Source organism: Onychostruthus taczanowskii, unplaced genomic scaffold, assembly GCF_017590055.1.
Source record: "Onychostruthus taczanowskii isolate IOZ18803 unplaced genomic scaffold, ASM1759005v1 scaffold129, whole genome shotgun sequence".
Taxonomy (NCBI): Eukaryota; Metazoa; Chordata; class Aves; order Passeriformes; family Passeridae; genus Onychostruthus; species Onychostruthus taczanowskii.
This window is the reverse complement of record NW_024498451.1, coordinates 1-202,500: the sequence shown is the minus strand read 5'-3', so window position 1 is coordinate 202,500 and position 202,500 is coordinate 1. Positions and strand designations below refer to the sequence as shown.

General features: G+C 37.9%; 2 protein-coding genes across 2 annotated transcripts; one reads left to right on the top strand and one right to left on the bottom strand.

Moving 5' to 3' along the window:
* The first annotated feature begins 22,964 nt into the window (after positions 1-22,964).
* On the top strand, positions 22,965-153,927 carry PRUNE2 (prune homolog 2 with BCH domain). Its single transcript, XM_041396291.1, has 20 exons — positions 22,965-23,090; positions 49,538-49,642; positions 50,097-50,299; positions 51,527-51,690; positions 57,840-57,992; positions 60,539-60,633; positions 97,188-97,346; positions 98,317-104,800; positions 105,702-106,494; positions 127,313-127,392; positions 128,290-128,490; positions 132,658-132,834; positions 137,044-137,146; positions 140,516-140,647; positions 140,799-140,885; positions 144,748-144,846; positions 146,660-146,695; positions 147,221-147,259; positions 148,776-148,823; positions 150,950-153,927. Exons 1-20 carry the CDS (start codon positions 23,055-23,057, stop codon positions 150,969-150,971), a joined length of 9,216 nt encoding a protein of 3,071 aa, XP_041252225.1. The 5' UTR covers positions 22,965-23,054; the 3' UTR covers positions 150,972-153,927.
* A 28,349-nt stretch (positions 153,928-182,276) lies between these two features.
* GCNT1 (glucosaminyl (N-acetyl) transferase 1) lies at positions 182,277-183,563 on the bottom strand. The gene has a single exon (XM_041396290.1). The coding sequence runs from the start codon at positions 183,555-183,557 to the stop codon at positions 182,277-182,279; it is 1,281 nt and encodes a 426-aa protein (XP_041252224.1). The 5' UTR covers positions 183,558-183,563.
* Positions 183,564-202,500: the final 18,937 nt, after the last annotated feature.

Below are 202,500 nucleotides of genomic sequence, written 5' to 3'. Positions count from 1 at the left end.
TCCACAGAGTTCCTTACAGATAGTTCGAATGCCAGCTCTGACAGTGATAGAAACATGAAGGTTTTGGAATGATTACTATGTAAAGAAGGTTTTGAAGAATCCTTGATGCTGCCAGTGTATTTTATCTAAATTTATTTTATATCCAGTTATTCTATACATTGAGGTGGCATTTTTTGGCCACAATATTGACAGGTACACATCTCGTTTCTCCATAACCTAAAATTAACTTTATCAGCTTGCCTGGATTGCACCATATGGTACTCAGCTCAATCAAAAAACAATAGTTACATGAACTCTTGACTTGTGTTCCCATGTGTTTTATATCCAAACCCAAGAAATCATACAAATTATAGCTGAAAGACATACTAGGTTTATTGCCAAAGCAATGCAGAACATTCCCTATAGGGCTTTTCTGTGTGTGCTCTGCATTCTAACTCAAATTACTTGAGCAACAGATCTCCCTGTTAAGAATGCCGTTTCAGTTTTGTACAAATTTCATGGTCAAGAAGCTTTTTCCCACTTCGTCTACAATTATCCCACTATTTTTAATTATACTGTCTTTGCAATGCTAAGTAATTACTTGAATTTTGGAGTTTATGGTCTTCAGGTATCTCAAGTTTATGGTCTTCAGGTATTTCAAGATGTTTGTTACGTGTCATTCTCTAAGCTAAGATAGCAAAATGTACAAGCATGCAGTATCATTTTAAGTGACTTCAATAATGCTGCTGAATAATGCGGCTGATTAATTTTCCTGCCAGTCTTGTCCTATTTTTTTTTAAGCTTTAGTTCTGCTAGAAAAGAATTCAACAAACATGCTTTCATATCTGAATGATTTCAGAAAAATAATTTCTCTCTTCCTATGTTAGGGATCCTCCACTTTTATGAATCATATTAGTTTAAATTTCCTTACTCTAAATCACTCTTAATACTTTTTGTTTGCACGAGGATAGCTTTAAGAGAAACCAGCTTATCATTACTGCTGATATGGTTTTTGTGGAAATGCAGAAATTCATTTGTACTGGAGGATGTGCTTAAAAAAGAACTTCAAATTAAAAACAAAATAATAAAATATTATAAAATTAATTCATTGTTTCTAACTCAAGAAAAAATCCTTTCAATGATCACTATTTTGTGTGAATGCAGAAGAATGTTGCTTCTTAAACAAGCCTGATTCTTTTTGAGTTTCAGTCCTTTCTGAAACAGCTGATATTCTTGATACACCCAGCAGAGGAAAGAGAGGTTGGATAGCAATCATTTTCCCTTTAGGTTTAATCCTGGCAGCAATGAAAAATAGTACTGCTGTCATTACAATCTTGTTTTTCATTTCGGTGCTACATTAGCATACTGCTAAATCCTTGATTCTTAATATGGAAAAATCATCCATCCATCCATCCATCCATCCATCTATACATAAATAGATAGGCATGCATGCATACACATACACGTATGCTTGCATGCAATGGATAGTATTTGTGGGTAAATGCACATGGAGCTTGTATATATTCTTTGAAAGTAAAAGGTGTTTGATAATTTATTCTATTTGGGAGGTGCTATATTTTATCTTGGACCGTATATTAATGAGATTTTTGTTCATTACTGCTGAAAATTTAACACAGTTTATCCTCACAGAAAGGTAAAATTCTTAGATTGGTAAAATTTTGACTGTGTTTTTTGATCTGAAAATGTGCAAATTTTGGCACACACACTATTATTACTATGAAAGCTATCTGAGACATCTATCCCTCCAAGTTATGCATGTGTGGGTGTGATAGAAAGAGATGAAGAACAATAAAAAACCTCTGTACACGCTTGCTGTAGACATTGTTACTGTGGTTGTTACTGTTATGCAGGCTTTGAGAAGTGCGTCCTTGAAACTATCAGGTCAGTTCATGGCTAGAACATAAGAATAATTGCAGAAAATATGTATGAATGTCTATGAATAACCATGATGGTAGCTACATCTGCCATTACTTGTTGAAAATGAAGTATAATGTTGAATTAGTCTGGAATCGAGAGTTGGTCCTTTTGTATACACACTGTAACAACTTTGGTCAATACATCAGTCAAGGTTTGTGTAGTCAGCAGTTCCTTCCTTCTCAAAATAAAGTAGTTTTCTAGTAGGGAGGCTGAGATGTCTCTAAATAAGTTGTCCTTTATTGATGTTTTCAGTGTGTTTGCCATAAAACTGGATTTTTCTGGTTTTTACATGAAACTGAATCAAGTTCTGTGTATGAGATTATACATGCCTGTCATTCTTTCTGTAAGTAAATAAAAGCTTCTGCTTTATTTTTGAATAGTAGAAACATATATTTTCTTTTCCTAGAAATTGTGGCCTCATTGTTTAAGATCTGAGAGTGTTTGGAGAATACTGGCTCATGTCATATCTGATTTGAAATTCTTTTTCTCAATTTTGCCTTACAGTATGCATTGTAAGTTTCTCTCAGTTAATGTAGAACTACCTGACCTAATAGCCTGGTCTTATACCTCTGTGTTTCTCCTTATGAGAAAATAGGGTCTTCCTTCCAGACCATGCCTTTTTCCAGATAGTGCAAGTGTGACATTGGGAATGAAGGAAAATTCATATCTGGCAGAAAAAAAAAATTATTTCAAGGTCATGAATTTGTTTGTTTTTCCCCTTCTAGCGCCAGGGGAGACAAAGCTATAGTTTCAGATGTGTTTGCTGGTGGTGCAATCCCTCAGTCTTTTGGCATTAACTTTTTGAATTCCCTCACTGCCCAAAAGCTCATGCTATGAGAATGGGCAAGAATGTTAAGTACTGTCACAAATGAAACAGAAATAATCATGTATTCCAGGTATTCATCATTTATGTGCTTTTAAACAGCTGTGAACTAAACTGTCTTTTAGTTTGCATTTTTAGTGTCATACAAGCAAAATAACTCTTACTAGAGAAACAAAAATGAACCTACTGTGCACATCCCTAGACTTTCTCTTTACTTACTTGGAAAGCCAAATAAATGAGTGGAAAAATGGCAGGAAAAATATGAATATATGATTTTGGAGATCCTAGGAAAAAAATGGATCTAAAACAGAATCACATCTGAGGTAAGTTTCTAGAGTAGCATACATCAGCCTCTCCTCTGCAGAGGTAAAACAAATCAGCATGCATGTCTCTCTGCTGTTTCTTGATGATGCTTTAAAGCACTTCTGTGTGGTAGCATGCCTCAAAATTGCATGCTATGAAGGTTTTAGAGGTGTAAGACTTTCAGCTGGTTGGTTTCCAAAGGCAAAGCACTGTGGGCAAACAATATACATGGAGGAGACTGTATACATTAATAAGGTAGGGTGTATTAAGTTTGAGGACAGGCAGGAAATATATAAAGTTTAAGGAAATTGCATGCAAAAACAATTACTGAAAATAAAGATACTGACTATTTTAAAATTTATTCACTTGAATATTATGGAGAAAATATTCCACATATATATTTGTTTAGGGTAAGATGTTTGGGCTATGCTCTGCAGGTATGTAATGAAAAATGAACAGTAGAGCAGATAGCAATGCTTTTAAAGAACATTTGGTTTTATATAACACATCTCATATTTCAGAGATAGAATTTATTATTGTTGTTGTTGTTGTTAACAACAGCAGCAACAACAACAGTAATAACAGTAGTATTTTTTGTTATATGTATTTTCCAAAGTTTCCAGTCCATATGAAACATGAGTTTGAGTTCCTTTTGCTATGGAGCAGCTCTCTAACCAAGCAGTAGAGGGCATTCTTTCTTTAGGAGACAGCACTATTTCCTTCAAAAGGCTAGTATTTTAATCAGGAAGTTGGTGCCCTTGAGTCCTTTTTGTCTTTAAATACAGACCATTCACATGTAGATACTGGACGTAGGATAAAAGGGTAAATTCTTGCATCAAACGTGCAATATATTGCTTAGGGTTGAGTATACTCAGTTGCTAAAATTCTATATGTTTTTTCATTATTTCATAGAGTATTTCTGAAAAAATGAAAGTTTACATACCTTTCATTCAAATTCACACTGCAGCATTTTTCATAAATTCAGTTCCCTCTAAACCTGAATTAATTCTTAGGTATGATCAATTATCCTAATAAAAGCATTTTTAATAGTACCTACAGTGAACTATTTATAATGCACCTAGGTATATACACCAACGTAGTAGCTATTTTGAGAGCATATTCAATTGGAGTTGTTTGGGACCTTATTAAAATTCCAAATAGCATATATTTTTAATGGGTTTTGACATATTTAATTCAGCCTTGTTCGAAATTAAATTTAGCATGGTGTGTTCCTCTTCTGCTGGGAAAATGCTACCTCTTCTGGGGAAAATGAGGATTAGGGTTAGATGCCTCCCATTCAACATTTGAACCTTCTCCACTCAGTTGTCTGGAGCCAGTCCAGTCAGAGCCCCACAGCGAACAGGAGGATGGGTGCTGTGCCTATGGAGCAGGTATGTCAGGTGACCCTGGATGACCCTTCAGGTGCTGTTGAGTGCTGCTTCCCCCAGACCCAAATGCTGGCTGCACATGGGGTGCTTTTAGAGTAGGTTTTTAAGTGTTCCGCTGTTGTGAGAGTGAAGTTCTTTTCTTTTTTTTAAAATGAAGTGAAGCCAAGGTGACTAAATGACCATTAACTGTGGATACTATTCTAAGACAGGTCCGTTATATTCCAGATTTCATTTCAGACAGTGACTGGCTGTCCTAGTGAGCCTATCATCTTCTGTGTCACTGGGTGAAGCAGAGCCACAAGTAAAGTATGAAACAGCACACACAGAGAAATGTTTCTATCCATATGCACTTTAATAACATGAGAAAAACAAAAATATCTGATGCCAGATATTAAAATTACATGTTAAATTTGGGGCTGCCTGTTGCAGCTATAATCATGATGTTGCAGCTGAATATGTTGAAATAAAACTCCTTCCCAGGGCATTTGCCTAGTGATTCACATCTGCTATTTTATAATTTTTCTCTAATGTTGCCTGGTCATCAACAGTGTATAACCTCATTGTATGTTAAAAAGAAACACCATGGGAGAAATAATAATTGGCAAATATAAGAAGAAGCCAGAAGAGACAAACAACAGAGCGTGATCTGATATATGCTACTCTGTTTATGACATATGAGTTCATTTAAAGTCTGGTGAATTATTGTTTTACTTTTGCACAAATTTTGCTTCAGAATCAAACCAACTGCTTTGTTTCTGTATAGCACTCCTGCCAGACCCTTCTTAGAACAAGATTTTTGATCTCTATTTCAGGATTTTTCTCCAACTTTATAAAAGAAGTTTTACAGATGATATTTTTTTGCTTTAGAAAACCAAAATAACTAAAACAAACACAACACTTTAGTGTTTATTAGTGAAAAATAGCAATCAATTATGAATAAGGAAAAAAAGCTTTTGTTCTCTGGAAATGGGAGAGCCCAGAACTTAGCGTCTTTTCAGCTGCCTAATAGTTCTGGTACTACAAACCCTCAAACAGTTACTTAAGATAACGTCTGCAAATAAAATACCTTTCAAAGTCACTGGACTACTGATTGGCATTCTATGTCCTGGCTATTTTGATTTTAAATAAACAGCTTTTGCTTGCATAACTTATCACATGCAGAGATCTAACTCTGCAAAGAAATCTTTATTTCCAAGGATGACTGTGAGCAGGAAACAAGAAAATTTGGGCACGCCTAGATGATAATTAAGTGTAAAATTATAAGATAACGTTGAAAAGTAGGTGTCACAGTTTTCTTCAGTTGTGTAATTCTGAAGATTGTTCTGAGGATGGAACTTCTATAGTTTAGCTGGAATATCTGCCCAATTATTTTCTTTCATATTAATGGGTTGGCAAAGACAACATAAGAGAAGGAACATTTAAGAGCACAAAAGAGTAATGGCAACAAAAGTTATTCCCAGCTCAAAACTGTCATTTTTGTAAAAGGTTCATAGATTTGAAATGAAAAAAGGCTTTCTGTGGGGAAATAGTCAGTAAATCCCAAAATCAAACTTGTTTAAACTTTTATTTTATTTTATTTTATTTTATTTTATTTTATTTTATTTTATTTTATTTTATTTTATTTTATTTTATTTTATTTTTATTTAACCATGAAGAAGGGGAATTATGCTTTCAAATGGTTCAATGAAAAGCCACAATAAGAACTTGTGGTGCTAAGAGAGGTGATGGGAGTGCAAAGCAAAACTGGTCATCCAAGAGAAAGCAGGGCCTCTTTGAAAAATAAAGAGCTGTCAGTTGGATCGTCTGACTCATCCTCTGGAATAATAAAGAATCACGGAATGAATTAGATTGGAAAAGATATTTGACATAATTGAGTCCAACCTATGACAAAACACCACCTTTTAATCAGACCATGGCACTAAATGCCATATCCAGGCTTTTCTTAAGCACCTCCAGGAATAGTGACTCCACCCACTCCCTGGGCAGCCCATTCCAATGCCCTGTCACTCTTTCTGCGAAGAACAGAATATGGGTTGGTAAGCTTCACCCTAAAACTTTAATCCTAAGTAAGTGAAAAAAAATGCTCAGGAGCATGGAAAGTTCCTTAGACCAGTTGCCAGACTGGGTGAGACACAGGTGAATTAGACAAAAGAATTCAACCTTTATGGGTCTTGGCCTGTTCTAATATCTCATTGCTTCATCTTGACAGTTTATATTTGAATGAAAGTTTTGTAGGCACTTTTCTGTGCTTGTATAGGTCCCTAGGAAGTTGAGCAATAATGTAACACGATTTTTTTGGTCTTTTTTTTTTTTTTTTTTTTTTTTTGCATTTTTTGATTTGCGCACAGATAGAAGATAGTCTTAAATTGGTCCATGAAAGTCAGTGGGCTGTAGCTGATTTTCTTAAAAACAGAGAAGTAGCCTTGGGTGAGAAGAATATTTAATGCAAGTGTCCCAGGTTCTTCATGTTCTGCTTTAAACACTGGTCTGTCTCAACTTGAATTGTGACATTCTGCGTTTTTGCTCTAAAGCAGGAAGATTGAAATCTTGATTTTGCATTTAGCTGCCCCACCAGGGAATTTAGTACTTTGTAGACTCCAAGTTTTGTGTGAAAAGTATTTAACAGATTAACTAGGAAATGGAAAATTCCCTGATAAAGCAGTTTCAAGTCTAATGTTAATGGTGCATATAATAGAATCATAGAATGGCTTGGGTTGGAAAGGGCCTTAAAGATCATCTTCTTCCAACCCAAGTGCCATGAGCAGGGACAACTTCCTCTAAACCAGGTTGCTCAGAGCTCCATCCAACCTGGCCTCAAACACTTTCAGGGATGGGGCATGCACAACTTTTCTGGGCAGCCTGTGCCAATGCCTCACTACCCTCCCAGTAAATGAGTTTTTCTTAATATCTGATCTAATCTGCTCTGTTTCATTTTGAAACCATTGCCCTTTGTCCAATCACTGCACACTTTTGTAAAGAGTCCTTCTCCAGATTTCTTGTAGGCTCCCTTCAGGTAATAAAGTCTCCTTTCAGATAGTTGACTGCTAATCCTTTTTATATGTCAGCAGCAGTCCTCAGAAAAAATGAAAAAGTAAAAAACCAGATTGATTTACAGTACTGTAGTGTATCAATGCTGGCTGCCTTGGGAATCAAAATGTAGTGTGATCTCCAACTTACAAAAAATATTTACTGATGTTGGAGTAATGATGTTATCTATCCTGAATGCTAAGTCAAAATAAGATCTCTAATTGTCTGGAAGAGGCAGCATTCTCTATGATACTTGTTTCTTTTTTTTTTCCAGGAAAAAAATGGCAACAGAAAACATTAAACATTGTGTTTAAATATTAAACATTGTAGTGCACCATAAATTTTTAATATGCCAGTTATCAAAGAAATATCTGTTTTTGCCTCTGTGCAAATGTAAGAGGACTGTAAAGAGTTCAGCAGACAGAATACCAGTTGCAGGGAGAGAAAAAGAGAGCATTATAAAGCAAAATTGCAATTCCCATAAGAGACATTATTACATCTAAATAATGTTTTGAAGAAACAGGAAGCTTGGGATTTTTAAAAACATCTTAATTTTGGGAAATGTTTGAAGGATATAACAGATTTTTAAAAGTTGGAAGAAATTAGTGTTCCAGCTTATAAGTGATACAACTTACCTCTAACATTAAGGAAATAAATGTTACAAAAAACCAGAACAGCAAACAGTGCAGCTGTCTGTTTTGTTAACTATTCACAAATGCAAGTGTATTTCCATAGGTAAATACTTCATTAAGATGTTATTGCAGATTCCTGTTGGTGGTATCAGCATTTGTATGATAGTTTTGTATTATAAGACTGTTTTCAAGATAAAGACCCTTCTCTACTTGGCAAAGTACTATGAACTTCTGCCTCTAGAAAGCTATGAATGTTAAATGGCAGCATGTAGGAAAGTAGGAATTTCTTAAATTTGGCACAATTAACATAGAAATGCCCTGCCTCTAGCTCAGCCTCCATCTTTGAGGCTGAGTATTGTGGATGAGTTAGATGTTTAATAAGTTGAACATTGAAGTTTATGACAAAACTCAATATGGTGATTTCTGGACAGAGGACACCTGTTTGGACTGCGTGACAATGTATGCACATGGTATCATTCCAGGACTGTGTGTTTTCAGAGTTGGAGTACTGTAGCAGTTGGGGGCTAACACAAAGGTCGTAATGTGTAAGAACAGTTCTCTTTCTCACATAAACCCATAGCTCATAGAATACATTAAGAAAAGAATGAATTCATGGTATTAATTTGTTTATATAGATATATAGTTTACAGCTGGAAAGATCTGTGCCATCACTGAATTCCCGTTAAAAAAGCAACTGTTACATTCACTGGTTTTTAGCTTACTAGGAGCATAAGGCTACATATTTACCAGTGTGAAAAGATGGTTGCAGTGGTTTATAACCATTTTTAATTCCAGCACCTTTTGGAATTCTTAAAGTCTACTGGACCAGGCTTCATCTAGTCTTAGCTTTGAACTTTTCTCCTTTTGTCTCAAGTACACACACATACTATCCTCCTTTCTTAAAATAATTTCCAAACATCCCTCCACCTTTCAGGCATTTTAAAGGCAATGGGATATTAAGAACATGAATCAGGTTATTAGAATGATGCTAGAGTGTCTCCTTTCCTGAGCATCCTGCATGAAATAGCCCTGAGAACAAACTGTTATTTTTTTCCTATTAGAGCATGGCTTTTTTTGGCTGGCTCACTGAACTACGCTGATGTTTTACAATTCCTATTTTACCTGCTATATATATGTCTATGTATATGCCACATAGGAGCTGTAGACTTAAGAGTGGAGCTTTCTGCTCTTCTTTTCTGCTCAAAGCAATCAGTGTTTGCACTTCTCCAAACTGATATTACGAATGAACAACACTTGCATATATACTGGAAATATACAGTACTTATGATCTCAACAGGTTCGGAGGAGAGATTTTTCATATATCCATATTGTAATTTGGTTAGCTTTAAACACAGAGGAATTGACAGTCTAGGCTCTGGTTGTAAAAATTTTGCAAAGTTTACAAGACCTAAATGGGTTGTATTCTTCCCTTTTCTTTTTGTGTGTGCCTATGAGACAACTAGAAAGAATTTTTAATTAGTTTCCTCCTCTCAGGTTATGTTGTTGAAATACAGATAGAATTAAGTACATAAGAAGAAACACAATTGTAGAAACATCAATGTGCTTTAAATAGGTTGGGCTGGTAATTTCTTATTATATTGATGCTTATGGCTGTGCAGTGGGTTGACCATGGCTGGACACCAGATGCTGACCACATATGCTCTATTCCTCCCCTTCCTCAGCTGGGCAGGGGGAGAGAAAATAGAATAAAAGGATTGTGGGTCACAATAAGAACAGGAAGAGACCATTCACCAAAACTGACTCTATCAAGAGAAATTAATTTAATTGATTGCTAATCAAATCAAACTACAGTAGGGAGAAATAAATCCGAATGTTAAAACAGCTTCCTCCCACCCCTCTGTTCTCCTCAGGATCAACTTCACTCCCAAATTTTCCACCTCTTGTCTGCAGCAGCTCAGGTGGGCAGGGAATGGGGGTTGTGGTCAGTTCATCACATACTGGTTTTGCTGCTTCTTTCTCCTCATGTTCTTTTCCTGCTCCAGAGTGGGTCCCTTCCACTGGATGCAGTCCTTTAGGGACAGACTGCTCCAGCATGGATCCATATGTGACTCAGCAGTCACAGCCTCTTCCCAGCATTAACCTGCTCCAGAGTGGGCTCTTCCAAGGGCTGCAGTGGATCTCTGCATCCTCATGGACCTCCATGGGCTGCAGGGGCACAGCTGCCTCACCATGGGTTGCACCATGGGCTGCAGGGGGATCTCTGCTTCTGAGCAAGAGAGCAGAGATGCCTGGATGACTTCTTCCCCCTCCTTCTCCACTCACCTCGGTGTCTGGAGGGCTGTTTCTCTCACATATTCTCAGTCTTCTCTTTTGGCTTCTTTTTTATTATTTTTTTGCAGCACATTTCCCCGCACTTCATGAAAGGGTTATCCCAGAGGCACTATTACCATTGCTTACGGACTTGCTTCCTTGAACCTGCTGGAACTGGCTCTGCCAGACATGGAAGAAGATTCTGGCTTCTCTCATAGAAGATACCCAATCTCCTTGCCACCAAAAACCCTACCAAAACTCAGAATAAGCTGGAAGACATTCCAGCAGAAATCAGTTACCATCCAACTGTAAACCATAGATTCAGTTCCAACATGCTATTGTGATCACTGAGACATAGAACTGGAATACAAAGAACAGCATGAAGATGAATATTGTAATTTTCTATCTGTCTATAAATACACATGAGCTGACTGGTTTTCTCAGATTCTTTCAATTCAATTTACTTAAATACCTTAGAGTTTCCATTTTAATTAGCTTTACTCTAGTTATTCATTTTTGTATCATGATTTGTTTCCAACAGTTGCTGGGAGTCAAACAGAGGAAATGTTTGTCTTCTATCATGGGTTACTAGAGGAGATTTTCAACAAAGAAGTCAATGCTAACTCATTCTGAAAGTTGAAATTAATATGGAGAACATTTATTTTAATCTTTCAATCAAAATCTCAGCCCTTCTTTTGAGCCTTGAAGCAGAAATTAACTTTTATCACTTTTGTTAATTAATCCACTGGTGGCCAGAGCAGAATCCCATGAAACTGCATGTATATCTCAAAGATCTATGATGCTGTGTGCCTCTAGATTGGGAACACAAAGACAAGCAGCATGTCCTTCAGCCAAAGAGACAATGTGTCCTTCAGTCTCCTATCCCTAATTCATCCACTGAAAAATTACTTCACTGCTATCCCTTCACATTTCTGAGGCAAATACGCTTCTCACGAATTCTACGTGGACTTCCATCACGTATGGCATTGTTACTTCTACTTTTGGAAACCTTGAGACAGAAAGATGAATATAACATGGATCATTTGAAAACACCTCCACTGATGCTTTTCTTGTATTTGAAAAGAAGGAGAATTACAGGCAAATGACATGCCAAACTTAGAAAATTATGGTACAATTTTTATATGTTGAAAGTGATAATTATTGCTGCTACTACCGTTATTTTATTATATCAAAAGGAAGAGTAAAAAAATATTAGCTGGATGTTTTGACATAATTTCCCAGATATTATGAATATTTTTAAATAAAAGGGGAAGGGTAACTTCAGTAAACTATACTGGGAATTGAGGCTCTTGTTCAAATAACATAAAAAGATGCGCTTGACCTAACGTGTGTATTCAATGGACTTAAATAAAAGTTAGTGTTTTTGTGCTTGTGAGATCTGAGCCTTACAAAGGGTTTGAGACAATATTGGTTCTCATGTATTAAAGTAAATGGAAGGAAATGAGACAACCTTTTGTTAGAGCTCAGTGCAGGTAAGGCAAAAAAGGGTAACACCTGCCAGATAATTTTTCTTTTTTTGGTGACTACTGTTATCTCTGATACTAGCAAGGACAAATCAACAAGTGTTAAAATCGGTTATTGTAAGTTAAATCAGAATAATTTCCAAACAGCTACCATTTACAGAAATAACACCTGTTCTATGTAAACTAAAATATTTTTGTTGAATAATAAAGAAGTAAATTAAAATATGAAATGAGACATTTGCTTTGGCATTCTGAGGACACTTAAAAGCCCAAGGCAGTTTATGTTTAATTGGCTCTCCAAGGTAGAAAACAATTCTATATAGACAGATCCATTAGCCTCTTATCCTTCATCCCTACCTTGGACTTAATCTGAAGGAGAGTTAGAGGAGAAGTAGAAGTACAATCTAGCTGAAAAAGTGGATAGGTCAGTTTCCTACCAAGGAAATAATTCCTGGGTCTCTTGAGAATTTGGTATAAAAATCAATAGTGTATTCTTTCTTCTATGCTCTGTCCTATTTGAAGCAAATAATACTAATTCAGTAAATGGTTCTCAGAAAAAAACAGTTACTGAGACTAATTCAAAGTTGATCACCTTCAAAGAACTTTTGCCCTCATAAAATGATCACTTTGACTTAGTTTGCTTTTATTCAGTTACTTTCCTGCTGGAAAGTAGGAAAAGTACAGGCAGCCTCTGGACTGCAAACAATGAGAGGCATGAGGGTGCCTGTATGCTGTCTTCCAAGAATTACCTTTCTCTGATTCTGCTTACAGAAGCTTTGGGCTGTGAAACACAATCCCATTTTTCTGCCTGTAATAACACAGTTCAAATATCTCTTCTCCTCAATAACTGCACATGTTTCAGATAAATATGAGTTCTTTAGGAAGTGACTATTGTAAGGTGCCATTAGATTACCTATGTATTGCCAAGGGAGAGGATCCTAAAGGAATTACTTATCAAGAACTATAATCACTATAAATATAAAGGAGGCAGTTTCTAGGACTCTCTTCATAGTGCCATGCACACATAAACCCAAAAACATGAGAAGATAGAATAATGGTAACAAAGGAAATCAGCATGTATAACTAAATTTTGAGACACTATGAGGAAGATACAGTAACCAATACCAAATTTTAGTTTAATTCCAAAAACGGGAACTGTGGCTGTAATAAAGCACTACAGTATCTTTGAACTCAGTTGAAAATGAGCATTTGCTGAGCCCTGTATTCTCTTCCTCGTTGCTCTATAGAAATGCAATACTTGTGGATTAGACAATTTTTAGGGCTGAAGAGAAAATGAAGATAGGTAAGAAGGAGGAAATCTTGCCCACAGTAATTTGGGTGGAGAACATTTTCAAGTCTGTAGGAGATGCAGTCATTCATCTTTTATTTAAAAAAAAAAAAAAAAAAAAAAAAAAAGAGAGAGAGAGAGAGAAAAGAAAAATCATTATCATTGTTGAGAAAGCATTGCTATTTTGTCTTGGTGAGTCATTTCACTTTCAGGTGATAGAACAAAACTCTTGCTCATTCAGGGGAGAAAAGAAATGCAATATAAAACATAATTTTCCCTTAGAGTAAAAGGGATATCTATGCAGAAGCATAAATACTATCATATTCATGGGGTCATGATAAAAGCATATGTGTTTATTCTGCTTATGCTTCTTAATTAGAAGATTAATTAGTTCTGACATCCTCATACACTGATTAGTCTATTCCTCCCATACATGTCACTCTTAGTGGTTTTTTATTCTACAGCTGTGCAATTTGCTACCAAGATTCTGTTTAGGCTCAGTGTTGGCTCCACACGCCACTGTAATTATTGCCATTTAAAAAAAATCGATTTACATGCATTTTACAATTTTCTCCAGGCTGTAAATATTTATTACAAAAAATGTTCCTACTAAAGTGACTGGAATTGCACACTGAGTAAGTAAATAGACTGAACTCAGCACTCAGAAAACCTATTGAGGTATATATTTAACTGTCTTGCATGTTAATCTTATGATTGCAACTATCTTGTGACTATGAAGTCATTGTTTATATGCAGTTAGCAGATGAGAAGGGAACAACTTCTAATCTGAACTTTTGCTCTATATTTATTATACACACTATGAGTGAGGGTTTAGAGGAGCCTAAATTCTGTTTTACTCCTTCATAATCCCCTTAACCTGTCTTTCCTTACTTCCACAAAAAGTAGGGCAATCTTATCCCACCTGAGATTTGTATTGACTTTAAATTAGACTTTGCTTCCTCATCCTCTTGTTTCTGAATTGATATTCTCTATTTTGAATAACCAGCGTATTTCACTGTATCTGAGTTTATAGCTTAGACTGGGACATGCTGTGTCATAAGAGTATCCTGGATTGTCTTCCTCTTTCCTGAAGCAAATCAACATCCCCACAGAGAGATAATCTAGAGGAGAACGCACAAAAAAGCATAGACCAACATTACTAACAAAATGTTTTTTATCTCTCTGAAAATACCACTGACTGTATGTCAGTTCACAGCTACAAAATCCCCTTGGGAAAGTGGCCTAAATAATGTTTTATATTTTTAAAGGGTTTTGGGATAATCATTAATCTTTCGAAACAAACAATAAAATAGATTGTTTATCAAGACCTTAATGGTGTCTTTTAACAGAGTTTTTTTCTGGAATTGATTTGGAAAAAGCATATTCAATTGTGTTTCCTAAAAACAAAAGGTGGGCTTCATATGAGGAAAGCAGAATGTGATCTTTTTAGCTGTATTAGGGGTCTCTGCTTAACAATGCTTGAAATCAATAATAAACACCTTGCTCATACTCCAGCAAAAACCACACAGTCAGTGGACACTGAATTAACGTAAAGACTCTAAAAATATTCTGAATACATGCTCTTAAAATAATATGCATACATTCATATTTGTTTCTTGATATTTTTTATGATAAGCTTAATGATAGTTCTACAGTTTGTGTTTCTCTGTTTCTGCCACTGTGCTGCATAACAGTAAAGAAAGCCTTTTATTTCATCTCTCCAGGGATGTCTCTTTGACATCAAATCTGCTAGATTATCTATCTTCCAAAGGAAAGAAATTAATAAAATACTCTTTCATATTCTAAAATAACTTTTCTGTGTGGGAAATATACATTAAAAGTGACAAAGTTTTCTTTGCTTGTTTGAGTGTTTATAATATTTTATTTTTGCAATTATATACTTGCCCAGGAGGAGAAGCTTGAACAGAACATTTTATGATCTACCACAGTTCTTAGACACTTCTATGCTTCAATAGCTCTTATCCTCAACACAACTTCATGTACCCAACACCAGTGTTTACCTCACAGTAGAAAGATTCACATTTATTCTACTCTTTTCTCTATGAGAATAGAGTGTCCTTAGTTGAAAGACAACCTCATTTCCAGAGCTGCATAGGGAAGCTTCTGCAACAGCTGTCTGCACTGTACTTGTACTGTGGATAAGTACGGGAGTTTGAATATATAAAGTAATTAGGAACATAATAGCACATTTTGATTCCCTTAATAAATAAGACCAACATGAGTCTTTTCTTAGTGGTGACACTGATGATAATTAATGGCCAAACCTGTTATCTTTACAGTATGAATTCTAAGAGCTGAAAAGCCAAAGTCTTGAATACGAGACATACTATTATTGAAGCAGAAAATAAATGCAAGTCTTTGGCATTAATCCCATTGGTTTAATAATAGTAAAATAATCCATAAAAACATAAACCACAAATAACAGAAAATACTCCAAAACTGTAGTTTTCATTGGTTTCCATGAAAAAGTATTAATTTTTGTTATTAATATTGTTGCTGTTTCTTACCTCATTGCTGTTTTCAGTAAATTGTTCTTATCTCAAGCCGTGACATCCACCATTTGTGTCTCCAATTCTCAACTCCATCCTGCCTTAGAGGGAAGGGGGAGGGAAAGAGGGAGCGAGAATGGCATCTGGTTTTGGACAGTCTTGAGTGTGGACATTAGGTTAGGGAGTACTGTTCCTAAACCATGACATTGCTGCCTAATGTGGGGCTCCAACCCACAACCCTGGGATTAAGAGTCTCGTTATCTCCTGACTGAGCAAGCAAAGGCTACAGAAATGGTATAGAAAAACCTCTGGGTCCTGGCCAAAACTATGACAGCTATACAGAATCAGCAACTGTAACTCAGACTTGAAAAAAAGTCTGAGTGTGTGTTCTGAGAGTTCCATGCTCTTCCGCCGTAGCCTGTTTTTTTTGTCCAAACCAACATTACCTACACACGAATTCCTCTCACTTGCACCTTCAGATCAATACCAGTCTTGTAATTCTACTGTTGCATTTGTGTGTCATTAAAAGAACTGTATTTCTTTTAAAGAAAAAAACCCCAAAATTTAGAGGTAATATCTATAAATATTATTTATTTTCTATTATTAATAATATAGGATACTTCAACTTGTATTTAGGACCTTCATAGTATTGTAGAATCAAAGACTGGCCTGTATTGGAAGGGGCCTTAAAGATCATCATGTTCCAGTCCCCCTGTTGTGAGCAGGATAAAAAAACTGACCTGAAACTTAAAGACTCATAAGCCTTAATTTTCTTATCAGTATATCTGCCAAACATATCGCATTGTCTGCAAAGAAAAGGTCCTATAAATTTGCTGAGTATGTATGAACTTCAAAGGTCAAGGTAAGAATTGTATCCAATCTAATAGGATAGATTTTTTCTTTCCCTAATTGTTTTAGGACCATAACTGTAGTTAGCTATGTTACTTGTCTGTGGAATGAGAAGACCTGTCTAAAAATGATAATGCGATAGTCTACTAATTAAGTAATTTCTGCCTTAAAAATTACTTCTAGCTAGCTGGTCTATGATAAGCAGTTGCATTCTGGTCAATTTACAAAATGAGAAGTTTTTACATTACTTCTTACATTCTTACATTTGAAAACCGATTTCGGTTTTCAAATAGTAACGACTATATTATTCAGTGTAATGTATTTCACAATTATTACCAGAGAGCCAATATTCTCTTCATGTTATTTTCTATAATTTGAAATCTGGCATTCATTCTTATTCCCTTTTTATCTGTATTCAAACTAATAGTTATAAGTATGCTCCCTTGTGAACTTCTAAACATCTCCAAATGCAAAAATAATACACATACTATGTGCAGTTGATCATTGGTAATCTATATGGCAGAAGTTTCATGTACTGTTTAGACTAATTTTCTTACAGTTAACTGGAAAATGCCTTGTGCTCACTGCAGCCTAAAACTTCTGAGGACTTTGAGCCATGTACATGGGAAGCAAACAGTGTTAATGATTTAAATCAAGTATCTTAAGCCCTTGCCCCCTACTTTGACAGATATTATCCTTGGAAACATGCTTTCTGCCTAGTTTAAATACTACTAGTATACAGCAGCATAATAGGAATAAATTTCCTTCAATTAACTTCCAAGAGATAAGTGGACAGGAGATTTGGTAATAGCTTAAACTGAGCCCATCTACCAAAATTACTACTTAGACCTGGGACTAGCTTCACACAAATAGCCTCTACTGAGGCTGTGCAAATGACATAACATAATCTGTTGTTTGTACAGTTGGGGATGTATTCACATGGCACATGGAATTTGCCTAAATTATCAGCATATAAGGTGTAAGAAAGAGGTAACAGCACAGAAGGTGAACTTCTACAATAATCTTAGAATACATCTGTGTTGATATTTGATGAACAACTTGGGAACTCGGATTCCATGGACATAGTGCTGATGGGAAATGAATCTGGATTCTGGCTTCTCACACTTAATTTCATGCTTATTTGGTACAAACTGTAGTTTGGGAGCGGACTAAACTGGCAGTTCTATTGTTCACCTTCAGCCTGTACTTTCCCACACAGAAAGCCATTCAATCATCCATTGTTTGGGATACCTCCAAGTACATTTGGTATTGATTCAATATTGTTTTTTTTGGCTTTGAATTAGAAGCTAGCCTTGACTCAAAAATGGACACTCTGGAATCTTATTCAGTCTTGCAAGGAGGAAAAGACAATTATTGTAACACAGGAATTATGTGCTATTCACAACTAAAATATGGTTAATGCATTCGGTCTTTGAAAACCTCAACAGATAACTGTATCAGACTTTCAGGAGTCACCCAGCCAGGCATGGCTTCTTTCTCTTCCTTTGCGCCTCAAAAAAAAGCAGTGGCAATTTCATTTTTCCACATCTAATATTCCACAAAAGAAATAGGGCATGTTATAAAGTTTTGCCTTGAAATTTATGGTTAGGAATGAAATAATTGAATAAGAGAACAAAGTCCTTTTGTTCCCTTGGAGAAAAAAGTTTCTCAATATTACTTGGTTTGCATTGGGCAAACCAGAAGTGCAAAAGGGACAGTGAGTTCCATTTTTATGAGACCTCCATTTTTATGCTCACTTTCCCTACAGAAAGATAGGAGGCATTCACAGCATAGAGGTTTTATGCATTGGTGATGGACAGTGTTCATGTTTGGAGAAGAGTCTCCTGATATTTGAAGTGGTTTCTTTTTGTCTGTCTTTACAGGGTGACTGGCAACCAGTCACAAGTAGTGTTCGCCAGGGCTCAGTCGTGGAGCCAGTTCCATTTATCTTTGTCAATATCTTTGTCAATATCTTTGTCACCCCTTTGGGTGAGGGGTTGACTGAGTGCCCCCTCAGTCAGTTTGCAGATGACACCAAGCTGGGTGGGAGTGATCTGCTGAGGGCAGGAAGGCTTTACAGTGGGATCTGGGCAGATGGATTGATGGGTCAAGGCCAGTGGTATGAGGCTTGAAAAGGCAAAGTGCCAGGTCCTCTCCTTGGGTCACCAGAACACCATGCAAGAGTGCTACAGGCTGGGGGCAGAGTACCTAGAGAGCTGCCCAGCAGAAAAGGACCAGAGGCTGTTGGTTGACAGCAGCTGAACATGACCCAGCTGCGCCCAGATAACCAAGAAGGCCACTGACATCCTGGCCTATATCAGCAACAGTGTGGCCAGCAGGACTAGCAAAGGGAGCAAACCATAGCCTCTGTACTCGCGTGAGGTCTCACCCCAAACTTTGTATCCAGTGTTGGGCCCTTCACTCACTACAGGACAGACACTGAGGGGCTGGAGAGCATCCACAGAAGGTGAAAAGTCTGGAGTGCAAGCCCTATGAGGAATGGCTGAGGGAGCCGGGACTGTTTAATCTGGAGAAAAGACTTGTTGATGCGGCATTTAGGGACACAGTTTAGTGGTGCACACTCGTGCTGGATTAACGGGTGGACTTGATGATACAAGGGGTCTTTTCCAAACTAAACAATTCTATGATGCTGGGACCAGGGCAACTGAAACGTGAAAAACTGTGGAAATACTAAACACAGGAAGTGAAGACACTTGACACCAAAGACTGGATAATTGGTGATTCTAAGGACATGACATACTAGTAAAACTCTTCAAGAAAACAATAGTAGCTTTCATAGGTATACCTGGAAATCATAGTGACTCTGAAAGTAAAATGGCTTGAGTGCCAGTGCAAATGACTGTCAGCCTACTGCTGCTATACACAGATTTGTTCTTTTTTGTTTCTTTGGGTGGCTGTCTAGAGAACTAATCTTTCAGTAATTTGTGAAATCACCTTTTTCCTTTCAAACTTTTAAATACTATCCTCTTACAAGAGCTGAGAGCTGTGAGCTACTTTTGTGCTGTTATGAAAATGATTATGTTACATTCTCATTCCATGGGCAGGAACAATTTATTCTTACTGTGGTAGTATAAAAAGTCTTGCAATGGAAACCGTGGCCTTATTTAACATGAAAATGATTGTTAATACATTATTGAAGTGTTTATCATACAAATGCATTTTGATAGAAATGCTAGACCACTAGATTGCTGTATCATGACAGTTCTTCTATTTGCTTGGTAAACTGTAAAACTGCTAAACTGAGTTACAGAGTTTAGTTCTGAATTGCTCTGAGACATATGTAATCACTGGCTTTACTTCTCTCATTATTTAGAATAGAACGATCTGAACTGTATGCCTGGAGAATAAATAAAATGGATATGAACCACAGAAACTATGGAATATCACAAAAGTCTGTATTATCTGGTAGCACACAATATGTATGAGGATATAAGGTTGTACTCGGATAGTTTATGTATCATGCAAATTACTTTTCCCCGGATGATCACAGTGAAAATGGGAGGAGTTTTAGAAGAACAGGAACTGTAAGACATTGTTCATCATTACTAGAATTACAGGGGTTTTCAGGACACAGTAAAAAGACATAGCAAAGTAATCATATATATTTACACGTACTTGAATAATGGCTGAAATTCAAAAATGAACTTTGCCATGTGAACAGAGAAGCATTCACTTCCAAACTATACTCTCTGAAGAAGTATGACATTATTCGTATTTCCATTTTCAAAACAACAAAGACATACAAAGCAGAACTCTCAATTCACAGCCTAAATCCCCTCAATGTGACAAGATGTACTGCAAATGTGCTTATGAACAAGTCAAACCCCAGTATTGCTCAGCAAATCTATTTTTCAATAATTTGATTCTACAAATGCAGATTGAGCAAATTCTCACTTTGGGACTCATACACAGTTCCCACAGATTTAGTAAGGAGATGAGATGCACATGTCAAATGAAGAACACACCTTAGGAAGAGCCTCTGGATGACTGTGAAGTGGTTTTAGCTACTTTAGGAAGGAGGATAAAAAAATAATCTGGGTCCTGATTCATCTCTATTTTACCCTTCAGTAAAGTGGAAGTAAATTAGTGGCTAGAAGTGGGGTAGAAAAGAGGAGAATAAGGCTTAGGAATTCCTATTAAATATTAAACTGATACAACGATTGGTACTCTGTCCATGGTTTTGCACAATAGGATATGAATAATTAATTATTCAATATGTAACTCATACAATAATTATGGAGGCAAAAAAAGTTACTCAAAAAAAGCAGTTTTAAAAGCTATCTAGGCCTAATGTTTTCAGGGAGCTCAGGTGCACTCTCTTTTGTTTTCAGTGCAGCTGTACTGAGGCCATCTCTGGAAATCCAACATGGGGATCACAAAGTATCCACGCGGTCCTTCTGGATTCAGTGAAGGACCACTTGGATACTACAATGCAGAGGTATATTTACATGCACAACTCTGTTGAGTGGATGTACAAAGAAGTAATTAGTCAATGCATTTTATTTACAGTGTATAAGAGTGAGTGTCCTTCTTGGTATGAAGCATAAGAACACAACTTTCCTGCCTGTTTAGCAAATTCAGCTTTTTCATTCTACTATTTGCTGTTCTGGCACTTTTAAAATTTATTTTTTTAATACATATGCACCGAAAATGACGTTTTTAAGCATCTGTTTCCCAAACTTCAGTTTAGGTCATATAGCAAGGTGGATCTTTTAATTGTGTTTCGCAGACTTTACTGAAGTGAGAGATATACTTTAATTTTCTTACTTGGCAATACACTCCTAGGCAACCTCATCTCTGCATCCCAAGTTACACAGCAACTTCTGTATTGTAATACTTCAATTTCAAGTTACAAGTATGACCGTATGTTGTGCAAAACCTGTAATTTTTCAGGAGACCTATTTTTTCTACAGAACAACCAGAAAACCCAAATTCAGATAGAGTTCTGAAATAAATTAATGTGCAAACAGACGAATGTATTTCAGAAGAAGAAATGTTCCAGTAAATGAAAGAGAATTATCTTTTTCCTGTAGAACACTATCATTTAGAATACTTTGCTTCATGCAATTTGTCTACTCAAGCATTTTAATGAAGAGTTACCTTCCAGTTTTAGACTGTTATGGTACTAATGAAGGTTTATTTTTCCTGTTCCCAAGAACAATTTCCCACTGGAACATATGACTAGGCAGAGCAGATTGATTATGGCAGGAAACACAGTAACAGGATCTGCAAGATATCATGGAAGAATTAACAAATCAAATGAGAGTAAATTACAAGAAAAAGTTTGTTAATAAGGAAGCAAGAGCTTTTAGCTCTTACAGTAATATATTCAATGATCTGCAAAAAATACACAAGAGAGAAAAATCCCAGATCTCATAGCACTGAATTTATTAACAATTTGCCATCACTCACTCCTCAGTGAAGCACAACTTGATTGGAATAATAAAACCACACTATTCAGGTTAGTTATTTAGAGTGGGAAAACCCCCCATATTGTGGGGAATACTAGTGGTGTGAGAGCACTGGAGATGCTGCAAACCCTAGAGTTTATTTTCTGGTCTACTCTGCATTCATTGCATGACTTCCCATAGACTTCTATAGTACTGGATTGAACTCTTTGACGTTTCTCTTTGTTTCTCTACAAAGTGGCTTCTAGCCTAGAAGACTCCTTTGTGATCTCCTTGTGAGCAATTGAATAGATATATAAAATGTGACTGTGGGCACAATGTTTAGAAATGATCCTATGTTTGAGGTACAGGGCAGGGTTTACTGAGGCTTGACTATGAAACAAATAGAATCATAGCATGGTTTGAGTTGGAAGGGACCTTAAAGGACATCTAGATCCAGCTCCCCTGCAGTGGACAGGGACACCTTCCACTGATCCAGGTTCCACAGAGCTCCATCCAAACTGGTCTTGAACTCCTCCAGTGATCGGGCATCCACAACTTCCCTGGGCAGTGCCTCACAACCCTCAGAAGAGGTTTTTTCCTAACACCTATCTAACCTGCTCTCTTGCAATTTGAACCCATTGCTTGGTTCCCTCCAGACCTTCGTCACCATGGGAAGGGGACCCCGACCGAAACAGTCACTGCCTCTGACCCCAAAGCCCTCGAGCCTTCCACTGATGAGTCCTACTAAACGTGAAGTGGGAACTCAGACACCGCAGCCCAAGCAAACCACTGCAGCCACCGGCTGGTGCCTGTTGCTTGGAGCCCCTGGCGTGGGGCGGGTCTCGGCGCACCCTGTCCTTGGGGTAAGGAATTCTTGTCAGAGAGCAAGCCGCCTGTTCCCAGGGCCTGGGGCCCACGCGGCCCGGGGGCCGCAGCCGCGTCCCGGCGCTGTGCGCGCTCCGGGGGCTCCGCGTCGGCCCTTGCGGCACGGGCTGACGTCAGCGTCCGCGGCGGCCAGGGCGGGGCGGGGCGGGCGCTCCGCAGCACGGCGGGGCGCGGGGCAGCCGGGGCACCGAGCGGGGCAGCGCCGGGCGGGCGGGCGCCGGGCAGCCCGGCCGTGCTCCTGCCCATCCCTGCGCCCGGCCGGAGCCATGGAGGAGTTCCTGCAGCGCGCCCAGTCCCGGCTGGTGAGTCACGGCGCGGGGCAGCGGGCGCGGGACTTCGCCCGACTTACCGGGGACTGCAGCCGTCGGCCGCGCCTCCGCAGCCCCGGGTGCGGGTGCTCTCCGAAACTTCTGGGGACAGTGTTATGGTCCTCCCGGGCGGACGGCGGGCAGGGGATGGGGCTGGTGACCTTCGCAGCGGCTGGGGCTGCGGCGTGTTTTGGGGGTGCGTTTTCTTCTCACACCGTGCTGCCCTCTAATTACTGCTGAATAATGCTGTGCTTTGCGAACCCACGAGCCCGTGTCTGACAGGCATTGCGGGAGGTGTCAGCATGCCGTTTGAGGATTATTTGCGCGTTTCTTGGGACTTCGAGATGCATCAAGTTGCATAGTTGAAGGGAGGGTAATAATACGCGAAGTCGCTGGAGAACTGTTGTTTCTGTGGTCTAAACGGCACTGGCAGTAGGGGATAAGTTTGGGTAAGCAAGATATTAAATAATCACACAATATGCAAAGATTGCCAAGGTTCAGCATCATAATTGTGTCTCAGTAGTCATCGGTCGTCAGTACCGTGGTAGGAATCCCAGAGGTAGATAGATCCTATTCTCAGGCGGCTTGTTGGTAGGGCTGTGCTGAAACTGCCGAGTATTTATTTTGTTTACAGTGACAGTTAATCTACCCCAGACAGTGCGTGCTCTTTTCCCCCTTATGCAGACTCCAAAAGTAGGATGTTTTAAAGACTGGGATGGTCTTAGGCCAACTTGTTTTCCATTCTGATTTTCTCTGCAAAACTCGATTTTACTGACTTCTTACCTTTCACGTGTAGCCTGCATGCCCACTAGCTCTCCAGCTATAAGAAATGTGTTCAGTTATAGGAGTAGGGCTGGATTTATCCCATGCCTGCTTGTTTTATCCTGTGTATTTTATTTGGGTATTTGGTACTTGCAGGGCCTTCCCAGTTTCATAGATCTGTTGAGAATCTCTGGAGAGGGAGCAGTCATAAGCCCAAGATGCTCTTTGACAGATGTGGTTCTGTATCTAAAATGATTTGTAGAAAATTATTTGTTACACTATCCATTCTTGGCATGCATTGTTGGAAATCAGAGAATCAACTAATTTTTTTAAGGAGTGGAGAAAGAGATGGAAAATGAATCCCTTGGTGGCTTCTTTAACTGTGTTGTCGGACATTAAGGGTAAATAAACATGCAGTGTGTAATTCTGGTCACATGCCAACAGAAGGTGTTTTAGAATGTATTTTTAGGAGTTTTTAGAATATTTCCCTTAGGTTTTCATATAAGCAGTTGCAGTATTGGTGGCCCTCTTAAAAGATACTGCACAGTGCAGTTACAAATTCTTAATACATTTTTCACATTAGACATTCATGTATTACAAAATTTGAGATGGAGATGGTGATTTGTCAAAAACACTGCTCAAGAACATCATAGGTAGTCTTTCTTGATAGACATTAATTGTGCAGCAATAATGTTTCCCATTAGTAAGTGGCAAGCAGTAAGAACAATTTGTTTACCTCTAAAAGCAAACAATTGCACTAATCTTCCTGAATAGCTTTTGATGATCACAAAGGAGTTGTCTAGAAAACCAGAACTGAAAGAGGCCCATGGAGAATAGATAAAATTATTTCTTTCATTTAGATCAAGGGAGGGGCACAGCAACTGAACACACCACAGGAACACCTTTATATTCCTGTAACGTGTGTTTTCAAAAGAAATGCAGAATTCTCTTTGTACCTTCTGAATCGTGGGAGGAAAAGACATGTTTTGGAGGAGGCCTCCTCTACAAGAGTGGTATTGTGGCAGGAGAGTGTCTTTCAGACTCCATCTATGGGCATATCAGCAGAGCGTGGCTGGGGATGAAGCATCTTAGCACTGGTGTGTTCCGTTCAAAACAGATCCATAAATCTTACAGGTTGTCTTCAATTTGCCAGTTTACTCTGTACTACAGTGACCTGAAAGGGGTAACCCAGAAAAATTCAAGATTTACATTCTGCAGCAGGAGAGGCTGATGGTGTGTTTTCCTTTCAGCTTGTTCAGGCCTTTTGTGGGCAATCTCTCAGCTGGTAGCCATAGGCTGAGTTGAGGCAAAGCAATGAGCAGTCTTTGTTTTGACACTGATGTGAGGTAAAGCTGTTCAGGGGAATGACTAAGGAGGAAGGAGCTGCTGTGTGTTGTGCTACTGCAGCCATATCTGTGGAAGATGCTAAAAGACCTACAGTTGTATCTGAGAGGCCTGTTGATGCCAACGTCACAGTGCTGGCATCTCACACCACAGGTATTCTTGTTAGGTTAAACAGATTACAGTGTGCTGACTACGTGCCTGCTCCTCAGCATGAGTAAAGGAAAATTTTCACCAGAAGAACAGTTACAGTTGCTCCAGACCATGCAGGGGAACCTATTACAGGAAGTGCTTTGTCATTCATTTGGGTCTGGATCCAGCCACAATATTAATCAAGGCTATTTATCTGCATGGAGGAAATTACAGCCTTGGACTGTGATGCACAAAGGGCATGCTTGTTTTTTGTTTTCCAAGTCTTTGTGTTGTGTACCTTCATCGATTGTTGAGAGGAAAATTCTCTGTGTATTATCTATTAATAATAAAGCCTCAACTAGACTATTCCTTCTTAGAAAACAATGGATTTTGCTTTCATAGCTTGTAAAACACCCTCAGTAATTTTCAGTATCAATCTTTAAAGTTGTTACATATAATCTATGTAAAACCAAGGAGGCAAAATTTTTGAAGGCAATACATGATGGGATATAAGAAATACCATACTGACATTTTTTTCACATTTATGGTTCAGTTCTGCAGGTTTTTCTCCTTTTTTTTGTAAGTCTAGTAATAAAGCGACAATAGGTGAAACTAGATGAGATCAAAGGTCCTTCTAAACCATTCTGTCTTGTCTAGTGGGAGATTATAAACAGTAGAAGACACAGGCTGATCAGGTGTTGAAAGCTTAGATCAAAATGTATAGCTGAACTAACATGTTAGCCACAGCTAGAACCATCTTCCATACATTCGGCTATGACATGTGCTTGGGTTTTTTTATGCTTTGGCTTCAACAAAATCCCTGAGACAGTGAGTTTTGCAGTTTTATCACGTGCTTTGTTTGACAGTGACAATATTCCTCTTTGTTTGCTTTAAATTGCCTGACAATTTCAATGTGTATTCTATGATGGTTCTACCTGAGTGAGTATTTTTATTTCACTTTGTCTCTGGCCTTTAATTAAGTAGTACCATATTCTCCTTGTCTTCTTTGAGACATTTTTAAGCTAAAGTTTTCTGTTGCCTCTTCATACATGAGCATAAGTCTATCACTCTGCTCATCTTTGTGCCCTTTCTCTGAAGATTTCATTTAACTGTTTGAAAGCTGGGGAGCCCAGAACCGCCTGTCAGGTTTAAGTCATAACAGCATAAAAGACTGACAGTAGTACAATTGTCTTCTCTCTTTTTTTTTTTCTTTTTCAATTTTCTTAAGGGTTCTTGCTATCCTACTGACTCTGTTTTATTGTCAGAAGGCATTTTTCTAATGCTTTCAGAGTATCAGTAATGTGAATTCATGATGTTTTTGCTGCTTAGTAATGCCTTTTTTAAAGCTCATCTGACAGTGTACAGCATCTCAGTACAGTTAAAAGGGAAGACTGGTTGTTTTCTCACATTTTCCCTACTCTGCACTTCTTGGCCTTCAATTCCATTTACTGTTTTATTTCCTAGTTACTCATTGTCATGAGTCCTTTCTGCAGTTCTTGTAGCCAGTTACAGATTTGACTCTCCTAAATAATCTAGTATTGTCTGCAGCTTTCCCCACCTCAAAATTTCCCTGCCTTTCCTACTAGAAGTAATATTATTTATTATTTATGGATATGAGAAACAGCACATATCTTAGCACATATTCTTTTGGAGAATCCTTCATGGTTATTATTCACTGAAAAACTGACCATTTGTTCCTTTCCTTTTTTTCCTGAACTTTTAATTCTGTGGTATGTCGTGAAAGGATGACACCCCTTTTTTCTTGGGTGATTTTGTTTCTTTATTGGCTTGTAGGAAACTTCAGTAATATTTTGGAAGATCCAAATGCAATACTTGCTGTCCTTCTCTGCATGCTTATTGAGTTATTTAAGAACTTTACTAAACTTTAAACAATTTTGTACAAAAAATGTCATGCTTTACAAACATTGTCTTTTCCCAGCTGTATTATGGTCTTAATCTCTTGGGATTAGACTCTTTCAGGTACAGGCAATCCATCCAGATGGAGAAGAGTTACTGATCAGTCAGTATAAAATTTTGTATAATTTATTCAAGAAAACAAATCAAAGGTTTAAGGTTTCAGTGGTGTGGCTTCAGACTGATTATCAGAGCAGTTATCAAGATGTTAAAGTCAATCAAATAGAGAACTAAGCATTCAGAAAGTACTTCCTCAGTAATTCTCTGACATGGAATGCTGTGTACCAAGGAAGGTACTTAAATTAGGTATTTTCCAAGTAATCTTACATGCTTCAGACTGTTACAGTGAAGTGGAATGACTGTGAGAAGCTAAATCAAGGGAATATGTCAAGAAAGAAGCTGTAAGAATTTTAAAAACAAATTTACAGAATTGCCTCTGAGAGATACTGAAACAAGGACTGCCAGAGAGTGCTTTTCCCCTGGCTTTAGGTCTGTGCCTAAGGGAGAACCTAATGCTTTGTATGCTGGCTTCAGGGAAGTCAGAGAGCAGAATGAGCTCCAGAAAGGCTTAATGTGCTGATGATACTGAGATAACCACATACTGCAGCAAAGTGCTTCAAACTAGTAATTGAAGGATGGTCATCCTCCTGCAGAGAATAGCAAATTAGCTGGGGAAATAATCTTTCTAAATGCTATGTCATCTTCAGCAGTTAACGGTATTTGGAAAAAAAACCCCAAACCCTCTAAAAATTGAAGTTCTTTTAGTCCCTTGCTGATACAAGAGAAGAGACCAGAATGCGAGACCAGTGTTACACCTGGCAGGGTACACACTGGACAAATGGGGTATTCCGAGCCCAGACAGGTGTGCCCAAATAAATACTGGACTGTGTGACTGGACATTTTCCAATCTGAGGAAAATATAACCGAGGGCCAGACCCTTGACCAGGGAGATGCCCTTGAGAATAGTTAAAAAGGCTTTTAAGGCACTGCTTTGATAGATATGAAAAATGAATGTTGTGCTTGTTTCTGAGGCACAGAAGTTCAAAGAACAGTTAGTGATGATGGCATGACTTGAGTAGATTTATGTGACCGCAGTTTAAAAACAAGCTGAGTCACTTACATGCTTATTCATAGTGCTTCTTATTTTCTTATCTGGAGGTTTGTTTTTTTTTTTTTTTATCAATGGTTACTGTAATGGTTTATACAGGCAGTGGTTACTTTGAAAATAGTATTTGATTTAGTTGGAATAGTTTTGGCTTTACAGGAAGTGAGAAACACTACAGAAGTTAAGCAGAAGTTATTTTCCCAGAAACTGCTGAACATCTCCAAGCTGAGAAGTAAAAAAGCTTTTAAACATTTAGACAAGGAATCAAGTCTTACCCTCTCACGTGTCTTCTTTGCATTCATCCAGCAGCACACAAGGGACTTGACTCCACTTAGCAAGGCACTTATGCTATGTAAGAATTAAAGAGTATGAGTAATGATATTGACTCCAGTTGGTAAGCTCAGATATACAAGTTGTGCATACACCTAAAATGGTTGCAGAATCAGAGTATTACGGCTGATTAACATTTTATTACTTAAACCTGTCAGAAGAAATCATGCAGCAGCAGCTATGGAGTCAGTGTTTATTAGTAATAAGTAAAAAAAGAATAAGCATTGCACTAGCATAATTCTTAGGTAAATTTTTAAACAAAGCAAAGTTATGAGCAGTTACAGTAATATTGAAGGGTAGGTTTTTGTTATCATGCTACATTTTTAAGTGGAATACTCCCTTCTTTTATGGGTACCACATAATCAGAAATATTTCTTAACTGGAAAAGAATTCAGGGAATCATAAGAAAAATATTTAAAGAATTGATGTCCAAGAAGTAAAAAGAGCTCCGCATAAAACTTGATTAAATTCCTGTGTCACTGAGACATGAGAACAGTCTGGATCTATGAATTGCTAGAAGCAGTGCAAAGAAAGGAAGGAATCTTTCATTCAGAAACATAGGTATAAATATGTAATTACAAAATAGTCAGCAGAAGCTTAATAAAGAGGCTATTTCCAGAAAGTTAGGTCTATTAACAAGGAAGACAGTTTCCCAGAGGAGTGAGAGAAAGCCTCTGCATATAAGCAAACCAAAATAAAACCTGAATTGGATGAACATATGTAAAACTGCTTTAAAAAGCAACGTGTAATTGTAAGGAAAATATATTGGGTCATTTAATAGCCTTTCATAGTTCCAGTGAAGTCAGAGAGACTACAAACATGTGGCAGAAATGGAGAATTAAAAATGCTTTTCCCCCATGGATTTTCGTGGTTTGGGATGACAGAAATAGCATTTTTAAACAATTATCTACATACCTTGCTTTTTCTTCAGTCTCTGGTGCAGTGATAAGTGAAGCACACCATATTGGTAATGATTAGGACAAATTCTGTCTTGGTTAACTTTTCAGGTGTTGAATCATTGTGTATGTAGCTGAGATACTTTATATTTTGTTCTACACACAAATAAATTCCAAAGGCATTTCAGTGTAGTAGGGTATTTGCTAGGGTATCACACAACTATTAAAGTGTGGCCATGATTCTGCTGTGCTAGATTGCATGCAAATACTTAATTAAAAAATCATTTCAGTTCCTATCTTGGGAGTCTGTTGGACATAGATTGAGTGGATCAATCCAAAGTAGTACTGTGGTGGTAATAGTTAGTTTTATGTTTCCTAACCTATTAGTTAGCATTTTAGCAAATGGCAGTTTTGCATAGGAGTTATAAAAAACCAGAAAGTTGCTGAGGTTTGGAAACATGTCTTTAAGCATAAGAACAGCATCACAGAAAAATGATATCTGACTGCTCTTTCCATTCCTCTGCTATAGACTGTCTGAAGATAAAAATGTTTCACTATTGAGTAGGAAACAGTAGATGAAGTAGGGAAGGATTTGAAAAGGTTTCAAGATGTTGTTGAGGCATTTTCTTGAACACGTTGGAGCAAGGAGGATGGGAAGAGGGAAGTCTATATAGGCAGAGTCAGAGTCAGGCTAGGAGGGGAAGGCTTCCCACAGCATGGCTGTGGAAGCTGGTATGTTACTTCTGCTGAAACCAAATAATGTTTATGTGATTAAACCATCAGGTCATGATAGCCAGAGTGTTAGCTCTGAGGGTAGGCAGGAATTAGGCCTACCCCTAGTGAGCTAAACAGGCCTGCAGGAATTTGCAGTATCTAAGTAGCGTCTAAACTGAATATGATGCCAGGATCACAGACTGGAGTTACAGGTAGGATACTTTCATGAGTTCCTTATATATCTGCGATTTATGCTCCTCTGAGAGAGAGGCTTAGTAAAAGGAGAGGGAGTAAAACCTCAGCTTTAACCGTGCTCGGGTGGACTGTATGATTGTGTTTATACTGGGAAGGTGTGAGTAGATGTGGGATTTTAGTTTGGAAAGGGTAGGACTGGAGCAGCCTGGAGTCCTGAGGGAGAGCAGACTTAGAATTTAAATGACTTCATAACATTCCTGTTACATTATTTTTCGTCAAAGATGGGCGTCTGTTCCAAAAAACAGTTAGACAGGTCCTTAACAACAGGTATGATGTCACTTGTTCTAACAAGATCCAAATAGATGGTGACACAGTAAGGACAGAGGATGGACAGTGAAAAGACTCGGAAGATTTCAGAAAATGATGACATCTGGAGGACATCAGATAGTTCTCCTCTCTTGTTTACTGAATCATTTGACAGTAACTGAATAATGTGTAATAGGCCTGATAGACCTAATGCACTGGCCCAGTTCCATCTTGCACAGTCATAACCTGCTTCTGTACATTTCCTTCTAGCTGTAATTTATTAATCTTAAGCCTCCTTATAACAAATTCTGTTTAGAGCACAGTTTGATTTTGCAGTGTACCTGTTTTGTACTACTTAATGATTTACCTGTTTTGTACTACTTAGGAAATTTTGGTCTTGCCGTATTTTGATTGCAATAATTGTGTTCACATCTGTTTGTAGTTGGCACAGTTTTGGTTTTTGATTTAGCCTTGTGTGTGGAAGTGGTGCTATATGCAACCCCTTCTGCTATCTAACCAAGTTAGCTGCTAAACCAGCCCTTGCTTGTGAGACACCATCCTGCTGTAGTGACCTTTTCCTTAATGGTTAATCTCATTGTGGTACACAGCATAAAGATTACCATTCTCAATAAATTCTTCCTTGCACTTGTGCAGTAGTGATTACAAAATCCTAATCAAAGAGGGGTTGGTAGGGAAGAAAAGAACTCTGAACTATTTTTTCAGCTACTATCATGCTCTTATAAATCCTGGGTATGTGTAGAGACTTAGAATCTGGAGGGCTACAGAGACAGGCGTATTCTGCTTGGTGAACTTTGTATGTTGTTCTGGAGTCAGTGGGGTGGGTAGAAAGAGGAAAGACTTCCCTTAGATGAGAAGCAGAATTCCTCTGGAATTCTGCTTGGAATATATTTGTCTTTTTCTGAAGCAATGATAAATGGTAAACTTTTGAACACTTGCAGGGACAGTCCTAAATATAGACAGCTGGCAAATAACCAGTTGACTAAGCAGCCTTTCTTTGATTTAGGAAAGCTTTCAGCATTCAGTCAAAGTCATTTGCAGGCCTGGCTGTGTTACAGCAGGGTCATGTGGAGTATACTGTTATGGTTTAACATGCTGGAAAAGTAAGCTCCTATGTTTGACAATGCCTGTATGCAGTCCACAGAAGTTTCATTTATGTTTGCTTAGTTTCCTTACAGATAAATCTGTTTGAGACTTTATCCTTAGCAGTCACATTACTTAGAAGAACAAATGGCTTTTTGTGATATATGGAGTATTGTGTCTGTAAGAGGGTGTTTAGGACTGTATGAAATCTTCAAAATGTTAGTCTGCAGAGTTCCTGCATGTCTCTTTTACGTGTTTAATTAAGTAAATAGCCATTTAAAGTTAAAAGACCAGATACTTTTTAACCCCCCATTTCACTTCCAGTCTCTTTCTGGTTTTGGATTTGGTTCCGTGCTTCTTTGGTTTTTTAAATTAAAAGAAAAATTAACTAACATAAAATGGCAATAATCCATGCAATTTAAATAATTGTAGCTCAGAAAACAAACAAATTTTTCTATTTTTGCAAAGATGGACTTGACTGTTCTCTCTCTTGATGTAGTTGAAATAAGATGTGTGATAATTTTTTTACTAGCAAAAATACTGTAATTCAAGTTTACCTGAATTACAAACTTTTTTAAAATTCAAAATTAATTACTCAATCTTTGAGGGGTTTGGAGACGACATGGTATTACTAGGGCATTCATTGTCTGTGGTAAAGGGATGATATACAACTTCTCCACCACCGTAAAGGAAATCTGTGCATTTGTCTTTGTGACAAGATGGGACTGTAGAGGTGATGGCAGATAAACTGTGCAGTTGCTGCAAATAGCTTTAAAATTTCCAAACTTGGCTACTTTTTTACATAAAATTTATTTTTTATATGAAAGGAAGAGGTATGGGATGTTTTTGTATGATTCTTTGCTTTTTGTATATTCTAAAAGGCAAGCTGCATGAACTTGCATAAAGGCAGTTCCGTGCTACTGTAAAGATGCCTTCTCTTCCTTGAAAATTTGATACACACTAGTACTTCAGTACTGACAGTCCTAGGACAAGAATAAAAAGGTTTCATTGATTAAAGTGGTGTAACTATGCACTAAAGCCTTCATTCCAGGGATAAAGGAGTGTTGTAGATTGGAATTCTAGTCCTTGATTTCCAGAGATGCTTGCTTATATCATGTTTAAATCGCATGGGAAAATGAATGAAATAATCTAATGTTAGCTCTTTGTTAACATCTTAAAGATCATTGCGCAGTTTTTAACTGTCACCTTTTGTGCAGTGGAAGAGGAGTTTCTGAGGCTGGGTCAGAGGTATTTTGCAAAAGATCTGTTTTGCAAACTGTGTCCAATAGTTGTGGTGTGGTATGAACCTGTCTCAATGTCAAAGCGTTGAGCCTTCATTGGAAAAACCAAAGTAGCCATCAACTTCCCACCCCTGCCCCATATGATAATTAAACCAGTTATATTCTCATGGCCTGAAAATATATCTGTTTACATATTCTACATAAAACAAAAGTTACAGTTGGTAAATAAAATGAACTGATCTAAAGAAATATTTTTGTTTAAATTTAGGTAAGTGTGAAGACTGAGCTCTGCTTGACTAAAAATGCTGGGATCTTGCTTACATTTATCCTGGGTAAAACCGAAGAGAGTGGCCTCGGTGTGGAAAAACAGAACACTAAATATAAAAATGCTCTCTTTTAATAAGCAGGTGAACTTAACCTTCTCCTGTCCTTTTCTCCTCAACTTTGTAGTTTCCAAAGAGGCTGAAGTAATGAGACACATATATTTTTATTTTGTTTTTCCTTTGCCCTATTTTTTCTTTCCAAGCACTACTAAACTCAACAGGCAGAGTTGTGATACTGCCATGTTGCTGTTAAGAGTAGTGTACAGTGTGTGTGAAATTAGTATATACTCTTAGTAAATTTCAACAGTTCAGAACACTGCAGTGTAAGAACCTCATCAGGGCTGTTGATAGTGTAGTTTGTCTTTTCCTTCTGTGCCACTGAATGAGCTACAGATGCGTTTTATCATACATCTTATATTTTAGGATAAATTAACCTTTTGGGACATGATTATTTCTGAACTGCCACTTTAAGTTCTACCTTACAACATGTTGTCTTCTGCCAAAAAAAGGTCATCCTACCTACTTCTGCATTTTGCTGCACTGAAAAATAAAAAAAGATGCTAAACAAGATGTGAAATGACATTCTACCTAGTTCTAGCTCTGCTTGTTTGCATGTGTTCTCCATTGTTAACTGAATGCTTCATTACTTATCTTTTAAACTAGTTAGAATTTGTTTAAGTCTTTGTATATTTCAAATTCTTAGACCCCAAATCAGTGCTACTTGATGATGTTTTGGCAAAAGCAACCTAGTTAGTTGCCCTGTTAAGTGGTGATTAGAATTTAGCTGCTTTTCTTCCAACCAGATAGTAATTACTGATCCTGAATTAACATCAGTCTGTAGGAGCAGAATCTGCTCTCTGCTTACATAAAGCAGGAATGGTTATACATCTATATTTCATATAATTGTTTGAGCCACAGTAAAATATCAGAAGCTACAGCGGCATTGGTAATTTGGTGTGTTCTGTCCAATGTAAAAACTCAGAGGATGATTAAATTCCAGGCATTGTAAGGTGTAAGCATCTCTCTCAGATGCATGAAAATCTCTGATACAGATCTATTGCATTATGAGAATGTGGTGCTTGCTTTGAAGTGTGGGTTTGGAGTTTAATGTTTCCAAAGTGACTGCATAGAGTCTTTAGGAAGAGACTGTATATGATAGTCAAGGAAGGTAAGACTGAGGAAGACGGAAAGGGGCTGAGTGTAGTTGTCCAACCTGGCGTCTCAGCCTTAGCAGTTTTCACTTAGTCCACACTATTAAATTACCACTTTTGTGTAGGTCACTTGTACACTCATATTCTCTGTCATTTGGAAACACAAAGAGAGAAGCACAAACCCTAGGGAGTCTGTTTCTAGACATTGTTGAGATATGCAAGAAAATTCCTGGGGTGATGGGAGTAGAATTCAGTCTTACTGAATAAGGCTGGTCAAGTTGGAATCTTTGCTACCTATTAGAAACACTGACCTCTTCAGAAAATTTGCACCTCTAAGGAAGGAGGAAACTAGGCTTTCCTTATGCCCATACGGCATGCTATAAATGCTGTTAAAGAAATAAAGTTAATACTCTGTTTTCACTTTGACTTGAAGGAAAAATTTGAGGGCCTCGAGGGCAAGACTTCAAAGGAATATCTGAGGTCACTTGGTTTGCTTGGCTTGAGGGAAGAGAAGGCTGAGGCAGGACACGGGGTGGTGGCGGGGGAGCTGCTGATCTCTCCTTGTGAGCAGTGGTAGATCATAGGGAAATGGAGTGAACCTGTGCCAGGGGATGTTCAGACTGGACATTAGGAAGGTTCTTTGCTTGAAGAGAGGGTGGTCAGTCACTAGAATAGGCTTCTCATGGAAGTGTTTGTAGCATCAAAGCCTCTCAGAATTCAAGGAGAGTCTAGGTGATGCTCTTAGTCATCTAGTTTAGTGTCAAGTAGTTCTGCAAGAATCAGGGAGTTGGACTTGATGGTCCTATGAATACTTTCCAACATGAGATATTAAAGGATTTTATGATTCTGTGAAATATGGAGAGCTTTTATTTCTTCCTTTGAAACAAAAAGAAGTATAGTAAATGATTTTTTTCAAGCTCTTCCACAAAATCTAAAATAGATCTGTTTTCTTTGTGATCATAGTTTAATATACTCTTGCATATTCAAGCCTGAATATTAGTAGGTGTGTAATGAACAGATAGATTCAGAGCATCACAGATTCTTGAGAAAGCACTTTAAATCACCTGGCTTGTCATTTTTTGACAGGAAGGACAGGATAAGCTCCATCCCTCAGAGATCTGGCAGAATACACAGCTGCAGTAGGTGACGGGATGACATTGAGACCGTTACAGCTGTAAGACTGTTTATCTTCACATTAAAATATTTAGCCCTCATGATAGACTATTCATCTGTGACAGTCCAGAGAAGCTCAGAAGTGGCATGCTTCCTTATTCAGGTATACCTTTTTTTTTTTTTTTTTTTTGGAAGAGTAAATCTCCACAGCATTTCTTTTGAGGACTCCTTTACACATTGCTGAATGTTTAGAAAGTAGCTCATTTTTGTGATAATTTGGTATGAACTAGTTTGGTATGTGATAGAAGAGCATGTTGTCTGCACTGAGAGTTAGAAACCACTTCTGTAATAAAAATAAGCAGAAGTCTGTTGAAATAGATAAGAGACAGGGCAAGGGAATTTCCTTGCACTTTCTGCCTCTTTACAGAAATGCTTGGGTACTTGCAAGCCCCATTCTCTCCTGTTCATTAACTCTGATTACTGTTTTGAACAAGAATATGGTGTGACACATTTAAGTTAAGAATAGATGGCTGGAAATTATAGAACCTTATTTGACATGATTGCTGAGTAAAACAAGGCTTAGGCTGGGGACTGAAAATACACACCCCCCCACCTCCCGCCAAAAAACAACCAACCAAAGAAACCTCCAACAAAAACAAAAAACTCCAGCAAAAATATCCCTGTATGCCTTTCCTCCCTGCAAAACAAATACTCCATAGCAACTAATAAATCAAAACCCTGAAAAAGACAAAAATGAAAGCAGAATGGTAACATTTATTGAATGCACAAGTGTCTTATGTAGTTTCTGATTCTGTCAAAAGTCTAAATAAACTTGCAAACTTAACTTGAATCATGGAAGCTTATTTTCACTACACTTCCAGTCTTTGTCTGCATTTTTTACTATTATTAGAGAGTTTACTATTGTTAGAGAGTGTTCCAACTTTACATAATTGCAAATATTTCTGAAGGAATGGAATTAATATAAATCAATATACATATAGTTTAAAATAGATCAGACTCACTGAGCTTTAGTAGCTAGGTCTTTTTCCTTGTTAGCACTTACACAAACACCTGCATAAATTATATAGTTGTACTGGGAGGACAGAGAACAATGTAAATCAAGGGAATCAAATGTCAGTTGAAAATAGGGTGTTTCCAGTCACAGAGAGATGAGTCTTCCCTTTTCTCTCATCTTTGGTGCTCCTGGCTTCCCCTGCTGAATGATCTGTGGGAAGTAAAAGTTTTTTCTATTGTTTCTGAAGAAGGCCATGCTGAACCACAACGTTATTTCTGTTTTTGACAGGATGGTCTGTCATGCAGCACTTAATACTTTTTCCCCTTTTCCTTTCTCCCCTTTTCCTTCTTGCGTTTCAGAATGTTTGTATAGAGACTCTGCTGGTTTAATTTTTGGGTACTGATCATTCTCTTAGTATCATGCATCATCAGATGGATGAAGGAATCACTTAGACGGAGGTGGTATCTGTCATCAGTGTTGTGCTGTTTGCAAAGTATTCCAACATATCCAAAACTGATGACAGTTTTTTTCTGAGGTGTTATATGTAATAATATTATTGAGGTGTTATAATATAATATATATGAGGTGTTATATATAATGACATATATTTATTAACAATTCTTGTAATTTAAATATTTTGTACTGCATTCTCTGAATGTTGTTTCCATGCTGAAGCATTAAAATTCAGCATTTTATGCTGAAAAGAAATTCCTTTATGAGGAGCAGTTAGGTGCCAGTTTCATTTAACTATGTTATGAACTTTCCTAGTGTTTTACATTTTTAAATAGCATTTGGAGTTTCATCTTATTGTTAAGTATTGCTTTGTGTCACATTGACTTCACAGACTAATTGTCAGCAGAGTAACAATTGCAGATTTTTTTTGCTGATGTTATGTTAAGCATATGCTTAACAAATGCTTCATAGCATATATTTCATGGCAAAACAGGTAATTTAAATCATACTTTTATTAAAACATATTGATATTGGTATATCATACAGATTGGTTTGAAATAAAAAAGAAATAAAATTTAAACTTTTTATTTTAGTACTAATTGTGATACTAACTGCCATAATTATTAACATCCTAGTTCCCCAAATTAATGGACAATATTAAAATGTATTTGAAAGGCTGGCCTTTAAATCACAGGAATGTAAAATTCATCTCGTTTCAGTGAGCGTGGATCTCCTCAGACAGGCATAGCAGTCTATTTTTATAAGTAGACCTCATTCTCAATATTTGCTTCTTATATATTGCTGTGTATAATAGATGACTCAAATCACCAACCCTCTGTGGGTTTCTATAAATTTAAACAGCTTACTAATATCTTGTAATCTTGTGGTAGAGTATCTCAAATCTCTTTTCAGTCAGTGTGTTTTTTTTATGATATGACATGCTTTTTTTATTCAGAAATAGCAATATATATGTTGGTGTTTGCATATATGAACTCTTTCTACAGCTGGGGATTAAATGTTTGAATATGACTGAATGTAATTACATTGCCATTGTACCATATCCTGTTTGGCTGATGCTAAGAAAAATTATTGTTCTACTTAGCTGGTGAAAGAAAGGAAAGAATTACGCTTTGTTTATTTTTAACAGACTTTCCTAATTCCATTAATGGTGAACAGATACCCTTTCAACAGCAGTACAAGGCCAGTATATGCTTCCCATATAAGGGAAGGGAAGCTACATGTAGTTATTCCATTTGTTCTTTCAGTGAAAAATACTTACTTACACAAAATACTGGGTAATTGTCCTCTGATATGCTGACATGTATTCAAGTAACTAAGTAGAAATAATATGCTAAAAATATACCAGACTGGGAGCAGAGAGTGATCTTACGCTGCAAACCGTGAAATCATCACCAGTTTCTAATGTTACTGCTGCTCCTGTAATGACAAATGTTTATCTGGATGCTTGTCAGTATCTCCAACGGCAGTGAATCCCTTCAACATCTTGAACACATTGAGGATACAGAGAAATTTTAGTTCACACGTTGTAGCATTCTTATGATTGGAAATACAGGAATTCTCTTATTGGCACAGAATACATGTCTGTGAGTTGGAGTAAGTTGTGTTGCTGGTTGCTGAGGTGAGGTTACAATTTTAAGTGCCCTGCCAGTGTCCTCAGAGTTCACCAGTAGGAAAATCTGGGCCTGGATGCTGTGAGCAGTCATGTGCATAGGTATTTTGGCTTGTATATGTCCCTTTTATGGACATAGGGGTTTTGTTTTTGTTTGTGGGTTTTTTGGTTCATTGTTTTGTTTTGGTTCTTGTTCCCGAGTATGTTTTTGTTCATTTGGGTTCAGTTTTTTGGGGTTTGGTATGTTTGTGTGGGTATTTTGTGTGGGGTTTTTTTTTGTTTGTTTTGGGTTTTTGTTTGTTTGTTAGTTGGTTGAAGTTTTTGCCCCCACTCCCAGAGACTTAAGACCTAGGAAGGATGTTATGCCTTGGATTTTTTTACATTTGGAATCAGAGTTTAAGCAAGTTTGAGCTCTGTGGTTTATTGGAAGTAAACCAAGCCTGAGAAGAAGATTGTTCTGTGCTAGCTTACATACCCCTCCTTATCTTTGGATCATTTGTTCTTAACTACAGTTGGCATAGAAATCCATGGAGATTTCTTTTCCTGACAGTGTCCTCTTTGATTGAAAACCAAGACCTTGATGGTTGAAGAAAATCTAGCAAGTTCCTCTGTGGGGAGGGCACAGATATCAGTGATTTTCATAGATTAAAGATATGTGATAGTGTCTTCAATGCAAAACTAGAAGATATTGAAAGGTGAAAGCTGAGATATTAATGTAATTTACTTTATTGTAACCATATTTTTAAAAAATATATCTTGTCTTTTGAATTAGCTAGGGCAGCAGATTTGCCAGGGATGATGAATTACCCGTTTTGGTCTTAAGTAAGAGGATTCAGCAAAAATCATTGAGAATGTCTTACTCAGTCATTAATGTCTCCTCATATGTGAATTTGTCAATTTATGTCTCCTGTTCCTTTCTGCTTAATAAAATTTTAATTAATACATTATGAAAACCTTAATGCAAATTAATGAAACTGAGCCAAAACTTAAACTAAAAAATCCTTCTAGTTGTGTTTGTAGCTCTTATATTCTGTTCATTATCAATTTTTATTAACTGAAATAATGTGATACCATTATAAAAAGAATTATAATTTTATAGTAAAAAAGTGCTTTAGTTTACTTTGTAATTACATTTCAAAGATTTTTTTCTAAGATTTTCCATACTTTTAAAGCAGCAGTTGGTATGCTTACCATAAAGATAATTTCTAATTCTATATGCTCTCTGATTCTATGGTTCAGTCTCTATAACATATCTCTTAGGAGATGAAATTGAACTACTATGATAGATAAGAGATTTTGCAATCAGTATCCTGTTTACCATTACTGCAGTTTTCCTTCCATTCAAGGTGGGGATTTTTTGTAGTTAGTGAGAATCTGCCTATAACTCTATATGAGGAAGATGTGTTTATTGTATTGTGGCTCTTGACAGGTCTTATCTGTGTTGGAACATTACTTGATGACTGCAGAATTAATTTAATTCCTTTTTTTCACCTCGCTACCGCTTGTTCTAGTGCATTAAATTAAAAACATGTCTCAGTTACGCATATATTCTATGTCAGAGAAAGTACTGTGAAATGGTGGTGTGTTTCTGAGGGAAAATAATAATCATAAATACTGTTTGCAGTATTGTCATGTGTATGTCATTGTCAAGGTGTCATTGGCACAATACAAGAGTAGTAAGACAGGAGTCTTACCCAGAATGTGTGACCTCAAGTTCTTAATTTTTTTGTAATTTTTCTTAGGAGCACTGTGGTGCCTTGTAGGACTTTATCTACTGCAGTGCTGAACTCTGAAGTGGAAGGAGTGGGAAATGCAAGTTTGAGCATATTTCCTCTGATCTTTCCCAACTTGCCTTGAGAATGAAGTAATCATGATTCTACCTCCTAATAACTTCTTGATTTAAAGTGATTGCTATTTCTTCCAGTTCTTTTACTATTTTTACTTTGTCAATTATGATAGATAATGACAAGGATTAGTTTCACTGTTTTCCCTGATGCACAAAATTTTCATAGAAAAACTTTTAAGTCCCTGCTTAAACTTATTTTTTTCCCTCAAAGATCATATTCCTCAGGAGTTTTTAAAATGTTTTTCCTGAAACTCAAACATTCCATTTCAGTTTCTTACCTTTTTCTCATTGAATATTAAAAGAGGAAGTTTTTAAATGGATTTAGGACTAGTGTTACATTACTTCAAAGAGGAATATTTGTGGGTTTTTTTTTTTCAGGAGTGTATTTTACCTGCTTTATCTAATTAGAAGGAAAACTAACATCAGCGCAGCAAAAACTAATGTTTTAGATTGCTATTGTATATTGCCTTTCAGCATACTTTAATTAAAGTGACATTTGTTTGTCCTATAATATCACCATTCCCTAATCGATGTACTGAGCAAGCACCATGGTGACAAGATAAGTTGCTTTGTTTTGTTCCATATGTCTGTGTTCCAAATTTTCTATAGTTTTAATTGGTTCCCTGCAGAATAACATTTACAAGCATATGGTATGGAAAATGCTGACTGCATTTATCATATATTTTAGTATATTGGTGGCACTATATCACTAAGCCTTTAAATGTGATTATGAGGTTATTTAATGCAGTCAGTAGTGTGCTTAAAACACAGCAAAAATCTGCAGTGAGCCAAATGGTATCAAGGAAATATGTTTAAATGTCTTCTTAATGCTTCAGGGATTGATGGGGAAGTCTGATTCAGAAAAGGTTTTGGATAATGTGTGTGCTGAAGCATACTTTGTCACCTGAGAGCAAGTCTGAAAGCTCTACTTGCCATCACAAGAGGAATGACTGTAGGAACTGCAGAGGCAAAATACCTGTATGTCTAGGCTTACTGACTTCTGAAGAAATGCAGTGGTACAGGCTAATGAAATGAAATGGAGGATCAGCTCCTTAATCTCATATATCTGGCTTTGAAGACATCAGTAGCACATTTTTGCATGATTCTGCTCTGGAAAAAGATGGCCACTGCAAAAGGAAGGGACCATGAGTGACCCCAGTCATCTCAGTGCGTGTGAGGGTCTTAGTTAAATAGTATTAACACAGATTATTCCTTTTTGGTTATGCTGAAGGGGAAGTGTGTCATGGTGGAGAGCATCTGAGCTGGAATTCTTTGCTAAGGCAAATTGATCAAGGTAGTTTCAGACTGCTCCAAGAAGTGTTCCATGGTCGTTGTATTAATGACCTCTTTGGATTTCATGGGCACTTGGACACAGCCCAAATGATCAGAGAAAGAGGTTCACTTCATACGTGGATATTTCTGATGTATGTATTACATCCTTTGCATATGTGCTCAAGAGGTAGCATACAGTCTCTTTCTGTAGTGTGAACCCAGCTGAAATTACTAAATAAACTACTTAAAATCTTCTGTTGCTGTTGTGTCATCTGTGTAAAAAGGAACATTAGGCATTAAAGCAGCATAATTTTATTAGTGACTAGCCCTCCACTGAAATCATATGCATGTTAAAAGTAATACAGGAATATAATTATGCATTTTCTGTTTCTCATTTGTGATATATCTGTGGCTCTGATATTAGTGTTATGGTGAGGACAATTCAGAGATCTAACAGTATAGACATAACTAATTACTGTATGAATAAAAAGTGCATTCTCATAATTAAGCATATGTTTCTATTCTCATAACATTGAAAATAAAAAAAAATACATGTTTTTTTTTTAAGTCAGGTTTTATTCTGAGTGCACTGTCATTTTATTAACAAGCACTTTTTTATTCTGTGCTCAGCTTTTACATCAAGTCAACCAAATATTTATCCTTCAGAAGGGCAACAGGAGTAAAACATATTACAATCACATAATTTCCTTAGGGAGAAAGAAGCTGACAATGATAACAAAGGAGTTTTTTTAGAATGATGTATAGAGCAGGCAGAGCAGAGCAGTACTGGCTACTACAGAGGAATAGGTGGAATAAGAAAGAGCAACTGAAATAATGCTGAAGCTAAAAACTGAAACAAAACAAAAGCCAAAACAAAAATTGACATCTTTTCAGCATCATCCTTTACCAGAGAATGGGTAAAAAACCAATGACATTTTAGAATTACGGTATGATAACCTGTTGAACAAAAAAGGCAAAAGAGGATGTGACTTTGGTCTGATCTCTTCCAGCTATGATTTTCTTGTACACTAATGATAGTTCTACTGCGTTGTTGGCTTACTTCAGGCTGTGGTTTCATGTTCAGCTTGGTGCCCATCACCTGAGGGTTACACTGACTTACGAAAGATGAAGCTTAACTCCAAAGGCTTCTGTAAAATGCAGTGTTAAAGTGCTGCCTGACTGTTGGTAAATTCATTCTCAATTGCAGAGTTGCTTCTTTCATTTTAAAGAAGCAGGAAAACTTAAACATTCCAAGGTCAGATATTAAGTCTGTGAGAGACAGGTAAATTAACTGCATTGTTTGTATTGCATTCCCCTGTCTTCATCAAAACAAACCCACCTTTTTTTCTCCAATACACTTTCTCTTGCTCTGTATAATTTATTTAGCATCTGTACTGTATGATGTAGGGGTTTATTGCTACCTGTCCCCTCCTGATGCACCACAGAGCTGATATATTTACCCGAGGGGCACTCTGCTCCTCGGGTAAATGTACTCCTTACTTTTAAGTAATTTGTGCCTAATATCTCAAAGAACAGTTTGGTACTATAGTAAGCCAAACAATTCCTAAGGAAGACAAATACAGTCAAGTCCTGTAAACTAGATTAGGCATCCTGGTCTCACTTCTGCATGTTAAGTGGCAAGTGGGAAGAGGAATTATGTAGCTTGAGGTGGAAATTCAAAGATTTGCTGTGACTGACTTTAAACACTAAAGATGACCTGGACTAGAAATATAATTTGCTCTTTTGCTGAATTTCGGTGTGCTGAATTTCTGTGTGCTGTATACTCAGTTATTAGGTGAGAGCACTAATCCTGTGTAAAACAGATTAATTTAAACAACAAATGAATTAACACAGCATAAATGAAAGGAGACTTTGATTTTTACTTTAGTAATCTCTATCATAGAGTATCCTGTTGACAGATTGTTGAACTACTGCTAAGTCAGTCTTAAATAATCATTGTGCTGGGAAAATTTTCCTTTTTCAGCCATAGGAGACCATATCCTGTTTTGTCTTTGCAGGAGGAGTAATGTGATGTTGTTACTGAGCCTAAGGCTATTAAAATAAGACTTTGCTTTATCATTTTTTTAATCTTGTATCATAAAAACTTAGGTTTCTCTAATTCTCTAAGACAAAGAATATTTAATGTTGGTCTGACTTAAAGGATTTTTTATTTTGATGTAGCAGCGAAGATGGCATCAAAACATATGATGTCAAAGTCACACTCCCAAAATGTGTGTGCAGGGGGGCATATATATGTACCCCATGTATGATTCAGTTTGAAAATCACATGCTATTGGGTATTCCAAATTCATACACTCCATGATCTAGTAGAAGTGGTGTCTCAAATTTGATCCTGAAGGCAAAATTTTGTAGAAGCAGGAGAGTATGAACATGTAAAGCTTATAAAACATGGTGAAAAAGTTCATACCAAACCAATTGGTGGAATAAATCTAATTTTAAAAGGAGCCAACAAGATTTTGATTGATGTTCTGAGTTCTGTAGTTCTTCTTTTTTATATTTTAATAGAACTTATGCATTATTTGATTCCTCCACCTATTCTTTTTCAAGTTAAACTTGATGTAGAAATCATTGTTCATTTCTGGATTTTTTGCAATGTGAATGAATGTATGTAATAAGCTAGAGAGAAGGTATTTCAAAAACAAGCAGAGCAGACTTCCCTACAGTTACAAGCTGTAAAATTAACTAAAAGTGAAAAAAGGAATAAATGTTTGTGGTTCCTCAGAATTCTTTCTTGAATGGTGTTAAGTTTGTCTGCATACAGAATTCTGAGTCAGAACCTGTTGGTAATGCAGAAATACTGAACTACATTCTCATCAGTAATAGCTGACCATGTCAGTTCTTGATTAGAAATGAGTGGAAAAGAGAGTTCCTGTCCTGTGGAAATTCCGGGAACAATCTAAAGATAAGACTTCCTTGCCTGGCTGGCATGTCAGATAGCTACTGTGCCTCATTTCCATTATTAATTTTGATGGAACGTTGCAAATCTATGGAACATTGTGAATTTGGAAAGCAACATTTTAAAATAAAAAATTGAATAAAGTTCCTCCTTTTCTCAAGAGGTTGATTCTTAAATATAGCTTTTAAAATATTAATTTCAGAAGAGCAGATGTAGTCATAAGGCTGTGTTCAACCTGCTGTGGGAAGTGCACTCATCATCAGAGTGCAAGTATGACTGGATAAATCATGCGTACAAGTGCTATATGTACAACACCTAAGGTGTGAAGAAGTTCTCCTAGTCTTTGCTGTGGACTAATCATAGTCTTGTCTTACTGTATCCCATTCAAAGCAAAATATCAGATAAAGTTTTATGCCTATCCAGCCATTTCTGAGGATGGTGATAAGTTTTTGATCCTTCCACCTTTATTTATTCTAGTGGTAAGGCTGTGTCTCTGACACAGAAGCAGATGGTGTGGGATTAGAAAATTCCCCTTTTGTTTTATATTTTGTTCTGCTAGTGGTATTGTTGTTTGCTGTAATAGGGTTTTTTTCATATTTGTAAGTAAAGCAAGACTGTACAATGGATATTCAATAGGTAATGATTAAAACATGTCACCCTTGAAATTTCTGTGACTACTAACTTGTGTTCCTTAGGGAAGAATGCTTATGTAACCAGGTATTTAACAGCTAGTACTAGCTGATTACTATGTGTCATATACTCTACATGATAAATGGGATACTACAGGGGCAGAGAAATGCAATAATTTTTTGGACTGACCTCAAAAATGGGAGAAAACAAGGATTCTCTCTTAGATCTTTTTAGAATAAAAGACCATCTATTTTTTTCCAGACCGAAGTTTTCTTGTGAAAAGACTTACGAAGTATTTAACTAACTGGAACTTTGCATGAAATGTTAAATTAACTTTGCTTTGGCTTAAAAGCATTTCTTTCTCAACAGAGACGTATAATCATGTTAAAAGCCCTCAGGCTGCTGTAAGCATATTACTGCCTATTACTATAAGGTAAATGCAAGTTGTACTCCAAAACAACTGCTCAATAAATTGTACCTCTGGTTTGAAGGTAGAATTTTAGGTACAGAAATCCTCTTTCATGTGATTTGATTACTTCAAATATTGAAAGACAGATTTTTTTGCTATCTTGGCCTTTGTCCAAACAGTTTGGATTTCCCCTGTGCATTTCCAGGAAGGCTGTGTCTTTGAAGCTTGTACCCCCTGGTTGGTGCTTCAGCAACAAGGCTGCAAAAGTTTTCAGTGTTGTATCTGACACTGTATATTGCTGTGTGGTTCTGCAGCTTCTTTGTTTTTAATTTGCTTGTGTTAAGCCAATCTTCTTCAAAGAATTGCTGTGCTTGACAAGTGCTGTCCCATTCCATGCAGTAAAATGCAGTGAATTCACTACAGTTTAAGGACAGAACTAGTGAAATTTGAGGCAAAAAGCAAATAATGACTCAGAAAGCAAGGCTGTGTGTGTGGCTGCTGGATGTGTATTTGTGCAGTGTGTATGTGGAGGGGGGGGGGGGTGAATGCGTATGGAGGAAATGGAAAAGGTTTTTTTTTTGCTACAAAATGCTACATTGAGCATTTTGTAGGCATTCTTGTTTATACTAGGATGAGTCTTCAGTGTTTTATTACCTTGCAAGATCACTTCAGCTTCTCTATTAACAGAAGAAAAAAAAGTAGAGACAATGTAATTTTTGACTGGATTATTCTAGTTTGATCAATCACTGGAGTTAACATGTCCTGCTCAAAATATTTACAAACCCGATTGGCAGTATTGCAGTGTGTTTGATATATCAGCTGTTTGATGCAGATGGGAACCAGTAAATGGTATTTTTACTGCAGTTACATAAAGATGCAGTTGTCATACTAATGCTTTTATGTATTAATAGACAACAAAACAAAACAGGTGTGAGAGCTTTTTCATGGTAAGTATCTGAGAATCAGATCTCTTACAGAAGTAGACTAATGTTTATAAATCTCTTTCCTGAGCAGAGTAAGTGAAGGTTAAGCTACGCAGGTCAGATCTAAATTGCATTATCCTGACTGATGCCATCTGAAAATGACACATAATTTCTTTAATTCATTTTATCCCAGTCATCGAGTGTTTGTCCATTTTACAATTTACCTTTAGTCTAGCTAAACAAAAACTCATTATCATGAAGAGAAATCACTGATCTCCTGTGTAGTTTGATTTAAGAGTTCTAGCTTCATCATTAACCTCCACATTTTTTTTAATTTTTAGTTCATGTTTCCTGTCAGGTTTAGCTGTGATAACTGCAGGAGCAATCAAATTTTAGTCCTATTGTAGCTAAGCCTTATTGGGCTTATGCCAATTTTTGGATTGTGGTCTTCCCTGCCCAAGCTTTTGCTTGGAAAGACCTGTGAGAGGAAGCCTTACATCCATGTGCCTGCTTTTCCTGAAGATGGCTGATTAGCATGCAGAAGACAAAGCAAACTAGTTGTGTCTGAGATGGTTGAAGATAAGCGGTATGCTTGGATGGCATACTTCAGGGTTGCATTTATGGACAATGTATAATGGAGAGTAGCTGGAGCGTTATTATCACTAAATAATAGTAAGATGCTAAAAAGCCATTTAGCTGCACATGGGGAAATGAAATATTGGTGAAATCATGTCTCTTGGATCTGCAAGAGGGGAAGGAGAAGGGAAACAAATTCAGCTCAGTGAAGAAAAAAGCAGGAAAGGGGAGGAGAAAGGTATTGCTAGTTGGTGTCACTACCACAGAGGGCCCTTGACAGGCTTGAGAGTTGGGCCTGGGTGAACCTAATGAACCACAAGGCCAGATGCAAGGTGCTGCACCTGGGCCAGGGCAACACCAAGCACAAACACAAACTGCATGGAGAGGGACTGAGAGCAGCCCTCAGGAGAAGGACTTGTGGGTGTTAGTGGAGAAAAAATTCATTATAACCTGGAATGTGTGTCTACATTCCAGAAAGCCAGAAAGTGTCTTGGGCTGCATCCAAAGCAGCGTGGGCAGCAGGGCCAGGGAGGGGATTCTGCTCGGCTCTGCTGAGAGCCCACCTGCAGGGCTGCATCCAGCTCTGGGGTTACAGCACAGGATGGACATGGACCTGTTGGAGTCCACAGGAGATCCATTAAATCAATCACAGCAGTGGAGCAGCTCTCCTAGGAAGACAGGCTCAGGGAGGTGGGAATGTTCGGCCTGGAGATGACTGGAGTAAGACCTTAGAGCCGTATTCCACTACCTAAAGGGGAAATACAGGAAAGCGGAGAGGGATTTCTGACAAGGATGCACAGTGATAGGACAAGTGTGAATGGCCTTAAACTGGAAAAGGGCAGGTTTAGATTAGGTATTATGAAAAAATTCTTTACTGAGAGGGTACTAAAAAAAGGATGAGCTCCTGAGATTTATTTTCGTTCTTTATTATGGCAAATCAAGCAGAAATGCATGCTGCAGAAGAACATATTACAAAAATTATATTGAAAAGAGTTAATGAAGACAGTTTGTTACTAGTGAAGACTTAGGGCATAAATGAATGTATCTCTTCCAGTCATTGTATTCTTCAGTAAGCTGTCTTTCCTGAGAATGGGGGGAATATAGGGAATGGAGACTGTCTCCTGGATTTATTACCCACATGTATATTGATGGCTGTGTGCCATTAAGAGAAAGAGAACCTAAGTTTATTCCTTATGTCCACGTAGACCTAAGACTAGACATAGAGAAAAAAGGTTAGCTTAAGAAAAATTGCACATTTATAATTATTAAGGGTAATGTAATAATTATATGCTTCTATTGAAAGATTAAAATTTTGACACCCAAAATTCCAATTAAAAATAGCAGAAAGTACATCAGCTTGTTTACTTTCATGTGTTTGTTTCTGAAACATCTCTTAGCATTAGTTAAAGGCATATGTTTCACCAATGAAGAAGCATTGAAAGTAAATAAACTGTAATGTTTGCATGCAGCTAGCTTGACAACAATGATGTGCACAAGAGAAAAACTTAGTCTTATATTTTGTGTGTGTAATTATGAAGAAGGTAGATCTTTCCCTTCAATACTTTGCTTTCATACAGTGGGTTTGTCTTCTCTTTTCCTCTTGTTTGGAAGGCTCTTAGTTTTATTAAGTCAGAACAATTCAAAACTCACAGTACTTCAGCTTCTGAAGATTCAGGGTGAAAGGTTACTTTGTCTACTTACTGATTTCAGCTAAGTGAAGAAAAAAAGGTAAAATTAAAATTACAACTTGCTACCTATTATTTGCTGCGTATTTTTTTTTGTATATTTCTACACTCTTTTGGACTGTTTTTCTAAATGGATATGCGAAATGTTTTGAAAAGCTTTTCCACTTATACATGAAGTTGCTGCTTATCTGTTACTTTTCTGTGAAAGGGACTTCTGTCAGATTCAGACCTCATTGGGTTCTAAACTATGGTGTCTTGTGAAATTTAGTTTTTGGCTTTCTTGGAAGCTCTGAAGCCAAGGAATGTCCTTTCTGTGGACAGGAAGTCCATGCCTTCAGCCAGCAGTGAAAAATGCTACAACTGAGTACAAAGCCTAATATTTAACTTGTCCTTTGAACTTTTCTCATTTGACTTTTTCTCATCATTTCCACTCATGGCAATTGTCTTCTACTGTGTTACAGAACAGGAGCAAACGCCTGGAAAAAGTCCATGTTGTTCTTGGGAATAAACCCTGTGATTTGGATTCACTGATTTCTACCCTGGCCTACTCCTACTTTCTAGACAAGGTAATGGAAAAATTGGACTGAGTGGTCTTAATTCACTTTTTCCAGGTTGTTACAGACATCTTATTGTTAAGTCAATTGTAAAAATATTTTTCCTGGATCATGATTTTGTTACTATCGAAAGTGAGTTTATAAAAACTAAATAATCAACATTTATTTCCATACAAAAGTGAATGAGTGGTTATTAGATGGCTTATTGAATAACATAAGAAAATCAGTCCTGTGCTTCATTCCTTATCCTTTTCTTCTCTTGGTTTCCCAGGTACTTTCTAGCAGGCAAACAGTGACAGGTGAAGGAAAAAAAGTTGAAATACCTCTTCTTTTTTTTCTTTTAACTAAGAGAAGGGGAGGAAACCTGAAACAGAAAATCTAGGCTGTTTCTAATTGCTTACTCTGTTAAAATGCCATCCTATTGAAAGACAGGTCCAATTCTCACAAATACACACCTATGTTACAGGTCAGTCCTCCTGATGTTCTCTGCTTACCTGTGTTGAACATACCAAGAAAAGATTTCAGCTACTTTACTGAGACAAGATTTATTTTGGACGAGCTGAAAATCCCAGAGTCATTCCATATCTTCCGAGATGAAATCAATTTGCATCAGCTGAATGCTGAAGGGAAATTGTCTTTAACGCTTGTAAACAGCAACATGCTGACAAGGTATTGCGTTTTATGTACACTAAGGTGGATTATGTGAGTTTTTCTGTATTAATACTGATATTGCTATGTTAACACAGACCCAAAAAAGGAAACTAAAATGTATTTTGTCTTCCTTTATGTTGAATAAGTGTAACAGGGTGCACGGTCACCTTTGCATCACTTTTAATGGAACTTCCACTTTTAAAAACCTTGTGTTTCCACACATCTTAGATTAGATATTTTAATTTAGTTAAATAGTGTGGAAGTTTCCTGTGGCGAGTAGATAAGAGATTAGAGGTTTTTTTCTGCTTCTTAGTTAGCTTTCCTTTGAGAATCTTATATAGATTTGCAGGTGCCCAGGCACTGGGATATGTGCTGTTAAGATGGCTGACGGATTATAGAGGTCCTTAAGAACTACAGCCTTTCAAAGGCTCAGAGTTGATGTCTGGAAAATCAAGGTCCCAATACCCTTCCTTTAGAGGGACCATTTACAAGGCCATTGTGAATCTTTTATGAAGACCCCCTTTATAATGGTCTGCCTGTCTTCCCCAGAGTGAACGATGCTGTTTACTTCCAGTTGTCCTTAGAACTTCATGTAAGACAAGTAGCATCCTATAGCCCCATTGTTCTCTGAGAAGTTTATAGATTAGACTACAAGTATATAAAATCTGAAGAAAAAATATGTGCGAATCTATTAATTGTTGACGTGTTAAGTGCTGTCAGCTCAGTACATCATTCACTCCTCAGAGCAAAAATTATCTGTAAGATCTGTCTTCTGTTTATTACTGTCACTTCCTGTGTTTCTTCCTTCCAAAGAATTACAATTAATATTTTATTATTAAAATTAGTTTGGCTTGGTTACTGCTATTGTAAACATAAAGTATCTAAATAAAAAATATTTTGCTAAGTTTTCAGACTATTCAGTTGGGAGAATCCTAAATCTCCTCTATATAAAGAAGGCTATTTTCAGCACAAGTAGAAATATTTTTTTAATAGTTTTTAATAGATTTTGATGAGGGGAATGTCATAGTTAGTGATGTATCAAGCAGTTAAAGAACTCTGAACACTTAATTTAAGATTCATGGATTTAGGACCTCTGTGACATCCTTTGGCTTTATAGCAGATTTCAGGTAGCTATAACAATGCTGCTGTAGTCCAGAATTAAAAAAAAATGTTGCACTTTCTTACTGAATTGTATATGTAGCTGTAAATATAAATATATGTGTAACTTCTAAATTTGCTTGATAGTGAGGATAAAAGTTTGGAATCAGCTGTTGTCAAAGTCATCAATCCAGATGAGCAATGTGACAGGAGCCTGGAGTTACAAGCATGTTCTTCCTCTTTAGTCGTAAAAGAGATTCTTCAAAAGGCACCAGAGTTAATCACTCAGCAACTGGCTTATCTCCTCAGAGGTGAGAGATTACTCTTTATATTAAATACTGAAAGGTTTAATGGAGTGTTTCTGAATTTGCTCATGCAGAAAGAGTGTGATCCATTCTTTGGTTAACAATCCCTTTAAAGACCACAGGAAGCTTCATAAAAGAAGCAGGGAGTAAAGAGTTTGTTAAAGAGTAACATTATATTGAATATTAAAAATGTGCATTTAAAAATAGGCATGAGAGGTCTTTGCTGTATCACTAGACAAGAATATTAAATGAAGCTGTCGACATACCAGCTGGGTAGCTGGAAAAGCTGTGCAGTTCGTTGATTCCAGGGGCACTGTGGACAACAATATGGATTGGAATCTAATATTTACAAGTTAAAGCTTCTCCCTCCCAATGGTTGTACTTTTTTATGGAATGATATTTTAATGGTGTGATGCAAAACTTTTGCTGTTTAAAAACAGTATTACCAAATCTTCATTGTGCTCTCCATTTCATTTGTAGTGTATGCCCAGCAGAGTACAAACTGGGGGTGGGCTTCAACAATCAGAAGTATTTTCTTCTCTGTTTTGGAAGTTCATAATTTGTATTCATTTCCTTGGTTTATTTGCTGCACAGAACTTTTCAGTTGGAAATAAAACTGGTGTTGAAAAGAGCAGTCACTGCTTTTAAGTTAATTATTGTGTTTTAATAATGTTCAAGGAATTTTATAGGTTTTCAGTTTTAATGATGTGAAACTGCTAAATGTCCTTTTAAGAAATTAATGTGGGCATGTTTAATGAGGATTATGAAAACTTGTCTACATTTAGATTTCAGAAGCAATGAGAATCTTGGTGAATCATTGTACTCATCGCTGTAATAACTAATAAACATGTTATAAGAAATCAAAAAGATTAATTTTTTTAAAGATTCCGCAGAATAAGCATTAACAATAGCACAGCATTTAGCCTGCCCTTACAGTATCTTTCCATGCTAACATGTAACTGAGCTTTAGTTAGCCTGCCATGAAACGTTTTTGTAAGCTCCAAATTTCTGTTGAGTAGCTCTCCAGGAATCTAAGCAAGTGACCAAACATAATAATTGGTTTTGGAGGCAGAACAGAAAAAGGGTTTTGGGGGATACTTGTTTGTTGGTGGAGAGTCAGAGGGAGAGGTCTGAATAATGTTCAGGAACATGTTCAAGTACTGTATGTGGATGTGTCAGTGTGATTTGTGCCTCTAATATGTATGCAGATTGAAATAAAGTGCTTTTGTTAGTGTTTGCATTATAGATAGCACAGTTTTGGGGAATATAGTAGCTAATTTTATTTTTTTTTTAATCAACGTGTAATTACATTTGGTAGAACAAATTTTAGGAATTAGTGGATAAAAAGTCTCTGCATACCTTCTTTTGCATTGCATGAGAAGTGACTGGCAAAGCCTAGGGAACAAAACACAATTGCACTTGAGACTTGGTGCTTTTCTACTTTTCCCAGCAGCGCAGGGACAGGTACAGAGGCTGCAAAAAGGCTCTGTTGTGCTTTTCACATTTTGCTATGTTACTTCCAATGTAAATATGTATAGGGTTAGTTTGTCAACATTTCAGGTGAAGTTCAAAGGCCAAAGTAAAAGTTAGAAGTGCTAAGAATTAGGATTTTATTTTCATAGAAATGCTGAGAGTTGCTGTTATCTGAGTCTCTGAGCTGGGAGGCCTTCTTTCATTTTCTGACTTTCCAGTGAGTATTTTGTTAGGAGACTTTTAAGATAGAAGAAAATCTCATGGTTTAATAATTACCTTGTGACCAAGTCAGCTTAATTTGTTGATTGTTTTTGAAACTTCTTTTTTCTTAAAGTCTGTTAGCAGTTTTTAAATTCCAATAAAAAGGCAGATGTTTATGTATACCTTTGAGCAAACTTTACCTGCTTGTCTATGTTTAAAAAAAAAAACTAGTCAAGAGAAAAGACATTTCCTGTGAAACTGAGCATTACTGATTTAGGTATTTTTTATATTTAAAGATTAATTTCATATTTTTTTAGGTGTATGCTTTTCTGGTATCTTTATCTCCTTGTCTGACATTATACAAGCTAATTCTATCCTTGGGCTTTTGAGTAGAGCCTGCTTGGAGAAACAGTCTTGTACAGCCATATTTGCTTGAAGTTAGAGCTTGTGCTGTCCCTGGATTTGTGCCAGAAGCAAACAATTACAGAACCTGCCAGAGTCCTGGGCCTGTATTATTTTATTTCCCAAGAGATGTTTATAAGGGGACTGTTGCCAAACTCAAGATCCATTAAACTGCTGAATCATTACATTCTCCGTTGCAGCCAGCTGGCAAGGATGTTATTCCAAGCACTCACTGTCAGGTATCTTGGGTCAATGCACTCTCAAAAATGCCTCCTTATGTTTATTTGTATAAAGCCTTGAAGGATGCCACAAGGTGCAAACCACAACATGTAAATATAGACAGATTTCCAGCAAGAGCGTCAGCAGTTTTTTTAATGTGAATCTTTTGCTAGTGATGAGCTGCATAGTTGAGGTCTTTTCATGCCCTGTTGGGGCAGTCTGACTTTCAGTAGAGGAGATTAGTTTGTTATTTTAGCCACCCAGACAAATGTTAAGAAATGCCCTTTTAAGGACTTTGGGAATTAGGCCAGTGTTCTTTTTTGTTCTGTCTTGTACATTGATCGGATGGTTCACATGCTCCTGCATTGATGCATCCTTAATATATATACCTGGAAGAAAGGAACATTTTGACCTACACCAAACACTGCACTTACTCGGACTGACACTTCTTTTTAATATATGGAAGCAGGTTCTTTTTGGAGGCAATGCTTTTCCTCTCTTTTCCCTGGTTATGTTTTATTCCAGCTTCATTACATTTCCTGTTAATTACAGTAAAGATTGCTTAATTGGATATATTTACAGTTTTAGTTTGCAGGTTTTTTTGGGGGGAAGGCGGGGTGTGTGAGGAGTGTTGAAGAATACTTTCCATAGTGGAGTGTTGGTTTTCCCCTTTTTCCTGTCCTTTATTTTTACAGGTTATGGAACAAAACCTTGACAGGAGAAATGCTTATATTTTCATTGTACTGTTTCTCTCAGCCGTAAACTTATAATTCAGGAGATGCTTGTGCTGTTCTTAATGTTTTCCCAAAACGACTTCTGCCTTCATTAGATCATGTTTAATATTAATGCACAGCAATTGCTTTTGGCAAAACTAATGCTTCGCTTCCAAACTGCTTTGCAAAAAAATAATAAGATGCACATTTTTAAGAGCCTTAGCCTATTTTCTAGTGACCTCTTCAGAAAAAAAAATGTAGTAAAGTGCGATGTACACAAGAAATAATATTGAATCTTGTATTGCCTATTATATATGTTTTTTCTCTGTAAGCAGACAGCAACCATCATTATGCTTTCAGAAACCCTAGGGGAGTTGCACCAACACTCAGTAGAATCTGCAGGAGATTTCTGAGACCATGTATTGCTTTTACAGCAGGTATTTGTAAGACAGCACATGACTAAATGGACTACTGACCTTTGGTCAAGGAAAAGTAACTTAAGTGAACTCTTTTTCTAAACTGCCTGGAGTCTTAACCCTCACAGGAATGCTGAGGATCCCTAGGGGAGAAGAGGTGTGCCTTTCACCCCTGGTGATGAGGAGGGTATTGAAGACTGACCATAGCATTAAAGGACAAGTAAATGTTGATCTTGGGGCTTGCTGACACCCTAGTAATTTGAGAATGATCCTTTTCTGGCTTTCATCATAGTAGAAAAGTTGTCAGTTGCAAGCATTTCAGTTTTGGTGTGACTAGTGACAAAACCAGAGCCTTTTAGAAACCTTTCTGAGGTGTCTGTCTATTGTGAATGAAGGTTACATCATGTTGACTTCCAAATTGCTGAGATTGGGTGGATATACAACTCACACTTGTTCTTATGCATTTTCCTGTATGTTTGTATTAGGGTCTTCTCTTCTTGGTCTTACCCAAATATTCATTCCCTGAAGCACTCATAGCTGTGGTAAAAGTTTCATACATTGTATATCTGAGGTGCTGTGCAGATGGACAGACTGCCTAACTCATCCCTGTACTACTGGGGGGCTTTACGGGATATGCTGCAGCCTTGCTCCAGTAGGTATGATGACTTTGAGCGCACGTTGGAGATCCAGCACTTTTGCTGGAGTCTTCATTTCCTTTGTGTGTGCATAAGCAATTTCCTTCTGTTTCTGGAGGAAGAAAAAAACCCGGAAAATTGCCATAGCTGAAATACTTTATGCAGCCTGGTCCCTGAGCTGCCATTTATCCAGGTGCAGCTCTGTGCTGACAGAAAGCATGTTGTGGGGTGTCTCAGTCATTCTGGTCACCACTGTTTTTAGAAAAGTGGAAGATGTAGAATGTATCTTAAGAGTATATATGTAGCACAAGCAGTATTATTTCCAATGGAGTTGAACAACAAAAGGATGTTTTTAGATGAATTATTGTGGAAGCTGCTGGTTTGAGAAACTTTCTTCCTGTTAGAGGGGCTGAAAACCTGGCCTTGATAATGGGTGTGGATATCTGGATACTTTATATATCAGTTATTTACCTGCAGAAGTCTAAAATCTGCTTGTTACATTGTGTACCTAGATTTAGAAATATCAGTCTGGATCAGTATAGTGATTTTCATGCAGTCTGTATTTATTTTTTTTAATATTATCACACAGACCAGGAGCATTGTCTTAAATTGATTGAAAGACTAACATAAAGAGCTGCTGCGAATTAAAAGAATATTGGCAGTTACAATATCTGTAATAGAAACACAGAATGGAACTTCATGTATTTGTATTTAATTCCAGAAATTATTATCTGATGGGGAGCAGCTTTTGGCTTGTTAAGCATTATTTATTGTTTAATCCACACAGGATTTGTTTAGTAAGGGTGTGTTTACTTATCATGGCACAATTATTTTTTGTTGCAAGTGGTTTGTGAATTTTGAAGAAATGCTACTTGTTATTTCATATGATGATATTGTAGGAGAAAAGGAAAATGAAGATATAATAGATACTTGGACCTAGCTCATCTGGTGAGATTGAGGGTGGCAGGTGGCAGTGTCAAGGTTTTTCATTTGCACTTTTTTGCTCTGTGCTAAAGCCTATACACTTTGTTTTGCAGTAACTGTCTTACTCACTTACTGTACTTCGTGGCTCATTGACCCAGCATGATGCAATGAAATCATAAACTTGTTTGAAATTCTTGTGCACAGTAATAATAATAATAATAATGAATAATAAAGTAATAAATTATTTCAAGGCTGAAGTATAAGTTTTTATTATCTTGAATTTACTGTGAGTGATTGGAAGCAAACAGTGTCTTTAGGTATATTGATAAATGGAATCCCAGTCTCCAGGGAATGAAAGGGGTGACTTAGTGTGCAGCACACACGTCTGAAAAGACATGACTCTCACTTCTGTATTGTAAGACAGTTCCAATCACTATGAAGTTATTTTCTGGGTGATGTTTCTCTTAAATTTTAAAATTTTGATTGTCTGAATTGGTGTTTTTTTGGTGTGTCTGTTGACAAGAATTATCCAGAGTTAGTTACACCACAATGACCAATGACTTTAAGATCATTCAATTCAAACACCGCTGCCATGAACGGAGATACCTTTCTCTAGTCCAGGCTGCTCAGAGCCTGGTCCAACGTGGCCTTGAGCACTTCCAGGGATGGGGCATCCCCATATTCTCTGGGCAGCCTGTTCTGTGGCTCACCATCCTCACAGTAAAGCATTTCTTCCTTTTGTCCTCCTTATGAACTCCATTGTAGGAGTTCAATGACACATCTGTAGAAGGAAGGTTGACAATGTGGATTTATGTTTCAAAACACAGCAGCACTTGGTCCAATGCCTGGAAAGAGGAGAATATAGGCTGGTGTGCTGTCGGCTGCTGCTGACTGTGCCGCACAGCCGTGTTAGTGTACAGAAGCATGCTGCACAGTGTGGCAGCACTGGGACCAGCCAGTTAGCTGTAGCAGAGGCACTGAAGAGGCAGTCAGTTCTGATTTGGGAGCTTCATGTTAGGAAGATGTTTCCATGTGGAAGTCTCAGTGAACTCTCAGTGGAAACAACCTCCAAGAAGGAACCTCCAAGAAGCAATACAGTAAAATTTCTTGTTTCTGTGGTACCTCTTTGATATCTACAGAAGACATTGATTTTTTGTCTTTCAATGTTTCAGGGAGCATTCTCTTCAAGTGCATGTCTTTGGAAGCTGACAGAATGACAGAGCACCAGGAGAAAGTACTGTCAGTTTTGGAGGAAAAGTTTCCAGATCTTCCACCACGGGAGGAAATTATCTCTGTTCTCCAGGAGACTCAGTTTAACACTCAAGGTAGTGCAACTTCCTTCCATTTTTCAGACCTGTTACAAATTTGTTTGTGTAATTGTATCAGAATACTGTTTTATTGTGTGTGATCAAAATAGGTGCAACATGCTATCTTCATTGACAGCTAAGTGTTGTATGTTTCCAATTAAGTTGCTTCCATTCTAAATCATGGAATTGTGATTTCTTTTGAGGAACTACTTAGCTCATAAATAATCTTGTATTGTTTTTACAGATAAAGTTAACAATTTATTTTACGTATTGCTTTTACAAATGTATGTTCATCAAGAATTTATGTTGATTCACGTGGACATAAAAATGTGTCAGCCCATGGGCAGAAATTGTATTGCAATTGCCTGTGTTGTGTGGAAGTAGATTTTGTATTATGACCCAGATTTACTAAGAGCTGTGTACAGGTGAAATCATTTGACATCAGACTCAGATTAAGGAAGCAGCAGGAAAGTTGCAATTCTTTTCCTTTCTTCTGACAGAAATACTGAGTAGAAATATTCAGTGATGTAAAGTGGCAATGTTTGAACCCAAAATTTAGTAGCAGGCCTTTGAAGAGCTGCTGTGAAAGCCTGAAGAAAATTGTTGCAATAACTCTTACAATTTTTACCGGCATCTGCTGCCAAGTTCTTACCAAAGAGGGAGCACTAAATTCCTAGAACTTTCTTGTACAGGAATTTACTACCAAATTCCTAGTATTTCTCTGTTAGATATATCAGGTAAGCATAGGGTCCATGGAGACTCAGGGTCTTTATCTGTTCTCTATCTGCCCATGTGCAGAAAGTAGGCATTGAAATTCAGACCATCAGCCTGAGACAGCTGCCCTATCTGGTAGATAAGGACAGAATTTGAGGAGCTTCTTCTTTTGCCTTTTCTGTCAGTAACATTACAGAGTAATTAAGTTCAGGTCTATAAAATTTCACATGAATTCTGTTAAATTCCTCTACTCAAGTAATCAGTACAGTTCAGGAATGAACTGTATGCAGTCTAGATTGGAAAGTGGCAGTGAAAGTAGCTTTGATGGAAGTCAGTTTTTAGTTCTGCCAGTTGCCAGGGAAAACGGTTTAGTACTGTTTGTCATGAAGTTTTCTGTAATATTGAATGTAAAACTTGGATGAGTAGATGTAGTGGGTGTAGTCTGCATGGTGCTGGTTGCCAGTAATTTATGAGTGTCATATGAGACATAGGGAGGGCACTGTTGTGCACTCTTTTTTTTTTTTTTTTTTGGCTTATGACTCCTGTTTTCTGTGTATTACAAGGCACATATTTACTGTATAACATATACATATGCTGCATATGACTTTTCATTTAGTAGGATGCTGCTGAGTTTCAGGAGCTCCTTGAAGGATGTAACCTCTACTGAATATTTTACCTAATACACTCCTTATTTGAGGCAATATTAGGGCATGCAGCCAAAATATTTCTCAGTTTCTGGCAGAAATAATGATTTATTGGCCTGAATTAATTCGTTATTTAAGGCACAATGGGTTGCAGCCCCCCAGAAAGTTTATAGGTTATATACAAAATTTTTTAAATGACAGATGTGTAAATGTTCATCTTGTCATTAGATTGACTGCAGTAACTGGACTCTGTATAGGAACAGTAATGAAAGGATTAATTTCTTTGACTGAGGTTGGTATTTGTTTCCCTCTTGAAAATCATTTGTACAAACACATGGTGGATGTTAAACTGCAATCCTTAAAGGTTGGTGGACGTTTTAGTTGTTGCCCTGCACCGAGATAGCTGGCTTGCAGCATTCTTTACATAGATGTTTGGCTATTGTGTCTGTCTTTCAATCATGTGATGCAGTTATGTTCTTTTACATAATATGTATTTGTTTTGAGAATCTTTGAGAATCTTTGCAACGTATTAGGCAAACACGTCTGATGAGGGAAACTTAGTCACTTGAACTTTCAAAACATTGGGCTTAAACATACCAATATGTCTGGTTGCAATTCCTGTTTTACACCATTTTTTCTGTTGATAATGTTTCTATGGTGAACATATACTTAGTTTATTAATGATTTGATGTACATAAGAAAAACCCATTGGTGTTATCAATTTGTGAAGAAGGTCAGAAAGGTTGAATGACTGTGTTAAGTTCCTTGCTTTTGAGTATTTCATAAACACCATAGTAGTCTACAGGTGCTTTCCAATACATTAATTATTTCAGAAGTAATTTTATATTTGTGATTTCATATTAGGCCACAGAAATTGCCTAGCTATACATTTATCATCAACTGGAATTATGTTCACTTAAAAACTTCAGTGTTCACACAGGAACCCAGGTGTTGCAGTAGACTTAATTCTTCATACTTGTTGTTAGTGTGTATCCTCTGTTAAATCTCTTCCTTTCTTAAAAAAAATCCCTCTGGAAACATTAAGCATTGAAATATTAATGTTATCTTTAATTTTCTCATACAACATCCTGAAATACCGAAAGAAGGTTCAGCATTAAGGTCTAAGCTGTGTTTTTAATTTATGCTCGTGCATCTATCAGCTGTAGATAATTGTATATATGGAAATGTGTTTATTTTCTTAAACAGGTGTGAGCATTGAGGAGGTTATGCTCAAGGATCTCAAGGAGATTTCAGATGGAGAAATCAAAGTAGCGATTAGCACTGTGTACGTGACACTGGAGGTAAGAGGAAACTTAAAACATGTTTAACAGCCTTATTGCATATAGAGATAGTTCTTTAAAACAGAATGTGAGCGATTTATTTTCCCAATACTTTTTCCAGTATGAGCAGAATTTTCAATGATTTAATTAACTTTGAGAGAAGTAGTAGCTATTTGTTATCTGATTTCCATTATTATGATATTATAATTATTTGCTCCCTTTGGTTTGTGGTATGGTGTGTTAAAAACAATGGCACAAACAATTTCGAACCTTTGGGTGAATTGAAGGTGTGAGCTTTCCTCTTTGATCTGTAGAGAGTTACATGTTGCTGATTATTATGTAAAAATATTATTTTAAAAATAGGAATGCTTAGATCACTGAACAAGTATAACATGATACCATTATTTTTGATTGAAGTTTGCATACTGGCATATTGATTAGTAATAAAACCTAAGTGATCTGAAGAAAATATCAATAGCAGAAACATCTTTATATAGTATATATCTGTAATTTTCAGTCTCTTCATTTGCATGAAAGTCATGTATACAGAAGTATTTGAAATGTAGAAGAAATTTTCATATACTTTTGCACTAAATAATTTTTTTTTTTTTTTTACATAAAATGCTGCTAAAAAAAGATTAAGTCTCTTGAATAGTTCTTGCCTTGTGTGTCCTAAGAGATTTTTTATAATATGTGTCTTGTGATTCATTTTACAAAAAATAAGATGCTTCTGTGGTTGAACAAGTTTTGGTTACAATCTAGCTTATAATTACCCATAGATTTCTGGTTGCATACTAAAATATAGAAAGCAAGTTATATAGCAAAGCTTCAAGAAATGAAGTAGAATCTGTTAGTTTTCGATTAGTTGTTCCAATATTAAGCAATCTTTGCCACCAAAACAGCACTGCTTTATGAACCATAATTTGATCCTAAAAATTAGGCTGTGGCTGGGTAGAAAGGGCATGGGGAAAGAGTGTTGTAAGATAAATCCCCAAAAGAGAGAATGGGATTTTATAAAGTTCCTAATAAAATCCTGATCTTCTTTTGTTTTAAATCTTTCTCTTCTATGCAGTCAGTTTCAGTTAATGGTGGACAGAGCTAGGAGCTAGCTTTAGCATTACATTTTCTTTTTGTTTATTTTGCATTAAATCATGTTTGATAACTATGAAGAGTACAGGCCTTGCACTCCACAGGTTTAAGCTCCAGGTAAATCTGTTCTGACCTCGTCTTTGCAACTCTATATGCTCAAATTAATTGTAACTGAGAACTTGTCTTCCTTTTGGCTGGATCTCACAGTTTGACATTGCTGAGAATAGGTGGTCCTAGTTCTCAAAGCAGGCAAATTTTCAGCCTTTTTTCAGTGCAGTGTAACATGTGATGCTGACTTACCTTGGCCAAGAAGTGTTAAGATCTGGTGGTCAAGCAGTAAATGTTTCATAGCTGTTTTTCTTACATAGCTAGTGGTCATTGTGGAGGGCAGAGGAGGTTCATTTGCCTGTAAGAACAAACTGAAGAGATTTTACTGATGTTAGGTGATTTTTAGTCCCAGTCTGTTAAGTAATTTTATTACTAGTATTTCTGATGGGATTTCTTTCTGGAAGTCGCAGGTGTCTTCCTTTGCTTTTAGCTCTGTTGTTGTACTGTCAATAGTTTGTGCCATAAAGGACTAAGTTTTCAGGGGCGTAACTGCTTTTTTTTCCCTAGGTGTAGTGTTTGTAAAGTTATTGGGATGGAGATGCATTTTACATTTGCTACATTATTGCTCTTTGTTGAAATGAAAACACCCTAATTTTTGGTGCTTGGCCAGCAAAAGATGTTTTTTACTCAGTTTTATTAGTGATAGAGATCACATGTAGTTACTTCACCCTGTGCCAGAAGCACAATACATATAAGAAAATGAATGATAAAACTGTCCAGACCTTTCTGTTCAGTTTAGAATTCTGTTATGAACTCAGAATACACAGACTTTAATGAATTCTCAGTTTTCTCAGCAATGATAGTGGTAGTTCATTATTCATCCTTAAAGTGCTCCACAGATGTTACCTGATTAAGTATTAAGGAAATATGAAGAACAGGCTTGGCAACAGGTGTTGAATCTCTGGTGTGTTTGTGTGTTTGCTTTTTCAGAAGTATCACAAGATCACTCTTTTTCCTTAATAATCAACAAATATGCAAAAGTATCTTCCAATAAAGTGCTTTCTGTCAGGCAGTCATTTTGTGTGCATGTGTATAGGTTTCTCTAAGGGTTCATATGCAGCTTTTGCATTCATGAGATCTTTGGATCTGGCCCTCATGGATTTAGGTGGCATTAAAGCTGTAAGTTGAAATCAGACCCGTGTCACCAGTGATCAGCTTCAGAGTGTATGCTGCTTGAATTTTACATACGTAACCACTTTATTTTTGATGAGAAGGACAAAATAAAAGCGACACTGCCCAGATCACCGTTATTTTTGTAGCTGGAAAATTTCTCCAAGTCCTAATAAAGATTACTCATAAGATATTGTAGCAAAATTCAATGCATGTGCTACAGTTAATTTCTGTTACATTTTGGTTACCCTTAGAGTATCTTTTGCTGCTTCTCTGCTAGAATTCTCTTGCAAATGAGAAATTTTTTCTCAACGTGGCTTTCTGGGAAAGTAATATTACTCCTGAGTAATGAATACGTCTGTTGTAAGGCGAGCTCTGTTCTCTGCTTTTTTAAGTGTAGTGCACTGGGAGAACAGTCCAGGTTTCAGGAATGTTCAGCTCAGTTGAAATGGCTCATTATAACGTAGATTAATAATGTGCTTGTTAGACTAAGTCTTTTATCTGTTCGTTCATGAAAATTCATTCTAACTGCTCACAGAACTTACAATTGTAGCAAATCAGTTACCACCTGAGGAAGCAGGTCAGTCAGTTGAAAACAAATTCTGTGGTTGTCTGCTACTGACTGTGGCAGACAAGACGGTGTTCTGAAGGTCTGTTGAGGTTCATGCCTCTGGCCATGGCATCCACGTACTTCATGAAGACAGTTTCCAAGTAGTAGGGGTTGTATGCCATTTGTAAAAGCTCAGAGAACACGTCAGAGCTGCACTGGAGGCTGATGTCACCAGTGTTGTTTCCTCAAGAAAGTGACCTGCACGTTGATGCTGCTGCAGGAATCTTGACTGTCCTTAGGTAGCCTCCATAGTCCAAATGAGTTGGGGATAGTACCAACAGGAAGTTCTGTTTCTTGTAACAACTTCGCCATTTGTGGCTTTATGCCTCAGAGGAACTTACAGTGGCAGTTCCAGCAACAGAAATTTAAGAAATGTAGAAGTGTTTGGGTGCACGGTTTATCATCTTCCTATGAAAAAATAGTCTTATCTTGGAGATAGATCTTAATTTTAAAGATATTTTGTAGTATTACTAAGAAATGCCACTGTCTCATAATTTGGACAATTTTATTTCTGTGTTTTGAAAAGTGATGTTGTTAATACTTCTGTAAAGCAAATCAAGGATCTCTGTCTTAGCTGAAGCACATCAAACAAGTGCTATGTAGACCATTACAACCAAATAAGTGAGATTACAATGTATATCTTTCAAGATTTGAACTTCTGTTGTCTATCTATAATGATTATGTAGATATATTGTGTATTTGGGAACCTTTTTCTCTTGGTATAAATATAAACATATTTTAAATGGCAGATTGGTCCATGAATTTGTTTTTAATGCAAAAGACAAAACAAGAAGCAAACCTCAAATAAACATGTTAACATTTAATCTTCCAGTAATGGAATTGAAAACAAAATTCTCAGCAACTTACAATAGCAATGCGGTTCAAAAGTATTTTTCTGATGCCTGTTGTGAGAAGTTAGGGTATGTAAAATAAATGATGTATAGAGCTGTAGGAATGCGACTTTTGCAGACTACCTTGTAATGTCTAAGGAACATTAAACATAGGGTTCTCGTTTAGCAAATAAATAACCATTCATTTCAATGGCTGCATAGTCTGGACTTTTGTGCATATTTTTGTAAAGATGAGAAGAGGCCATTAGGGATTTAATATAAAATAAATCGCCACGGGGTCTTCTTGTAGTCCTAGTCTTTCTGCCACATGGTGTGTCACTAATGTGCATAAATGGGCTTAAATGAATTTGTTATCTGTATTACATTTGCAGTATGTATATATTTATATATTATTTTTTAATTGTGTTTAAAAATAAAACATTAAATACATCATTTCTGAGAGTTGAAAACATACCATTTGTAAATAAATCAACCTTAATTAAGGTCTTAAAATGTCAGTGTGTGCTATCTGCCTTAGGAAAATTTATAACATATATAGTACATAAAGCTTAAACATACTTTCACTTGCTTTTTCAGAAGTATTAAGAGGCTGAAGTCATAACCTCATATGACTGAGCAATGCAGCCTCATGTGCATTAATGTAAATACCATACTCATGCTTAAACATCAGACTGCTGTCTTCTGGAAGACAACAGCTGTCCAGTTGATGCCTCAGGTCAGCCAAAATACCTCAGTTGTAGCGAGTGCAATCCAAGGCGTGGAGAGGTTAGGCAAACTGAATTCTCTATAGTGACTTTTCTCTAAAGACATGAAAGGAATCTGGTGGGCAGAACTGTTTAAGTGGTGGTTTTGCGTGGTTGCTGTTGCAGCCAACTGGGAAATAAGCCACGCCAATAAGAGCAGTGACAACTGTTCCTTCATTGCCTCCCAAGACAAGAGCAAGACCTGGCACTTCATGTGCATTTAGACAAATACTCGGAGCCAGGAGAATAAACACTAGGAACTGGACACCCAGTCTGAAAGTTAGGGTATCACAGGAGTAACTGAAACATGGTAGGACAACTCCCGTGACTGGAGAAATATGATGGATAGGCTGTTTTGTAAAGAGAGTCAGGGAAGAAAAGGAAGGGGAATTGCACTTTAAGTTAAGGAGAACCTCAAATGTACAGAACTCAACTACAGTGACCATAGAAGCCCTCTCAAATGCCTCTGGGTCAAGGTTAAAAGGGTCATCTCCAAGCTGTATTGTGGAGTTTGGCGTCTGGTTGTGCACTCTGAAGGTTAGCAGTAAGGCAGAGGTCTTAGATTTTAGAAGAGGAAGCTTCAGCTTGCTCAGAGCTCAATTGAAAGGGAAGCTTCCATGGAGAATAAAGGAGCTAGCGACTGCTGTGAGTTTTTGAAGATAGCTCTCATGAAAACACAAAACCAGTTCATCCCCTTCAAAGGGAATGGAAGTAGGTGGAACATGAGACCCTCTTGGTTTAACTGTGAGCTTCTGAGTCTGTTCAGGACCAAAAGAGAAGCACACCAGAGATGGAAAGGGAGTTACAAATCTATTGAGAACCACAAGAATGTTGCCAGGGCATGAGATGCCATTAGAAAAGCAAAGGCTCAGCTTGAATTGAAATTGGCAAGAGATGTCAAAAACTACAGGAAAGGGGTCTTTGGATACATAAAAAACTACAAGCAGAAGCAGGAAGAAACTGCTGGCCCAGTGTTAAATGGGAGAGGTGAATTAGTCACCAACAGCACTGAGAAGGCAGAAGTTCTTAACACTTCCTTGACCGCTGTTGTCACTAGCACAGCTGGGCCCCAGATGCTGGAAGTAAGAATCCATGCTGATGCAAACAAGACCCACTGTCAGTGAAGAAAAAATTGCTGTGTGGGCTATTACAGGAACTTGGCTCCTGCAAATTGATAGGACCTTACAATATCCACTCAAGAGTATGGGAGAGCTGGCTGGGGTCATTGTGAGGCTGTTCTCCATAATCTTAGAGAAATTGTGGAGAACAGGAGAGATCCCAGAAGACTGAAAGAAGGCTAATGTCGCCCCCATCTACAAGAGGTGCTTAAAAGAGAACCCAAGAAATTACAGGCCCTAGAAAAGTTATGACACAAACCCTTTTAGGAGAATTCATTGCCAGTCAGATGAACCAGGTGATTGGGAAATGCCAGCACAGGTTCACCAAGGCCAAATTGTGCTTGAATTGATTGCCTTCCAGGCAAATCTGATTATACTCCTGAGGAGATTCTGATTAGACACAAGAGGAAGATTTTTCACAATTATAACAATCAGTCATTGGAATAATCTCCAGAGAAGTGATGTATTCCTCAACATTAAGCACGTTAAGGTTCATCTGGGCAGGGTGTTGGACCAACTTGTCAAAAGTGTTTTTGTCAAAAAAGTTTGGACTATGTCATCCTTGAGATCTCTTCTAGCTGTTATTCTGTGATTCAAAAGAGTGCTTCCTAATTAAGTATGTGAAATCAAATGGCAGCAAAAATTACATTTATTACAGTGATTGGTAGGATTGCTTATAGTTTTCATATCAGATTCCTTTCAGAAATAATGTGAGGGTGATACAAGCTGAAGTTCCCCCAGTCAATGAGATGCTTCTGCATGAAGTCATGTAGGATGTTACTATGGTTTCTTGAGATTTGAGAAAAATGTGAACTTGTAAAACTGGCTAAGACCATTATATTTATGAATTTTCCCAAATCAGCATGTACTGATATATTCAACTGTTATTTTTGCAAGGTGTATTTGATTATTTTATTCTATAGTACTGTCATAACAGATAGTAAGCCAGAAGCATCAGAATTTTTTGTACTTGCAGTATCACTTAAAAAATGTACAAGGTAAACAGTAGAATTGCTGCAAGGTGCACAGTGGTATGTTTTGAGGATTTAATTTTTATTTCACTGTGTGAATAAATTGGATAGATGTCATTGGTTATAATTAGTATGACATCTGCTCTAATTTGGTCCAAGCTATCATTTATGATTTTGCCTTTAATGTCTTGGTTCAAAAGTTAATAAACGATGTAAAATAGCAATGAAAATTGTCAAAGGAATGAGCATAAACAATCTACTAACATTGCAGTAAAAATGTGCTTGTGCTCACAAGTACATTGTTCAAAAAGATAAACTGTTTTCTTTTGTATAATTTATGAAATGTGTTTAAATAAATTAAGATATTTTCTTTATGAAATACAGCGTATCTTCCAGCTAAGTAAAATGCTATAATCTACCGTATCATTATTGGCCTGTATTTCTGACTTATACAAAGCTGACTAATTTATCATTTGTATACTCTTCTAGTTCTTGTCAGTAGCACTCAGCTTAGCTGCTTATGGGGCATAGACATTGACAGCGGGAGGTGCTGTTTTGAGAAACGTTCAGCATAAAGAGTTGTTTCTATGAAATTTAATGCACTTTTAAAAAAAAATTCTGTGTAAAACCTAGCATGAAGATTTAACATTTTAAAATGTGGTTGTAATGCATAAGAATATTAGAACTGATAACAGTTAGGGATGACAATAGGAATATTACAGAAATTATATTGTCTTCTATTCAGTTTTTGTTTCTTCTTTGCTATTGTGTGGGAAACAAATAAATTAAAATATTGAATTATTGATCCAACATTACAGTGTAACTCTAGCTGTAAGTAAAAAGACATTTTGAGTTTGCTAGTGTTTGTGTTCCAGCACTGCAGAAGCCAGCAATTCTGTGGACAAGATGCAGTGTATTTCTAAACAAATATTCTGCTTGGTGACTGCTTTTAACTTAAAAATCTTAAAATCCCTCCACTTGTAAAATCATGTAATATTTATTTAGAATAGTGCTATTTTGGTGCAGAAATTCTGTTAAGTTTGTCTGATGTGTCTTGAAATAATACTTCTGTTCCATTTGACAAAGCATGTCCTAAAACATATTCTGAACTCTAATGTAAAGGAATGCTTAATACTTGTAAACATTACAATAGCCAATGTTTTTATCATGCACCACTGAATTTTATACCTTCTAGTACATATCAGAAGCCCAGATCTGAAACTATTGGATATCCATTTTGGGGCATAGGAATATTTTTGAATTTTGAATTAGGCAGATCAAGTGCTCTGTAAGATTTTTACGATGCCCATGTGTTCTCTGTTTAGATGATGATGGAAAAGATCCTTTTTTTTGACTCTGTAACTGTGTACACTCTCAGGACTTAAAGTCAAGAGTTCTGTTTAACCGTAAATTTCAGGGTTTATTTAATTCTATGTGCATTTTTATATTTTTTATTTATAATACAGAGATTTTAAAAAATTGCAAAATAATTCAAGTTAAAAACCTTCAGCCCTTATTTGAATTTTTGAATTTTCAAATTAGCTAAGAGTACTAATTCTACCAAAGACTGCAATTTTCCTTTCTTTCTTGGAGACATATAACATTTTCTCAGAAGGATCACCATTTCTATATTCAGAATTATTCACAGCTTCTCTGGGTCTCCACCCAAATGTAGCTTTCATCATAAAGCTGCTGCAAGAATGGTATTCCCCAAAAAATGTAATTTCTTCTGCAACTCCATGGCAGCATTGTTTGGGTACATTAAATACTTTGTGTATTTAAATGAATGCATATTAAGTCTAACCTGCAGGCTCTTGGAGCCAGAAAAACCAACATTCAGAACTCCTGTGTATGTTGTGAGTACTGCAACATCTTACTTTTTTTACAATTTTTTTTCCATATAGACTTGATAAAGTGTAAAATGAAAATTCCTTCAGGGTAATCTTGCATTGCTTTTATGACAAAGACATTTATTATTTTCTCCATAAGAAATTCTGTGCATGAACATACCACTTTTTGTCCTGCATTTCTGAAATGAAACAATATCTTTAACCAAAGTTGTTAGTACAGATTGAATTTATTAATTACAAAAAGAAAGAAAAAGAGTAGGAAGGTCTACATTTCCTGGCTGGTTTTTTTTCTTAATTACTCTTTCGGTAGATTACATCTCAGTATTTTGAGTTTTGTGACTTTCTACTTGTTTGTGATTTGTGGTTAATAAAAAAAAAATCATCCTTAGACTAAAAATTCAGGGATGGAGAGATTGTAATTTCTCATGGTAGAATAATTTTTTGGGTTTTGTACATTTTTGTTACTGTTTAGACTAACAAAAAGCCAAACCAACCAAACAAACAAACAACCCCACCCCCCCCCCCCCCCCCCCAAAAGACAAGATGCACGCAGAACAGGGTATTTTATTCAGCCGTGATCATGTAGCTGTCAATGTATCTGAATTTCTTATGCCTATTGGGTGTCTGCCTTCCAGAATTCGTGCTTCTAAACAGAATATAAACACAGCCCTTAGGCTGGTGAGGAAAAACCTATTGAGGCCACCAAGTTTATGCCAGAGCACAAGAGTAGCAGCTGTTTATTTTATCTTATCCAAATATGAAAGAATCACAGTTTTTGCATTAAAGCTGTGGGGAATTATGCAACCTTTTCACACTTCAGGAGGATGAGTTCTCTCAGTTCTGTGAGAAAGAATTAATATGTCTGGATATGGGCTGCTTTGTTCTTGTGGCTCAAGTCAATCAGGATTATAGAGTTGCTAGTAAAACGAAGCAGGGAACCTGATAAATTATCGATTTTCATTTCTGGATGATTTTTCTTCCTCCTTTGCATGAACAACTAAAGCCCTTGGAAAAAATCTCTCCTTCCCTGGATGCCACCTTTAGGAACAAGATGGATCAGTCGGTATCTCTTCCCAGTTCTGGCACTTTCTACAGGAGGATAAATCTCACCAGTAGATATATTGTCACTTGGATGCATATTATCCTTCCCATCTTGCTACTGTTGTTGCCTTAGTCACATTTTCAGAGAAATTTTAATGAAACTTGATTCTCTCTCCATCCTTTATGGGGCTCAGGGGGGAGAAGGGAAGGGAAGGCTTACAGAAAAAGAAAGGTAAGAGTGAACAAGGTCCAGAAGGAATGAGTGAACAATGAATCATCTGCATTCCATTCTTCATTATTTTCCCCACTACAAGATTGCCAGAGAGATCTGGTTAGCAATCTGTGCCTGAATTCCACATGTAGAACTTGACTGTTTTTTAGGTTTCATGGATCACAGCCCTCTGTGCATGCTTGTTTCCTCGTCAGTGTTTGTCACAGTCTAGTAAGGAAAAAAGTTGAAATAGATTAATTTTGTACCTTAAGTGGGAACTGTTAGGTAAGCTCTACAGTTGGTAGAACACCATGGACTTAGGCTAGTTGTAGGTTGTTTCATTGGAAGAAGGATTTGAGAATAAGTTTGAATAAATGTCAGCTTTACAACCAAGAACCTCTGTAATTGTGTTTTAGAACCAAAAATCTTAAGTGAACACTGATTTAAGTGTAATTTTTTTCCCTATTTCATCTCATATTGAGTCATTTTCTTTTGAAAATATATTGGTTTTGGTCTAAAAGGTATGTTACCTTATCTTTTCTAATATAAGCAGTGATATCTGGGTTGCTTCTGAACACTTGCTATTAAAGAAGACTTCCTAAATAAACAGGCTAGATATAATTCAGATATAAAAAAGTGATTTTCCTTTCACATCTCTCAGCTGAGTATTTGCCATATGGGTTGCTCAGCATTACACTCTCAGCAGGTCTAATTTATGGTAAACACACAGTGAGTGAACAGAAAAAAAGGCAATGAAAATATTCATATTCTCGCGTCATTCCATTTTTTTTAAACTGAAATCGGCTTATTCAGGTTCAGCCCATATAGTTGTGGCACTTAGTTGAGTATGTGTGTATTTCCCACTCTCCTGGGAGTTTGTGAAGACTGAAATGTTGCATTTTTCTTGCCATGAGACTGATTTGCTGAAGCTTGCCTGGCAGTGTGTAAATTATACCTTCCTTGCTCTGGTCTGGCGTGGTGCCAGCTGCCCCAGGGCTGTGCTTTCTCCATGAAGGGCAGTTGGTGGAAAACATCACTTTTCTTGCTTTAGTGTGGCATGCTTTAGCTTTTCCCTGGCCTCTGCAAGAGGGTCACCAACTAAATTAATGCGTTCATCTTCTGGTCCACTGCTAGGATTTGGATCAGACATAGAAGGAGGTATAAAATAAATCAAAAATAAGTAATGATATGGTTTCTTCTCAACCACAGCCATGGAAATCCACAGCACCAATATTTTGAAAACCTCCAATCTCCAATGAGCTCCTGGGGCTTTCTCTTAGTATTGTGTACATGCTTCCTTTCTCTCTGTGGGTTCTCTTCCTCTCTAGGGACTTCACTGCAATTACTGTCCTTCATGGACTCTGTAGAGCTTGGTCCACCCTAGGCCTTATATGCATAAGCAACCCAAGTGACCACTCTTCAATCAGTGCTTCCAGTCCAAAGAAAGAGTTTTTCCCCACAGGCAGGTCTGCATTGCTATATTAAAAAATACCCCCAAAATATCTGTTTTACATTTCAGAGCAGGCATATCTGAGCAAAAGAAACTCAGTAGCTTAAATGGATGCATTTTTCTAAATAATAGAAATGGCTGCCATTATTCACTTCACATTGTAATTGCAAACGTTAAAGCTACAAAAGGAAATGCCTTTAAAAGCAATGTTTTGCATCCTGCCCTCTGTCTTACTGTTACACGTTAGACCTTGATAATGCATATGCTTGCTTTTCTGCCTGGATGCTGCCTGTTCCAGCAAGAGATCTGCACATTCCCATTCCAGATATGGATTCAACTGAGAAGGAGTTGGGGGTGGATGAGAGGCTGAACATTACATGGTCATGAGCACTCACAGCTCAGAAAGCCAAACGTGTCCTGGGCTGCATCCAAAGCAGCGTGGGCAACAGGGTCAGGGAGGGGATTCTGCCCCTCTGCTCTGCTGAGAGCCCACCTGCAGAGCTGCATCAGCTCTGAGGTCCCAGCACAAGGGGACCAACCTCTCTGTTGGAGAGAATCCAGAGGAGGGTTGCCAAATTTTTTAGAGGGATGGTGCACATCTCCAATGAGGAGAGGCTGAGACAATTGGGGTTGTTCATCCTGGAGTGGAGAAAGCTTTGGGGTGACCCAATTACAGCCTTCCTGAATCTAAGAGAGCTTACAAAAGAGATGGAGTGAGACTATTTACAAGAGCCTGTAGTGATAGGACAAGGAGAAATGGCTTCAAGCTAAAAGCGAGTAGATTTAGGTTACATACTATGAAGAAATTCTTTTCTTTGAAGGTGACGAGGCACTGGAACAGGTTGCTCAGGGAAGTCATGGATGTCCCATCTCTGAAAGTGTTCAAGGCTGGTTTGGATGGGGCTCTGAGCAACCTGGTCTAGTGAAATGTGTTTCTGCCCATGGCAGGTAGTTTGGAACTAGATGATCTTTAAGGTCCTTTCTAACCCAGGCCATTCTTGATTCTGTGATAATTCAGAAGTGTTCATGATTCTGATCTAGAAGAAGGTGCATTGAACATTGAACAGTCATGATACAATTTCCTTTAGGCAACATTTTTTCCATGTCTTCAAGATAAAATAGTTTACACCATCTGGAGTTATCGTGCAAACTATTTTATAATAGTTTAAATAAATAAATAAATAAATAAATAAATGCAAAACTCTTTCACTGGATGCTGTTCAATGTTTGTCTAAGTACGGTCACTGCAGATTGCCAGTGTGATCCAGGTTGCATATTTGGCTTGTATATTAGTATGTGCAGTTATGTTCGATTTCCCCTTATTCCATTTTATGGGTAGGAGTTAATTGGAATGACAAGTTTTGTTTTTCTGTTTGTTTTTGGGTATTTTGTACTGCTCTAGTGTACTGACTCTTGTTGGTCTTCTCTGCAAACTAATCTGTAAATACTGATACCTGAATAAATAGAAAGCATTGGTTGTTTTGTCTATTATGAATTTTTCCTTCATGTATATTATGTCTATCATTAGCTTAATTGTTCATAGTGTTTCAGTCAGTTACATTTACACAGATCCTCTGAGGTAATGGAATTTTGTTTTGTAGTATAAACAATGTTTACTGAGAAGCAAAGCCTCAGCCCCTCTTACTGTGGAATTCGGCTACTTAGCAGTGTAACTGTTAAACTCAAAGTCAGGTTTTAAAGATGCCCAGGTGAACAAACAGAACCCCAAAAGTAGTCATTTCACTACTTATGCATTTAAATTTCTACAAGTATCAGCTGAAGTCTGGAGCCACTGGTATTCAGACTGTTCGGGACTCTGGATTTTATACCTTAAACTATTTTAGAACAATGTTAATTTAGCTCCATGTGTCAACTGGAAGTAGGTGGGAGGTTAAAGTAAATTAAGTGATGGGTGATCCTTCGTGTACTGTATGCTCAGTCATCATGAACTCACATTGTGAACACATTTAAAGTTACATAGAATTTGGCTGGTTTTTTTAATCCACATTAAAGATGAAGAAAACAAGCATGCTCTCAAATGGCCCTCTGCACTGTCAGTGATTACCTGTGCTTGATGTCACTGTCCTTCAGAAAATGTGATAATAATGTTACCTGATAACATAAGAACGAAGTTTGACTCCACAGAAGCAGCTGGAAATGAATAATCACATGCTTAAATCTCCTAGGAACACACTGTTTGGCATATACTGCTCAAGTTCCTCATATTTAGGAGTGACATACTTACGTTGTGTCTCAGCTGGTGTGCATGAGGGAATATTCATTTCTCAGTGGTAACATGGAATTTGATTTTATAAAATGTTTTTATATATACATTTAATGGATTGAAACACTTTGAAGAAAACATACATTTCTGGTCTTAATCTACTTCAAAGGGGGTTTATAGTTCTGATGCTAGGCTTTTCTCATGTTTTATGTATAGGTAAATCAGAAGGTTATGTCTTGTCCAAGCTAGCAGGGAGCAGAAACAGTCCTTTTCTGTGACATCCAAGAACATGATCAGTTGAACACTAATAAATGGATGTTTATTGGATGGATACTGCAGATGATTTGAAAAGGGATTATCTGCAGTTTGAGAAGAAGGTTATGTTAACAGCAGTGTATGCTAAAACTTTTTTTTTAATAGATGAAAGTTGGAAAGGAGTGGTATATGAACCTCATGATATCCTGAGTGCTCATGCCTGCCACTCTGTTATACTTCAAAATTTTCAAATGCAGTTATTATTTTGTAGTGCTCTTGACATAGAATCAAGCAAGATTCCTGCAGAAGAAGTCGGGGATAAAAGTAACTGACAGAAAGGAGACTTTGTGGGTTTGGTGTTTGGTCAGAAAGGACATTCCACGAGTTAAAGAAGAAATATGGAATTGGGGCAGTAGAGGGGAGTGAGCTGCTGTGGTACAGAACATAAAGACATAAAACAATATAAGTGTGATATAAACCAGCTTGAAGCTTCCACCAACTTGTGGGCTTCAGGATTATGCCACAGTATTTTTCTTAGAGATGGGGCTGCTGATTTGTGGTGCTGCATGCCATATAAAAGTGTGCCATACATTTCTGTCTGTGTGTATGTATATGCATATACACCCGATATATCTGAGACATATGTCCTATCTGCCATGTAATGTGAAAGTTTTGCTACATGGAAGATGAATTAGTCTCACTGTCTTTCATCTTCATTACCCATCTTCATTACTCAAATGCAGTTTGCTTAATTCTGTCTGTGAGAGTGCATCTGAATTTCTGACTCAAATACCGAGAAATAAATTTTTAACTTTCTGTATTTCAGAGTTGTTCTAGGAGGGTGCCTTTTCAAAGTTTCTTGTTCCAAAGAAATGGAGAAAGGCCAGAGTCTCTACTGATGTAACTATTACCAACCAGGAGCACATTTTTCTTTTACGTTTAGGACCATATACAAGCCATAAAACTGATTCAGTTACGCTCAGTAGTAAAATCTTTTTCCAGAAGTTATTTTGTGTATGATTAGCTGAAACTTTGCAATTGATAATGCAGGTTTCAGGGATGAAAGAAGTATTTGTGGTGAAAGTCAACAGAAATAAAGGAATTTGCAGGTGCAGGGTGAGTTAACATATTCTGGAGGTGAGATACAGCCCAATTTTCCATTGAGGGAAAGTATAAATGAAAGAAATGAGTGGCAATACTTTTGTAACAGAGATAGCCTAAGACAGCATCTTGAATTGTACCTACAGTAAAATGCTTTAATTTTTGGGACGATGCAGAATGAAGATCAAGATGAGGAAATAACTATATAATTCCACAGATTAAAAAAAAAAAAAAAGCACAGGCAGATTCAGAAGATATTTCATATTAGGATTTAATTAATAGTGTTTCATAATTACAGGCAGTAAAGGTGAAGCTCTTCACAGAACTGTGCATGATTTAGTTACAGTGGGCAAATGGTGATTTTAACTGAAAATAACTCATTTTGGGTCAGAAGACGCAAGCAGTTTTTCAGAAGAAAAAATTGCCTTAGCTTCCCACTGTCTATATACTACTGGTTTTCTTGGTAGTTTTAAAGATATCCCACTGGTAAAGCTTTAAAAAAATAATCTCTTGACCTCATGAAAAAGTTAGTTGTTTGGAATGTTGAATGCAATTATATTGACATATGGTGATAATGTGATAAAGCGTAAGGGTTAAAGGTTGAAGGAACCATGGCTTGGCAATTAGCAATGTAAATGAAACATTCATTATCCAGCATGCTGAGAAGTTGATGAACTGTACAATAAATCTGAGCCCAAGTCACTACTGAGATAACTCATTTCAGACATAACAGTATTTATTAGGATTCTAGACATTGTTTTGCATTCTCTGGTGAAATATCGTGCTCTAGAAAGCATTTTCTCCATTAATTTATGTGAAGTAAATCAATACTAACAATTCTTTAAATAATATAGAATAAAAAATGTAGGAGCATGAAAGACATGGAAACTCATTCTGTCTGAAAAGATGTTTGGTTAGATAGATTGGTATCTCTTCAGTACATTGGTATTGGTATTTCTCCAATCTAAATTGTCTCCAGTGACTTACATTAACTCATTTGAAGCCATTTTTTCTTATCTTCTGAGATGCAGTTGAAATCAGAATCTGACCTAGTAAGTGGACGGGCAGTTTTTAGATATTGTAAATTCCACTGATACATAAAAGAAGGCAATTTTGGTGAGAACACAGGACAAAGGCATGTTTGAGAGATGAATGTAAAAAATGTTTACTTAGCATTTATAAGTTCCACGAAGATGAGGATTGAGTGTTATCAAGATTATTAGTTACCTGTCCTTTTGTCCCTCTTAGAATAAAGCTTAGTACAAATAAAATTAAATAGCTAAATTTATTTACTTGATGAAAGCAGAGGTAGATTATCTCCAACTCATTGGACAGTTCTATGAACGGCTTAGGAGTAGTTTCTAATAATTAATTAAATAGTGCATAATTTGATCACTAAAAATAACTGGGGAAGATTTAGCAGAAATCCAAGGCACAGAAATATGTGCTAGCTTACTTGTTGGTGGCAACAGGATATATATTTGCTTTGTGTTAAAAAAAAAACCTGTTTCTTTTAAAGGCTCCCAGTTTTTCATGGCCATAGCAAGTAAAGCATTATAGTTTTTGCTCCAGCTATGCATCTGTTTGGCATTGTCAGAAATTTTGTGTTAGATTTTACTTCACATATATTTCCGACGGTGGAACAGACAAATTCTTTGCTATTCAGGTAAAACATTTGACGTATAAACTCTGGAAGAGTATCACAATATGAAATTTTCATACTAGTTCTTTGGAATGTTTTTCTTATGGATCATTATGAATATTGACAGATCACATAATGATTTACGAATTTAGCCCCCAAAAAATCAGTAATCTCTTAATATTCTTGTCTAGGAGAATCTGATCCACGTAATTCTTATTTCACTCATTGGTGTCATCAAGAAATTCAGTATTTGTTCAATAGTGCAAGGAAGTATAATGCACTGTACAGAATAATAAGTTAATATTATGTATTCTATATGGAAGAGATAGCATTCCTATATGTATATAGTATGATATATTCGGATGCTATTCTGTTCAACAGTGAAAGTACAAGGAACATGCTAGGAAAACCCTAAAGAGTGTTGGCTCCCCCTCCCTTCCCTTCATTTATTGTACAGAAAACTATTCAGAGAGTAAGCTGATGTTTTACACATACTGAAGAACTGAAAATTGTTTGAGTAGTCATCTCTCTGATAATTTATATCTTCAATTTCTCTTTGGAATCTCTTAGTTTTATTATTCAACTGACATTGCCTTAGGTCAGCATGGTGCAGGGGTTGGAGAATGCAGGATACATTTGAGATCATATGGAAAGCATGTAACAGTGGCAAGAATTAAGTACTCAGAGTTCTTCAAAATTGCAATTTAAACTAAAAACAAAAAATCTTCTAACTTCTTGGAATAATTGAGATGGCTGAGTATTACATAATCAAAAAATAGGTTGCAAAACAGTTTCTGTTGCAGGCACTACTTGATTTCTGCTGTGGTTGTGTCAGAGCATGGCTGTACCTTAAAACCAGAATTGTGTGAATGTAGCACTTTGTGAAGCACACCAACCAGAATACTTCTTATAAAGACAAATGCCCATTCTGTGTTTAGCAGAGCTCTGCCAGAACTGAGACTGTAGCTAATTATTTATTACAAATTTGTGAGGAAAACACTATGAAGAAATAATAACTTAATAACTTAAAAGTTGTATTTATATCTAATTACCTATCTTTGAATTTCTTTGACTGTTTACACAATGTTCACTTCTGTGGTTCCTGCTGTGCTTTTCCATAACAGTGGTATCAGTTAGGTGACTTTGAGGCAATATACTCTAGAATATATTGTAGGTTTTCCTTTACCCAGACTTCTAAAATAAAAAATCACCATAGATGAGTTGGTGTTCTGTTGCTTGTCTTTACTTTTTGAACATTCCATTGTAACATCTATAATGTAAATAAACTTTCTGTCTCACAGTTTATTATATGACTACACAGTGTTCTGAATGACAGTGTTTGTAAAGTCTTAATTCTCTGAATACTTACTTCCTGGCAGTACTGGATCAACTTGAATTGAAATGCCTAAGCAGTAGTGTGTATCTGTGTTTATATAGAAATATACTGTCTTGAAAAATGCATATATACATATGGACTCTTTGGAAATATGAACTATTCAGTATATAGAGTTTATATACCGTATATATAAAATATTCAGTGCATATGCAGTAAAAAATTTATATACATTAGATTTTTTAAAACAAATTTATTTCCGCAAGCAGCTCTATCAGTAAACAAAAGTAGCGACCTCAATTCTGAATGTTGCCTTTACTAACTTTTAGGTGTTTTCTTTAATTACTGTGCTTTCAGTTTCTCACTTTGAAAAGCTATTAGAATTTTGAATAAAATAAAGCTTTGTGGAGAGGGCTGGTCTTCCATCTCCCATCACACCTTATTTTAGATTTCTTAAGCTTTCTTTGTTGTATTTTTTGCTGCACTTTACATTTCTTTTTGACTAAACATGGAAAATTCACCAGTCACTGTGGTGTCATGCCCACACCAAGATAAATAGGCCAGAAGACTTTATAATCTTTGCTAACTGGCTAATGCAGAGACCACTTGTGATGATATCTCAGAATATCTCATTTATTGTGAAATACTTGAACAAACCTTCTGGAAAAATCATAGAGACAAAGAAAAATTAAGAAATTGGGAAGCTTATGGCATACTGAGATGAAGGCACCTGCATACACCCTGTGCACTTTTCAGATAAGTTAAGACAATACTAATTTTTATGGCATCCAGTGAAATTAAATAATGCTGTGATCATAGAAGAATTCCAAATAGTTTCTCAGAGTTCCAAAACTAGCAGCTAAATAATATTTCTTCCATGTATTTATGTATTTCTCAGTGAAAACCAATCAAAGATACTCCGTATCATATTCATAGGCATGTGGTCATTGTGTGATGTAGGAGGGTCCACGTACAAACAGCAAAAATGCCTTTTTGAATCAGTATTTTTTCCTTAAGTTCTTCTGCATAGACCTCTCCAGAATATCACTGCTTGTTCTCAAGAAGTAACTTTCACATTAAAAAATAGTCTCTTTCCAGTATGATGCTCGTGAGTTATGAATAATCAGGCTTTAGGTGCTGTGTCTGTTTTTTTATCACAGAGTATGTGGAGTTGGAAGGCACCCACATGGATCATTGGGTCCAACTCTTGGCTCTACACATGACATCCCCAAGAGTCACACCGTGTGCCTGAGAGCACTTTCCAAATGTGTCTTGAGCTCTCTCAGGCTGGTGCTGTGACCACTGCTGTTCCAGTGCCCAGCCACCCTCGAGGTGAAGAACTTTTTCTTAATATCCAGTGTAAACTTTCCAGCTGATGCAACTCCAGGCCATTCCCTTGGGTCCTGCTAGTCACCACAGAGAAGAGATCAGTGCCTGCCCTCCTCTTCTCCTCACGAGGAAGTTGTAAACTGTAATGAGTCTCCTCTAGGCAGAACAGACCAAGTGACCTCAGCCACTCCTCATACAGCTCCCCCTCAAGGCCCTTCGCCATCCTTGTTACCTTCCTTTGGATGCTCTCCAGCAGCTTTATATCCTTTTAAGTATAGTGGCACCCAAACCAGCCCCCAGCACTCAGGGTGAGGCTGCCCCAGCTCAGAGCAGGGCAGGACAATCCTCTCCCTTGCCTGGCTGGCGATGCTGTGCCTGATGCCCCCCAGGACAGGGCTGGCCCTCCTGGCTGCCAGGGCACTGCTGACCCATGTTCAACTTGCCATCAACCAGAACCCCCAGGTCTCTTCCTGTGGCCCTGCTTTCCAGCATCTCGTTCCCAGTCTGTCCATACATCCAGGGTTATCCCATCCCAGATGCAGAATCCAGCACTTTCCCCTGTTGAACTTTATATGGTTGGTGATTGCTCAGACCCCTGATTTGTCAAGGCCTCTCTGCAGGGTCTCCCTGCCTTTTGAGGGAGTCAGCAGCTCCTCCCAGTTTTTTGTTTTCTGGAAACTTGCTCAGTATACCTTCCAGCCCTGCCTCCAGGTAATCTATGAAGATGTTGAAGAGCAGAGGGCCAAGTGTGCAGAGGGCCCTGTGGAACCCCACTAATGACAGGTTCCCAGTCTGCTGTCACCCGTTCACTGTAACCCTTTGTGGCTGACCTGTGACCCAGCTGCTCACCCATTCCATGATGTGTTTATCCAGCTGTGGGCTGCACATTAGGTCCAGAAGGATTCTGTGAGAGACAGTATTGGAAATTTTACTGAAATTCAAGATCCCATCATCTGGCTTCTGTTGATCAACTGGGTGGGTTACCTTGTTATGAAAGGATATCAAATTTGATAAAGCATCTTTTCTCATGAAACCATGCTGGCTGTAGTCCTTCAGGTGTTTTTCAATACCCCCAGAATAATCTTCTCCATAACTACCCATCACTGAAGTGAGAGTGACAGGCCTGTATTTTCCAGGGTCCTCATTGGTCTTCTTGAAAATCAGCTTCCAGTCAGCTGGGACTTGTACGAGTTCCCAAAACTCATTGATCAGAAATCATTGAGAGAGGCTTTGCAATGACAGCAGCTCTTTGAGAAGTATTGGATGAATCCCATCAGGACTAGATTTGTAAGGGTGAAGTGGAGCAACAGGTCCCTCACAATTTCAGAATCCATTGGGAATTGATTGTTCTTGAAGTCACAATCCTTCAGCTCAGTGCTCTGAGACTCTCTTGGTCAGTCATCAGTGTTGAAGACAGAGGCAAAGAATGCATTTAAGCATCTCTGCCTTCTCCATCTACCTGTTTGTGAGATAACCATCCTTACCCTGTAATGGGACAATGTTATTTTTATGCTGCGTTTTTATATTAGTGTATTTGAAAAAACTCCTTTTATTGTCCCCCACAGTTCTGGCCAGCTGGTTTATAAATGAGTTGCAGTCTAATGACATTGGTGGTTTTCTGTGAAGCTCAGCTCTTCTTCTGTATTGATTTAGAGATAGAAAGTACTCTTTTTTTAGTTGATCATATTTAGATTGTGTTTTCTAATTGCTTTCCTCATATCAACTCTATGTCCATAGATTTGATCATAACTCTTTTGGCAGACATTTTTTTTTTAGTTTTTTAATTCTTCTTCTGCCATGAAAATTACTGCTGATAACTCTGCTGTGCAGAATGGATGTGAAAAATCAGAATAAACCGAACAGTAATGGTAAGTCATGGTATGTTATTGAAGTAACTAGGAGGAAAAGATGGTGCATCTCCATGTAAAGACCATACATGTCAAGGCATTCCAAGAAAAAAAAAAATATAAAGATTCTTCTTTTAGTAATTTTCCTTGTTTGAGATGTTTAAGTGCATATCAGACTACAGAGATTAGCAGGCACAGAGGTAGAATCTGAATCTACAGAGTTTGCTGTAATTGACATTTATTATAAGCTAATTACCCAGGACAGTACTTGTTGTATGGATGAAGACTGCTGGTTTGTAAGGTGGTTACCTAACACTGCTCACAAATAGAACCCATGTAACAGTTTGTTTATCCATATCCTGCTTACTGCATAACAACTCCCCTATTCCTGTATGATGGAAATGAGAGTCCTGGCTGAAAACTTTAGTCATAGCCTTCTTTTGTGGAAAATTAGAGCCATCTGCTGTTTAAAGAGGGCAGTGTTTAAGGTGAAGTGTGTGGTCTTTCTGTCTTGTCCTATATCCTTAAAAATTCTCAGTTGTTTGTTGTTAGTAGGGTATTTGCTAACACCATGGAAGCAAAATTATTTAGGTCTAGATGTTTCTAGAAAAATCTTAGCCATTAGTACATATACTAAAAGGCATTTATCCAGACTTCAGTATTAACTGTTACTCAGAAATTTATATTACATAGGCAACTTGAGAATCAGGAAGAGAGCTGGTCAAAGAGCCATCTCTAAGTGCAACATCAAAAAATCTCATTCAATAAATTTATCAATTTTTCTTTCCTCAATTCATAATTAGCTCCCATTTCTAGTTGTCTTCTGAGTAATTTTTAAAAATCCCACTTATTTCACACAGTTCAGCTCTGAATATGATTCAATAGAAAAAGCATGCCAGGGTCCGAGTTTCCTATTTCTTCCTGATTTTGTGTTATCTAATAGACATCAAAAAATACTTGCTTGTACACTAAAATACCCCAATCAATCAACCAAAAAAATGCCCCCAAAAAACCAAACCAAATCATCACAAACATGCTTTTATGGGTTTTGTGTCCAGTAGGTTTTCCAGATCAGATCGAACTTCCTAAGCCTGTCAAGATACTTTTCCTTTAATGCTTCTCTACCACTTCTGCAGGCCACATTGAGCCATTGTCTGCTGGTCAGTTGCTCCAGTTACGCCCAGTTATGTGCTATGTTTTAAAATCTTTAACAGCTGTACCTACATGGAACTAAACAAATAATCATATGTCAATTTAGTACATAAAATAAGCTGTAATCCAGGCAGCTCTTCCTTAGTTGCAATAAGCTGTTCAGGAGTGGGAAGAAAGAAACAAGTAAAACACTTTAATTTGCTGCTAAAATCAAAAGGCACACACTAATTAGTTTAGTTTGTAAAGTTCCCCAGCATTTTCATTGCTGTGGTAGTTGCTCATGTCTTCTACACATACACAATCACATCCAGTGCAAATAAGATAGCATTTACATGTAGGTTGAACCAAATGATTATAAATGAATTGACGGATGTCTCCTGGGATTGGACATAAAGGTCTTGTAAACTGAAAATTTTATAAACAAACAGCTGTTGGGAAAATACCATTATGCTGTAATAGCTGCTATTAAAATCCATTAGCAATCTTGATGGCCTGTTTGAATTTGATGCATCATTTGCTCTGACAGCCTTTCTTACTAAAGAATTTTGTAAAATATATGTAGATTATGAAAGATGGTAGTAATAGACTAGGAGATTAACACTGAATACACGTTTTACTTCCGTGTGCCAATCAAGCTTTGAAAAATGCTGTATATCCTTGAATTTAAATGTCAGCAGAGAAACAGGAGCATATTAACCTGAACAGATGCAAAGCTTTCTCCATCACTGTGGGAGAAACACACAGGTCTGCAGAGATGAAGTATTTCCAGATTAGAAACCATGTTTCAGGCAACAAAATAAATCTCCAGTGCTTTCTGAGAGTTTGTGTGCTCTCCTAATTGATGCCAAACTGTCATTCTCCTGCTCACAGATCCATACACCGCAGCGGATACCAGCTGCCATAGGGGTAGGTATGGCCTGTACATCATGCTGCTACTAAAATTAGTCAGACTTCTAATGAGATTTTGAAAAATATGTATGCCAAGAACTATCTGAGAAGTCTCCTCTTTTAAGAACAGTTCAAGTGTCAGGGATACAGCTAAACTGTCCCTTCAGAACCAGGTATGAGAACACATGGAATGACCTGTCTGTGTCTGTAGGCAGAGGCAGAGATTCACGTTGCTTGTTCATGGATGCTGCAAGGGCACCATCTGGTGGCTGAAAAAGAAAGATTACATCAGATTTAAACGTCTTTTAATCAAGACTTCTTCTCTGCTCCCTTTATTGGTAATGCTCATCCTCAGATTACATAATACTTGCTATTGTAGGTATTCAGTTTCCTGTTTCTTCCTCTGCCTTGTATTTTTCAATGTTTTACTCAATGAACTCTACCTAACAGAGAATTCTCTGCAAGTATTATTCTGGTGTAAACTCATGAGCCAAATTAATACTTACTACTTATATCTGTTATCAATTTCTTTATCAGATCCTTTCTGTTTTCTCTGATACCTGTGAGCAGCTGTTTCCTAAAAGGTCTGGCAAGGAATTCTGTGTCTTGTACTATTTCCTCTCATTACTCTCCCTCTTCTTCCTGGTGGATGTAGAGTGGTGAAGGTAAACCACACATTACATGCAAAAATATTGTTCTGCTGAAGAATACAGCAGGACTGCGGTCAGTTCCTTTTTGAGGGAGGAACATCAAGGCTTGTGGTTCACTATAAAGAAAGTTTAAGTCAGTGCCTTTTATGTTCTTTTATGGACCATTGTGTCTTGAAATCTGGATGTTTTAAGTTATGTCTTTTTTAAGGCTTATGATACAGGTATATTCACTTAAGGAGCTGTAGGTCTGTGTTACTGCTGTTCATTCTTAACATAGTTGCAAGGGACTAAAATTGTTTTAATGTAGTAGATACACTATTAAATGATGCACTCTTTTAGTGTTGTTAGAAGAGCCTTTTCTTTATAGCTTAGCATCTACTACATGGTTCTGATAATTGTTGCTGAGAAGTACCTATTTCTTAGTGTGTTAGAAAGGTGCTTCAGTCACAATGAATGACTGCAGTCATGAAGGAGAGAGTAAGCACATGTTTAGTATTGGCTCAAGATTTAAGTTAATGGAAGAAAGCTGTAATGGTGTGAGCAGAGCCAGTTGTGCTAGCTGGAGTCACTAGTGCACATGGTGTAATTGCCAGTAGGTTGGTAAAGACTTGTGTTATGCCATGGGGCCGGTACTGATATAGCTGAAGATTATGGAAATTAATTGACCTGGCTGCTGAACATATTGGAAAAAAATGATTTTGCATGCCACTTTTCCTGTAATATTAAATCTTGAAGCACATTTTTGTTTACTACCCCAAACAAAATCCCTGTGTTATTATTCATCAGCAAAAAACCTTTTTATTTTTTGACAAACTGCTAGTCATAATTTCTTTTAAACATTGAGTATTTCATGTAAGTGTCAAGTAAAAATAAAACAATATGAAACATATTCCAGTTCTTTTGGGTGATTGTTTAACTGCATTTACATTCCACTATCACCAAAGCAGTCTTGTGTCTCAGTGGTTAACTTCCGATTGATTTTAGGGTACTGTTTTCTTTGCATCTCATTTTTCATTTCTATTTGTCTAGTGAGAGAGCAAGGAACAACTTTCTGAAGGATGCAGCCTGAAGAAAGCATGTATGTTGGAGAACTTGGTCCTGCAGCTCCAAAAGCAGCTTTACAGAAAGCTTGTATTTGGTTCTCAGGAAATAGTGCCATCTCAGTAGTAAAGCTGCTCTCTTAGTTACCGTAAAACAGAGACAAGGGCCATAGCTACCTTCAGCCTGTTGTGAACAAGTGTGAGTCCCCTGGCAGGTGTCTGCAAAAAACTTCTGTTTATCCTGTTTTGCTTGTGTTGGTAATGACTGTGCTCTCTTCTGAAGGAACTGACTGTTTAACAAACGAGTTGCTAAAGGCATTTTGTTTGCATAACTGTAAGTGCTTATTAGAAGAATCCATAGGAAACTTAAATGAATTACAAGAAACTGAATTGCTACTCTTATTTGTCTGGGATTTTTTTTTTGGTGGAAAAGTTCGGTGTACAGCATTTGACCATCTCTGTTCAATTTCTAGTTTCTAGTTCAGTGTCACTGCAGATGAGGCTAAAGTCAGTTGCGTTGGTAATACATTGGTCCTTGTTTGTTCATATATTTTGGAGGAAGTTGTTCAGCTTCCCACAGCAAAGAGATAAACTGAATGAATAGAAAATTAATTCTCTTTTGTCTTCAGTTTTATTCCAGTCAGTTGTTCCATATTGACAAGACACTATGGGTGGTCAACCAAAGTGCCAGTGATTTAGCATACTGTGGAAAATCAGTGATTTAATAAAAATAATTGAAAATGCATTTGTAAAGTAGTAAAATACTTACCAGGGAACTTTCTCTTCCTGGAAGGGCCTTTTGCTAAACTTGAGTGCCTAAGCAATACCATGAATGTCATCACGGATATGATTGGGAGAATTCTTATGTGTAGATTAGTGGTATGTGCCAAATCCTGTGAAGTCAGTGAGAGGATTTCCATTAACTTTTCCTTTGTGGAATTCTGAATAGGCCTTTTTGTTCAGGCTTGAAAATTGAACATCTAAAGGTAATAATTACTGTTTGAATTTTCCCATATGAAGAGAACCTGTTTAGAGTAGCGTTTTTCAAAAATGTGGATCTGTGTGCTGAAAGGGAACATTTGTTGTGAACCAAAGGATAAAAGTATAAAAAAGACTGAAGTGTAATTAGAGAATATTGTGCCTCAATGTGAAACTGTATTTTGCATTTAGAGAGATTTCGGGTAACAGGAAGGACAATGAGAAGTTGAAAGTGGGAACAAGAGTGTTCATGACAAGTAACAGCAAAAGTAAAAATTATGTAAGTCCAGAATTTTCAGCACTGGAGGAAGAAAACCTGTTGGAGAAAATAGTCTTTTGGAGTCCAGAGCATGAATGGAAGAAGTAAATTTTTTGAGAAAAAATATTTGCAGTCAAAAGAATGTGAGGAATAAAACATCTGCTTTAGAAATGCAGAAGATGTAGCCAGATGAAAGAGAAAGCTGCACCAGCTACTGAAATTTGATGAAACAATCCAAAAATGACATATTAACAGCTTAGAATATATTACAAGTGATATAACTGAATCCTGCAAAAGTGGCTCTTTAGATGTTTTATCAGCTGATTATTTTTAATTTTCTATCAATTATCTTGCAACATCTTTTTCTTGTCTATATATGGAGTGAAATGGCTTTAATCATTAAATAACTGTGGTTTATTCCTGAAGTGACATTGTGAGTTGAATACTTAAATTAGCAAAGCAAATCTAATGGGGAAGAAAAAGGTAAAAAGTAAAAGAAAAAACTAAAATTGCCATGTAACTTTGAATGGCTATGTTGCTATGTGAGGAACACTTAGGTTGTATGACTGTCTTCCCCAGCAGATTTTGTCATTTTGCCTTTGTTTTTTTAATTGATAAAATAATAATTTCACAGTCAGTACGATTCACATCCAGAAGCAATTAGTAACAAGAGATAATGTCATCCCATGAAAATATTTTTGCAATTTCTTCTCCTTTTGAATGTTTTACCTGAAAGTTTTTGAGTTCCTTCCAAAAGATTTTTGCTGTTTCTACGGTAAAAATAGTGTTAAAAGTGTTCATATTTTGTTATTAAATGCAAGTCACACTGAATGATTTGTTTAGACTGCTGGAGTGCAGGAGGTGCTGTGGGTTTCCTTCTACCTTCTATACAGAAATGAGCTCCCAGGATAGGCATATTAAGGAATTGTGTTGCTGTCAGAGCCGGTGCAATGGAATTCTTCTAGGCCATATTCCACCAACAACATCAGGTGGAAATACTTTGTGGCCCTTCTCTTTGGATTACAACAGGAAGTCTGGCAGCATTTTTTTTTCTCTATTACCAAAGAGGGGACAGGCCTGAATGCCACTGTATTAGAAAAGAAGGAAAAAATCCCAACCTTTCCCCCTCAAAAATAGACCTCAGGAATAGTGCAGTTGTATTATTTCTAAATATACTGTTGGCTGAAGACTGAGAGTTTATTTTCAGCTTGAGTTTAAATAATTTTGAAAGATTAGGAGAAAGTTATTTCCTGTTATGGAACGTAGGATATGTGTGATATCTGTAATATAGAAGGTATCAATAAATATATTTTTTCAGTCTGTCTACATGTGATGGCATCCATTTATAATACTTCTAGTTTCTTGCTATTGAAAGTGTTTTCAGTGGTACATCTAGTCTTGCTATCTCAAAACAAAAGGAGCGTTTCCTAAAAGTAGGAGAGAAAACACTGTTTCATCCACACTGTTTTCAGTTAGTGGCAGTAACTGAAAAGATCTAGCACTTCTTGCCAGACAAAACTCCATGTTATGAGAAAATCACAACAGTATAGTGTTGTCCATGTTAGAAAAAAAGCAAGTCTCCATTTCCAGTTTAAACTGCAAACATTAAAAGCGTACTAAGAGTAGCCTGCCATCCTGCCTTGGCATTATTTTTATTATATTTTCATGAAGAATTAACATTTTGATACAACATTTGTTCATGGATTTGCAGTGGTTAAATCAATAGTTAATGAGGTTCGTCGTATAATTTGAGCTTGTAGTTTGTTTATGCTAGACCAACTTTATCCATACTCCAAACAAATTATCTCTTATAATCACCAGCCTGAAGATAAATCTCTAAATGTTTTTCTGATGATAGTGCTGTGGTTGGCAGGTGTTAGAAGTGCCTCCCAGGGACAAAGATTGAAGATGGGCTTGTTCTCACAAATCCTTCAGGCGAGGTTGTTTAGCTTTCTATCCTGTCATCTGCAGACGAGCCTTGTATGGTGCCCTGCTAATGAAATCTAATAGGCAAAGGTCATATATCTTTATGAAGAAAAATGCAAAGCTGGTGAGTGATGAATGTGCTTCATGGGGTTCAATGGACGATGCGTAGCAATAAAATCCATGTGCTTCAAATGGCTTGGCATATCTCTGTCTTTTGTGCCTTAACTACTTTTTATAACAATTCTCATTACTAGTGATGGGAATAGATAAATACAAAAACAGTTGAATATGCATGCAAAGTTGTCTGTGTAATTAAAGAAATAGGTGGGGGTAATTAGTTTTCAGTATTCATAGCTTAATGAGAGAGATGGCTCACATAATAGTACACAGCAGTATTGTATTTAAATTGGAAAGCTCTGTTGAGTAGCAGTAGAAACATACTAGCGGGTGTGAAGATGTGAAGATTTAGGTAGAGTCTTACATCAGTTATAAATCAAAAATGCCTTTGTCAAATGTCAAAACACAATATTAAAAATGTGGGGCAGTACAAACAAAACATGCTGGTATAAAATTGCAGATAGAACTACTAAATAATGCAAGTCAGTGCCTTTAAGAAATTGCTAATCTGAAGTTAGAAGGAATCAAATAAACCAGATATTGTTGAATCACTGCTGTTTTTTAAGAAGTTACCAGTTCATTTGCTATAGTTACACTGCTGAGCTAAGAGACAGTTCAATAAATCAACTCAGGCTTGATGGATTTTACAAACCATTGCAATGAGCGCGTGAAAGAGGAAAGAAATCTCTTAGTATTCCCTCTTTGACAAAAGGATATGCAAAGAGCCTGAATGGATGAATGGTTGATTAATTTTGCCAGAAATTTTCTTGACAGCCAGAAATGTGTTTTTGCATTATCATGTTTGCATGGGGATTATTTTGTAAGGTATGAACTATTATGTATAACCTTACACCTGAGACTTAGCTGGCTAAAAGAGACAGCTCCTGGTCAGTATATGTATGGTTGTGATGCTTCTTATGTTTTAATCCATCACTCTGTCTATTCAAGCCTTTTGCTTGTTACCACTTGCTAATCAGTCAACAGTGAAATCAAATATTGTATGTGACTAAATGAACCTTGTAACTGAAGTGATAGGTTGTGTCTTTTTCAGTATTTTTAATTGATTTACAAGCTATGGAAAAATCAGATGCAAGTTCTTAACCTAGAGTCAGAAAACAGAATAATATAAAGGAGAACAAAAAAGTATATTGTAGGCTATTTCCACGTAGCTTATTGATTAATAAAAAATAACGCTTCTCTTTCTTTAACTTTTTGAGGTAAATAATTATTAGATTGTATAAATTATGCTGTACTTCAGTGTGGAGGTATTTATTTTAATTTTGTACATATTTTGTGCATATTTTCCATGGGGGATCTTTGCTTAAAAGTATGGTGCATAAGCAGTTGCCTTTACTTTTAGGCTTTGTGTACTTGTGGTTTCAAAATAAAAGACTTTCCTCTCCATGTACTTTTGCCCAAAAAATACGTTCATATTTACTTGAACCTTTAAAATCATCTGGAGGGAGTGCATTTCAACATACTGCATTTCTCTATACTTCTCTACTTGGAGCAAAAGTCATACTGCTATGATTGCAAGTTTTCTAGTTGGTCCCTTCCCTTATTTTACAGAGGTAGAGTTTGAAAGACAGATTGAAAAGGGAGGTGTCATTTAAGCCTTTAAACTTGAAAATTACTTCTACAAATTTTAATTTATTTTGCATTTTTAGCAATTCCAAACTACTTACCCTTTAACTACCAGAAATGCTCAAAACTGGAAGCTTAATATTTATCAGTCACAGTTTTCCTATTACAGAAAACATTCACTAACAGTGAGACAAATTACAAGCACTTTGAATTTCTTCTTTCAGAGATGGAAATAAATGAGTACTTTCATCTCTACACCAGACTACATGATGTGCTTTGATATTCTCTGACTCCTGTACTGCTGCAAAATATCTTTTCTTCTAGATATTGAGGTCCCAGCAATCTAATATGGTTATGAGATACACAGGAGTGTGCAGACCATCACCTATGTTTGTTAATGTCTTTGGGCTATACACTCAGTGTTTATGTTGTACAGTAGTGGCAGTGCCTTAACAGGGCTTCATCTCCAGCCCTTCTGAACTGCTGCATATTTTGAGTACATGTGCACAAACCCCACTGACACTGGGGAGCTTTTTTCACTTTTGTATTTCAGAGTTAGTTGTACACCTCAGCACTCCTGGGAGGGCTTGCTTATGGGTAAGAAACTGTGTTCCTTAGGTGGGTGGCAGTGATAGGCACTGAAGGTAGGTATTCCAGCTCTAGGAAGAATAAGCCAAATGGGCCATGATGATATCCTTATGTTACATGTGTATCGTAATGTCTTTTAGGATACATGAAGGTGCTGTACCCCAGCTGCTAAATTCAGAGCTGTCTCAGCTAGTTCTGTAAATGGGGAATAATGAAACTGCAGCATACCTGAGCAAAATTTTTCTACCTTAGCTTTTATGAATGAATTGAGACTTCACAGTCTTGGCCAGAAATCATCTGCTGTGCTAAATACACAAAAACCATGTAAATCTTTGTAAGTTCATAAACACAGGTTAAAATAGCCAAGCCTGAATTTGAGTATACAGAATTTGTACCTGTATCAAATGTGAGTAAAACCTCTTTAGCTGCAATCTGAATTCATAAAGAATGGATCATTGTTAGGACACTATGATGAAATGCACCAAAGCTGTAGAAAAGACACTCTTTCCATTATGAACCTCTCTAAACATGCTTTCATTGAACAAAGCATACTAATTTATATTTTTTTATTAAAGATGAATCCTTATTTTTTCTTTGCTTTCTTTTTTTTGTTTTTGTAGTTACTCTGTATTTAATGAAATAGATGTAAAAACACAGCCATCATCAGTACTAAGGGGTGTGAGTGCTAAACAGGCACTCATTGTGTTATTCAATATGAGCTTTCCACAATGCTAGAGTATTTCCAGTTCAAATTCATTCCAACTTAAGTTTGGAATGCCTGAAGTTGAATGTGTGACTGGGGTTGTCATAGAGCAAGATAACAAGGCTCAAATATGCCAATTCTCCTACTGTTTAGTTTAGGACCTGTCTTTGGAAACTGTTGACATAAGGAAAGCAGATTTTGCTGCTATTTTTGTTCTTCCCAGAAGACTGATAAATATCAGTGCAGAAGAGCTGTTATTTGGTACTTCGATATGCATGATAGAAAAATGCAGTCTTTCCTTACAGAGAAGGTAGTGATTTTTAATAGAGCATTTTTACCAGTGGTACTGATAGAAGAAAAAAAGAGGTAAAACAAAAAATACACTAGTTTGTGTTTCTGGAGTCTGGTAAGCATCATACTGTTTATACTGTTCTTTCAGTTTTTACTGACCTTTACCTGAAAACTTTTTATAAAAAATTGAGTAATTTTCTGCACTCTTTTGCCTTTCTTCTTAATTTTTTTTTAATAAAGGAGGGGGCTTCTAGTAATTAGCTGGATTTACAACAAATGGCACACAGCCTGCTAGCTCGGCATGTGTGCTGTATCTTTGGTGTTTACCCTATTATATTGCAATTTAAGTATGTCATAAAGTTTTATCAGTGATCACATAGAAATATACTGGAATGCAGAAGTACCGACCATGAAATATTGAGAGAATGCGGTAGCAGTATGTATGACTTCTGTATTGTGATAATTGCATCAGTTGTGAAAATTGTAATGGGATACGATATTCCTCATTTATATTTTGTGATGGTTGGGTATTTTTAGCAAATGAGTTGTCAGCAGAAAGGCTTCATTAGACCCATCAGGGTATCTGCCCATGAATAACGAATCCCAAACTGTACTGACAGTTTCCTTGAGCCAAAATGATGGAGCACCTCTGACAAAAGCCATATTGTGCTCCCCATGTGAGAAGTGTGAAGAACAAAAGAGACAGTTTGTTCTTAATTTGGTCAGGTTAATATTGACACAGTTAGCTTAGAAGAGTCAGAAGTGTGTGTAATGTACACTTGCAGTGATCACTTGGGTAATTGGCTGTTGATTTCATGAATCAGTGTTGCAAGAGACAGAGAAGTTACAGATTCTCTTCAGATATTTCTTTGATATTTTGCCTCTTTTAAAGGATCATCCATGTCTATAGTTACATTATCTGTTAAACTTAAAAAGAAATTATTGAGAATCAAGAAAGAAAATAGAGTTTCAGAGAAAGAAATTTCCCAGCAATGTAGAACTTACATAAAATGGTATTTCTCAACAAAAATACATAATTACTAAACAGGTCATGTTCAAAAATCCTACAAAAGTCTGTCTTTGGATTTCTTCAACTTTCTCATTCTGCTTACCTAACTGATACGAAAAGTATTTGTAAATTTCAGAATGTTCATCATATTGCTATGTTCAGCAGAAACTATTTATATGCATTACTTAAAAGGACCATTTTATTACATGTTATGACACTAAATTACTCCAGTAGTTATACTGCTATTAACTATGCAAATACATGTACTACTAGATTCTATTTATTTCAAGTACATACATTTCAAGCATGCTAACAATTAATTTTTCTAAGTTATTTAGAGGGCATTATAACAACTACTAATGTTTATATACACTGTTTATCTGCTGTATACTATATATATATATAGTATACTATATATATATATAGTATACAGCAGATACTATATATATGTATATATACATATACATATATATAAATACACTATGTAAATATTACTTAATACTAAAGCCTATACTATGTAAATATTACTTAATACTAAAGCCTATACATGTTAGTAAAAGCAAAGGAGTGTATAAAAGTGACCAATTAACTGACCTCTTTGTCATTCTTTAACTGTGTCAGTATATCTCCTATTATACTAATTCATCAACAGCATATTTTAAATGCATGTCATTAATTTGGGATGTACTAGCTTAACTGTTGAAATTATTTGAATTTTTTCATTTTTGAAGGAAATTTTTAATTTTCTGTAAGCATTTATAATACGTTCTGCTTGTTAATTTAGATTATCAAATTCATGGGAGAGTCCATATATCTATCATGTCTTTCAGTATTTCGCCTTTGGTAATTTTTAAGACTTGTTTGCAACTGTCATTATTTACTTGGATGTTTGAATACCGGTAAAGAGAGTATCTGAATTTTGTTGCTGGTACTAGTTTAAAAGAATAAACTCTAGGGTTGTTTAGGTGAGTTATCAGGAATTTTCAGATGGTTTTGAATCTGCTATAGTTCAGATTTGTTATTTGAATAGATTTTAATTGTTCCAGCTGCAGTTAGAAATGGGATAATTGAAGTGACTGTTTCATGCTCAAGGACATTCTGGAACTGTTTCTAATCTACATGATACTTGTGTCTTCAGAAGATTTTACTTGTTTGGATATTCAAAGCTTTTTCAGAAGAATTCCTCACCATAACCCTCTATTCAGATTTCACATATGAATGGCCACCAATAAACTGCCAGTTGACTGTTTGTGCATTTATTTGTGTGAATTTGATATAAACCTCATTTTTAGATGCTATACAAACATCAAAGGGAAACTTCATCTCTAGCTGCAGAAAGGAATCTACTTCCAAAGCATTTGACAAACAAGATTTTTTTTTTTTTAAGTTTAACTTAGAGGGAGGGCCATGCATTTTGTGGACATATTTGAGTAGATTAATAAATAGTGTTTATATATTTGTAATCAAAACAGTAATTTATTAGGTAGGAGACTGATGCAAGGGAATAACATGCCAGTTTGCAGGTACAGTTGTGCCATGTTCATGATGAACTGCTGTTTATTCACGGCCAGTGTAGCTTGGCAACATCAAAAGAAATCTTGGCTAGAAAATGACAAAAATAATTTAAATACAAACAGCAGAAACATAAAGGAGAAAATTAAATTTCTACGTCTTTGTTGACCAGTAGTTATCAGAAGTGAGGGCTGAAAAATGACATTTATACTTTGTACATTATGTTCCCAGTTTAAAAAGGTAGATGTATGGTTTTTGTTTCAAGTTTTACATAACTGGGCTGGTCCAAGCATTAATGAGAATAGGAAACATAAAAGTTTACCTCCTGTGTATTTGGGGTGGGGTGTGTGTGAAAGAAGGCAATTTTTTTGATACAAGGAGTATAAAAATACTTTGCCTCAGTTCTTACTCGTGTGTGTGTGTGTGTAGTTTTCTTGAGATTTGCACAATTCAAAGAGCAGGAACAAGCAGATCTGTAGGAGCAATCTGTAGTAATTGTGTGTTACCATAGGGTGACATCATCATGGATACATATGAAGGGCTGCAAAATTAAATTAGCTTGTGGATTTTACTTCTAAATGCTATTATTTTAACATTTATTTCTTAGATGAAATATTGGCATGACAAATTTCATAAAGTATTTCTTTTCCTAGCAAAAAAACGTGATTTATTCAAGAAATAGCAATAGACCAGTATCACAGAATCACAAAATTGTAAGGGTTGGAAAGGACCTCTGGACATCATCCAGTCCAAGCCCTCTGCCAAAGCAGGGTCATCTAAAGCAGGTGACAAAGGAACACATGCAGGGGCGTTTTAAATGTCTCGAGAGAGGGAGACTCCACAACCCCTTCAGGCAGCTGTTCCTGTGCACTGCCATCCTCAGTGTAAAGAAATTCTTCCCCTTGATGAGGTGAAACTTCCTGTGTTTCAGTTTATCGCCATTGCTCCTTCTCTTGTTTCTGGGCACCACTGAAAAGATTCTGGCACCATCTTCCTGCCACCCACCTTTGAGATATTTCCATGTATTGGTGAGATCCCCTCTCAGTCTTCTCCAGACCAAACAATCCCAGCTCCCAGATTCTCTCCTCGTGAGAAAGAAGCACCAGACCCCTGACCCCTGATGATCCTTGTGGCCCTCCACTGGACCCTCTCCAGTAGATCCTTGTCTCCCTTGTGCTGAGGAGTCCAGAACGGGACACAGCACTCCAGGTGTGGCCTCACTAGGGCTGAGCAGAGGGGGAGGATCACCTCCCTTGACCTGCTGGCCACACTCTTGCCAATGCACCCCAGGATGATATTGGCCCTCCTGGCCACTGGGACACTGATGGCTCATGGACAGCTTGTGATCCACCAGGGGCCCCAGGTCCTTTTCCACAGAGCTGCTCTGCGGGAGGTCAGCCCCAGCCTGTGCTGGCACTTGGGGCTGTTCCTCCCCAGCTGCAGGACCTGGCACCTGCCCTTGTTGAGCCTCACCAGGTTTCTCTCTGCCCAACCCTCCAGCTGATCAAGGTCCCACTGAATGGCAGCAGAGCTTTCAGGTGGATCAGCCACTGCCCCCAGTTTGGAGTCACCAGCAAACCTGCTGAGGGTGCATTTGTTTAGTGTCAACAGCAAACCTGCATTTGATCCCTTCCTCCAGGTCACTGAAAAACAAGTTGAATAAGATTGGTCCCCCGTTGGAAATACCACTGTCTGCAGGCCACCTGCTGGACTCTGCTGCTCTGACCATGATCCTCTAACCCTCTGAGTTCTGCCTTCAGCCAGTTCCTGATCCACCTCACTGCCTTTCTCTAAGGATGTTATGGGAAACAGTGTCAAAAACCTTGCTGAAGCTCAGGTAGACAACATCCACTGCTCTCTCCTTGTCGACCCATCCTGCTATGCCATCGTAGAAGTCTATCAAATTGGTCCAATCTGACTTGCCTTCAGTGAATCCATCCTTACCACTCCTGTGTTCCTGATGACCTTGTTTTCTATATGCTTTTTGATGATCTCCAGAATTATCTGTTCCATCACTTCTACAGGAACTGAGGTTGGCTGGTAGATTCCCAGGTCTCCTTGCCATTTTTGAAAACGGGAATGACATTGACCTTCCTTGAATCATCAGTCAATTCTCCCATTCTCCATGATTTTTCAAAGATGCTGGAAAGCAGCCGATCAACAAGGTCTGCTGGCTCTCTGAGCACCTGTGGGTGCATCCCATGGATTTAAGGTGTTAAGTCTGCCTAGCTGATCTCTAACCCAACTCTCAGCAGCCAAGGGGAAGCCTTCCTTTCTCCAGCCTTCCTCTCTTACTGCTGAGGTCTGCAACTCATGAGGGCTGGTCTTAACAATAAAGACAAGCAAAGAAGGCATTTCAGTAATTTTACCTTCTCTCTGTCTTCCACCACCAGAACACCCATCTGATTCTGCAGTGGCCCTGCATTTTGCCTAATCTTTCTTCTGCTGCTGATAAAATCGTAGAAGCCCTTCTTGCTGGCCCTTGCCAGACTGAGTTGCAAGTGGGTCTTGGCCTTTCTCGTTGTATCCCTCCAACTTGATGTTCCTAGAGTCCTTCCGTGTGGTCTCTCCCTTCTTCCAGGTTGCATATATTTCTTTCTTTAGTTTTACTGCAAGTTCCATGCTCATCCATGCAAGTCTCCTACTCGCTTTGCCCAGTTTCTTTGTCATGGGTATACACTAGAACTTGGAGTGCTTTTAATCAATGTTGCAAAAGCAGGTAGCAGGAACAAGTAAGAATTATGTTTCACCAGCAGCAGCAGATTAGGAAGGCAAAACCTGCATTTAGTATTCTAGTGTTCTTCCATTACTGTGCTATGGGACTGGTTCTTGATTTTTATTAGGTACATAGTTGTTTTGACAAGTGAAATGGAATTTTCTTCCTTGTTTGACCTGCTGATGCTTTTTAACATTTACAGCTATTTTTACAACATATTTGGATGAAAAGAACCAGAAAAGTTGCTGACATTTCTTTTAATTTTTCAATGTTTTTCAGGACTGCAAATTACACAGGAGTCTCATTGGTGATCTGAAAGCATTCATAGATAAATATGGGTTTGACGTACTTGTCATTTTGGCCAACTACTTGTCAGATGAGAAGCAAACAAAACAACAAATAGCAGTATACTCGGAAAATGTAGAGCTAGGCAGTCAAGTAAGTACCTGAAAAAAGAATCTGAATTTTTTCCATTTCCTGGAAAAAAAAAGTTGAGGTTTTTTTAAGTAGTGTGTATCAAGATGTTGATTAATTAAGTGAGGTCAAAACATAGCAACAGTTGACCAGCAATTGAGCAGCTATTTGAAATGGCTGCATTATTTATATGGTAAGAGAATGAAAGATTATGGTATTTATTATTGCTTCAGACCAAGCTAATTGAAAAAGGTTATAAAAAATACTGAAAGAGGCAAGATTTTTTAATTCAGTTAAAATGTTTTTTCCCCAGTTTTGACTTGGGTTTGTACTGTGAGTTATACAAATGTGTCTTTTTCAATGAGTGATAAGCAAACACCTTGTAAGTGGTAATGACCAGAACTCATATATGTATATGTTATTCCTAAAGAATTCAAGTTCTGAAATCAAAACAAATCATTATTATTGTGTACATTTGTCCAGAGCTAGGTGTGCTCCATTTTTTTAAACTATATTTGTCCCCAGATGGAAGAGACTATCTCAGTGGCAACTTTCTTGCCACTGTCTTGAAAACTTATGATTTTTGGGACAGGTGGCTAAGTTACTCCATGGTTTTCAAGACCAATATAAATGCATTTATTTATTTTACTAATATAATTATCCCAGTCTAGAAATACATTCCTAAATTAATTAATAAATTTTACTCAGATTTCTTAAGGAAACAACCAAACATTTTATTTGGATTTTCTAACAAGAAGTGAACCAAGAAGTCAAATGGTATAATTTTTGACCAACCATATGACAAATATTTTGTCTTGATCCTCTTTTGTAATACATAATCTATTTGGGGATCATAATAAGGATGATGCAGTGACATGGCCAAGCAATAGGTTAATAGGAAGAGATAGGTATGGCTGTATTACATGATAAAGTAGTCAATATGTGCCTATGTCCATGACTGCAGTAACTTCTGAAATACCCCATTTTTCAACAGATCTGCTGTGAATTAGAAGAATGTCAAAATCCTTGTTTGGAGCTGGATCCTCTAGAATGTGAATGTGACCAAATTCTCATTTATCATCAAGAAAATTCTTCGGTGACCTGTGATCAAATTCTTCTTCTAATTAAGGAAGTTATAAATAGAAGGCAACCAGAAATGGTATCAAACAGTAGAACTTCTTCTACTGAAGCTGTTGCTGGAAGTGCTCCACTTTCACAAGGATCTTCTGGTATTATGGAGTTATATGGTTCTGATGTAGAGCCACAGCCCAGTTCTGCCAATTTTATAGAAAATCCTCAAGATCTAAATGGGTCTGTGCAAGCCCACATTGATGTTAATGTAGACCTTGTGAGTCCAGACAGTGGCTTGGCTACCATTAGAAGCAGCCGGTCTTCCAAGGAGAGTTCTGTTTTTCTTAGTGATGATAGCCCTGTTGCAGAAGGTGCTGCTTCACATCACAGTCTTCTGCCTGGCTTTGATTCCTACAGCCCTATTCCTGAAGGAGCAATAGCTGAAGAGCAAAAGTCTCAGTCAGGAAGCAATAGCGATAACTTCGGTCTTTTCAATTTTGATCTAGTGCCCATGGTTACAGCTCCATCTCAGTCATCTTCTCGCTCTGTTGATTGTTCCCCAGCAGATGACTATTTTCTCAATAGTGATTCATCAGAAGGGCATCAGCTTACTCTGAAGAAAAAACTTGATGAGACAAACCTATCAGAAAATGATACAGTAAAGTATTCAACTGACTTACTTACGACAAAAATTGAGGAAGACAATCTGGCTGAATTTGATGAGAATACAGGAGAAATGTGTGAGAAAACTTCAAGTTTGATTGATTTAGTTGAAGGTGATTCTTCTTCACCAGAAGTGCTGAAATCTGCTGATTCAAGAATTCCACCAACTCCTATGAATAGTCTTGTGGATACTTCACCATTAGATAATGGGCAGCCTTTAATTTTCTCACAAGATGTCATAAAAAAAATTAATGAAATAGATGGCACAAATTACTCTCCATCTCGTGTTAGATATGGGAGCTGGTGGGATGGCTTTGATCTAGATTCCAGAAATGTTGATGCATGGAGTACAAGTGAACAGGAATCTGTATTTCAGAGTCCTGTCTTGTGGAAAGATTCTAAAGAAAATCCTTTGCTACGAGAACATAGTGATAGAAGAGCCTCAGATTCTGTGTTCCTCCAAAAACAACCAAAGCAAATGGAATATATGAAAGCAGGTCTATGGGATAATCAGTTTATAGAAGATAACTGGAACAATGAGAATCAAGAGAAAAACAGTGAACATTCCTGTTTACAAACTGCTTCTTTAGATGAGACAAAGCGAGAAGTGGAGAGCTTTACAGACCTGTGGAAGGTCAGCCAACCAACACCTGTGATGTCAGATGCATGGTGTAGCAGTGAAGGAAAAGATAGCCAGCTAGCTGGAGACTCTTACAAAATCTGGACTGAGTTTGATGAAGGAAATGCTGGTAAATCCTCAGAAAATGTATGGAACATGAGCAAACTAGATAGAGAGTTAAAATCGGTGAACATTCCTGAGGAATGGGCCATATCAAAAACTGGTTTATCACATTCTTCAGAAATCACAGTGGGCAATGAAACTGAAAATCCAGAAGTGTGGGATAAAGGAAGGTGTTATTCAATAGAAGACTGTGGCAAATCTGAAAATGCAGCTTTTGTTTTCAACAATATGCAAAATAATTCCAAGCTGAACACAGGGGAAAAAACTGTGTTTGGTGATCCTAAACATAGACCAAAACAATTTGAAAATATAGATACCTGGAATATGTATGATAAAAACATCAGAAAAGAAGTAACAGAAGTAGTGGTGCCATGGGAGGATACCTTCTTATATAAAAACTCGGATCTTAGTTCCACAAATACAGCAGAAGATTTAGTTGTTTCTCCACCAGACACCAATTATTCAACGTCTGATTCATATATATCACCTACATATGTGGAAGATGAAAGAGAAAATGAGGACAAGGATTTTGAAGAAGAAACAGTTACTGGTAAATTTATGAACACAAACTTGACTGAGTCAAAAGTACTTGAGAAATCAAGTAAGGAACCATTATCTCCTAACAATGTGCCTTTTTCAAATGCTAGAAATACCTGGAACACTCCCCTAAATAACATCGCCCAGTTACAAGAAAGAAATTCTGAAATTCCAGTTCTTTCTGCCTCTGCTAAACCTTGCCTTAATTCAGAACAAACAGCTGATGTATGTTTTTCAACTGAAACATGTAGCAGTGAAAATAACTTTCCTGTATCTGAAAGCAGAAGAGTAATACTGGCATATAATCAAACAATGAATGACTTATCACCATCACAGAATGAATTAAATACTAGACAGAGAGCAGCTGACAAGGCAGAAGCAGTGGGCACTGTAGAAGACACAAACACCTCTATGCCAACTTCAGAAAATGAGAATGGTTTGGATCTGAAAATATGTGACTTAGGGAGTGAGATGCTTAGTAAGAATGCAGCACAAGACACTGCCAGTATTGATGAAGAGCTGAGTATTGAGGATTCAGTGCAACAGCTGGACTCATGGCGTTTACAGAGTGAGCAGAGTTGTGAGGAAGGCTGGGATAATGCCACTGTCATCTCTAAGGAAGGAGAAGAATGTAAGAGAACACATGTGTCAAGTGGGCAGCAGATGATAAATGACATTTGTAATAAACCAGTGCAAGAGGACAACGAATCTTCAGATAAAACAGATTTGGAAGAAAATGAGCCAACAACTGAAGTTGCCAGCTCCCCAGAAAATCTGAGAAATAGTTTTAGTTTGGAAGCATTAATCACAGAGAATGTGTCATTTTCCAATCAAAGCAATCCAGTTAGTCAGGAAGAGAGAAAAGATGTGTTGCAGTGCAGTTTAGAATCTTCAAGTATTTCTGAAGGAGGCACAGATTATGAATTTTTTGATGACCCCTTACTACAAAATTACAATTATAGTGAAATGTCACAGCTGCTTTCTGAGGCAGCTGGAAAAGAGGGTACGGTGACAGAGGATGCAACAAGTCCCAAGATGGAAAGTGTTTCTGAAAGTTCTGATAAGGGTAGTGATAATCCTGAAAATAATTCTTCTAAATTACCTGGAAGCTCAGGTGTCTGGAATGACTCTGGAAAGAATGGTTGTGGCCAAGCCATATCAATTCCTTTGATGGATAAACCACAAGAACCTCTGGGAGAAGGGCAAGAATGTTTACATGAAGTGGCTCCTAACCATCCAGACATTTGTAATTCTGATTTAGTATATTTTAAAAATAGCTTAGAACTGATGAAGACCAATGAAAATTCTTTCACAGATGAGTTTAAGAAAAATCCTTCTGAATTTGTTAGTGTTCCTGATATTACACATACGTCTGTGATAGAAAATTCATTTTCACTTGAAATAGCTTCTGGGAGAAATGAAAACTCTGAAAATGTAGAAACTGTTACGAATCTTTGTGGAGAGCCATTTGCAGTGCTTAATGACAATTTTCTCCAAAGTGCTTGGGATTCACAGCCACATGAAGATTTGCAGTCTCCTAGAACAAGTCCTGAGGCAAGCGAAATCCTTGAAATAGCAAATACCACAAGCAGCCTTTCAAAAGATATACAGATCAAAAGCTATTTGGAAGAAGATAATATGTGGAGTAATTCAATAAATTATTATACACACTCAAGTGGAACAAGTCCTGACTTAAGTGATGATGCATCTGTGAATGTGTGGGGAGACTTTCCAGTTGCTAGTCATCATGAAAGAAGCAGGGATGTGTGGGAGATGAAAAATAATAAAAATCTTGCGGATTCTTTTAAAAAGCAGGAATTTGGGAATGAACATGAAGAAGGATTTGAAGCAAGCGGCGAAGAGAACAAAGTTCCTAAAAGCTTAGATTTTTGGAATGCCCATGTAGATGACGATACTGTATCTTCTTTATCAAGTCCTGACATAAATGAGGATTCAGAGAATTCAGAGGCATGTCCAGAAGTGATTAATGAAGATTCAGTGTGTGAAAACAAACAGCACGAAGGGGCTGAAAATGAAGAGGATTGTGATCAGTCCAATGCAACAAGTCCTGGACCTAATGAAGACAGTTTAGGTGCAAAAACTAAGGTGGGAGAGAAGGTCCTGGTAAGCACCTTTGGTGAAAATTCTGAATCAACTGAAGGCAAAAAGGTATTGCAGGAGGATGGGACTGTTGACTTTATTGATCATAATAAGACTACTCAATCTACTACAAGCCACAGTGAAACATCTGACGAAATAACTCACGTGAGTATTTTCAATGAAAAACCATATAGTGGGGAAGACTCACATTTGTATCGAATGAATGAAGATCCTGCATCAACTTCTGCTGCTGGTGATAAAGAGCATTCTTTAAAAGCTGTAGATAGGTGGAGTATGTCACTGGAAGCTGATTCAAGAACTAGTCCAAAATCCACAGTAGGAACATCTGATTTTCTAGATAATAGTTCAGAATGGCAGAGTTCACAGCCCTGTGAAGAAAAGCAATTGGAAGATCAGTATTCCGTGTCAAGTCACTCTGCAACAAATCAGCTAGGAAACAGTAAAGAGTACTCCTGTGGCTCCCCTTCACAAGATGAAGAACTAACAGAAACACATTCCACAGATACAGGTAATGATGAAAATCCACCTGCCCCCCTGTACTCTGATGAAAAAGAAAACGAAAGACTAGTACATTCTATCAATAGTGCTGATGGTCAGATAAATGAAGACACTTTACAGTTCAATCAATTTGATTCTTTCACACTGGATAAAAAAGAAAGGGAGTTGATAGAGCAGTTGTTTTCTGCAGATGAGGAAAATCAACTGACTCCACAGAACTCTTTTTCAGATGAGGAACAAGCTATACCAAATACAGCAGCTGAAGCAATCACTGTACTGGATCTACCAAGAGATGATGAGAGAAATGCAAATCTTACTCCTCAAGGACAGCAGGAGGACACCTGTGAAGGAGTGCACAACTCTGTGCCAGATGCTTTCACTGTAGAAGACTTATCTTTTGAAATGGCAGAAAAGTCAAGTCCAGAGTGGAATATATTAGTTCCCCAAACTGCATTTATCCCAGATATTTTACAGGATAACACACAAGGAAGTAATCAACAGTTTTCAGTGGAACCTGACCTGTGGACTAATGCTGAGCAGACTGTCACTTTGAAATCAGATGGTGAAAATCCTGATATTTTAAGTCACTGTGACCAAGACAATGGTTCAGAGTCATCAAGCAGTCCTGATGTGTGCCAGGAATATGGAGCTAAACATGCCTCTATCCCATCTTCTCAGATTGCTGTGGAGCCTGAAGACAGTCAGCCAATTCATAAAAGATCAAATGTGAATAAAGAGGCACATTTTGATTCAAAGTGTCAGTTGGTAATGCAGAATGAGATGCACTCTGAAAATGGTAGCCCCCAGGACTATGAACCAGTAAAGACCAATGAATTCTATCAGCTTATCTCTTCTAATCCTCAGGAGCCTCCTGAATTTGCAATTCCAGACGAATACAGTCTAGAAAATAAGATGGGTTTTGACCCTGTTGAGTCAGCTGAAAATGCCAGCGAAGTTACAAAAGTAGCATCCTTCGATGTGAAAGACACCTTCCATGGAAGTTTCACTAATGCAAGCCATCAAGGAGCACCAACTGATACTCAAATATCAGCCTCTCAAATGCATTTGCTTCCCATGGATTTCAATCATCCTGATAGGGAAGAACAAAGCTTAAAAGAAATCAGTGCCTTGGGTGAAGTTGTAAAATATTCTGATACTGACCATGCAGCAATAACTGATGTTGAGCTAGATAGGCTAGAAGAATGTGTGGGTGACTCTGATGCAGGGATAGCACATAGTATCAGGGACACCTCAGCGACTCATGTCCTGGCAGGCACATGTGGTGGAATGAACATACTGACACTGCTAGACAGTGAGGCAGCAGAAGGGAAATCAGAGCATGAACGGACACTTTTTCCCAAATCCTTTCTACCTGGTGGTAATGAAGGTAATGAATCTCATTCAAATAATCAACTGTTTGATGACACAGCAAAAGAATATGAAGCTGTAATTGAAAATTGTGTTCCTGTGTTTAAGGAAATACCTAATGACCAATCACCAACAGTGTGTACTCCACCATCCTCTGCATCTTTTGACGTTGAACCCTCTGGCAGCAGAGAGTGTGCAAACGGTGAACTCTTGTTACAGCAGCCATTTTATGACAGTGTTTCTTTGGAAAAACGATTGCCACTGCCGGCTGCTCTGGAAGGTGCAGAGGGCATCCTAATGACCGAAGACAAGGTGTCTGAGACATCCATGGAGTGTCTTGAGGAAAATCTCACCCCAGTACCATCGCCCTCCATGTCTGAAGTAACCCCCCCACATACGGATTTCTTGACAGGAAAATCTGAAACAGAAACAACCGATCCTGACTCACCACCAGGTGGAGATAGAAGATCATGTGACGGTAAGAAAATCTGCTTTCCAGGGCAAATACATAGGAGAGAGAAAAGAGGGAAGTATTTTTATGAAGTCTATGAGGAAGAGGCTTTGAGTGAAGTGTGGAGTTTGTGTGTCTCCCTAATGTACAGCACATTTATTGTAGAAAGAGCTTTAGTGTTGTTCTTTGAGATGATGCCTTGAGAGGGTACCTGGAAAAGGGGTTAGACGGAGTAAAAGGAATAAAGTAGGTATTTATTAAAAGGCCTTTGAAGCATACATCTTGGGCAGTAGAAGAGTCCGGCCGTGGCTCCACCCAAGGTGGGCCCAAGATGGACAACTGGTCAGGAGTTTTCACACTTTTATAAGTTTTGGTCCGTTTGCATATTGGGGTTAGTTGTCCAATTACAGCTTCAGGTTATGAAGTCCCGTCCTCCCAGACTGCTCTCTTCAAATTGCTGTTGTTGACACTTTTTGGGCCTGAGGCTGTAACGATGTACTTGGCTCTCAGGCTGAAAATGGATCATTTTGTCTGACTAAACTGTGAGGAGAACTTGCTAACATACGAAGTTCAGAGTCATATACTAATGCAGTACAGAATCTGGAAAATATGAAAGCTAAAACTTAAGGCATCACAGACAGATCTAAAGCTTTTAAACAGTGAAGTAGTAATATAATTTCTGTTGTTTGTACAGGGCCTAGCCTATGGGACACTGAATTGTTTGTGCCTTGGGGATGATTGCCGTGTTAATGTATAACCTTTAACAATAATGATAATGGTGATGATGTTATAAAATTCAAGTACACATTAACAGAGCACAGAAAACTGAAAAGAGCTTTATCTCACAGAACTGATTAAAGCATACTATGGTGACTAAATCAGCAATTAATAGAAATTAAAAAGAGTTTCTATTTGCCTATTCTTTTAGAAACTGGCACTGACTCCCCACTTTGTACGGAGGAAAAGCTGAGAAATTCCCATAAGAGCCCTGAACTGGAAAGTACAGACAGTAAAGAAGATGTGAGGATGCAGGTGCTCCCAGCTTCACTGGAGATGGATTACATCCTTGTTACTGAGGGAAAAAATACACCTGCAACAAATGATACCCTTGAAAGAAGCAAAATTGATTTTGCATTTCAAGAATCCCATGAAGGCTTTTCACCAGGCTCCTTGGATGCCTTTCAGGCAATATCCATTTCAAATGAAAGCAAAGATCATCTTGTTTGTGGGACTGGATGGGACACTGTTCACTTAGAAGAGAAAAATTCTTCTGCTGTGCTGGGTGGTGAAAGGAAATCACAGGAGAGCTGTGGGCAAGACGAGGGTTGGATTATATTGGGACAAAATGAAGTAAGTGACCTATCACCTGAAGAAATTTCTGCCAAGACAGAAATGCCAAAATCAGGGTCCAGACATCCTGGTGAAGAACTGCCATCTGTTGTAGCGCATGAACTGATTCTTGACACTTGGACAGAATTTCAGGTAGAAACTCCCCTTCAGAAACCTTATGAACATGAAAGCTGTTCTCCTTCAGATGGCCTGGCTGCTGAGAATGTGAGTTCGGGCATTGCAGGAGCATCAGAGTTGCAGGTAGCTGGTGGTGATAGTACATGGGAAGCAAATTCTCAACAGAGGCTTGGGAACCATGTAGCAGCAGAACAAGAAATGAAGGAGGAAACGGTTCTTCTCAACAGTGACAGAGAATTGAATCAAAAATCAGGGTAAGTAAAAATCAACCTATTTTCTTTCAAAAGTCTTCTGTTCATTTGTTACTATGTTATTGAGGTGTGTGCCATTATGAACAGATGGCAAGACTTTCAAGTCTGAAGTATGCAAAGTATTATTTAATTATCAGTGTATTACTTTCTGTAAACAGATTGTTGGTTCTTTATTGCTTGATGTAACCCACATTAAGGTTGTTTTGCAATTGACTTGAAGGTTACTTTCTTGCAGGAGTAAATCTGTCTTCCTTCTGTGAAGTCCCACTGATTGTATTACCTACCTTTAAATCTGAAACAGATATGGCCAGGCCATACAGGCCCAAGCCAGGTACTGATGATGTTGCCAGTATATGATGAGATTGTGGAGGGATTGAAGTGAAGCAGTATCTCTGCCCAATGCAAAACTGCTGAGAAGGAAAAAAGGAGGAAGTCAAGGCCCAAAGTCAGAAAAATGTGCTGCTTGTAGAGGAAAGAAAAGCATGAAGGAAAGTTGTGGTCTTTGTCATTATTTTCAAGCTGTAGTCAGATGAGAGGAGCATTTATGACTGTTGGAATTGAACTGGCGACTGAAGCAGGTTGAGTGAGTACATGTGGACCTGGTTTTGGGTGGACATGCAGTCTTTGTGCTGGCAGTATTCCTCCTGCCAAGTGACTCCCTGCTGTCATCAGATGGAGTGAGGGATGGCCCTCCTGACTCCGTTTACTGCAGTGTTTTGGAGAGGGTGCTTCTGTTGCTGACCTTTCTTCCTTTGCAAACTGCAGGCTGCCATCAAGGGAGAGGAAAATCTTCAGAAGTGTTAGCAGAAGATGAGTACTCATCAGACCTGTAGAGCCGAAGTAAACCAAAAATCGAGTGCTTGACCTTGAAACTAACCAAAGTATGGGGGGTTGGCAGAGCATTTCTGTTGCACCCAATCCTCTAAGCTTGTAAATTCCATTCCAAAAGGAAAAATAGAAATTTTGAAATTTCCTATAAAAGAGAAATCTGGGAGAAGCCAAACAAGCAAAATTTCCAAGCAGCTGTTTTGTATCCATGCTGTTGTGTGGAAGGGTGGCTTAGGATTCTGCAAATCTAGGAAAGCTAGATGTCCTTTGACTAGGAGGTGCTTTGTTTGTGAGCCCTAGAAGCCATTTTCTGATGTTAACCTCTGCAGGGTTTCACTGGGAGTTCATGAAAAACAACTAATTTCAACTAGTAAAGATGCTTTTTTGACAAACCATGCATTTCTAGTAAAAAATCGTAGAATCATGAAATGTCTACCAGTTCTGCTGACAGCCAGTAATGACTGGGACAGGAAACAGGAAGAGTTGTTTAGAGGTGCTGGCTAGTTGCAGGCTTGCAAATCTGACACAAAAAAATAATCTGTTATTTCCTCTGTCTCCCATAAAGTTTTTTAAATTAAAACCAGACAGATGCTGGCCCAGTCTAAGTCACACTGATTAATTACATGCAGGCAGCATCATAGGGATTTGACTTGTCATACTTACATTCCCATGATGTAGAGAGGGAAAGAAAACTGTAGGTATCTGATTTAGAATGATTTGTAAGTAAACCACATATTTTCGACTTGAGGTAACTTTGATGCAATAAGACTTGTGGTTAGACACCTCAGTAAGAAAATTTGAACATAGACTGGTACTAGAAAAAACATTTCTATGCCATGGATTTATAGGGGTGGGTTAACATCTTATTACAATAAATTGTTATATCCATTTTGAGAAGAGCTCTGCTGTTTTTTAGGAACTTTGGCAAATCCTGAAGTACTACTCAGCAATAGTTCACATTGGAATTTTGCATGCAGTACATTCATTATTCTTAGAACTAAGTGTATTTGCTTAGAGTAATTCCCACATTAAAATACAAAACTAGACCATGTTAATGTTCTTGTGTTTTCAGTAAAAATTTAAATGCATGATGGAATATGGTGCATCCTGCAAGAAAAAGATAAAATAATTCTTGGTATTCAATATATATGATCACTATAGCTTCTAGTTTAGTCTTTTCTCTTATCTTACTTAGAAGTTGTTTAATACTAAATGCCTTTTTAGTCAATAGCAGTGGCTATTTCTGTCCTTTACACTACTGGTGCCCAGAGAAGCAAATTAAGGAATTTATTCAGCTTTCACATTAACAATTAATTGTGGCAGCATGGAACCAGTAAAATCTATTTTGCTTTGGGTTTAAGTTTTCTTGTTAGATTTTTTTCTTGGTAAGTTGTAAACTTTAATGCAAGTTTATTCCAGCATTAATTTTATTAAAAGTAATTAATCATCTTCTGTGAGTATTTTGTGTGTAATGGAGATTGCTTTTGTGGCGTGGTTTTCCCCTCAGTTTCCCCTCTGCTTGGTAGTTGATATTCAATAAACTTGTGGTAAGCTTATATCTTCAATCAGTTAGGTAAAGACTTCAGACTTCCTAGAAGAGCAGACAGATGCATCCCTGTGCATGCCCACAGCATGATCACTGAGGCCTTAATTCCTTTGAAACCAAAGCAAATACACAAAAAAATACTACGATGAAACACATACAGGAATCATTGTTTCTAGATTATATGCCCATTTAATGAAAGCTCTTACATAAACAGCTGAAAAACTAGCAACTGACATGGTAGAAGTATGCAATTAGTAATGCTTTCTTAATGTATTTAAGACATACACTGTGACAGTTTTAAAAACAGAAGTTCCTTCTTAAAACATTACTCAGTATGCTGCTTTTGACTTTTTAGTCTGAAACTAACTAACTTTCATGGCCAATGAAATTTAAAATAAGGTGATGCAGCAGAGCTGCCAGCCTATGGGAGGTTAGTGAAGAAACACTGGTGTTACCACATAAGAGAAGAAACTAAGACTTTTCTGATTGTTGCAATACAATTTCTGGAAGGCGCCTGATGGTGCTAGTCATCAGAAGCTGAGTCTGCCAAAGATTTACATCAAAGTAGGATGTAAAGAAACTCTTTATTGTTAGGGTCGTGGGGCACTGGAACAGGTTGCCCCGGATAGCTTTGAATGCTCCATCCTTGGAAGTGTGCAGAGCCAGGCTGGAGGGGGCACTGAGCAACCTGATGTAGTGGTAAGTGTCCCTTCCACGGTCAAGTGGGTTGGAACCAGGTGATCTTTGAGATCCCTTCCAACCCAAATCATTCTGTGGTTCTATCATCTTACAAAAATAGAGAAACCTACCATTTGTAGACTCAAACCCAGCCAATGAACAGCTGAATTAGTAGTAAAAAGTTTATGAAGTCACTTACTTAGTAACTGTCTTATAATCCATTTTATATCCATATGCCCCTGTTTAGAAAATAATGAAAAAGTTCATACTTGTACTGTGCTGAAGTAGGTTCCTTTTGTAGGGGAGTAAGGGTCAGTGAAGGATGCAGTTCACATTGTTTCCTGCTTTCATCCAGCAGATGTCTGCCACTTCTTCTAATAAAAATTGCCTGTTACACAGAAAAGATATTGGAACTCTGACAGCTGAAAATTTTGAGCTTTCTGAGTTTAAGGGTGCCAACCCTCAAGTAAACACCTCATTTGACCTGAGACCTTGGAAAAGGCTTCAAAAATTGAGTGAGAGCACAGAAACAGTGTGTGTGTAGTTTGGATAGTATTGTGTGATCTCACAGGGTGAAAAAGCTTGGATTTGGGATTTTTGTATATGATGACATAAGGGAGCCAAGATGGAGCATTTTGGGTGTGGGTTAATTATCTTATTTGCACCTTCTTCTTCACGAATCTGGGTGGTTTTCTCTGGGTGAAAGATGTCTGCATTGCAGGTTTCAGGTGACCATAATTGTGTTAGAAGCATAAATAATACAGATGTCAGCTCTTTATTGGATAATTAGGACTTAAGTAGCCTTGAATAGACACCATTTTAGCTCACTTTCTCGACTTGTTAGAGAGAGCTCACATCTTGTGAGTTTGTAATAAATAAGGATAATAAGCCTCAGACTTCAAAAACAATGTCTCCTGAGTTTTATTCACCCTGACCTTGGAGCAAGAAAGAGCCTGGTATTCCAACAGAGAGGGAATTAAAGTTTTGAAACAGAAAGCATTAACAAAAACTAGAATGAAGAAGTGCCTTAAAATCTTGATGTCTGCTAGTCACTGCCCTTCATCCCAATGTCACACATAACGACTCTCAAAGGTGTTTTAAAGATGTCTGTGGCTAGAGGTGAAGTTCTTCCATCCTCTCCTGTTCTATTTCTGCAAGGAAAAGCTTCAGCAGGGAGTGAAGAATAAGGATATTTACTAGAATTAAAACACTGCAGAAAAGACACCAGCTTTTCTCAGAAATACACAAACACCAAAAGCAACAAACCCTAGAGCTTCTTTGGACTCCTAAAAAATACAAAAATATTTGATAGGTCATTACTAATGTCAGTCTTTCAGGAAAAATCCAGCTTTTTATACAGCCTGTTAGGTGGGCAGGATTACATACTTTGCTGCTGCTGACTGGAGGTGTGCCAGCAGTAAAATTTATGAAGATGGGAGGTAATTTTCTTAGTGATAAAAGGTGTCTTGTCTTACAGAGCTATATGAAGGTTGGTGGTGATGAATTGGTTAGGAGGCAGAGGGAGAACACTGCAGATGGCTAAGCTAGTTTTTACCCTGCATATCCCTCAGAGTATTTTAGTGACTGTGTATACCAGATCGTTCTTGCTTTTACCTTTGTTGTAGGACAGTATTATCCTTTTCCTTATTAGAAGGAGTTAGAAAGAGCTGAACAAAATAATATTAAATGATGTATTGACTTGAGCTACAAGAAGCAGTGGGAACAGTAGAAATAAGAACAGAGATATTTGGAAGGTTTGAGGGAGAGCTTAAAAAACTGGTGGCAAAACGGAGCAGCAGATAACTTCCTTTGAAGAACTACCATAATGTATTTAACCTGCTAGAATAGGACTTCAAAAGAAAGCTTCATTTATCTTTCTGATAGCATTTTCTCAAAGTAACAGGAATAATTATTTTCTGCTCACATGTATAATGGTGCTTTGGAAAAGATAATTCTTCCACTGCCTCTGTCTGAAATATCCCTCTGTGACCACTACTATACTGCTGGCTACTAAAATTGCCCAGTAGGGGAAGCAATCCAGTGTTTTATTAATAGAAAAGCCTGCTTTCATCACATTCCCCTGTGCTTGCCAGTGAATAAAGATAATCAAATTTAATTAAAGAAAAATATGTGACTGTTACAAGATTAATAAGAATTCTGAGATGACTGTGCTGTCTCTGTGACTTAGCCAAATACAAATAAATCTCAAAGCCATTAATTATTTGAGTCAATATCAATGCCCAGTACTGAAATTAAATACTGACAGACTGGAACCCAGGAAAAAATTCACATTCATTCCAGCGACCAGAGGTTTCACGAAATATTTACTCAAAATGTCTGTTCTGTCATCCCAAAGCTAGAATAAGGCAGTGAATTAGAGATCCCAGGTTTGCCTTATTCTTTTATGGGCAAAGCAGGGATGCTATCTATAGGATGCTTAAAGGCTTGAAAATCTGTTGTAAGAAAAAATAAAACAACATTTACTTCGCTTTGGATACTTGATTCCTTTTTTGCCTTGGAAATCTGTGGCTGCCATCTTTCACTTCTGTCAGGATTGTTTATTAATTGGCCAGATCCACTGGAAAGCAGTTCCAAGCATTCTGGGGACCAGACATGCTGCTTCAGTTATGTTTCCAGCTCCTGCTGACCTACAAGATTATGGACTTGAAATGGGAATTGAACTTAGGTCTCCCACTTGGCAGCACAAAGCATGACATTTGACTTAACACAAAGACCATGCTTTAAAGGTTAAAACCAAACATCTAAGTAAGGAGCAGCTACTGAGAAGGTTGCTTGTATGAAGGTCCTGATGATCTCATTTTTGTAAAAACAGCTTTAATATTTGCATGGCAAATATCAAGACCTTTATAAAAATCTTTTAAGAAGAAAAGAACAGCACTTCACTGACTGAAAAACTACTTCAAAAGGGAAAAAACCCACAACTTACTATTATTTACTAATTGTACTGAAATTTTAATTAAATTGTGAGATTGCCCTGATAGAGCCACTTTCTTAAAGCAAGAAGACCTGTTTGTTAGTATGGTTTAGCAGTTAAATGAAAACGTCCCTCACTATGAAAAGCACCACTGTTTTCTGACCTAATTAATTATATATTCCAATCAATATGATCGATGACAAGAGACGTCAGCCTAAAGTGTTAACAAGCTTTGAAACTTTAACCCTGTTCACACAGACCTGACTTCAGCAGTGAGCCTCAGTGAGGTAAGTGGACCCAGCAGAGAGCATCTGTTAAGGAGTCCATGGACTGGTTCTCCCCTTTGCACAACGAAGGGCACGGGGAAATGTTGTGCCAGCAAGTGGCTGCTGACTCTGCTGGATGACCCCCAGAATTTTGCATGCACAGGCTGTGAGGGCACAAAAGCCCAGAGTTTCCTGTGTTCGGGGTCCTTCCTCAGAGGCACCCAGCTGAAGCTGTTCTTTTGTTGTTGCACCATGATTAGGTTATTTTAAGGATCAAGACTCTGGTATGGGAAGCAGGCGGTTGCACTGGTAAGGAAGCCTGGTCTGACCGCGTGAGTGTGGGGTCCCAGCTCAGGTGCTGCGAGTGTGACTGCCAGAATGGCTCATGGATGGTCAGACAGGGAAGTTTCCTCAAAAACATCCTAAAATCTCAAAAATATTCTATGGTACTCTGCTCATGGATAATTAAGACCTTGTTTTCTGCCACATTAACTGTAATCTTGCTACTAATGATTTCTATTGTACATAAATACTTCATAGCTTTATTTCCTAGATACAGGAAGTCTGGGAATTATGGACTTTTGGGTCCATGATTACTGGGTTTATGGACTTTTGATTTCAAATGAAATAAATCTTGGCCAGTTGAAAAGGTGCTAGAAACATCACCATCACTGGAAATTTTACATACAGCTAGGTGACAGAAGCATCAAAGATGATATGTCTGCAGCACTGTCCTCTTTGGAAGTGTATTTTCATATTGGTGATGGTTTTTAAATTTCTTGAAATGCTTTGTATTTACCTGTTTTCCTTTAAAATAGCATCTGGGACTGACTTAACAGGACATGGGTTGCAGATAATGACCGCTTTCTCTGTAGGATTACTAATGCCATGAAGAACAAGGTGCGAGCCACTGAATTGTAATTTACGCTGTGCTGTAGCTGTGCATGGAGCTGTACTGAAAAGAGAAAATGGGGTTAGGCTTTTGTTTGTTTTTGACTGTTTCTGGCTAAGCAGTGTGACGTGAAAGCTTCTCCAGTTCTCATTCTTTTCCAGGAGGATCTGTGCAGTATGAAGAGAGAAACCAGATGAAGGTTAGGCTGTCCTAGGGTCTGTTGCCTTGCTGTGGGGGTTAGGATTGGAAGCTGTTTTCATTTGGAAAGGAACCTGGATTTTTTAGGGACCCTACTCGCAATAGACTTTTATAAAAGGAGACTGTGCGACCGCACTGCCTGGGAAGAAGTATCCTTTCTTTCCCTATGAAGCACAATCAGGACCACAGGCTGTGGGCATTGCTTCCTGCTGCACATAGTTTGTGTTTTCAGAATCTACTGTGCCTTCTGAACTGGTGGTTGTTGGTGTTTTGGTTTTTTTATTTAAATTTGCATCTGTATTCCCATTGCTAAATTGCAAACTGAAAAAAAATATGCAAACCATGTCTGAGTGTGCTCGTGCTCTGTAACTATCAATGCAAACAGAAATGAGGACTGAGATAAGTTGAATCCATAAGAACTTTTGTCATGCAATCGCAGCATAAGCTTTCCTCAGGCAGTGAAATGAAGCAGCAGGGAGCCCTTTTGCTGCTGCCGGCTGACTCGCTGCATCAAAGTTTGATGATGCTCCGACGAAGCTCCACAGGGAATGTGAAAAAGAATCGCAATTTTCACGGCCGAAGCACAGCTCTGCGTTTGTGGAAGTGCGCCTGTAACCAAAGCCCAGTAGCTGCTGGTTCAGCCAGCCGGCTGTGTGAGGGCAGGTGATCGCCCTTATTTAGCAGTACCACTGCCCACATGATGAGAAAATGGTGGAGGATCTGTATTCCTTGTAAACTGCTAGGGAACGAGGGATGCTGAAGCGCAGCAGTGAAGCATCTTTACTATTTTTGCAGTAGAGAGGCCTTTTCAAGTCTTCAGAAGGTAAGTGTCTCTTGTCTCTTGGCTCGGAGCGACAGATGTGCAGAAGATTTTCTGATTAATGGCTCTTTATTGCAGTTACTTTAGACAGAAAAAGGGTAAATGTTAGTCAGCATGATGCAAAGCACTCCGGACCTCATTACTGAAAACAGGGCAGCTGTATTTTAATTCTGTTGCAGCTCTTTATGAGAGAAGCTTACATCAGTTCAGAAGGATTTCTTTTGTCTGAGCACAGGCATGGTATTTATAATTAGGAAACAAAACTTCACTGCACAGTCACCTAATGTGCTGGATTATTTTCAGCTTTTTTGCCTAGCTCTGAGGATACAATGGGCAAAAAGGGATGAAAGGGCATTGCCAGCATATATCTTGTTTTAAAAGTGTTTAATTACTGGTAGCTCCACTGTTTTTGACAGCTCTCATTGTAGGCTGCTTGGCATTATAGTTTCAGGGTTTTTTTCCCTATCAACTGAAGCATATGATTTTTGAATTTTTTGCAGTGTCCTCTTAAAATGTTGCAGTGAACAGTATATGTAATTTTTGAAGGTTAAAGCTGATGAAGGATGCAGCTGTAATCTCAATGGTAAGAGATTAAATTACTGCAAAAGTTGGTTTATGCAGGCAGTAATTTTTTTTAATTAATTATAGGAGCTTGATTCAGCTCATTCAGTTACTTGCTTTTTTGTCTGTGATGAAGGAATGAAAATATTCCTCAGTTCCAAGTATGGTAAGTGCATAAATGATAGTGATGATAGTAGTATACAGGCGGCATTGAAATATATAGAATGTAAAAATATTGGCTACTTAAAGGAACATTGAAAGGAAATGTATGCAAGCTTGTTTCTTTCTGCAGCCAGAATTCTTCTAAGGGGACTGGGGAAGGGAAGGATGGACAGGCAGAGATGTAATTTCTGGATTTATGTATATTTACTTGGAAAGCAAATCTGTTTTGGGAAAGGGAGGATGCACACAGCTCTAGCAGCACTATCAGAAGGCATTAAAATAACTGTGGAGGTCAGAGCAGGGAACAATGCACACTTATTCTTACCCTGCCAAACATTTCTTTCTTCCAGGGCTGCCATGTTCATTCTTTCACTCTCAGCTGCTCTTCACTGATATCTTATGTGGGGTAGGGATGTACAAAGATCTAAAATAGCCTTTTCTTTCCTGGCCTTGATTAGTCTGGTTTTTTATTTTGCTTTGCATAAATCTGGATAGTAGAAAATCCATGTAGTTAGAGACAAATCTAGTTTTTGCATACATTCACTACTTTTAAAAACTTAGATCCTGCTGCAAGCGGTCTGTTGCAGTTTTGTGGCATCTCTCTATAGAATTCAGCAATAATAGAACAGTGTTATTTACAGCTTGTAATGTATCTGTAGGAAAAGGCATATGAAAAGAAAGCCATTTTAAAGCCCCAGTCCTTGTTTGGGCAAAAGTTACAACTGGCAAACTTAATAAGAGACAACGTGTACATGAGAATATGTTTTTGAAAGCATCTGTGACTATTGATAAGGCTTTTTTTTTATCACTGTAGTGTCTTCAGGATTGGGGACACTTCCTATCATGTCCTGTATAAATATCCAGAAAATGACAGTGCTACTGCAACAACAAATAATACTGAGGCAGGGGAAGGTGGGAGTGACATTCCAGTTGCTTGACAGATTTCATAGTTTATCTACTTTGTTTTTCCTTTGGACATTGAAGGAAGTGGTTTAGCTGTTACAGGATTTTAAGAATTAACTCATTATTGGTTCTTAGTATATCTTGTAGTTTGTGGTCTTATCTACAGCCTTGCACCTATGAAAAACCTATAAGAGCAGCAGATGGGACTTCTTTATTTTAGGCTAACAGATGAAACATGACTGTGTCCTACACACTGGCAGCAGACTCTAAAGAGCTGTCTGCTGAACAGTAGCCCAGCAGAATACACCATTGCCTGCTTGTAGAAAGTAGAGCATGTAGCTAACCTTGCCCATGTCTTTCCCTAGCTGTAATATGTAAGTGCCATGTGGAGGAAGGAGGAGCCCCATTTTCTCTCCTCCTGAATATTACTTACTCGGTCTGGCATTTCCTGTCACTCTGACTCTTTCACATCATTTTTGCTATGACTGACATTACTCCTCTTTCCCACACTTGGGCTGGTTTTTATCTTCCTACTGCTTCTTGTGGCACTTCCAACTCATTGACAGAGTTCTGCTTCTGATAACTGGTGGCTTTCTGCATCTCCCATGTCTCTTTGCACATGCCTTTTAGGCCTGCCAGCTGCAGGGTCTAACAATCTTTCCTGCTCTTAAAACCCCTTGCCAGAGCAGGCTGCAGGCTTGCATGTTTTCCAGTTTTACTGCTTCTGTAGACTCTTGATTAGGAGTCTTCCTTGGCTCATGTTTGGGACTTCTCTATTTTTCCCAAGCTGATAACTTCCCAGTATAGATGGGACTTAATTTCAGTTACCAATTTACACCCAATAAGATATTTCCATTTTAATTTTCTGGCTAAAATTCCCACTCCATATTCTGCATTGTCACTTAAATTCCCCTACTGTTTATTGCATCTCCAGCAACTGCAGCTTTAAGAGGCGCTAAACTTTGACATTATCACCTTTTCAGAGCTTTTTCTTTAAGTCAAGGTAGCCAAGACAGGGAAAATGTAGCTGTTGGTTATTCCTAAATTTGTAGTAGGTCAGCTAGGAATCTAAATTATAATAACATTGAACACTATATAAGTTGTGAAATCATTGATACAGTAACGTGGAAAACATGGAAAGGTAGACATTTGGCGGTACAGTGACACAGATGTGAGAAAAGAAGGCAGAATTTCACAATATTTAAGATACTGAGGAAATAGAAATATTTGGGCGATAGGGAATGAGATGATAAATAGGACTAGAGAAAAGGAGTATGAGGAGAGGAAAAGATAGAAGTCATACAATATTTAAAAAAAAAAATTTGCCATGTATCTTTTCCTGTCTATCAACATATTGTCCAAAAGCTGAGCTTGAAATAAGAAGAGTGTTAGAAAAATACTAATGCTTTAATGGATGGATGAAAATGTATGTCTTGATGTTAAGTGAATTCTTGTAATTAGCAGCTCTAAAAGTCATTATCACGTTTTACCACGTGGGCAGGTCATACTTCACCTGTTGTAAGATGGTTTGTTGAAGCATTTTGTTCCAGCCTAGTTTAGGATGGTAATAAGTATCATCAGCACTGTACATGTTGTCATCTGGACATGCAGAGAAACAAGTCCATTAAAGCAATGCAAGAAATTGCCAATATTACAGAAAAAAGCAAGTGGTAAAGAGAAATAGCCACTGAAGTTCAGGTACTAGCTCAGTTTCAGAATTAATGGTTATGAATAATGGTTAAGAGCAGTGTGAGGCATTTTAGCATGTTTTCATTTGGAAGGGATTTTCCACAAGTCCAGTGGAGAATAGACAAGTCCAGTGTCTATTAAAACTTTCTAAAGATTTTTTGGCTTCTGATCCTGTAACCTCACCTCTGTTAACTACTCTCAAATCATTAGCATACTTCCTGAAAGTGCAGATGGCTGCACTGGGTAGAAGGTGCACCCTGCTTTTTCAAGTGCTTCTGATAAGCCAGTTGCATCTTTTGAAGCTGCAGGTATTCTGATGGTTGGTCCTGACAGCACAGTATGACAGGAAAATGGTCACTGTGAGCCACACATTCAGGAAGAGAAACTGGTTTAAAAGTTAGGAAAACTAAAACTGAGTTTTCTCAGGGAATAATTAATCACTCAATGAGAATAGAAGGTAGGAATCACATCCCTGGCATCTTAATAAATTTTAAAAATATAATTTAAAAAGAATATGTATTTTCAGGTTATATTTATGGATCTTTTGAACCAGATTGTTTTAATTTCTACTTTCTCTGCTAGCATTACCATGTTGCATTTGTAATGCTTGTTCAAGAGTGATTGTTGATTAACAATCAACACATATAAATATGTGGAATATTATCTGTAGAATACTAACAGCATCTATTAAGAGATCAGAAACGTGCTTTCTAAATGCTAATACTGCTTTGAACCTACACAGCACATTGCGGACCTTGTGATCTTTCAATATCGATGGAGGAGCACCCATAAACTCCCCAACTTTGTATTGTTAATTCTGACTTTCCATGGTTTCAGTAAAGAGCAGTAAGGAGCAATGATCTAGGCACCTAACAGAGAACAACCCCTGCTCTTAGGACAAAACTGTGTGGTGGTATACAAGTGCAATGCTACACAAAGAAATAGGTGGTAAGTGACATGTTACTTCTGCCTTAGAATTTGTTACTCTCTGCTTTTGCACACAGAATATTGTCTGAAGAGAATATTATTAAAATGGTAATATTAGTAACTTAACAGGTTCTACATTTCTCTGTAAGAGGCATAGTTGGAGACAGTGCTATTATATGGATGCATACAGTGGTTCCAAAAGCACCACCCTAAAGAATTTTCTCCTGTCCATGTTCGTGCCATGAAGTTGTTATGTGGTTTTGGAGACTCTGGGATCTGCTGCCAGCAGCATCAGTCTGGCTTGCATTTCTAAGTCCCCATTTCAGCAACACATCTAGGTTTGGAACTTCAATTTCCCTCATTTTATATAATGATGCATTTTTATTTCATGTGTCTGGAAGTCATGTATAATTGGAAGAAGGCTGGAGCCCTGGATCTCTTCCATAGGCCTTCGTGATCCATGGGCATGTACATAAGGTTGATGAAATAGCCTAGTGAAGTCCACTATCCTTGTTACTTGGATTTGTCCCTTCATGTCTCTCTGCATCCCTCCATGTCTTTTCCTGTTTTTCTTGTGCTGTGACACAGGGAGGGAGTTGGCAAAGGGTCAGGACAGACACCGTGTGCCTGCCTAGCAGCAGTGAAAGCAGCAGCATATGTTTAAGAATAGCAACTTTTTTTTGGCAGTCTTAAGCTGATATGAGGAGCCAGGAGAGCCTGCCACTATGACAGGCTTTCTGGAATAAAATGAGGCTTATAGTATAAGTTAAAAAAGAGGAGCAAGGGAAAAGATGAGTAGATAAACAAATACTAAACAATGAATTTGATTGGAGACTAGGAAATATTTTAATAAAGAATAGTTGAAAATGTATTCAGTGGCTCTAAGTGAGAATTTTAGCATGTTTTTTAATCTTGTGGCTGTGTAATGATTTTTCTACAGAAAGAATATTGCCTGTTACTGTTATGCCTGACTTTTTCATTCAGCTCCCATGCTGAAAATGGAGCAAAATGTTAGTACATGAAAACTGAAGTATAAAAACCAAAGAACTTATGATTTTTTGCTAATATTTAGCAATGGCTTATTCTGTGGCTTTCATAAATGACATATATTTCTGTAAAATATGATTATGAGCATGTAATCTACTAGGAAGCAAGCAGAGTGACAATGATGAATTAGCATCTGCACAGATGTTTGATGAATAAATCTTTTGGCTCAAACAAACCACCACAGCTTTTTTATTTTCTTTTCCTTTTCATACAGATGTGGGAATAAAAGTCTCATGCTATGCATAAATTATAGTGCTCAATCTATGGATTTTTCCTAAACTAATTTGTGATTAAGAGCTACAAAATAAATAGCAAGAGAAACACCGTTAATTTCTAACATATGGTTGCTAAATTCAGGTCTTGGGAGGTTATAAAATTAATCCATTTTTACAAGTCACCTGTATACAGTATAATTATTTTACGCAGCTGTGAGTAAAAGTAATTACTTTTTTATAGTCTCGGATATCCTGGAGTGGATTCCTTCCAATACACTCTTTTTCTTGGTATATGGATAGAGCTGAAGCATAATCTCTGACTGAATCTTGCACAGTGCATGTCACTTTGCATACTCTTCTACAGTTTAGGGATCATTAATTCTGCTGAACCTAAAAAAAAATCACACTGCAGTCTCTTTTATCTCTGAATAGGTATCTGCATAAATTCTTTTTTATTGTCTGGAAGTTTTGTAGCAGGGGACTAGTTACAGGAAGTGATTTTGGTTTTAGTGGGTACATAGGCTAATGGATTTCTTCATCTCTTAGTGCGCAATCCATTTAGGTTTTTGGGGACTAATGTTCTTGCTTTCTTTCTCTGTTTCTTCCTGTGTATTTTCATCAAAGCTTCTTCACACTAAAGCCCACTATTTTGTCAGCTGTTATTTCTGAAATTCTCGATTCTGAAACACTGAATCTCCTTTTGGCTGTAGACACAGTTGATACTGAAGTATGTTCAACATTTCTCTGACTTTGCAGAACACTGCTACCTGTGTAACCTGGACAATAAGCATCAAAACTCAAACACATGCAGATTATATTAGGATTTCTTATTAGTCCAGTAGCGTTAAAGGTCTTGGAAGTAACAAATCTCAGTTATAACAGTTTATGGAGTTACATCTACAACTGGAAGATGATGGACAGACTGACTTTCTTCTCCGTGCACTCCAAGTAGTAAAAGTAGGAAGTAGACATTTGCTGTTCTTTTTAAAAATGCTGTTGTAGTGATGGTCTGAACAGAAATGGTGGAGAAATTACAAGCCATAGTTGTGGAATCTGTGAAAGAACGGAAAGATGTGCTGTTTGGATGTAAATGTGAAACAGCAAAACAGGTGGTTTTTTTTAAATGAAATAATATGTCAAGTGTTAAATTGTGCTAACAGAATGGGTTTTGCTGTGCTTTTATATGAAGTGAGATGAATGTTGGAGTAATGTCCTGGTTTTGACTGGCATAGAGTTCATTTTTCCTCAGCTGGTGCAGTGCTGTGTTTTGGATTCAGTATGAGAGCAATGTTGATAACACACTGATGTTTTAGTTGCTGCTAAGTAATGTTTACCCTAAGTCAAGGACAGTTTTGGTGTCTCATGACCTGCAAGCAAGCAGGTGCACAGGAAGCCAGGAGGAAGCATAGCTGGAGCAGCTGACCCAAGCTGATCACAGAATATCATGCCTGGTGTATAATCTGGGGAGTTACCAAGCAAAAGGGGGACCGATCGCGGCGCAGGGATGGAGTTTGGCATGGCTTGGTGAGTGTTGAGCAATTGTATTGTTCCTCACTGAAATCCTAAGGCTAACTTTGTATTCTCCACTCCATCCCACTGGGCTGGGGGAAAGTGGATGAGTGTCTGTGAGGTACTTATTTGCCAGCTCAGCTTAAACCATGACAGGTCGCTACAGAGATGGGTGATGGCAAAGCACACCTTGTAAATCATGTATTTGGTAACATATTTATCTGCATTTCTATAATTGTAAACTGAAGAGGAATGAAGCAATTAAGAAAACATTTTGCATAAACATATCCTTGATGTAAATTGCAGTTTGTGGAGTGTTTGAACAATTGCTTTAGGTTCTTCTAAGGCTTTTTACTGCTTCTTAATAGGAAGGAATTCTTGTTTTGTCTGAAAGAAGTTAGACATCTTCCAGATGGGGTGATCAAAATTATGTGAGACCCATCAAGCAGGCCAGAGATGGCTTTACACAAGATACTGCATACTCTGGCAAAACACTTAACCCTCCTTAATGCTAAGGCACTTTCAGACAAAGCTGTGCTGAGACTCAGTAGGCAGGCATTACTCGATAAATACCAAGGGCTTTTTCATACCTTCCAAGGAAAATACTCTCATATCCAGTCCCTCGAACTCTCCTTTCTATTTTCCTGGGCTCAGTACTTGCATAATGGTGGTGTCACAGGGTGGGGATGGGATGGGTTCAAAGGAGAAGAACTTTGTTCTGGCTGTGTGCTGCAAAAGTGACTCAATGAGTTTAAGTTCCCCTACTTGTTTTTGTACTTAAAATTTCACTTCCTGCATTATTCTTCAATGCAGCTCAATTTTTCTGCAAAATTAGTGAGAAAGTGGGCTATCAGCAGGATGCTTACTTCATCCAAAACCAGGGTATACCTGCATAAGGTGTGGAATTTGAGAAGATGAAAAAAGTCTGAATGTCTAGCCTGCACTGCACTTCATATCCCCTCTTCACATTTAGTATCCAAACCAAGCATATATTAGTATGCACAAAGGTGATTTCATCCATGTCATTTCTTTGACTCATCATGTTTTGAAACTTTATTAAAAAACTTCTGACATCTTGTGAAAATTTAAGAATAAAATTATTTCTCTGTGTAAAGGGAACAGGAGGAAACATGATTTTCTTATCTAGGAAAAGTGCCTGGCAATTGTGGGATCCACTTCAGATTAAACATCTGCAATGATGAGTAAAGAAAATGAGAAAATGTATACATTTTGAAGTCCAGCTGGTGAATAAATTGTGGTGACAGTCACAACTGGATTAATGTTGATCTCTTTTGCACATTGTATGTATTTATTCAGAGCAGTGCATTGGAAGCATATCTTGTTTTAGACTAAAGAAATTAACTTCTTGATAATAATAGCTGCAGAGCAACTTGGGAAACTGGTGATAGATCACAGATGACACAAGGGTGAGGCAACACAGCCCATAGGGATTATGACATATTGCTGTGAATATTCAAAACTGGTCTTTCCAAAATAGCAGAATGCTGCTGTACCTAGAAAAGTCAGGAAGGAAAACTTTAATTTTGAGAAATACTGATTTGAGAGGGCATTAAGAATTATTTAAAGATTATTAACTTATTGAGTTGTAAGAATGTCTGAACCAAAGAAAAAGCAAGGAAAGTATTTCAGCCTCCTGCCTCTCCTCCTTTCAAATGAATTTGGTATCTGTCTCTGTTCCACCTTTGAGAAACGAGGGGGGTTCAGCTGCTTCTGAGCAAGATCATAGACCTGAATATCAGAGCAAATAATCAGTAACTTGATTCCCAGTGCAGCTGATCCTTAAATGACTGGTCTGTGTACAACATAAAAGAAGTCATTTATGACACAAAAAACCTTAATTGACTTTGACCTCTGTTCCAAGATCCGTTTTTTATCAATCCAGTAAATCATACCTGATTAGAATAGGCTTTCTAAAGTAACTTAATTTATTTCTTCAGTAGAAGCATTGATTAAAAGGGGATTTAAAAAATATCTGTCCTTAATATTTTTGTCCACATCATCCATGTTATAAGCTGCACCCTTATGGCAAGGCAAAGAATTTTATAAGCCAGAATTTTGAAAGCATGTGAAGTAGTCTGTGGGAAAGGAAGAGGAGGTAGTTGCCTATTTTAAAGTTTCTGGAGTCTGACTTCCATTGCTAGGGTTCCTGCTGAGGTCTGTTGAGAGCTTCTGCTCTGCAAGGTGCTGAGCTGCTCAGCATAACATGCTCTCAAAATCCATCAGAAAATGTGAAGCAGTGTCTATAGAAAAAAAATCTTCATCCATATCCTACTCATTCTCTTAGTGACAGCAATTCTGAAGCCATATGTTGGGGCACAGTATCAGAGACATTTAAGTACAATTTTAAATGTGCCTATACTGCCCATTAATTTTTGAGTGAAATATTGAACTTTCCCTGAACTGAAGGTGTGTGTGTCTGGCAAGGAATCTTTAATGTCTTTGGGTAAAGCACAAAGGATTTTGAAAAATAAGACTAGCTCCCAAGGCAGACTTTCTCTTCTCCAAAAAGCCTGTTGCCTGGTTTTGACAGTACATAAGAACCTGACACAATTGAAAAAAAAAAAAAAAAACCAAACCAAAAAAACCCCCAGGAAACCTAATCTCTGCTAAAAAGCTTCTGAAAGGCAATAGCATTGTATGTAATTGAAGATAAAATGGAGAACCTTGTGTCAGCAACTGCTTTTGGCAATTGGACTTTTCAAATGCCTGCTTTGACCCAGCTCTTGTAGGACCAGAGAGTCTTATGTTCCAAATTTAATAACCCAATATGAACAGTACAGATTTTTGACATTAAAAACACTATGTCAGCAAAATAAAGTTAGAAATTCTCCAACAAATTCTGATGCTGTTTAACTGTAATCCAGTAGTAGGGATATTTTTTGAGTTATACTGCTTGTAGCTGAATTTTATAAAAAATTCAAACACGCGTTTCACATGCAGCTTTTAATACCTAGAAATATACTGTTCTTCACAAATATGATAAAAAATTCTGGTTTAACTCAGCTGCAGTAGTCCCATTGAAAGCAGAAAAATACTTCAAAATTTTGTTGTGAAAGTGCAAGGGACCCTAGAGAAAGCGACAATACCAACACAAGTACATATGTGTTGGAAAAAAAATAAAAAGAGGATGCCACAGGGAGAAAAGCAGTCTTGAGGCAGTCCTAGAAACATCATGATTTAGGATAATTCTGTTTTGGACATTGCAAAAACGTTAAGCAGCTCTAGATTTGTAAATTACTTACTTGTGGGAAATTGCTTTCTTTCAGATTATAATTGTCACTGTTTCTGTAGGCATAGAGTATATAAAACTCAGTCATACTCTTTTCATACAGAGGAAAATATGAACTTCATTCTTAAACAAATTTTTTGTTTTATACAGAGAAAAGTGTCTCTCTTTTTAATACAGAAAGCCTGAAATTTCACTGTCCTGCTCTACCTTCCTCTTCACACAGCTTTGAATATTTCCTTTCAAATAATTTCCTCCAGTAATTTCCAAAGGTTGTGCAGGTAAGGAATTGCCCTTTGGTCTGATAAAGCTGTAAGAAATACCACAAATTAATTGTTTGAATGACAGTAAAAAAATTCTTTTTTTTCAATCAAAATATAAACCCTTCAGTACCCATAAGTCATCATCTGACTAATCCTGAGCTGGTTTAATTGAAGAACTCTTCATTGGGGTTTTTTTTGTGTTTTTTTTTTTTTTTTAATTTTATTTGAAAGGTTAATATAGCCCCACATAAAATACATATATGAATTTAAAATGGGTTAGAAATATTCATACCCTCCCCACACCCTTTCCACTACAGCCAGCTGTTACTTACAGATCTTCTTTTTAATTAGCGTTTTTCTCTAGTTAGTTCAAATGAATGACTCAGACTTCATTACACATATTTTACTATGGATTGTATAAAAACCACCACCAAAAAAAAAAAAAAAAAAAAAAAAAAAAGCCAAAGACTCTAATGATTTATTTACATTATCTATGTAAGTTGTGGTGGTATTCAGTACTTCTGAATACAGATAATTGTACTGAGTATGGGGGAAAAAGGAACTGGTAATTTACGGGCAATTTGTGCCTTGATTTTATTCATGAAAAAGGATACTTTGATCAAATTCCTTCACTATTCTGTTGTGTATCCTAAGAGAAAGTGTTTCAAGCCTTCTTTGACAGTAATTAAACACATTCAAGAATTGATATGTTTTGTAAAAATCATTAAGCTGTTCATCTCTGTGTTTATGAAAGTCATACTATACAGTATGTGGGGATAAAATCAAAATTAATAAAATCAGTTTTTATTAAGATACAAGGCTTGGTTGTAAGCTGAGCAGCACAAACATGTCTGACCATAGTTTTAAACTGTGTTCTCTATGGTTTCATGGAAAATTCTGAGTTGACTAGTTTGTTGGGCTGTACTGGGAATTTGATCTCATGGGACTTGAAGTAAAGATCTTTTTCAACTTTAGGCACAGTAGAGCATTTGGCAGCCCTAAATATGCACATTTTTATATAATTTATATGAAATAACTAGAAATCACAGAAACTATACTCCTGCTTTGATACAGTGGTTGACCAAAGAGTCTTGTCTGGACAGAATCAAATAATGAGGGTAGTCCTCCTCATTGGAAAAGTGAAGGCAGGAAGAAACTGCAAGAGCTATAAGCCACACCTATTCAGATCTGTTCAGCTGAGTCACTTGAATCATTCAAAACACAGTTAGCTGTTGCTGTTGCAGGGAAAACTACCAGCTTTGATCTCATCACAGTTCTGTTGGTCAAAGTACTCTAAGAAGGGTCTGTTCTTCAGCTTTTGTGAGGAAAAAAAAAGAAAACACATTTTGTAACAGCAGTGCAGAATAAAATGCTACAAGTATTATGATAAAGTAAATGAAGCTTTCTTTTCATGCATTTGCAGATAGTTTTGTAGCTGTTAAAAGTGTCCTGAAAATGTGTAATGTTGTTTCCTATTTGCAGTTAAACCATTCTTCCAGCAATTATTTAGTGAAATATTTAAATAACAAGTAGATATAAAAATGGTTCAAGTCAACTTGTTTTCAAGTCAACGTTTAACTATCTTGGTTGCTATTTTCACCACTTAGTGCCTTTTCCTTTTCTTATGTATGTGGGTATGTCTGTAGGTATGTATGTATATTAAATGTAATTTCTAATATTTACTTACATAAAAGTGGGGTCTAGGTAAGATATTTGCAAAAATTTAATCTTTGAAGAAATGTGATGTAGTTTTGGTTCTCACTTTTTTACTTTCGGAACTTTTTCAGTGTGTCAGATTACCTGCATTAGTATTACTGGTTTGGGTCAGAATTACTGTAAGCTACACATGATATCAAAAAAGGGAAAACTTACTCATTTTTGCTATACAGTAATTGTGTATACAGTCATGAATATACTGTTTTACAAAGAGTAGCTGCAGCTCCTTGCAATGATGTCTCCCGTTCGCTTGATAACCAAAGACCAACTTCATTTGTGTAAAATGAGAAATATTGCTGCTTGCAGCATCAGTTTTGTAATCAGACTTCTGAACTGGCTATGTTGGAGGAAATTTCAGTTCTATATAGGATCTTGAGCTGTACATCTCTTTAAGATCATACTTTATATTTACCTCTCAGGTTGGTACAGGAGGATATGGGAATGGACATCCCCTTAGCTGAGGGTGTACTGAGCCCCAGTTCTACGGAGATGAGACCTGGTGAGAGAAGCTCTTGCTCATTTTCTTAATTGTATCTTTTTCCTGTGGCATTTAATTATGCAGTGAGAATGATATTTCTGTGCTGGTAAAGAATCAGTTCAGTGTTAAAAAGAAAAAAGCATTGAGTTTGCTTTATTTAGTCAATTTTCTTCTTCACTTGAGAAATGATAATTACAGTGTGACATTTTCTCTTGGGCATTGTTACCACTTGTTTAGTCCTTGGAAAGTTTTAATAGTCTGTAGTATTTATTTTGTAATTGACCGCTGTCTAAGTGAACTGCATTAGACAGAACAACTTGAAATGTGCCATACAAGGCAGAGGCAAGGAGCAAAAATATATCTAGCTCTCGTCTTGTTGAATAATGCTTATATTTAAGACTGATTAAGAGACTCAGAGATTTTTTTATTTATTACTGTATTGAGTAAGGTATTATATATTTAAAGCTAAAGATGTAAGTATCTGTAAATTAGCACTGAGTGCATAAAAAATATATTTACAATGGCTTTTAACTCATACAAATTTTACCATGACTCAGCAATGTCTTGATTCATAACTCAAGTGATTTGTATTTGCCCTTTAAACTCTTAAATATTGTGGGTCAGAGCATGTTCAAAACCTTTTTTTTTTTGATGGCTGCAAAAAAGTGAATGTGGGTTTACCATAGTTAAAGAGCTCTGAACTACATTTGCTGCTCCTGTAGATTTTTGTTTCATTTCATAAAACATTAATGCTAATATTTGTGTTTTGTGTTAGATGGTCTTAAATGTTATGGTGTTACTAGCATTGATCTGTCCGAGGGTGTTTAAAGTTAGTTTTCAAATACCTGAGAGATTAATTCTATGTGGAGTAGATAAAGTTCTTTTTCTTTTTCTTTTTTTTTTTTTCCTTTTATTCAGAACCTCCCAATTTGCTTGATCTTAATGGTTCCCAACCCAGAAGGATAAAGCTCACTGCTCCAAACATCAATCTGTCATTGGATCAGAGTGAAGGGTCTATATTGTCTGATGATAATTTGGATACACCCGATGAAATTGACATTAATGTAGATGACCTTGACACTCCTGATGAAGCTGACTCTTTTGAATACGCTGGACAAGGTAATATTCTAGATTGTAAATGTAGGGTTCATCAATGCTAGGCATCCAGGTATTTTTACTGTCTGCTATTTTTTTTATTCCTCCTGTGTAAAGTATTATCCTTCTGTTTATTCAGAGTGCAGAAAGAATTAGTTCAGCTGAATTAATAAAGTAAGAGCAGCTACCTAGGGAGAATGAAATTCCAAGACTTTCTTTGTCCAGTACCACAGGACTTGTCTGAAAACAACTGTTCAAGAAGGAGAGAGCAGGTAACTGTTGCTGTGGATAGTGCTGTAGCTAACTGCAGCTTCTTGCAGCTCTGGCCAGCTCTAGAGTACAGTTACATCAGTCATATTTAGGAATATAACTTTGTGGAAAATATGTTGGCTGCACCAAAGATCTTGCAGTATATAAGTGAGGTAGACGTAACGTGCTGAGAGGTCTTTTGTTAGGAAGAAAGGTCTGCTTTTTATTCCCATGGTTGGAAAGCTGACGTATGGAAGGTATGTGAATAGCATAATAAAGCTAGCTCAGATGATGATGGAAGAACAGAATTCCTTATTCCACTAATTTTAATGTCCTTTCTCAGCAGGGCTAGCTGTACAATACAGATGCACCCTGAAGTGTGTAATGGAAACGTCATTCTTTCTTCATGTATTAATGATTTTTTGTTGAAGAAATATGATGTAGAAGTTTTACTCAGTTTGCTTAGTTTCATGGTGTCCGAAATAGGGTGTTTCCTGTTCCTTGCTAGTACCTTATAAAACATAAACATGTAAGAACTGTAATTGCTGAGGTAAACACAAACGGATCACAAGCTATTTGAGGGGAAAACAAGTGTAAACATTTTACAGCCAAGAGCAGAAACTTTAAAAATTGATCAGTTCAAACTGAATTTTCCCATGCATTTATTTTCCCTAATGCTAGTGAGGTTTCTGCAAACAAGAACAGTTGCATTATTTTAAGTGATATTGCCAGAGAGGCACTGTTGTGTACTCAATCATGCATTAGCATCTCTAACGTTACTTCTCACGAGAAGGCTGATTTCCTTATGGATGCAGAGTGTGGTGATGAGTTGCTTGATAGTTAGAAGATTTTATAGTGAGGGTTAAAACTAACACGCACACACAGTCTCACATGCTTTCACTGTTGTGACCACCATGTGAGAGAAAATGTCTCTTGTCTGCAGTAGAGCAGACATTTCCTTTAAACCCCCAAGTAGTTAAATTCAGCTCCAGTGATTTTCATAGCAGTTGTATTGATGGCATTTCCTCCCATTTTCTACTTTCTAAATATGATGATTCATTCGGTTCTTAAAGTTAGACCAGTTTCTCCAAATGCTTAAGTGGAGAGCTCAGGGTCCCTCTGGTTTTGGTGACACATATATGGTTGTGTAGTTTTATTTCAGATAGTTAATAATAAAAATATCTTCCAATGAGATGAGCCATGAAAAGAATAGAAAAGACCAAAAAAAAGCCCCAACATTTTAACTAAATAAGCCAGCAATAAAAGAAGTTGGCTGTATGTAATGTTAATCTAATAGCTAAGATTATAGTTACAAGAACCAGTGCAGAATGGCTTATTTGCATGGTAAATAGCCTTTGTTATCTTTGTATTCCTGTACTCTACTATTAGCTGGTATGCACTCATCATGATGTTACCAGCAATCTCCCACATTCAATGTTTCTAACTGCTGCCAAACCCAGAAAAGTAAATACTGAGAAAAACATAGCTGCTGAGACCAGAAAGAACAGTGACTTTTGTCATGATCAGACTGTTGAAGGTCCCTTTGAACTACAAAAGACAACTGAGAAAAGCAAGACTCTTACCATGGTTCAGGAGTTCACCTCATCACTGAAAAATGCCTCTGTATTATAAGTTAATACTGAGACCCATTTTTTCAAATGAATGGTGAAGAACAATTATCACAACTGCAATATGCATGAAAGATGAGAGCAGAAATACTAAAGTACTTGTCTTGAACTAGCACCTGACTTGTTCAGAGATTGATTGATCAGTTTCATGGGGTGGGTGTTTTTAATCACTAATACCATACATTCCAACATTCCCTTTACAAGCCATGCTAGTTTCTGAAATGAGCTTTTTATTATTATTTATTTAGATGACATAAAAATTTCGTTTCTGAAAACCATATATGAGTATCAGTGAAGGCCTTTTCTCCAATCAGCATACTTATAAAGTACTAATAGTTATTATTTTTTCTGCATTTATTTATTTACTTTCTGAATTTCACACTGGTGCATCTTCCTCTGCAAAATCAACAGTCCAGGCAGTAAAGGAGAGCTACTTCATCAGGAAGAGGCAATCTAGTACCATTTCTATTAAAAAATAATTCATGTATCCAATTTCAACATTGTAAGTTTTATCAGGGTTTAGTAATTTTTTTATTTTCTTAAGTTTCACCAAACCAAAAAAAAAAAAAAGGAAAAAAAAAAAGAAAAAAAAAATCAAACCCCAAACACAATTTCAACATTGGTCAGCCATGTGTGTAGCCCAGCCTTTTTTTATTAAAGTTTGTTCCGCCAGCTACACTTCTCTGCCTCAGTCATGTTCTTTGTACTTGACAAGGAATCAGCTGACCAGACAGTCTTTATAGGCTGTGTTGATAATCCCATGTGTCTATTCTAAAAGTACCTGAGCTGCAAAATAGTGTCCTTGGAGACCCTTACAGGAATGGACTGCCCTGCAATGGCCTCTCAAAATTTGTATAACTTGACTATATGCATGTAGTTTTCATATTTCTACCAACAGTACCTTTGCAAAACTGACAACATAAAAAACTGCATTCAGATACCTGGGTTTGGAGGTAGTGGGGTTATGCATTTTGTAAGCTTATTTCCAGTGTCACAGAATACGTGGTATTTCAAAGCTGAATGGTGTTACTAAATATCATGAGGATTGTGCCCTGAGAAAGGCATAAATATATTCTTCAGTTCCTCAGTATATAATTTGCTGAGCAGCAACTGTTAAACCAATTTGAAGTACTATATTTGAAAAAACCCCACTTTTTGTCAGACTGTCCTTTTTTCCAACCTTAGATCTCCTCAAACTCATTTCGAGTTTTTAAGGAAAAAAAAGCTTGCATGGTCACACTATATTTGCACATGTATATATTTCTTGATTTTCCATCCCCGTTTCCACCATTAATACAATTTCATTTGAGTATGTTTTTAACTCCTTGGCTACTTAGTGAGGAAAGAGGTGAAATATTCCTCCTTTCTTTCACTTTCTTTCAGGATTCCATCAGGCAAGAACTAAGTACAGAATTGTTTATAGACTCAGATTTCATTGCACATGAGAGAATCTGCCTCAGAAAGGGGCACCTTCTGCCAGTATAATTCTGTAATAATATTTTGTATTCGGGACAGAAAATACAAGACAGGCAGCGGTAGAAATTCAGACTTTGTTAGTCCTATTGTTGCAATAAATATGTGCTCAACTATCTTTTTTAGAAGCTTTTTTGGTGGACTTAGAGAAACCTGGTGTTTGTAACAGATCTGGTGAAATTATTGGTAGGATTTATAGGAGAATTCAGTTTTACAAAGTAATAGTTTATTACATGTATGTATATGTGCCTGTAGCTTCTGTGTAAATATATGTGGTATACATACAGTATACTATCATATTCCTGTTTTCATAGGTAACTTTTTTAATTCTTATGATAAACTAGTGTGTTTTGAGGAGCAATATACTTTGATTTGTATGAGTGGTTCAAGAAGAAGCCTTAATCAGAGAGGCACATCTGTAGATAACCCAACACATACAAAGGTTTGAGGGCAGCTATGGAACATTGTGTTCTTTAGTTATTGTCAATTAAAATTGCTCCTTTGAGTTTATTCTTAATTCTCATAGATCTTGTTAGTATTTTCAAATAGAATACCTGCAGCTTTTTATGTACTCTTGTGTATGTCATTATGTATCTCACTCTATCTTTGTTTACTGTTATTTCACTTACTGACTTGCAATTCAAATTCTGTTCTTATGACTGCAGAGACAGAATAATGTTTTAGAAAGAACAGTTTACTTCAAATATAGGTCATTCTGCTCTAATTTATACAGTACTGTAAAAATACGGTTAATTTCAGTCATCCATCTCAAATGTATGTAGCAGCAAAAATATTTAGAGGTTTAACAGGAAGAGGTGATATATACAGTTCTCCTTTTCAGAAGAGCAGACTGCTGCTAAGGATGCTTCCCAGGAGGAGTCTGAATCAATCCCTGAGTACTCTGCTGAAGAGGAGCGAGAGGACAACAGGTTATGGAGAACGGTGGTTATTGGAGAACAAGAACAGAGAATTGATATGAAAGTCATTGAACCATACAAAAAGGTCATTTCACATGGAGGTAAGAGCAGCTGTAAGCATTTTTTAAATTGATGTAAAAAATTCACGCTTTATTGATCATGATTTATTTTTATTTTTGTTCCATTATCCTATTGACAAGGGGAGAGAAGATTTTATTTTTCAGCTTTGGTTGAAACCATCCAGGCTTTAAATTCAATGTGGCAATGACTAATAAGAATTTTAAATTTAAAGCTATTTTGGAAGCAGCATACTGGCACATATGTGTCAGGAACAATCTGGTCATTGCAGGGTAAAACTGTCTGGGACAAGAAAAAAAGCTTTTGACCTACAGCAAAATAAAATTTTGAAAACTTTATTTGGTGAATTTTGACAAAACCTTTTGTGTGAGGAAGTATAATGCTCTGTGATTTGCTGAATGATGTATGTGATTGCACAGATCTAAACAAGTAGAGTGGCAAAAGATAAAATATCCTTTTCCCTGGGGCTTCCATTCATATGGCTACTCACCTTATAATATTTTTCTGCCATTTATAGTTGTCAGCAGCATTTCACCAGGAACTGGTTTATGGGACTTCATACATAATTTGTTAATAATATTTAAATAACATATCAAAGACAACATTTAGAGTAGGAAAATGGCTCCATGTGCTTGCTATATTTTCTCATTTTCTTATCTGCTACCCAGCTTCCTCAGAGAATTTATAGTTTCAGTGTTACTAATACACTTATGAATAAATTAATTCAAATGGATAAGTATTGCTCTAAGTGCCTTTTCCTTGGTCTCAGCTTTGGATTATCTTTGGATTCTGTAATTTTGGGGGAAACTCTTTGCTATCTGTTAAGCAAGGTATTAGGTTAAGATGAGTTGTTTTATTCCTGCAAAAACTGAGACAGGCAGCGTAGCATCTCAGAGGTAAGATTTATGAATTTATATGAGGATGCTTTTGTCACAGTGTTGTTGATCTGCAGCATCAGTTAAAGATACTAAAATATTGAAGTTAAAATGTTTTCAGTGTTGAGCCTCTGTCTGGTAAAATTACATAAGTGAATGATGGTTAATTTTTACATTAAAAGCAGCTAAATGCTAGCCTACAGGTATTCATGGTGGCCAGTGTACTGAAGGTTTAACCAGAATTAATAAAGGATGTTTAGGCCTCCAAACAGGTATTTTTCTACTACAACATTACCATCAAAGTTCTATCAATGTGATGACACCTCAGACACAATGTAACAAACATACCCAGATGGCTTAATTTAGGAAACAAACACAAAATATTTTTGGGCCTTGCTAATGTTGTTTATTTATATATTTTTGTGTGCTGTAGACTAGTCAATATGCATTTGCAGGAAAAACTTGTATATTTCCTACTAGATGTTGAAGTTTATGTTTATATCAGCTTTTGTGAAAAATCGGTGTTTAATGGGAGACTATGTAATTCAGCTGACCTCTCAATATGAAATAATACTAGTTCAAATTTTACATATCTGATGTTTTGTTAGATCACTCAAATGTAAGATAAGGAGCATTTAGGTTTTTTTTTTACTTTTGAAAGGTTGTTTTGCTATTAGTCAATAGCATTAAGTTGTTGTAAAACAAAAAGTCTAAGATTTAACAATTTAAGTTTCAGCCTGCTGCTGGCTAAACTGCAATTTTTTCCTGGTATCTAGGCAAATCAAAGTTAAGGACTGGATTAAATTCTGCATTTATAAAGTGGCAGATTGAAGTCAAGGAAACAAAATCACATTGTTGCATCTAACGTGGAAAACTTCGGACAACTCGAACAGTTTCATACGGAAAGGGGCAGCAAGGCCCTTTGGCAGTACTTCAGTGTAGTGTTTAGAGGGCCAGTAGTCTTTTCTTTAATCTCAAGAATAATGGCAGTTTCTGACTAAAATTAGTCAATAGGAAGTCAAGTCAAGCATTTATTGATGATTCAAAGATCTACTGAACATTCCTGCCTACCAAATGACAGATAATAGCAAACACAGAATCTAGGTGGTAGCTACAAAATAGGAAAGGGGAGAGTAGCTTTGGCAGCCTAGGTTTGAGACTGTCTTCAATATGTGCTAATGAAGAAATCCTTTAGAGATCTTTTGCTTTGCTTAGGCTAACTGAGATTTTGGGCAAATGGCTTTTATTGGCTTTTAGTGATGAATTAAAATACACTTGTCCCTAGGGTGAACATTCCTTCTCTTCAAGCATGTGTGAGAAAAAGTGGCTTAGATTTATCTGTGGATTTTTCTTCTGTGTGTTGCTACTTAGCATCTGCACGTAATTGTTTTGCTTTCCATGAACTGCAAACTGTGCTGTGTAATTTAGTGGATACACCTGCCATAATGTGCTCTTACTGCCAAATTCCTGTGCCTGCCAGCTGGACAGATTGCTTTAGTATAAAGTCTTTTAAAATGTTATTAAATTTATGGAAGGAAAGAAATGTCCTCCCTATTTCCCTATTTGTAAACTGGAGGGGGAGAGAAATACTTTTTCTTGTTGTTGTTGAAACCCATCTAGCAGCCAAGCCCCACGCAGTCAGTCACTCACTCCCACATGGTGAATCAGAAGAGTAAGAACGAGTAAAGTCTGGGTTGAGATAAGAACAATTTAATACATAAAGCAAAACCTGTGCTCACAAGCAAAGCAAAACCAGAAATTCATTCACTCCTTCCCAAAGACAGGAAGGTATTCAGCCATCTCCAGGAGAGCAGGTCCTCATCACACAAAACACTTGAGAAGTTAAAGGCCATCACTCCAAATGTCCCCTCCTACTTCCTCCTTCTTCCTCTGCTGAGCATGATGCCATATGGTCTGGAATATCCCTGTAGTCAGTTGGAGTCAGCTGTCTTGGCAGTATCCCCTTCCCCTTCCAAGTTCTTGTGGATCCTCAGCCTGCTGTCGGAGTGGTGAGGGGCAGAATGAAAGGCAGAAAAAGTCTTGATGCATTGTGAACACTGCAGAGCAATAACAAAAACATCTCTATATTATCAGCCATCTGGTTTCAGTGCTAATCAAAACTACAGCCCCATACTTGCCACTGTGAAGAAAACTAACTCTCTGCCAGCCGAAACCAGCACAATTCCAAATAATCTAGCTGAATAATAATATGTGCTGAAAACAAGGCTTGAGTTCCATAAGCACTTTAGTTAGGTTTGGATATTGCTCTCTAGTATCCATAAAGCACTGTAAAAGTCTTAGAAGCTCCTTTTGCAAAGATTGTTTAAGTGTTAGTATTAGCCTTTAATTTTGTCATGAAAACATATTCCTGAGGGGAATTGAAGTTGCCTTCAAAAATATTATCATCTCTCCCTTATTGTCTGTTTTTTCTAGACTCAAAAGGTTTTTGAGTGTTCTCTGAGTATATCTGTCTTCTGTCTCTGCTTCACTAGTGCTATCTACCTACAGACATTCCTACGGCATCTTTATAAATTCCCTCCTTATTGCATGTATCCTTTAAGCAAAACTTTCAACTGAAATGCAGGAGTATTATTTATTATTTATGATAATAATACAGAAAGTACAGAAAATCCACGGCAGCTGCAAAGGGTTGTGGAGAAGATTAACCAATATTAATCTATCATGAAAAGGAAACATACTTTTTTGGATAATAAGCAACTGTGCTGGGCCCTGGAATGGTAGAGCTACAGCTTTGAAGATTAACAGCTATCATTAGGCAGTGATGCAGCCCAGAGAATGCCAGTATTGGACAATTGGAGCATTGAAGGTTAAAAAGTAATGTAAACAAAACTTGCAGCAAAGGATTTAACTGCTCCCCAGGAGCTTTTAAGGAATAGTGGAGTGCAGTCATAATTGTAATGGTCTAAAGCCATTGGAGCTGCACAGGCCAGCATTGGATTGGACTGCAAGACTTTGCTGAACATAATTCAAATGATGCAGGACAACAAATGTAGGATATTTTCTTTAGGCCCTTATTCCTCACTCTGAGGTGAGCATTCAGTACATGATTGCCATAGAGCTGCAATGAACCAGAAGTAGAAGCCTTAAAAAGCTTTTTTGCTGGTCACTGTAAAAACTTTACTACTAGTTTATGTGTGGTTTTTGAGGATTCACCTTAGCTGACTATCCAACTTCTTTATCATTTTATGATAGTTCATATATTTTCAGGCCTTCGGTCTGAAGCATTCTGGGATGCTTCAGCAGTAGACATAGTAGCTTTACTAGAGGATTAAAAAAAATCATCCTGTTAAAAGCCTTGGACAAAGATAAAAATGAGTTTTCATTTTTTTTCCACAGGATACTATGGTGATGGTCTGAATGCTATCATTGTGTTCGCGGCATGCTTCTTGCCAGACAGCAGTCGAACTGATTACAACTATGTCATGGAAAATCTTTTCCTGTGAGTGATACGTGAGCAATGTGGCAAAGTCTTTTGAGTTAGTACTCAGAATTATGCAGTGAGAGGTAACCTGTCTTTCCTTAAGAGGTAACTTTGGCCATTAGAAGGGGAGTGACAAGGAAAATAGCAGTTTTAGATAAACTGCTCAGAGTATTATTTTGGTATCCTTTACCAAAGGATACCAATATATATACCTTACTCACTTTCCCAAATTAAGGTGTATTTGTCAGGACTAAATCTGACTGTCAGTATCTCTCTAAAAGCCAAGGAGTGTGATATCTTCACCTTGCTGGGGCTACAGTCTTTACACTGTTTGACTAATCATTTCCAGGTTTTGCTGAGAGCAGTCAACAGGGGCTTAGACTGTTTTTTACTGTTCATTGTTTATTATTAGGACGTATCCCTGGACATATTTTTAATATATGCTGTCTTTGGTTTAGGAGTTACTGGGCCTTTTTTTGACACTTGCTTTTTAAAAGCAGGATAAATGGCAATTGCTGACACCAGCATCTCTAACTATGCTTCCTGACTCCAGCTGCTTCTAATTCAGCTAGAAGTGGCAGGGACCAGTTGGGCAGGACACAAATTTGGCCACATAACCCCAAATCTAGTACAGGGAAGTTATTCCTAATAGCAATTGGTTTGGCAGCCCACAATTTTGAAGGCAACTCTCTCCTGAAGTGCCTTCAGCTACTTTCACTTACAGCTGTTAAAAAAATCAGTCATTCCAATGTTTTCTGTGGTAAAATGCAGTATTTTTCTAAAGCCAGCAGGAGACCCGGCCTTTGCCATTTGCAGCTTACAAGGCACTGAGAGCACAGACCCAGGTATCCTTAATATTCCAGCCTGTGAAGATGCACTTGTTGGCAGCCAGTACCTTTAACATTATCTCTATGTGTGAAAATCAAGACTCAGTGTTTTAGTTTCTGGTCAGAACAACTGGTATCATTTGCCTGGTAGAGCCTCTAAGAACTCAGTGTCATCTACAGTAACTGATACTCACAATGCCCAGTGATTTAGAAGAGAGGAAGGAATTACTTCAGTGGTTTTAACCTGATAAGTAAGGAACAAAGCTGACTGTAACTATGACTGATATTCAATAGTTGTTCTTTGTCTTCACCCAAGACCATTGTTCAGATAGAGCTGGTGATAAATTAACTTTGCAGAGAAAGCCTTAAGAGTCACATGGCTTAAGGATATTGCCGAAGTCAATTTTTTAAGTCCCTTTTTCTGGAGTAGTAATATAAATGAACTCTCATGTTGGCTGTGAACTTGCAGCTTATTTTAAGGCTTGTAGACGGTTGGCTCTCTACAAGAAAAAGGAGTAAATTCAACTCTTTGTTTCCATTCTAGGTCTGCATGGAAATAGAGGGAGTACAACAGTTTGCTAAATACAGTAACTGATATTTTTAAATATTTGGTAATTCTTTAGTATTGAATTACATAGAAGTCTGGAGAGACCTGCAAACCACTGAATCTCTTTTTTTACACAGCATGTTTCTGGTAGCATATAAACTACCTCTAGCTTCTGATTAATTGTCCTCAGTAGCTCCTTTCCCATCTGAATTCCTTTCACATTTCCAATTATTTCTTCCTATTTTTTTATATTTACTAATTCTGTAAAATTGTCTTTGAAGGGCTGAATTTCTGTGAAAATTCTTGAAAAAGCTTCTACAACAGTTTTTGTAGCTAATGCAGAACCACATTAAAAAAATCTACTGTTTAATTTGTGGCTGCCTGGAAGTCAGATTAAAGCCAGTCCAGAGATTAAAATTTTTAAAAATAATCTCAATTTGAAAAACTACACTTTGAAAACAAAACCTGCACTTTGTTTCTGCGTGATTCCATTGTTCTAGTCAATGAGAAAATTTCTGTCCAGCTTTTCAAATAATGAAGAAATTGCCATTATTATAAAATAATAAGAAATTATTAGATAAGTATAATTTGACATTTTTGTCAATAACTTGCCCGGTTTAGTCTGTTGTGTTCCATTCCTGAAACTCTTATAGTATTTTAATACGTACTTACACACCTGTACTTACAAACTTGTATGTTTAACTGTTAAGTGCCTTTAAAGCACTAGATGTTCTGCCCTGTGGGAAGGGCTAATCTTATAACCTGTCAAATAGTAGTTTTGCTGAAGTGTTATTAAATGAAGCTTTATGCTTCAGAATGTCCATGCAATCCCTTGCTTTCTTATGTCACTGTTAGACATAAGCCTTCACAAATGTGAGGCAAAAGCCGGGAATGCACAACTGCAAGGTAAGAATGAGCATTGAGGGAGTAGTGATTTGGATGGTATTTACCAAATGCATGGAACTGGTCTAGTTAATGCTGCCTACTTTATGCCCAAGGTAAAGTACCTCTCTCTGGTGAGAACTAGATTTCCTACAATTCTTCTAAAGATATTGCATCCTAAGGAATTTAAGGGTCACATTAGATTGTGAGGCATTCCCATACAACTCTGAAAGGGGCCATTATGCTTAGGGATAGAGCTGCTTTTTGTAGTGAGTGCACTCAGGCATTCAGGGTTTTAAGGTGTGACTTGTGGTTTTGCATTCTAGTTTTTACATTGGCATGCCTTGAGGCTGGATAGTAGAGAGAACAATTTGAACATTCCTGTGATGATCAGCTCCCTAAAGAGGTAGGGACTTCTGAGCGGATCATCTGCATAGATAGTCCCAAACAAGAATTTAAAACCATCTTCTTAATTGAATGAGTAGTGTGCTCTTCTGAGTAGAATGCATTTGGCCCCAAGAGCACTGTCTGATAATGGGTGTTGGGAGTGTTTTGCAGGCAAAATGAAGTGATGTCCTGGAGTGCTCTGTTCCATCAGATGTCAGGTTTTCTTGGGCATGACTGTCAAAGTATTTGTGTTTTGCAGTCACAGACTGATAGCAGGAGTGTAAGGATCACACGAAGTATAATTATATAAGTATCTTCTGACACCTTTTATTATTGTATTGAGCAAACTTGATGATTAAATAGTGAATAGAAGTTTTTCAAGAGTTGATTTCATAAATTCCTAGGACTTCACATGATGCCATGTTCTCCCTTGCAAAATTTCCTGATTTAATTACTTTTTAAGAAAAAACAAATTCACCAGTGATACTTGAAAACTCACCACAAAACTATTATTGTAAGGAAGCCACATATTTTTGAAGACTCAGGTAAGATTGTGGTTTTCTAGCTGTGTATGTACAGGTGCCATTGTGATCAGTGCTGAATGTTTGCTTTTGTTTAAAAAAAAAAGTCTCTATTGTCATAAAGTGTTCAGTCTGCCTTCATTTATTCCGAATAGCCTCATTTAGTTTGGGCTCAATCAGATAGTGTACAGTATATGCTCACTGACATCTGTACTTTTATCAGATATGTAATCAGTACCTTAGAGCTGATGGTAGCTGAAGACTATATGATTGTCTACTTGAATGGAGCAACACCAAGAAGAAGGATGCCTGGATTGGGTTGGATGAAAAAATGCTACCAGATGATTGATCGACGGTAAGTGGTGTTTTGCTGTCTGATCCACAGCCAGTATTTTAAACAGTGTCCATTTCTGTAACTCTCCTGTACGGCAGGGCTTACTGTGTTTGATGTTTCTTTATCTTTTGTGGGGTTTTTTGCTTTTCTAACTATTGCTTTTGTTATTTAGATTACGGAAGAATTTGAAGTCATTTATAATTGTTCATCCATCATGGTTTATCAGGACAATTCTGGCTGTAACACGACCTTTTATAAGGTGTGTAATAAATACCTGTGATTTCCTATGTTCTTGAGAATACATAAGCACCCTAAATCATCAAACGTGGCTGTTAATCTTTCCCTGAATAATGCTCATTTTATAGCTCATGTTGGGATTTTGGAAGTTGAATTTCACTTTCCGAAGGTGAATAGGGGAAAAAAAAGTGATTCATATGAGTATCTAGTTGCAGAAGTCATAGGCATGATTTTCTAAACCTGTATGTGTATGTATTGAGAATTCAGTTCCTTAAAATAGTCATTGTTCAGACTCCACATAACAGGCATATAGAAAAGGGGACTGCATGTAATTATAATCACCTTATTTAAAATATCCTGGCTACGGAACAAGATTAGGCTGCGGTTCTGGGTTTTTAAAATATCATTGCTGCTCATAGCTCATACAAGAGGAACTGCCTGCACCCTGAGGTGTTTGAATGCATTTGTATTAAAAAAATGTTTAATGCTGTCAACAATAATGGTTTGATTAGTAAAACGATTTTTTTCTAAAGTTACCAACTTCAAAGACCTCACACTTAGTGGAGAAGATAGGCATGTATTCAGTGAGGGAGGGCAAACTAGCAGGTGTGAAAAAGAGTTGCTTCAGGCAACAGAAGAAGCTTCAGCTACAAAGCCACACAGAGAATTACTTAAGTTATGACAGATCTCGGGGAGTTCTGCTCACAGTCTGCAGGTGAAGACACTGGAGATCTCTGTGGAGATCACAGTCCCGGGGTGCTCTGTCCTGATAGAGGTACATTGGGCTGGGGAAGCACATGAGTTGTCCCATTGCTGCCAAAGTGCAGCAGGCAGAATGTCACAACAGAGCTCCTTTCTAGATGTGGTATTTTAAAGACCAAGCTGAAAGTTACTGTTCAGAATACCAGAGTAAAAGGGAAACAATACTTGGAATTATCAACAGTAGTTACAAGGATTTGCTGAGTTGCATTTGATACCTGAGATATTTCTGTTGCCATCCTATTTCCTCCCAGAAATGACAGTTTGGTCTTTTTTAAAAGTCACATCTGTTTCAATTCATTAGTCATTTATTCAAAGTAGCCATATTAAGCAGCAGTGATTAGAGGTTTTTCATTGCAAAACAGGAGAAAATGTTCACTCTAAATAGTTTGGCAAAGCAGATTAGCAGTGCAGAACTAGACACACTAGAGACCAGCTCAGCCAGGTAGACAGTCTTGGTGCAAGAAGAAAGTGAAGGGCAAATAGAAGCTGAAAAAGCTGGACAGGACACATGGCTAGTGTGACTTTTGTGGAGGATGATATGAGGTATTTGGACCCTTACCAAGGACAGAAGAACATTATGAGTTCCCTTCCCTTTCTTCAGGAGGTAAGGAGATAAAAACTTGATTGGATTGAAAGCCAATGACTGTAGCTTAGTTTGCTAGCCCTCAGCTGTTCCCTGAACCCGTGACAGGCACAGTGGGAATTTTAGAGTGAGAAATTAATGTGCCACAAGGCAAGCAGAGATTTCAGTGAGATAGCTAACAGCAAGCAACATAATTTTAATTGTATATCAGCTGAGATGTGGAGCTAAACAGTAGAAATCAAAAACCTGAAAGACAACAAAGTGGTAAGGGGCAGTCAAGTCACTGAGTGTGTGCCTCAGTTCACTGCCTCAATTCTGTCTCAGCTCTGTCGTTTTTCTACCTCAAAAACTGACAAGATAATTCAGTAGAGTGTGGGACCCATCTTGACTGACAAATCATTGTCTGAATATACAGAATTAAAGAACTAGAGGTAGTAGATACAGATCTTAGATGCTCTTTTAGAACCCCTATAGATAATTCATGCCAAAAATTTGAGTTAGGTGTTAGGTGAGAAATTAGATTTCAAAGGGATTTTTCAAGGGTGTATGAAAGATCCTTGGCATTTGATGAAAATACTTAAATGATGGAAAGTTACCACTATTGGCAGCATGCTTTCCCTAAAGTCTGAAAGAAACTGTGTCTGGGGTGCCCTGACACCCACATGAAGGAAATAGGAATCAGTCGCTGTAGTGGAATTAGTGGACCCAGAAGAATCCTCAAGAAGAAAAATTAACCATTGAAAGATTTTTTAATCCCTTCCCACCACCTTTAGAAGCTTATGATTGGCTTGCAGTTTGCCAGGTTACTTTAGATGGCAATGCTGATGCTGCAGACTATGATTAACAATTTGGATAAAGTGCTAAGAATCTGTACGTTACCATGTTTTGACTGGACAGTTGTGGGTGATTCTTGCCTCTAAAATGTGACCACTCTGATCCAGTGTGTGTGCCTAGTGATGCTAATTGGGGCAGAAACAAATTACAATGAATAAGCTTAAATAACTGTTCACAGCACCTTCATGTGTTACTGTTCCAGTTGTCTCACTTTGCATTATTGGGAAGATACATCTCTTGAGGGGAGGGGCAGTCACCTTCTGCTCAGAGCTGTTTCAGAGGCTTCATGTTGTCTGGCTGTACCTGCAGGTCAGCAGTAAATAGAACGAATATGTGCTGTTTTTCAAGACCTACACTTAACATACGTGGTCAATATGAGCTTGCCACTCTTACTGATGTTACAAGGCCATCTAAATACAAGCAGAACTAAATGTGAAAAATTGCTTTATAAGCCAAGCTTGTCAAACTTAGGTTAGACAAGTAAATAGCCTTGTGTTTTAAGTGTGTTTTCTGAACAATTTAGTCTTTTTTCCAACTGATTGTTTTACAAGCACAATAAATGAATCATATAGCACAGCTGAAATAAGCACAATATTTTGTCATAGAAAGGCACTGCGGTAAGCATAGACACAATCAGATCTGTGCTCTTCTGAATAAATTATGAAATTCAGTTTTATTGTGTTTGAGAATTGGTGTAAAATAGAAATGCTAAGTCATCACAATCCCTTGATAACTGTCTTTATGATTATGTCCATGTCAAGTAATGCTTCCCATCTCTTTTTTACATGTAAGTAGTCTTTAAGGGATTTGAGTATTTTCCAAATTTTTACACATCTTCTTCCAACTGTAAAACTAATCATAGTATCTAAGATGTAGGCATTGCAATTTATGATGTTGGCTTAATAATGTGATTCAGGTAGGATCATGATCAGCTGAACTGCATTAAGATATGGTTGTTAAAATTATTAGAGAGATGACTCTGAGTTAAGGTGCAAACAAGGCCATGTGCTGAAGTCAATAGCATGGACTTTTATTTAGCAGTAAATGTGAGGGAGAGATAGAAAGAAATTGAGTGGGTGGGGGGAGAGGAGAAAGAGCATGACAAACACAGACAAACTAAGTAGAAAAAATATCACTGCATGGTCCTGATGGCATCTCCTTGGTCCTCTTTTTCTAGTCTTCTTGGTGATGAGGTTTCCAGTCTTGTCAAAGTTCACTGAGTGGGGGAAGCCCACAAAACACAGAGTCCATTGCATTTATATTCACTCAGGTGGGAATGCCCAGTTACCTTGCCATCTAAGATGTTAGAGCTGCCTCTTAATGTCAGTGAAGCTGAGTCATTTATGTTCCACCAGTTATGTCAGGGATGAATACCTTCAGGCTCTGTGTGAAAGTCCTGGTTCTTCCCCACAGGGAAGTTTTCACACCTGAGCCATTATGTTAGAGAGGACTGGCATGATAAAAAGTGTTATCCCAATTCACAAGACTTGCCTCTTACCAGCCTTGTTTAGCTGTGGCAGGTGGATTGTCTGAGTCATTAATCATTAACAGTCCACTCTGTTTGTCCACTCCAGTCTGTAACTGAAATATGAATATCCAAATGCTTAATTAATTATTACATTTAATACATTTCTTCATTTGGTTTTGGCATGTCATAAAAGATTGGGGGACAAAGTCAATTAATACCTTTTTTCCTGTGTTTCAGCTCTAAGTTCAGCAGTAAGATACAGTATGTCAACACGTTGGCAGAGCTTCGTGAGATGATTCCAATGGAATATGTGCATATACCAGACAGTATTGTCAAGTAAGTGATGTACAGTAGCATGTACTTGTCCTAATGGGAACTATTACCACAAACTGATAATAGTGTTAAAGACTGTAAGAAAAACAGAAAACACTTTCCTGATCTTCTTAAAAATGATTATGTGTTATTACTCAAACATTTCTTTGTCAAACTCAGTGGCAGGAGAAACACATGGAAACACAAAACACATTAAATATTTACTTTACTTTAGGGGCGTGGGAAAATTGTTTGGCCTTTCCTGAGGTATCATCTATGCCGTATTTTTTCATAACTTTTACCTCTATTTAAGTGGAAGTGTTTTAAAGTTTCAGTCTTGCAGGGCTTTTAGCAGAAATGCTAATTAAAAGATAGCCTATTCAACAGAAGACCAGTGAAATTTCGTAGGTTCACTGGTCCTTGCCTTGTCAATTCTTGTGGCTAAATTCACAACTGCTGAAAGACAGTTTCTTAGTTTTTGCTGCTTATGTGAAGAGGTTTTTTAAATGCAGGCATTTCCAAAGGAAAATATATGTTAAAAAATTGTAAGAAGTTGATTGGCATTGCTCACCTCAACTGAATTTTTTTCAGACCTGAAAACAACAAAAAGAAGTGGTATACCAAGACTGAAAGCATGACTGAAAAAAAAATCATGGTTTTCATGTAGTCGTTATTAAAATTATGTTCTGTTCAGGAATATTTTTTTAGATTGTTTTCTGTAGCAAATGTCCCAGGTTTTGAATAGCCTGTTCTAGAAGATAGTTTGCAAGTATGATTGTATTTTCATTATGACTGGTCAGCGACAGCTTTTGAAGTTGTCATAGGTCTCCTCAACCCAGGCAGGGGTTTTCACTCCTGTTTCACAGTAGTTGTAAAGCAATTTCCTTTGTCAAGCTGGTGGTGTAATTCCATGGAGCAGGCGGGAAACTCAGGTCTGGCAGTAGCAGTTGAGAAAACAGAAAATTACAGTTGCAAAATCGGGGGTCATAGAGACTTTCACTCAGATTTATTTGCTGCTGTAACTTCTTTAGAGGTGGAGTGATAATAAGAATGTGGAGCAGAGGCTGTTTGTCAACTGACAAAGAGTTGTCCATAATGTTCTAACATCCCTAACAATTCTTTTGATTCCTGTAAACATTCTAGTTTCTTATGGTTCCCTTTGATAGAAACCTTACCGTTTCTATCTAACCCCAGAGAGTTTCTGTTTCCTTGCTGTGTTTTACTGTTGCACTGTGGCAGTACACACATCTGTGTTGCAGACATTTTTTCTTCCCCATAAACCTAAAAATGTTCAAAAAGTCCATTCACCTTTCAGACCGAGGGTGAAATTATCACAGCAGTAGTACCAAATAAACTTTAGTACTTAAAGAGTTTTAGGGTAATGCCTACTTCACGTCATCAGCAGCCAGATGAGAGATCATGATTTTGCTGAAGAAGACAGACCGGGAAAGATGACAATTGCACCCATTGGTGGCAAGCTTGTCAAGATGTTGTAATAGGAAGATTTAGTGGCTGTGTGCATTCAAGGCATCTGTGAGTGGCTATTCCCATACCGCAGGGAGCAGAGCAGTGTTCAGTTCATACCTTCCCTTCTGCTGCAAACTCAGAAACAGAAAAATACAACTCATCTTTTGGCTTCATAATTGCTTCATTGCCAAGAACAAACATACCACCTATGGGCAAGAAAAGTCCCACCTTTAGAAAGTACATAGTGTTTTGCCAGAATTTGGGTTATGTGGTTTTCTTGGTAGTTTTTTAGTGAAGCGCTATAAAATATGATTGTTGTATGTGAACTTGTACATCTTTTCTCTTCCTTCATCCACTCTTATCTTGTAAGGTATGATGAAGATAAGTGTATTAAGAGAAGAATGAGGTAAAACTTGCTTTCTAGCCCGTGCTGCTGCTCATAATAGAGTGAATCTGTGTGACAGCCTTTCACCTGCAGGCGACCTCAACAGCTGAATGGGAGAGAACTTGCAATGACATGGCATCTTACTTTCCCCTTCAAGCTGTTGAGATCAGCCTCCCTTGCAAATAAAACTCACTGAACTGTAAACGTCCTTGACTTGGCCCAGGCTGCAGCTAGTTTAACATTACCTGATAGAGCGACTGAATGCTTTCAGCTCTGTCCACTGGGCATGCCTCAGACCCCTGCTGCTTCTCTGTCTCTGCCTCCAAGTCAGCTAAATAAGGACTTACAAATTTAAGGTGGGTTGAGCACAAGGAGAAATGGTATCATACTGAACTGAAGAGCTTCAGAGTTAGCTCTAAATAATAGTGGGTGCTTATTACAAAAGCATGTACTGTATTTGTTCTTTGCTCTGCTATTGCTCTGCTTCACTCTTATGCTCTGCTTGCTTCTCTTGTTTCTTTATATCAATAACTTTTACTCATGCAGACTGGATGAAGAGCTGAGGGAAGCATCAGAAACAGCTAAGTAAGATAGCTTTCAGCTGAATCCTGGCATTATATTGTTTCACAGGAATAGCTTGAATGCAGTAGTACATTGTGTTTGGTACAACAGGCAGCTTGTAGTTTCAATTACTGTGTAAGTTTACTGTGTAAATTGCCCCATTTGAGAATTGACTTCCCCTCTCACTGCTTTTGTACTGCTGGATCTCGGTAATAAATAATTATACCCTTACACTACAAAAAAACTTTTTGCTGTTTTTTGATGATTATTTCTATAGTCATGGGAATGACTGAAATCATGTACTCCATTAAAATGGATCATTAAACATTTTCTACTCTTCCCCTCTTATGTCGGATGATTCATACAGTTTTTAAGAGGTAGTTCTTTCTACAGATTTTTTTTTACAGTTCACTAAATCAGGGTTAGCTATCTCAGTTAAGGTAGGTATGTAAATTCTTTTGTCCTTCCAATATTATCTGGATAGGCTGGGAATTAATACTTGATAATAATTTTATATTGTCTGTGGTTACTTAACCATGGGCACATGATGATCAAATACTTTAAAATTATAAGTCTGTGCTTTGACTTGAATATAATGTGGTAGTATGGTGTAGAGTACCAAAGAAATCCTTAAGAAGTGCACTGTCCATGCCTCACTGAGCAGAGCTTTAGAAAGTGTACAGAGCATTTCCTCATGAGTATTTTACACAAAATTCCTGAGGAGGAGTCTCTGTCTGTTGGTCCTAGTATAACATTCTCCCTTGAAGTTTTTGTAATGAAAGATTTTGAGTTTTGAAGTTTCTTTCCAGTCACCTTCCTTTTACTTATGCATTTCAGGATTTTCCACTTACAGCTTCTTCTTTGCTGTACTTTTTCCAAAAGTTCCTTCTTTTGCAGTACACATTTTCCTTCAGTTCTTCTGAGGTTAGTTTCTAAAGCAAACACAGAGAAATACCTAAAACACTGGCCACTGCTTTTTGATTCTAGGAGATAACACTGCCTCAGAAGCAATAAATTCACTTAAGTAGTTATCTGATACCACCCGACTGTTTTGTTAAACTAAAAGGCCTAGCCACCCTTGAAATGCTACTTTTATACCTTCTGTTCAAACATTTTCAAATGCATTGTGTATGCAACATTGTCACAAAAACATATGCATATGACAATGAGAACTCTGTGGAAAAAAGCTGCTTTCTTGTTAATCCGTTTAAAATAGTAGAGCAGCAGTGCAGCAAGTGAAAGGGGAATGAAATAGTCATATGAGGCATCAGTGATTATTGTTACTGTTGGATGTATGAGATCACTGTAGTTCATTTCCCTTCCTCAACTTAAAGAAATAGCTTAAAAATTCGTTACTCAAACTAATGTGTGTTGTGGGCACTAAGATCCCTACATTCCTAGAAATAACATTTGTGTGTTTGCGCTGTCAAAGATACTCACTACAGGTAGTTATTACATCCCCAAATTTGTTGTTATATTTTAAAAGAGAAAGAAATCAACACAGAAAAAAATGTTTACTCATCTTTTTCCTTGTATCCAGAACTAGCTGCCTCTCAAATGATCCAGAAATGGCTTCAGTGGAGCAGGAGTAAGAATTTATGCCTAGTACTGTCATTACATTTTAACATTTCTTTACAACCATACCGCTAGGAACTGAGGCTGGGTAGACTCCTTAAAGCTTTTTTAAGACCTAAATACTTTTATGGTGATATTCAGGAACAACGTGGTACAAGCAGACAAATCATTGAAGCTTTGTTATATTTATATTATATATACTTTATATATACGTTATATACTGAAGATGTCTTATATTTGTGTTTCATTGGGAATGTGTTTGAAGTGTCCTTAACCATTTCCAAGCAGAGAGACATATAATTGTTAGCCTGAGAATATTCTGATTAAATTATATTAAAAACAGATAGAAAAAGTGGAGCGTGATCACAGTGAAGATGGTTCCGTGCGTTATCCTAAACTTTAAACTTGCTATTCTCATTCAAAAATTAAAAAGTCTTGTCTTTTGCTTTGATTTCTGGGCCATACTCTTAACATGTGCCTTCTCATTGCTTTTCTGCTTCTCAGCTTCTTTCATAATTATTTTCCTGATTAAATCTCAAGCATCTTTATGTCTTTTCCTTTCAAAGATGGACTTGTTCCCTTGGAAATGGGAATGTGTCAGTCCTCTGGTGTGCCATTGCTCTGTCTGATAGCATGACATGCAAATGGCAGACCCTGCAGTGCTGCTCTTCCTGTAGATCAGTGGGAGTGTGTGTAGGTGCAGTGTGTCATGGGAGTGTTCCTTGCTGGAGCAGCGTGTCAGGAGAGCCAGCCCTGCAGCAGCGCAGTGTGTGTCCCAGCCAGTGTGCACAGGGCAGAGGCATTGAGACTCTCATGCTCTCCAGGAAATACTATATAGTAAACCTGAATCCTCAGCAAAAGATTCCAGCAATAACATGACTATTAATAAACAGGCAAATAATTAGACATGTATGTAGCAAAAACTTGCATAAATAAATTGAAGCTTTGGTTTTCACTTTTTTTTTTTTTAAATAGTGCTCTAGTGTGCTGTCATTCTGTCATACCTTATACACAGGTTAGAAACATAAGCTAAATTCCTGATTCCTGAACTGACATTACACCTCATCTCTTTTTTTCCTCAGACACTGTTTTATTCTATAATGAGTCAATATGAGAACTGTTTTTCAAAGTAAGAACAAAAGATAACATAAGAACAAAAAATGACATGTTAAAAACTGTTTGTGGTTTGAACAGCTTTCCTGTTTTTCTCAAACAATAAACTGGGCAGCAAAAAGCAGTATGAGAAGAGAATTTACATTTATGTTAAATAAATATAGTTAAGGCCAAATTAATGTTTATTCATGGCACTTATTTTCTCTGCCTAAATATGAATCTGTCTTCAGAAGTGGCAATAGTTTTCCTGTGATCATATCTCTTATTTCTTGTGTCATTTCTTCAGGAAATAACATCCTATATAAATCCCTTCACTCTGAGAACAGCTGTTTTACACAGACTTTTTTTCTGTATACTTTCTGCTGAAATGCCTCTGGAGTCTACCCAGCACTTAGTTTGCTTCTGTTGTCTCTTTCATTTTGTTCCAAAGGCTTTTGTCTATTGTCATGCTCCTTTGTGTTCTATTTTCAACTCCTTGCACTTCTTCTTGACTTTAAAAGAAATATTGGGAAATAATTCATAGTGAAAAAACCATCGTGTAACAGTTCATAAATATTGAGGAAACTTTAAATTATGTATTCTTTAAGGAAGACTGTATCTAGAGACAACATTTATGAAGACAACTTCTTACTCTAAAGAATACTTTTGAAGTTTCTCATGACATGTGCTTTGCACTAAGTAGCAAATCTGTATGCTTAGGAACATTTTTAGGGATACCCATTCCTGCCACACTGTTGTATCATTCCACCAGTTGATCTTCCCTCACCTGATACACATCAGATTGGAGTTGCTGAAAAAGTAGTTGTTAATTTCAGTAAAACAGTAACAGAACTTACTAATATGTGTACTTTCATAGAGGTACATAGGATGTAAGTTATTTCATACTACTGCATTTAAGTAAATGAGAGATAAGGCTGCTAAACACTTTGTGGGAGCTCAGGATTGGGGAAATAACTAGCTCTGTGTTTTCAGAGCACTCATTAATTTTTTGTTGTTGTTCTTTGTCATTTTGTCTTTAATAAATAGCATCGACATGACCCTGAAGTAAGAAGCATCATTGCCAGGCATTTGAAGAAGAGGTTTCACATGGATTTTCATCACCCGGACAATCACAACCACGCCGTACAATAAGTGATCTGGTCAATTGTATTTGATTTATAAGTCCTGTCATTCAGCAGTCCAGGAAGACCAAAACGGCCAGTCCTATGGCCACGGAAACAGCAGAATTTTGGGTCCTGGTTATTTCTGTTGTTTTCAGAAACAGTTTTCATTAGGAAAGCTATATCATCTAGCATTGGTTTCTCTGTGTGTGTCATTTCTGTTTCAAAGGATACCATTTTACCAACAGTGTGCCTCATAAATAGGTCAATGAGGATGGGGATTTTTTAATTTTTGTCTTCAGCATATTAATGTTTATGCATAGCTGAACGCTATAGTTATTGTTACAATAAGTGTTAGTTTGCTTGTGTCACAGAGCAGCAGCAACTTTACTGTTTAAAAATAACTTCAGAAATTATGCAGGACTTTCTTGAATTTGACACGCCGTGTTAGATCAGGCTTTGGGCAGCCTGTCATAGTGAAGGGTGTCCGTGCTCAAGGCAAACGGGCTGGAGCTAGATGATTCTTAAGGGCCCTTCTGACTCAAAGTATTCATACTTTTATGAATTTGTTTTTCTTGAGGTCTGAAAAGTCTTTCCATCTTCATTAAATTACTTTTTGTTTGATCAGAGAAAAGTGTGATATACTAAAAAATAATAATTAGTCTCGTTAGACTTCCCAGAGGATGAATGAGTAACTGAAATTAATTTTAATTTAATAATTCAGTTAGTATATTTATTTTAGGCATAATTTCCTAGAAGCAGCTAATCCTGTAAATTACTTTCATATATTCTAAAATCCTTGGAGCATTAATTTATTGCTGCTTTCTAAGTCTATTTCTTCCAGAACATTTTTTTGAAGTTATGAATCTTCAAGTGACATCCTGTCTCCAGTTGTAAAGGCTATTAATTCTCTGAATATGAATCAAATATTATTTCCTACTGGGAGCTGAAAGCTGGGAGTCATACTCATTTGTTAGGAGTATTTGTTAAAATCTTGCTCCAAGAGTTTCTGGTAGACAAAAAAATAAGTCTTATACTGGTATTTATTGTCTGTGTCACAGAACACACCAGTAAAAACATAAAAGGGAAAACCCTAAGCATCTTTTGTTTGCTGGGTTCCTATTTATTTGCACAAAAGATACTTCAGCAAGTCCTACTCCTTACTGGGAAATAGCTTCAGTTTCTCAGATCATGCTTTTACAGAAGTGTGCAAATAAATTACCTAGTGATTTCTGTTTGACTACTTTAAAAAGATGAGAGTCAAGAAAATGATAAATGTTTTCTCCTACCCTAATGAATACACATAGGCACTTCCCAAACCTGCTGACACACCTGCGTTTTGGGAAGTCCTAATGGAAGTCTTATTATTACATAATCTCTGAAATATTATTCTTTTTTCACAAGATTTTTCTATGCTTTAGTATAGTGTCTGTGGATTTTTTACTTTGTAGAGAAATCCTTAGACATAACAATTCATGGTAAGTTGCACCTTATTAGTGTGGTCTAATTCTACTCCTGCTTTCAGTTCAGAACTAGTGATAGAAGAGAAAACAAGCAAAGTATTTCTTGAGGCATAAAGTTTAAGCAGAAGCAATAGAGCATGAGCCTTCATGTTTTCAGCAGGATCTAAACTGCAAGTTCTATTCAGTCCTTCATTTAAAAGTTTGATGGGATTTTTTGTGGTTTGCACGTTTCTAACTCTGTCCATTTCTGTTTCTTGTATTTGCAAGGGAGTCTGCAAGCAGTGAAGCAAGTGTCTGTCATTGTGTGCATAGTTGTTCAGCTACTGCAATGAAGACTGACAAAGTTGTCAGAAAGGCAGAAGAGTGCTTTCTTATTGGCCAACAAAAAACCAAAATATGTGTCCTCTGCTCTGTGCTGATATCTCTGTCTGACTTGCTAGTCTGCTGTATCACATCTGTCAGTTCCTGTAAATTTTCACAATGGAAGGGCCTGATCCTGCTGACCATTGTTGCTGCTCTGTAACCTTGTCCTAAACTAGGGTCTGGTAGTCTCCACCTTTTCTCAAATATTTGAATCCTGGCTTGTGTCTGCCTTATAAAAGTGCTGTCACTTAGTATATTGGGGATAATGTTTTATGTACAGATTAATATTTGTAATGACTTCCAGATGCTAATTAAGCTTCATTAAGATCTAAACTATTAAAAGCATTTAGTAGCATGAAGTTGCATCTTTTGTAGACCTGTAGTTGAAGCTTCTTAGGATAAGCCACATGACCTGTGTTACACAGTAAATGAGAAAAGTTTCCACTAGAAGAGAAGTTCACCACAAAGCAGAGTTCAGCACAAATCTTCATTCACTCTTTGAGACCCTATGTGGGGTATAAGAGGTTTGTGATTTTAATGGTGGACATCAGCTCAGAGTTGAATTTAATTCTACTTGCTTTGTGTGAAATTACTAAGCAGCAAAGTTACAAGTTAATATTATTATTATGGGCAGAATAATGGTGGAAGCCTGAGATTAAATGAATTTGTTTAAGCCAAATGGCATGTTAACAGAAAATGGGGCATTGATGAGATAGTTAAAAAATGATTGCAGGATCAAAGTGTGGTTATCTTTGCTTATTAATATATTTTGGAAAGTTTTTTAATGTTATGATCAGGCAATTTTATGTTATACTAACAATAACATATCAATATTAATAAATCAGTAGTTTGTTGAAAGAGAAATATAGTACGTATAATTACACAGATACAAGCTTTTATATATGAATTTTTTCTACTGTGTATTGGAGTGCTCAGATGAAATATAAATTAGTAGTTGCAAATTTTTTTGTTAAATTATCTATGCTGACTTAAATTATAGATTAAGCAATACAAGAATATCTAATAGCATTGTATGGATATATATACCTATGAATCAGAAATAAAGAATTGCAACCCACCACTGGACATATTTCCTTTCAGCTCCAGATTGCAGGGGTTTTTATTCCCTGGGTGCATGGAAACACTTCATTGATTTAGATCACGTCTTTTTATAGTTAGAAATATTTTGTTTTATTTTGCATTCCCTGTCTGTCCTTCCAAAAGCTGAAACAGAGTCCATCTTGTGTCTCCTGGTATTATTCCCCATCTCCACGTATTAAAATCCTGGCTTTGTTGATACTAGCAGTATTGTTCCTGAAAGGAAGCAGAAGGAACTCTTTAAATTTCTTTCTAGTTTATGTCTGTACTATTATGTAAAATCAAATCCGCAGACAGTCCATCTTATATGTCAGAAAGTCAAAAGCTACTGGGCAGAAGGAAATTGACTGTGGAACCACCCTGAGCAGGTTAACAACCTGACTCACTTCAGTGAAGGAAGGGGTCAGAGCTGCTGGTGGACGTGGAGTCCTCTCACCTGCCTGGTGCATTGTGCCCACATGCCACTCCACATCTGTGTCAGATGGGCCAGTTTGTACTGCCACTAAGTAAACCTGGCTGATTTTTGCAGATGTCCTGATCGTTGTCCAGCAGGCACCAAATACAAGATTAAAGGGGTTGAGCTGTGGCTTCTTAATTGCCCCCCACCTGAAAGCAGCTGTGTGACTCCTCCTAGACCTTTTCGGAGTCAAAGAAGTTGGATTGAACAAACCTTTCATACTTGTTGAAAATAGGTTTCTTGACTTCTGATAGGTTTGGAGATTTATCAGATGTTTACCACATTATCAGTTTAAGTGTAAGAAGTGATCCTCAATTTCCTACTAGTGGCACTAGTGGGAATAACTGACAGGCCAGATTGTGTTGGCTGTGCAGCCAAATTTATTTATTTCTAGGAACAAGAGGGGTGTCCCTGTATTGCCTGGCACAGATGAAGCCAACTGAGCAAACATGAGGAAATCAGCAGTTTTAACTTCTCATTTGCTGTCCCTTTCCTCCAGCAACCCTCTGGCACCCTGTTCCTATTGCAGAATGCAGATACTATGCAGACAATTATCTCCTGTGCTCAGGAGAAGACCAGAGAATGGCACTGTGAAGTTAAAATATTAGCTGTTCCTGTTTGCACTGTCATGATTTACAGTTCTGTACTCTTAGCTTGACAAAAGGCCAACCACTACAAAATACAAATTGTCCTCCCAAAAAAATTACTTTGCAAAGGTACTGAAGTCTCTTCAAAAATTGTATGTTTGGTTCTTACACATATTTTTCCTAGAAACAGTCACCCATTTCAGAACGGTCACTTACTGCTCACACAGTGTGAATTCTGAAAGCAGTCTTAGTGATTCTGGTTTGTCCATTCAGCCCAAGCATTAGAATTGACTGGGCTGTGCTCTCCCCTGCTAAATTTGAGAATCTGAAAGGAACTGCAGCCTAAGCTTGCCATTATTTTTTTATATTCCTTGTTGCTTTCCTGCATTTGAGATAACCCTCTTAAATGTAGCTTTGTGGAAATAGGGCAGAACCTCTCTCAAGACTTTTGGTAGATGGTGCAGACTGCTGTAGGGTTTTTGATGTATCTGTGCCAGTTGATCCTGCAGCAATTACTATTTTTAAAGAAAAACACACATGACTGATTTTTCAAGTACACTTGCCGTCTCCTTTTTTTTTTTTTTTCCATTTTGAAAAATCCAGTGTCTCGGTCTTTTATATCAAACAGGAATCAAAGGCAAAATTGCTTTTTTTTCTTTTTAATGAAATGAATACTATTATTATTAGAAAAAAAATCAGGTTTTTTTTGTTAGTATGTGCATATATGCTAGCATTGTTAGCAAGGTCTTTGTTGGCTTGAAAGGGCGAAGGTTTTGGTCTTGAGACCAGAATTATGTTACGCCTGAAAATGCACTTTACCATGTTACCACTACAGTACATCATATTTGGATTGTAAAGGCAGAAGAAATGTCATTTCAAGCCACGCCGTTCAAAGGAATTAAATTTGTTCCTTTATTTCACTTCTCGGTATTGTCTCTTTAGATGTTTATAAGTCCAAACTCACTGCTAAAATATAAGCAGTTAAAAGAAAATTCAAACCTGGCATGTCAAAACTTTATCTTCTTATCTCGATTATGTATTTCAGTAGGCAGCAAGCAAAGCAGCCTTTAGCAATGGTAGGAAAATAATCCACAGGGTACTTCCCGTGCTGCTCCCTGAGGCCTGGTATGTAAAGCAGACTCTATCCATGAGGGAGTGACTGAGAAAATGAAGTGCTGGCTTTCTAGCACAGACCTGTGTTAAGCCATCAAGACCATAAAACTTATCTCTGTCTTCATCCCTTTGAAGTATGAGTAACGTTGTCTTAAACAGTCAGCCAAAAGAACACACAGAATATTAATGTGAAATTTGGCCTTTATTATGTAAAATGTAAGACTAAGGAACACAGCTAAAATTATCAGTCAGAGAAAGGAAAACTAGGGGAAGGAAGGACAGGTCAGGGAAATTACTGGGGGGAGGGTAGGGTTACAGGCATCTTTCTGCTTGAGGCTCCAGTCTCCTTCCAAATTCTGATTCTCCTTAGGGAGAGCTTCTGAAGCATAGCAGACCTGTTTGCGTGGAGCCATTGGTTAAAAGAAGCACAAGTGAGCTCTGTTCCTGATGTTATTTTCCCCCTAATTTAAAGAAATTATGGAATACCTGGAGATAAGTGGCTTAATCTGGTGTTCACTCAGTTTAGAATAAAGCCCACTCAGCCAGTGTGGAGACAGCACAGGGGAGCAAGCTGAAGAAATGGGAATGTTGCACAAATTTAGAAAATGAAATTTGGCACATTTCTTACTGACTTGCAGAGAATAAGCATGAGTCAAAAGACGTCATAAGTGTGAATTAGGAAACAAATTAAATATAGAAAGGAAAGAGCAAGATGCAGTAGGGAGGCATATGGAACATGGTGTTTCATAGTGGAAAATAGCTACAGGAGAGAAATGACAGAATAGAAGATGAAGTATGCCAAAGAGGAAAAATGGAGACCAGAAATGCAATGTAAAATAATTTTAAAAAAGAAAGCTTATCGCCTCAGGGGAGAATTCTTGTATTTCTTGAAGGATCAATAGCAGTGCTCAGACAAGAAGCTGCCATCTCCTGAAGGTGTCACAGTGGTATATGATGGCATAGATTTATAGAGCAATAAAAACCTCAAGTTATCTGCTGGCTCACTTCCTGCTGCATCACCACTGGAACAGGAAAGAAAATCAATATGGTGAAATAAGTCACTTGAACACTGCAGATTTTGGGATCGAGCAGCAAAATTAGTGAGACCTTGCTGATCCACTAAAGTTGGTCTGGTACTCTTTAAGTAGAAGAGTTGGCTTTGGTGGAGTTCTGTGACTGATACGATCATACTTACTGAACAGATGAACCCAGAACACGGTCCACCAATAAGGTTACACTATCCAGGTGGTCACTGTACTCCCAGTAGGAAAGATTCATAGGTACTGGCTGCTGCTGTTTTCTGTGGAATCAATTTTCTTTGAAAAAATTTCCTTTAAAATAGAATTTTGTTTAGTTTTCAGTAATTGGAGATTGGGATTCTCTATTCTGTCTGGTAGGCTGTGACACACAGTAACGGTGAGAAGTGTCTCTCATTGACAGCTCTCATTAGATGGAGGGAAAAACCATGAACACACCCTTTCCTTCTTTTTCTCCCCAGCTCTGTATGCTGGCATGTTGGCTTATGGTCAGGTTGTGACATCCCTTTGATCACTTTGGTTCAGCCGTTCTGACTGAGTCCCCTCCTGACTCCTGGAGCACTCCCAGCTGCTGGTGGTGGGGGTGGAGGGGCAGAAAGTGGCTTGACTCTGTGTAGTGGCTTGACTCTGTGTAAGCCTGTTTAGATTGATTAAAAAAAAAATTACTGAGAGGTTGGTGAGGCACTGGAACAGATTGCCCAGAGAAGTTGTGGATGCCCCACCTCTGGTTAAGGCCAGATTGGATGGGGGTGTGAGCACCCTGGTCTAGTGGAAGCTGTGCCTGTCCATGGCAGGTGGCTTGGAACTAGATGATCTTTAAATTCCTTTCCAACTCAGACCATTCTATGGTTCTTTGATTTGTTTGCTATCAACATCATTTTGGCCACAAATCCAAAACAGAACCATACAAACTACTATGAAGAAAATGAACTTTTATCCCAGTCAAAACTAACAACACCATCTCAAAACCAATAACACCAGCTCAAAACCAAGCTGCTGTTAATAAACATAATTTTGGCCTGCTAAATCTGAATTCAGGCATCTTAAAATGTTGTGACTTAAACAGAGCAGTGATCAGCAAGACACTGGTCTAGATGCTGTTGGTGTGCTGACATTTTCAGTTCATGGGAGGCTTGTCAGTCGGGTTCAGTACCTGCTGTGGATCCCTTTCTCAATTGCCAGAGTATGAAGGGAGTAAAAATGCATAAGGCTAGTGATGTGAACCCAAAGAAACCATGTTGTCCCCAATTTTGTTAACTTACTTGCCCGATCTAGCAGGTCCTACAGGGCGAGTGGTGTTGGGGGTGGTGGGGGGAAAAGCGCTCTGTTGTGCCAAATCAGACAGGGATAAAGTGAGGTAAAGGGGTAAAGTCCCCTAAGAATTACTCATCTGAGGCTGCCTAGACACCCTTCTCATTTTCAACTGTGATTTCAGCTCCTGCACTTTTTGCAAAGCTGGTTCTCTATTTTCCTCTCATGTAAACAGGAACAGCCTAGGAAAAAGGTGGACTTTTTTTGTGAATGCTGAATAGAACCCAGAAGAGACAGTCTTTTCATCCCTAATAGCTTACTCTGGATTTTTTCCTCTCTGGTTTGCTTAGCCTGGTAAATTGTTGTTATTATTATCACCATTATAGTTATTATTACTACTACTACTACTACTACTGCTACTACTACTACTAATAATAATAATATACTACTAAAAATACTACTACTACTACTACTACTACTACTAATAATCCATATTAGGTGTTTTTACTTGCCAGTTGCTATTCACCAGCACTTCTTCCATTTATAATCTTCCTAACTTCCTAACCAGTTTCAAATGAATAATTACTGTTGACGAATGGCTTCGTTTTTCCATGTTTCTGATTCAAACAGCACTTTTTCTCTTGAAGTAGGAATGTGTTGCAGTGGAATCTTGAGGAAGGACAAGAAGGTTTCTCAGAATCCTTAGTGACCTGAAGCTCAGAGATTGTGAAACAGAGTGGTGACAGCTCACCTAGGTAGACAGGTGTGAGGTGATGTGTTACAGTAGACACCTATTAATAGATATATATGCATATGTATAGCTGCATAAATTTATTAACAAAGCCAGAGTTGAGAAAGATTATATTGCATTCACACTTTTGTGTTGCTTTCAAGCTTTGAAAGATCTACATCTGTTGCTCTGCTGCCTAATGGTGTGCTGCATGTTAGGTTAGATGTCCCAGGGATACAGCCATTTTTATGCCCAAGAGAATAAATCTATGAATTTCTTCAGGTGTACTGCAAAAATGCATAGTCTGTGGTTCTTTAGTTTTAACTTTATTTCAGTGATAATTCACCACCTGGTAACGCAACATCTCAGTGCTATTTGCTTTGGTTTTTTTTTTTTTTTTTTCATTCTTAGAGTGAATTGTAGAAAGATTTTGTAAATTCAGGGTGAGGAAAAACCTTTGGAGGGTATGCCTGTTTTGGTTTCTTTTCACTTCTGTACATCCAGATCTGAAGTCCATGAGGTGCCCATATGGTTCTAGCACCTCGTCTTTGCCCATGGGAGGAGAAGCATGGAGGCCACGTAGCTTCTGCAAGTGCTCAGAGCCCGCCCTGTGGTAGGTGTCCTCCTCTCATGGAAGCCATGAGGAACCTACCCCATATACTGGTACCTGGTTTAACCAGCTTGATTTGTCATTCCACTAATCCTCGTGGCATGCATGGAGGAGCAGATGTGTGACAGCCTTTCAGACTTACTAGTGAAGACTAATAGAGATGTGCAAGAGCTACACACCTAAGCAGCACAGAATCTGAAGAATACGAAAACTTAAGCCATAATTTGTGAGAGAAAATCTTGAGTTGTGTTGTGCTGCTTTCACCTAGGATTTTGTTTTTGTGAATTACTGAGCTTGCTGGGTGCCTGGACATTCTGTCTTCATTAAAGAAACACAAATAAGGAAGTCAACACAAGTATCCCTAACAACATCTGATAGAAAAGAAAGAGGAGAAGAGAGCAAACAAATCTATTCCTTCATAAAAAAAGGGGGCAAATCTAAAAACATTTTAATGTATTTAGAAAACTCCAGATTATTTCCACATCAATATTGATACAAATATTGACATGAATAACTTGGAAATTCTGTGGGTCTCTAGTGGGTTTTTTTAATATTTAGTAAGCTCTATCCAGGAAGTTGAACAAACTTTGACTGCACATCGTTTTTGAACATGCAGGTTTTACAGGGTGCCTGTTCAATGCCTCTGCTTGGGGAGCACAAGTTTTCTGTGTGCACAGTCACCAGCAGACAGATTCATCAGAGAGACATTTCTGTCAGCTGTTCCAAGATCACTCAGGAGTTAGAAACTGGGTGCAGATGGGAAATTAAAAATAAAAATCAGTCATTTGGGGATCCAGGTTGAGAAGCTGAGATTTTTCTGAGTATATTAACAAGAAAAGTGAAAACCTGACCATGTTTGTTTTTTGGTAGCTTCTTCCTGTAGAGCCAGATCACGATTTAAAAGTAAATACATGTATAAAGGAATGGTTTTTTCCCTGTTCCTAAGAATTCTCCCTCAAGACCATGCAGTGGCTCAGAAAGACAGAAGCCTAATTTACTCAGCTCACAGCTTATGGCAGCAAATGCCTTTCCCTCACTATTGGTTCACATACACCAGGCTTGGGCAATTCCTGCTTCCCAAGAGAGCCTGCAGAGAGGCTGTTGTTTAGAGTGAGCATTTTATCTGAGCAGCTCTTTACCAGCTGCCAGGTTCACTCCTGCCTGTGGCCGTACACTGTCCTGCTGCTGCTGTCCCACAGCACACCCTTCCCCCTCGAGCTCTCTGGCCTTCTGGATCAGCTTCTTCCTGTTCTTGCATTTCTGAGACTGTGTGCAATACGTTGTAACTATTTGCATAAGCAAAATAACAGCCTAGGGCCAGTACACTTACACACCTACATTCTCTGGCTGTTCTATTAACACTGCAATAGTCTATCCTAACTGCAGTGAAACATGGGAAATACTGTTTTACCTATTATTCCAATGCTCCTTAAGGAGAAAACTGCTACTCGATAGAAACCAGTTTTGAACTGGTCTGGATGATACAAATAGTCTGCTACCTAGTAAAAATACTGTTGCAAGACTTCTGTATGAGGCTTTCTTATACACCTTCATTTGAGACATTACCCAGTATCTATAAAATGGGATTTAGCTCAGGAAATAGTTTTTATAAAAGTAACCAAACTCCTGTAAGTTTGAAGTTTTGCTGAACTGTATTTCTGCCTGGGACAAGCAGGTCATTATGAGGTGGGGAAATTGCAATAAGTAACAAATATGTGGTAGCTGCTGGCAACAGTGTTGAATTCAAACTGTTTGGCTCAATTTCTACAGGTATATAAATCCCCCAGGAAAAGTCTGGTTGCAGGTTTTTCTGTGCTTCCCCAGTGAGACTTTTTCAGTTTCAGAAGTCTCACATCTCGATACTGGCTACATAGTTTTCCAGTTATTCTGTGCGTTATCTTCACTTTTACTTCCTTACCCTTTCTATTAAATGTCCTTTTAATGTTTATTTTTTTACTTCTGTTCTGGGGAGAGGAACGTTTGTGGAAGTAGATCCCCAAACCCACTGGCAGTATTCAGCCTGTGAAGGCCTCAGTGTTTGATAAGCATTAGGTGTATTATTCTTAAAGTATCTTTGTGTGATAAGTAGATGTGTAGCTATTCTAGTGGCATAACAAATGGGATAGCACAGCTTTAGACAAAACATTAAAATGTGACTCTGTGAAAATCTTACAAGATTTCCCCTTGCCTCGGGAGGATGGATTCCTCTTCCTCTTTTCCTTAAGGTAGCATTTTAACAATATGGGAGACAAAGTTCAGGAAGGAATAAGGAAAGAAATAAGGAATAAGAAAAGCTTGTAATTTTTGTCAGCAGTATGCTTTACTGTCTTTATGAGCTGCTGTACCTGCCTTTGATGATCACCAGCATACCACCGTGTTCCATTGTTTACACTTTCAATGAGCAAAGGTGAATCAGGTAACACAACACTGTGCTTAGCACCAGATTAAATGTAGTCTGGACAAAAAAAAAGTATATTTCAAAGTACCTACTAATCTGAAGACTTTGACATTTTTTAAGAAGAGATTGCTTAACTGGAACAGTGAACTCAGACTCCTTTAGCTCAAAGGTGAATCATATTGTTATTTTTATGTGTTCCTCTAGTCCTACTGCAGTCCCCTAACAATTTAGTCATTCTTTTTATTAATAATCCTCTATTTCAAAGACAGAAGGAGCCATCTATTATTACTGTTAGTAGAAAAGCTAGCATGCCCTAAAGTGTTTTGCTAGCATTTCTACTACTGATAGGTGGGGAGTACCTGATAAGTAGTGCAAGTTAGTATGTGTATACTCATCTTGACAAAAACTTTTCAGAATGAGTCAATGCAGCTGTGTGCAGCTGAAAACAACCTTCTAACCTCTCACATTTCCTAAAATGTGAACACTTATATTGGTGACCAGAAGCTCTTTCTATGAATGCTAGGATGAAGCTTAGCTTCATGTAGTAAGTTTACTACATCTGGAATTCTGCTTCTTTCTTTTTTTGTGACTTCGACCAAGTAACAAATTTAATTTAATTTGTAGCCACACTGGTCATAACTTCAATAGTGATGGAGTGGTCAGCTAACATCTTTTGAAGGTTAAACGTCTCTGCATGGATTTTAGTTTATAATTCTTAAAAAGTTACATGTGTACTTTTGTTCTTTGCTGTAAATTGGGCAACATCAGTAGTGTGAAAACAGAATTAAATAATCCAGTCTGGGGTTTCTTGACATTCATAGATGATTTCTTTTCTAAGTACTAACCAGTTAAGATGGGAAATGTAGAGAAGATGCTACATGTTGGCAGAGTACTGATGTCCTTGCATTGTGATGTACTATAAATTTGTTTTTAACAGTCAGCTATATTTTAAAAAGTGAGTGCATTGTCTTGGAGGTTGTGGCAGGAGGGTGAGCCCACTGACTGCTCCTGCTCACTAGCGCAAAGGCAACCTCAGCTGGCTTACTTATCTCAGTACCTGCCGCCAGTGCATACATTTTTTCCACATGTTAGTTGGCTTCTCTTCAGAGACTTCCTGTCTTCTGTTTGCTGTTCTGTTCATCAAATGTGGAAAGCAGTTCTTCAAGCTGGCAGATACAATTACCTTTTAAATCCTTTTTCATTCATTTGGTGCTCTCACCAAATCAATATACAGTATTAATCACACACTAGCTAAAGCTTTTACTTCAGAACAGTAGTAGCTACTACTAAATGAGAGAGTTCAGTTCTGTTGAGAGTGCCTGATACTAATTTGGCTGGGTATCAGTTTCACCCACTGCAGTCTCAAGCTGAGAATAAAAGCCTCTTTCACTCAGATGGTCTTATTTATTAGCCTCTTAAAAGTTTCCATGGGCATGTGCTCAGGACTTTTCAACAGAACTGTTATTTTTCTCCAGTTTTACTCTTGTTCACATTCATTTAGACAGGAGGAAAGTCTGTGTCATTTTAGTCAGGCCTGTATAATTGCTTTGCTTTGAATCCTCATTTCCAGATTGAAGTGAACAGAAGTGACTTTAGGATCATGTCATAGTTAGTTGAGACGCCCTTTACATCAGTGAATTCCCTTTGGATGGATGAAGTGAGCTGTCTGGGCTAGAGTCTCAGACTTGGGAGAGCCAAGGTATTTATAAATGTTAAACATATTTAAAAGGAGACTTGCAAAAACTGATCTATTCCATGTAAACAGACAAACCATAATGAGGATTCACTCAATGTGATAAGCATTTCCTGAGGATTGCCCATGCTAATTCAGGCAGCTTGCTTTAAAGTCAGTGGGGATCCTGTGGGGATTTGACATGGAGAACTTGTATTCCAAAACCAAAACCAGAGCAGAAAGTTGGGTAAGTGTTATTTCTTGCTTCCAAACAGTACTGGCTATTAGATTGGCTCTCCTGTTTCCTTGAGGGGTTCACAATCACAGCATATGGCAGATGTTTGTGATGCTGTGCCCTGAACAGCCTAGCACGACAGGGCGCTGTCTGTAAGTACAGATGGGTGGGATGCCAAAATGATTAAAAAGGATACAATTGCTACCCATCTTTGCCATGACTAATCCTTTACAGGGGAAATAGTGCATAATAAACATGTATTTTTCCTCCAGTTACAGTTCATTGAGAGTAGACCTGACAAAATAATGGGCAACCTATGGCTTAAACATTGAATCTAGGTATCCAGGAAAGCTTCTGCAGAAACACAGGTCAATTTTTTTAAAAATCTAGGAAAGGAAAAGTTCCACATTTAGGCACAAAAACTTCAGAAAGCCCAGTGTGTCAGTGAGAAAATGAGAACTGGGACGGTTCATGACACATTCCCATTCTTGAAAGGCACCATGACTGCCTCTTGTTTACTAAAGTTGTGACAGAAATAGTTACCATTTGCTATAACTAAGTGTATTTAAAACCACTACTGTACTGTAGTATGTTGTGCACAAATAATTTTAAAGCCCATTTGCAGCTTGCTGGATTCTATTTAATTAAATAGCATTTTATTTTACATTTAGTTTAATTCCTCTCTGGGCACCTCTGCTGCTGCTCCAGTCTTCAGCTCTGCTGTTGTCCATAATGTCCTTCTTGTTGCTGGCATCACCAGTGCTACTGCCCTCCTCTGGTGTTGTGTTGCTGCCCCTGCTGAGAATGGAGCGGGAAGAGATGTGGCAATGGCAGTAGCAGCAGAAGTGCTGGGATGAGCCTCAGAGCAAGCAGGTTTGTGCCATGGCCCTGCAGCTTTCTGGACAGCTGGAGAGCCTTAGATAATCAGGGGTCATTTCACAGATCACAGAATCCTTTCACTTGGAAAAGACTTCCAAGATTATCACCAGTTTGAAGTTTTTGTGGCTGAAGTGCTACTACTGATTGAACATTTGGGGTGGGAGTTGTTTTCATTTTTGTGTACAGAAAGGAACTAGCTTGTAATGAGGACAATAAAGTGACTTACAGTAGCTTAACATTTAACACCTGGCTAAATCTAAATATTCTATTGTTTTTTCTGCAGTCAGCATGTTTAGCAGCATTCAGAATCACTGATTGAAGCCAGTGAAGTTTCTAAAGAGTGAAGTGATCTATTACAGATGGCTAGCAGTGAGATTGATTTTATAATTAAAATAAATTCATTTTTCATAGAAATACATATCTGAAAAAAATTATCCTAGAAAGACAGAGTGCTCTGTAAAAATTAGATCAATGAAATATTTAAGAAGGTATACACATTTCTGTGTAAGCATTTGTAAGTATTTCTCCACAGCCTAAAAAGTGAAATATAAATGTTGGTTAATAAGTGTAAAAAGTTACTACATCCCTTTTAAAGCTAAAAGGATGTTAAAGAAAATAGAGTGACCCTTCCGGCACTTGTGGAACATCTGTGGATCTGGAATTTCCTGATAGCTCTTGGTTTGTAACTTACCAAACAGGTTTTCTTTCTTTTTCATAACCCTGTATGTCATGAAAATTAGTCTAAACTTTAAAAATTTTTTAATACAATTTTTTTTTCTGACCTCTACTCTCCTATGAGCCTTAAACAAACATCCCTTAGGGTTTGTGGACTGAACTAATAACCAAATGTTCAGCCAAGAAAAACAATTTTTTCTCATCTTTCATTAATAAGATTAAATGCAGGACAGGTCCTTTTCTGCATATGGGGAAATCAGCACTGTAGTTGTACATCAGGAAGTACAACAGGAAGTACTGCTACAGAGGTAGGTTTTATTTACGATGAAACCACAATGAAAACCACAACAAAAAGAAAATAGCATGGGATTGATATCAGTAGAGACAGATCTGGGATAAATCTTTTAAAGTGCTATATAAAAGTCAGATGCTGCATGGAAAACTTGATGGGAAGTGAACAACATTTTGCAATACAAAGCTCTTTTGATCACTGCTTTATCAAGACCTTTTTCATATGATAAAAAATTGTCCTGATCTACTGATGACGATATTCCTGATGCAAAGTCATGGAAAAACTAAAAACAAAGCCAGAATTATTTACCTCAGATTTGGCTCACAAATGTCCAGATATAGAATCACAGAATGGTTTGGGTTATAAGGGACCTTAAATACCATCTACTTCCTACCCACAGGGACACTAGACCAGGTTGCTCAGTGTATCTAACCTGGCCTTGAACACTTACAGGGGTGGGGCATCCACAACTTCTCAGGGTGACTTGTTCCTGTGCCTCACCACCCTCATAGTGATGAATTTTTTCCGAGTACCTGAACTGTATCAGCTCTCTTTCAGTTTAAAGCCATTACTTCTTACCCTACCAGTACATGACCTTTTTTCATGGTTGCCCTTGAATTTTTTTTTTTAATGTACTTAATTCTTTAATATTAGTACTTATTTTCTGCCATGTTAAGTTCTGTCTTCTCTTGGGTCTTTTTTTTGTCTTTTTCTTTTGCTGTGTGAGTAATTGTCATGGTTTAACCCCAGTCAACAGCCAAGCTCCACACAGCCAGTCGCTCATTCCCCCACCAGCAGGACTGGGGAGAGAATCAAAAGATTAAAAGCTAGAGAACTCATGTGTTGAGATAAAAACAGTTTAACAGGGAAAGCAAAAGTCACACAGACAAGTAAAGCAAAATAATTCATTCAGCCCTACCCATGGGCAGACAAGTATTCAGCCATCCCTAGGAGAGTAGGGCCCCATCACATGTGACTTGGGAGGACAAATGCCATCAGTCCCAATATACCCCCGTTCCACCTTCCCTCCCCCACTTTATATCCTGAACATGATGCTGTATCATCTGAAATATCCCTTTGGTCAGTTTGGGTCTCCTGTCCTGGCTGTGTCCCATCCCAGCCTGCCAGGCACCCCCAGCTTCCTCACCAGCAGGGAGCATAAAAAGCAGAAAAGGCCTTGGCTGTGGGTAAGCCCTGCTCAGCAATGACAGTAATATCTCTGTATTATCAACCCCATATTCAGCACAAATCAAAAACACAGCCCCATATCAGCTGCTGGAAAGAAAATTAACTCTACCCCAACCAAAATCAGCACAGTAATTCTTTCAGTTTATGAATGGAACAAAGCCTGATGAATACGAAGTACTGCTACCCAGATGGAGTTTGTCAAGTTATGGATCTTATTCCCTGTAGAAAACATCTGCAGGTATCTTTCTTTAACCTGGATTTATAAGTAGGATTGGGATTATTTTGTATACTTGCAAAGGAGACAGGATGAATCCTTATTCTGTTCAGCCTGTTGCTGTGAGTGTTAGAGTGCTAGAGTGCAAGTAGTTGAGCCTAGAAGGTCTTTGAAGAAGTCATCAGTCATCATAACAAATTACAAGTGGGTAATATACATGACACAAATTACAGGCATCAAACTTCCCAAAGGTATTGCAACTGCTGACAGGACTTCCCATCATTTATTACCAGATGGGGAGAGAAAGGGAGCTGGAAATAAGCAAATGTTCAACTATGTGAAGAATGAAATTAAGCTACATAGCTTCACATTCTACTCTGAGGCTGCTAGTATGTAAAGAAAAAGGAAGATGCAAAGCCTAAGATCAGTTAAAGCAAATGGAGTTAAAATTACCTGAAGCATCTAGGCTAGCCTAAAGTCCTCTTGTGCACCATGTTACAGCCAAGTAATGTGACTTTTGAAGCCAAAAATACATTACAGGTGGCCTCAGCAGTCCAGATGAGGTGACAGATGAGATGGTGTCCAAGACCAGTTTGTTCCAGACAGCTTGTTCCTGTGTCCAGGACAAGGCTAATAAACAGATGACTGAAGAAATGTGAAAGGAAAACATGTTTGAACTAGAAGATACTTACTGATTCAAAGTAAGATAGGTGCAAAGGGCTTGGCATGTTTGTGGGTTTGGGATTGTATTTCCTCTGAGGACTGTCGGTTTAACCTTTGAATTAGAGCCACTAAATATTGCACGTAGGTAGAGCGAGGTTCAGACTGTTGTTGGATGATCGCTTAACTGCCATCTGTTTGTTTCTACAACCTGACCTCAAAAATACTACCCACTACTCAGTTGCTACCCAAAACTACCTGATTTTGAGCTGCTTAATATTCATCTGTTGCTTGAGTGAGGATCCAGATACAGGTGAGACAAGTAAATCCCTATGGATGGGACTGCAGGAGATTTTCTTTTGCATCACAGCTTGGTTTCCTTAATATGCAAGCTTGAATGTCTGCTCTGTGAACACATATTCACCTACAAATGTCCTTTTCAGGATCTGAGCATTCAAATTAATATGTCCTCTTCCCTGGAAAGTGTGTGGGGGAAACTTAGGCACACAGTACTCTTCTGTCAGTCTTGTATGTGAAATCAAATGTTGCATGTGAAATAAAAAACAGTGCAGTGGGCACTGGGGAAAGGTTTTATCTTCTTCCTGTTATTTTGTTCTTTTGGGGATTTCTTAACCAATAGTGTCACCATCCCTGGCATTTGAAACATTATGCATTGTACAGTGCAATGAAACCTCTCTTTGTTGTCAAGGCATTGTGCCTGTTCTTTAATTTCTGTATGTGTTTGCACAGGTATGTGTCTAACTAAACATATGGATTGCTATGCAGGTCTACACTGAATGAAGGCATAAGACTACATTAATTTTTTTAAGTTTGTGATGAAAATAATGTACTATTCTATTTTTAAATGCCTAATTTTTAAGTTTTATAAAAGTCTGATATTGCAAAAAATGCATATGTCCACATGTGATGCTACATGATGCTGGAAGAATTAGGATAAAGATAAAATGCAGGAACTTGAGAAAATTTTAGTGGTGAAAGAATAGTGAGACGAGGGCAGCTGGTTGGTGTTAGCTAAAAGGCTTCTGTTTGAAAATCTTCTGGTAAATAAGACAGATCTTATTTGGCTCTGTTGAAGTTAGTCAGTCACCCTCTCTGTTCAGTGGGTTTTAGTATTTCTTTACTTGTGGTTACAAGAAAAGACAACTGTTCAATCCTTGTGGCAATGCTACTGCTAATGATTAGCAGCCTAGCAGAGAAAAGATAACACTGTCATATACAAATTAAAATATGTTTGGTTGTTCGGCTTGCCACAAGTAGATGGCTGTAACCCACTTCTACTCTCATCCTTTTCCATTTCTGTTGAACAAAAAGTATTTTAACATTTAAACTAATTGTTAAGATACCTAGAACTCTTTGATTTTTAAATCTAACAAGGTATGTGTATTTTTGAGTGGAGATAGCTGAAATCTTAACTGTCAAATCCATCTTAACTGCCACACCAAGAGCAACTCAGCATCAATGCAGAAAAAACACAAAGCACATCGTTCCCCAGCCTGCGGCACTCCTGCCTCATTCGAGTTGCAGGATGTCCCCTGTTCACTCTCCCATCGGGCTGCCCCCCGGGACAAGGCCACTGTGTGTTTCTCCAGTGCTCTCTGTGCCTGACTGGCCACCATCAAACTTGTGTGCAGCCCCAGGAGACCACTGTGCTGGGAAGCGGCTGCGGCACCCAAAGCTAGAGTCGGCTAAATCTGCAGAGCTGGCAGTAGCAGGAAGGCTTGGGCAGTGCTGCAGTCCCCCATCTCTCTCTCAGTCCTGCTTTTCTGTGACCGTGCATTTCCATACCTATATGCAATAGCAAGGAATTTTGAGATCTCTTGCATTGATTCAAGTCTTTGCCGGGGCTGGTTTTGTACTCTTGTACATTAACTTTGCACGTTGTAATCTTGTACATTAACCTTGGAGTGACCTTGAAATCAGCCTTGTGCTGAGGTTACAGGGGATAAAATTGTTTTATTGCAGTATAAGCATAATAAGCATAATGTAGTTTGATCTCCATTTACTGCATGTGAAGTATCTGGAATCTATTCTAATACTAGTTATAGTGACTGTATGTCTCATGAAAAAAGGCTGGATTACAGTATCTCATAAATTGCTGTAGTAAACAGGGCATGTTCTCCCAAATGAAGAAAAGCATTCTTAGCTGTCTGGTTGTAGTAAATCCAAAAATTCAATTTATTTTACTTTTAGGCCCAAAGAGCAGACCAGGTGAGTGCTATGTAACTAGCAGAGGACTTCCTGTTATGGGTTAGACAAGATAATGGATGATTTGTGAGAAAACACTAGGATATGACTATGTGCAAGAGATATGTCATTGTATAAGATGATTGATGTGTGATGCTTAACTTCCTGTTCTTTCAACTTTCGGACGGAAATGAGCATGCTGATCTGCACTAATCCATTTGTGAAGCTATCTCAGACTTGTTTGTTTAGTAGAAGTCAGTGTGGATGGGCTTGTTTCAGAATTAGATTCTAAAAAGTACAAAGGCAATATTACATTGAATTAATTTTCCACAAGGAAAGATTTTCTCAAACAGTTGTTCCATTTTAGGTAAGCTAGAAATTTAACTTTCCAGGGAGGAGAGGCCCCTGGTGCCTGTAAAAAGATTTTATTTCAATTTACTGCCAAATCTTTTTACACTGCTTAATGTCATTTATACTGAATGCATACGTACTACTTTGCAGGTGAGAGGAGATTTCGTTAGTTGTTTTGGGGAGGTTAGTGGAAAGATTGTATCTTTATTATATTTTAATTTTTAAACTGTCTGCTGATTTTAGTTCCTTAGGGTGATTTTCATTTAGAGCTTCAGGTTTGCCTTGGAGGTGCGGGTCTGTTGCCATCCCCCATAAGAAAAAACACTCAGATCTTGTAAGGTATGATTCAAAATGGTACTTCTTAGCAAGACACTCCACTGACCCTATTTATGACAGAGAGAGCAAGCAAGTCACCCCTGACAGTCATTCAAGCTGTTGCAGGATTTCCGAACGAGAAAGCAACTCTATTCATAATTTCTACTGTGAAAAAAGTAAGTAATTCTCCACAGAATTTCTTGTTAAAACACAGGGCTTTACCAACAGCGCTGGGTGGGAGCTGCCCACAGGCTCCTCCAGCACCACCAAAGCTGCGGTGGAGGAAGGTGTGTGGCACGGTGTGACATGGCACAGTGTGGCTCAGCGCAGCCTGACCACCAACCTGGCATGCAGCACCTGCTCAGCAGAGCTGTGGTGTGAATCACTGCCTCCTAACTGTGCACTAGTGTCCCAGCCAAAACTTGACGTTTCCCCCAAGTACAATATCAAGTCATTTATAATGATTCACCACTGCTGAGGTGGACAGGATGGGTACAGACAGAATGGCCTACTACTTAAAATGTCAAAACTTCATTGGAACAGTTTCTTCCACCATATCCTGCCATTTTACTATCATTACCTCTTACTAGTTTTTTCTATTCCTCTTTTGTCAGCCTTCCTGTTTTCCTGTTTTGGGATTGTTGGAATTTTTTCTATTTTTCTAGTTCCAGTCTATTTATGATTTTATTATACATTATTTTCTCATTCTGTTTTTCTCAGTATAACAAAATATATTCTTCACCTCCCTTGCCTTTTAGTGCAGTGCCCTGTGATTTTTTGGATGTAGTTTTTTTGGAGGAAGTGGTTGTCTTCCCATTTGTTTACATTACACTGGCCACAGTAGGGCACTTGGATTAAGTTACACCGAAATCAATAACCCTGTGCTATTTTGCTGCCTTTTACTTCCTCTGGACAAGTTAATATTTAACTCCAGTAAAAAGTCATGTTGAGGATTTTTTTTCATCTTTTTCTCCTGAGTGTCCATTCAGTGTGTGTCCACGGCCAGGACTCCAGAAAAAGAAAATGAATCTGTGCCGTTTTCTTTTCTATACTATTGTGTTTGCAAGGTTTCCATGGGCTTCCCTAGCCACTTCTCTACTTCACATCTAACACTGAATCTTCTGTCCCTTCTTACCATCTCCCTGCTATTTGAAAAAAAAAGCAAGTGCTTGTGCTAAGCAGAGTCTCATCGCTATTCACAGCTTATTTTTAAGACATTTTTGCTCTCTAAGTTAGTGTAGATAATTTCAATTTCCCTAGAAGTCACCGTTTTGCAAGCCTCTGCTGATGTTCTCTGTCTAACAGAAAAGGTACTGTGTGAACCTTCATAAAATACACTGTAGAGCCACAGGAATTAGATCACAGCAGAGTCCCAAATCTGCCCAGCAGCTGGACTCACTTGTGGCAGAAATAATGTGATAATGTCGACTAAGCAGCTCTGAAACCAGGATTTGCTTATTGAACTGCTGCACTGGAATCAATTCTGTGAGGAAAAATGCCAAGGGCCTCTTGACATATACTTAAGTGTTATTTGAGAGTGTTTTATCCAACAGCCTAATCCTTTTTTTGCAGATTTTAATTTAACACCAAGTCTGAAAATTTATTCTACCATTTTTATTTTGCCATTTTAAAAATAAAGATAGAGAATTTTCTATCTGGTAACTAGAGATGTTTAAAAGGCAGGGTAGTAAAGGTTGTTTTTTTTCTCCAGCTGAGGTTTATTTGCATAAGCCTTTTGAGGTTGATAAACTTTCCTTTCTGAAACTATGCAGGGTCCAGGCTCCTGTAACTTGCATTGCTTTGTTGTGTTTTCCTGACTTCTCCTGCCTGGCATTCTTCAGATGTCAGTTCTTGAGACTTGCCATCACTCTGAGCCACTCTTCCAGCTTAGCAGTGGGCCTCTGATATTGATTAGTTTGTACCACAACCTCAGAGAAAGATAAAAGGAATGTGGTGTCAGACAAGCCCAGTGACACTTCCTCCTTAGCAGTTACAAAGTGTAAATAGCATGCACTATCTGCACAAAGATCTGCAAACATCAGTGAAGATGTACACAGTGGGCTGCAATTAAAATGTTTTCCCAAAGGGATGTTGGCATTATGTGCCTGATTCCCTATCTGAGATTAGCACAAAGCTACATAAACCTCATGAACAGCCAACACAGGAAATTACCAACTGCATGGGGCTGGCCAAGTCAGCAGAGAGTATGGAGAAGGGTTTGTCTTTAACCCTCTTGGAATTACAGAACTGCTGACTTCTTCTGAGAAGAGATCAAATTCTTGCATAGACAACGACCTGTATTTCTCATTCTTTCAAAAAATGAGTGTGTGGCTGTTCTCACACAGGGAGGGGAAGAAAGGGAAAGCCTTCTGAGCGTGCTTACGGCATATGTCTTTGTTCAGACTTTAAAACTAATCAGTTGCTGGACTGTACTGTATGGTCTGAGCCAGATGGGAGATGTGTAAATGCACATGTGAAGGATCAAAGATAAGATGGTGATGGAAACAAGATGCCTCTAATTTGAGGTGTGGTGGGGCGTGGATGTAATTTTGAACATAACTATTCAGTGTACCACATTAGGTGCTTTCATTTCTTTTTAAGAATTGTCCTAGGCTAGCAGCATGAAATATTAATTGTATCATAGTCCTTTCCTACAGTTTTGGCAGTAGCAAATATGGGAAAGAAAATTTGAGCCAATGCTGTTAAGGTTAAAAAACCATTTCATGGTCACTTTTTGTTGCTGATATTTTTCCTTCCATTACCTTTGCCAACAAATGACACAGAGCACTCAGCAGAAACTGAAATAATTTTGGTAGAGTCATTTTTCTTTTTTTTTTACCCAGCAGTTAAAGAGAGTAGCACTTAGCAAACATAAACCAAATACTGCCTTCTGCCAAAAGCCATTTATACTACTATAACCCCAATGTCTTTATATAAATAATACCACCGCTGATATATTCTGATGTACAAACTTTAAGACAAGATTTTCCTTGGGATTGTTCGACTATATATCAGAGAGTAAATTCCAATCAAAGGTCTCTATAATGTGGTTTCTCAGTCTAAACTATTTTACATATCAGCTTCTGTCCAAAGAGATGGCAAGCTATACAATCAAGCAAGTATCTAGCCTTTCTTACAGTTGTTCATAAAAGTACCTTACAAGTCCAGACATACAGACTTTCTGGAGGAAGATGGAGTACACATGAAAATAATTACACAAAACAGAATTGCTTTCCTACAGTTCATTATCACAGCTACTTTGATGAAGTAGCAACTTCATCATTATAGCTACTAAACAATATTTAAGTAGCCAAAAGCCAAATACCTTCTTGAGACATATATAGAAGATTGACTTGCTTGTGCACATTCTTCTTCGTGTCCAAAGTGAGATTTGTACAAGTGCAGACTCATTTTCCTTCTAACTGTGCTCCAAGAAAGAGTGAGGAAATATTTCCTATAATCCCATTTTTGTATCTCACAAATGGATTAATTCATGGCTTCATTTAGTGGTGTGAGCAAAGCCAGATGGTGGTTACAACAGAACCAGAAAGTGCTATGTGTCTTCATTCATCAAAAAAAATCCCTACTATTCCCAGCTTCTTCTGGGCTATGTGAGCCTCTGAAATGTGACTGCCAGTAATGGGGAGATACCATCACATTACGTGCAGCAAGCAACCCGGGCCTCTCAGAGTGAAACTGTCATTCATGTAAGCAATCATCTGACATAATTTAATCCCAGACAGATATGGCAGTATTCTTGTGAAAGGAATACCGAGTTAAAAATAAGATAACAGGTGAAAAACAATATGCTGGGACTTTGTGGGGACTGATACTTGTGGGGTGACAAAGTGGATACATGCAACATGGGAAAATAAGTTACAGCAAACCTCTGGTATTACATATTATTTAAAACATTTGGTTCGTAAGTAATAGGTTATCTGACTCTGGAAATATTTTTCTTTGGCTCTTACTTTTCTGGAGCAGTTTTGTAAGAACACAGGAAAACAGTTATATGGAATGATGTGGAATGCAGCAGGTCTCCCAACTCAATCCCCTGCCCAAAACAGGCTTAGCTGTGGGGTCAGACATGGTTGCTCAGGGCTTTGTCTCACTGGGGTTTGAAGTCCATGAAGGACAGAGGTGATACAGCCTCTCCAGGTAGCATGTCCCACTGTTTAGTTACCATGCCATGGAAATTCCTGAGGCCTGCTTTCTCTAGCTGAAAACTCTCCTGTTTCTACTTGTGGCAACTATTGTAAAAAAATCGTGGCCCCCTGTAACCTCCCTGTAGGCCGAGCAGACACCTTGAAGCTGCCCTCCTCCCATCCAGCTTGCTGCCTTTTCTCCCAGTGTCTGCTGAAGTCTGTCTCATGTACAACCAGGGCAGCATCAGCTACCGCTCTTGCCTCATCCACAAACCCAACCACTTTGTCATAGATGATCACCAGATCAGACATCACTTAGTCAGTCTCCATCTTCTGCCTTGTGTGCCTGTATTTGCCCTAAGGGTTCTTGCTTCAGAGATGCTTTCCCAAGGAGCAGAAAATGAGACAATCAGCCTGCAGTTCCTCATTGTTCCATTTGCCCTTCCTTTAGATGGGTACAATATCTGTTTTACCTTGGCCATTTGGGGCCTTCTCCAGTCTCTATGATTCTTCAGAGCTGAAGGAGAACAGCCTTTTGAGGACACCAGACTGCATCCTCAGCACCCTTGGGTGCAGACCAGCTGGGCTTGCAGGCACGGGTAGGTTGACAGCTCACTTGAAAGCCACCAAGTACCTCATAATCTGTCACTAAATCACTGCCCTCCCTCAAGCAGCAGGTTCAAATATGCTTTTTAACATCCACTGGCTGTAAAGCAACTGGTGACTGTAGCATCTTGGAAAGAGCTGTGTGAAGTGTTCTGATATTTTGATTGTCATTCTGTTCTGCTCTGAATGTCACTTTCTTTTCAGTGTTTTCTGCTCTTAGCATATTTCCAATTTTTCGGGAGACTGTTCCAGTCTGTGTCATTCATCTCAGGATTGTGAAAGTAGCCTTGTGGAGGATTTTCTCACATTTAAAAAATTGCTATGTGTGACTATTTTAATGTTAGGAAGATGGTCAGTTGATGGAAATAGGTTTGTGTTCTCATGATTTCATCCAAATTAACTGAAGTACATGAATTACATGGCTGCACTGCCAGTCTGGCAGATTTAGAATTTTCTGAAGATTCTTCAGGCTACTAGTAAAAATTCAACCTTCAAAGGTCAAGTCCTCTATATTGATGGCAGATTTGGACACATTAATAGGTAAAAGCAATGCGACTTCAAAAATAAAATCCTAGCAGAATGTAGTTTGCCAAATAAAAGGAAGACATGCAAAAGCAATTATTCCTAAGAGTGTCTGAATTTACTAAAAAATTAAGCTAAAAATAGCTACCAAGTTGAGAAACAGAGTCACCCCTCACATGCTAGACCTAATTAATCTGAAACTAGTTTCCCTGAAACTTCACTTTGTATCTTGGCCAGCTGAAGTAATGTTTAGAAGGTCTCTTAGTGTTTCTTTCACATGTGCCCTCTCTTCACAGATCATGGCAGGAGGAGAAAAGAAGGTAGGAAACTCTGAAGGAGGCAGGGGTGGGAGAAGACTTGTGTTTTAAGGAAGGAGAAAGCCCATGAGACTGGAGATACTGAGACTGGAGGAACAGACCTCCTTCTCTGTACCCTCAGTTACTTTTGTAACTAAGGCAGGCAGAAATGTTTAAAAACCAGCAAAGGAAAATGGTTTGAGTAATTGCTGTGAAAACAAAGTGAAGTTTCTCTTTGGCCTTCTGTTTTTGGTCATTTGAAGAGAACAAGAGCTCTCCAAAGTTCTGTTGCCCTAGGGAGCTGTGACATTATCTCAGTGAAATATTTTGTTTGCAGGGTTTCCTGGCATAGCAGCTATTTGAATTAAATTTAGGGGGGAGGGAGGAAGAAGAGAGAGAGAGAGAGGGAAGAGTATATGTGGTACTTGAATTTTGCCTTCTATTAGAAGTGCTTGAAGAAGATGTAAATTAATTGTGTAGTCTGGATATTTATTCTTTCATTGCTCTCTCATTGTTGTCTCGTTGCTGAGGATTTATATATCTCACAGGCAGCAGCTGCTCAGTGCTACAGTGCCACAGGCACAGCAGAAAGAGTAAATGCTTTTGGTCTCACTGTCACAATTTAGGTTCACCTGCGTTTGCTCTGGTGTAAAAGCAAATCCCTTCTGCTCTTGGGGGCCCCAGGAATTGAATGTGCCAGGATGCAAGGCTTACAAGGCTTATCATATGTTAACTCTTAAGAGCACCTCCTTGTTCTGCATGCCCAGCAAAGACATGCCAGGTGGGTAACATCACTGCTTGGTATGTTGTTAAAAACAGGTTTGCTATTTCTGTAGAACTTGAAAAGGCTTAAAGGGTGGCTTGGACTAACTCAAAATTAAGGTCAACAGCATTTCAACTCCTGCTTGTAGATGAGGTATTACAAAATCATCCTAATAATCTAATGGTTCAAAGGGGTAATTTAACTGCCTAGTGAAAGCAACATGTTTAATTAACAACAGTCTGTTGTTAGATGAGATTATGAGCATTACCTACAGACCTGTCATGTGCACTCTTCCAGTACATTTTCCATAATAACATGATTTCACATCAACACTGGGGATTCTCTGTTTCCAGCATCACTAACACAATTCACACAGCTCTTGCCAAAATATACTAAAGACTCACTCATAACTGTTGATGCTAAGCCACAATTTTCACTTTCCCTATCACACACCAGTGAGTAAACTACACTTTGAAACCTTATGACTATTCCTGCTCCCCATCGCCATGAGTATCAAAGGCACATTGTCTGAAAGGAAGAGAGATAAAGGGTTTTGATTGTAGATAAACTAACTTCATCAAAGATACAGAAGATTTTAGTAATTAAACATTTTCTGCTACAAGATTCCTGAAATATTACTTCTTTAAATGTGAGAATTAAGGGGGTCATGTCCCTAAAAAATTAAAAAAAAAAAAAAGATATGCAAGATTAATATGTTTTCATGGTACAGAATTAAACACTGTTAGTTGTATGTGAGTAGATCTCCCAAAAGGCTATGTGTCCAAGTCCAAAGGAAATACTTTTTTAAAAACACAGCTAGATCTGTATCTGTCAGAAAGAGTTCCAGTATCCTGTCTTGGAGTAGGTGACATGGATTTTAAAAGATGGCATCTGCTCAAGGCCCATCCTGACATGTTATTAGCAGAATTTTTTTCATCTTTAACACAACTTAATAATTTTCTTAGGAAATTTCAAAAGCATCAGGTTTTTTGAAGAAAACAATATATTTTTATATATACTGTTTTACTTCAAGGATTTGGTTTTCTTAACTTTTTCTTGTCAAGCTATCTATTATAGATACAGAAAACAAACTAAAACAAATACTGTCAGATTCTAGAAGAATGCAACCATGTTTAAGACTCCAGCAGCAAAGCTCAGTTTGAGAAGCACAGTATTTAAATGAGGGCACTGAGCAGAGTATTTCCCATTTTGAAGATGCTGTATCTAAGGCACGGCAAATAAGGCAGACAATAATACAAGCACAGACGTGTATGAAGAACTGTCAGATCCAGAACAGGGAAGAGAGTAAAAAAAAAAAAACAGGTGCAAAAATAAAGGAGGGGGAGGGAGGAAGGGGGAACCAAGAAGAAAAAATATCCAAACTATTATCTGTATGCTAAGAATGTATGCAAAACCTACTCATTTCAGCTATAAAACAGAAGAATTAGGATACATATTCCAGAAAGATACAGTAACATCCTGAAACAACTTAAATGATCAGATTAGTCAGATTCTTAAAAACTGAGTAAGCATATCTGTAAAAAGTCTGCTGGCTTGATTTGAAATACAAAAACATAATCTAATGGTTTTTGCTTTTCATGTCTGTTAAGGCACCTGGAAGGCTGTTGTCTGTCAAAAGCAGGTTACTGTTAATTTATCACACTGTAGTCTAGGGCACTAAAATGCACCAAAATGATCCATTGAAAAGAAGATACTTTGAAAACTGTGAAAACTTACCTAGGTTACTGAAATGTTAAGCTAACATCAATAGTATTGTTAGATGGAATAGATGAATAGTATTGTTAGCTGGAATTTGGAAGCCATTTTACATTACAAAATTTTCCTTATTTAAGTTGACTGAAGAGGTACTCCCTACATTATTAGCTCTTCTAGTTATTCCACGACTAAAAGAAAACCACCACTATCATTTTCAAAAAAAAGAAGACAAATTTAAAAAGTGAAGTATTGTGGCAGAAGTTATATTAAACCACGTTTATTACTTTTAATAACTGCTGCAGCAATTCAGAGCTGGCAACAGTGCTGAATCTGGAGGGATTAAATCCTCCTGATCAGCATAGTACATGTATATTGAACTATCTCTTCTTTCATTTTTGCCTTGTACTGCATTCATGTTATGACCTAGGTCAATTTTTAATTGTCAGACTACTTGAAAATGCACCAAGTAATGGTGATCTGACTGGTGACCTTGATTATAACGGAAGTGTTGTAGGTTTTCTGTCATTTTTTTCTTGTGCTCGATAGGAAGGAGCAAGAGCCAAACACATGCTCCCTTGTCAAACCAAACCTCAGGCAGGCAAGAGATAAAAGCACAAGTATTAGGTTTCTGGGATCAAATCATCCTTTGATCCTAAAGGCTTTCTGCCTGGAGATCCTTAGTATTACGGGATACTTTGTTGCCACAGTTATCATCACTAAACCAAGTAAATGGTGGTTGTTATTACTATTAATGCCACTCAAAACGCTTACGTGTTAAGTGGGGACTGAACTAGAGCAGTGTCTTCAATGCACTGAGCTCTTTTAGAAAGTTCTGCTATGAAAAGAAATTATATTAGGGGGACTTAGCATACATGGTACTTCAGCCACAATTTCAGTGGCTACTCATTGCTTCCCAGCAATGGTGGTCAGCTCAACTGAGAAACTGAACCAGCTTTAAACCACTGAAAAAAAAAAGAAAAGAAAGAAAAGAAAGAAAAGAAAGAAAAGAAAGAAAAGAAAGAAAAGAAAGAAAAGAAAGAAAAGAAAGAAAAGAAAGAAAAGAAAGAAAAGAAAGAAAAGAAAGAAAAGAAAGAAAAAGGGTTATTCAGTAGGCAGAATGCAAACCCCTCCGAGCTGCCCACAGGATGACAGGATCATGGTGTGAAGGCTGGTGTAAGCTGGGTATGTGACTTGGGCATTTAAATTCTACAAGAGCAGGGTGACTGTTCACTAGTTGGTTTTAGAGGTTTGGTTTTGTTTTTTTTTTTTGTAGTTCACTTTTCCCAGAAGAAATTCTTCCTTATCTTATGGCAAATGTATCCTAAACAGCTATGCTCTCTTACTTTTCCTTCTGTACAGAAGATACAATGAGCATACACAGGATTGCTCTTCACTCCATCTAAACAGTAATATTTGAAGCATCTAATCAAGCAGCATCTTCACTACCTATAGTAATAGTACTATTAATAACAGAAACACAGACAGGCTATTACACAAATGATTAATTACAAAGCAGGCTGAAAGAGGTAGGGTAAAAATGCTGTAACTGACAAGTAGATTTCAAGCAACTGAGTCAGCAGTCCATCCGCTGCACAGAATATTTTATTATTTACCATCACTTTTTCAGTCTTTTTGAACTAGCAGTTCTGGTATCATAGAAGATATTTTTGCAGATTGTTTTTAGGTGCAAATTCTTAAAAACTGCTTTCTGCTGAAAATTACTTCCTCAAAATTCCCAGAACTGTATGCAGTGAAATTTGTTGTAACTTGTGCAAAGGTGGTAAAACACAACTGTCTACAAGAGCATTCTTGTAGAAAAGTCAGAGGGTGGGGAAGACAGGGTATTTCCCTCAACTGCCTTGCTCACAGGCTTTAATTACCTGTTAACGTGAAAGTTTCTGAAAACTCCCTGAACAGCTTTCAGGTGGTTCTGAAGGCAGAGACTGGCAGAAACAGGCTCCATTTCAGATTAAACTTCTTTCCTCCCTAGCTGTTTGCATGATCAACAGCAAGAAGCCCTTATGTTAATGTCTAAGTAGGAGAAACTTCAGAACAAACTGCCTTTGTAAGAAACACATGCTGCAGTTACAGCAACAGCTCACATATAAAAAAAAATAGTCTGTTTTGCCATTTGCCAATACTTGTAATGAAGTATCTGCCGTCTCAGGAATGAGACAGCTGGCAGTATGCGTGACAAACCTGAATTGATACAGAAGGAAATAATATTATCCCTCACAGTGTCCTCTTCTTTCATCCCCAAGCTTCTGTGCCACACTGTAGCAGCTGAACTAAGCAATGGCCTAATTGGAATTAAAATCAGATTAACAAATTAAACCTAAACAAGCACAGACACATGAACAAATGACCATACATAGGTAAGGTAGGGCTTATCTTCAGTCATGTATGGAAAACCATACCAAAAATATCTTTGGCCTTCATCATTAGGAATTATTTGTGGTATTTTTAGGGGGGACTTCAATTGTAGGAAGAGACAACATCATTTAAAAAAATAATTTTATTTTTTTCATACTCAGTGTTAAAATAATCTGGAATGCAAGTTGAGCTTGACAGAAAGCAGAAACCAGCAGTTCCATCAGTAATATTTAGCCACTACTGCAGTTCTTTAAGTTTTGAGAAACTTCAGCTATTTTGGATACAACAGCAAAACTCCCCATACAGTAAGAAATGTAAAATTACAAGTCTAAATCTCATCAGGCACAAAACTGAAGTTTCCCTGAGAAGAAGTAATTACAAACTAGTGTATAAACTTTATATCACAATATCAGGGTGTTTTAAGAATACAAAAGATTTGAATTCTTTAATACTCCATGCTGAAGACAAAATTTTCAGGAGCATTAAGAATTACATGTAACAGAACTGCAGCAAACAGATCTAAGTAAAATAGTAACAGCTGGCTTTGTATATCCCCTTTTGCATAGCTTTTAGATAATTTCTAATGTTATATACCTGAGATCTTTTAGTATTCAGTATGAAGTGCAGTCCAGCTGCTTTGTACCCCACCCCTTCATCTTTCTCTTCCAGCCAGCATTACATTCATGGGAAAAAAAATTGAGAATAACCATGAACAACATGCATTTTCTATGCCTCAAAACAGTTTAGCCAAAGGAAGTCCATTAATTATATCTTCTAGATAATAAATATTCCAAATAGTTGGCTTTCCAAAAACTGCTGTCTGATTTTGTACCTAAAGCTCCAAACTTTAGTGTGCCACAAGGCATACTCAAGACACGTTTTCTCCCCCTTGTCCATGGACAAGGCAAGGCATGAGCAGCACCACACCAACATGGTGAGTCATTATACCCATTATCAGCACCACCACGATTGCTGTAACATGTTAAAGTACGTTGCAGTTGAATATGTGTACCTATGTTTCCTAAGAGGAGCAGACGTTTCAGTTCTTTTGCAGATACAGAGCTTTGTGCCGCAAATACTCTTCCAAACACTTCACTGCAAAAGGGTCGACATCAGTGTCAAACTTATTAGCAAATAAGTGGTGGTTTCGTAGCATCCAGTTCAAGTCTCCTACTCCAAAAACACAGACAGAGCGAATGTGAACTCCACTGCATGGTGGGTAGGGTGCACCTTTGGACACATCACCTTCAAAGTACTGCCATTTGACAAACCTGGCCAGGGCATTCATGTCAGAAACATCATACTTGTCACTGGAAGAAAACGCGCCTGGGACTTCAGGGATTCTTTGAATTGTTGCCCACAGGTACTCATCTGGGCTGTAAGTATCCTTCGCCCACTCAATGAATTTAAGTATTTTGCTGTTTTCTAGTACATATTCTACAAAGCTCCTGCTAACTACAAAATAGGCACTGCCAGAAAAAACTGGAGTACTGAGAGGTGGTAGTTGTTTGTCTATGCCTGTGTTCCTTATTTTACCATCAATAATCTCATGGTGTTTCTTCCACCTTACTTCTTTATAAACAGGCATTTTTTCTGTTTCCAAGCTGTTTTCACCCTTAAGGGCTTTTAATTTCTCTACTATTTCCTTGTTGGTCTTTATAGGAAAGTCCATACCACATAGGTTTATTAGGTATTTCCAGTTTGAACTTCTTCTGTGGAGATCTTTCATGCAATTAATGTCGGCCTGCACTCTGCTCCATGAAGCATATACCACACTCTCTAACTGGCTGGAAATAAAGACATTATCAAAACATGAGACTATTCCCTTCACAGCAGCAAAAAAGGATTCTGGAGACTTTTTGTCTACATGAATGCAGTAAAAATTCTGTGGAGCATAGATTGATCTTAGAAGTCTATCAAGCATCTCAATTTTGTGATAAACCACTATTGAGTAAGCAATTGGAAATTCTGCTTCCTCGTTACTGAGAGGTTCCATAATGTATTTCCTAGTCTTGGTGAAGGAGGCACAGTCTGCAGTCATGTTAATATAATCATCTGTTGTTAGTTTGGGGCGTTTCTTAAATGACACTGATAATGCCTCAAGCTGTACCTTTTGTATTTCTTCTATATCCCCCTCAATTATCTTGGTGCAGTTAACATCACTAATAGGATCTTCTTTTGTTAGCTCCAGATGTCTCCGATTTAGGAAGTCTTCTTTCTGGTTAACTTTCAAAACTGAAATTATTACTAAAATGAGAGTTAGACCCAAGAAAAGCCTGAAGCGTGAGTTGTAGCAGAACCGTAATTTCCTCTTCAGCATTTCAAATACCAGGTAGCTTTGCAGGGCTAAAAAAAAATGTCCTCTTCTCTGTTCATATAAGCTTCAACAACTTCAGAAAAAAAATTTGTTTCTCAGGAATTTGGCAAGTTTTTCAAGGAAACAGAAGGAAAAATCCTAAAACAAAATGGAATATGATAGTCATTCTTAGACTAAAAGGTTTCTTAAACATATTAGTGATTAATAACTACATTATTATTTAGTGACAGTAAAAAGATGAATAGTTCAGCCAAAAAGATTCTACTGAAAATTAAAAATTAACAAATATATTTTTTAATAGAAAAACACTGGGAGAAGCATACAATTTTCATGAAATTTCCACATTACTAACACTGCAAACTGAAGTTCAGTAAAAAATCCAGAGCTGATTCAGCTGCATCTAAAACAAAACTGAAGTCAGATACACTACTGAGAAGCAAGTATTTCTTGTTAATTCATGCTTTAGAGTTTGACAAGAATGTTTAATACCCACTTCAGGGTTGACATAGATTTCTTTATCATTAAGACTTACCACTCACTTCCTGGATGGCAGCCATGCTTTACTTCTCGCTGGTAAAGAAGTCCCTGCAGCCTTTCAAGATCTTTACGTGAGACAGTCTCTTCAACATCCTTCATATGAGCTTAGAAGTACCACCAGGGAAGAGCTGATGAGAAGGGCAAGGAAAAAAAGTTATTATAGCAGGGCACCTCAGTTTTGTGTTGTGAGAAAAACTGTTACTGAATTGCTGAGAGAGGTTTTTAAGGTAAGAGGCAATACTTGCGACCTATATCTCAAGCTGATTTGTATCAAGTTACTGCAAGTGCACTAATCTAAGCGCACAGCAGTGTTGCATTACCATCATTTAAACACAATTGTTTTTAATACTCAGTAATTACTTTTATGTGGAGGTATGCTACAATGCTGGATTGCAACATGATTTCTAGCCAATTTTATTTTCTACTTTACTGCACAAGCCCTAGATGACTTTTGTTTGTTAGTTCTGTTACTCTTTAAGCACACCTTTTTTTCTGTTTCAGGACTCTGTGAACAGAATCACTGCAGTTGTGCAGCAGATACAGCTGTAGCTGTTGAGAAAACTGCCCTCTAGAACTGTATTGCAGAACTGTGTGTCTTTTAAAATTTTTTTAAAGTACTATCTCATGCAGGTAAATTGATCAAGAACAGGAGATCCTTAAATAACTTACATTGCTGCACAGATGCCACTTCTAGTCACAAATTCACTGCCTAATAATTTAATTGAATTTCAAACCAGCCTCTAATTGCAAAAGCCCACACAGTTTACAGAGAATGTCTTCCAAAACGTGAATCTGTAAGTTTATGAAACATGAAGTATTTGAGAGATACAAGGCTACTTACATTTTTACTACTTTCAAGAAAAAAAAAGATAGTGCCTCAGAAAAACTTTTTGAGTAGCTGTAAGAATAACAGCTATTATCAGAAAAACTGATAAGAAACTTTGTTTAACAAAAATAAGCGCGTATTGTGTCCACTGCTCTTTTGCCATAGGTTGTTCAGCACAAGAATTTCCTTTCCCCCCCTATTTTCTTTAAGCTGCTCCAGTATCATTTTAAGTTTTAATTCCTAAACTGTGGCTCTTAAGCTGCTACTTGCAGATCTCAGAACAGCTGCATTTAAGAAACTGAGGCATGGCATTCCAGAGTTTTTCCTTAGTAATGCTGTCCGGGATGCACTACATGCTGGGTCCACCACTTTGCCCATGGCACTGCAAAATGACTGGGGGAAGCAGCAGGTGGGAGGAGGGTGTGGAACACTGCACAAGTGTCGAGCACAGCTATGAGGATCAGGAAGTACTATAGTCAAATATTTTGTATTTCAAGCCAACAGCAGGCAGAGACCACAAACTAGACACAAATTTGTCACTAACAGCATCATATAAACATTTTATTTACACTGAAGTGTACTTTGTTTTCAGAATTACAATTGTAAGTATTTTATCCTGCATTTCTAATTTATTTTAAGGAAGGCAGACAGGTGTTCACAGTGTGTTTTTCATGTACAGTGAAGTCAAACTGGAAGAAAACTTAAAACTTAAGGAAAGTAGCCCAGTGAGCTAGCATGCAATTACAGTGGAAAGCACACAGAGGCAAATTTTAACAGTGAGGTCTTAGACTTTGAATTTAAAAAAAAAATTAAAAGGAAAATTCCAGAATTATATCTTTCAATTTGCAATGTGACATCGAACCCAACAACATAATTTAGAACATGTTTTAACACTTTGTAACTTATCACACTTTTGTACTTGATGTCCTGCTTGTTTTCACTAGTAAATCTAATCCTCCAAAAACAATATTCATTGCATATTAAATTAACAGAGGAAGGAGACTATATATATGGTAGTGTCCATTGGGTATATAGTTTCATAGGATGAAGCCTGTGATACCGCTTAACCTTCAATTACTGTATTCTGCCTAAAAACTTAAAAATTAAGACATTTCTAGAACTTAAAGTGTACTTCAAATATAGTTATATTTGTGATACTTTAGTTGATAGGCATAGGAATCCTTTCTTTAGGCTGTTGGCACTATTATTTTATGTTATTCTTAGTTTTTATAGGAGCACTAGCATTGACAAATAACACACTCAAGAAGATTACCAACCTGTCACTGTTCAAATGGAGGGAGAGTCTCAATTGAAAGTGACCATGGCAGTCTTCATCTTCTAAAATTTTCAAGAATAAAGCTTGCTAAGAAGTCTTTCCTTCTCCCATTTTAGAATAAAACTTAGTTGAGTGTAGGATAAAGAATCCCATTCAGAAAGACCTTGTATACCCAGCTGGGTGCAATTCCTCTATTGTTCAGAGCTCAGAATAATCAGACCCGGCATTTTCATTATACCAAAACGAGAGATCTGCAAACATTTACACATTAACATGGCTCTTATCTTTGAGGAATTTTTTTCCTTGTAAATTTCTCTCACTGGCATGCTGCTTCCTCAGACCAATTTTAACAATAAGTTACTGTTTATGCTCACAATTTCAGAGTCCTAAAATCTGATCATATCCCATTCACAAAAGTTGATCTTTACAGGTTTATATTTGTTGCCTTTTATCTAATAATACACCTAATACACTTATTGACCCTAGAACACTCATTAATATAGTTTCAGACTACATTCAGTTAAGCTTTTAACATCAGTAAAGCTTCAGCTCTGCACAGCCTGAGTGCGCACACTAGAGAATTACCTTATCAGAGGCAGCACTTTGTACTGTGGGAGAGCTGGAGGAAGGTTGCAAGGCTGCGGAGGAAACGCTTTATTTGGCAGCCTTCGTTTCCCCCTCAGCTGAGGTTCAGTTGCAAATTTACATACCTGACCTGCTTCCTTTTTTTACTGCTTTCTCCTCAAGTCAAAATCTGTGTTTCTGAAGCAGTCACCATTAAAACGGGAAACTTACAGCCATTGCTGGTAGTTGGGGAAGTTAGTGCAAAGGTTAGTATCCACTTCCCCACTGAGTTAGCTGCCCACTTCCCTCTTTCCTGCCAAAATTATTCTTTATTGCTGTCTACAAACCGTCTACAAACTGTATGGTATGACTAAACAAAACCAAGGTAATTTCAGCTAGATTTCTAGCAAACACAAAATTCCATGAGAAACCTAGGGCTTCAAAACAAAAACCACACAAAATCTCCAAACAAAGGGAAAAAAACCCCAGGAAACAAAACACTTTTACAACAGTATACCACAGCTTGGAGGGAGACCAGAGCTGGCGTGGAGGTTTTGTACAGACAGGCTGGACTGGAGCTGCTGGTCCTACAAATGAGGATTCTTGCGAGGGTGTGCAGCCAGCAGGGCACTGCTACTCCAGCAGCCAGGACACCAGCCTCTGGCCATCGGCACAGCACAGCCTCTGCGGCTTCACCGCGCCACTGCTCTGGCACCATGATGTGCTGCTGGTGGAAGGAGCAGCCCCACTGCCATCTCTGGCACACACACATTGGGCCAGGAGGAGTGCAACAACAGATCCAACCAGACGGCCACTGGGGAGCTCTCCAGCCAGTGGGGCCATGAAGATGGATTTGCTGCGAAGTCCTAACATTTTATGAAGGCATATCTAGAATGCTTCAAAGCACACATATCCTGTAGTTACTACAATTATCATGGTTCCATTCAGATTCAGTTATGCAAAACATTCATTCTGAGGAGGAAGTGATTTTCAAACCAGTAAGCAGCTTGTATAAACACAAAGACAGCCTGCGTGTCATCTGCAAAGATCTGCCAGACACAGAAGTCATTTACTCAGCTTTCCATAACACAAAGCAGCACAATCTTGAAAGTAGATATGCCTGTAAATGAATCAAAGAACTCGTATTTGTTCTGTTAGGTAGTGTTGAGTCTCGGGTCTTAGTGAAAATGAGAACTGGTCCTAAGCCACATAGCTGGCTTATCATAAGCCTTTATGGGACTCTTAATTCTGAAATCATATGCAGCAGAGTTTCATATGGGCACAGTTGTCTGCAACTCCTACAACACCCTGTAGGAGTAGATGCTTTTCCCTCAGAGATGCTCAAGAAAAAAATAAAAAAGGGAAAATACACTCCCTTTTTACAGAAAAAACCCCAAACATTTATAGTCCTTTGTCAGCTTGGAAGATGGCTTTAGACCAAACTCCACAAGTGACCAGTCCACCACTACATGGAAATTAAATACTGAGTGTAGCTAAAAGTAGACAACTGTTTTTTCAGAGCAAAAAAAAAATGAAAATAAATTCAAACCTCCAGGTTACATGAAGATATTATATTCAATTGTTAGGAATCTTACACTCTAAAATATTTGTTTCAAAAAATGAGTAACACTCACATGTACATACAATCTGTGTAGATTGTAAACTGAAAAAGCAGTCAGTTTTACTAGCCTTTCTAGTACTCTCTCCTACTACTGTATCACGTAAACCTTCTGCAGAACAGTTCAAAGCTTAATTACTATTTCCAGTCCTGTCTGTCCTTAGAGGCCCCACAGACAGAGCTAACAGTAAGGTATTTCAGCTAAGGAGAGTAAAGATGTTATGGCAGTGACCTGTTCAGTGACCAGTTCCTACCTCAAGAAGCCTGTGACTCTTAGTAAGGACAAAAAGATAGGTTTTACCTTAAGGTTACTAACACTGAAAGAGGGAATCACAAAACAAAAAATAATGTAATCTTTAAACTAATGTTGGCCAATTTAACATGCAGTAGAACTGCTCAGTGTTCCTCAAGGTGATTTGTACATATTGGCTACTTCAACGTAAAACACCTATTTTTTTCACATTATTCTAAACTGTGACCTATAATTACCAGAGAGAGAGCCGGTTGCTGAACTCCTCATGCCCACATAAAAAATTTTGCTCATTGCTGCCTTGTGACAATGCCATATTTCATAACTGGACACACACTGGCAGGAAAAGTTATCTATAAAACCAGAAGGAAGGTGGAAGTAAGAAGCTGTCAAATTTTTGAGTACTTGAATCCCTCTTCAAGCACAACAGAGAAAATATTCTGAGATTTTCTTCAGCCCTATGGAGAAGCCAGCGTTTTAAAGCCATGCCTACAGTTATAGGTCATCAGTGAGCTAAAGAATCATCAGTGAACTTCCTGAGATACTCTACCACAGTTTTCCAAGATAAGGTTTCTGTTTGTTTTATTGAAGTTCCTCTAACAGCACCACAATTATCCTATGTATAATAATGCTACACATTGCAAAAAAGTGGTGTCTCTGGAGCTATGAAGTAAACCTAACACTGAAAGTTACTCTACTTATACTACTGGGTAGGATACATTTCTGTGGCACTACATTTTTTCGCCTTTTCCAAGACAGAATTCTATGTTGATAGGTGTTTTCCAGTTTCAGGAGCTTATGAACTAGTGTAAAGGGAGAACTTTTGAATTATGTTGAAATCCAAAGCAAAACTGAGAAGGATTATTAAAAGAATGAAATTAACTCTTTTAATAAGACTAGAAGTGGGTTTTCTAATGTGGAAACAAATTTGGAGAGCAGGATTTTGCTCAGTAAACATAGTATTTTCAGCAAATAGACTGCAAATCTTTAGCTTGTATGTTTGCCTTGCATTTCGTTTATGTTAGGAAAAAAAAGACAGACTTGGCAAAGGTATTCATCAGGTTTTTTAGCAACTTTTGGCTCTTCTCGCCTCAGATTTTTTAGGAAAGGCATGCTGGTAACTGGTATACACTATAGGCAAAATAGTTAATCATTGAGGAGAGAAAATGTTTTCTCGTGTATACACCTACTTTCAAAATCTAAGTGATCTCCAACTAGAGCTACAAATACTGCACTATTTTTCACAAAGATTTTCAAGTTGAAAGACAGAAAAGCTAGATTTGTCCCCTCTTCTCTCACTGCCATTTCTGACTCTCATTCTTGCCAACTCTGTGGTCAAATACCTCATATTCCATTAAAAATTACATTTAAAATAGCAGACTCCAAAATGGCAATTCCCTCCTGCTGCCACTCCTCCTTCCCACAAAGAAGTCCACTTTTCTGAGTAACGCTGAAAGAAGGCAAAGTGCCAGAGCATAACTGAGTCCCCTGTCAGCCTTCTTTCTCAGTCCTCTCACCCAACCTGGGCTACAGAAAACTATTTACAACCTTCTAAACAGCTTTTTTTTTTTTTTTCCCTGACCAAAAAGAACTTTTTTCAGGGTTTTCCCAGTTATACTGAGTTAAAGAGAGAGAGAGAAAAAGCACCACAACCTACGACGGCAACACCTCAGGAGCTCCATGAACCCTAAACCTAGCAGATTTCCCACCAAGCCAACATCCTGCCCGGAGGGCAACAGCCTGCCCGGGGTTCCCTGCATGCACTGCCGCGGGAAAAGGCGAACGGAGGGTCGGAAGGCAGGCAGACAGAAAGCGGGGAAACAAAAAAAACACCAAGAAAACAGAAAGTGTGACAGGGAAAAAGCAGGGAAAGAAGGCGAAAAGGGAAATGAGAAGAACAGGGGAAAGAAAGAAGAAAAAAGACATAAGTGGAACCAAAAAGGAGAGGAGAGAGGGAAAGTGGCGGCGGTTGGGGCGGAGAGGAGGGGAAGGAGGGGGATAGAGGGAAAAGGGTAAGGAAAGAAAAAAGAGGTGAGGGAAAAAAGAAGGAAAGAAGGAAAAAAAGGACAGGCACAACAGATGCGACTCCCTGCCCTCCAGTGCAGCACCTGCCCGACGATACGGCGGCTCCTGGAGTAATACTGCGAGGCTCCGCAGGGTACGGAGCCCGGGAAGAGCGATGCCCCAGACCAGCCCGCGCTGCCACCCGCTTCGGGACCTCTCCCGGTACGCCCACAGCACCAGGTGCGGAGCAGCCCAGGGGCAGGCACGGAGCCCGGCCACCTCCCCGGCGGGCGCGGCGCCGAGCCGGACTCGGGCTCCTGCCCTGGGCTGCGGGTCCCGCCCGGCCCGCGCCCCTCCCGGCACCCACCCCCGGGTCCTGCCGGCCCGGCCCTCCGCGGCGCCGCGGCCGCGCCCAGCGTCCCGCCCCTGCCTCTCCGCCGGGCCCCCACCTCACCCGCGCGGAGCCCTCGGCAGGCCTGGCAACTGCGCTTGTTTGTTCTTTTTGTTGCTTTCTTTAACGCTTCCTCCTGCAGTCCCGGTAACGTTGGAACCCATGTAGGACGAGCTCGTCTGCGGCTCATGGGATCGAAGGGCTGTCTCGCGATTCCGAGCCCCAAACGACCGCGCACCCAGCGGGGCTGGGGGCCGGGTGCCCCGGTGGCGAAGGCGCTGGGCAGGCTCGGGGCGGTTGCAGCCGCCGCGCCTTGGTGAGCGAGGAGCCGGCGGGGCCGGGGCTCCTGCGGCGGCACTGCGCGGCCCGAGGCTCGCCGGCTGCTGCATGTGGGCTTGGAGGAGCTCCGTGAGGGAGCAGCGGGAATCGGGGTGGAGGGGGAGCAGACCTGGCTGGGAAGGGGTGCAGGAAACTTGCAGCGGTGAAGAGTAAGACGTGTCTAGGCAGTGTGAAGAGGATTCAGATTTCTTGTTCGCTTTGTCGCTTCAAATATCTGTCGGACGATAAATGCAGTCCACGGGGTTTGGAGAGCTGTGAAAGATGAAGGTGGAGCTTAGGGGCAAGCCTCTTATTATTTTAGCGAAGTACTTTGAACGAAAACAGAAGATTAAATTTCAAGGAAATAGAAAGTTCAAAGAGAGCGTGTGCCTCATTAAAAAACCCCAAGTACTGCAGCCTGCAGCAGCTTGAACAGTGCTTACAGAATTCCCCAAAAATCTTTGCACATCAGCATTATCTGGCGTGCAGCTTGATTTGGCAGCTGGAGGCACACTTAATGGACTCTCCTGGCCATTTCTCATCCCAGTCGTGAGATTGTACTGAGGGGTCTCACATCTGCACTGATCAAGAGACTGGAAGCTGACAAGAAAATGAGATTAGCTTTCAGGGATTTTACTGGAACACATTGTTAGCAGGGAATTATGTCCACACATCGTATCCATCCACATGGATCAGACAGCTTATTTTAGGAATGGACTGCAAGATCTCAAGTTTTCATCATCATGTTGTCAAGATGTTTAATGTCTGTACTTATTTATTTATTTACATATTTATATATTTATATATAGGGTCAAGAATTAATGCGTAACTGCATGCCAGCTTCGCATTTCTCCCTTTTTCCCCCTTTCCTGACAGATGGGGAGGGGAAGCTGGTTTTCTAGTGTGTCTGTTATTTATAGGCCTGAACTTCTTGTTCACTTCTGACTGTTCATGGAGCACCATGCCAAAAAGGCCTTTATCTGTAAATCCAACAGAGGATGGTAAGAGAGGTTTCTAGCAGGAGACAGAAATCTGGGGGAGTGGGCAAGATTTCCTATTAGTTTTCCCCATGAAGAGTAATGTTTTATAATTATTCACAATTTATGATTATAGACAGTGACTATGTCTTGTTTGTCTTCCATGTAAATGAGAAAAATAAATAATAACATAAATTTAAGTATTTGTTCTCTTGGCAAACCGCCTGCAAAAGTATTGCAGTCACAGTACAAGCAGTAGAGCAGAACACCAGTATTCTTGAGAATGAATTGGTTAAGCTTTAGGGGCAGATGTTTGCTTTCACTGTTTTCCATCCACCCTGCCCTAATTACTTACAAAGCTACAGATGCAAAAATATCTGATGCTGAGTCACCAACTAGAGTTGATATATATTGGTGCACTAACAAAGTACTGTCTAACAAGTACTTCCTATGGAGAGAAAAAAAAAACATTGAAGTCATTACTGCATGTAATCATTTCAGGTAGAGGACTGAAGTTAAGTCTGTTATTCCCTAACTTTGGCACAAGTAAAAAATGGAGTTCTCTATACACTGACATAATTACAGAGGTTGTGATCCTTGGCTTACCATGCTGGCAGAGACCCATCATGTTTTTAGTGCAGCTTTGTGACATTTCAAGGACTGTGTTTCACTGATGTTTCTGTTCATGGATAGTTTTTGTTAGCTGTTCCTGAAAAAAAAGAGATGAAATGGGTTTGTGCTTGGTTTTTACTCTTCTAACCTTGAGTCTGGAATATGAAGATGACAGGGTCCACAAGCTGCACTTTCTGCCATGTGACAGGCCAGGGACAGATGTGACTGTATGGCAGCTGTAAAACAAAAAGTTACGTTGTTCACAATTTTGGAATTACTGACAGATAAAACAATAGAAAAAGTGGATCTCAGAGGCAAAATAAAGACAAAAGTGAACAAAAAGCAAGTTACAAATATGGGAAATTTAAAATACATAAATTATTTTGCTGTGAATTTTGATTGGTTTGAATGAAATAGTTTGTACATGAATATTTGATTGATGAGGTAAGACTAACAACCCAGTGAGAACAAGTACATGCAAACAACATTTAGAAAGTTTCAAAAATAGTTTTCTGTGCATGGCTAAACTTACATAATAGTTATGGTGCAGGAGAATACAGTTTAAATGTATTTTGAATAAGGAGGACAGCTGTCTCACAGATATGCTTTCTCTGATTTGATATTAGTATCTCATTTGTAATTTGACATCTGCCTCCAGGATTTTAGGCTTTTTCTTGGAAAACATAAAGTATACAAAATGTTTCTAAATATCTTAGATTTTTTATGCTATGTAAAAAGTTTAAGCAGTAGAGAATTTTTAAACCTCATGCTTACTGCTTATTCTTGTAATTTTACTAGTTTTAAGGAAGTAAAGTTTCCTTTTTCTGAAAAGTCAGACAGCAATCTAGTATTTTGTAATAAGACCTTCCCCATTAACATTTGTAAAAAATTACTTGTCTTAATTTTTCTGTCATGTAAGTGTAACCCAAATATCTATTTCTTCTGATAATTCAGACCTAACACTAGAAAGATGCAAAGTCCTAATATCTGTCCTCAGACAGACAGAGGATCCTAACCTCAGTTTTGAATCCTGCTAGGGCTTGAATGTTTCTTCATAAAGAGAGTGTGATCTTACTGTATTAGCCCTCTCTAAGGAAAGAGTTGCTCCAGTCCAGAAATTTTTATTATCTTCTCCACAAATGTCCCTAGCAACATTTACCTTTGTTGTAAAGTTTATGAGACTTAATGTTCTTGTCCTAGATTCCCAATTCTGCTTGCTCTGTACCTGAGTAAGGGAAAAAAAGTAATCTTCAATTTGCAGATGAACTCTTGAGGGCTGAGCCTCCACATAAATCGGGGGTGGGGGTGGAGTGTGCCAAAAATGCGAACACCATGTGCTGAAGTAAAAGGTTCAAAAAAGATGATTGCAGCTGCCAAAACCATTTTAACACAAAATATTGTCTGACAGAAGGAAGATGCCTCAACCCATTTTTGCAAATAAAAAAAAGCATGTCTAAAGCACACTGTAGTGTGCTTCTCTTTGGAACAAAATGTCTACTGATGTGGGTCAGTATTAATTTGTAGGGACAAGAGTGGCTCATGCCTAAAGTTCGTTGGGGAAGGTCGTGTTTTCTTCCTTAGACTATGTGTAATAAATATTGAAAAGACTATTTCACTTTGCTTCTTTTGTTCTTACACAGAATTCTGATACTGTTTGACAGGCAAATTTTTCAGGTAAGTTTAAAATAAGTTTAATGTGAATAGACTATGTCACTACTGCATGATGAGGGACATGCTAGGACAAATTTCTTCCAAGACACTGGCTGGCAGTTAGTACTAATTACAGAATCAAAAATAATATGGAGTGCATGGCAACCCTGAGTTGCCAAAATTACTGTAGAACATATACTGGGTAAAATAGGGGCCTCTTATCCTACCACTGTGGTGGGTTTGACCTTGGCTTGCTGCCAGATGCCTACCCAGCTCTCTTACTTTTCTTCCTTCACAGAACAGGATTAGAAAATAAAATGGAAAAGCTCATGGACTGGAATAAAGCCAGAGAGATTACTCACCTGTTACCATCATGGTCAAAACAGATTCAACTTGGGAAAGATTAATTTACTGTCAATTAAAAATAGAGCGCAATAGTGAGAGGGAAAGAAAAAAAAAAAGGACAAAACTAAAACCACCTTTCCCTTAGTCACTCTGGCTTCTTCTCAGGTTCAACTTCACCCCTTCATTTCTGACTCTTCCTACTTCCCTCCCAAGTGCTGCAGGGGCATGAAGAATGATGATTGTCTTTGTCATTGCCATTGTCCTATAACTGCTCCTCTCTCCAAGTCCTTCATCCTGATGCTGTTTTTCCCTTTCATGTCCTTCACAAACTGCTCTAGTGTGGGTCCTTTCAATGGGCTGCTGTTCTTCAGGGACAGACTGCTCCAGCATGGGTTCCTACCCCAGGCAGCTGCTCCTGCCAGGAGCCTCCTCTTGAATGAGCTTTCTGCTGCCTACAGCTTTCTTCAAAACACACACCCAGCTGCTCCTTATGAGATCTTCCATGGGCTGCATGTGGTTATCTGTTCAACTGTGGTCACCATGGAGTGCAGGGGGACAACCTGCTCCACTATGTTCTTCTCCAGGGCCTGCAGAGGAACCTCTGCTCCAGCATCTGAAGCACCCCTTCCCTCTCCTTCATTGCTGGCATTGGTGTCCACTGGGCTTTTTTTCCATATTTTTCTCACTCCTCTCTCTCACAGCTGCTGTAGAGTGGTTGTTACACTTTTTGAAATACATTATCACAGGGGTGCCACCAGTGTCACCTGTGACAGGTTCAGCGTTGGATAGCAGTGGGTCTATCTTGGAACTGTCTGTAACAAGCTGTGTCCCATATGAGGCATCCCTGAACTGTTCTTGCAGAGGCCTCCCACCTCATCCCACCAACTTTGCCAAATAAACCAAATCGAACCACTTAGATTATTTTTTGTTATTCTGATCCAGTTAGGAAGAATGACTTGCTGATTTCACTGAAGAGATGAGAAGCAAGCCTGATGTTACCTTGTCTGTTGGGGGAATGAACAACTCCTGCTGACTGCTTTGGCCAGAGTGGTGAAAACTGAGCCTGGTGTAGCCTGACACAGACAGTATTTTAACCAGAAGGACAGTCAGTCAAGGTCCTCCTAAGACAATAACAAATGAGAAAAACTTCAACCCTCTGAACTATTTCAAATTTTATTTATGAAAATAAATAAAGATGTCCCCTCTCCCAAAGTAATAATAAATCAGTCCTGATATTATGTATATAATCATAAATAAATACATACATATATGCAGATCTATGTGTATGCATATGTCAGGAATTCTAAACTAATGTTTGGATTGGTTTCACTTGTTCTCTACACTTTTGAAACATTTCACAAATTTTAGAGCTTGGCCTCACCATTGCTTACAGACTATAAAGGACTGCAGACCATGTATCCACAGTGGTCTGCTCAAGCCCTTCCTCTGATTGTCTACTGATGCATTCACAAGTCACCTTTCCCAGAGAAGTTTGTTTCATTTTTCCTTCTTTGCTTACTTGAAGCTGATGCCTTGGGTTTTAGCTTTCAAATTTTTCAGATTCTGTGCTGCCTAGATGTGTAGCTCTGAGCTTCATATTAAGTGTTAGTAAGTTCTCTTCACAAGGTAGAAAGACAAAACAATCCCTTTCCAGCTTGAGACCAAGGACAAATGTTAAAAGTTTCAGGCGCAAAAGGTATAAACAATGGAGCACTGAAGATAGGAACAAGGAAGAAGGAACTTCATAACCTGAAGCTATAATTAGACAATTAACTCCAATATGCAAATGGACCAAAAAAAAAAAAAAAATCTCAGACCTCGTGACTGGTCATCCATTTTGTGACCATTCTGGGTCCATCTTGAGTGTAGCCCTGGCCAGGTTCTTATACTCCCCAAGGTGTATCCTTTAAGGCTTTTAACAAATACCTACTGTATTCCTTTAACTCTGTCTAGTCTCTGTTCCAGGTTCAGCCTGTCAAGTCATCAAACCTGTTGTTACAGCTGTGTGGTGGGTTGATCTTGGCTGGATGCCAGGTGCCCACCAAAGCTGCTCCATCACTCCCTTTCCTTAGCTGGACAGGGGAGAGAAAAAAATATAACAAAAAGCTTGTGGGTCGAAGAAGGGCAGGGAGACATCGCTCAGCAATTTCTGTCACAGGCAAAACACACCCAGCTTGAGGAAATAAGTTTATTACTGATCAAATCAGAGTAATGTCATGTTAATGAGAAATAAAACTAAATCTAAAAAATCACCTTTCCCCTTACCTTCTTCCCATGATCAGATTCACTCCTGATTGTCTCTGTCTTCTCTCTGCAAGTGAGACAGGGGACAAGGAATGGAGGCTGTGGTCAGTTCATGTGTTGTTTCTGCCATTCCTTCCTCCTCAGTTTCCCTGCTCTAGTGTGGGGTCCCTGCCATGGGAGACAGTCCTCCATAAACTGCTCCATGGTGAATTCTTCCACAATCTGCAGTTCTTTACAAACTGACCCAGCACAGGTCCCTTCCACAGAGCGGAGTCCTTCAGGAACAGACTGCTCTATCGTGGGCCAACTGTGGGGTCCCGAGTCCTGCCAACAAACTTGCTCTAGTGTGGGCTTCTTTCCATGGGGTCACAGCTTCCTTCAGGCATCCAGGTGCTCTGGTGTGGGATTTTCCATGGGCAGTAGGTAAGTGTTTGCTCCTCCATGGATATTCATGGGCTGCAGGGGCACAGCTGCTTCACTGTTGGTATTAGGATGTATAGTTAATATGATTTCATGCTATATCATCTGGTATTGCTACTTGTAGACAGGAGAAAAAAAAGAATTCTGTATCAACACTTTTTTCCAGCATATCCAAACAGAAATGTTAGCTTAGGACCATGAAGCCACAGTTCCTTTAAATGTTGTTTGTATGTACAGAATAAGCCTCTTATCTTTGTTCTATCTTTAGCATTAAGCTTTCCACATCTACTCATCATTTCCCTGTATAGCTTTCCTTATGACATTTTGTGCAAATTCTGTAAAAAAGGCAGTATTTTTGTTACTTCTGGATTTTTTTTCCGATTAGACTTTCATTGTATGTTATGTGTTGTTGTGGGTTCCTTTTTTATAGCAGGGTTGCTCTACTGGCATCGGGAAAAAATTTTTCAAGATTTCAGTTTTAAGGATTTTTTTTACTAAAACTTGTGCTGGAAACAGAATGGCCTTCTTTGTCCCTCTGGGCAGTCACTCTCCATACAATGTGTTCAAAAAAGTACTGTATATGTGATTCCTGAGAAACTGCATGGAAGTATGAAATCTGAACACATGAATTTTCCAGTACTCCTATGGGAATTATTTTGTGTCATGTCAATTGTGGATAAAATTCATAGTCTGATATTTTTCATCCCTGGAATAGGTGTTCCAGTCCCTAAGGAAATAATAAAATTTGTATTTGCAAGTGTTGAGAATTGTTAGGATTAATAGCCTTGCACAGCACTTGAAGCTAAAGTATTTGAGGCCTTAGGCTGCAAGAGCTCTCTGAGTAAACCTTTTTATAAAGCCAATGATGCAACCACCAAACTAGATGAAAGTGCAGATGCAATCAGAATGAAGCTAGGAACCAAGGAAAAATTTCTAAGGGACATGGTAATTTTTCAGACAAATGTCAACCCAACAACCAAAGTACAGCTGGGGTGTGTGATCTGAAATGGTGGTCCCTCCTTGGACCACACAGCTCAAGCTCTTCTGTATGTCAGATAAAGAAACAAGTTATTTACTCAGCAGATTGGTGGCCTGTCTCCTTCAGGCAGGAACCTAGGGCTGAGCCCTGTTGAGGTGGCATCTGTAAAATCCTAACATGGAACTAGGTGGTAGCTGCATAATTCCCACAACACAAGGCTGCCTTTCACTTGTATATTTAGTAACTTGAATCTATAATAAGAATTGTTCCCTGGTATGTAATTCACTTATTTCCTTTTTGGGACTTTACTGTAAGCTCATCATACAGTCATATAAACTGAACATTACCATAAATTACAATGAGTTTATTCATACAGCTAGATGCAGCTGCTTGTTGAGTAGCTGCTAGAGTGGTGTACTGCAGCATAAGAATGTAATTTCATTTTTATTAGGAATTTCATTGTTGTCCACAGGCTTTTGAAGATGGTGTAAATTCATGGAAATGGAGAAATTTTATCAAAAGGGTGGATATTGCTGGGATGTGTATTTTATTGTGCCTTTATACAGTCTTTCACAGGGCCCTTTCCAAACTTGTCCTGTTGAATTTCTAGATTGCAGTTTCCAAATCTGCCTTGTTTCTTTATGTTCCCAGGAGTTAGTGGTTTGGTTATTGTTCTGCCCTGGAGGGTACATGTAGGGTCCTAATTACAGACCAGTCAGTTTATGTTCTGCATTTCACCACTCCTTTTCTTTTTGTTTTCTTAAGTTTAAATCTGTGTCTTATGTAAATATTTTATTCAGGTTTGCCTGTCTCATGTCTGTCACAGAAGATGCTGAACAAGAACGTCCCTAAGATTTTAAGACTGCCTATAAAATTGAGGTCTCTTGTAAGAAGTTCCTAAATTTCTTCTTTGTACATGATACCTTTTAATAGTTACCTACTTTCTAAGTCAAGAATACTTACTACCTTTACTTAGTACAGTCTGATGAACATGTAGTTTCATTTATATATCAATTATTAATGTCATTTCAATATCCAGGACAAAACAAATTTCTTTGTGTTGTAGTTTAACCCCAGCTGGGAACCAAACTCCATCTAACTGCTTGCTTACTTCCTTACAGCATGACAGGGGAGATATTCACAAGGGTAAAAGTGAGAAAACACATGGATTGATATAAGGACAGTTTAATAGGTAATGCAAAAACTGTGCAGATAAACAAAGCAAAACTAAGAATTTGCTCCCCTCTTCCCATGGGCAGGCAGGTGTTCAGCCATTCCCAGGAAAGCAGGGCCCCATCGCTCATAAGAGAAAACAAAAGAAAACAAAATGCCATCACTCCAAACACTGCCCCCTTTATTCTTCTTCTCTTAGGTTTATATGTTTAGCACGCTGCCATAAGAACTGTGATATTCCTTGGGTCAGTTGGAGTTAGCTGTCTCAGATATGTCCCTTTCAACTCTTTGTGCCTGCCCAGCCGGATCGCTGCGGGGGTGAGGAGCAGAAAAGACCTTGACACTGTGTAAGTGCTGCTCATGAAAACAACCCTGAGCTGCCAACACTGCTTCCAGCACAAATGCAAAACACAGTGTCATGCAAGCCACTGTGAAGAAAAATCCCATTTCTCACATTTCAGGGTTTTTTTCTAGCAGCTTCAGTAAACCTTCCTGAAGGACAAAATTCCTCATGGATCTCCGGGATTTTTCATTGGTCCTTCTATTTCTAAGCCTTATATTATCATGTAGTGCTCTGATAAATATAAGTGGTAGTGTTTTGTAGTAGAAGTAAATATTTTTGAAAAGGAAATAATAATAATAATAATCATAATAGTAAAAGCAGTAAGTATTTAGCTCTTGAGGATGAGTTACAGGTCAGAACCTTATCAGAAGGAAAGGGTTTAATTTCTTGTTATCAACTCTGTACTTAAGTCCTCAGTAGCAGCTCAGTTATCTTAAAAGCTCAAAAGAATGAAACTTTTGAAAAAACCAAGACAAAAGAGGACTTGATGTATGGATTTTCTTGTATCTGTAGTTTCTGAATTAAATAGAGAGGGAAGTTATTTCTTCAGGGAAGTGCTTTTAGGTTTACTGGTTAAATGTTCTGCATAGATGTAGAGATTGCATTGCTGTAGTCATTGACATTAGTATCCAAATATTTTGCAACTTTTGCTTCTTGCAGCCACTTCCTGAGTAATATTTTGAGATATGATCAAGACAATTTATGGTCTGAACACAAAATATGGAAATATTAATTAAAATCTCAGAGTGAGATCCAATGTTGACATTTTTGTTTCTTTGGCATACTGCTGCAGGTTTCTGTATGAAGTAGTGTATTGATGGACTATGCTGGGAAACTGGTCTGGTGCTCTCACAAAAATAAAGACACAAGAATGTATCATTCATCCTCTTACTCCTTTCGTATACATACATGGCAAGAGCTATGTTCAAAGAAAAAATTATTTCAGAAATCCTCATTCCCCCCACAGCAAAATATTGCATTGCACATTCTAATTGTGAAGAGTCATGAAGTGAAGTAGTAGATGGTTCATGCTGAACATACTAAGGATTTGGTAATAAAGCAAGTACATGTCATAGGATCTTTTCTGTATCAGTCATGATTCTTCAGAAATTGGTTCAGGATCAAAAGTTGATTGAAAAAAAATCACTATATAGAACACCAAGTAATGCACAGGAAATAATTACCTCAACTCTGGAATTTATGAATAAAAATAATTTAATTTTTTTTTACCAGTTTGAAACTGAAAAATCCATATTCCTGGGAAACATATACATGGACAAATAGCCCACAAGAGCAAAACTGATGTGGTTTCATTATTGTGAAAAAAAGTGAAAAGTGAAGTATCCCAGTAGGCTCCAGCCGGGCTGTGCCCGGTGGACTGCCGAGGCCAGGATAGTCTCAGCGGAGGCTCAGACTTGGTCCGATCTCCCAAGCCGTTCCCAGCTGCCGGCAGCCAAGCAAGCTCAGGTGATTTCAGCTCTTAGTGATTATCAGCTCTGTGTGATTATCAGCTCTTTTGGCTTGCTTGGGCCGAGGCAGCAGACGCAGGGAGAGAGAGGAGAAGCGCTGTGTAAGGTTCCGCAGGATTCTTTATTAGGGTGTCCCATGAAGGTTCTCAGTGGCAGCTCTTCTGCCAAACCAGGCAGAATTAGGGGTTTTTATACCCTACAGGGGTTTTGGAAACTGTCCAATAGAAAGGGTCAGGGGAAAGAGACCTATAGGCTTACAGAGAGATAAGCAGGGTCCGAAAGGCGGCAGAGAGGGGCTTCTAAGGCCTGAGTCATCGTGACCTGGCATTTCCTAGCTCAGCTTCTGACCTCCAAGGAGGCCTTGCAGGCCCTGTGCCTGCTACAAGGAAGTATAAAGGGAGGTGCTCCTGTAATTTATTTTTACTTACACCATCATTGTTCAATTGATTTTTTAAAAATCTACTGATTATTTAAGCTGATCTACTGATTATTTATCTGAAATCAGAATTAGCTTGATCTTTAAGTACCCTAATATCAGTTGATGCAATCTTTTTGGATTTCAGTAAAGCTTTCAGTGCTTTCTCCTAGAGGATCCTTCTGGACAAAATGTGCAGCCCACTGCTGGATAAACACATTATGGAATGGATGAGCAACTGGCTAACAGGTCAGACACAGAGGGTTGCAGTGACATCAGGTCAGGGTGACATCAGAGGGTGACAGCAGACTGGGAACCTGTCACTGGTGGGGTTCCACAGGGTGCCATCCTCAGCCCTGTGCTTTTCAGCATCTTCATAAATTACTTGGATGTAGGATTGGAAGGAATACTGAGCAAGTCCCCAGATGATACAAAACTGGTAGGAGGTGTTGACTCCTCCAGGGGCAAGGAGACCCTGCAGAAAGAGCTCAACAAATCAAGGGTCTGGGCAATCACCAACCATATAAAGTTCAAC

Excerpts from the sequence above, each read along its gene's own strand:
- PRUNE2 (XM_041396291.1), top strand. The coding sequence starts at position 23,055 with ATGGAGGAGTTCCTGCAGCGCGCCCAGTCCCGGCTG. Across the intron at positions 50,300-51,526 it reads AACAGCAACATGCTGACAAG|TGAGGATAAAAGTTTGGAAT; the intron begins GTATTGCGTTTT and ends TTTGCTTGATAG. Across the intron at positions 127,393-128,289 it reads TTCTACGGAGATGAGACCTG|AACCTCCCAATTTGCTTGAT; the intron begins GTGAGAGAAGCT and ends CCTTTTATTCAG.
- GCNT1 (XM_041396290.1), bottom strand. The coding sequence starts at position 183,557 with ATGCTGAAGAGGAAATTACGGTTCTGCTACAACTCACGCTTCAGGCTT.